We start from the raw sequence: 223,328 nt of genomic DNA, 5'->3' as shown, positions 1-223,328 counted from the left end.
CTTGTTCTAGCTAGCCTACATAAACTACGAGGTCAGTCTTTCAAAAATTATGAACATGCTTTTTGCTCTGTGTGTATCATACAGTTGCTGGTGTGGGAACAGATTGGGAAGAAGAATTGTGATTGGACTCTGAATAGAGAAGGATAAACTACATTCTCTTATGCATCTTATATTCCTACTCTCTTTTCTCAGGAGTTATACTGTGAAGGCCAGGTCTGCAAGCAAGTTTTCAAAAAGAATGTGAAGGAATGCACTTTAATGTTTCAAATTTCAATGTCACTTACACAAGTACAGTGACATGCCTTTCTTACAAGCTCCAAACCCAACAATGCAGTAATCAATATCAATGTTGCACAAAAAATAAAATGACAGAACAAAAACATGAGAAATAAGAACACAAGAAAGTAAGAAGCTATGTACAGGGTCAGTTCCATTACCATAATTACAATGTACAGTGATACTAGAGTGATAGAGGTAGATATGTACCAGGGGAAGATGACTAGGCATCAGGATAGAAGCTGTTCAGGAGCCTGTTGGTGTCATACTAGATGCACCGGTACCGCTTGCTGTGCGGAGGCAGAGAGAACAGTCTATGGCTTGGGAGGCTGGAGTCTTTAACAATTTTCTGGTCCTTCCTTTCACACAGCCTGATATAGAAGTCCTGGATGGCAGGGAGCTCAGCCCCAGTGATGTACTGGGCTGTCCACACCACCCTCTGTAGCGCCATGTGATCAAGGGCGGTGCTGTTGCCATACCAAGCAGTGAAAAAGAATGTGGACTACAGGAAAAAGAAGACTGAGCACGCCCCCATTCTCATCGACGGGGCTGTAGTGGAGCGGGTTGAGAGCTTCAAGTTCCTTGGTGTCCACATCACCAACAAACTAACATGGTCCAAGCACACCAAGACAGTCATGAAGAGGGCACGACAAAACCTATTCCCCCTCAGAAGACTGAAAAGATTTGGCATGGGTCCTCAGGTCCTCAAAAGGTTCTACAGCTGCACCATCGAGAGCATCCTGACTGGTTGCATCACTGCCTGGTATGGCAACTGCTCGGCCTCCGACTGCAAGGCACTACAAAGGCTAGTGCGAACGGCCCAGTACATCACCGGGGTCAAGCTTCCTGCCATCCAGGACCTCTATACCAGGTGGTGTCAGAGGAAGGCCCTAAAAATTGTCAGACACCAGCCACCCTAGTCATAGACTGTTCTGTCTGCTACCACACGACAAGCAGTACCGGAGCGCCAAGTCTAGGTCCAAGAGGCTTCTAAACAGCTTCTACCCCCAAGCCATAAGACTCCTGAACATCTAATCAAATGGCTACCCAGACTATGTGCATTCTCAGCATTCTCTTATCTAGGTGGGTGAGGGCAGTGTGGAGTGCAATTGTGTTGTCTATGGATCTGTTGGGGTAGTATGCAAATTGGAGTGGATCTAGGGTGTCTGGGATGATGGAGTTGATGTGTCATAACCAGTCTTTCATAACACTTCATGATTACAGATGTGAATGCTACAGGGCGTTAGTCATTGTGGCATGAAACGTTGGAGTTCTTGGGAACAGGAATGGTGGTAGTCATTTTAAGACGTGGAGATTATAGACTGGGACAAGGAGAGGTTGAAAATTACCGTGAATATGACTATCAGCTGATCTGCGCATGCTCTGAGAACGAGTCCTGGAATACCATCTGGCCCCACAGCCTTTCAAGTGTTGACCTGATTAAAGACCTTACTCACATCGACCATCTTCTTGAGAAGAAGATAGGATGTTCCATGATGTAAACCAATTGTGTTATTCCTAGACCGAACCCTAAGCATATGGGAAAGAAACCCAGGTCTAAGAGCTGTAAATTATCTGGCATTGTCTGGGGCAATATGACTTGCCTGTTCGTTTGATAGTCCCAAATGAAAAACATTATGCTTTTTGACCATTAGTGGACACCATTGGATTATTGTTCTAAAATTGTACGGTACATCATTTGAAAAGAAGAACACAGCAGGGCTTGGTTGACATTTTTAAGAGGAGAATTCTCACCTGAATTAATAATGGTCTATAACCCTCAAAGTCAACTCTGGACCTCGAAACCAGTTCCACTGCATGTTTTAATTGTTCCCCTCTAATCAGGGACTGATTTAGACCTAGGACAACAGGTGTGTGCAATTCATTATCAGGTAAAAAAAAAACAGCAGGCTCTGGACCTCGTAGGGTAAGAGTTGAGTAGCCCTGGTCTATAATATGGATGTTTAAGAAAATTATATTTCACATTGTAAAGGCTTAGGAAATCTTAGCAGATATCAGTCAGTAACTGGAGAAGACTTTGCCTTATTACCGGTACACAAAGTTAAATTGTGTTCTTTGTGGTCCTTTGTTCTGTCTTGCCATGAGGCAAGGTAGGGAGCTGAGAATAATCTAAACATAACTGGATTTGATTTTCCCAAAGTCATTAGCCTTGCTGACAAAGTCAGTTTTAAGAGAAATTCTAAAGACTTCAAATCAGATTTTATCAGTCACATACACATATTTAGCAGATGTTATTGCGGGTGTAGTGAAATGCTTGTGTTCCTAGCTCCAACAGACTTGCCACAAACTTGTGAATAAAATATCAAGCATAGACTGTATAATATGGAAAATAAAAATGTGGAAATGTAACACTGTCAATTAGTTGACTCCATAAATCATACAGCCTTTATGATACTCTTTTATAATACTCTCTTTTCACTGCATTTTGAGCATGAGCTCATGTGTAGCCTATCGTCAAAAGGGCTGAAAAGCAGCAGCCTAAGGTTTCAGTGTCTATGTTTAGTGTAGATTTACACATTCTCTGAAGATCTTCTTCTGAAGAAGCAGCCATCTTCATCGACCTGGCCAAGGCTTTCGACTCTGTCAATCACCGTATTCTTATCGGCAGACTCAACAGCCTTGGTTTCTCAAATGACTGCCTCGCCCGGTTCACCAACTACTTCTCAGAGAGTTCAGTGTGTCAAATCGGAGTGCCTGTTGTCCGGACCTCTGGCACTCTATGGGGGTACCACAGGGTTCAATTCTCGGGCTGACTCTTTTCTCTGTATATATATATCAATGATGTCGGTCTTGCTGCGGGTGATCCACCTCTACGCAGAAGACACCATTCTGTATACATCTGGCCCTTCTTTGGACACTGTTAACTAACCTCCAAACGAGCTTCAATGCCATACAACACGCCTTCCGTGGCCTCCAACTGCTCTTAAACACTAGTAAAACCAAATGCATGTTTTTCAACCGGTCGCTGCCCGCACCCGCCCACCTGACTAGCATCACTACTCTGGACGGTTCTGACTGAGAATATGTGGACAACTACAAATACCTAGGTATCTGGCTAGACTGTAAACTCTCCTTCCAGACTCATATTAAACATCTCCAATCCAAAATGAAATCTAGAATCGGCTTCCTATTTCACAATAAAGCCTCCTTCAATCACGCCGCCAAACATACCCTCGTAAAACTGACTGTCCTACCAATCCTCGACTTCGATGTCATTTATAAAATAGCTTCCGATACTCTACTCAGCAAACTGGATGCAGTCTATCACAGTGCCATCCGTTTTGTCACCAAAGCCCCTTACACGGCTCCCAAACCGGCTGCGCTCGTGCGCCATCGTGCATGAATTTATTTTGGCCCCCTACACCAAACGCGATCACGACACGCAGGTTAAAATATAAAAACAAACTCTGAACCAATAACATTAATTTATGGCAATTTCACTAGTTAGCTTGCACTTGCTAGATAATTTGTCCTATTTAGCAAGCTTGCTGTTGCTAGCTAATTTGTCCTGGGATATAAACATTGAGTTGTTATTTTACCTGAAATGCACAAGGTCCTCTACTCCGACAATTAATCCACACATAAAACGGTCAACCGAATCATTTCTAGTCATCTCTCCTCCTTCCAGGCTTTTTCATCTTTGAACTTATATGGTGATTGGCATCTAAACTTTCATAGTGTTACCACGACGACCGGCAACACAGTTCGTCTTTCAATCACCCACGTGGGTATAACCAATGAGGAGATGGCACGTGGGTACCTGCTTCTATAAACCAATGAGGAGATGGGAGAGGCAGGACTTGCAGCACGATCTGTGTCAGAAATAGAAAGGACTTCTATTTTAGCCCTTGGCAACGCAGACGCGCACAAGCAGTGTGGGCGCAATAATTGAATAACAGATTTCTACATTTATTTTGCAACGCTTGCGCACGCGACACGAGCGGTGTAGTCTATGCTAGGAAAAGCTCCGGCTTATCTCAGCTCACTGGTCACGATAACGACACCCACCCGTAGCACACGCTCCAGCAGGTATATCTCACTGGTCATCCCCAAAGCCAACACTTCCTTTGGCCGCCTTTCCTTCCAGTTCTCTGCTGCCAATGACTGGAACGAATTGCAAAAATCGCTGAAGCTGGAGACTTATATTTCCCTCACTAACTTTAAACATCAGCTATCTCAGCAGCTAACCGATCGCTGCAGCTGTACATAGCCCATCTGTAAATAGCCCACCCAATCTACCTACCTCATCCCCATACTGTTTTTATTTACTTTTCTGCTCTTTTGCACACCAGTATATCTACTTGCACATCGATCACTCCAGTGTTAATTTGCTAAATTGTAATTACTTCGCTACTATGGCCTATTTATTGCCTTACCTCCTCATGCCATTTGCACACTGTATTTAGACTTTTTTTCCCTTTCTATTGTGTTATAGACTGTACGCTTGTTTATTCCATGTGTAACTCTGTGTTGTTGTTTGTGTCGCACTGCTTTGCTTTATCTTGGCCAGGTCGCAGTTGTAAATGAGAACTTGTTCTCAACTAGCTTACCTGGTTAAATAAAGGTGAAATAAAAAAAGATGATCAGGGCTTCCTGAAGCAGACGTCTAGGCCAGGACTCTCCAACCCTGTTCCTGGAGAGCTACCGTCCTATAGGTTTTTGCTTCAACCCTAATCTTGCTTATCAAATTCTAATAATTAGCTGGTTGATGAGTTGAATCAGGTCAGATACAACTGTGGTTGGAGCGTAAACCTACAGTAGGGTAGCTCTCTAGGAACAGAGTTGGAGAGCTCTGGTCTAGGCTATGACTTTTTTCTCCAAAACCCCTGTCCCAGTGAACATGTCAAGGATAGGTGGACGAGAATATGATAATAAAAGAGGACTGCCAAGACTAGTTGTTGTATTAGCAGCAGTCAAAGATTTGCCAATAAGAGCCTGTGATACCAGTAATTATATGATTTAGTTTGTAGATCATGTGGGGATAGGATACCCACCGGTTGCAAGACCAGATTTGGGATTTGAATTTACGACCGAGGTTGCTGGCCTGCGCCTCTGACCCTAGGCTACCTTCCCCCAAAAATATAATCAGCTAAATGTAATTTAACCAAGATAATAACATAAGTTATCACAGTTTAGTGTAAACAAGTATTATTTTGACACATAAACGACATGACCAAAAGTATGTGTACTTTCTGCTCGTCGAACATCTCATTCCAAAATCATGGGCATTATCATGGGCATTAATATGGAGTGCTCCTTTGCTGCTAAAATTGCCTCCACTCTTCTGGGAATTCTTTCCACTAGATGTTGGAACATTTCTACGGGGAATTGCTTCCATTCAGCCACAAGAGCATTAGTGAGGACAGGTACTAACATTGGCCGATTAGGCCTGGCTCGCAGTTGGCATTCCAATTCATCCCAAAGGTGTTGGATGGTGTTGATGTCCGGGCTCTTTGCAGGCCAGTCGACAATCCATTTCTGTATGGACATTGCTTTGTGCATGAGGGCATCGTCATGTTGAAACCGGAAACGGCCTTCCCCAAACTGTTGCCACAAAGTTGGAAGCACAGAATCGTCTACAATGTTGTTGTATGCTGTAGCGTTAAGATTTCCCTCAACTGGAACTGAGCTAAGGGGCCTAGCCCGAACCATGAAAAACAGCCACAGACCATTATTCCTCCTCCACCAAACTTAACAGTTGGCACTATGCAGTCGGGCAGGTAGCATTCTCCTGGCATCCGCCAAACCCAGATTCCTCTGTGGACTGCCAGATGGTGAAGCATGATTCATCACTCCAGAGAACACGATTCCACTGCTCCAGAGTCCAATGGCGGCGAGCTTTACACCATTCCAGCCGACGCTTTGCATTTCCCATGGTGATCTTAGGTTTGTGTGCGGCTGCTCGGTCATGGAAACCCATTTCATGAAGCTCCCGACGAACAGTTCTTTCGCTGGTGTTGCTTCCAAAGGCAGTTGGGAACTCGGTTGTGAGTGTTGCAACCGAGGACAGACGATTCAGCACTCGGCTATCCCGTTCTCTGAGCTTGCGTGGCCTACCACTTCGCGGCTGAGGCATGGAGATTGCATGGCTGTTTGCTCGATTTTATACACCTGACAGAAACGGGTGTGGCTGAAGTAGCCGAATCCGCTCATTTGAAGGGGTGTCCACATACTTTTGTATATAGTGTAAGACCTCCCGGTATTGGGACCTCCCTTTGTAAAGTGTCAGTCCCCAGTCACGTGACACATGATCCAAAATGGCAACCTTCGTGTTTTGATCATACCTCAGTGGTTTTGATGAATAATACTTTTGTGTTTGTTTCATTCTTCGTATAATTCGAATAGATAGCACTCATTTGAGGAAACGCACGCATCCCTTTTTTTTTTATTTACTTCGAGGCAATCAAGACAAATTGCTATTTGTTTCACGAGTTAGACTATGCACATTTGGTTCTATTAAACAGATAGCTAGCTGGCTGGCAAAATTAGTAAAGCTAGCTGAAAATAAAGGGAAAACGATGGAGGAGTTGAGTGCCGACGAGGTAAGATAACGACGTAATGTTGCTAAAAACCACTATTCGTTTTTCCCAATTTGTGTCGATAAAAGTCCATGTCGTCGTTGTTAACGTTACCCTTTCAAAGGCTAATGTAGCTAGCTAGTCAGTGACACTACAGTAACGCGTTAAGCAAAAGCCGGAGATCTAACAGTAATGTTAGCTAGCCAACACATCATTTTAACGCTGGCCTTTTCGATAATAAGGGTTTGGATACCTTGACGTCCATTAATGGGTATGTTTTGATACATTAGTAACGTTACTGGCTATTTAGCCCACACTCTATGTAACTAGCTAGCCTATTAACTAAAGGCAGGTAGCTACGTTAGCTAGCTAGGCGACTCAGCATAACACAGCAGGCCACCATGGCATTGTGCAACCAATCAGGGCCCGTTTTCCAAAAAGCCTCTTAACGCTAAATTCATCATTATAACCTTCGTAGGAGCGTCGTTAAATCTTTTGTTTGCCAAAACTAGTATTATCAAAACGCTCGTAATCTAACACCTGTCTCACAACACTCGTAGAACAGCCAAGTGCGTCGTTAGATGCTTTTTTTGCCCTCCCGCGTCGCTTTATACACAGAAGAACTCCGCTAAACATATAATCACTTGGTTTATCCGTCTCTCTGTGACCGCCGATAACTAATGAACAAACTTGACTACAAATACAAAGTTGCCAATGTCTTTGCAATTAATACAAACAAGCGATGTATACAGATATGTTTCCAATGAAAACCGAGATGACTGCAAAAAAATATCATTAGTAGACTATAGGCCAACTTCAATCATATGCATTACATTTTCAAAGAGTTCTATTTTGCTACTTGTCGGCTACTGTCTGTAATATTTCAATATATTTCATGATGTGTAGCGTAACAGGTGCGCAGTTATGTACCAAATTGGTAATTTAGTGCGTTTTGTTATTGGGTAAGCATTAGCAGTGTTATTAGTTTTTCTTGTGGGCATTGTGTATACTCACTACTTAATCACTAGGATGCGAATCAAAGTAGTGGATGTATACACTCAATTAATAAGGCTGATGAAACGGATCATAATGTTTAACTTCAAATGTTTATCAACAATTATTTCTTCACATTTTAAGTGCAGTAATGTGCACACGGTGGTAGGCCTACTCACATATGTTCCCAAATGCAATTTGTGCACCACAGATGCAAGCGGTCTCATGGACAGAGATGGAAATATCCATTTAGAAAGAGTGGAGATCTAAAGAGGCAATAACTATCATGGGTTGCTAATATGACTAGGATACTGCCTTTAGCTGCTTGACAATGAAAGAAAGATGATTTGGAAACCAATAAAACAGGAGAGCACATAAGAGTCTTTATAAAATAATTGCCTCCGTGCATATGACGAAGTCTTTTATAATATATTTGCCTCCACGTTTCTATGGGGGGATTTTGGCAATAGGCTTATTTGAAGCAAGATGTGCCTCATGAAGTAAAACGTCAAGGTTTCAAACAATTAAGGAACAGGAAAAAGATAGATTGAAAGGCTAACAGAAGGCCTTTCTCAAAAAACCTTCTCCATTAGATGTTAACTAGCTACAAAGTAGCCTATGCCGACCTGGAAGAAACGATATGATTATTTGCATCAATCCATTTGTTTTGTAAACACCATCTCATGTGCATTACAGAAACAAGACAACCAAACAGTGCTAGGTGCCTGAATTAAAGGGTAACTACACAAAAAAATCAAAATTTCTTAGAATTTTCCCAATCCTCAAAAGTGGTCTCCTGATGTGCTAAAAGCACTGTTTGTGGACCTAGAACATCCAATTTGGCTGTTTTTCTATTTAAAAACTGACAGAGCGAAAACATGAAAATATTTGAAACCTGAGAATTTCTGACAAAGCCTCATCTATTTAGGCCTATTATTAGCCTACCGTAAATTCCGGACTATAAGCCGCAACTTTTTTCCCAGGCTTTGAACCTCGCGGCTTAAACAATGACGTGGCTAATATATGGATTTTTCCCGCTTTCAATTTTTTTTTCTTCCAAAAAAACACATTCTGTGATGTGCTCAGTTTTTTGGCGGCATGAAGCTTTTATTAGACCAATGAAATTGCCGAACGGGTTAAGGTCAAACAACTTTTGTTTACTGTTTAGATTAAATCGAGCGCTCTCAAACTTCCCATCATTCTGATTACGGTAGTCGTTTTGTCACCCTCATCATGGCAAAGACACGGAGAGATGTATATGATTCAGCTTTCAAGTTGAAGGCGATTGATCTGGCTGTTGGAAAAGGAAATAGAGCTGCTGCACGGGAGCTTGGTCTTAATGAGTTGATGATAAGACGTTGGAAACGGCAGCGTGAGGAATTGACTCAGTGCAAAAAGACAACTAAAGCTTACTGCTAATTTTTTGTTACAAGCCGTGTTTCGTTAAAGCCTATTTATTTTTGTTACAAGCCGTGTTTCGTTAAAGCCTGTGTAAAGTTCATTTGTTTCAATGTACCGGTAGGCACGTGCGGCTTATAGACATGTGCGGCTTATTTATGTTCAAAATAATATATATTTTTTAATTCAGGTGTGCTTAATAGTCCGGAAATTACGGTACTTGCACAGTACAGCTTGGATTGGCCTGACTGTGAAAAAGAAATATGAAATTTGTAATTTTAGGTCATTCAGAGTGTTACTGTTTGTCATAGACTTTTTCACACAGCGTGCTATTTCTTCTCCAGGCACCACAACAACGCTGAGCATTAAAGTAAGCTGCCTCAATATTTGCAGCAGTAGGTGGTAATATCTGTCTAGGAGCTGATCCGTCGTCAGTATTGTGCAATATTTCTAATGCTACCGAAAGATTTGAATGGAGAAAGCTGATATCAGTATCGGCATGCTCCAGTGGCACACTTAGCGACCGTTGTCTCTGCGTGGTGTTTTTGGAAATGGATGTTTCATCTTTGGCAGCTGTCAGAAAGATGCATTGTTAAAACATTCATTAACCTAAGTTCCATCGCTATTGAGAAACCGGGCCCAAGTCAGATTAACATGCCGTTAGCTAGCTAGCTTCTTGCTGTCATTTTATTATTCCCAAAGATGTAGGCAAACAACACCTAAATAAATGTTATCGTCTATCAGTATTTTTTTGTTTTTTGTCTCTCTGCATGCCGTTTGAAGAAAGTTGCTAACTAGCGTTTGCACAATGACGAAGTATATGATAACTGCTAGCATGCTAGTAAATACCATAGTGCAATGACTGGAAGTCTAACACTAGTTAGCATTGGCTCACAAAACTACCTCCAACTTCCTTCATACTGGATGCAGAGACATAACTATGGTATACATGAGTTCATCTGACTCTGGGGAAGTAGATAAAGGGCTTTAATGCCAAAATCCCAATGTATCCCTTTGACCATGATTAATGATCAAATCAGTGTCTCATGTTGGTCTGTTATACTGTTAAGTAGACTGAATCATCATTGGGTAACTAGCTAGCTTGCTTCTGTTCATTACAGATCCGCAGAAGGAGACTGGCCAGACTTGCAGGAGGGCAAACATCCCAGCCCAGCACCCCCCTCAGCACTCCCCTGACGTCCCCACAGAGAGAGACCCCCCCCTGGCCCCTTCCTGGGACCTCAGGGGCCACACCCCAGCCCCTACCACCAGCCGCCTCACATTCACTTGGGCTCAATGTCCAGAGTGTCACCCCCGCCACCTCTCCTATTGGCGCATCTGGTATGAGCACATCTTAGACAGAATGTTTAAAGATGACCAAAACATTCAGCAAAGCCTCCAATCTTTTGTTAGCATTTTTATACTGTGTTCTGTAGCTAGTTTTCACAAAATCTCGTACATTGGGAGCTAAACAAGTTTTTTCAGATTGCTTGCAGGCTGTTGCTTGCTGTAAAGGCATTGCTGTAGGCTAATTAGCTATATAGTGAATGAAATAGCGCTCAAAGGCTCACTTCAATAAAATTCCCTTATCCGCCCTGCATGGATGCATTTCAGCCTCACCATTCATACTGGGAATGACAACAAAACACAGGTGGCCATAATTAGGCTATAGGTCAAGTTCAGATGTTACTGGCTAGTACACATTTTTATTTATTTAAATGTAACCTTTATTTAACTAGTAAGAAGCATTAGTAGGCTGAAATACTCTGCCTCTTGAGTGAACATGCTTATGTACAAATGTATATTTTCCACTCAGTTGGGCTTAAAAGAACCAAAGTTCAGAAACTTTGGAAGGCAGTCTGGTTTTAAGTAGTTCCAGGACTCAGAGCAGATGCAAAATAGGCCCGGTTGGAGTAGGCTTGTTTGTTAAGTTGATCTTGAGTGGTTTGGAAAACCTGGTAGCCTCAATCAAATGGTGACCAGCTATGGAATCACCATGAACAAGCTTGGTCTCAAGCAAAACAAAGTCTCCCGAACCTGCCATCGTGCCCTTTACCAGGAAAGTGCACAGTCACTGTGCCGTTCGTGCACCAGCCTTGGCCTGAGTTCAGCTAAGGGCACAGATGAGAGTGCTAACATTCTCAGCCAGCGGAAGTCAAGAGTGGAAAGCAGTGTGGCATTCTATAGGCTATTCCCAGATTGTGGGCTTATTCTTGAACATTAAATTCCTACTGCCTCTGCAGTTAATGGCCTATTTTAGGATTTTGCTCTGAAGTCCATGGGAGATATAAACTGTGTCCCCATTTGGCATTGGTGTGAGAAATGCTGCTTTCACAAACACATACAGTACTCTAGAACCTATACTATTGAGTCATAGATATGGATGAATACAGTTTCTCCCCTATTGTTTGTACTGGTTAGCCTACTCTGGCAAAGGAAGCTACCTTAATGACTGACTGATTGCTTTAAATGAGATTCACAATGTGTAATGATGTTGTTCTCAATTTCAAGTGTTTTATTTTTAATTTTTAAACATGATAGACCCAAATCCTTTAAGTTGCCAAAATGTAAAATTATTTGATATAGGCTTTCAATAAACATAAGCTAATTTCCAATAGCTGTTAAACCGATTTCCACATGTGGTATTCTATCTCAGCATGAACTTAGCTAGCAAATAAAAATGCAATAGGGCTTAGCCTACCTTTGTGGAAAATGCTGTTAGTTTACAGCTGTTCATCCCAATTGAACACAACCAAGGTCGTGTTCAGGAGGGTGCAACGAACAGCACTGGCATCAGGCTTTAACAATAACACCCTGTGTCCATGAACTGCTTTGATATCTTTTACAGTCAGGCAGAAGACATTCATTTTCAACGGAGGCAGTCTGCACCATTGCGGTCCATCTGCCATACTTTTTTTTACATGTCACGGGCATGTCTGTTCTACACAACGTATTTCTATCCAGCTAAATGATGCCCTGCTGAACAAGGCCCAGGTTTTCCACATTATGTTGAGGGTTCTGTAGTCAGGTGGTAATTCCTGGTCTTTCTTTAGCCATTGGATATGGGCCTTAATCAGCTTTGTCCTTAGCTGTTGAGTAGACAGGCGTTCCAATTCACACACTCACACAGCTGTGTGTTCAAGTTCATTTCTGGTGGCCTAACTTGGCTAGCTGACAAAAAAGTGCTTGTTGCCAATGGACATACTGTACATATGCAGAGAAAAGCCATGGGGGTCTAGTCAAATATACTGTATTCCTCACACACTGAGCTCTTTGGATGTGTCCCAAATGGCACCCTACTCCCTATGTAGTGTACTACTTTTGACCAGGGCCAAGGGTAGTACACTATATAGGGAATATGGTGCCATTTTGTCTCCTCCTGTGTACCTTGCTTATTTGTTTTCTTCCTTTCGTACCTGTCCCAGGGGTGGCGTACTGCAGTCAGAGCAGCGAGGGAGTGAGCTCCCTCTCCAGCTCTCCCTCCAACAGCCTGGAGACCCAGTCCCAGAGTCTTTCCCGATCGCAGAGCATGGACATTGACACAGCCTCCTGTGAAAAGAGGTGAGTAACTCGGGCTGGTCGATTCAAAACCGATCCTTAGCCCAGTTTTGAGAGGTTTGGCTAGGAGGTGTAAGCAATATGGAGATTCGAAGGCAAGATGAAGCTATTGCCATGATGTTTATCTACCCCAATCCTCTCAGATCTACAGGACAGGAGTGTTTAGGGGTAAGAGGTCAATTTAGAAGACCACACTGGAAATAGTGGTGAGAGAGTTTGTGAACCCTTTAGGATTTGCTATATTTCTGCATACATTAGACTTAAAATGTGATCAAAGTCCTAATAAGTGAACCTGATTAAAGAAATAACACAACCTTTTCATTTCTTTATTGAGCAAATTGATTTTGTAATAGGAATATGGGACCAAATACTACACGTTTGACAAGTTTAATACATTTAATTAAGCTGATTAATCAAGAGGTTCACATACTTTTTCCAACCAATACATTGATCTTAAATTCAATGTGCTCAATAAAGAAATTCATAAGTACAATTGTTTTTATTTGTTTAAGCAGGTTCACTTTATCTATTATTAGGACTTAGATGATGATCTGATCACATTTTAGCTCAAACTTATGTAGAAAATCCTAAAGGGTTCAAATTTTCTCTCACCACTGTAAGTCTTCTGACTTTTTTGTGTGTTCGTCAATGATTGTATTTGTTGTCTTTTGAAGTGTGTTTAAAATGGTCAAAGAAACGAAACAAAGTGTAATTCAACATAAGAGAAGAGGCTAGGATGATAGTCATCACATTTCAGCTCTGTTCAATTGTTATCGCCCGGGGTCTGTCTGATCTCGTGCTTAGTGTCTCCATTCACCCCTTATGAACTCCTTACCCAAAGCTTTAATAGATGTCACATGCATCCCTTCATTCCTACTCAAGTTAGAAAGTTTAAAGCTAGATACAATGTGTGCAGTGGGTTATACAAAGATATGTGTTAAAGCTGAGCTCCGATAGGTGAAACTGGCCACCCCAGGCACGTTTTGTTTTTGTCTTGAGGAAATTAGCATCCAGCATTGTATAAAAAAATACTCTGCTGTTCTATCGCATGTGCAATGGCGTCCGAGCCGTTGTAATATCGCAAATAAACGTGACAGGTTCACCGATAAAGATTGCAGCTGTAAGGTAAGGGGAATAGCACAAAACACGAAAGCACTTAAATGCACAACAGAGGCGTAAGGATTTTAGCTGTTATGAATTTACCTTGAATGCTAATTGCACATCTTAACAACAAAACCGTGCCGACAAACGTTTAAAAGCGGTGGATGGCCACATAAGCAACGTAAGTGTAAGAGATCAACTGCTGGGTGTCAATGAATGGTGGCGATTCAACATGTAGAATCGTCTGGAAATGAACAGAAAATAAGACTATGCGCTTGTGATAGGCGATAGGACCGCCACAAGCTGATTTTAACTGTTCATCGCCACAGTGTGTTTTGTCCTTTTTGAGTTGGAGTACAGTTGATAGCCTGTTTGTGTGATCTGGTGGAGGGATAAATTGGTTGTCCCTATCTATGTTGCTCCTCTCTCCCTCTCTGTCTCTGTGCGTGTGGCCCAGCAGCATGTCCCAAGTGGATGTGGACTCAGGGATAGAGAACATGGAGGTGGAGGACAGTGATCGCAGGGAGAAGAGGGACCTGGCTGAAAAGGTAGGCAGAGCTCCCATTCCACCCCCTTACTTGCTGTACTTTAATTAGTCACTTTGGCTGTCTAAAAAGGCACCATCTATTCCCATGCCTGAAGGCTCAAACTGAATTATTCCACTTCTCTATCATTCTCTACATACTTCAGTCTGAATCTGCCATCATTGAAAGTAATTTGTGGTGGGGAAAAAAGTAAGGATTGGATCGTGTCTAACCAATCCGTATCAAAGCCAATTATGTACTTTGAATACGGCGCTTCATTCACGTGTGTTATGACTCTGGCGCAAGTCATTGGTTTCTGGGACAAATCAGACGGTCTGAATGTGTTCACATTCTAGAGGGGTCGGGGATGGAGTCAAATCCACACTCATTACAGAGAAGAAACTTTTGTGGGCCTGGAGTGGCATTTGGCCGGAACAAATAATCTGGGTAGCCAGGCAATCTATTCCCTATATAGTGCACTACATTTGACCAGCACTTCGAAGTAGTGCACGATACAGATAGGGAATGGGGTGCAATTTCAGACACGACCTCTGTCAAGAAAAGGTTCTGCCAAATGAATGGAAGTCAATGGAACACTTTTTCTGTTGGAGACTTTGTACATCAATACTTTTCACCAAATGAGCAGTGGATTCATATACTTCAGTGGTTTCATTGTGTTCGTGAAAATAAATGTCCTTTTGATACTCCTGTTAATGTAGAAAAGGAAATATATTCAAAACTCTCAAAGAAATACATCTTCATTTTGGTCATAATAAGTAGGTCATTTTGGATGGACAGAGCCATTTTCGACTTTAATATAAAGACCTTGCTCCTGGCTGATAAAACAACTTTGGTTTTGAGTTAGTCACTTTTAGTTCTATTAAAAAGTCTCACAGGGATCTAATCCCTAAATTCAAAATAGGTGATAATTCAAATGTTGCCTTGCAATTAGTAATGTGTGGAAGGTCTTTCATGGATGATGTAGAAATGATCTCTTTACTATTGCACAATAGCAACGAGTAAAATGTCTGCAGTTTTTCGGAACAAAATAACCTAAATTATGACTCTGGCATTGAAGATTCTTTATCTGTATGCCCAGGTTTGCCTCAGTGATTGCATTATAGAATCCTTCTCCACCCATCTCCACATGGCTGTAGAACTGAAATACTCTGAACCAGTACATTTGTCTATGCCAATGGCCTTTGAAAGCTCTCTGAAAACACCACTGTCTGCTTACATGGTACAGTCTGTTTTCTCTCTAACCCTCACCCGAATACTTTTGAATTATGGATTCTAGCATCTAGCTAAAGGTGTCTTTGAAAGGGGTGTTATGGCTAGGCTAATTGGCACCAATAAAGAGCAGCTGGCAGCAGTTATTAGCTCATAGTTATTGTATAGCCATTGCAACAGAATCAATCAATTTCCAATAGAAAAATGGATAGTAAAATAAAGTCGCTAATATGGGTATCCTACTGTTTTCACTAATTCAGATCTAAAATCAGCGGTGTAATTTGCAGACAGTGGTAAGGAGGCAAATCCATGGTTACTTGTCAGAAAGTATTGAGCTTTTAAGAGGAGTAAAACAAGGCTGTCCATTGTCCCCATATTTATTATGGCCATTTGAAGTGCTAGATATTAAAATTAGATTGAACAAGAACATCACGATGTTAAAAATCCAGGGAATAAATGTATGCTGATGACTCTTTTTGTAGAATCTTTTATTTTTTATATTTAAAAAAATATATTAATCCCCCCTTAAGTCCACAATCTGGATCCCTGCACAGTCTCATTGAAGATCTTGATAACTGTTCTAGCCTCTCTGGACTAAAACCTAATTATGACAAGTGTACCATACTACATATTTGATCATTAAAAGTGTTTATTGTACCTTGTAGTTTACCAATAAAATGGGCGGATGGTGACATCATATGGTGACAAGTAGACATACTTGGTATTCACATATCAAAAAATAGAAATGAACTTACCACAATCAATTTCAATAGGAAGTTAGCAAAAATAGATAAGATTCTGCAACCATGGAGAGGTAAATACTTGTCTATTTATGGGAAAATAACTAACTGCTTAACTATGGTGCTATCACAGTTTACTTACTTACAATGGCACTGCCTACTGCAGACACATTTTTTTATTCATATGAGCAAAGAATATTTTATTTTAATTTGGAATGCTAAGCCAGATCAAATTAAACGTATCAGTTTATATAATGAATGAGTTGGGGGGCTAAAATTATTAAACCTTAAAGATTTAAACCTCTTACTAAAAGCTTCACTCAAACATAAGTTATTCTTAACCATTTGGGGTTTTTCCAGTAGATTATTACGAAAGGCTCAGCCTTTGTTGAAAATTGCCTTTTTGCCTTCGTACAGATTACAACTTCTAATTTCTGACTAATTTAAAATTTGTTTAAAGTATTGCCCTTTATTAAACAAGCCATAAAAGCTGGTTAAAATTTCAGTTTTATCCTCCAGAAAAGAATGAACGAATATTACAAACGTTATGGTTACTCAAATATACTGATTTAATAAAAATTAAAACATCTTTATGGGAAAAACATTATTATATTTATTAATGATATTATGAATAGAAACGGAGTTACGTCACATGTAGCTATCGAAAATATATGGGGAATGTCTGCTCAATCCAAATTTGCAATAACTGATTGCAGCATTACCACAAAAACGGAGGAGGCAAGTGGAGAAGGTAGGGAACTTTTTTACCTGCCATATATTAAAGATACAAATTGGCTAAAAGGAATTGGCATAAATAGAAAAATGTACCAGTTTCATTTGAGGACAAAAATGTTGACAGCTGCGCCATACAGGTTGCAAAATAAATGAAGAGATTTTGGATGTACCGATTCCATGGCACATGGTTTATGAACTGGTACAAAAAACAACACTTGATTCAACATTTGGTTTTTCAATTTAAATTATTATATACAATTCTTTCCACCAACAGAATTGTATATATCAGTTGAAGTCGGAAGTTTATATACACTTAGGTTGGAGTCATTAAAACTTATTTTTAAACCACTCCACACATTTCTTGTTAACAAACTATAATTTTGGCAAGTCGGTTAGGACATCTACTTTGTGCATGACACAAGTCATTTTTCCAACAATTGTTTACAGACAGATTAAAACTGACTTTTAATGACTCCAACCTAAGTGTATGTACATTTCCGACTTCAACTGTATATGGGGCATACAACAATCTCAGCTCTGTAGATTTTGCTACGAAGAGACAGAATCAATAGATAATTTATTCTGGTATTGCCCCTATGTAGCTTGTTTTTGGTCACAGGTTCAGGAATGGTTAAAAAAATCACAACATGCACTTAAAATTAACCTTACAAATAGCAGTGTTGGGCAAATTTGGAAAGCCGTAGTCAGTCAATAATTAATATAATAATACTCGTAGGAAAGGTTTTAATTTTTAGCTGAATCTGTGGATACAATACAATTAGAAAGTTTTAAAAAGTATGTAAAACATCACAGCACAATCAAAATATATGGCATGTGGAAACCAAACGAGGGTGGTCTATGTAGCAGAAAAGCTGTAAAAAAAATGTGTGTGGTGTGTCTGTGTGTATGTCCTCCGAAAAGTGTTGGATGGCAATTTTTTAAAATAATAGCAGCAATTCTAGCGTTCATTTTCTCAACATTTGAGTTAATAGGCTACTTTTTGGGGGTGGACCCTCCACCACTAAAAGCAGACATTGAGTCCTAATCACCCTGCTTTTACCCAAGGACATTTTTATTTAAATGTTTTGCCGCCTATCGGTACAACGCATGGCCACCTGGTAACCAGTCTCTTGAACGGCAATGACCGCTCTAGTTTGTAATTCTAACTATTGCTGTATCTGTCCCAGGAATCCGCTGAAAACTCAGATGTCTCTGAAGAGCAGGCTCTGCAGCTCATCTGTAAGATCCTGCGCGTTTCCTGGAAGGAGCAGGACAGGGACGTCATCTTTCTCCCCTTGCTCGCCGCCGAGTTCCACCAGAGCAGCCTCAAAGACGGTATGGCAAAGATGCATGATATTTCGTATGTAGCTATGTTCTTATTGAATTGTATAGCTTTTTGCAAAAGAGTCCTAGATTATGGTTTAGGATTTCCTCATCTGAATGCAATAGCTGTAATTGTTTTTTAAATCTTCTAACCCAATGTTTCTATTGAAATTTGAACAAAATATTTTTATTAAATACAAATCAGTTTGTGTAGTCAGTCTTTTTTAATCTGTCATGTATACTATTTATGAATTTGTTTACAAGTCATCCATGAAGTGTATGTTTATAGGATTTCTCTTTCTCCTCCCAGTCTTCTCTGACTTCAAAGACCTGATTGGCCAGATCCTGATGGAGGTGCTCCTGATGTCCACCCAGTTGCACGTCCACAACCCCTTTGCCAGCCTGACTGCCACGTCCGAGCCAATCGCTGCTGCCAAATCTCTTGACCACCACCTGACGCTGATCCAGCCCTCCAGCCAGGGCAGCAGTCCCATGGCCCCATGTGCAGGCTCGTTTGGGGCCAGCTCGTTGTCCAGGCAAGTACCCCCCCAGTGGCCCCACAACTAGCCCCCAGTCCTGGGTACACATAAACTCAGCAAAAAAAGAAAAGTCTTCTCACTGTCAACTGCGTTTATTTTCAGCAAACTTAACATGTGTAAATATTTGTATGAACATAACAAGATTCAACAACTGTGACATAAACTGAACAAGTTCCACAGACATGTGACTAACAGAAATGGAATAATGTGTCCCTGAACAAAGGGGGGGTCAAAAGTAACTGTCGGTATCTGGTGTGGCCACCAGCTGCATTAAGTACTCAAGTGCATCTCCTCATGGACTGCGCCAGTTCTTGGTGTGAGATGTTATCCCACTTTTCCACCAAGGCACCTGCAAGTTCCCGGACATTTCTGGGGGGAATGGCCCTAGCCCTCACCCTCTGATCCAACAGGTCCCAGACGTGCTCAATGGGGTTGAGATCTGGGCTCTTCGCTGGCTATGGCAGAACACTGACATTCCTGTCTTGCAGGAAATCACGCACAGAACGAGCAGTATGGCTGGTGGCATTGTCATGTCAAGATGAGCCTGCATGAGGGAGGAGGATGTCTTCCCTGTAACGCACAGCGTTGAGATTGCCTGCAATGACAACAAGCTCAGTCTGATGATCCTGTGACACACCGCCCCAGACCATGATGGACCCTCCACCTTCAAATCAATCTCGCTCTGGAGTACAGGCCTCGGTGTAACGCTCATTCCTTCGACGATAAACGCGAATCCGACCATCACCCCAGTGAGACTAAACCGCGACTCGTCAACAGGCCTACAAGCCCTCAGTCCAGCCTCTCTCAGCCTATTGCGGACAGTCTGAGCACTGATGGAGGGATTGTGCGTTCCTGGTGTAACTCGGGCAGTTGTTGTTGCCATCCCGTACCTGTTTGGATGTACCTATCCTGTGCAGGTGTTAGACGTGGACTGCCACTGCGAGGACGATCAGCTGTCCGTCCTGTCTCCATGTAGCGCTGTCTTAGGCGTCTCACATTACGGACATTGCAATTTATTGCCCTGGCCACATCTGCAGTCCTCATGCCACCTTGCAGCATGCCGAATTCACGTTCATGCAGGGACCCCGTGCATGTTTCTTTTGGTGATTTTCAGAGTCAGTAGAAAGGCCTCTAGTGTCCTAAGTTTTCATAACTGTGACCTTAATTGCCTACCGTCTAAGCTGTTAGTGTCTTAACGACTGTTCCACAGGTGCATGTTTATACCTTTTTTTATGGTTCATTGAACAAGCATGGGAAACGGTTTAAACCCTTTACAATGAAGATCTGTGAAGTTATTTGGATTTTTACGTATTATATTTGAAAGACAGGGTCCTGAAAGGGATGTTTCTTTTTTTGCTGAGTTCGGTAGGGTTGTGTCCAAAATGGCATCATCCAATGAAATTCCTACATTGAAATTGACAGAAATGGAATTGTTCCCTTTTTGTGTGATTTAGGCCTAGTCAATGGGAAGTGTTGTCTTTTTTTAACTGGCACTGTCATGGTATCATTGTCTTTTTTATTCAGTTTTATATACCTAGTTATTTGACTGTTGATAAGATTGTAAAAGAGGAAGATGTAGCCCATTTGTCAACCCATTTGTTTTGCGATGTTCACAGCCTGTACGGGTGTAGTCCGCACTCGCTGGCTTTGAATGCAGCCAGGATGATCTCTCCACCTCTCCCCACCAGCCCATCCCTGCATCCAATGGTAGCCCCAAGTCCCCCTTCCGTGGCCAACCCCCCTAGGCTCTCTCTCAACCTCCCTTCCGCCCCTCTGCCCATCTCCCAGCGCTACCGGCCCTACTCTGTCACCTCTCCCTTGGGGATCTCCACCAGCCCCAGACTGGCTAGCCTCCCTGGGCTTTCACGTGGCCCTATCACTGAAGGTCTCCCGGTACCGCCCATCATTTTGGCCCAGGCCCCAGCCCCACCACTACCAACTAGCCCCCAGTCGGTTCCCCTCCCCTCCACTAGTCCTCATCCGCCCACCTCCATGCCCCTCCCTCTGGTACCCCCCTCACCCAGATCAGCTGCCCGAGGAGCTGCCCTCGCCACCCGGATCCCGTCGAGGTACATCCTCAACCACGTGTGACAGAGTGATGCGCAACAAGCTACTTACTAAAACATTAACCCTACCTCCAGCCTCAGCTCCATGGCAAAATGTGTAGAATCACAGGAAATTTGCTTTAAAACTGCAACATTTTCTCTCCACTGCATGGCAAAAGTTATATAATTGCAGGAAATTAGCTTTAAAACGAAAAAATTTGCTCCGCTTCATTGAGAAATTTGTAGAATTGCAAGAAATTCGCTTAAAAATGTTTAAAAAATCCCTATACTGCCAAGTTGGTGTCCTACATTTTTTTGCAGTGCTGATGGGTTGACCGCGCTCATTGACATGCCCTGCCCACCATCTAAACCCCTTTTGATCCAGAAAACCCCCTGCACATTTGGCCTACATGATAATGGCCTACTTATGTAGGCCTATTGCTTGACTTATTATGGACATGCTGTATATGGGTGGTGTTTTGCACATAATTCCCAACCACAAACCAACTCCAATGCCCTGATGATTTTCACAATTTACAATCATCCTCTTATAAATAAATAAATAAATGTGTTATAATAATAATATACAGGTTTGAACATCTACTCATTCAAGAGTTTTTTTCTTTATTTTTACTATTCTCTACATTGTAGAATAATAGTGAAGACATCAAACTATGAAATAACACATGGAATCATGTCGTAAACAAATCAAAATATATTTTATATTTGAGATTCTTCAAAGGAGCCACCCTTTGCCTTGATGACAGCTTTGCACACTCTTGGCATTCTCTCAAACAACTTCATGAGGTAGTCACCTGGAATGCATTTCAATTAAAAGCTTCATAGAGTTGAAATAACAGCCACATCTCAACATCCACTGTTCAGAGGAGACTGCGTGAATCAGGCCTTCATGGTCAAATTGTTGAAAATAAACTACTATTATAGGACTCCAATAAGAAGAAAAGACTTGGTTGAGCCAAGAAACACAAACAATGGACATTAGAACGGTGTAAATCTCTCCTGACGAGTCCAAATTTGAGATTTTTGGCTCCAACCGCTCTGTCTTTGTGAGATGCAGAGTAGGTGAGCGGATAATCTCTGCATGTGTGGTTCGCACCATGAAGCATGGAGGTGTGGGGGTGCTTTGCTGGTGACACTGTCTGTGATTTATTTACAATTCAAGGCACATGTAGCCATGCTGGTTAACTCACCATTCTGCAGTGATATCCCATCTGGTTTGGGCTTAGTGGGACGATAATTTGTTTTTCACCAGGATAATGACCCAACACACCTCTAGGCTGTGTAAGGGGTATTTGACCAAGAAGGAGAGGGATGGAGTGCTGTATCAGATGACCTGGCCTCCACAATCACCTGACCTCAACCCAATTGATATGGGGTGAGTTGGACTGCGGAGTGAATGAAAAGCAGCCAACAAGTGCTCAGCATATGTGGGAACTTCTTGAAGACTGTTGGAAAAGCATTCCTCAAGAAGCTGGTTGAGAGTAACTTTTAACAAGTGCAAAGCTGTCATCAAGGCAAAGGGTGGCTACTTTGAAAAATGTCATAAAATATATTTTGATTTGTTTTACACTTTTAGTTTCTACATGATTCCATATGTGTTATTTCATAGGTTTGATGTCTTCACTATTATTCCACAATGTAGAAAATAGTACAAATAAAGAAAAACCCTTGAATGAGTAGGTGTCCAAACTTTTGATTGGGTGTGTGTGTATATACAGTTAGGGGGGAAAAAGTATTTGATCCCCTGCTGATTTTGTACGTTTGCCCACTGACAAAAAAATGATCAGTCTATAATTTTAATGGCAGGTTTATTTGAACAGTGAGAGACAGAATAACAACAACAACAAAAATCCAGAAAAACGCATGTCAAAAATGTTATAAATTGATTTGCATTTTAATGAGGGAAATAAGTATTTGACCCCTCTGCAAAACATTACTTAGTACTTGGTGGCAAAACCCTTGTTGGCAATCACAGAGGTCAGACGTTTCTTGTAGTTGGCCACCAGGTTTGCACACATCTCAGGAGGGATTTTGTCCCACTCCTCTTTGCAGATCTTCTCCAAGTCATTAAGGTTTCGAGGCTGACGTTTGGCAACTCGAACCTTCAGCTCCCTCCACGGATTTTCTATGGGATTACGGTCTGGAGACTGGCTTGGCCACTCCAGGACCTTAATGTGCTTCTTCTTGAGCCACTCCTTTGTTTCCTTGGCCGTGTGTTTTGGGTCATTGTCATGCTGGAATACCCATCCACGACCCATTTTCAATGCCCTGGCTGAGGGAAGGAGGTTCTCACCCAAGATTTGACGGTACATGGCCCCGTCCATCGTCCCTTTGATGTGGTGAAGTTGTCCTGTCCCCTTAGCTGAAAAACACCCCCAAAGCATAATGTTTCCACCTCCATGTTTGACGGTGGGGATGGTGTTCTTGGGGTCATAGGCAGCATTCCTCCTCCTCCAAACACGGCGAGTTGAGTTGATGCCAAAGAGCTCCATTTTGGTCTCATCTGACAACAACACTTTCACCCAGTTGTCCTCTGAATCATTCAGATGTTCAGTGGCAAACTTCAGACGGGCATGTATATGTGCTTTCTTGAGCAGGGGGACCTTGCGGGCGCTGCAGGGTTTCAGTCCTTCACGGCGTAGAGTGTTACCAATTGTTTTCTTGGTGACTATGGTCCCAGCTGCCTTGAGATCATTGACAAGATCCTCCCGTGTAGTTCTGGGCTGATTCCTCACCATTCTCATGATCATTGCAACTCCACGAGGTGAGATCTTGCATGGAGCCCCAGGCCGAGGGAGATTGACAATTATTTTGTGTTTCTTCCATTTGCGAATAATTGCACCAACTGTTGTCACCTTCTCACCAAGCTGCTTGGCGATGGTCTTGTAGCCCATTCCAGCCTTGTGTAGGTCTACAATCTTGTCCCTGACATCCTTGGAGAGCTCTTTGGTCTTGGCCATGGTGGAGAGTTTGGAATCTGATTGATTGATTGTTTCTGTGGACAGGTGTCTTTTATACAGGTAACAAACTGAGATTAGAAGCACTCCCTTTAAGAGTGTGCTCCTAATCTCAGCTCGTTACCTGTATAAAAGACACCTGGGAGCCAGAAATCTTTCTGATTTGAGAGGGGTCAAATACTTATTTCCCTCATTAAAATGCAAATCAATTTATAACATTTTTGACATGCGTTTTTCTGGATTTATTTGTTGTTTTTCTGTGTCTCACTGTTCAAATAAACCTACCGTTAAAATTATAGACTAATTTCTTTGTCAGTGGGCAAACGTACAAAATCTGCAGGGGTTCAAATACTTTTGTCTGTCTGTCATTTAGAAATGAGGAGAAAGACCTTTTGCTTGCCAATGCATTGCTTGTCCTGCATGTTGTTTTTGTGAATCTCATAGCTGTGGTACTCTGACAATGTTGTCTGTAGGAGCCTGTGTGTCCTCGGTGTATCTTCAGATGAAATGTATTAATGGACCTGTGACATGGTCAGCACTAGGAGAGTAGTCTGGTGTTTTTATTCCACAGTGAATCACAACCAGGGTTCAGCTGAAGTCAGAGGGAAGGTGAACTAGTCACATCACTCCCTTCCTGCATCCTTTCCTCAGTGTTACATCTTCTTTCCCTATCCCATCCTCTCCTATCTATGACCCATGTGTCTCTATTTTTCCATCTGTCTCCCCATCCTCCTCCTCCTTTATCCCTCGTTCCTCTTTTCCTCCCTCTCTACGCCAGCCCCCTATCCCTCCTGTTCTTCGCCCTTTCTGATATGTCTCAGGACAGCAGCGACGAAGAGCCTGAGGATGAGCAGGAGGAGGATTTTACGCAGGTCCAGTTTGGGTCCAGGTATACACCGCTGCACGGCGTGTGTTCAGTAGAATCGCCGGCATGCTTCAGCAGTGTGTCGAGCATAGCCACTAACAGCAGTCTGCATTTCACAATTGCACCCCTATTCCTTACGTAGTGCTCAGATTTTGACCATCAAAGGTAGTGCACTATAAACGTAATAGAGTGCCATTTGGGACGTAGACAGTGTTACATCATTGCGGCTCTGCTGCTGCAGGAACAGGCTGAGAAACGTCGAGCCTGTAGACCAGGGGTGTCAAAGTCAATAATAATAATTATTTTACTCAAACCACTCGGGCCGTATGTTTGACGCCCTGCTGTAGACTCTGGCAGCTTTACGACCTCAACTGTTGTAGTTGACGCTCAACCTCAGAGAAGTAGTCAATTTCAGTACAGATCGAGGCAGGGTGCTTATCCTTGTGGTACTACTAAGAGTCTGAATTGCAGTTCTGTAAATCAAAAATAAATATTTGCTTGCAAAAATATTAAGAATTCATTATGACTAGGCTACCACTGCAGTAGGAGAATGATATCTGGTACTCAAGCACTAGGATCCTTGTAAATCAGCAGCCTGAGTTTGGGCCAGGATTGTAGTTTCCCAGTGAATTAGGCCTGTCATGTACTGTAGCTAAGATGTCCAATTTCTCTAGCTACATTTGTAATATGAGGAAAGGACCCAAAGTGAAGGAGTTTAGACTGTCAACATCAGGCAAATAACCCTTGCAAGTGCGTTTTGAAGCCACTGTTTCACTTTTCTGCAAACAATCTTCAGGTAAAATCCAAAGACCACAACTGGTTTAATTGTGTCTTCAGATGGTTTCTGTTGCTGCAAATGCTGCTTCCTGCAGCCTGGATAAACAATCTGTTAGATAGGTTGAGAACTTGCACTTTCAGTCTCGCAAGACATTCGGTTCCCTGTTCTGTGCACTCAAGTCTCCACTAAAAATCTTTGTCGAGTAGCTTTGGGCAGAAGACTTATCCACAATATTCCTGCGGACTGAGGCTGTGAATCTGCTCACAGGTTACCCACTGGTCTGTCTTCGATAACAGACGACTAACAATGCATTAACTTAGACCCCAGTGAACCCTAGGGTGTGATCAGTGGAGATTCCTGGGTTGTGTTCATCAGGCATCAATTGCAAAAATGGGACTGAATCTAAGAGCGCGGGAGCAAGAGACTAGCTGGTGTTGTCCAATAAGAAACAAACAATTTTGTTTTCCCTGGCAAAATGTGGCAAAAAGTTTTGCCTGCCCTAATGAACACGACCCTGCTTCAAACTGCTATTGAGTGAGATTATTTGAAGAATTTTGTCAAATCTGAGGGTGTTTAGTTAGATTTCAGACTCAAAAATTGTTGTCAATGCTGAAACGCTGCCTTGCTATACTCTCGCTAACGTTTTACATTTTATTTCAGGGGAACTGAAAGAGTTGCTTATTTACCACATTTGTCCACAGGGCTTCTTTCTTAAGGTGCCCTGGTTCTGCTCTCCTGTTGTCCTGTTACATTTTGACTTTCTCTCCCATTTTTTTCCACCCTCCATCTCTCTGTGTAGTCTGGGTGTGTCTGGAGGGGGAATGGCCTGGGAATCCTGCGGTGACCGGTTCACCATTGAAGCGTGCAAGGAGACTGAGATGCTCAACTACCTCATCGAGCGCTTTGACAGTGTGGGCATGGAGGAAAGGAAGGCGCCCAAGGTAAACTGGAAACGCTGTTAAGAAACATGGCTGCCCACCGGAGGTTTGACCCGTATCTACTCATTTGGAATCTTTGTCCTTTTAAAAGGGCAGCTAAAAACCTAATTCAAACACCATTGTAACACAGTGTCCCCAAACAATACTTACCTTTCAGCTATGCTTAGTGTGGCCTCTGGTTGTAACAAATGCCCTGGGAGGAGGCAAAGTCAAATTTGCCATTCGCAACACTTTATTTATTTTTTATCACATTTTTGTTGTTTATAGTAGACATAGACATAAACTTGAACAAAACGCATGGACATAAACCCCTCCCAACACTCATCTGGCAAAACCTTATTGAATTCAAAAATCCCGACCACAATAGCTAAGGTTCCATTCAATTGGCAACAGATTTTCATTAGAATATTCAAAAATCTGCATAAAGAAAATGTTTTTTTTTCACCAAACTGATTTGTTGTGGATCAATATCTGTGATGACTCAGTGCACACAAAATGTACATTTTCGTGTAAGTTTTCACATCCCGAATACAAATCTGAAGTTCCATGTTTTCTATCACATTTTGAACTCTGATAAGTTTTGTAACAAACTTTTGCCTTAAATACCAAATGTGCCTACTCTGGTCTTGGCACGTGTGCTCTAGCTAACAGCTCACAGATACAGTGCGGGTAGGCTAGTTTACTTGATGAGATTATGGTTAAGAGCAAAACTAGTTTTTTGGTCAAACGGCTGTCAAGCATTGTTCATCATGTCACCAGAATAAGACACTCAATATTTATTGAAAAGGTGCATCAAGCTCATCACAGTGCACTTTCATCACCCTGTGAAGTTCATAATTTCATCTGTAGCCTAATAAACTGCATATTTTAGTCATAGTGGGAGTACCACACACACCATATCATCATGTGACTCCAAGTTTATTTCAGTATGATGGTTATTATATCACCATTTGTGTTTTAAAGGTGTTTCCACCGCAATTTCTCATTTTCAGGATCTTTTCATGTCTGTTAATTTGTGGCATATATGACTTTTTTTTTTTTTAGTTACTACATTATTCCATATGTGTTATTTGATAGTTTTGATGTCTTCACTATTCTACAATGTAGAAAATAGTAAAAATTAACGCCCTTGAATGAGTAGGTATGTCCATACAGCTTGATGACAACAAATATATATTGACATAGTAAAATAAATGTGTAAAAAGAATGTATATATTTTTAATGCTGAAACTCTCATATTAAACACCAATGTTATTCACTCAGTTGGTTTATATTTATGATCATGGTTTACAAGTTTGTTATTCTATTTTCTGTTTTAAAATGGTCTTATTTAATTATTTCATATTTTACATGTGATAAGACCAGAGGGCCAGAGATAACTAGACACCTGTGATAATCAGAAGGTCCCAAAAGGGCCACTAGATGTCTTTTCATAGATTACATAAAATCCTTTAACAATTCCAAAATTCTGGTAGTTTACAGGTTAACTTTGAATGTTTCCAGTAATATACACTCCCTTTGCAGCCCTAGTCACCATGCTTAACTTGTTCTTCTCCCTCCTCTGTCTTCTCAGATTTGCAGCCACCCCAGTGTCAGCCAGCTCCTCAGCAACATACGCTCGCAGTGTATTTCCCACGCCGTTCTTGTCCTTCAGGGTGCCCTCACGCAGCCCAGGTCTGCCTGACACCTTCCTGTCACCTCTCACAATACTGTGGTCCTAATACAGTATTATTCTGTGTACATCAGTGTTTCCCCTACCATTGGATAGGAGTGTCTAGATCCCTTAAACTCAACTCTAGACCTTGAAGCCAGTTCCACTACTTTTTTTTTTATTGTTCCCCTCTAATCGGGGACTGATTTTTATCTGCGCAATTAATTCAGGTAGAACAGAACCAGCAGGCACCAGACCTTGTAGGGTAAGAGTTTAGTGCCCCTGGTCTAGATGTTTAGCGCTGTTGCCCCATGCCTACGGTTTTAGTATTTATTATTTATATTCATAACAATTAAGTGCAATTATTATTATTTATTTTTTTAAGCCCAAATATTCACCCATGGACACATGAAAGAAAGCAGTAATGAACATGTCAATTGTGATGCCAGAAAGCCTGGATGTTGCTTTCACCTTGCTTTCACCTTGCTTTCACCTTGCTTTAAACTAGAGGAAAGACTGGTGTACGTGTTTTTGTTCTTTTTTCTGCATTCTCGGCACCCCTAGCAGGAGCGACTAATCTATCACCATAGCAACCCTATCACCATAGCAACTCATCTATTTCTCCTGAAGTTCATGTCCACATTATTTTGCCATATCATTCACACCTTTGCTACCCACACTCTAGCATCTGGTACACCATTACAGTGTGTTCGGAAAGTATTCAGACCCCTTGCCTTTTTCCACGTTTTGTTATGTTACAGCCTTATTCTAAAATGTATTGATAAAAATAAGATATATATTTAATCTACAAACAAGACCTTATAATGACATAATGAAAACAGGTTTTAAGACATCGTTTTTTTTAATGATTTTGCAAAAATAATGTAGTTGTCTGTTGAGCTCCGAGACAGGATTGTGTCGAGGCACAACTCTGGGGAAGGGTACCAAAACATTTCTGCAGCACTGAAGGTCCCCAAGAACACAGTGGCCTCCATCATTCTTAAATTGAATAAGTTTGGAATCACCAAGACTCTTACTAGAGCTGGCCTTCCGGCCAAACTCGATGGTCACTCTGACAGAGCTCCAGAGTTCCTCTGTGGAGATGGGAGAACCTTCCAGAAGGGCAACAATCTGCAGCACTCCATCAATCAGGCCTTTATGGTAGAGTTTCCAGACGGAAGCCATTCCTCAGTAAAAGGCACATGACAGCCCACTTGGAGTTCGCCAAAAGGCATCTAAAGGACTCAGACCATGAGAAACAAGATTCAAGTTAGAACTCTTTGGCCTGAATGCCAAGCGTCACATCTGGAGGAAACCTGGCACCATCCCTACGGTGAAGCATGGTGGTGGCAGCATCATGTTGTGGGGATGTTTTTCAGTGGCAGGGAATGGGAGACTAGTCAGGATCGAGGGAAAGATGAACGAAGCAAAGTACAGAGATCCTTGATGAACGCCTGCTCCAGAGCACTCAGGACCTCACACCGGGACAAAGGTTCATCTTCCAACAGGACAATGACCCAAAGCACACAGCCAAGTCAATGCAGGAGTGGCTTCGGGACAAGTCTCAATGTCCTTGAGTGGCCCAGCCAGACCCTGGACTTGAACCCAACCAACCTGCCAGAGCTTGAGAGGATCTGCAGAGAAGAAGGTGAGAAACACCACAAATACAGGTGTGCCAAGCTTGTGGCGTCATACCCAAGACGACTGGAGGCTGTAATCGCTGCCAAAGGTGGTTCAACAAAGTACTGAGTGAAGGGTCTGGATGTAAATGTGATATTTCTGTTAGATTTTTAATACATTTGCAAAAATGTCAAAACCTGTTTTTGCTTTGTCATTATGCGGTATTGTGTGTAAATTGAGAGGGTGGGACTACAATTTAATCAATTTTAGAATAAAGCTGTCACGTAACAACGTGGAAAAAGTTGAGGGGCCTGAATACTTTCCGAATGCACTCCTGTATGCACTCTTGACGTTTCCTCTCACCGTTCTCTGTACCTGTTAGTATGTATCCTCTACCACCGCAGGATGAAATAATATTGTCAAAATATAAGTGTGTTCCCTCGAAAGGAAATAGTGTATTTTAAAAAAGAATAGCCAGGTGACACAGTCCGGATATATTGTTGGTGTTGTGAGTAAAAGCCATCCTCCTCCCCGCTCTTCCACTCAGGAGTCCTCTGCAGCAGTCCTTGCTGGTACCCTACATGCTGTGCCGTAACCTGCCGTATGGGTTTATCCAGGAGCTGGCCCGCATTACCTACCAGGAGGAGGAGGTCTTCAGACAGGTGGGGTAGACCCAGACAGGCAGACTGACTAACAGACAAACAGAAATACACCCATGGTTTTATTAGTCTGACAATGAAATGGTAAATTCTAAAACATTTGAAAATTTGCTCGAACAGTTAAAAATAACCTCCATGTGAAATGGGAACAAAAGTTATTGTAGTAAGTTGTCCTGTACATTTCACCATGTCAATTTTCAGCTGTATCGACTAACGCCATCCTCAAAATTGCTCACCTGTTGTCTGTATTTCAGATCTTTGTTCCAATCCTTCAAGGGCTGGGTCTGGCTGTGAAAGAATGTTCCTTCGACAGTGACAACTTCAAATTCCCCCTGATGGTAAGGTGGCAACGGAGAAGTAATGTGTGCTTGCGGTGCAGGCTTAGGGTGTGTCCCAAATGGCACCTAATTCCCTACGTAGTGCAATACATTTGACCAGGGTCCATAGGGCAATGTCTAGGGAGTAGGGTGCTATTTGGGACATAGTCTTAATGTGGTATTTTTAGATGCTGGCTCGCAGCCGGTGACTGAGCCTGTCTAACTTATAGGGGGCAGTTTGAGATGTCATATTTATAATGGATTGACTTGAGGCTGAATCTCTGCTAGCGTGATGAGCCTATCAACCTTCAGCTGACCTTTAGGCTCCAACCATAGATAGAGATTTACTAGAAGGGGTATTTCCCATTAAAATCAGTGTTTCTGTGATTTGGTGGACCGGTGGCCATATTGAGTGTACTCGTGTGTTCCAGACAAATTGCAGTGTTCTGAGGGGCTTTACCTGTTCTAGGAATTCTATTTTTCTATGGCTACAACTACTCCAACTAAAGGCTGGGTAACATGATTGGACATTTTTAACTTGTCTTGTCACGCCAGTCATACGATGACTTGGGGTGTTTTTTTTTTTTTTTTACACCAGGGGACCGAAACCTATGGTCATTTCACAGTCAATGGTCAATGTTATTAGGCCATTTCTGATGGCTGATCATTTAACGTTCACTTACGGCATGTTTTGTTTTCTACAGGCATTAGCTGAGCTATGTGAAATCAAGTTTGGGAAGACTCACCCCATGTGCAATTTGGTGAGTGTGTTGGAAGAGATTGAGCCATCTTTCCTATATCTTTCTTGCTCTATTACTGAGGTTGCAAACAATCTCCTCCAGTGCACCTTGTAGTCCATGGTGTTGACTCGTTCTTCTCCTTCTAAACTGATACCACTGTAAACTTGAGCACACTTAATATGTTGTGAAATCTGTTGTGAATGTATTGTAATGTTAAACACTTTTATAACTGCCTGAATTTTGCTGGACCCCAGGAAGAGTAGCTGTTCCCTTGGCAGCAGCTAATGGGGACCCATAATAAATACAAATACATCAAAACACTTTCACAAGCCTTTTCCCCCGATTTAGACCAACTACAGACAGCAGATGAAAAACATTGTTTCCATTGGCACCATAGAAAGAAGTAGTTATTTTTCTAACACTGGATAAGTCTCAAAGGGCACCCTATTCCCTATATAGTGTACTATTTTTGACTAGGTCCCATAGGGCTTTGGTCAAAAGTAGTGCACTGAACAGGGTGCCATTTGGGACGCATCCACTATCTTATGTGACGCGTTCTGCTCGAGACTTAGCCGGCCCACTTTACAGAAGCAGGGAAGAATTTGGCTTGGTTATTTTATGACAGGTTTGTCTATCTCACATTTTCGAGGAATGGGAAGACAACAAGGATGCGTCCCAATTGGATACTATACCCTTTAAAGTGCACTACTTTTCACCAGGTCCCAGTGGTACTGGTGACTTCCTTAAGCAAGTATGGCTTAGTAATTTAATGCTCACCTCATGTATGTGCCTGTCTAAACTAAAGTGTGTGTGTGTGTGTCCAGATGACGTCTCTGCCCCTGTGGTGTCCTAAGTCTCTGAGCCCGGGGACTGGCCGAGAGGTCCAGAGACTCTCCTTCCTGGGAGCCTTCTTCAGCCTGTCGGTCTTTGCAGAGGATGACGTGAGTAATAGGAATAGGGTGAAGTTACCCCTAGACACTGATGCTGGGTCAGTTTAGCATTTTCCATACTAATGCAATCAGCAATTCAAACAATGTGTGTGGGGGGAAGTATCACTGTAGTGTGTGTTGGTAGAGTCTAGTGAGTTTGCAAGGGAGTCACTGCAAAACAGTTTAAGATAAAGAAATAAATAATAAAGGGGATCAATGTAAATTGTCCGGGTAGCCATTAGAGCAACTGTTCAGAATTTATGGGTGCAGAAGCTGTTCAGGTGCCTTTTGTTCCCAGACTTGGTGCTCCGGTACATGTTGCCGTGCGGTAGCAGAGAGAACAGTATATGACTTGGATGGCTGGAGTCTTTGACAATCTTTAGGGCCTTCTGCTGACACTGCCTGGTATAGAGGTCTGGGCCGTACGCACTACCCTCTGTAGCACCTTGCGGTCGGATGCCGAGCAGTTGCCATGCCAAGCAGTGATGCAGCCAGTCAAGATGCTCTCGATGGTGCAGCTGTAGAACTTTTTGAGAATCTGTGGACCTATGCCAAATGTTTTCAGTCTCCTGAGGGGTAATAGGCTTTGTCTTGCCCTCTTCACGACTGTCTTGGTGTGTTTGGACCATGATAGTTCGTTGGTGATGTGGACACCAAGGAACTTGAAGCTCTCAACCTGCTCCACTGCAGCCCTGTTGATGAGAATGGAGGCCTGTTTGGCCCGCCTTTTCCTGTAATCCACGATCATCTCCTTTGTCTTGATCACATTAAGGGATAGGTTGTTGTTCTGGCACCACACTGCCTGTTCTATGATCTCTTCACTATAGGCTGTCTCATCGTTGTCGGTGATCAGGCACTGTTGTCGTCAGCAAACTTAATGATGGTGATGGCCACGCAGTCGTGGGTGAACAGGGAGTACAGGAGGGGACTAAGCACGCACCCCTGAGTGGCCCCTGTGTTGAGGATCAGCATGGCAGATGTGTTGTTGCCTACCCTTAACACCTGGGGGCGGCCCGTCAGGAAGTCCAGGATCCAGTTTCAGAGGGAGGTGTTTACTCCCAGGGTCCTTAGCTTAGTGATGAGCTTCGTGGGAACTATGGTGTTGAAAGCTGAGCTGTAGTCAATTAACAGCATTCTCACGTAGGTGTTCATTTTGTCCAGGTGGGAAAGGGCAGTGTGGAGTGCAATAGAGACTGCATCATCTGTGGATCTGTTTGGGCGGTATGCAAATTGGAGTGGGTCTAGGGTATCTGGGAGGATGATGTTGATGTGAGCCATGACCAGCCTTTCAAAGCACTTCATGGCTACAGACATGAGTGCTACGGGGCGGTAATCATTTAGGCAGGTTACCTTCGCTTCCTTGGGCACAGGGACTATGGTGGTCTGCTTGAAGCATGTTGGTATTAGACTCAGTCAGGGAGAGGCTGAACATGCAAGTGAAGACACTTGCCAACTCGTCAGTGCATGCTCTGATTATGCGTCCTGGTAATCCGTCTGGCCCTGCTGCCTTGTGAATGTTGACCTGTTTAAAGGTCTTACTCACATTGGCTACGGAGAGCGTGGTCACACAGATGTCCGGAACAGCTGATGCTCTCACGCATGGTTCAGTGTTGCTTGCCTCAAAGCGTGCATAGAAGGCATTTAGCTTGTCTGGTAGGCTTGCATCACTGGGCAGCTCTCGGCCTGGTTTCCCTTTGTAATCTGTGATCATTTTTAAGCTTTGCCACATCTGACAATTGTCGGAGCTGGTGAAGTAGGATTCAATCTTATTTGTGTTTTGTCTTTTCGCCTGTTTGATGGCTTGTCAGAGGACGTAGCAGGATTTCTTATACGTGTCCAGATTGGTGTCCTGCTCCTTGAAAGCAGCAGCTCTCCATTTTAGTAACTAAGCAGACGCTCTTAATCAATTAGGGCACATCAAAGTTTTTTTTTCTTCCCCTAGTCGGCTCATGGATTTGAACCAGCGACTGGTTACCTGCCCAATGCTCTTAACTGCTAGGCTACCTGCCGCCCTCTAGCCTTTAGCTCAGTGTGGATGTTGCCTGTAATCCATGGCTTCTGGTTGGGATATGTACGTATGGTCGTCGATGCACTTATTAATGAAGTCGGTGACTGATGTGGTAAACTCATCAATGCTATCGGATGAATCCCTTAACATATTCCATCCAGTCTGTGCTAGCAAAACAGTCCTGGAGCTTAGCATCCTCTTCATCGGACCACTTCTGTATTGAGCTCGTCACTGGTACTTTACTGTTTTGAGTTTTTGCTTGTAAGCAGGAATCAGGAGGATAGAGTTATGGCCCCAGTTGCCAAATGGAGGGCGGGGGAGTGCTTTGTATACGGCTGTGTGTGGAGTAAAGGTGATGTAGAGTTTTTATCCCTGTAGTTACACAGGTGACATACTGGTATAAATTAGGTAAATCAGATTTCAGTTTTCCTGCATTAAAATCACGTGACACTAGGAGTGCCACCTCTGTATGAGCATTTTCTTATTTGCTTATGGCCCTATATAGCTCGTTGAGTACGGTCTTTGTGCCAGTATTGGTTTGTGGTAGTAAATAGACAGCTTCGAAAAATACAGATAAACTCTTGGTGAATGGTATGGTCTACGGCTCATAATGATGTATTCTAACTCAAGCGGGCAGCACCTCGAGACTTTCTTAATATTAGAGATCGCGCACCAGCTGTTAATGGACGCACCATCACACGATAAAAAAAAGAAAAAGTTTATTAAAAATAAAAACAAATTGGTGGGGGGGTGGATCAGCACCCGATCTTACCGGACATTGCTGTTCTGTCCTGCCAATGCATAGGAAAAACCAACTAGATGTATATTATCCTTGTGCAGCCATGACTCCGAGAAGCATAGTATATTAGAGTTAATGTCCCGTTGATAGGATAGTCTCGAACAGAGCTTTTCCAGTTTATTCTCCATAAATTCACATTCACCAATAGAACAGAGAGTAGATGCAATTTTATTAATTTGTCGCCGTAGTCTCATCAGGGTGCCCGTGCGCCGGCCTCTCTAGCGCCATCTTCTCCACCTTCGAGTGTCGGGATTAGGGCCTAGTCCAGGATAATCAATGTCTTTCTCGTCTGACGAAGTAGAAGTCCTCGTCCAACTCAAGGTTAACGATAGCTGTTCTGATGTCTAGAAGGTCTTTTCGGTCATAGAAAACGATGTTGGAAACGATGTACAAGAAGTTTAGATCAGTTAAAAAAAAAGCACAATCAGGAGCCTGTAAAACAGCCTCCATTCCAACCGGCGCCACTCAAATTCATACAGAGCTATGTATGCAAGAACTAACCATCCATGAGATCAAAAGGAGTTTGAAGCTATACAGTGTTTGTTTACAATTACATTGTTTACAAACAATGGATTAAAATAAGCATGTTTGGGCCTCCCGAATGTGCAGCGGTCTAAGGCGCTACATCGCAGTGCTAGAGGCGTTACTACAGACCCGGGTTCATTCCCGGGCTGTTCCACAACCGGCCGTGGCCGGGAGTCGCGTAGGACGGCGCACAATTGGCCCAGCGTCATTAGGGTAGGGTTTGTCTGGGTGAGGCTTTACTTGGCTCATCGCGCCCAAGCGACTCCTTGTGGTGGGCCGTGTGTCTGCAGGCTGACCCCTGTCGCCAGTTGAACGGTGTTTCCTCTGACACATTGGTGCGGCTGGCTTCCGGGTTAAGCTGACGGGTGTTAAGGAGTGAGGTTAGGTGGGTCATGTTTCGGAGGACGCAGGACTCCGTCGCTTTTCCCGAGCCCATTGGGGAGTTGCAGCGATGAGACGAGATCGAAAAAGGGAGGTAAAATAAGCCTTTTTTGTGGGTCTGATAGGGTACGACAGTTGAAGTTCATGACGCATTTCTTATGTTTTTAAGAATCAGTGGCTATACAGTGCATTTGGAATGTATTCAAACCCCTTAACTTTTTCCACATTTTATTACGTTAGAGCCTTATCCTAAAACAGATTCATTTGTTTTTTCTCATCAATCTACATACAATACCCCGTAATGTCAAAGCAAAAACAGGTTTTAGACATGTTTGCACATTTACGTAAGTAATCAGACCCTTTACTCAGTACTTTGTTGAAGGACCTTTTGCAGAAATTACAGCATCCAGTCTTCTTGGTTATGACACTACAAGCTTGGCACAACTGCATTTGGGGAGTTTTCCTTTTTGCAGATCCTCTTAAGCTCGGTCAGGTTGGATGGGGAGCGTTGCTGCACAGCTATTTTCACGTCTCTCCAGGGATGTTCGATCGGGTTCAAGTCTGGGCTCTGGCTGGGTCACTCAAGGACGTTCGGAGACTTGTCCCGAAGACACTCTTACATTGTCTTGGCTGTGTGCTTAGGGTCGTTGTCTGATTGGAAGGTGAACCTTCACCCCAGTCTGAGTTCCCGAGTGCTCTAGAGCAGGTTTTCATCAAGGACCTCTCTGTACTTTGCTCCGTTCATCTTTCCCTCATTCCTGACTTTTCTCCCACTCCCTGCTGCTGAAAACCACAACATGATGCTGCCACAATCATGCTTAACTGTAGGGATGGTGCCAGGTTTCCTCCAGATGTGATGCTTGGCATTCAAGCCAAAGAGTTCCATCTTGGTTTCATCAGACCTGAGAATCTTGTTTATCATGGTCAGTCCTTTAGGTGCATTTTGGCAAACTCCAAGGGGTCTGTCATGTGCCTTTTACTGAGGAGTGGCTTCCTTCTGGCCACTCTACCATAAAGTCCTGATTGGTGGACTGCTGCAGAGATGGTTGTCCTTCTGCAAGGTTCTCCCATCTCCACAGAGGAACTCTAGGGCTCTGTCAGAGTGACCATCAGGTCCTTGGTCACCTCCCTGTCCAAGGCCCTTTCCCCCGATTGCTTAGTATGGCTGGGCGGCCAGCTCTAGGAAGGGTCTTGGTGGTTCAGAACTTCTTTCATATAAGAATGATGGAGGCAACTGTGTTCTTGGGGACCTTCAATGCTGACATGTTTAGGTATCCTTCCCCAAATCTGTGCCTAGACTCAATCCAGTCTCGGAGCGCTACGGACAATTCCTTAAACCTCATGGCTTGGTTTTTGGTCTGACATGCATTGTCAACTGTGAGACCTTATATAGACAGGAGTGTGCCTTTCCAAATCATATCCAATCAGTTGAATTTACCACAGGTGGTACCCAATCAAGTTGTAGAAACATCTCAAGGATGATCAATGGAAACAAGATGCACCTGAGCTGAATTTCGAGTCTCATAGCAAAGGGTCTGAATACTTAGGTAAAAATGGTTTTAATGAATTTGCCAAGATTTCTAAAAACCTGTTTTTGCTTTGTCATTATGGAGTATTGTGTGTAGATTGATGAGGAAAACAATTAATTTAATGTAACAAAATGTGGAATAAGTCAAGGGCTCTGAATACTTTCCTAATGCACTGTATATCAATCAATGTTAACTCCCAAAATGTATCGACTTTAAGGTTAGATTGTGGGAGGGGAAGCTGATCCTAGAACAAACCACCTTGGTGGTGAGTAATATAACTTGTGTGAATCAATGCAATGTGGCCTTACGGGCTGAAAAGCAAGAGGAATATAGCCCAGCAGCATAGCTTTTCCCTGGGGATTTTTAGAATTTGCCAATTTTGCTGAATGTTAATGTTTTTCTGGTGTTGCCTAGTGTATTGCTGTAGTTTACCTTACAAAATGATACATCGAAAGCTCACAGAACGACAATATGACTTCAGTGCTTACCATTGACAAGTCTATATCAAATTGCATCCAGAATTATATTGGCATTAGATTACTTTAACTTCTCAGGGCTACGTGGGACGCTACCGTCCCACCTGCGGGACACACTATTCAACAGCCAGTGAAATAGCAGGGCGTGAATTACAAAAGCGCAAAAATCTCATAATTTCATTTTCTCAAACAATCAACTATTTTACACAATTTTAAAGATAAACTTCTCGTTAATCTAACCACATTGTCCGATTTCAAAAAGGCTTTACGGCGAAAGCATAAAATGAGATTATGTTAGGACATAAACTTCACAAGAAAAACCACACAGCCATTTTCCAAGCAGGGACATGCATCACAAAAACCAAAGATACAGCTAAAATATTCACTAACCTTTGATCTTCATCAGATGACACTCATAGGACTTCATGTTACAAAATACATGTATGTTTTGTTCGATAAAGTTCATATTTATATCCATAAACCCCATTTTACATTGGCGCGTGATGTTCAGAAAATGTATTCCCACCAAAACTCCCGGTGAATGTGCACATCAATTGACAAAAATACTCATCACAAACGTTGATAAAATTTACAACAGTTATTGAAAGAATTATAGATCTACTTCTCCTTAACGCAACCGCTGTGTCAGATTTTAAAATAGCTTTACGGAGAAAGCACATTTTTCAATATTCTGAGTACATAACTCGCCATCAATGCAAGCTACACAGATACCCGCCAAGTTCTGGGGTCAACTAACCTAACCTTACCTTTGCTGATCTTCGTCAGAATGCACTCACAGGACTCCTACTTCCACAAGAAATGTTATTTGTGTTCGAAATACTCCATATTTATGTCCAAATACCTCAGTTTTGTTCGTGCGTTGAGATCACTATCCAAAGGCATAACCGGCGAGTGTAAATCCAGACACGAAAAGTCAAATGGTTCCATTACCGTTCGTAGAAACATGTCAAACGTTGTTTACAATCAATTCTTAGGGTCTTTTTAAGATAAAACGTCGATAATATTCCAACCGGACAATAGCGTATTCATTCAAGAAGAAAAAGAAGTAACGGCGCACTGGCGGGCTCGCGCATCACCAAGTCCTTTGTCTGTAGGCAGTCCACTCATTGACTGAGCTACTATTCTCTGCCCAGTAACAGGAGAAGGATGAAACACGTTTCTAAAGGCTGTTGACAGCCAATGGAAGCCTTAGGAAGTGCAACGTGACCCCACAGACACTGTAGTTTCGATAGGGATTCAAAAGAACTACAATTCTCAGATTTCCCACTTCCGGGTTGGATTTTTCTCAGGTTTTTGCCTGCCATATGAGTTCTGTTATACTCACAGACATCATTCAAACAGTTTTAGAAACTTCAGTGTTTTCTATCCAATAATATGCAAATATTTGACTCTGGGCCTGAGTATTAGGCAGTTTACTCTGGGCACGCTTTTCATCCGAAAATGAAAATACTGCCCCCTATACCTTAAAAAGTTAACCAGCAAAGAAATTACTTCATTTGTTTGGGGTCTTTTCCCCCTCAGTCCAAAGTTGGTGACAAGTACTTCTCGGGCCCTGCGATCACCACAGAGAACACTCGCGTGGTCAGCCAATCCCTGCAGCACTACCTGGAATCAGCCCGGGTAAGTCCCGCCCCACTGGGTCTATCATGGCTTGTCATTTGCCCAAGTATACTTCCCTCAATTTGGCATGACAATTATTTTTTGTGTTCTTCTTTGCCAGGGTGAAATGTTTAAAATCCTCCACAACGTCCTACTGAACGGAGAGACAAGAGAGGTAGCTCTCAACTACATGGCAGCTCTGGTCAACCGCAATGTGAAGAAAGCCCAGATGCAGGTAAAGTGATCTTATCCTATATTCATTAATCTAGGAAATGTCTGAATTGAGGGTTTCTAATGCGACCATTTCAAGCTAGAATATCTGGCCCCAAAGTCTGAATAGACCCAATGCTATTCTAGCACATAATCTCCCCACTCTCCCTACCTTTCCTGTTAGAACAGTGAAAGACTATCTGGAAAAGTGGGACTGCCCCACTCCTTAAATAACAAAAAACTGAATTGAGCTGTTCTTTATTTCGTATCTTCCCTTTCTCCCCTCATCCTTTCGCAGACGGACGACAAGCTGGTGTCCACGGACGGCTTCATGATCAACTTCCTGTCGGTGCTGCAGCAGCTGAGCATGAAGATCAAGCTGGAGACGGTGGACCCCTATTATATCTTCCACCCGCACTGCCGCCTGCATGTCAGCCCCGAGGAGACCCGGCTCAAGGCCACCATGGAAGAGCTCAAGACCTGGCTGGCCGAGATGTGTGAGTGGACACTGTAGATAATATAACAGAGCCTCTATGCATTCGAAAGGAACAATTTGTCTGCTCTTTATCTATGAGGACACCACCATCGACGTCATAATATTAACAACAATGACGATAATGAGTAATGTATTATGTTGATCACACCTAGGTTAATGTGGTATTTGTTTTCTTTCAAACGCTTAAGCTGGAGTGTCACGAGGATGGGGTTAGCACTTTTGGGACTATTCCATTGGTTCTTTTGTGCCAGACAAGCTCAATCAAATGCAGTTAAAGTATTTGAAAAAAACTAAAGTATTTGTGTGGTTTAGTTGCAATTATTAAGTGAACTTCCATAGTGCGTTTTTAAAGTTGCTTTGTGTGCGTCCTGACCATATTCACATAGAAATGTTAGTTGTCAATCTATTATTCACATTGAAAGCAAGTCTAATAAGCGGTAGATCTGTTCTATGTGCACTGTTTCTATGCTTCCTTAAATTTTTGTTTACTTTTAGCAACCAGGCAATGGCGGAGTGATTTCTACATATTCAGTGTTGCCCCGCCGCTGCTAAATCGTTGCCGCCACTCAAAAAAAATGTTTTTTGCTGAGACACACTTTTAAAGGGATAGTGCGAGATTTTGCCAATCAAGCCCCTTTTCTACGTACCTAGAGTCAGATGAACTCATGGATACCATTTTTATGTCTCTGCGTGCAGTTTGAAGTAAGTTGCTTACTAGCATTACCACCAATGGAAGTCTATACGAACAGCTAGTATGCCCGTGAAGCTACCTTAAACTTCCTTCAAACTGCATGTAGAGCAGTGTTTCCTCTGGAAAAATGTGTAGCAGTGGGGGGAAAGGTCGCGGAGGGGATGGCGTTTTTGAGGTAGGGTGTCATTTTACCACAACTGTAACCCTACAATTGACTCATGTTACATTTAGCCCCACTCTTCCGTATGCGCTCACAGCGAATTGTGGAGCTGGTAACGTACTTAACCATGCCGCTGCTAAAAACTACATTGCGACTAATTGGTTACTACTTCTTCTACTGAAGGCTACGATCAACTACACTGCTCAAAAAAATAAAGGGAACACTTAAACAACACATCCTAGATCTGAATGAAAGAAATAATCTTCTTAAATACTTTTTTCTTTACATAGTTGAATGTGCTGACAACAAAATCACACAAAGATAATCAATGGAAATCCAATTTATCAACCCATGGAGGTCTGGATTTGGAGTCACACTCAAAATTAAAGTGGAAAACCACACTACAGGCTGATCCAACTTTGATGTAATGTCCTTAAAACAAGTCAAAATGAGGCTCAGTAGTGTGTGTGGCCTCCACGTGCCTGTATGACCTCCCTACAATGCCTGGGCATGCTCCTGATGAGGTGGCGGATGGTCTCCTGAGGGATCTCCTCCCAGACCTGGACTAAAGCATCCGCCAACTCCTGGACAGTCTGTGGTGCAACGTGGCGTTGGTGGATGGAGCGAGACATGATGTCCCAGATGTGCTCAATTGGATTCAGGTCTGGGGAACGGGCGGGCCAGTCCATAGCATCAATGCCTTCCTCTTGCAGGAACTGCTGACACACTCCAGCCACATGAGGTCTAGCATTGTCTTGCATTAGGAGGAACCCAGGGCCAACCGCACCAGCATATGGTCTCACAAGGGGTCTGAAGATCTCATCTCGGTACCTAATGGCAGTCAGGCTACCTCTGGCGAGCACATGGAGGGCTGTGCGGCCCCCCAAAGAAATGCCACCCCACACCATGACTGACCCACCGCCAAACCGGTCATGCTGGAGGATGTTGCAGGCAGCAGAACGTTCTCCACGGCGTCTCCAGACTCTGTCACGTCTGTCACGTGCTCAGTGTGAACCTGCTTTCATCTGTGAAGAGCACAGGGCGCCAGTGGTGAATTTGCCAATCTTGGTGTTCTCTGGCAAATGCCAAACGTCCTGCACGGTGTTGGGCTGTAAGCACAACCCCCACCTGTGGATGTCGGGCCCTCATTCCACCCTCATGGAGTCTGTTTCTGACCGTTTGAGCAGACACATGCACATTTGTGGCCTGCTGGAGGTCATTTTGTAGGGCTCTGGCAGTGCTCCTCCTGCTCCTCCTTGCACAAAGGCGGAGGTAGCGGTCCTGCTGCTGGGTTGTTGCCCTCCTACGGCCTCCTCCACGTTTCCTGATGTACTGGCCTGTCTCCTGGTAGCACCTCCATGCTCTGGACACTACGCTGACAGACACAGCAAACCTTCTTGCCACAGCTCGCATTGATGTGTCATCCTGGATGAGCTGCACTACCTGAGCCACTTGTGTGGGTTGTAGACTCCGTCTCATGCTACCACTAGAGTGAAAGCACCGCCAGCATTTAAAAGTGACCAAAACATGAGCCAGGAAGCATAGGAACTGAGAAGTGGTCTGTGGTCCCCACCTGCAGAACCACTCCTTTATTGGGGTGTCTTGCTAATTGCCTATAATTTCCACCTGTTGTCTATTCCATTTGCACAACAGCATGTGAAATTTATTGTCAATCAGTGTTGCTTCCTAAGTGGACAGTTTGATTTCACAGAAGTGTGATTGACTTGGAGTTACATTGTGTTGTTTAAGTGTTCCCTTTATTTTTTTGAGCAGTATATTTCTAAAAGTCACTCCCTCTACTACACCAGCCTAGATTTTTCAACACTAACAAACTTTTAAACTTCTTCCACTAGATTCATCATCATATTTCTCTCCCAAAATGATAGCCAAATCTTTTCTGATTCTTTGAGTAAAAGTGTAGTAGTCTGAGTCTGGTTGTATGTGATCTAGTAGTCTATCAAAGTAATCAAACCAGATATTTGTATATATTTAACATTGACTATATTTCACTAAAGTAAAACGTTTCAAACTTCAACTACCACAAAAATACTTTTAAGGTTCTGAAGGAGGTCACAGTTATTTCATGGAAAATTACAAAATCACCATCTACCGTAGTTAATTATTGTTATTATTATTAGTATTACCTGCCAAATTGACAAACTGGATGTGCCATTCACCTACCTGAAAGTTTCCTAATTGTTGTCCAAATTGTTTTTGTTGACAGACAACGACCCCTCCAAGTTCTCTGAGCCCAAGTTCCCCACAGAGTGTTTCTTTCTGACGCTGCACACCCACCACCTGTCCATCCTACCGGGCTGCCGACGCTACATCCGCAGGCTGAGAGCTATCCGCGAGCTCAACAGGTACATGCACACTCACACACATGAGGACAAGTGGCCACAGCCACTCAAACAACCTGGGACTAGTTGTCATTTTCAGCCCGACATTTTCAGCCCGACACTAGTTGTCATTTTGCCTATAGCAAAATGATACACCTGATTTAAGCTAGTTATTACATGCTAAATGTTTATGATCAGTGACAGATGAGTAGAAGAATAGATGAGCTACCACCTCCACTTATTTTCCCATCCAGAGATCAATTAACCATAAATTCAGAAGGAGATTCAGTAAAACAATGTCACATTGATTGATTATCAGGCTTTTGGTCGAGGAGTATAGACTACTATGGAATTGAAGAGCAAAATCCCCTTAAGCTATATAACATGCTAGCAAAATGATCTGATCAGTGCTGATATACACTGAACAAAAATATAAAAAACAAAATGCCATAGATGTTTTAATAGAGCGCGCAATTGGCATGCTGTTTGTCCACCAGAGCTGTTGCCAGAGAATTGAATGTTAATTTCTCTACCATAAGCCGCCTCAACATCGTTTTAGAGAATTTGGCAGTACGTCAAACCGACCTCACAACCGCCGACCACGTGTAACCATGCCAGCCCAGGACCTCCACTTTCGGCTTCTTCACCTGCGGGATCATCTGAGACCAGCCACCCAGACAGCTGATGAAACTGAGGAGTATTTCTGTCTGTAATAAAGCCCTTTTGTGTTGAAAAACAAATTCTGATTGGCTAGGCCTGGCTCACTCATGGTTCCGCCACCTGCCTGGTCATGTGAAATCGATAGATTAGGCCCTAATGAATTTATTTCCTTATGTAACTGTAACTCAGTAAAATCTTTGAAATTGTGGCATGCTGTGTTTTTAATTATTTCTGTTCAATATTTGAGCAAACTAGACTGAAGATGATCATGAGCACTCGGCTCAAGTTAGCTAACATTTTTCCAGCATAATTGTAACCAAATATAATGGAAATTCTGTGGAGAATCTCAGATTTTTGTTATCACGAGTCCCCACACTTGTCTCAAAGCAGCTTGATGGCGCTGACCAAATCAAAACGGTGCTGAAATATCAAGCTGGCCACACATGGCTATTGCTTTAAATGTATTATAATGGTTGGATATGACTTTGGGAGTTCCAGTAAGAAACCATTTGATACATAACTTCATTTGCATTAGCCTATAACCTATTCCAATATTTGCGTTATTCAGTTGATCATAACTAGGCCTAAGGTGAGTTTTCCACTCTCATCGCATTTCTAAGACAAGGGCTGTTTCCAAGTCTTCTCACTCCACTGCTGCCCACCTCCACCGCATTGTCCTCAACACCAGTTTAAATCAATATGCTGTTTTCTAGAAATACTGCGTTTTTTGGGGGGTTCGGGCTCATTACATTTCTGTGATGTTGGACCAGGCCTGGGCTCGGGGCTTCAGCTCACCAGGCGTGGGTAATACTGGACTCCAATTTTCAGACCCTATGACAACTCTACATGGGACCATAGAATTAAGATGTCCATCTCAAGAAATGAGTTTTCGGAGAGATTTGGCTTCCGAGTTCCAAAAAGTTCCAAATGTAATTTGGTAATCAACCAGTGAAATTTCAAAATGTAAATGTGTTCATACATTAGTGAGGAGCTCATTGTTACATTTCATTGGTGATCATTTGATACATTATTGGCCTATGAGCGGAGATGATTTCATTGTGTTAAGGTGTGTATGTAGTGTATTAGTGAGTATATGAAGGCTGGAGTGTATTCACTAGGCTGCCAACATTAAGAACATTGACTGAAACAGGGAGCGACAAGCTGAAGTTGTCCAAGAAAGGCTTGTTTTTGTTATCCGTTGCAAGATGTTTTGAGTACTAATGAATGCGACCCTGTTTTGTTGGCATGGCAGGACCGTGGAGGAGCTGAAGAACAGTGAGAGCCAGTGGAAGGACTCTCCGCTGGCCAGCCGACACCGAGAGATGCTAAAGAGATGCAAAACCCAGCTCAAGGTTCGCTAAGATATTTTTCTTTATTATTATTATTATTTTTTAAATCTGCCCCCCACTGTTTTCAGGCTGGTAGGACTTAATCCACTCTCATCTGCTTGTGTTCTGCTTGTCATAGGTGATAATGTTTTGGTAAATTGTAAGTGTAAAAACTCGATTTCCTATTCCAATCCCGCGCCATAGTTTTTTTTCCAAATCATCCGTTTTGATTAATTTCTTCGACTTTTATATATATATTTTTTTTATTCTTAATTTTTTTTTTTTTTTTTTTTTTTTTTTTACTGAAATTAGTGTTGCGAACAAGAAAATAAATAATTTCAACTCGTCATGAGTTAAGGACAATATTCACCAAAAACCCTTCTATCTTTGATATTTGGCCCTGACAGAAACTGGTGCGCTCCAAAGCCTGTGCCGACGCGGGGCTTCTGGATGAGAACCTTTTACGCAGATGTCTGCAGTTCTACAGTATGGTCATTCAGCTCATCCTACGCATGGTGGATCCCGCCTACCCACAGTAAGACACTGCCACAACCAGGAACTGTTTTAATGCTACAAAATGAGTTCATAGCTTACTTTATGTCATATCTGTCATAATTAAAGGGATTGTGTGAGATTTTAGCAATCAATCCCTTTTTCTACCTAACCAGTCAGATGAATTCATCGATACCATGTTTGGCTCTGCATGCAGTTTGAAGGAAGTTGAAGGTAGTTTTGCGAACCAGTCATTGTCCTAAAGCTAGTTACCAATTGCACTAGCTCTAGTTAGCAACTGCCTTAATACTGCACGCAGGCATAAAAATGGTATCCATGGGTAAGTAGAAAAATAGTTGCCAAAATCTCGCACAATTCCTTTAAACTGAGGGATGCAACTTTTTTTACTAAACTGATAATTATATTATTTAAATGTTTATATTAGATTTAGCTTTGTTATTGTTTGACATGCATAAAGTGGATCAAAAACTCATATTCCTGCCTTCCCTTTGTTGCAGCATGAGTCTACCGCTGAATCCGGAGATTCCCAAAAGCTTTGCTGCTCTGCCAGAGTTTTACATTGAAGATGTGGCCGAGTTCCTGCTTTTCGTTGTGCAGTAAGTCGATAGATCGATTGTAATTGCACAAGGCCAGACAAATACCCAAGAGTGGGATTGTTGGTGTCTATTTACCCCGTTTTACCTAAAGCAAATGATTAGTTCCGTCTTTTATACATTTCTTGGAGAATTGTTTCCTAAAATGTTAACTTCAAAGGGATGTGGCGTGAGTAGGGCCAAGAGGATTTCCTGACCATGTGACCCGACCTGGAGAAACTCCTGGCTCTCTCCATTCTCTTTCCTATATTAATAAATACATGAGGAGGACCATCCTCCTTTTCATCCCTAGAAAAGCTTCCTCTTGAGTTTTTCTCAATTACTCTCCCCCTTGATTCTTGCGTACGCTCTCCTCGCCTTTTTTCTTAAACCGCATTGGAGGAGAGGATCCAAGGTCCCTTCCCTCTGACCTTCTCCACCAATATGTTTTGAGGAGGCGGTGAGCAGAGAGTTTGCGAGGAATCAAGGAAAGATTAATTGTTTTTAACACCCCTTCCAAATGGCTAGTTACACAATATGTATAAAAGGTGGTATACCTGCTAAAAAATTGTACACTGAACAAAAATATAAACGCAATATTCAAGAATTTCACAGTTCATATAATTGAAATAAATTCATTAGGCCCTAGTCTATGGATTTCACATGACTGGGAATACAGATATGCTTCTGTTGGTAACAGATACCTTTAAAAAAAGGTAAGGGTGTGCATCAGAAAACCAGTTAGTATCTGGCGTGACCACCATTTGCCTCATGCAGCGCGACACATCTCCTTCACATAGAGTTGATCAGGCTGTTGATTGTGGCCTGTGGAATGTTGTCCCACTCTTCAATGGCTGTGCAAAGTTGCTGGATATTGGCGGGAACTGGAACATGCTGTCGTACACATCGATCCAGAGCATCCCAAACAGGCTCAATGGGTGACATGTCTGGTGAGTATGCAGGCCATCGAAGAACTGACATTTTCAGCTTACAGAAATTGTGTACAGATCCTTGCGACATGGGGCTGTGCATCATCATGCTGAAACATGAGGTGATGGCAGCGGATGAATTTCATCACGGTATCTCTCTGCATTCAAATTGCCATTGATAAAATGCAATTGTGTTCATTGTCCGTAGCTTACCATAACCCCACCGCCACCTTGCTCACAACGTTGACATCAGCAAACAGCTTGCCCACACGACGCAATACACAATGTCTGGCATCTGCCCGGTACATTTGAAACCGAGATTCATCCGTGAAGAGCACACTTCTCCAGCATGCCAGTGGCCATCGAAGTTCAACATTTGTCCACAGAAGTCGGTTACTATGCCGAACTGCAGTCAGGTCAAGACCCTGGTGAGGATGACGAGCACGCAGATGAGCTTCCCTGAGACGGTTTCTGACAGTTTGTGCAGAAATTCTTCAGTTGTGCAAACCCAGTTTCATCAGCTGTCCGGGTGGCTCATTTCAGACCATCCTGCAGGTGAAGAAGTCGGATGTGAAAGTCCTGGGCTGGCGTGGTTGGACGCACTGCCAAGTTTTCTAACGTTCAACATTAAATTCTCTAGCAACAGCTCTGGTGGACATTCCTGCAGTCAGCATTCCAATTGCACGCTCCATCAACTTGAGACATCTGTAGCATGGTGTTGTGATAACTTCATGTTTTAAAGTGGCCTTTTATTGTCCAAAGCAGAAGGTGCATCAGTGTAATGATCATGCTGTTTAATCAGTTTATTGGTATGCCACACCGGTCAGGTGGATGGATTATCTTGGCAAAAGAGAATTGCTCACTAACAGGGACGTAAACAAATTTGTGCACTAAATTTGAGAGAAATAAGCATGTTGTGCGTATGGACAATTTCAGGGATCTTTTATTTCAGCTCATGAAACATGGGACCAATACTTTACATGTTGCGTTTTATTTTTGTTCAGTATGCGTGTTCTTTTGCCCATCTTAATATTTTATTTTTATTGGCCAGTCTGAGATATGGCTTTTTCTTTGCAACTCTGCCTAGCAGGCCAGCATCCCGGAGTCACCTCTTCAAATCAAATTTATTTATATAGCCCTTCGTACATCAGCTGATATCTCAAAGTGCTGTACAGAAACCCAGCCTAAAACCCCAAACAGCAAGCAATGCATGTGAAAGAAGCACGGTGGCTAGGAAAAACTCCCTAGGAAGGCCAAAAACCTAGGAAGAAACCTCTTCACTGTTGACGTTGAGACTGGTGTTTTGCGGGTACTATTTAATGAAGCTGCCAATTGAGGACTTGTGAGGCGTCTGTTTCTCAAACTAGACACTCTAATATACTTGTTCTCTTGCTCAGTTGTGCACCGGGACCTCCCGCTCCTCTTTCTATTCTGGTTAGAGCCAGTTTGCGCTGTTCTCTGAAGGGAGTAGTACACAGCGTTGTATGAGATCTTCAATTTCTTGGTAATTTCTCGCATGGAATAGCCTTCATTTCTCAGAACAAGAATAGACTGACGAGTTTCAGAAGAATGTCCATTGTTTCTGGACATTTTAAGCCTGTAATCGAACCCACAAATGCTGATGCTCCAGATACTCAACTAGTCTAAAGAAGGGCTGTTTTATTGCTTTAAATCAGCACAACCGTTTTCAGCTGTGCTAACATAATTGCAAAAGGGGTTTCTAATGATCAATTAGCCTTTTTAAAATTATAAACTTGGATTAGCTAACACAACGTGCCATTGGAACACAGGAGTGATGGTTGCTGTTAATGGGCCTCTGTACGCCTATGTAGATATTCCATAAAAAATCTGCCGTTTCCAGCTACAATAGTCATTTACAACATTAACAATGTCTACACTGTATTTCTGATCAATTTTATGTTATTTTAATGGACACAATGTGCTTTTCTTTCAAAAACAATGACATTTCTAAGTGACCCCAAACTTGAAATATATGGGGGGTCATATAAAATTACATGTATTTTTTGAAAAGCTATCTTCTGTGAAAATGGCTTTTGACTGACGCTTAGCATCCCCTTTCTATCCCCCGCCAGGTATTCCCCTCAGGTCCTGTATGAGCCCTGCGTCCAGGACATTGTCACTTTTCTGGTGGTGTTCATCTGCAGTCAGAACTACATCCGGAACCCCTACCTGATCGCCAAGCTGGTGGAGGTGCTTTTTGTCACCAACCCGGCGGTGCAGCTGCGCACCCAGCGCTTTTCCGAGATGATGGAGAACCACCCCCTGTCCGTCAAACAGTTGGTCCCGGCCCTCATGAAGTTCTACACAGGTGTGACTACTTGGCGCAGCATTTCGGGAGGGGCAGAACTAGACACATTGCACAATTTTAACACTTTTGCGTGAACATAAACTTTTTATTGTGCTGGCTTGGATATTTTCTTCACATTGTTCTTTCCAGCATGGTTCCATCAACTGTAGTGGATGTGTAACACACCATCACAGTACGGCTCGGCTTGGCTCCACTCAGTAGTGTGCAAAAGCTATTAGAGTGGAGTCAAGTGCACTGATTCTCACATGCAACTGACTCTTGTGTGCCTTCCTGTCCACAGATGTGGAGCACACCGGTGCCACCAGCGAGTTCTACGATAAGTTCACGATCCGCTACCACATCAGCACCATCTTCAAGAGCCTCTGGCAGAACATGGGCCACCACGGCACATTCCTGGAGGAGTTCAAGTAAGTGGGCTAGAATCAAAACTTAATAGGTATTGTCATCAGATAAATACTATGGTGATAGCCTGGTCTAAAAAGGTGCCCACTGTCCGGTCATGCTGAATGCTACATGTAAAATGTACTCCGACTCAGTTTGTGTGACTTCGACTTGCTTCCGAAGGCCTCCGAGTTAGTGAATCCATCTGTTTATTCCCCTGTAGCTCTGGCAAGCAGTTTGTGCGCTACATCAACATGTTGATCAACGACACCACCTTCCTGCTGGACGAGAGCCTGGAGTCCCTAAAGCGCATCCACGAGGTCCAGGAGGAGATGAAGAACAAGGAGCAGTGGGATCAGCTTCCCAGGGTCAGTACAGAATTACCGGGGGGGAAAACATGAACGTATTACGAAGCGCTTATTAACGTGTTACAAAGTGCCGTTATAATTCCTTACGACTCTTTCTCCCTCAGGAGCAGCAGCAGAGCCGCCAGTCCCAGCTGACCCAGGACGAGCGGGTGTCGCGCTCCTACCTGGCCCTGGCCACAGAGACTGTTGACATGTTCCACATCCTTACCAAGCAGGTCCAGAAGCCCTTCCTCCGGCCCGTAAGTACCACTCTGACCAGGGATCTAACATATTTTACTCATACTTTCCAGTCTATAAAGGGATAAATGGGTGCAAAAACATAGTTTGCAAATGTTGTATTCGACAAATATGCGGTCAGAAAGACTTTTACTGGTTGTCAACAGCCCCCACACAGCAGCCAAATAGAACATTGACCATATTTTTTTTTGCTGGTGTGCTCAAATGGGTAAAAAACGAAGGCCGTGGAGATGCTCTTTGAAAAGGGTAGTCTATAACTGGCAGAAAAACGGGAACGATGGTAACCACTTAGTAAACTGAAAAATGTATCGTGTGCTTACTTTTTACATCAAGGCACTTGTTGATTTGAAAAAGATTCTTCATTTTAAAAAGCCTTTGCATTTCGAGAGAAATATTTAAAAACATGAAAACAAACCAACTTGTTTGTGCTTGGTATCTGCCTTCATCCATTTTCTTCAAGAGTGCCATGGTGGGAAAAGTAAGCCTCACAAAAACAAAATCTAAGTGTTTTTTGTTTACTACGTGGTGGCCATCATTCCCTTTCTTTTTCTGCCAACAATAGAACATTACTGTGCAGCAGCATGGGAGGGATGGCAAAGTGATACATATTACTGTATAAAGCCTTCTTCAACAGTAACCATAAACCACTCCTATTCATGGGTGCAGACAATATTTTTTCCTTGTGACCTAACTCCCTGTTCTGTGCATTCCAGGAGCTGGGGCCTCGTCTGGCGGCCATGCTGAACTTTAACCTCCAGCAGCTTTGCGGGCCGAAGTGCCGGGACCTGAAGGTGGAGAACCCAGAGAAGTATGGTTTTGAGCCCAAAAAGCTCCTGGACCAGCTTACTGACATTTACCTGCAACTTGACTGTGCCCGCTTTGCCAAGGCCATCGCCGACGACCAGGTAAACTGTAGTAGTAGCACACCTGGCTTTCAAACATTTGGGAAATTGATTCAAATACTTTATCTGTGCCTGTTGTCGCTTGCCTTGTTTAATAAACCAATAGAATAAACCCACACTGCTAACCTCACCCATCTGGCACTCCAGGCAGGCTCAAGCAAACCGTCAAAGTATTTGAAAAGATTAAGTAATTGAACCCAGGTATGTGTAGTAGTAGGCCGCAATACATTTTTGTATGCATGCTCTACTGTATGTATTATCTATACTGTATAGTTTCACTGATGTACAGTATTACCAGGAAGATTATTTAAATGTTTTGACCATTCATGACAAATACATTTCTCATCTAATCTAAACCCCTGCTAAATAAAGCACGTTATACATTAAAACTAATCAGAACTTACTGCAACTTGATTGTTACACACAGAAATAGAATTACTAGAATGGACATTCCCATTCCAATCACGTTTTGCGATGGGTGGCCCAGCTATATTAAGTGTACCCATAGCAGTAAAGCAGGAAGTAAAAGCAGTTCTAGTTATTCTATTTTTATGGTTACACATGACATAAGGTATGTCATAATACCAGGTTTGGGTAAAATACTTATTTGATTACAAAATTCAAGGCATATTGTAGTAGTTAGCTACAATACAAATCCTGGGGAGAGAATGTGTACTGTCAGCGACTGTGCTCTCAGTACAGGCCATGCTGACCTTCTCAATGGTGAAGGGTCATAACGATGGAGGAATTTTGATGTCATTATTTTAGCACTATCCACTGAGTTTTTAAACAGTGCACAACATGGTTTAACGCACCGGGGGTGGAGGGAGGGGGTGGTGAGGGAGGGAGGGAGGGAGGGAGGGGGTGGAGGGAGGGAGGGAGGGTGGGTGGGTGGAGGAGAGGGATGGTGGGGAGGGAGAGAACAATATACTTTTGAGGTTTTTCAATTTGGGTTCATATAGTGTGCTAATGACAATACAAAAAAGGTAACAGAGAGCAATGTACAATAAGGCGGACTAAGCAAACAAGGAAGTTGTGTTAAGTACATGGAGGCTGCCATCTCCATGCACCTCTGCTATTTTGTCATCATTTGGTAGAATGACACACTCGCATCCCAAAGCCTCTCAGGGATAATTCCTTCAAAATGTCATTCTATTCACTAGGAACCAAATAGAAGCAAACGGTGCAAAACTGGGCGGGATCTTCCTAAATTTGTCCAATAAAAAACGTTTATTTTTCTGTTGCAAAACGTTTTGCTGTGGTGTGTGGTAATAAATACACCCCAGGCTTACATGGTGTTCTTTCTCTCCCCTTTCCAGCGGTCGTACAGTCAAGAACTCTTTGAGGAAGTTATTTCCAAGATGACGAAAGCCGGCATCAAGTCTACCATCGCCATTGAAAAATTCAAGCTACTATCGGAGAAGGTGGAGGAGATAGTCGCAAGGAACTCTCAGTCCGAAATGGACTACAGTGACGCACCTGACGAGTTTAAAGGCAAGTGTTCAAACTTTGCAATGTTCAAACTTCACTTTCTAGTGTTTTGAAATCTTTATTTCTTGTGTTGTTACTAATTGCCCCTGACAGCAGCGGTATGTTCATTTTGATGCAACGTCCCAGTAAGACTTGAATTGTGCAGGCAGGGCACAGTTCTCTATGCCACATTAGTAGAGCACAGTGTCTGTTCTGTACAATACATTTCTATCTGCAATGTTCTAAACAGATTATTTTCATCACTTTTTTCAGGACTTGGATAAAGAGCTGACCCCAAGTCAGTTTGATTGGGACATAAAAGTAATGGGAAGACCCTCTATCGTGGTTAAATTTCTGACATTTTACGCAAAGACTGCTTAGATTGGGCTATCAAATAACCACTGATTTAATATACTCTGGGAGGGGAATGCAGGCCGCGTACTTCCTTTTGTGTGACTCAAACCCAAATCAAATTTTATTTGTCACATGCGCCAAATACAACAGTTGTAGACCTTAATGCAAATGACTTACTTACAAGCCCTTAACCAACAATGCAGTTTTAAGAACAATGAGAGTTAAGAAAATATTGACTAAATAAACAGAGTAACACAATAACGAGGCTATATACAGGAGGTACAGGTACTGAGTCAATGTGCGGGGGTACAGGTTAGTCAAGGTAATATGTACATGTAGGTAGGGGGTAAAGTGATTATGCATAGATAACAAACAGCGAGGAGCAGCAACAACATAAAAAGGGGGGGAGGGGGGGGGTCGATGCAAGTACTCCGGTACGTCTTGCCATGCAGTAGCAGAGAGAATAGTCTGACTAGGGTGACTGGAGTCTGACCATTTTTAGGGCCTTCCTCTGACACCGCCTGGTATAGAGGTCCTGGAGAGCCAGAAGCTTGGCCCAGATGTACTGGGCTGTACGCACTACCCTCTGTAGCACCTTGCAGTCGGATGCTGAGCAGTTGTCATACCACTCAGGATGCTCTCAACGGTGCAGCTGTAGAACTTTTTGAGTAACTGTCGGAGATCAGGCTTACCACAGTTGTCGTCAGGCAAACTTTCGTGGGTGAACAGGGAGTACAGAAGGGGACTAAGCACGCACCCCTGAGGGGCACCCGTGTTGAGGTTCAGCGTGGCAGATGTGTTGTTACCGACCCTTACCACCTGGGGGCGGCCCGTCAGGAAGTCCAAGATCTTGTTGCAGAGGGAGGTGTTTAGTCTCATGGTCCTTAGCTTAGTGATGGGCTTCGAGGGCACTATGGTGTTGAACGCTGAGCTGTAGTCAATGAACAGCATTCTCACTTAGGTGTTCATTTTGTCCAGTTGGGACAGGGCAGTGTGGCGTGCAATTGAGATTGCGTCTTCTGTGGATCTGAGGTGTCAACTTACTATCCCGGGTTAAAGAAAACCCTCAAGTTTTATTTTTAAGTGTGCAACATGTATAAAACCCTCAGACAGCAAACTCAAGATTTCAATATAAGGGAATGGGGGATACCTAGTCAGTTGTACAACTGATTGCATTCAACTGAAATGTGTCTTACACATTTAACCCAACCCTTCTGAATCAGATAGGACCCAGCATTTAATTTTAAGCTAATTTAATTGTCTTAATGATTTCCTTGCATGTGTTTCTGAGAAGTCTATGCTTTGATTTGAGAATACAGACACATGCATGGAAATATACTTGCAGACTGCGTAAAAACACTGTCTGAAGAGAGGAAAGTGTGTCGATTTTTGAATTTCATTAATATATTTTAAACTTTTTTTTTTTTCAACACCTCATTCAAATGCGACACAACATTGTTCTCTCACATCCTGGTAGGAATACTTTTACACAGCTCAAGGCAAATTTCTATATTTTTATTTTTGCACATCACATTTAATCCACAAAAAAAACGAATGTTGCGTAAATGGGAGGGCTGCAACGAAGGCAAATAAATACATAATTGAAGATACAAATTACATTTGTGTGTGTTTGTTTCCACAGACCCTCTGATGGACACCCTAATGACCGACCCTGTGATATTGCCCTCTGGGAACATCATGGACCGAGCCATCATCCTCCGCCACCTTCTCAACTCCCCCACTGACCCCTTCAACAGACAGCCACTCAACGAAAGCATGCTGGAGTCACGTATGTGTACACACACCGGTATCAATGTCATATCTACTTAAATTGCAACTCCCTATACTCATAGCCTGCCGTTCAAGATGTTAGTTTGATATGTGAGGAAAAGGAAGTACCCACCCGAAACAAATGTTACTTAATGAAAATTGAGACTTCTAAAGGCTTGGCGAACCGAACGAGTGTGCTCGCGTACACCCTTAAAATACCTTCGATTGAAAAACGAGAATACAGTAGTAGTACTGTTTGTTCATCATGTAACACCATAGCCAGAAAACACTTCCTCAAAATAATGAATTTAAGATATCTCAATAAATTGTCATAAGTTGATGCTTTTTGCAGAGGAGAATGTTTGGTGCAGTATTTCTCAAGTGAAAAATGTGCATGAAAACAGGTCTTCTATCGTTGAATGACAACAAACACTTAATTGAAGAATCGCTACTGTTGACCAACCAAGGACAAGGGTGTAGACTTCCGATTCCGGACTTTGGCTGAAGAAACCCTTGTCGAAGGCCAAAACAAATAAAAACATCACAAAATGTTGTCATAATATATGCATGAACCGTTTTGGATTGGATGCATTAAGAACAAATTCTTATTTTCAGTGACTGCCTAGGAACAGTGGGTTATCTGCCTTGTTCAGGGGCAGAACGACAGATTTTTACCTTGTCAGCTCGGGGATTCGATCTTGCAACCTTCTGGTTACTAGTCCAACGCTCTGACCACTAGGCTACCTGCCGCCCCCCGCCCCTTCTCAACTCTCTTGCTTAAAAACATTAATTAATTAATAAAGTGGACCAGCACTCGACAGTTGGAATTGAAGTATTTATTTTTTATTTTCTTTTAGGCAACACTTTATTAACTATGTGGGTCCCCATGGGTTTGTGCTCACATTCTGCTCTGTCATTGTCTTTATTCACAGTCCCTGAACTGAAGGAGAGGATCCAGGCATGGATGAGAGAGAAGCAAGGCCAGGGACGTTTCCTCTAATGACAGCCCAACTTCAACCCCCCCCCCCCCCCCGCCCCGCCGTCAGTAAGGGATGTTGCCACCATTAATTCACCATGCCTGAAGTAAATACCATCAAGAACGGGGGGAAACGCAAGAGAGAAATAAATGAAACCTGATTTTATTTTTCTTCCCTTTATCCTTATTTTCTCGGGTCATCATCTGAAGGCCCTTAGCTCTAAAATGAAACATAATAAAGTTAAGACTTTTAAAAGGTTTTTGCTCATGACTTTGTGTATATATCTACATATATACGTAACACTGCAAGGATAAGCAGTTGTCACAGCCTACAGGTCTTAGCAGCAGAATGCATTTCTTCATTCATTGTTTATTTTCCCTTGGTTTAGCAACATTATGTATACTTTATGTTAGCTGAATTATTACATTTCAACTTTATGAAGGGGCAGATACATTTAGGATTGGGATACATTTTGGTTGTCTTGGTGGTAAAACTTTAAACAAGACATCGAAAAGAAAGTGGCTGAACTAATTCACAATATTGTTTATCATAACCATACAGTTTACAGCACAACATGCACACATCTTGTGCCGTTTGCTGACGAGGCTTGGGAAATGAGAATACATATTTAAAAATGTAGCTTGAAATGAACGTGCTAGATTGTCTTGTAGACAAACGAAAACTAATTGTGGGCTTAATTTGATGAAAGTGGTAAGTGAAGCATTAGTTTAAATTATGTATGGTTGGATAGTTTGGTTGTGTCTCCCTGTTGATGACATACAAGTGAATAAAATTTTGTTTGCATGGCCTATAGTTCAAAACCTCCCCAAGCGCCTCATGGCAAACCCTCTTACGATGGAGCAGAACGGTCACAAGACAATGTAAAGCATCTTTGTAGCATGAACACCATTAGAAAAACAGCAGGATATAGGAACACATCTCCCACCTCAAGATGTCTCTCAAAGCTCACTGTTTCTTAATCCTTACCCAGGTTGCTGACTTAAATGCCCAGACCCAATTTGCTCCGTCCCTCTCCTTAGCCCTAAACCTTTGAAGTTTGCAGATCTGAAGGGTCTGGAAAGGTATAAAATGTGTAGTGTAAATTGCTTTTACTTTATGGATTTGCAAACATCGAAGGGTCAGGGTCAAGGGGAAGGGGTAGGAAGTGAATTGGGAGTGGCTAACTGTAACCTAAGGTTCGCACACATCTCACCAAATGTTGATCTCAATGTTTTTCTATATGTAAAATCAGTTCGCAAATTAGGTTGAGGTGCCAAGTGCTCTCGGCCAGCAAATGTTATTTGTGCGTCTGAGCCCTTAAAGGAAAACTCTACTCAGCAAAATGCATCAACATGACGTGGCAAGTGAAACTTTGCTTCTTGATAGTCCAATATCTTAACTTGACTGCTGATATGCTAAACATTTTGGGACTGTATCAACAATTGACTAATGGAAAAAAATGCCAAAATAGTTTGAGTGGATTTTTCCTTTAACTGTACAGGAATTTGTTTATTTTACCCACATACCTGTTTTGGAATCCAGGACTTTGAATTGAAATAAATGATGATGCACACAGGTTTACAGCTAGTGTTGAAATTACTTTTTCAACTGGGATCGGTTATTTAATTATATTAAGCAAAATGGGTTGTTTATTGATTAATCTATAGAAATGGACCTTCATAATATTACATTTGGATAATATAGATCTATTGAATTCATATGCGTAACTGTAATGTAATTGTTTTCCAATTGGAACAAATTAAAAAAGAAGCATGTCAATGCAAATAGGTGCAAAGGTATTAAACTCTTCCTCTACTTTCAAAGATGTTTGAGCACAGTCATCCTTAAATACTGCTTAATTCCTTTGAATGAAAGTTACCATTGTTTATCAATGGCTTGATTCCAAACTAATGTTCACGCACACTTCCCACGCGCCTGGTTGTCAAATATAAGTAGGAAGGCAGGGTATGTAAACACCTTGATTATTACTACCGGTAATTAACTAGCATTACAGCGTACAGGAGTTGTCCAGCAATTATTCAAAAATACATAAATACTATGCAATTGTACAATAAACATTTATTTGTTGAAGTTATAATAGTCAGTCGTTCAGGCATTGAAGGTGTTGGGAGCCTTACTTTCCAGGCTGAAAAGCTGCAACAAAATGGTTTGCCTGTCTCACTACTATACTACTACGGCTGTTAATGTTGTTTCAGTGACATGACCTTTGACATTTTTTTCAAGGATCACACTCTTGATCAGGGGCAATAATCATTCATATCTGTGGTTGAAGTTCCTGTGTCTGTGGACTGTTAGAATCGGATAGGGCAGAGACGCATGCAATTGATTTATAGTGAAATCATTAGAAAAATCATGAGATGCTTGAGTCTGTAGGACAAGGTCTATCTATGTCTGTGAAGATTTCTATGAATTACTGTGTAATACCGTGTAATTACACTTGTTCCTGTTAGGGGGCGCCTATACACTTTGGTTCCTGTCTAGACCTTCGTAGTGCGGTGACAGCGGTACGGGGAGCGGTAAGAAACCCTGCAGTATGGCGTCACGACCAAATGCAACGGCCCCATCGTATTTCTTGGAGTTCTATTGGCTCCCCAACGCATTGCTCATGCATTAGTCTGATTTCATTGGCTTATCAAACTGACAATCAGTCTAGTCGAAAGGGAGTTGACGTAATCTTTTCAGTAAATCAAGGTACTCTATCTGTTCTTTTTTTTGCTTGTGTGCAGATATACGACCGCTTTTCATCTGAACTGGAAAATAACCTCATCAAGGAAGCAACGAATGCAGTGGAAGCCTGTCTGGTGGAGACTTAAACACTGCTATAATGGGTGTTTTTCATAAAAGTGGGCTTGACCATTTTTTTGCGAGCATACTCTGATGAACAATATTATATTTAATTTGAACGCTTATTTGTTTTCGCTACTTTTCTATGGTCTTCGTTTCGATCTTCAAAAGTAAGTTGCCTAAACATTACCTGTTTAATTTCATACCGTTTTTACTGTAGAGCGAGCGACTTTTTGTTGTTGTTGCTTTTCCTTAAGATTAATGTAGTAATCTATATTCTGATCACAAACGTTTAAGACTTTGTTCTGATTTGATATCAAATAGACTACCTAGGCACGATGGTATTGTTACAAATGATACCAAATCGAATATCCTGCGCGTTAAGTAATTTTCGCGAACGGCGATATTAGGCCATTCAAATCAAATGTCTTTATAACGCCATTTTTATCCGCAGATGTCACAAAGTGCATTTACAGAAACCCATCCTAAAACCCCAAATAGAAAGCAATGCAGATGTAGAAGCCCCGTGCCTAGGAAAAACTCCTTAGAAAGGCAGGAACCTAGAAAGATCCCTAGGTTTGATTTCGACAGTACGATATCAGCTGGTTTTAGTAATGGGCCTACATTGTTTCACTTAATCTTACAAACATTTGGTCTATGTTGCCAAATGCTTTGCAACAATTTCTAATGTTTTCCACTAGCCCTTTTCAAATTTCGAAAATATTTTTTCTGAACATTTTTCAATGTGTAGCCAGGTCTCTGTGCGTTTGCATATACCAAATATGGTAGATAGAATTGCATGGGCGTATGCCTCGGCTAGTAAATGGCTGACTGCAAGGACATGGTGAAAACATCAGATTTCTGCTAGTCGATGCTAGGCCCTTTTCTAGAGATTGTACAAACTAACAATCCTAATGAAATTGTCAGTATGTAGACTAATAGCTAAGCCTAATAGGCAGCCTGGCTATTAGGCAGCTTACTGTCTTTATTCAGACATTTTATTTATGTAGCATATCGGTATAATGTAGCCTCAATGCGATGAGTCGGCCATATTGTAGGCTCCTCTAAACTAGTTTGAGCATTTGGCCTACAAACTGAGATAATGGAAATTAGGTTTTGTTATTTGACCCTTTAGTGCCCTATACTTGTAAGCTGAGAGAAATGCATAACATTTCAGATTTTAATGACGAGTGACATCCACTTGAGACATTCTGTTGCCGTTTCTCCAGTTGCTTTGTATTATATTTACATGTGATGCTATTTAACAGCTTGTCAACATTGTGGCCTTATCACATATTTTACCCCTAGTATCGAATCTAACAAATCATCCCTTTTATTACTTTGAATTTGTATGTAATTCAAAAGTAAAGTAAAAGTTTTTTTTTCTTCAGGAGAGTAATTTTTGGAATCATACTACTGGGTACTGGGTGAAAGTCCTAAACTGCTGCCATGTCTGGGGCATCTGTGAAAGTCGCTGTCCGAGTTCGTCCCTTTAACTCGAGAGAGACAAGCAAGGAGTCAAAATGCATAATTCAGATGCAAGGCAATTCTACCAGTAAGTAACACACACAAACATACACACACATATGATATCGTCATGATGTTTTGGACCACCTGACAGATAGAAATCTAGCTTCATGACACATTGGTTTCCACATGCCCAAGCCAGCTCTGTACCTTAGGGGTCTTGGTTGAAAACAGTAGAATGAACAAAGTGAATGCATCAGTGTTGAAAAGAAACAGCCTGAAAAGGGAAGGGAAGCTGTTCTTAGTGAATTCCTCTTTGTAAAGAGATGCATGCCTGAGGAGCCTCAGTGTGAGAAATGCTGAGTTGGTCCATTCTGACATAGTTTGTGTCCCCAATGGAACCTTATTCCCCATATAGTGCACTACGTTTGACCAGGACCCATAGGAATCTGGTCAAAAGTAGTGCACTATGTAGGGACTAGAGTGCCATTTGGGATGCTTTGGGCTTTCTCCCTCTTTCTATTCATCAATGCATTGTCCCACAGTTGGGACTATTTGATATTGGTAGCAGGGCTTATCACTGGTCTGGAGTGTGTGGTTATGTCATCCCAGAGTTGACGTGGAATACTCCAGAAAACACAAGTTCTACTCCACCCAGCCTTTTGGTGCACCTTCGAGGACAGACAGTAGAACTGTTTTGAGAACATGCTCTTTTATATTAGGTGGACAATTATTGCTCATGATGGACTGTGTTCATATGTAGAAAATAGACAAACTATGAAACATCAAAGTGGATGTTCCAGTATATGGAAAACCAACAGTTATGATATAAAGCAAAACTGTTTTCAAAGAGTAGTTGGACCTCTGTGCTGGTACCAGCTCAACCATAAGCATTCCTGTCATTTAGAAAAGCGCTCTCTACAAGATGTTGAGGTTGAAACAAACAAAATGACCTTAATTGCTATTCAGTTGCTGTGTCAGCAGATGGAATTTGTCCCCATCCAATAGCATATAATGGGAATCAATGATTCAGATGGATGTTGTACAGACATATTTAATGTGCTGCCCAAAGCTAAGGTCTAAGTGACAGCACAGCAATATCACATTTCTGTTAGCACAGAGAAAATGAGGATAGCGCATCTCTATATTCAACATCATAGCGCTATTTGGAAAAGGAGACGTCGCTGTCATGTTTTTTTCCTCCTCAGTAATATAGTCATTTGAATTTATCCAATGTAACAAATCATTTTGGATGTTTTTAGGCAGTGATTCACCGTGTCCACTTGTGACTATGGGTCACCAGGTTTTTTTAAAGGGATAGTTCCCTCAAACGCATCCACATTTTTCCCCCTATGTACTGAAAGTGCTCGGTCTTGAAAACTTGACTGTGGAAATGCAAATAAAAATGGTATTGTATTAACAATGGACTAATGAACAAAATACTAAAAGGTACTTTTTGAGTGAACTATAGTTATTCCAAAACCTGTCGTTGAATGGCACATTAAAACCCTCATGAGACAAACGCCATCTCATTCATGTCAGGTAGTTATATGCCTTGTTATAATATTGACCTGGTACTAAGAGTCTGTAACACAACCCTTTTATCAACCTGTTCCATGAACCGGTTTTGATTTGCCTTGAAGTTCAGTTGTCGCCTTTATTCATTTGTGTTATTTCAATCACACCAGCTGGTCGTTGATTGCATCCATCAATGCCACACTTGCCTGCACTTCCTAAGGACCAAACCTATCCAGAGGAAAGCTTTTAGTGGAATCCTGAATCTTTTACTTCACATCCTGGTGTTTTTTCATTAGGCCAATGACACTTTGAGGTGACTTGTGGTGTGTAGCTGAGCTGTGGTATAATGTTTTTTTGTGGGGGGTGAGTAGCAGAGGGGGAGAGGGAGGCTGCAGCAGTCATGCCTCTCTTCCTATCACATGCACAGATTGCAGCGCCGTACTCCATTGCAGATGGTATAATGAGAATGTTGTCTTGCCCATGGCAGGCAGGCCCACACGCATTAATAGTCCAGACTGTCAGCCAATGAGAGAACATGTCCTTTATGTAGGTCACTTCAGTGTTTCCCTAAAATTGTATAGGTGAGTCTCCCTACCGCCGCCTAAAAATGTGGATATGGATTCAGTTGAAAAATTGGGTTAACCCCCTAGAGTCGATGTCCGCCCCCCCCCCACGGAAATCTAATTAGCGTTGGGGAAAACATCCCCATCAAAATCTGTCTGTTTAAGCTAGAGAGTTCTATTTTTTTGCATGGGCTGCGTCTCAATCCACCACATCCGCCAATGGCAGCCTTCCACATCTGCGGTGGAAGGTGGCCGAACTACAGCGGTGTTTGTCAGACCGTGAGACATCCCGAAAATCGTTCTTCTCACAAACGTCTGTAGCGTCCGAACAGTTTGGGCTACACTCTAATGACTCCTCTAACGAAAGGTGAGACTCTCACAAATGCATACATGTCGGTTGTTTTGCTCTAATAAAAAAAAATGAATGCAAGTGTGTATATATGGAAGTAGTTTAGTGCCAAAACAAATTGGTTAAATATGGATAAATAAAAAATCACTTCCTGTTCTTTCTTATCTCTCAGATATAGGACCGACACCCATCAAACTTCCTTTTGATTTCTTTGACTGTTTTTCCATGCATGAATCTGTTATTCATTGCTAATAGCATTAAGGCCAAATGCAATGTTTCATCAAATATTTATGCCTAAAGGGATCCTAAAATTCAAAATCAAATAGCTAAACGATCCTTGGTATAATGATCTTAAAACAATTCCATATGTTAGATTAGTAGAACCCCTTTTTTTGCTGTGTGAAGAGCTCTGCCAAAAAGCATTGACGATAGGTTCTCTGCAGTCTTCATTAATATACTGAACATTTCTGCGTATGCCCTATCCATCAACTGTTGACGTGAGATTTAACCCTCTTAATACTTACAAAGATGTACCTAAGATGTTGTAATTTTATTTATACAATTGTTGTATGGGAAACACTGAGTTGGGGCTATATAATGATGCTTCTATCACTACCTAATATAATGCGCCCCTTCCTGAAAATCTCGAAAGCCATTACATAGAGGAATGTTCTACCACTGTACACTTTGATGTTTTGGGAAGGTATTTCTCTCATAATTGAAGGCATTCTTTTATCATCTCTGTGGCGCTGAAGGAATAGAACTGAACAATTGAACAAAGCCTTCCTTCTGTTTACGAGGTTGTACATGAAGCACCGGTTTTGAAGACTGCAACATGTGTATATGGATGACATGTCATTGTTCAGCTAAGATTAACTTAGTTCCTGCAATGCACCATCAAATTATGGTATTTTACAGAAGTCCCACTTGAAAACATCTGGGCCGTATTCACAAAGTGTTTCAGAGTAGGAAGCAGTGCTGATCTAGGATCAGTTGAGCCTTTTAGATCATAATGTGCCCCGATCACCCCTGTCTATTCACTATTATCTAAAAGGAAAAATCTGATCCTAGATTATCATTCCTACTCTGAGACCTTTAATAATCCATGCTCTGTTTTCGTGTGTGTGTGTGTAGAAAAATGTCCTTCGATTGTGTTGTATTTTTGCTAGCCTTTAGATATAGTTCTAATTTAAATGGGATGGAGAGAGGCCTGATTTACAGTAGGGTGTCTGTCTACGGATAAGCCTGGTCAGCTTGCTGAGAGAAAGCAGCTGTGTTTTTTACTGGGCTGTGATGCTCCCCTTATTGGTGTCATTCTGCTGCCACCCTCCCTCAAGGTGTGTGTTCATTTGTGTCTGTGTTAAGGGCATGTGCCATCACTCTCCCTCTTTGCTTTCCTCTGTGATTATACAATGTGCAGGGGATGAATTCAAGGCCTCTGCGAGCGGGGTGATACTAAGCATGGTCTCTTTCAGTGGAGACCTGTGCTCAGACATACCATTGCCAATGTAATTAGCCGGAAATGTCACAAAATGGGCTGCGGCGCTAGCTAGCATTGGCACACTGTATGTGGACAGATCGCATGAGTTTAAAGCCTACCCTTAATGATGAGCCTGATGTGCTGCTCACAATGGTCTATGTGTCTTGTTATGTAAGCCATGTGTTCTATTTCACCCTCCCCCCCATCACTCATATATGTAGCGGGGTGGTTTGCGGCTGTATCAAAGAAGGTTCACTGCTACGCTATCGCAAGGCTAACAGTGTTAGATTACAAATGTACTGTATAACATGGTTGATTGCCGCGGCAAAGAAGGTCCTCTGATATGCTATTGCTAGGCTAACAGTGCAGGCTAGGCTAATGCTAACCTATTAAATGTGCATGACCAGATTCACGTCTAAGGTGCTTAAAGGGATACTTTGGGATTTTGGCAATGATGCCCTTTATCTACTTCCCCAGAGTCAGATGAAGCGTGAATATTATTTGTATGTCTCTGTGTCATATATGAAGGAAGTTAGGGGTAGTTTTGCGAGCCAATGATAACTAGCGTTACCCACAGACTTCCAGTCATTGCGCTATCTACGAGCATGCTAGCAATATCCCTATCAAGATGCACAATGCAGAAATCGCTCCACCATTTCTTGGTTGCAAAAATTCTAAAAGTTCACCTAATTTCAGTTTTTGTGACAAAACAAACAAGTATGGCGTAGACAATCATTGTTCCATCTAAACCGTTGTTAAATATATTTTCAGCTGTTTTGAAGCTGGTGTACAAAACAAAGTAAAATATGCGAAAACAAAATGTAAGAATGGGAAGCATAGAAATGGCGCACACGGAACAGATCTACCGCTTCTTAGACTTGCTTTCAATGAGCGTGACAGTGCATTCGGAAAGTATTCAGACCCCTTGACTTTTTCCACATTTTGTTACAGCCTTATTCTAAAATGGATTAAATAAAAAAAAAAACATCAATCTACACACAATACCTCATAAGGACAAAGCAAAAACAGGTTTTTAGAAATGTTGGCAAATTTATAAGAAATAAAAACAGATACCTTATTTACATAAGTATTCAGACCCTTTGCTATGAGACTTGAAATTGAACTCAGGTGCATCCTGTTTCCAGTGATCATCCTTGAGATGTTTCTACAACTTGATTGGAGTCCACCTGTGGTAAATTCAATTGATTCAACATGATTTAGAAAGACACACACCTGTCTATATAAGGTCCCACAATTGACAGTGCATGTCAGAGCAATAACCAAGCCACGAGGTCGAAGGAATTGTCCGTAGAGCTCCGAGACTGGATTGACTCTAGGCACAGATTTGGGGAAGGATACCTAAACATGTCAGCATTGAAGGTCCCCAAGAACACAGTGGCCTCCATCATTCTTAAATGGAAGAAGTTCTGAACCACCAAGACTCTTCCTAGAGTTGGCCACCTGGCCAAACTGAGCAATCGTGGGAGAAGGGCCTTGGTCAGGAAGGTGAGCAAGAACCTGATGGTCACTCAGAGCTCTGGAGTTCCTTTGTGGAGATGGTTGTCCTTCTGGAAGGTTCTCCCATCTCTGCAGCACACCACCAATCTGGCCTTTATGGTAGAATGGCCGGACGGAAGCCACTCCTCAGTAAAAGGCACATGACAGCCCGCTTGGACTTTGCCAAAAGGCACCTAAAGACTCTCAGACCATGAGAAACAATATTGAACACTTTGACCTGAATGCCAAGCGTCATGTCACTTGGGCATCCGAGTGGCACAGCGGTCTAAGGCACTACATCTCAGTGCTGGAGGCGTCACTACAAACCCTGGTTCGATTCTAGGCTGTATCACAACAGGCCGTGATTGGAAGAGCAGAGCACAATTGGCCCAGCGTCGTTCGGGTTTGGTCAGGGTAGGCTGTCATTGTAAATAAGAATTTGTTCTTAACTGACTTTTTTTTTTTAATGGTGGTGGCAGCATCATGCTGTGGGGATGTTTTTCAGCGGCAGGGACTGGGAGACTCGTCAGGATCGAGGAAAAGATGAACTGAGCAAAGTACAGAGATCCTTGATGAAAACCTGCTCCAGAGCGCTCAGGACCTCAGACTGGGGTGAAAGTTCACCTTCCAACAGGACAACAACCCTAAGCACACAGCCAAGACAACGCAGGAGTGGCATTGGGACAAGTCTCTGAATGTCCTTGAGTGGCCCAGCCAGAGCCCGGACTTGAACTCGATCAAACATCTCTGGAAAGACCTGAACATAGCTGTGCAGCAGCACTCCCCATCCAACCTGAAAGAGCTTGAGAGGATCTGCAGAGAGGAATGGGAGAAACTCCCCAAATACAGGTGTGCCAAGCTTGTAGCGTCGTACTCAATGCTGTAATTTCTGCCAAAGGTGCTTCAACAAAGTACTGAGTAAAGGGCTGAATACTTATGTAAATACATTTGCAAAAACAATTCTAAATCAGTTTTTGCTTTGTCATTATGGGGTAGTGTGTGTGTGGATTGAGGGGGAAAAAGTTTAATACATTTTTAGAATACGGCTGTAATGTAACAATGTTGAAAAAGTCAAGGGGTCTGAATACTTTCCGAATGCACTGTATATGCACTCTTCAGGTTTCTGCTCACCGTTCTCTGTACCTGTTAGTGTGCATCCTCTGCCACTGCAGAATGCAAAAATATTGTCAAAATACTAGTATCTTCCCTCAAAATACACTCCTATTTACTTTCAAAATAGCATTGGCCAGCTGACTCATTCCAGGTATGTTGTCTGAGTAAAGCCAAATGTATACACTACACCAGGTAGTACGCGCAATGCTGTCGGGGGTACGCCAAATAAAAATGTGATTCACATAAAATTTTATTTAAAAAAAATCACATTTTCAAACAGTCCATTGATATTTTCTAAGGGGGCTATACATTTGGGTGAGTTTTTTTTTTTTTTCTCGCCTGAGTAGCCTTGTTTCACTGCCAAAAATAAAATGAAACCGTCTAGTGTTCAGCGAAATAACACAACGTCAAATACAGGTAGCCTAGTCAAATAATTAACATCCAATCACATTAACCGTTACTCTCTCGCGGGAATTCCACTAATGGTCCGTATGTAGCCAAACATAGTTGCTGCTCATTCCGTTTGCTCGAAAATGGTTAAAAAAAAGTAAGGCCTGTGTCCATAGAGAGACATTCTAGCTCTACTGGTAGTACTGCTCCTACCAGCAGTACTACACCTGCACCTGTTGGCACAAGTTGTTCTGCTTCCACGAGCACATCCAATGCTAGCATCAGTAATTCTACATTTGTTGTTAGCCCAGCTAACATGGCCACTGACAGTTGTGAATCTGATGCAGCCGAAGAGCTACTACTACCCAAACCCCACCCCCCTGGGAAAGCACCGAACAACAGACAGGGACGTTGGACCATGGAGGCGCAAATATGAGAACAACATTGATTTGAGGTTCACTTATATTGGGAGTAGTGCCTTTCCGCAGCCACAGTGTGTTATATGTGCGAAAGTACTATCTCACAACTCGATGAAACCTTCACTCTTGTGTAGACATTTAGAAACAAAACATGCCAATTAAAAATATTAGCCACAGTTTTTTTTGAGCGAGAATAAAGATTACTTTCAAGTAGTAAGACGTATAAAAGCAACAGATGCAATTTGAATAAGAAGGGACTAGAAGCGTCTTACATGGTGAGCTCCCGAGTGGCTAGGACAGGCAAGCCCCATACTATTGTGGAGGACTTAATTCTTCCTGCTGCCGCGGATATGGCTGGGACAATGCTGGGGGAAAAGGCTCACTATACAGACAATGTCTTCATCAAACAACACTGTTTCACGACACATCAGTGACATGGCAGGAGATACTTTGAAACAATTACTGCTTCGCATACAAGCCAGTGAATTCTATGCGTTACAGCTGGATGAGTCAACAGATGTGGTGGACCTGGCACAGCTCCTGGTATATGTCCGTTACGTTTATGGGGGGTCAATTAAGGAAGACATCCTTTTCAACAAGCCACTGAAAAGCAGGACAAGATGAGAGGATATTTTTGAAGTGTTTGGACAGCTTTATGACATCACATCTTGACCACCAAAGTCCATTTAATGGTATCTGTACTGATGGCGCAAATGCTATGACAGGGAGACATAGTGGAGTGGTAACGCGCGTGCCAGCAGTTGCTCCCGACGCCACTTGGGTACACTGCAGCATCTACCGAGAGGCTCTTGCTGCCAAGGGAATGCCTGACAGCTTGAAAAACTTTTGGACACTACAGTAAAGATGGTTAACTTTGTTAAAGCAAGGCCCCTGAACTGTCCTGTATTTTCTGCATTGTGCAATGATATGGGCAGCGACCATGTAATACGTTGCCCCGTGATAAAAGTGTTGACACTTCTTTTTTTTTTTTTAATTGAGAGACGAGCTTAAAGTTCTCTTTACTGACCATCATTTTCACTTGTCTGACCGCTTGCATTATGACGAGTTTCTCACACGACTGGCGATCTGGGTGATGTTTTTTCTCGCCTGAATGATCTGAATCTAGGATTACAGTGTGCGGGACAAGATTGGGGCTATGATTAAGAAGTTGGAGCTCTTTTCTGTCTGCGTTAACAAGGACAACACGCAGGTCTTTCCATCATTGTATGATTTTCTTTGTGTGCAAATGAACTCAAGCAGACGGACAATGTCAAATGTCATATAGCGAACCACCTGAGTGAGCTGGGTGCACAATTACGCAGGTACTTTCCAGAAACAGACGACACAAACAACTGTTTGTTATCCCTTTCATGCCCTGCCTCCAGTCCACTTACCGATATCTGAACAAGAGAGCCTCATTGAAATTGCAACAAGCAGTTCTGTGAAAATTTAATTTAATCAGAAGCCCCTGCCGGATTTCTGGATAGGGCTGCGCTCAGAGTATCCTGCCTTGGCAAATTGTGCTGTTAAGACACTGATGCCCATTCATACTTCTACATGGTGAAGTGGAGAGAGAGAGAGAGAGAGAGAGAGAGAGAGAGAGATTATTGCAGTGGTATTCATAGTTGGGTTTGAGTACCACAGTAAAAAAAAAAAATGTGTTTTTTATTGAGTTAATGTATTTATTGGTTCTTTTAACTTTGATAAGAGAAATTAATTGAAGGTAATTTCTTGATGTAAAAAATGAAAATGTCCCCTTTTTAATAATTTCATTTGATTTTGGCGGGGGTCAGATTGCTAGAAATTCTGCTGAAAAATTTGGGGTGCCTGTTCAAAAAGTTTGAGTACTGCTGCATCAGAGATTATTCTCAGTTTAAACCTTAGAAGTAGTATGTCTAGAAGGGCATTCCCATTCTAGTCAAGGTTCTTTGATGCGTGTACCGGACTGGCGGCCATATTGAGTGTACTGTCAGTGCTGTGTTCTGAGCGGCTTTGTCCTTTCTAGTCATTCTATTTTTATGGTGTAAACATCATAGATGCCATCTACGGTGTAAGGTCACAGCATTGGTTCCACCACCATTTCCCTTCCCATGGTCAGCTAAGTGTATGTCCAAGTTGACCTTCCAGAAAACCCTTCAGGCATTGACTGGGATACACCGTCCGTCAGTGACACTCAAATTGTGATAGCTATTTGCTTACATAGACGTCAATCAAAACCCACTCCACTTGTATGAATGGGGAAAACTAAGGGTGGTTGATACAACACAAAGAGACGAGGAGGTGTCAAAGTTAAGCCCGTGCGAGATTGGCCAAGGGAAGGTCATAGTGCTATTGAGCCTTCTGCAGACGAGGACGATTGACCTGATTAGGAAGTGTAATCCTCCAGCTCGCCTGAGGTCGCCAGGTTTGGCAGCAAAGTAATCTCCCTCCTCGCAGGTGCACACACACACACTCAGGGTGTGACATTCCTTGCCTCACCTTTTCCCATGCACCCTCAGCGGGGTCGAGACCACCGGATGCATCCGGTTTTCAGGGGAAATGGAAAGGCAGCATTTAATGCGACTTCTGCTTTTGGATGGTAACAATGGAATACTCCATCTTAACCCCTCCACATTTACTGGATTGGTTCAGAAAACAACCTCCCCCCGCCAGAAAGAAAGGCCGCTCAGCCGTTTCTTTTACCCCTGATACGTTAGCTTACATACTGTCATTGTTAGGAATGGGCCTGGGATGGGACACAGCCTGACACACATTTGAGAGAGGTGGATAAATAGACACGCGCACACACACACATGACCTGCTAATGAGAAGCAGACAGACTGTGGGTGTTTCTCAATATGCCTGCTACCGAGCTCCACACTCTCATACTCTGACTGTATTCTCCGAGGACCCTCTCTTGAGTAAGTTCTTGTGAGGACGAGAGTGTGGAGAACATATAAAACATTACATTTGAAAAGCACCCTACTGTATTACCTCACGCTGCACCTCCCAATTCACTGACCCTTCTTCAGCCAGGACAATGGCAACAATAGATGAAGATATACACAAATCAAACCTTTTTACTTCATAATTATCAGCTAGGTATGTGAATTGGAATAATCTAACTGGCCAGCTAAAACTAATGTTATGCAAGGTAGATGTCTTCGTGGCTATCTGGCTAGCGAACAGTAGTAGTTAGCCCTATTGACTTATTATGGGCTTGCGATCTACGGTATGTAGGCAGATTAACGTGCCAAAATTAACACTGTGTATTAAGTTAATGTATCAAAATAAAATATTTTTGTCAAGCAACATATGAGATGTGAATAGGAAACATTTCATTCTGAAGTTGGCGTTTATTTTCAGACTTCAGCTCAAACAATGTCCGCCATTGATTGACCTTCTGCGTCCTTTTTTACGTGGTTGCGTCATATTCCTTTGCATACTTCCTGTTGAAGCTTGCGTCGATGCATGCTTCAAAATATGTACTAACGGAGTACATATTTGAGAAGCGTTAGTTCACACAGATGGTGTGTGTGTTCTTGGTTAATACTGTGCCAAGTCTTGAGCATGGTCCAGCAGCGCATCATGCACAGGGATAGGTCACTCAAACACTTCATCATTCCATCATCAGTTTTTGCTCTTGACTGCTGACATGCAACAACAAAAAAGTGATTGTATCAACAGTGATAGTGAACTAGCCCATCTCTTTAAGGTATACACATTCACTATATTATTTTGATGATAATGACAGCACAGAAATCCTATTTGAGTTCTGAAGTGAGTTCCAGAGTGGGGTTTGTGTTTTGGTGTAAATCTTTTGTATTTTTTTTTGTCCATGATGTCAGCCATGATGTTTTTCTCCCTGCCTTTTAACCATTGCTGCTCCAGTTTCTGGGAAATCCTTCGTCGCAGACGTTGAGTGAGCAGAAGGAATGTGTCACGTCTGCCTAGCAACCAGACATGCCTATCTGAATCAATAACACATCTTGTGATGGCTGTAGGAAGCCATTACACAGTCTCTGTTAACCCTTTGTTGATCTGAGATACTGTAACACACACACACACACACACACACACTTCCTGGATCTCATTCAGGCATTAAATATCAGTGTTTTATCTCTGATTTTTAGGATATATCTAAGAAGCGTTGCCAAGAAATGAACCTTGATATAGAATCTTTGCTACTTCGCTGTTACCACTGAATGCTGCTTCATCAACAACTATTTGGAAAGTAAAAGTGCAAGTGAGAAGAGCATGGCAGTATGCCTACAATAAATAACTGCTTGTACACTTGCTCCCCAGGCAGAGGTCAGAAAGGTTGAGATGATAATCAACTGCTCTCAGGACGTTGCTGTTTTAGCTTTCTAGCTGACCTGGCTTGACTTGTTGTGGTATTGCAACTTATAAGTTGTGGTGTTTTTCCCCCAACCACGTATCATGTTTAGTTTTGACGGGTATGAGTTCGAATATGCAGGCTAGTGCCTAATCCCAAATGAACCCCTATCCCCAACGCACTATGCACTTGTGGAGATCCAAGAGGATTGGATTGGTGTAAGCAGCTACTGTATCCACACTACAAAATCTTTAACTTTAACTTTTGAGTCAAAATAACTAGAAGGCTACAGTGCTAGCTAAAATATGATACAAGTACCACCTAGACAAGGGACGGGCAACTTTTGATGGGGGTGGGGGCCACAAAAAAAGTCTGAATTCCACATGAGGGGCCACTGTGGCTCGCGTGTCTGCGTACCCACATGCAGCCAGAGCCAGCCCTAACCTAAGTGAATTGCCCCTTAGGGCCGTCTCTGACTGCCGATATTGTGGACGTGTGCCTGAGGCAGCGGCATTACAGCTAGACCAGCCAGGCCACGGAATATTGTATCTTATTGGCATAGCTTACACCCCAATATATATTTTTTTTTACTGAGGCTTGCATATTTCTCACCTTTTTTAGAAAATTATATTTTCCAATATCGAGGTTGTGTGCAACTCAGTGTTTTTAGCTTGCTATCAGTTCCCTCCTGTAATTGAGTCAAGTGTGTGTGTGTGTGTGTGTGTGTGTGTGTGTGTGTGTGTAATAGAGAGCTGTGTTCCTTCTTGCAGAAGATGATGGATGTGAGGAAAGGAGCTAGAGTGGTAGTGGGGGAAGGGTTATCCAGCCATAGTAGCAGCAACAGAGACAGTGAAAGTCGTGCATGAGCACAGAGGACCAATCACGTGCAGGAGAGCGTGAGGCAGCATCACACAGGCGCCCAGACAGAAATGATGGGATTTGTGTTAGCACTGCAGGATTTGAAATGCGAGAGGCACACACACCGTCACGCTGAAGAGGAAAAGAACGAGTCGAAGAACGAGAGCGGAGCAAAAAGATTATATTCACTTTGTCCTCGCCATCTCGACCCCTAGAGGTTGTTGATTTTGTTTTTGTCTGCGACCGGCACGTCTCCCGCCCCTCGCCGCTTCGGTGGTGAAAGACTGATGTTGATTGGACACCGCTCCTAGATGGAAGCGTTCTTATTGGCTGTCAGCCACCTGATAAAGCAAAGCCACGATCCATTAGCTTTATTAATATGACTGGAGAGAATGGCCGTAATCAGATGAGTGAGCTCTGAAGATTACCTCACAACCCAAATCCCTCCAATTTAGAATTGTAGATGCAGTTTAGTTTGAGTTAGGAATGGAATGAGGAAAGTGGACTGATGTCCTTACCCTTGTAGGCATATGTAATGTGACTATAATAAGAAGTGCATGGCTAAGGGATGCGCTGGTCCAAAACAGAATTGGATATGAATTTGCATCAGTTTTAGGGGGCTGCAGTGAAGGAGAACCCGGATACACACTCATATTCAAAGTGAAGCTCTCTTGAGAGGAAGTATCCCTTGTAACAAAGGGATATACAGTACACTCTTAGAAAAAAGGTGCTGGGCCTCCCGAGTGGCGCAGTGGTCTAAGGCACAGCATCACAGTGCTAGCTGTGCCACTAGAGATCCTGGTTCGAGTCAAGGCTCTGTCGCAGCCGGCCGCGACTGGGAGACCCATTGGCCCAGCGTTGTCCGGGTTAGGGGAGGGTTTGGCCGACAGGTATGTCCTTGTCCCATCGCGCACTTGCGACTCCTGTGGCGGGCCGGGCGCAATGCACGCTGACATGGTCGCCAGGTGTACGGTGTTTCCTCCGACACATTGGTGCGGCTGGCTTCTGGGTTAAATGGGCATTGTGTCAAGAAGCAGTGCGGCTTGGCTGGGTTGTGTTTCGGAGGACGCACGGCTCTCGACCTTAGCCTCTGCCGAGACCCATCACTGCAACTCCTGTATGGACAAGACTGTAACTACCAATTGGATACCACGAAATTGGGGAGAAAAGGGGTTAAAAAAAAAAAATACAATAAAAAGGTGCTGTCTTGAACCTAAAAGGGTTAATCAGCTGTCCCTACAGGAGAACCCTTTGAAGAACCCTTTTTGGTTAAAAAAAGGTTTCTACTGGCCTCCCGAGTGGTGCCGCGTTCTAGGGTACTGCATCGCACTGTTGCGTCGTCACTACAGCCGAGGGTTTGATCCCAGGCTGTGTCACAACCGGCTGTGATCAGGAGTCCCATAGGGCAGAGCACAATTGGCCCAGCGTTGTCCGGGTTAGGGGAGGGTTTGGCCGGGGGGGCTTTACTTGGCTCATCACGCTCTAGAGACTCCTTGTGGTGGGCCAGGCACCTACAGGCTGACTCCGGTCGTCAGTTGAACAGTGTTTCCTCCTACACATTGGTGCAGCTGGCTTACGGGTTTAGCGAGCAGGTGTGAAGAAGTGCCACTTGTTTCAGAGGACGCATGACTCACCATTCCCGAGCCCGTTGGCGACGAGACGATTGTAATCACGAAATTGGGGATATATATATTTTTTTTTTTTATTATTTTTTTTTACATTTCTAAGAGTATGTCTGCTTTGAAGAATGTAAAAAAATTGGTCAAGTGAAGACTGGGTGTCTATCCAGCATGCATGCATATAAAGTCAACTGCTCCTCTATGGAGAAAAATATATTTTACCATTGAATCCTTCAAATTATTCATATTAAAAAAAAATGATATTCAATTCTTTGGATTAATGCTGATCCAATGTTCACTTTATTTAATGAGAAGATTTTTTTGAATAATGTCTGACTAAAACTAGTTTCACCCAAGCCCATATCCATCTTCCCATCCCGATGATGCAATCAACTGCCTTCATTTTGCTGGACCCCAGGAAGAGTAGCTGCTGCTCTGGCAGCAGCTAATGGGGATCCATAATAAATACAAATCAACAGCAGATAATGGTGCATTTGTTTTGAGGTTGAGTTGCTCTGACTTGCGAGATGTTAGCTGCGTTACTTAAGGCTGGTAAAATGGCTCAACTTTCCCACATTCTCAGCTGAATGTGTTTTTGTCTGAGTTCAGACCAGCACTACAGTTCTCTTTGCAGACCTTGTTTCTTTTCCTCCCACAGACTAAGAGCTGAATGCAGAGACTAGTGGGGGAGCTTTGTAGTCCAGGCACGGGCTGCCCGGTTGTGGGGACCATGGTTATTTTGTATTATTCATGAGATTGGGGAGAGAGTGATGAGGAAGTGTTGTTTTTGAATCCTTAATTAATAAATGGACTATCTTCCTCCACCTCCCTCCGGTTTTCTTCTCTCACTGGAACCTCTGCCTTAAAAAAAACTGTGCTAATACCCTCCAGCTAATTGAGATCACACATGCATACAACGCGCGCGGTTTGTCATTTCCATCGAACACAGAGAGGATTCTGGAGAAGAAATTTAGTCATCTGACATTAACCTTTACCATCAACCCGTTTATCTTCCCTGCAATTATAGAAACTAAAACTACTGTAGCTTCCCTGTAAAACGTTTCCCTGCATTATCCAAGCCTTTGCAAAGTGTTGTGATTATGAAGCTTACATAAAGCAAGTCACTTTAGAGTCCGCCTTTTCTCAGAGGAGCTGAAGAAATTCAGGTCACTCCTCTGTAAAATGGGCGCATGTTGTGTTAGCTGGATGTCAGGAACCATGTACCACACTGGCGCTGCTGCCCACAGTGATGTATTGTGGGTGGAGTGTATGATGATTAACCAACCGAAAGCTGTGCAGAGTGTAGGGAAAACTAGTATATCTGGGGAAGACATATTTTCACAAAGACAAATAAACAAGTGAGATTGGTTGTGTACATTGAAAAACTGAACCCCAAGTTATATTTATCCAATACCAGAATTACAATTATTTATCTCCATCCTTGTATCGTTCATAATGGCTTTGTGATCACTGTTCTGGAATGTCTAAGACGTTCCCATAGCTCCAAGGCCAGATATGTATGGTAATTTTAGAGATGACTACAGGAATATGAAAAAGTCAAAATACTTCCTGATGTGGTAAAAAAAAATCTGCCAAAAGTCATCCAAACTAAGCAGACAGTCACCCTGTCATGTTCCCACCATCGTAAATATGAAGAGGACAATTTACCGCAATCCCTATATGCCCGTTGGCCCACATTCAAATTAATTTCAGGAATTGAGCGTATGCCTTGGTCTTGGGCAGCATTGAAGGACAGTTTAACCTGTATCAGCTGGAATTCTTTCCAGGACAAGGAGCTTATTTTAAAGTGGTATTAGCTTTAGTCGAGGTACAGTGTGTCTTGGTGAGTGAACAACACCTCTCCTGGCATATCCAGTTTAGTTTTGAGGTACAGCTTGTGAGAACTCCTTGAAACCATTTCATTTAACAAATATTCTTGTCATCTTTTTTTGTTTTCAGTACTGAATTTTTCAATGTTAATGTTTTTGACAATATGGCTTAAATGAGAGCCTATCAGTCTAAACCAGATGTTTAAAATGATGATAAAATCTCACTCATTTTTTTTCTATGATTTGTGTGTGGTCAAAACTAGGGCTTTAACTGTTGGTTGACTTTCATTTTTAAGCCCTTTTGAAGATAGTTTGAATGATGTTATTTTTAGGGTGGTAGATGCCAGACTCTCCTGACATTACTGTAAGGGTGTTACTGTAGACCTTGGGCAGCCTCACAGGACACAGGGTTTGGAATGAGCCTTGACCTGAGGGGGAAATAATATCCTCTTCTCCTTGAGGGGGTGCACCTGCAGGCGTGGGAAATAATATCCACTTTGGATGTCCTCCATGAGACCGTGTTCCTCTCTGAGCTGTGAAAACAGCTGAAATCTCCCACATGTTTTAAGAGGATCCCCTAGCTATCATCTTCTATAATGTCATACAAAGGTACAAACGACATGTGCTTTGCAAATGTGTATTTGCTTACTATGGATGTTTTTCAATGATTAGAAATTGATGTGCAGTTTTCATGTATTTCATTTTCACAATGTCTGGATGAATTTAAGGTTTACTTTAAAGATCAAATCCGCATTAGGGGAACTGGCGCCACTATTCTGCTATCCTATCAGGTGTGCAATGATGTCCGAGTGAGGAAAAACTGTTTGTTTGCACTAACTTTGTTGTTGTAATAGCCCAAAGGGACATGTTAGTTTCACAAATGAAAGGAGCTATATGTAATGTTTTTGCAGTGTAATTTCAGAAAATGTCCTTAAATATATCAACAGTAATAGTGGAATGATAGTGTTTCACAATATTTTTTTCCCCAAAAATGTTATTTGGCCCACACAAAATTGCGTTCTTCTTGGTCAACAAAAGAATGACCATCTCTTGTTGTCAAATTGGCTGGTGCCGGCAAATCTCTTGTCAATTCAACAATGGGCCACGCAACTTGACAACGAGATTTGCTGGCCCCAGTCAATTTGACAACGAGACGGTTCATTGTTGAATTGTTACATGCAGTACCTCTTAAGGATTCCAGCTTTTAATGTTTTAATTGTAAAGTTGTGCAATGTAATCACTGTCCTAGAGTAGATACTTGAGCAGTTAGGGCCAACATTTCCCATCTTGTCACAAAACTATGCAAAACCTTTGAATGAAACATTGCTTGCCTTGCATGTTTTCTCTCAGGCCTGACGTTCTAGAAGCCTCTCTATAGCCTTTGTGATCCTGGCCTCAGCGAGCCTGCGTAAGCTGCTAATATCACTAGGCCGCTCGGCGTGCTAGGCTAGCAATGTGTCTGTGGGCTGGGAGGCTGTTTGGTGCTTGGGCTATAGGAGTGTAGATAAGTGTGTCGGAAAGGTTAGGCGGCTGAAATCTCCCCATTCCTTCCTGTCACTGACAGTCTGTCGGCATGCGAAGCACCAGCTGCCATCTGGTGCTGTATAAATAGACAGCACTCTCGGGCTAGAGCAGCTGTCGAAGGTTAGGCTGGCCCTGCTCTCATTCCCAGTGGTTTCCCACCTGGCCTTATATCAATTCACCCTCTCTCAGCACTCCCTGAAGATGTCACACAGAAAGGCATAACACTCTGTTTATTATTTTGTTGTCATGGAGGACTGATTGGACTCATTGATTCGAGTTGATAAATGAATGGCATGCTTTGAGCACTACTGAAAAGTGCTATTTACATGTGAAAAACGAATGCCATATGCTGCATTTGCTATAGGCCTATTGTTTACCTTTTAGTTGGTGACACTTTGATATCTTGATAATATTCAGCTGTTTCAAAGGCAAATCCACAGATGAAACAAGAACAGAACGGGTGCCCCGCCTCTGTTTTGGTAAAAAGCTGAGGAATGGGCCCGGAGTTATGTAACCACTCAGGTTAATAGACATAGTAATGGAAGCAAGGACTGACCATCCATGATATCAAAATGATGATTAAAACCAATGTTATGAGGCTATACAGTGTTTGTTTACATTTACAATGTTTACAAACATTGGAGGAAAAACAAGCTTATATTTTGGTTCTCATGGAGTGTAGCAGTTGAACTAAACTCATGAGGCATTTAAGTTATATTCTTCAAGAATCAATGGCTATACACTACCGTTCAAAAGTTTGGGGTCACTTTTGAAATGTCCTTGCTTTTTTAAAGATAAGCCAAAAAAAATCAATTAAAATAACATCAAATTGATCAGAAATAAAGTGTAGACATTGTTCATGTTGTAAATTACTATTTGTAGCTGGAAACGGCAGATCAAATATTTTTATTTTTTTTAAAAGCAATATCTACATAGGCATACAGAAGCCCATTATCAGCAACAATCACTCCTGTGTTCCAATGGCACATTGTGTTAGCTAATCCAAGTTTATCATTTTAAAAGGCTAATTGATCATTAGAAAACCCTTTTGCAATTATGTTAGTACAGCTGAAAACTGTTGTTCTGATTAAAGAAGCAATAAAACTGGCTTTTAGACTAGTTGAGTATCTGGAGCATCAGCATTTGTGGGTTCGATTACAGGCTTAAAATGTCCAGAAACAAAGAACTTTCTTCTGAAACTCGTCAGACTCGCTCAAACTTAAACTTGCGCCTTTTTTCAATGTTGTTTTGAATGTCATTGACAAAACAGAAGTGTCAATGATTTCCCCCCCCCCCCACCCCCAAACATCCTTTCTGAATTTAAAAGTAAACCTCAAATGAATCATGTAGTTTTTCAAAAGTATCTGTAGTCTGATTACATTATTTTTTGCTGGTAACGGATTACTGGTAATCCCTTTCATGTAACGTTACTCCTCAGCCACCCTGTCAATTGTCTACTTGTGTTCCAAATATTTTCGAATCCAACTTTTTTTACAGCCGTCGTAAAGATAATTTGTTTTTCCAGTCTATAAACCGAGTTTACAATAAACCTGCAACTCTTGCAGCCTTTTATGCACAGTTTACATAGACCATGAGGGAGAAATGTGCTGTTGGCTGCAGTCACTCTCAAGCGCCAACAATGCTTCTCCATAGAAAGTTTCCTTTTTATTAAAGTGGCAAAGTAATCATAACGGGGGTACCGTAACACTGTGAAAAGGGTCATTGTCGAGGGGAACCGGCCGCATAAAGGCTTGTCATAACACATTACCTAATGTGTTGTGCAGGCTCTGTCGTCGACAGCAAGTACTGTATTCACTGCATTGTTCTCGTGTCTTCCTGTGTTTTTCTCTCTCCCCTCACCCAGTAAAAGGGAAAGTGATGTGAATGGCATGCAGAGTGGAAATGGAGAATTCTTCAGTGGGGGATTCAATGCCTCCCCCTAGAGTTGCAATAATTACTCTTAAGTATTTCAATAAAAAGCAACGCTATTAACATTTAATAGGATTATACAATGTTGTCGTATTGGGGATGTTTCGGTTCTCTCTTTACATGGTCTGAGCCAAAGTGTATGAGCAAAGAAATTCGATTTTGGTGGGACTGCAGATCTCAAGTTAAGGTAAACTCTTGGCCGCCTAGTTGTGAAAAAAATCCACCCCACTGGCAAAATGAAGACGATACAAAACAAAAGGCTATTGTGTCCTTATCCTGTTTGGACCAGACTTTAGCGGTGGTTGTTTCCTTAAAAGAAAGACAATAGCCTACAGGGTTTAAAAGGCTTGGTCCTAGTATGTGCTGTATCCAAGGCGCTAAATCAAATCCCACACATGGCTCGGTCTCTGTTTTGGAGAAGTTGTGAGTCCTCTGTTGTTGCTGCGACACGCTCAGCTGTTTGTCGAGAGCATACGGCTGTTGGTCAGACACTAGTTTGAGCCTGTGGAGTTGAGCTGTGTCCAGCGAGAACTCTACCACCTGTGCTAAGGCCCTGAGCGACAAGCAGACCATTGCCAAACCGAGAACGGCACGCTGAGTATGTCGGCGGCGGGCGAGTCAGAATGTGTCCTGTCCTATTCTGTTTCCTCTTTTAAGATGGAGGGATCAGTATCAGTGTTGCTCACCCTCTGTTTTAAAACATGGACTCAGGGCTGTGACTTTTTACTGGGCCAATCATGGATAAACAGAAACCAAACAGTAACACACGTGTGCCGTTGACACAGTATTGTATGGTGGATATATTCACTGAAAAGTATTCAGGGATTGAACCGTTACCTTACTCTGTCCATATGCACACAGGCCCCAGGGAAACCATAAAAATTGCTCTGCCTCGTAGAAAGGAATGTATGGTAATTACAGTTCTCTATGGTTTATTATTTCAATGGATATCTGGGTCCTTTTTTAGGCGTTTTGCTTCAGTTTTGTTCTTAAATATGAGTTTATCTAGCGACCTTCGCTCCCTATAACACTGCGAGCACTGTCAGCGGCGCATTCACTAGTGGGTATTGATCGAGACCAGTAGAAGCTAGCAGGTCCTTGGAGGGTCATCCGAGAGGCAGACGCGTTCAGCCATTTTAGGCCCTGCCTCGCCTGCCTGGTAGTCTCAGGTGCCTCTCTATCACCATCTGGGGCTCAAAGAAATATAGAGCCCAATTTAGTTGTTGAGCATCCTGTCACAAAATGGCTGCCAGCATCACCAAGCTGGTTGTTTGTCTCACTCACACTAAATTGGAGCCCCCCTGCATCACATCAGGCAACCTATAGGTTCTGGAAGAGGAACTAATGACCCCCCCCCCCCCCCCCCCATTGCCTTTCATTGAACCAGGGCACTGAGTTGTGGGTATGTCCCAAATGGCACTCTATTCCCTATATAGTGCAGTACTGTTGACCAACGGTCCCTGGTCAAAAGTAGTTAACTATATAAGGAATAGGGTGCCATTTGGGAGGTACCCTGTGAAGTGCTTGGCCTCACTCATTCATTGTCACTCCAGCTGTGGTTTGTATGAACTAATGATCTTGATATAAAGAGGATGTTTTGGTGTGTACAGAGAGGAAGAGCCGACGCGAAAGAATCCACTCCCGTCAAAATCTGTCCACGCCAGAATACAGCGAGAAGCAGACCAAGTGGGGATTTTTTTGTATGGCGGTCTGTGAGAAAGTGTTGGCTTTAGTCTGCAGATTTGTATTGCTAATTTGCTAAGGCTTATTTGATCAAATGTACGTTTTGCAATGTTTAAGTTGTGACTAATGTACTGATATAAGTGGACGCACATGGCAACTTTGAGGAAAATATTTTATATTGGTGTTGTCTGTTCCCACCTGATCTCACATCCTCCCGCCTACCTTTCTGCCTTTGTGACAACGACTCCTGTTATGGCAGTGTGTGTCCCATCCAAATTGTCATGGCTCATTTCCTGTGAGTGTGCCTGAAGGACCCGAGTTCATGCAAAAGGTGCCATGGTATGTGCCTGATCTATAAGTCCATTTAGACTCCTTTCCATTTCACAAAAATCATGTTTTCATGGCCCAGTGTGAAGGAGAATTTAGCAAGTGAAACATGCAGTACTTTCATTAAAATTGTAATGTATTTTATCTTCATATTTTGAAAGACCCTGTTTAGTTATTGTTTTTTAAACGCATAGCCTATGGCTCAGAGCCAGTATTGTTTCAGATTAGGAGTGCTGATCTAGGATCAGACCCCGATCTGAAAGGCAAAACTGGTTCTAGATCAGGACTCCTACATTTTATTTGTCACATGCTTCGTAAACAACAGGTGTAGACTAATAGTGAAATTAGGGATGCACAATATAGCGGTGAACATATCGCAATCAGCCGATATTAGCTAACAATGCCAACATCCGTATCGACCTGATGTCAAGTTTAATGCCGACGTAATAACGCCAGGTAAAATGTTGCGCTACGCGTGCAACACAGCATTCTTAACCTAGCCCACACAATGTCTGCTGTGTGGATCGAGCACTCAACAAGTCGAGCAATCATTTGAAATAGCTAAGAAAATTTCAGCGAGACAAGCTTTAGCTTGGTACCTAGGTAGCACCAATACAACTAGCCTGAAAACAATGACCTGTAGAAACTGCAGTCATGTTCATTATTCTTAGCAATGATTTAGGAATCCTTGTGAGTAACTATTAGCTATGTTGCCACTTGTTTTCCTATTGAAATTGAACTTCAGTTCATGAAAATAAATAGCTAGCCAGCTGCTTAACTCTGTTGCCCAAAGCTAACGTTATAAGCAGCCAGCTAGCTTCATCTGGTTAACGCGGTCCGGTTGAGCCTCACTATGTGTTGTGAAGCTAGCCACAATAAGGATTCTGCACGAGTGGAATTTGCGGTTTGCCTTCAAAATAAAAGTATGGCATTGACAGTGATGCAAATGAATACAAATCGTAGAATTATGCAATACTTTTATTTTAAAGTCTAACCGCTAAGTCCACTATTGTGGCTAATCCTTATTGTGGCTAGCTTCGCATAGATGGGTCCAACCACCATTAATCAAATAAGAACTGTCTTATAAATTAGGGTTATTTTAGATGACACCTAGCTATATAGTTAGCTAGCTACCTATAGCTACTGAAACAGATTATGTCGTTATTTGACACGTCAAATAGTGTTATTTGTCATTTTTGACCCGCAAAGACCCAAACGGCGTTCCATAGATATCCTGGTTGAGAATGAAACGACTGAACAAATGAATAACGAAACAGCAAGTAAGTGAAAGAAATAGGTTTTGATAATGTTTTACTGGTAATGGGGACATGTGTAAATGCCAACAAAATAACTTTTTGGTCAGTGTGGTGTGTAACCTATATTTAACTAGGCAGCCAGTTAAGAACAAACACTAATTTACAATGACGGCCCGGACGACACTGGGCCAATATTGTGCGCAGCCCTATTGAACTCCCAATCACTGCCGGATTTGATACAGCCTGGATTCGAACCGGGGACTGTAGTGACGCCTCTTGCACTGAGATGCGGTGCCTTAGACCGCTTTGTCCGTGTGTGTGTTAACTATTTAACTGTACTAGAATGCTTAAAGGGCCGCAAAAAATGTTTATCGGTTATCAGTATAATTTTGGGGGGGCAAGGAAAATATCGGTATCGGCCAAAAATGTAATATCGGTGCATCACTAACTGAAATGCTTACTTACGGGTCCTTTTCCAACAATGCAGAGTTAAAGATCAAGTAAAAATAGGAACAGTGACACGAGGAATAAATGCACAGTAAATGACAATAACGACTAAAAATAACATGGTTATCTACAGGGAGTACCAGTTCCGAGTCGATGTGCAGGGATACGAGGTAATTGAGGTAGCTATGTACATGTAGGTAGGGGTAAAGTGCCTAGGCAACAGGATAGATAATAGACTGAGCTGTAGCAGCAGTGTATGTGGTGAGTGTGAAAGATGCTTTATGAATATGGGCCCCGATATTAAGTAGCTTAATGTTGTACTTACAAATCCTAACACTTTCACCGTGTGCCTTTTACGTGTTTAGCCAACTATAATGGATTGGAATGCTGAATATACCTCTGTGGGAAAATAATTGCATTTTATTGTCCATAAACCTGGATTTACTCTCAAGATAACTTTTTCGCAGAAGGCAAATTGGAATGTTGAGAAGGGGAGAATGAGAGAGAAAAAACACTGTGCAGCATCCTCCTGTGCCGTGTCAGCAGGGTTGTCATGGCAACCAGAATCCAGTCCCGTACCTGTTGCCATGGTTGAGATGGGCAGAGACGGTGATGACGTCGTTCATTAGACAGAAGGACATGTCTCCCATTTTAAATTCAGGATTTGATTCAGTGCAGTATTTTGCACAAAAAAAAGCTACCTGTGGGAGCCTATATTTTCCCTTCTCTAGGATGTGCGTATTGATGAATATACCGGATATTGCTTATTTTTTTTCTCCACTCTATCTTCTAAAAGCCAAAGATTTCCTATAACACACACACAACTCGCACACACTGCACGGCGTGATTGATAATCCAACAATGAGACCAAAGGGCAGGGTAGGTGAGTCATAGTGCATTACATGGAGCATTCTCCCTTTCACGCACAGTATGCCCCCTGTCTTATTAACTATGGTTCAGGAGCTGCAGGATATCCAGGTCAAACACTCTCTCCTTTGGACATGTGACGATGACCACTTTGTGTTGTTGATGAGAGTAGTGAGGGGTTCATCAGGAGTAGTTGAGAAGTGTGGATCATTATTTCAATGTTTTTCTCCAAATAAAGAGTCCCTGTATCCTGCTGCCAGCTTCACATGGATGATGTCACCTTAGCCCCACCCCTAAAGGAAAGCGCATACAGTGAAGAATTATGATTTCAAGTTACATGTGTATCGTTGTGGTCGCTCGCCAGAACTGGAGAAGCCTTATAGGCTACCTCTGCGTCTATATTGATGAGTACTTTCTGACAGTTGAAACAGTCAACAGGTTCCCATCTCAGTCTGCTTGTGAAGTTGTTCCTCTTCCAACAGACTTGTCTCCCTCCCGTTTTTTCTTTTTTGATATCCTGGCCCTATTAGAGTGACGCATGGCTAAGGCCAGATGGATATGAGGGAGCTATGTTCTACTGCGAGAGAGGGGCAGGGATGGGGAGAGGGAGGGAGTGGGCTGATGGGGAGAGGGAGGGAGTGGGCTGAGGCGCTGTGGCAGGGTGCGTCGTGATCATGAATCGCCTCCAAAGGAATAAAAGAACATGTGTTCCCTCCTCTAATGCAGGCTGTAGTGAGTGAGCCATCTTCCTCACTGATGCGGAAGGTCAGCCAGGCCTATCTTAGCCACAGATTCTGTGGGTTGCTTTCCAGGACACAGATTAAGCCTAGTCCAGGACTAAGAAGCATGCTCACTTGCTAAGTGGAGAGTCCCATTGAAAGTCCTTTTTAGTCCAAGATGAGGTATATAATCTGTCTGGGATACTGGTCTAGTGTGTCTGTCCCAGTGATGGCTCCCCACAATAATACCCAACTTTCCTCATCTCTTCTCCTTGACTGCCAACTGGAATAGAATTTATTGACGTGCACGCAGACGGGTGTAATAAAACTAAAAGGGACGAAGCCCTCAGCCTTTTGACCTGTTGGCGTGGCGCCCTGTGCCCCAGTAAGGCAACATGCTGTACGCTAGACCAGGAACAGATGTGAGCATTGGCTAGCCTTGGCTAGCGCTTGTCACTGTCCTCATGCCCGAACCTGGAGCTGGGAGCCTCTCCTGGCCCAGACTCATCATCTGTGTCCCAAATGGCACCATATTCCCTATGAGCCCCAGTCAAAAGTAGTGCACTACAAAGGGAATAGGGTACCATTTGGGATTCAGCCATCATCAGCCTGTTATTACTGCTGAGTGGGCGGTGTGGCATTGGAACAGAGCGGAGGCAGTCCCCCTCATTAATAGCCCATGTGGATTGTTCCAGGAAAGGGGTAATAAGGGGTGTCTGTAACGTAAATCCTGTACATTTCAATGTCCACCCCCTGGGCTCCGGTTTCCCATTGGACATGGGTCAAAGGTGAGATCGGGCTTAATTTAGCCCCCTCGCCTCGGTGCCCAAAAAGGAAGGGGACCTGTGACTAGATGATTAGCGAGGATAGAATTAAACTCTTACCTGAGCAATTTTAGTACGGCCCTTAAGAGTCTAATATAGGCTACGCAGGCCTAAATTGAGCAAGGTATGCTCGTTGACTATGCAAAGTTGATGGAGTTCGCCTCTCTCTCTTCTGAGGAGACACTGACATTCTGTCACCATGTGACATGATATGCAATCTCCTTCCTCCTCCATATCACTGCATTATTGATCAGTGCACCGCCATCTTCTCCACACACACCACACACACACTGAGCACACACACTGAACACACATACTACAGGGGATTTCTCAGTGTGCAGAGGCCTCTTAAGTACCCTCGGCTGAAGTACCCAGCTTTAATTGGCCCATTGACTTTGAATGCCATAGCCCTAACACTGGACCTCATTACTGTATTCTAACAACGACTGGGCTCTGGTCAAAAGTAGTGCACTATATAGGGAGTAGGGTGCTATTTGGATCACAAACTGTCTTTGGAATGATGTGATCCTTCAATATAGTTAGCTGGGTTTTTCCCCCAGTCATCTGGGCTGCTGGCGTCAGTTGCTGTTGCCACTCTGTTTGGTTCGTTGCTAGGCTCCGAGCACACTCGTCACATTAGTCAGTATCCATTTTTCCATTTGCCCTGCCCTCCTCTCCCCTGCCCTGCCCTCCCCTCCCTGACCCACCACTTGGACAACGGAGGTATGCGTTTGTCTGGTTAGCCTCAGCTAAGTCCCCTGGATTGGCACGAAGTCCGGCCAACTTGCGCACAATCTGTCAAGGGGACTTCAAGCAACAACCGGGTCGCTAATATCTTCAAATATCCCCTACAGTATATTCCTCTGGGACTCCCCACTCTACTCTACTCCCCTCCCCTCCGCAAGGGGCTTAGCTTTCTGTTGGTGTGGAATGCTTGGATATCGGTACTGGTGGGACTAGGAGTGCTTCCCAAATGGCACCCTATTCCCTACATAGTGCACTACTTTTCACCAGACACCTATGGTGCCTGGTCAAAAGCAGTGGACTATGTAGGGAATAGGATGTAATTTGTGAGGCAGCCTAGCAGGCGTGTTTGACATGCCAGCTAGGGTGGGCAGAGGAGAAATGTTGTCATCATTGTCATACCGTATACATTGACACGTCAGGTGACGGATTAGCGAAACACATTGCTAGCTTTGCTGTGATGTGTAGAGACAGAGCATGTTACTGTATTGCCATTCCCACTGTATGCAAACATGTTTTAGTATCTGCACTGATTCATTTAACAGGAACTTTACAGATGCATGATCTCTCAACCACAAGGAAATAGGCAAATATAGTTGCACATGTCTTGCAGTAGATATCTACCATGTTTTAATTTGATATTTGCAGATATCTCATTTGGATTATTTGAAGGTGTTATTTTGTAAAGGGGTAAAGATTTTATTACAGAAATGCTAGTATTTTGTGTCTATTACATACTTTATAATATACATTTCCTGCTTGTATATCTCTGAGTGTAGACAGTATTTATTCTAAGGCAACAAAAATGCATTAATTTTACAAATACAGTAAACTCCAAATAGTTGAAATAGCCCAAACCCTCAATCGCGCATACAATATTTTGCAATACTTTGCAGTTGAAGTTAAAATACAATAAATTGGAAGTGGTCAAACTTATCACACTCTTACACAGTAAATGTTATCAGCCTTGTGATGTAATGTGTTTGTCTCCTCCCCAACAGTTATATCCAACCCCAAGAACCCAAAGGACCCAGCAAAGTCCTTCAGCTTTGACCACTCCTACTGGTCCCACACTACGGTGAGTTTGCTTTCCTCTTGCCTTTGTGCTGCTTTTATCCTAAATGGCCTCCAAGATGGCTGCCAAATTGAAACATTGCCTAAGCCGAACGGCATACTGTTGAATTGAAACACACCATGAACTGTACTCTAGTTCGACATAAACATACATTTAAGTGTGGTCCTCAGTTGGTAGAGCATGGCACTTGCAACACCAAGGGTTGTGGGTTTTATTCCTGCTGTGGCAACCCAAATGAATTTTTTTTTGTGTATGCATGACTATATGTCCCTTTAGATGAAAGTGTCTGCTTAAGGACATATATTATGTTTATTTTTCTCTCTTACAGCCAGAGGACCCCACCTTTGCCTCACAGAGCCTTGTGTACAATGACCTTGGCAAGGAGATGCTGCAGCATGCCTTTGATGGCTACAACGTCTGCATCTTTGCCTATGGCCAGACCGGAGCTGGCAAGTCCTACACCATGATGGGCAGGCAAGAGGAAGGACAGGAGGGAATCATTCCCCTGGTATGCTCCTCTCACCTCAATCCATCCTCCTTAGCTCACTTGAATAACTGTGCAAAGTTCAATGTTCCAATAACATTTTCACTTGAGCACAGTTGCCTCCGTGATCACAGAGTACCATTGTGGGAGCCATAGAACAGATTCAAGAAATGTCTAAAACAAATTACATTTATTCTGTTATGTGTTCTTCAGCGGAGATCAGTGGTTCCCAAACTTTTTATAGTCCCGTACCCCTTCAAACATTCAACTTCCAGCTGCGTACCCCCTCTAGCACCAGGGTCAGCGCACTCTCAAATGTTGTTTTTTGCCATCATTGTAAGCCTGTCACACACACACTATACAATACATTTATTAAACATAAGAATGAGTATTTTTGTCACAACCCAGCTCGTGGGAAGTGACAAAGAGCTCTTATAGGACCAGTGCACAAATAATAATAATCAATAATCCTTTTCTTTATTTAGCTTTCTTACATAAAATCTTATTTGTTCATCAAAAATGTTGAATAACTCACCACAGGTTAATGAGAAGGGTGTGCTTGAAAGGGTGCACATAACTCTGCAATGTTGGGTTGTATTGGAAAGAGTCTGTCTTAAATCATTTTCCATTTTAGTTTTCATGCTAGTGAGAGCCGAGAATCCACTCTCACATAGGTATGTGGTTGCAAAGGGCATCAGTGTCTTAACAGCGCAATTTGCCAAGGCAGGATACTCTGAGCGCAGCCTAATCCAAAAATCTGTCAGTGGCTTCTGATTTAAATTACATTTTCACAGAACTGCTTGTTGCAATTTCGATGAGGCTCTCTTGATCAGATATCGGTAAGTGGACTGGAGGCAGGGCATGAAAGGGATAACAAACAGTTGTTTGTGTCGTCTGTTTCTGGAAAGTACCTGCGTAATTGTGCACCCAGCTCACTCAGGTGGTTCGCTATATGACATTTGACATTGTCCGTCTGCTTGAGTTCATTTGCACACAAAGAAAATCATACAATGATGGAAAGACCTGCGTGTTGTCCTTGTTAACGCAGACAGAAAAGAGCTCCAACTTCTTAATCATAGCCCCAATTTTGTCCCGCACATTGAATATAGTTGCGGAGAGTCCCTGTAATCCTAGATTCAGATCATTCAGGCGAGAAAAAACATCACCCAGATCGCCAGTCGTGTGAGAAACTCGTCATAATGCAAGCGGTCAGACAAGTGAAAATGATGGTCAGTAAAGAGAACTTTAAGCTCGTCTCTCAATTAAAAAAAAAAAAAGAAGTGTCAACACTTTTATCACGGGGCAACGTATTACATGGTCGCTGCCCATATCATTGCACAATGCAGAAAATACAGGACAGTTCAGGGGCCTTGCTTTAACAAAGTTAACCATCTTTACTGTAGTGTCCAAAAGTTTTTCAAGCTGTCAGGCATTCCCTTGGCAGCAAGAGCCTCTCGGTAGATGCTGCAGTGTACCCAAGTGGCGTCGGGAGCAACTGCTGGCACGCGCGTTACCACTCCACTATGTCTCCCTGTCATAGCATTTGCGCCATCAGTACAGATACCATTAAATGGACTTTGGTGGTCAAGATGTGATGTCATAAAGCTGTCCAAACACTTCAAAAATATCCTCTCATCTTGTCCTGCTTTTCAGTGGCTTGTTGAAAAGGATGTCTTCCTTAATTGACCCCCCATAAACGTAACGGACATATACCAGGAGCTGTGCCAGGTCCACCACATCTGTTGACTCATCCAGCTGTAACGCATAGAATTCACTGGCTTGTATGCAAAGCAGTAATTGTTTCTAAACATCTCCTGCCATGTCACTGATGTGTCGTGAAACAGTGTTGTTTGATGAAGGCATTGTCTGTATAGTGAGCCTTTTCCCCCAGCATTGTCCCAGCCATATCCACGGCAGCAGGAAGAATTAAGTACTCCACAATAGTATGGGGCTTGCCTGTCCTAGCCACTCGGTAGCTCACCATGTAAGACACTTCTAGCCCCTTCTTATTAATGGTATCTGCTGCTTTTATACATATCTTACTACTTGAAAGTCATCTTTATTCTCACTCAAACACCCGTGGCTTATTTTTCAAATTGTCCTGTTTCGGTTCTAAATGTCTGCGCAAGAGTGAAGGTTTCCCGCGAGAGAGTAACGGTTAATGTGATTGGATGTTAATTATTTGACTAGACTACCTGTATTTGACATTGTGTTGTTATTTTGCTGAGCACTAGATGGTTTAATTTTATTTTTGGCAGTGAAGTGAGGCTACTCAGGCGAGGAAACTAAACTCACCCAAATGTATAGCCCCGTTTGAAAATATTAAATGTACTGTTTGAAAATGTGAAGGATATAAAAAGGTGACTCACCCCCGACAACATTGCGTACCCCAGTTTGGGAATACCTGGCCTAGATCATGTCCATAGTTATGCTCATATCCTTAGTTATACGAGAACGCGCAAGGCTCAATAGTATTGTCCCATTTTATTTCAACCATATTTGGAAGTTTCATGCTGACCATTCACATTGATTGGATACCTGAGTATTAAATTCCGCCCATCCCAAAGAGATTGGAAGTGCTTTGGCTCACAAACAAGCAACCGTTTCTCTCATTGCCAACCTCTTGTATGCATTCCACCTCTCTGCCGGCAGCACTTACTGCATTAAGATATTTCTCCCCTGGTTTTGGCATCTAACATTCAAACTATTTGTGTTATCTATCGATCTGCATCTCCTCTCTCTTCCTCTCTTTTAAATGCTCCTAAATGGCAATAACACATTTCTTCCTCTGCCTCTTAGCTCTGTGAAGAACTATTTGAGAAAATCAATGACAACAACAAAGACGAGATCTCGTTCTCAGTGGAGGTGAGTCCCAGACAGCAGTAGGGGCTAAATCCCCCCGAAAACTCTTTCTTTTTTTCCTTCCACCCTTACCTCAGCCCCTCCCCACTCCTCTTTCTGATATAAGCCTACCCTCCCAAATTGTAGCCCTGCAGTGACTACCTTGTTCTTATATCCAGAGCAACCTCAAAGTATAGTGGTTTCCCTAGCAATGCTTTACTAGCAGCGCATATTAGCTCAATCTTCCGTGTACTCAATGCTTAAGCAAATTCAAGTCTTTGAAATGGAACACCAAGTGATCCATATTGAGCATATACTGTGACTTCTGCATTACAAAAAGTAGCATTCCAACACTATAAATGGCATTACTACTGATTGAAAACCCTCTTCTTGACTGTCATGTAGGTGTATGGTAAAGTTGCCAATAGACGTTGATCTGGGGTGAGTTTAGTATTAGGATTGGGGGAGGGGGAGTTGATCCTGGATCTGTACGTAGTGGAAACTTCATCCCGTAGCATTGCTGTATGTTTCTGATGTCAAGGCTTCACTGTAGCTTTAGTCGGCCATGGCCAATAGATACTCATACTGTAATGCAATCACTTCTAGGTCAGCTACATGGAGATCTACTGCGAGCGGGTGCGGGACTTGCTCAACCCGAAGAACAAAGGGAACCTCCGTGTGCGAGAGCACCCCCTGCTGGGGCCCTACGTGGAGGACTTGTCCAAGCTGGCCGTCACCTCCTACAACGACATCAACGACCTCATGGACGCCGGCAACAAGGCCAGGTCAGCGTCAAGACGAGACCTACCCAGGGGCTTTGTCCCAAATGGCACCCTATTCCCTATGTAGTGCACTACTTTTGACCAGAACCCAGGGCTCTGATCAAAAGTAGGCCCTGAATAGGGTGTAATTTGGGATGCACAGAGGAGTGCGTGGGGACGGAGGTGGTTGGACATAAATGCACACAAATGATCATATAATTTAAGAATCAAATAAGAAACAGTTCTTAAATGGATTTGCTTGAAAAGTCATGCTTTTCAGTGAGTTGTTTATCCAGATTTTATCCTGTTTTAAGCTGAGTAGTAGTTGTTGAGTCTATGTGGTTGATTGGATTGTTGTTAAAGCAGTAGCTTGGTCACTGTTCCCAAGCTCTCAGGCAGGTATCTCTTCTTTTGGGACTGTGTGTGTTTGTGTGTGTGTGTGTGTACATGTACACATGCCTACCTTGCTGCGCATGCGTGTGTGTCACGGGAGTGTGCGTTCTCGTGTGGAAGAGTGAACCCTGCTTTAATCTTCTGCTGTTGACTCGGAGAGCTTATGTCTGGAATGTGGGTTGTAAAGCCCATATCTCCTTAGTGTATATCCCACATGTTTGTTAGGGTTGGGTGGTATCCAGATTTTCATATCATCATACCGTTCTTCTCTCATCCTGTGATTTACAGTATTACCGGCTTAGTACACAAGGGGGCGCCAAAAAAACGCTAAAAATCCCATTGGGCATCTATCATCAGAATGCTAGCAAAATTAGCACAGGTAATAGTGAATTCAATGGAGGCTGCTAGCTAGATTTGCTAACAAGCGCAAAAGACAAATAAATTGCGAAGATGGGCAATCCAGCTCATAAAGTTAAACGTGTGTGTGGGAGCTACCGTATATGTTTTGAGTTTGGACATTTACAAGGGAATGTGAACGAGAGACATTATGCAAATGAACAAAGTTTTGACCCATTATTGTCTGAAGAAAGAACAGTACTGGCTATGGAGCTGCATGTGTACAAGCTGTGTCTGTGTGGAGTCTGGAGTCGTTAGTGCAACGGGCCTGCCTGCTCTGCTTGGAGAAGAGGGGGAGAGGAGAATGAAGAGGAGAAAAACACAAGGAAATCAAGATTGCAGTGGCAGCTGTACAGATTTCTCAAACATGGCAGAAAGCTAGCACTATATTCTGCTCGGCATTAGACTAATTTTATGCTTCAGTTGCACTTCTCCACTCAGATTGGATTTCACGAACGGGCATTCTATCAGCAGACAGCGCTCTGACTGTGTAGCTACTTTTTCTGGTACTTTTCGGTTTAGCCTACTTTTCACGGGTAAAGTGCAAGATTAACTTTAAGCCAAACATTAGAAAGAATGTAGCCATCTACATTTCCTATGATACTCTTTTGGAATATGATGGCCATGCATTGTTTTTGCAAAAAAGACCTTGCTTTTTAATTATACGCTCATTTATTTGTTTAGCTGCCAACCAATAGCGTTCAACTTCTGTTGTCATCTGATGAAAATTAAGGTATTTTCTGCCGAATGTGTTGCACAAATGTGTTTTCTGTGAATGCAAACTTTAGTACGCCTCTGATCACTCTATTGAAGCAAAAAAAACACTGACTTTCAATATAAAACGCGTCAATACACAGCTGGACTCACCTGCTCCTGCTTTCTCTGGTTGTGCTATTTACAAACGCTTAACTGGCTCAACTGTTCTGGGGAACTACGGTAAGTTTCATGAAGAACGTAATCTGCTTTATCTCCTAATAAGTTGACTGCAGTTATTTACTTAAAAAGTAGCTACAAATATTAACATATATTGAAAAACGTCATTGTTTCGACGGTATTCAAAAACCATCCCGTGGTCGTTTCCAAATACCCGATATACGGTATACCGCCTAAGCCGTGTGTGTGTTAACAGCTTTAAAGCTTGGTATGGTATTGAAAATGTCTTAACCAGGGATTTACTTAAATACTGTATTAATGATGTTTTGGATATTTTATTGTAATTATGGGAAATGCAGAAGTACTGAATGTATTGTACGAAAGTCTTTCCTTGAATAACAATACTCTGAACACTCAATACAGGACGAAATACGTGCCCATATAAGTCTTACATCAACATTCAAACCATTTCAATATACTTTTTAGATAGCAATACGATGGGTTTCACATCTTTCCATTTGGTGTGATTCAACTAATGTGTCAACTGTGTTACAGGACGGTGGCAGCCACCAACATGAACGAGACCAGCAGCAGGTCCCACGCCGTCTTCACCATCGTCTTCACGCAGAGGAAGTACGACAGTGAGACAGACCTCTCCACAGAAAAGGTGAGAGGAATGGGATCCCAATTTGACCTCTCCACATTTCCTGTGATTATGATGGACATACAAAGGAGCCACTGTCAGTATACACACAATGTCTATTGTAGTGTGATACTATCAGATTTCTGTGTAGAAGTCGCTCTTCCATTGACTTGACAAAAGTATATGTTTAGGTATTAATTGGTTTAGAATTGCAACTGTTTTGGTTATTAATATTATATTAGTGTATGCAGTTTGTTATGAACTAGTTGTATTGGGTAAACTATTTAGCTATACCTGCAATTTCCATGATTAGGATATTATTTTTCTTACGGTTTATTTTGAATGTAATTAAAGAAAATAATAATGTGAGGCAATTGATGGATTTTGTGTGTGAGTGTTAGTCCTAAACTAATTGTTCCCATCTAACCCGTTCCAGGTCAGCAAAATCAGTCTGGTGGACTTGGCAGGCAGTGAGCGAGCTGACTCTACTGGAGCCAAAGGCACCAGGCTAAAGGTAGGACCCTTGTAGCTCAGTTGGTAGAGAATGGCGCTTGCAACATCAGACTTGTGAATTCGATCCCCGCTGGGGCCACCCATATAAAAACATGTATGCATGTGTGACTCTAAGTCGCATTGGATGAAAGCATCTGCTAAATGACATTATTGTTATTATGGATGTAGGCCACTCTTCAGCAACATACCACAAATACACCAAGTAGCTATGTATTTCTTTAAGGGTCTAATTAAATTGATATTTGCTATGTGGCTTGTCTTTATTAGGAGGGAGCCAACATCAACAAATCTCTGACCACATTAGGGAAGGTCATCTCTGCCCTGGCTGAGGTGGTGAGTACCGTCTATCTCTCTCTCTCCTTCCTCTATCTCCCCCTCCCTCCCTCGCTCTCCCTCTGTCATCCTCTTCCTCACGAGGAAGGCATGTTGTAACTTGGTCTGCTCTTCTGCTCTTCCCCTGGTGTTACTTGCATACCCAGGATTACACTACCAGCAAGGTAAACCCTGTGTGTTGAGTCATTTCAAACCACTGATCCATCCAAAAAGAGACGGATTATGGCAATATTTTGTCTGTGCTAAGGTGTAATTTTGTCACCCGACCATTTTTCTCCATTGACTCATCACCTTAATTTTATCTGCAATGGACCCAGACTATCTGCATGGAGCCCATCTTGCACTGATTCTATGCCCACTCGCAAGACTATGAATACACACTCACACACACTATACTGACACTCACACAAAACCCACACACTTTCATATACACGCGCCACACACGCATACCGACACAACACAAACACACATATGCACACATGTACTTTCACACTCATCATATGCTGCTGCTTCTCTTTTCTTCATTTTACTCTAATTATACACTGAGTGTACAAAACATTAGGAACACCTTCCTAATATTGAGTTGCACCCCCCTTTCGCTCTCAGAACCGCCTCAATTCTAAATCAATTCATCGGGGAATGGGACTCTACAAGCTGCCGAAAGAATTCCACAGAAATGCTGGCCAATGTTGACACACATGCTTCCCACAGTTGTCAAGTTGACTTGATGTCTTTTGGGTGATGGACCATTCTTGATACATATGGAAAACTGTTGAGCGTGAAAAACCCAGCAGCGTTACATTTCTTGACACAAGCCGGTGTACCTGGCACCTACTACCATACCCCGTTCAAAGGCACCTAAATATTTTGTCTTGCCCAATCACCCTCTGAATGGCACACATACACAATCCATGTCTCAATTGTCTCGAGGCTTAAAAATCCTTCTTTATTCTGTTTCCTCACCTTCATCTACACTGATTGAAGTGACATCAATAAGGGATCATAGCTTTCACCTGGATTCACCTGGTCAGCCTGTCATGGAAAGAGCAGGTGTTCTTAATGTTTTGTACATTCGGTGTATACCCTGATGCCTAGACGCTTTACCCAGCCTTCATGTACATATCTACCTCGTACCCCTGCACAGTGGTCTGGTCCTGGTACTCCCTGTATATAAGCTCCATTCTTGTGTATTTTATTCCTCTTGTGTTACTATTTTTAGCTCTGTATATTGTTGTGAAGAGCTCGTAAGCAAGCATTTCACAGTAAAGTCTACACCCATTGAATTCAGCGCATCTGACGAATACTATTTTATTTTACTTTTTGGAGGAACCGACACATTTGCACTGGAACAAAATCATCAGAATTCAGGCCTCTTCCATCTTCACCACCGCTAATGCACTTAGTGTGAAGATGCTGCCATTTTACAGTAGACTCTCCCTTCAGCCTCTCCTCCCATCACTCTTTCCATCTTACATTGGGAAACTAACATCCATCCATCCATTTCTGTTTGTTCACCACCCTCTAACATTGGTTTTGTTTGACACAGAGCAAGAAGAAGAAGAAGACTGACTTTATCCCCTACAGAGACTCGGTTTTGACATGGCTGCTTAGGGAGAACCTAGGTAAGAATAGATAAATCATGCCAACTATGTAACTGCATTATATGAGAAATACATTCAGAATCTAGTGACCGTAATGTATGTAAACCATTAAGCGAATGGCATATCAAGATGAAAGTCAAGATGAAAACCTGTGTTATACTATAACATGATGAAGAAATACTACTCTTTTTTTTTTTTAGACTGCAAACTGTATTTCAACATAGGTAGACAATTAGAAGTTTCATTGGGCATATTTGTGTGTGTAGATCCAAAATGCACATTCACCTGTCATTGGGAGAGCATTTCCAATGTATCAGCTCAGTCTAAGAAAAAACTGTATAGCAATGAGTATCCATACAATAACACTGTAGAGTTAAGCTTTTTTGATGTTTTCACGGGAATGACCTTGTATGCACCTTGTCATGTAAATTATTTTGTTCGTGATTTGTAACAAGGGAATTCATTTGTTCCAATCTCTTTTTCTCTCACTCACTCAGGTGGAAACTCCAGAACAGCCATGGTAGCCGCCCTCAGTCCTGCAGATATCAACTATGATGAAACCCTCAGCACACTACGGTAGGGCTCACTTCTTTTAAACAACACAAAATGCGATATTACTGTAAAATGTTACTGTATTGTTTCATTGTGTTACTGTAATGCAGAGTGAGATTTGGTGGGGCTAAATACATTAGTAGTTATTATAATCATTGTCTTAAGTCAGATTTTTCAGGAGACAATTAAGTTGACTATCTGTAATGCATTGTGGGTAAATAGTCTCTGACTGATCTACATAGTAATGAGTAGTTATTTATGAGGCAAGGGATTTGTGCGTCAGTCAGTTGGCAGTTGCCTTCAACATCAGCTGCAGTGACGAACAAGCCCAATTCTACGTCAATATTATTTGTAGTAAATGTGTTTTGCTCACTTCCTTTGCTAGCTATGCTGACCGGGCCAAGCAGATCAAGTGCAATGCCGTCATCAACGAGGACCCCAACAACAAGCTTGTGCGCGAGCTGAAGGACGAGGTGACGCGGCTGAAGGACCTGCTCCGCGCCCAGGGCCTGGGAGACATCCTGGACAGTGAGTGTGCCACATCACAATGCCACCTTCCGTCACAAAGTCTTCATTTCAGACGAGCATTTCGGCCTTAGGTTCCCCGAAATCTCTCTTTTCTCCCGAAGTGTGCACTTGTTCACTTCCCTTCATGGATTTGAAAGGAAATTATATATGGAAAGTCTTTGTAGACCAGTTGAATGCTTTAAAATGTGTGGGGAGTAGTGAGCGAATACACACTTTAGAAGGAAGGAGAGACTATTGGGATGTAGTCTTGTTCTCAGTGGCCCAACACAAGCTGGCAATATCCCCTCTCTCTCTTCTTCACTCTGATCTCCTTTCTCTAATTCATCATCTTTGTATCCGTTGTGTTACCTGTACACTACTGCCTGTTGTCTACATGCCAAACTAGATGTAGCATGACATTGAAATCGTACCTGTCGTGTCATTGTTTTAGCTCTAATATGACGAGGCATGATTATTGTTTTGCAATAAATAAGCACACGATATATGTTAGATATTGATTTCTTGAAGTTAAGACATTCAAAAACATTAATGTTGGGCTCCCGAGTGGCGCAGCGGTCTAAGGCACTGCATCTCAGTGCTTGAGGCGTCACTACAGACACTCTGGTTCGAATCCAGGCTGTATCACAACCGGGCGTGATTGGGAGTCCCAAAGGGTGGCGCACATTTGGCCCATCGTCGTCCGGGTTTGGCCGGTGTAGGCCGTAATTGTAAATAAGAATTTCTTCTAAAATAAAGATGAAATAAAATAACTTTAAAAAAATTACGACTGTTGATTGGTAGACGCTAAATCCCCAATATATGCATCTTAGATGGTAGTTTATGGCAATGGTTTATGTTCATATTACAATAGCTACACATACATGTATAGAGGGTGGTTACTAGATGAATTAGAGACATAACACGTCATCTCATTAATGTGTGACTTAATGAATAATCCACTGTTTAATGTCTACTGCATGTTCAATGGCATGTAATCTCATCCTCATCAAGCATTCCCCTTTCCTTCTGCCCAGTCAGAAATGTCTTTAATCTTTGCCTCCCAGTTAACTTCGTCTACTAGTCTCACCTCTGATCCTTATCTTCTTCCTGCTGCCCCTCAGTTGAGCCTATGGGTGATGATTGCCCTGGAAGTGGAAGCAAATGTGTGTATATTTGTGGTGGGGTTCACTCTCGCTCTCGCCCCATTTGCTACTGATAGCTAACCATTGCTGTTGCACCCACCCTTTTCCTGAAAACAACCCTCCTGGTTTTGCATGTAAATGCAAAAGATGATCAGCCTAAATGTACGGATTCTCAGACATGCAAGCGTTTTGATTACATGCTATTTGGGAAGGGTTAGAATGCCACTAGGTTAGCATGCTTTTGCGCTTGCTATTTGTTTTGAATGATGGGGGTGAGGCAGAATTATTAGCTGGCTCAAATCCAAATACACACAGAAAGAAGTATGTGGACACCCCTTCAAATTTGTGGATTTGGATATTTCAGCCACACCCGTCGCTTACAGACATTGGCAGTAAATGGCCCGTACTGAAGATCTGAGTGACTTTCAACATGGCATTGTCATAAGATCACCATGCGCAATGCCAAGCATCGGCTGGAGTGGTGTAAAGCTCCAATGCATAGTGCCAACTGTGAAGTTTGGTGGAGGAGTAGTAATTGTCTGGGGCTGTTTTTAATGGTTCAGGTTCGGCCCCTTAGTTCCAGTGTAGGGAAATCTTAACGCTACAGCAAACAATGACATTCTCGACGATTCTCTGCTTCCAACTTTGTGGCAACAGTTTGGGGAAGGCCCTTTCCAGTTTCAGCATGACAATGCCCCCGTGCACAAAGCGAGGTCCATACAGAAAGGGTTTGTCAAGATCGGTGTGGAAGAACTTGACTGGCCTGCACAGAGCCCTGACCTCAACCCCATCGAACACCTTCAGGATGAATTGGAACCAGTGGAGGCTGCTAAGGGGAGGACGGCTCATAATAATGGGTGGAATGGAGTCAATGGAATGGTATCAAATGCATGGAAACCATGTCTTTGACGTGTTTGATGCCATTCCATTGACTTCATTCAATGGGTGGCAGGTAGCCTAGTGGTTAGAGCATTGGACTAGTAACCAAAAGGTTGCAAGATCGAATCCCCGAGCTGACAAGGTAAAAATCTGTCGTTCTGCCCCTGAACAAGGCAGTTCTGCCCCTGAGCAAGGCACTGTTCCTAGGCCATCATTGAAAATAAAAAATGTGTTCTAAACTGACTTGCCTAGTTAAATAAAGGTAAAAAAATAGAAAAAGATTCCAGCCATTATTATGAGCCATCCTCCCCTGATTGGAACACCGACTGCGAGCCAGTGCCTGACGTCACTAATGCTCTTGTGGCTGAATGGAAGCAAGTCCCCGCAGCAATGTTCCAACATCTAGTGGAAAGCCTTCCCAGAAGAGGCTGTTATAGCAGCAAAAGGGGAACCAACTCCATATTAATACCCATGATTTTGGAATGAGATGTTTGACGAGCAGGTGTCCACATACTTTTGGTCATGTGGTGTATATCCCAACCAAGACAATAGACAATATCGTGCTTTAACTTCTAATGCCATCTTAATTACTTGTCTGTCTTCCCCCCACCCACATCATTACTTACCATTTGGGTCCTTAACCCATCTTTGAAACCTTTTTTTTTTCTTCTTTTTTTTCTTGCTGTTGAAGCGTGTGTTGTTTTACTAATTATCCATTGCAGGTGACAATGTTCAAGACATTAGAATGCTACTAAGTTCTCAAATTGAAGCTTTGAGCTACAGGAGGAAAGGTGCATGCTCTCATTTCTATGTAGCCGATTAGATGTGTGTTATCTAGACGTTTGCTGTGTTTCGACGGAATTCAGTCCTCTTGTAGCTAGCATATGCTTTATTTTAGCTGTATTCCCCAAACTCCTTACCCTTTCCCTCTCCTGTCCTTTGGCTGCTCCACATTGCCATTATACACTCTGGTAATAATTTAAGTGTATGCTCTCCATACTATCTGCATTATATGACATTGCAAAAATTGCCTGCATGGGAGCATAACGAAATAGATGGTAATCCGCTGCTGTTCAGTGGCCATTTTTACCAAGTATTTTCACCAGATTTCCTATCATTCAAATTCCATTTTTAGTCAATACGTGGAGGTTTCAGTCTGTCCTAAGAGACCCTGTCTTCCTGTGAGGTTTAGAGGGCAGTCACCTGAAACGCCCTTGAGGCCATTTTGTAGAGAAGAGCTGGCTGACATTTAGACAGGCGTGTGCGTGTGTGTGTGTGTGTGTGTGTGTGTGTGTGTGTGTGTGTGTGTGCGCGCGGGTGTGTTTTCACTTGTTCTTGTGTGTGGGGTAAGTTGAAGTGACTCTCACTGCAGTCTGAACTTTGGTAGCATGTGTCTCCATCTATATCACTTCCAAACAGTCATCCCGCCCCCCTCCCTGGTTCTCTGGCTCCCTATAACCCCCCTCCTCCTCCCTGGTTCTCTGGCTGCCTATAACCCCCCCCCCTCCTCCCTGGTTCTCTGGCTCCCTATAACCCCCCTCCTCCTCCCTGGTTCTCTGGCTGCCTATAACCCCCCCCCTCCTCCCTGGTTCTCTGGCTCCCTATAACCCCCCTCCTCCTCCCTGGTTCTCTGGCTGCCTATAACCCCCCTCATCCTCCCTGGCCCTCTGGCTGCCTATAACCCCCATCCTCCTCCCTGGTTCTCTGGCTGCCTTTAACCCCCCCTCCTCCTCCGTGGTCCTCTGGCTGCCTATAACCCCCCTCCTCCTCCCTGGTTCTCTGGCTGCCTATAACCCCCCTCCTCCTCCCTGGTTCTCTGGCTGCCTATAACCCCCCTCCTCCTCCCTGGTTCTCTGGCTGCCTTTAACCCCCCTCCTCCTCCCTGGTTCTCTGGCTGCCTATAACCCCCCTCCTCCTCCCTGGCCCTCTGGCTGCCTATAACCCCCCCTCCTCCTCCCTGGCCCTCTGGCTGCCTATAACCCCCCCTCCTCCTCCCTGGCCCTCTGGCTGCCTATAACCCCCCTCCTCCTCCCGGGCCCTCTGGCTGCCTTTAACCCCCCTCCTCCAGTTTGTACATGTTAGCAGTTTTCACACCAGTATACATTTTGGAGTTAAAGAAACAAAGTGAAATACATTACCATTATGACATATCGTACTTAGTTATGTCACTGATTTGAAGTTGGTAGGTGCATTTGAAAAGTGTATTGCCATTCAAATTTAATTCCCAATTGTAATGATAAAATGGAGGGATCTGTTCATTGGCCACAATAATGTGTGTCCTTTTCAGATTATAAGTCCTGAAAATTCTCGGACAAAATAATGTCATGCAAAATATATATATATTTTTTGTGGCCATGAAACATAATGAACAATTCGATTTGTCATTTTGCGAGACGTTGAATGGAATGGTTTACAGATTTCAACAAAAACAACGTCCTTTAACTTTTTAACCACCTGGGGAGAAAACTGCTGCTCTGTTTAACTGACCATTGTGCTGGTTCTCTGTCTTTTATCCTTTGATGTGCAATGTGTGTCTTACACTGGTCTTTCCTCCTGTCTCTTCTCTCTCCCTCTCTCTCTCTTCCCCATATTCTCCTTTTCCTGCCATTTTTGTGAACCTCCTCCCTTTCCCGGGATCCCTGCCTCTCTCTCCTCTTGTTGACTCAGACCTGAAAGACATACACAACAATAAGCATAGATACTTGCTAGCCTCAGAGAACCAACGCCCTGGCCATTTCTCCACAGCCCCTATCGGCTCCCTGACAGCCTCGCCGTCCTCTGGCTCGCTCTGCAGCCTAGTTGGCCCGCAGTCGGTCACCAGTATCCAGGAGCGCATCATGTCCACCCCGGGAGGGGAAGAGGCCATCGAGAGACTCAAGGTACAGTATTCCCCCCCCCCCCCCCCAGTACTAGCTACACTGAACAAAAATATAAACGCAATATGCAACAATTTAAAAGATTTTACTGAGTTACAGTTCATGTAATGAAATTAGTCAATTTAAATAAATGAATTCGGTCCTAATCTATGTATTTCACATGACTGGGAATACAAATGTGCATCTGTTGGTCATAGATACTGTTTTAAATAAAAAGCTTTGAGCGTGGATCAGAAAACCAGTCAGTATCTGGTGTTACCACCATTTTCCTCATGCGGCGCGACACATCTCCTTCGCATAGAGTTGATCTGGCTGTTGATTGTGGCCTGTGGAATGTTGTCCCACCTCTTCAATGGCTCTCGTCTGCAGTTGTGCGGCCGGTTGGATGTACTGCCAAATTCTCTAAAACGATGTTGGAGGCGGCTTATGGTAGAGAAAATTCAATTCTCCGGCAACAACTCTGGTGGACATTGCTGCAGTCAACATGCCAATGGCTCTCTCCCTTAAAACTTGAGACATTTGTGGCATTGTTGTGTGACAAAACGTCACATTTTAGAGTGGCCTTTTGTTGTCCCCAGCACAAGGTCCACCTGTGTAATGATCATGCTGTTTAATCAGCTTCTTGATATGCCACACCTGTCAGGTAGATGGATTATCTCATAAAGAGGTGTTGTAAAGAAATTTGTGCACAAAATTTGAGAAATAAGCTTTTTGGAATATGTATGGGATCTTTTATTTCAGTTTCTGAAACATGGGACCAACACTTTACAAGTTGCGTTTTATATTTTTTACATTTAAATTCCATAATTAAATGGCATTGAAATGGATGAGACCCCTAAACTATGTAAGGACATAAACAGTGGAACTAAACCAATATAGTCCCTATCTTTTCCCGATTTTAAGTGAAAAGATAGGAAGTCCAGAATTCCCCCATGTTCTTAGTCTGTTTTCTCAAATGGAAGCCCTCTGAAGATGTAAGAAACATGCATGGAGGGATATAACATTAGTGTGAAAACTCAGCTTGGAAAAGTGCAGCAATTTTGTTAAACAATGGATTTCAGTCCATTTGATGTCAAGACCCTTTTGGGAAAGCGGCCCCCTTACTAATATCTTCCTCTCAAGCTATCAGTTTTCAGCTGTTCTTTTATATCTTCCCTTGGCGTTCCCTCTCTCACCCTCGTTAGCTGCTGACGAGTGAGCACATAGGATGGCAACATACAGCCATTACGAGCTGCAGTTTCCATGGCTACCGTGGTGCCAGTCTGTCATCCAATGACGTCGGGCGCCGACGCAGATGGGGAGGAAATAGGACCAAAATAGATCTGGTCTTCGTGGCCATTAAGTGTAAAAAGCGTCAGAAAATATCCTGAGTGCACACTGTGTGCTCATATTAGCACAGTGAAATAAATTGCTTATCAGGATCATATGCCTGCTCCTAGTCTGACATTCAATGGATAATGGAACATGTGTCTTTGGGAGATTCATCAGCGTTGTGTAACTGAATATATTTTGGTGATTTTTCATGTGCATCCCTCAAACAAAACATTTTGTAAAAGATGTTCATAATCTGCTGAATCTCCTTCCGGTGGCCCATCCATGAGCCGTATATGCGTCCCAAATGGCACCCTATTCCTTTTAGTGCACTCCCTTTTATCAGAGCCGTATGGGCCTTGGTCAAAACTAGTGCACTCTCAGGGAATAGGGTGCAATTTGGGACGCAGGCACTGACTTTTTATTTTGAGCCAGGGGACAGTGTCTGTATCCAGAACAACAGATGGTAGGGGTGTTAACCCTTTACAAAGGATGGAGTTGAATTTATTGGCTAATGGCCATACTTCCTGCTTTTAGAGCCAGATGGTCGTGAGCAAGCCAGTGGTGCTAGTAGGGATGAACAAGGAGAGAATAGCACAATGGCAGGATAGGGAGCACGTGACATTCCCAGGTTATGGGTGTTTTGGCTGGACCCCCAGTTTAGTCTTGATATTCTCACCATAAGATTTTGTTTTGAGTTAAGGTCTTCAGGATATAGAACCTACTAAAGAGGTGATTTTTATCATATTAGGTGAACCGAATAATAACAGAATGCTAAATGTATTATTTTTCTTGACACTCCCCAATCTGTCCTCAGGAATCTGAGAAAATCATTGCTGAGCTCAACGAGACCTGGGAGGAGAAGCTTCGGAAGACCGAGGCAATACGAATGGAGAGGTCAGTGCAGGGTCAAAGCCCCATGATGCCTTTTTGTTTGTCCGTCCTTTCAAATGGGACACTTCCAGTGAAAGGCTGTATCCCGATTCTCCACCCTTCTGAAATGTGCCTTTTGTGTCTGTCTCCCTCTCACCTTATCCATCTGTCACACTCTCCTTTCAGTGTGCTTCTTTCTTCCTTTCTTCTGGAAATAGAGAAGCATGTTTAAGGGACAGGAAGCAAGACAGAATATATATACATTTGTTCATCCACTGATGTATGTCTGGAGGAGACAATTGTTTGGTTTATATTTCATTAACAACTTGAGTTGATGGAATGCTGTCACAAAGCGTATCATGGTAAAGATGAACACTAGCACCCAACACTTAATGACCTATACTGAGGACATACCCAATACACATTCCTATATTTCTCTATGCATTGTGGGATCATTATGCATCTTCCTGCAAGTGCCGCATTCTATCTCTTAAAGTAACACCAATTTAAATTCCTAGCGACAATTTATTGCATGGTGGTGATGACGTTTTCAGTTCAGATTCTACTGTAAAGAATGTAACCATCCCCACCACCAATGTAATAAGGGACACATGGACATGTTTCAAACATCACTCTCTCTTCTCCTCTAGGGAAGATGTGTTTCAAACATCACTCTCTCTTCTCCTCTAGGGAAGATGTGTTTCAAACATCACTCTCTCTTCTCCTCTAGGGAAGATGTGTTTCAAACATCACTCTCTCTTCTCCTCTAGGGAAGATGTGTTTCAAACATCACTCTCTCTTCTCCTCTAGGGAAGATGTGTTTCAAACATCACCCTCCACTCTCTCCTCTCCTATAGGAAAGATGTGTTTCTAACATCACTCTCTCTTCTCCTCTAGGGAAGATGTGTTTCAAACATCACTCTCTCTTCTCCTCTAGGGAAGATGTGTTTCAAACATCACTCTCTCTTCTCCTCTAGGGAAGATGTGTTTCTAACATCACTCTCTCTTCTCCTCTAGGGAAGATGTGTTTCTAACATCACTCTCTCTTCTCCTCTAGGGAAGATGTGTTTCTAACATCACTCTCTCTTCTCCTCTAGGGAAGATGTGTTTCAAACATCACTCTCTCTTCTCCTCTAGGGAAGATGTGTTTCAAACATCACTCTCTCTTCTCCTCTAGGGAAGATGTGTTTCAAACATCACTCTCTCTTCTCCTCTAGGGAAGATGTGTTTCTAACATCACTCTCTCTTCTCCTCTAGGGAAGATGTGTTTCTAACATCACCCTCCACTCTCTCCTCTCCTATAGGAAAGATGTGTTTCTAACATCACTCTCTCTTCTCCTCTAGGGAAGATGTGTTTCTAACATCACTCTCTCTTCTCCTCTGGGGAAGATGTGTTTCTAACATCACTCTCTCTTCTCCTCTAGGGAAGATGTGTTTCTAACATCACTCTCTCTTCTCCTCTAGGGAAGATGTGTTTCAAACATCACTCTCTCTTCTCCTCTAGGGAAGATGTGTTTCAAACATCACTCTCTCTTCTCCTCTGGGGAAGATGTGTTTCAAACATCACTCTCTCTTCTCCTCTAGGGAAGATGTGTTTCAAACATCACTCTCTCCTCTCCTATAGGAAAGATGTGTTTCAAACATCACTCTCTCTTCTCCTCTAGGGAAGATGTGTTTCTAACATCACCCTCCACTCTCTCTTCTCCTCTAGGAAAGATGTGTTTCTAACATCACCCTCCACTCTCTCTTCTCCTCTAGGGAAGATGTGTTTCTAACATCACTCTCTCTTCTCCTCTAGGGAAGATGTGTTTCTAACATCACCCTCCCTCTCTCTCTCCTCTAGGGAAGATGTGTTTCAAACATCACTCTCTCTTCTCCTCTAGGGAAGATGTGTTTCTAACATCACCCTCCACTCTCTCTTCTCCTCTAGGGAAGATGTGTTTCTAACATCACTCTCTCTTCTCCTCTAGGGAAGATGTGTTTCTAACATCACTCTCTCTTCTCCTCTAGGGAAGATGTGTTTCTAACATCACTCTCTCTTCTCCTCTAGGGAAGATGTGTTTCTAACATCACCCTCCACTCTCTCCTCTCCTATAGGAAAGATGTGTTTCTAACATCACCCTCCACTCTCTCTTCTCCTCTAGGGAAGATGTGTTTCTAACATCACTCTCTCTTCTCCTCTAGGGAAGATGTGTTTCTAACATCACCCTCCACTCTCTCCTCTCCTATAGGAAAGATGTGTTTCTAACATCACCCTCCACTCTCTCTTCTCCTCTAGGGAAGATGTGTTTCTAACATCACCCTCCACTCTCTCCTCTCCTATAGGAAAGATGTGTTTCAAACATCACTCTCTCTTCTCCTCTAGGGAAGATGTGTTTCTAACATCACCCTCCACTCTCTCCTCTCCTGTAGGAAAGATGTGTTTCTAACATCACTCTCTCTTCTCCTCTAGGGAAGATGTGTTTCTAACATCACCCTCCACTCTCTCCTCTCCTATAGGAAAGATGTGTTTCTAACATCACTCTCTCCTCTCCTATAGGGAAGATGTGTTTCTAACATCACTCTCTCTTCTCCTCTAGGGAAGATGTGTTTCTAACATCACCCTCCACTCTCTCCTCTCCTATAGGAAAGATGTGTTTCTAACATCACCCTCCACTCTCTCCTCTCCTATAGGAAAGATGTGTTTCTAACATCACCCTCCACTCTCTCCTCTCCTCTAGGGAAGATGTGTTTCTAACATCACCCTCCACTCTCTCCTCTCCTATAGGAAAGATGTGTTTCAAACATCACTCTCTCCTCTCCTATAGGAAAGATGTGTTTCTAACATCACTCTCTCCTCTCCTATAGGGAAGCCCTGCTGGCTGAGATGGGCGTGGCTATCCGTGAGGATGGCGGCACTCTCGGGGTCTTCTCTCCTAAAAAGGTAAAAGGATATGTGCCATACCGGGGTATTACAAAAGCAGTAGGTTTTTTACTTGCTACACCAGTGCGAGCAGAGCGCAAGCCACTCCATCTAGTGTTCTTGGTTTGAGCCGCGAGTCGAATTCTTAAAAATAGAACCAGAGCGCTGCTTACTCCCATGTTTCCTTGAAATCAATGGGGGCGTCTCGCGCTCTGCAAAAGTTACACGTCTAGTGTAGCAGGCAGGGTCAATTCCAGTTTCAGGAAGTGTACTGAAATTCCGATTTATTTTCAATGCTTTTCAATTACGAAAAAGTTTAATTTTGTTTACTTTCTGAATTGACTGGAATTGAAATGGAATTGACTCCAACCCAGCAGCAGACCTGTTAGATATTTCAGGATAGAGATTCTATTTAACACACAGCGATACAGGCGTGTCCAAAATCTGTCTTGCCTACTACTTACTAAAACTACTTACTGTGTACTAATCATACTCCATACTATTTAGAGCGTACTGTTTAGTAGAAATGAATGCAGTAAGCAACAAATATCAACATACTAGGCTTACCCATCCTGATAATGCGTCATTTAAAGTGCAATTGCGTTGATTCCCGCTATTTGTTAATTTGGTTACAGTGCATCCCCTTGTCTCATTATCAGCTGATTCACATGTATTTGACAACAGCTGATAGTGTAAAAAGACTGTTCTCTTCCTCAAAAGTATGCAGCCAATTCAACTAGATGAAAGGCCGAAATGAGTATAACATCCTGGCATTTAAAGCATACCTGAGTTTCGAAGTTTAACATACTATAAAACTTTAAATTGTCCGCATACATAAAATGCCTAATATTTAGAATGTAAGTATGGGTGTTCGGCCACTGTCTCTAGTACTACACTACCGTTTTCCCATTGTTCCTTCTTTCCGGGGCCCCGGCGCCATCCCTCAGCTCTCACTTGCTATTCCATACATTCCTTTATTTTCATTCTCTTTTTCCCCATTCCCTTATCTGCTTCCTCCATATGGTAATGTTTAGATGGGCCCTGAAAGGCCCAAGTCCTTGTTTGACGAGGACTTTGATTGTTTTTCAACTAAACAGGTTTGTGAAATCAAATCAACATTTTGATTTCTACCGCTCCCCCGCTAGATAATCCAAATGATAGCCCCTGACACACCCCATAGAGAGTGACCCAGGTTTAGCATTTGTAGAGCTTAGTAATGAATCAAAATGCCTGTGGCCTTGTATCCTCCTCAGCAAGATCACACATGTACTGCTATTGTATTGTAGCATTATTTGATTTGAAGAGAAGTATTATTTATTGATCTACACCACGGTAATGCATTTGTATAATAACCTTGAAAACCCCTTTCTAGAATAGCACTCTCGGTGGCCATAGTATTGCTAGTAGAGTTTATTAGCAGCTGTCATACCGTATCAGCGGTTTGTTTACGAGGTTGTAGAACGTTCAGGTAGAAATGTATTGTATAGAACAGTTATGATTGTCTGTCATGTAGAATAGGGAATGGTCGGCTCTGTTCGTTCCATTTCACTGAAAGAATCCACCCATGATAGATGCTCCTACAGCTACAGCCTTAACATGAGAAGGTTCATTCAGTCTGTTAGCTCTTTACATGGGGAAGCCTTCTGTGCCTGACAGACATGTTGAAATCGCAGCCCAATCCACGTCATCTCTGTGAAGAGGACTAAATTCTCAGTCGTCCAGGCCTCACTCAATCCGTCAGCTCCGCAGACCGATTGACGCTATAGAGACAGACGGGGCTTATTGAGTAGTGGTTGAGGAATCTGTCTGTACACCTCTGCACTCCCCCCTCCCTTTCTCCCTCCTACCACCCATCTCCCCCGCACAGGCAGGCAGCTTTCACAAGTCAGGAATGAAAAGAACAACAAGTGCTCTCGTCAGTGGAGTCACGATCGAGAGGGAGATTAGATTTGTCATCTCTGCCACATCGAGAGGGAGATTAGATTAGTACGATCGAGAGGGAGATTAGATTAGTCATCTCTGCCACATCGAGAGGGAGATTAGATTAGTCATCTCTGCCACATCGAGAGGGAGATTAGATTAGTCATCTCTGCCACATCGAGAGGGAGATTAGATTAGTCATCTCTGCCACATCGAGAGGGAGATTAGATTAGTCATCTCTGCCACATCGAGAGGGAGATTAGATTAGTCATCTCTGCCACATCGAGAGGGAGATTAGATTAGTACCATCGAGAGGGAGATTAGATTAGTACCATCGAGAGGGAGATTAGATTAGTACCATCGAGAGGGAGATTAGATTAGTACCATCGAGAGGGAGATTAGATTAGTACCATCGAGAGGGAGATTAGATTAGTACCATCGAGAGGGAGATTAGATTAGTACCATCGAGAGGGAGATTAGATTAGTACCATCGAGAGGGAGATTAGATTAGTCATCTCTGCCACATCGGCTGTAACGAACGCGACTGTCCATTGAAGCAAATTTATTTGATATCAGAAAATCCCCTCTTATGACTTTGAAGCTCCCCCTTTTCCTAGGACTTTAAACCCTCCTTCACTGCTAGGAGTTTTGTTTTTTCCTTCATTTCACTAATCTTTTTCCTCCATCCACTTTCTCTCATTTTCACCTGCTGCTTCTCCATTGGTTAGCTTTTCGTAGAGAGGCCTTGTGAGGCCTTGTATGCTGATTTGCTTGCTAATGGAGTATTTTCCCCGAAGAAGGTTGGTGGCTCAGTGATGTTTACTGTAGCATTGATGTGTTTCTAGTGGTGTCTATCAGACACAGGTTCAAATATTAGGAATTTTCTTTCAAAAGCAAGCTCAATAACTACGCTTGATTGAGCTTGCCTGGCCCAATGTACTAGGCCTAAAAGTGAACATTCCTCACATCCAGCACTCCAGGCAGGCACAATCAAACGCATCAAAATGATTTGAAAGAAGAGAGTAATAAACTATTTTGAGCCCAGGTCTGGTGTATATCGTGAAACTAGACTTCAGAACTCGTGAGGATGTTATTGACATTACCTTTTTCATTCCACTTTCATAAAGGGGTATTAATCAATTAATTTGTATTAATCATGCAGATGTGAACTTAATATACCTATGAAATGTGATTTCCTGAATTTTTCTGTATTTCACACGTATTACTGGTGCAAGTACTGTATGTGAACAGTGTCTTACTCTTGAACTCCGCTCAACTCTCCGTCTTACTAGACCCCTCACCTGGTCAACCTGAATGAGGACCCATTGATGTCAGAATGTCTGCTGTATTACATCAAAGACGGAATCACAAGGTAACTCAGCGGAACACAGTAGGGAGAAGTTGCCCCATAGACACTGATCTTGGGTCACTTTTGCATTTTCCCCATCAATGGTTAAGGCAAGGATTTGGGAGGGGAAGCTGATCTTAGGATAACTTCACCCCGGAGCCAGAGGAACACTGAAGCTTCACAGTGGAATGCTGTGTAGAAGCTACTGCAAAACATTTTAATCAAGGATTTTTTTAGTTCTCTCACGTCTAACTTTTCCAGTTTTTTTTTCTTCCTGTATTTGGCCTGAAAGGTGGCATGTCATCTGCCTTTGATCACCAGCGTATTTGATTGTCTCGAGTCAAGTCGCTTACCTCTGGCTCTCCTTTCCCACACAGTAGTCTTCCTATAAAGTATTAAGTTATCTCAGTACCTGAGGTGACAATAATGAGTAACAGGAGCCTAGATGAAACGACATGAAGCACCTCAGAGGAGGTAAAACCCTGTTATAAGCAAACATTTTAAGCCATAGCTTTGGGTTGTCACTTGCTAGTTAAAATGGTCGCCCACTCTGACACTCAGTCACAAAATGTCCTCCCTCACTTGTGCCGGCAGGGTGGGCCAGGCGGACACTGAGAGACGGCAGGACATCGTTCTGAGCGGAGCCCACATCAAAGAGGAGCACTGCATCTTCCGCAGCGAGAGGAACGCCAATGGAGACGGTGAGAGAAACCATGTGGGGCTTTGTCAGTGACGCAAAGTGTCTGCATGGGCTCAAGTGTGGCTGCACGAGGAGGTTTCGAAAATGTTTGTGGCCAGAAGACGGACATTACACCTCAGTTTTCTGTAAATTCTTCTGGCAAATGATACTTATGCATGTTTACAAATGGTTGTCTGCAAAAATAAATAAACACCCTGGATCACTGAAGCACCTTGTAAAGAAGAGGCTGCCATTTCCTGACCAGGCCTAACCAGTGCCACTGTCAATATACTGTACCGTAATTTCCGGACTATTAAGCGCACCTGAATATAAGCCGCACCCACTGAATAAAAAAAAAAAAAGTTTTATTTTGAACATAAATAAGCCGCACATGTCTATAAGCCGCACGTGCCTACCGGTACATTGAAACAAATGAACTTTACACAGGCTTTAACGAAACACGGCTTGTAACAAAAATAAATAGGCTTTAACGAAACACGGCTTGTAACAAAAAATAAAAAATTAGCAGTAAGCTTTAGTTGTCTTTTTGCACTGAGTCAATTCCTCACGCTGCTGTTTCCAACGTCTTATCATCGACTCATTAAGACCAAGCTCCCGTGCAGCAGCTCTATTTCCTTTTCCAACAGCCAGATCAATCGCCTTCAACTTGAAAGCTGCATCATATGCATTTCTCTGTGTCTTTGCCATGATGAGGGTGACAAAATGACTATCGTAATCAGAATGATGGGAAGTTTGAGAGCGCTCGATTTAATCTAAAAAGTAAACAAAAAAGTTTTTAACCTTAACCCGTTTGGCAATTTCATTAGTCTAATGAGCGAAAAAACTGAGCACGTCACAGAATGTGTTTTTTTGGAGAATTTTTTTTTTGAAAGCGGGAAAAATCCATATATTAGCCGCGTCATTGTTTAAGCCGCGAGGTTCAAAGCCTGGGAAAAAAGTTGAGGCTTATAGTCCGGAATTTACGGTACCTATAATTTGTACCTCATTTGTCTTGTGTTGTATTTGTGTAGAATTTGGGCAGAGTCAGGCATTCATATTAGAAGCGTTATTCTGATTGGTTGGTATAGGGATTAATACTGTTCGCTGTATCGATGTGTTTTTTTTGTCTCCAGTGGTTGTCCTGATGGTGCCTTGTGAGGGATCGGAGACCTATGTCAACGGCAAGCGAGTTGGAGCGTCAGTGCAGCTTCGCTCAGGTGTGTATTCCCCACAGCTGCGTTTTCAGGAATGTTCTCTCTTCATTTGCAAGTAAAGTGAAGGATCTTCACATTGACATCTTCTCCACTGATAGAAATAGACTGGAGAAGGTGTTGACGTGAATTGCTATTCAATGACAGGAATTCCTGAATCTCTTACTTCTTGGCTTTTGAGCGCAATGCCTGTTTTGTTTCGACCTTGCGCACTCCCTCTTGTCACAGGAAACCGTATCATCATGGGGAAGAACCATGTGTTTCGGTTCAACCATCCAGAGCAGGCGAGGGCCGAGAAGGAGGAGAAGGAGAAGGAGACCCCAACAGCAGAGACCCCAGTAGAGCCAGTGGACTGGACCTTTGCCCAGAGAGAGCTGCTGGAGAAGCAGGGCATCGACATGAAGCAAGAGATGGAGAAAAGGTATGTACAGGACCGAATACAGTCATGTTGATCTCATGAGCTCACGAGCTTCAATGCCATTCAACTCTCCTTCCGTGGTCTCCAACTGCTCCTAAACACAAGTAAAACTAAATGCATGCTCTTCAACCGATCGCTGCCTGCACCTGCCCGCCTGTCCAGCATCACTTCTCTGGACGGTTCTAACTTAGAATTTGTGGACAACTACAAATACCTAGGTGTCTGGTTAGACTGTAAACTCTCCTTCCAGACTCACATCAATCATCTCCAATCCAAAGTGAAATCTCGAATTGGCTTCCTATTTCGCAACAAAGCATCCTTCACTCATGCTGCCAAACATACCCTCGTAAAACTGACCGTCCTACCAATCCTCGACTTCGGCGATGTCATTTACAAAATAGCTTCCAATACCCTACTCAACAAGCTGGATGCAGTCTATCACAATGCCATCCGTTTTGTCACCAAAGCCCCATATACTACCCACCACTGCGACCTGTACGCTCTCGTTGGCTGGCCTTCGCTTCATAATCGTCGCCAAACACATTGGCTCCAGGTCATCTACAAGACTCTGCTAGGTAAAGTCCCCCCTTATCTCCGCTCACTGGTCACCATAGCAGCACCCACCTGTAGCACGCGCTCCAGCAGGTATATCTCTCTGGTCACCCCTAAAGCCAACTCCTCCTTTGGTCGTCTCTCCTTCCAGTTCTCTGCTGCCAATGACTGGAAGAACTACAAAAATCTCTGAAACTGGAAACACTTATCTCCCTCACTAGCTTTAAGCACCAGCTGTCAGAGCAGCTCACAGATCACTGCACCTGTACAAAGCCCATCTATAATTTAGCCCAAACTACTACCTCTTCCCCTACTGTATTTATTTATTTTATTTATTTTGCTCCTTTGCACCATATTATTTATATTTTATCTTTGAACTTTCTTCAAACTACAAATCTACCATTCCAGTGTTTTTCTTGCTATACTTTATTTACTTTGTCACCATGGCATTTTTTGCCTTTACCTCCCTTATCTCACATCATTTGCTCACATTGTATATAGTCTTATTTTTTTTTCTTCTACTGCATCATTGATTGTATGTTGTTTTACTCCATGTGTAACTCTGTGTTTTTGTATGTTGTCGAACTGCTTTGCTTTATCTTGGCCATGTCGCAATTGTAAATGAGAACTTGTTCTCAACTTGCCTACCTGGTTAAATAAAGGTGAAATAAAAAAAAAAAAAAAAAATGGACTGTCAGTCCTGGCATACTTAGCTTAGTCTACGAATTTGAGTGATTACGTTTCCCTAACTAGCCCCATCCCTTATATTTGTACCAAACCACGTTTTTGAATAATTGTGTATACAGTAGGATTTAATTTGTTTTTCATTCATTCTAGATTGACTGAGATGGAGATCTTGTACAAAAAAGAGAAAGAGGAGGCAGACCAACTTCTGGAACAGCAGAGACTGGTAAGCCTTGAAACCTTTAGCAAATTAACTCCTCTAACCTGTAGCTTAATTCAGTTTTTTTGTTGGGGGGGCACAAAATACCTGATAGTTTTGTTTTTGTGTTGAGATGAAATGTGCTGCAGGATACAAAGTTAAAGCATGGTTTTCCTATAATAACTTTGCGGATAGTTCATTTTGATAGCTAGTTTTGTCATTAGACATTATTTTCCCCGCTTGCTCTGTTGAAGTCTGACTAGCACTAATTTCTCACTGTGCTGACACCTTTGAGACACTTCTATTGTATGTGTGTGTGTGTGTGATGGAGAGAAGCACTTACTTTTACTTAGCATGTCTGTTCCTCTTGCATGGGTGTGTGAATCCACTATCTGGTCTGAGATAGGGAAGAGCAAGCCCTTGACTCCTGATTTCGACCAACTTGCTGAAACAATTTGATTCAGAGAGAATTATATTGCAAAGCATTTTTCCCTGTTCCAAATCCTTATTTTCACTCTTGTGTCTTCTAGGTTTGAACTGAACCTTGCAAAACAGAATTTTTGTAAATTAATTATTGGATTTGTAATTTCTTTAAATTATGACCTCAATTCAAATGAATTGAATTAATCAAGTACCAACTCATTGGCTCAAGAAAATGACAGAACAATTGCCAGTGATCTAGCTTTGATAACACTTTACTGCTTTTGCATGGTTCATGTTTTGTAGCATGTTTTCTTCACTTCCATTCCCAGGCTAAGTTGCAGAGATAGACAGTTAAACTGGTCAACGATGTGGCTACTGTGGAATGCCTTGGTTTAGACTTCTATTCTAGTTTTTTGCTGTTTTGTGTTGAGTTTCTATGCTCTTCAATGCAGTTGCTGATATGTACAATGCATTGTGATAACCAAGAGTCCTGCTGTAGTACTTTTTGAAGGCTAGCGACAATGTGGTTTCTCATTGACTTCTTTTGTCACTTCCTTATGCTAGCCTCACCTGTGCCTTTGTAAAGCACACTGAGGACATAACTCAACTGAATTATCAGTACTCGGGTTTTAATCAACGAATCACTAAAAATACTTTAATTCTCTGGTGGTTTATGAGCATAACTACAAACGTATGATATTCAGACTCCTACTGCATACACGTATTTGTACACCTATTTCCAACCAATGTCTCTGATCTAGTCGCAGATACAGTCATCAGCTTCCTGTTCTCTCTGGTTGTGATCTGTAATGTACTTTGTCTACCAAAATGAGAAACTGCATTTTCTTCCAACTAACGTCTTCCGTGAAGTGGATGCATTAACACTTAACCTCACTTTTCTGTCTGTCCTCTCTACTGGCTTTCCAATAAAACTGCAAGACTACTTTTGTCCTCTCAACCACTGCTAACACTAGAGCAACTCTAAAACCAACTCTAAATCTTCTTTCACGTGGACTTCGAATGGGGAAAGGCTACCAAAATGTGTCTGCCTTTTTTTGCATGCCTTTGTAGCATGTTTGGGATCCCGCTTTCAAGTGCCCATATCGTCAATTATGAAGAGGAAATAATACACAAGAAATCAGATCAACACCTGTCCCCCTTTTTCTGTTCATATTCTGTGTCTAATCATGATAGTCATGCTTTACATTTACTTTTAATATCAATATGCAACATTGGGAATGATATTGGCCTACCTGATTGTACATTTTCTAAGTACAATTTTGCAGATAAATGTGTCAAATATTTCCCCATTTCAAAATATGAGGGCGCTCCGCAGTGGTTACTCCTGATGGTAACATGTTCTTCCAGCACTAGAACATGCATAGAAAAGTTACATCCAAGAAATAAGCAACATATTCTATATAAATCCATATAATTTTACACTAAAGAGCACAATTTTATAGGATTCTTCTGAATTCACTCATTAGCCTGAGGCCAGAACCAATGCGCAAACCAAGGTCTTAGATCTATAAAAAGAAAGTCAATGGAAGCCACTGTCAGTATTAGGTTTTTGTTTAAGCTGGTTTGTCCTTGAATTTGATGAATGATTTCTTCCTAGACTTATTTTTCTGGGCATGGAAAGTGCATGTCCTCCAACTTGTCATACATCTTGTATAATTATGATGTATGCGTAAGTTTGAGGGTGTTTTTATTCTGACCAAAAAGTATATTGTTTTTACACTGAAAATGGTTAGAAAAACGTATGCGGATGTAGAAAATGAGTAATTATATACATTTCAATCCTACCCAAGAACACCCCGTGGCAATAGAAGTTCCCATGTTGCATATTCATACTTGTATCCTTTCCTTTTTTTAAAAGCCATCCTTCCTCTTTTTGATTTCCCATTTTAATTTCTTCATTTTGTTGGGAACCTCTTTGGTTTGTTTCCTGTTTTGTTTTTTCAAGGATGGCGACTCTGATAGTGGCGATGACTCAGATAAGAGGTCTTGTGAGGAAAGCTGGAGACTGATCACCTCCCTGAGGGAAAAGCTGCCTCCTAGCAAGCTGCAGTCCATAGTCAGAAAGTGTGGCTTGCCCAGCAGTGGGAAGCGTCGGGAGCCTGTGAAAATGTACCAGGTTCCCCAGCACCGACGCATCACCAAGGATGCCAAGTGGGTCACCATCTCGGACCTGAAGATCCAGGCAGTGAAGGAGATCTGCTACGAGGTGGCCCTCAACGACTTCCGCCACACACGCCAGGAGATTGAGGCCCTGGCCATCGTCAAGATGAAGGAGCTGTGCGCCGCCTACGGCAAGAAGGACCCCAACGAGCGGGACTCGTGGCGGGCAGTGGCCAGGGACGTGTGGGACACGGTCGGGGTAGGCGACGAACGCATCGAGGATGTTCTCACCAACGGTAATGTGGGAAGAGGCGGAGGGGGAGCAGGTGTGGTGGCCGACCCCATGGATGACCTCAAGGTGCACATTGACAAGCTGGAGGACATTCTGCATGAGGTGAAGAAGCAGAACAACATGAAGGATGTGGAAATCCGTGCCCTCAGGAACAAGATGGTCAAGATGGAGAAAGTCCTGCCACTCATCACCCCAGAGGGTCAGACTTCCAGCCCGCCTACCACCAGCCCCCCTGCTAGCGCCCCCAGAACCCCTAGTCCTCGGGAGGGCCGACCCCTGGTGCAGGCCGAAGGGGAGGAGGGCGAACTGCAAACTGCGGGTGACGACTCCACCCTCCGCCGGGGCCATATGCGCTGGATGCGGCAGGAGCAGGTGCGCCTGAAGAGTCTCCAGCAGCAGGAGATCACCAAGCAGCTTCGCCGGCAGAGCGGCCCCCACCGCTTCATCCCGCCGGAGGACCGCAAGCTCCGCTTCCCGTTCCGAAGCAATCCCACGCACCGCAACTCCTGGAGTCCCGGCACCCACATCATCATCACCGACGAGCGGGTCATTGAGCTGAAGGTGCCAAAAGAGGCCTTTGAAGAGGAGGAGGGGGGGGGTCAGGTGCAGGCTGTGGAGGGGGGAGAGCCCGTAGAGAGAATGGCGACTCCTGTTAGTCAAGCCACCTACCCCCAACAGCCGAGCCCCTCCCCGCAGCCACGCAGATGTAAAGACCTGGAGCAGGGCCCAAGCCAAGGCCAAAGCCAGGGCCAGAGGCAAAGCCATAGAAACCAGCAGCAGCAGCAGCAGCATCAGCAGTCCCATGAACGAAGCCGCAGCAACTCCTTCAACCACCGCAGAAATTCTGGTTCTATGGACCGCCGAAACTATGGTTCCATGGACCGCCGATCCTCCGGCTCCATGGAGTCCTTGCAGTACACTGATAAGGGCAGGAAGCAGCAGCAGGCCTTCTATCAACCCCGGCACCATTACCAAAACCAACAGGCCCAACAACCCCAACCACACCACCAACAGCCCTGCCACTACAACAGCATGCCCTATGGCGCCAACACCAACTTCACTAGTTACCAGAAATATCCCCAAACTGACCAAGCAAACCATCAAAGCAATTTTCAGGCACCACCTCGAATGCGCAGGCAAATGTCTGCCCCTAATCTGAAGGATCTGAAGGCTAGCCGAGAGACGGCAGTGTGAGATGGGGCTCGTGGGAATGAGGAGTTCTGTACTTTAGTAGACAAACACATTACAGATCACAACACCTCAGAATAATTGTCCACAGTGAGACAAACAGCTAGAACTGTGACTCTTTTTGCACTTGAACAGTGTGTTGGTTGATCCAAATTTCAATGGTATGTGTATAATGAAAGCACAATTGACCATTTCAATTGCATAATCTATCTATGCCCTTCCTCCTGTATCCGTTGTGCTGCACTGGTTGCTATTTCAACATATGCAAATGAGGAGAGCTGTTGTAAGGAATCAAAGCCACCACAAGATAATGGGACTTTTTGTGTCATCCTTTTTAAATAATGATAAATCATCATACATTTTTGATTCATTCAGACAAATGATTTTCATGGTTGATCATCTGCGTTTTACACTGTTTGCCGTTTTGGTTTATAATGAATGTTATTTTAGCTATTATAAAGATTAACCCTTGGCTAGGGCAAACAGGGTTGTTTCTAAATCCTTAGTTCAAACCCTTTACCTTGGTGTCTACAAAGTGCCCAACATTTACAGTCAAACAGTATTTACTCTCTTCCTTAAGAAACCCAACTCCAGGAAAAATAACATGAAATATTCTCACCCTTTTTATTTAATTTGGTACACTAACCGGATCTGCCAAGTGTACATTTACAATGTTTGTTATATCATTTCGGGACAGTAAGTGTTCTATCATAATTTACCATGTCACATTTGAAAGGTTTTTACATTGACCTGTTGTTATTATCGATATGGAAGTTAGCAGCTAATTAAGCTACACATCAAAGTGACTGTGTAATACAATATAATCTGTATGTAAATTAGATTATGCATTCATTGTGAATTAATTTACTGTGCACCACCAACACTTGACTGCCTTTTGAAAATGAATGAAGACTGATAGAATGGAATCAAAGAAGTGCCTTAATGATTCACTAACATGTCATTAACATTGCTCTGCATTTACAATCTGGTATCAAAGACCTTCATTGGCTCTATCTCCCTATAACTTTTTGATTCAATTTTAACACTTGCATACTAAATGAATACCTTAAATTGCCCTATACTTGTAACCACTAGTGCTGAAAATGTACCAAATTAACGAGTTTGGTGAGACAATGCCTTATTATTCCTTTTGGCCACCATGAGTAAAACAATGTTAAGCCTCTTGTCTTCATAGTTAGTGTTAATGAAAGGAAATAGGTATTTTTACTTATGATATGCGACTGCCACCGTACATTGTATTTCCAAAACTCAATTGCACTTCCTTAAGTCATGAAGAAGTTGTACTCTCAATCGTATTACAAAAAAGTGAGAGAATATGGACAGAGATCTGTCTTAAGCACCGTTTTTTTTGTACTCTATTGTTTGAAATGTAGATGTTGATTTAATGTTATCTAGCGGAACATCATTTTGTTAAGACCAACTGCCACGGGTCTTGCTTTTCCCACGGGGATGTGTTCTATGTACAGTACTAAAACTGGCTGTGTCCCAAATGTCACTCTATTTCCTCCTTAGTGCACTACTTTTGATCATAGAAGTCTGGTCAAAGGTAGTGCACTATGTAGGGAATGGGGTGCCATTTGGGAAAGAGCCTGTGGATTCTGGGTAATGTATTACATTGCCATTTATTTATCTCTGGTTCAGTGACTCAGACCCACAAAATGCAGCTTCTTAGGGAGAGGATGTCCAACCAAGGGTTACCATGGTTTCAAAAGACTCACCCTCAAAAACTTGGGAGTAACACAAAGAATGAAAGTCTTTGCATATTGCATATTTCAGGAGAAGCATCATTGTCCAATTGGATTTGACTCGAATATGTGATTTCATAAATTGTGGGCTCGTAAGTTTGTAAATCTCACTTTCTACTTAATGGACAGTACATTTTGCTGTTGTGAATACATGACACATTGAATGCCATTTCCATCTGTAAAGAATGGAATACGTACACATCTTGTTCGGTTTCCCACACATTCATTCTTAAGGAATAGTTTAGTGATTAGAACACCGCCCTGAAAAAATGTATCTGATACCATGCATTTATCTCTATCAATTACACTGTGTAAACGCTGTTGACAGACTTGAAATGAGATAATTATTTCCTCATGAGTTTGCCACTGATGCTGTCAGTTGACTCTCTTCACTTCTGAGTGAGTTAAGTATTCTTATCTCCTATACCTTAATAGCTTACTTCGCTGCCTATGCCTGAAGAGAACCTTGTGATTTCCAAATGCAATGGCCAACGCCTATGTCTAAATGACTTTCTTTAAAGAAAACATTTCATTCAGGATGCTTAGAGATTTGTGATATGCATTTGCCTATCTGAGCTACAGTATGTTATTGATAACTGTAGATAACAGAATAATATAAAGTTCTCAAAATACTATTTACTCTACCTTTGTGTGTAATGCAAACCAAATGGCAAAAATCTATAGGACATTTTCTTCAACCGTTTGCTTTCTTTCCATTTAAAAAGTGCTCTTGCTTCTGACTGTCTTTGCATGCCTTCAAGTCAATGCTCCAATAAATAATGTTATTAACGCATGCATCCGGTGCTGACAGCTTCTCAAAATATTACCTGGAGAGCTGGAAAAGTAGTCAATGAAATGGACAATGTACAGCTATATTGTTCTTTTGAAATATATGTTATGTTTGTCTGGTCAGTGTTGTTAGTCTATCTGAATATGATATGAAGTGCCTCAATATGGCTGTGTATCATGTTGTTGCCTCGTAAAAGGCTAGTACTTTGTGCAAAAAATATTGGAACTTCATTGTTCACAGGTTTTATCAAGGATATAATGCATAAGTTTGTGTTGCTGGAGATCTATTTTCGAAGTATGACTGAAATAAAATGTTACAGATGCAGGCCGTTGCTTGGTGTTCAACTTGTTTACTTAAATTAATCTTACTGGGTTTCCCCCCAAAAATCTACATTTTCTCAAAGGCCAAGCAGCCTCGTGTGAATTGATATTGAACATTTGGCTGTATGTTAAATAAGATCTGAGGGAAGGATCTCATGATACTCAGTATCAGCATACTATTAAGTTTCATGGCAAGAAAACAAAGCATTAAGTGGTTTGAAATTGCTGAGGAAAACCGTTATACCGTTGGAAAGAAACAGCCTGAGGTTGTCATCCCCACACTAGCTTCGTTTCCGTCCAATTAGCGACAGATTCTCATGTGAATATTCTAAAATCAGCATAAAGAAAATGTTATTTTTCCACCAAACGGACTTGTTGCAGAAACAAATTAGTGCGTGATTTAAGTAGTGCCCACAAAATGTACTTTTTCTCATAAATTTACATGTGCCGATTTAAAAACCTAAAATTCAATGTGTTTCCATCGCATTTTTAACTGATCGTTTTGTCGCAAACTGTTGAGTTAAATAGCAAATGTGCCTACTCTGATTTTGGGAAGTGCGCTTTAGCCACAGTTCGCAGTGTGGGTAGGCTGTGCGGCCAGGTAGGCTAGTCTACATGACGAGATTATTATGGATAAAAACGAGAATATTTTTAATTGTCAAACGATAGTCAAGCATCCATAATCATTTCACCAGAATAAGACCCTCTATTTATTGGAAAGCTGCACCAAGATTACCCTGCACATTCACCACCCAGTGCAGTTCATAACTGATTTAATCTGTAGCCCAAAAACTCGGTTTCCCGATTCGTAGTGGGAGGACCACACACAATATCATCGCGTGACACCAAATTTACTTCAATATGAGGGTTGTTATATCAATATTTGCGCATAAAGGCGTTTCCACCGCCATTTCTCACATAATACATTTTACCGACACAAAAAGATCCCACCATGTCGAACGAACACATGATCTGGCGGCATTTATACAATTGTACCGAAACCTCCAGTTACCATAACAGCTGTTGTGGTTTTATTTTGTACGGTTTGACTTTACTCGCATAAAAACGGTGGATGGAAACGTGGTTAGTGTTATATAAAGCACATTCTTTATGACCATATACTCGATGTTCCGTCTTGTTTTGTGTTTTCGAGTATCAGAAAAACATTTAGCTTAATTCATCTAATGACCTCGATAGTTCATAAATGAATGTGCTCAACAGTTATCCCTTTCTTGAATGAAATGGTTAATTGACCCAGAACTCACACAGGATACTGTTTAGACGTAGTTTACGCCAAATAAATCAACAACCTGTATCTTAACTCACTAATTTGATGCACTGTAATAGAGTAGTCATGATTTATGCAGACACAGTTCAGGCTCCAGTACTTGAATTGATGAAGGCTGATTAAATAAATAAAAACTTTGTTTAGATTTCGAATTACGTAGCATGATGCATCACACAAAGGACTACACATTGTCTTCATAATTAGAATATTATTTGTTAGCCATGCTCCGCTATTACCACAAAATAGTGCTTTTTGGTTTGTTTTTACAAAATACACCAAGTCGGTGCAGTCTGAAATAATGATATTCAAAAAAGTTTTTCCCAAAGAAAGTTCATTCTTTCTATTAGACTAGAGGATAGTAATTGTTGCTTCAAACTTTAAGAAATGTACCTTTTAACTTGTGGTTTTCCAGATGTTAATGGAAGTAAGAAATTTAGGTTTTTCACTTTAATCATTTCTATGTGATGATATACATTGAACATACCATCACCACATTTCCATCTTGACATACTGAACACCTTGACAGATAGTGTGCATATAAAAAGCTATTATGAATTAGATTTAAAAAGTCAGATTTTTCATATGAAATCCAAGCATATCATACCTGCAATATAAGAGTGAAGGGGATATAGTGCATGCAAATAAGAGTCGTTTCCTGTTTAAACGTTTTGGAAATACTTATTACCAATTATATTTTAAAGTATTATCTTAATTGGAGAGATTTTCTTTTGTCTTTGTAAAGGTGGACTCAACATGGATAATGAGAGTCTTTGAGACCCAAATGGCACCCTATTCCCTGTATAGTAGGGCTGGGGTGATACATTTTTCCAGGGGGTAGTTCAGCTTTAATATTGCAGATAGAATGTGGCTTCCATCGATGTAATTGTCTGCATCATTTCCAATCCCCAATATATAATTCTTGGTAAATATATACAGTACCAGTCAAAAGTTGACACACCTACTCATTCAAGGGTTTTTCTTTATTTTCTACATTGTAGAATAATAGTGAAGACATCAAAACTATGAAATGACACACATGGAATCATGTAGTAACCAAACAAGTATTAAACAAATTAAAATATATTTGAGATTCTTCAAAGTAGCCACCCTTTGCCTTGATGACATCTTTGCACACTCTTGGCATTCTCTCAACCAGCTTCACCTGGAATGCTTTTCCAAAAGTCCTGAAGGAGTTCCCAAATATGCTGAGCACTTGTTGGCTGATTTTCCTTCACTTTGCGGTCCAACTCATCCAAAACCACCTCTATTGGGTTGAGGTCGGGTGATTGTGGAGGCCAGGTCATCTGAACCAGAACTCAATCACTCCCTTTCGTGGTAAAATAGCCCTTACAGGTGTTTTGGGTCATTGTCCTCTTGAAAAACAAATGATAGTCCCACTAAGCGCAAACCAGATGGCATGGCGTATCGCTGCAGAATGCTGTGGTAGCCATGCTAGTTAAGTGTGCCTTGAATTGTAAATAAATCACCAGCAAAGCACCATCACACCTCCTCCTCCATGCTTCACGATGGGAACCACACATGTGGAGATCATCCGTTCACCTACTCTGCGTCTCACAAAGACATGAAGGTTGGAACCAAAAATCTCAAATTTGGACTCGTCAGACCAAAGGAAGTATTTCCATCGGTTACTTGAACTCTGTGAAGCATTTATTTGGGCTGCAATTTTTGAGGCTGGTAACTCTACTGAACTTATCCTCTGCAGCAGAGGTAACTCTGGGTCTTCCTTTTCTGTGGCGTTCCTCATGATAGCCAGTTTCATCATGATGGTTTTTGCGACTGCACATGAAGGAACTTTCAAAGTTATTGAAATGTTCATGATTGACTGACCTTCATATCTTAAAGTAATGATGGACTGTCATTTCTCTTTGCTTATTTGAGCTGTTCTTGCCATAATATGAACTTGGTCCTACCTTGTCACAACACAACTAATTGGCTCAAATGCATTAAGAAGGAAAGAAATTCCACAAAGTAACCTTTAACTAGGCACACCTGTTAATTGAAATTCATTCCAGGTGTCTACCTCATGAAGCTGGTTGAGAGAATGCAAAGAGTGTGCAAAGCTGTCATCAAGGCAAAGGGTGGCTACTTTGAAGAATCTGAAATGCATAAAATATATTTGGATTTGTTTAACACTTTTTTTTGGTGACTACATGATTCCATGTGTTATTTCGTAGTTTTGATGTCTTCTATTATTCTACAATGTAGAAAATAGTACAAATAAAATAAAACCCTTGAATGAGTAGTTGTGTCCAAACTTTAAAAAAAAGTTTGAGGTCACATAGAAATGTCTGTGTTTTTGGAGGGGGAAAAAACACTATTTTTATGGACCAAAAAAATAAAAAATAAAATTGAACAGAAATACAGTGTAGACATTGTTAATGTTGTAAAACACCAGTCTCAACGTCAACAGTGAAGAGGCGACTCCGGGATGCTGGCTTTCTCGGCAGAGTTGCAAAGAAAAAGCCATATTTCAGACTGGCCAATAAAAAGAAAAGATTGAGATGGGCAAAAGAACACCGACACTGGACAGAGGAACTCTGCCTAGCAGGCCAGCATCCCGGAGTCGCCTCTTCACTGTTGACGTTGAGACTGGTGTTTTGCGGGTACTATTTAATGAAGCTGCCAGTTGAGGACTTGTGAGGCGTCTGTTTCTCAAACTAGACTCTCTAATGTACTTGTCCTCTTGCTCAGTTGTGCACCGGGGCCTCCCACTCTTTCTATTCTGGTTAGAGCCAGTTTGCGCTGTCCTCTGAAGGGAGTAGGTCACAGCATTGTACCAGATCTTCAGTTTCTTGGCAATTTCTCGCATGGAATAGCCTTCATTTCTCAGAACAAGAATAGACTGACGAGTTTCAGAAGAAAGTTATTTTGTTTCTGGACATTTTAAGCCTGTAATCGAACCCACAAATGCTGATGCTCCAGATACTCAACTAGTCTAAAGAAGTCCAGTTTTATTGCTTCCTTAATCAGCACAACAGTTTTCAGCTGTGCTAACACAATTGCTAAAGGGTTTTCTAATGATCAATTAGCCTTCTTAAAATTATAAACTTGGATTAGCTAACACAACGTGCCATTGGAACACAGGAGTGATGGTTGCTGTTAATGGGCCTCTATACGCCTATGTAGATATTCCATAAAAAATCAGCCATTTCCAGCTACAATTGTCATTTACAACATTAGCCATGTCTACACTGTATTTCTGGTCAATTTCATGTTTTTTCGATGGAGAAAAAATGTGCTTTCTTTCGAAAACAAGGACATTTCTAAGTGACCCCAAACTTTTGAACAGATATATATATATATATATATATATATATATATCTCTTCCTCGTGTCACAGAAACAAAACATTTAACTCTGCCTTAATGTTAGAAACAAACACATTTATGTTGTCATCCAGAGACACTTACATTTATTTTTCAGCTGTAGCACAGAATATTTTGCATAGAGCGGGTTTTTAAAGGACCAAAGAGTTTGGTCTTCATGTTTTCATTACAGTATAACATCCAACATTGAGTGTGTGTGTGTGTGTGTGTGTGTGTGTGTGTGCGATATGAAAGGCGACATTGTTCGCCTGAAGACACTGAACAAAAAGCATGATGTCATCGGGACAACTGTCTCCTGCATGAACGACACCCCTCATTGGATGACATTAGACTCCGCTTCAACCAACCTCTCCAATCTACCAACCTCTTAGATCATTTAATGAATCAGTTTGAAACGTGCAAAATGAATGTTCTTTTAATTGTCACTTTGTGTTAGCATTGCAGTTGCTAGGTTAGACAGTGAAAGGGTTATGAAGCTGAAATGTATCTCATGAAAATCGACAGTGGGTGTGTGTGGACTCCCAAGCTTACCCCTCTCATCCCTTTTTCCCCCATTAGCCTGGTTCACACGAAGGGCTAAACCAAGCAGAGTAGGACCGAGCTGGCCTGGTTACGTATTAACCATAGTTGCTGGAAAATATCATGCGAAAAGGAAACATCTGAGCCAGCATAGTTTTTGGTCCTATAGTGTGAATCAGGCAACCATCTATCTTGATCCCCGCAGGACCTGCTAGCTCTGTCATGGTTGTGGTGTTGTTGTTAATGATGATGATGGTGGTGGTTAGGCCCTCCTCCTGTCCTCCCGTCCTGTCTGTCCATTGGCTGACGGGCGGTGTCCGTTCTCTCCTCTTTGCCCTCTGCCGTGCTTTGCAGGTCTATGAGAGCAAGTTGCAGGAACTTCAGAAACAGGTGGAGACCTGTTCACTGGCTGTGGAGACCCCCGACGAAGAGGAAGATGAAGATGAGGAAGAGGAGGGTGCGTTCTTCTTTCAATCATGAGCAACAAGGAATAGAATTTCACTGCTGTTCATGAACCAGGGGCCATATTCGTCAAGCATCTCAGATTAGGAGTGCTGATCTAGGATGAGGTCTCTCCTGTCCATGTGATCTTGTTCATTAGAACTCTGAGACGCTTTATGAATACAGGCCCAAAAAGCCATTTCAATTAGTTATATTGAGCTTTTTTAATGTGGTCCTGTACTGCACCTGGGTGTGTGTTTTTTTTCATGAGCAAAATGTGTGTTGTCATGTTGACTGCCCATAGAAATCACCCACTCATCAGAAAAGATTGATCAAGGTAACTGAACTCCAAGTAAAACAGTCTTATGACTAATGATGAAACATTCCAGTCTTCCTAACCAGCACAACCACATACTACTACATACTAGTGTCAAAAACAACCCGCCAACATTGAACCCATGAACAATACTTAACATGTACGTACAGTTGCGTGTGTCTGTGTGTGTGCATGTCTCTGTGGCTCTGCGTGTGCGTCTTGTGTGGATTTGAATATATTTGCCACTCTTTGACAATGTCCCCTATCCCCTTCAGTGCCCTGGACACAGCATGAGTTTGAGCTAGCGCAGTGGGCCTTCAGGAAATGGCGGTACCATCAGTTCACCTCGCTCCGCGACCAGCTGTGGGGCAATGCGGTCTACCTGAAGGAGGCCAACGCCATCAGTGTCGAACTAAAGAAGAAGGTAACTATTGTCACAGTATACACTCCAATTCAGTTTAAAACCTCATTTAAACTCTTAATAATAATATTGAAAATTATTATTATATTCTGAACAAAATTCTATCAAATTTGGTCCGGTTCCTGAAACACATGCCCATTGGGGTTGGGCGGGGTTCGCATACACACCTAGTGTCAAAATAGCTGAGGCAATGGCTACATAGCAATAGTTTTAAGTAGCTTCCTCTCCCTGTTTCCTCACTGTCTCCTCTGCATTTATGTGAAAACACAGGATAGGTGAAAGTGGTAGATGCGTGCTGATCCGCAGAGCACAATGTCAATGTACACCATAGAAATAGAATTACTAGAATGGGAATCCCAATTCCAGTCAATGTCATTATATTTACAGTACCATTCAAGTTTGGAAACACCTACTCATTCAAGGGTTTTTCTACATTGTAGAATAATAGTGAAGACATCATAACTATGAAATAACACATAGAATAATGTAGTCACCAAAAAAGTGTTAAACAAATCAAAATACATTTTGGATTCTTTAAAGTAGCCACCCTTTTCTTTGTGACAGCTTACAGCTTTGCACACTCTTGGCATTCTCTCAACCAGCTTCACCTGGAATGCTTTTCTAACAGTCTTGAAGGTGTTCCCACATATGCTGAGCACTTGTTTGATGATTTTCCTTCACTCTGCGTCCAACTCATCCCAAACCGTCTCGATTAGGTTGAGGTTGGACGATTGTGGAGGCCAGGTCATCTGATGCAACACTTCTTGGTCAAATAGCCCTTACACAGCCTGGAGGTGTGTGTTGGGTCATTTTCCTGTTGGAAAAACAAATGACAGTCCCACTAAGCGCAAACCAGATGGATGGAGTATCGCTGCAGAATGCTGTGGTAGCCATGCTGGTTAAGTGTGCCTTGAATTCTAAATAAATCACAGACAGTGTCACCAGCAAAGCACACCATCACACCACCTCCTCCATGCTTCACGGTGGGAACCACACATGCGGAGATCATCCGTTCACCTACTCTCCGTCTCACAAAGACACGGCGGTTGGAACCAAAAATCTCAAATTTGGACTCGTCGTACCAAAGAACAGATTTCCATTGGTCTAATGTCCATTGCTCGTGTTTCTTGGCCCAAGCAAATCTTGTCATCTTAGCTGAGTGGTTTAGTAGTCCTTTAGTCGTGGTTACTTTGCAGCAATTCGACCATAAAGGCATGATTAACGCAGTCTCCTCTGAACAGTTGATGTTGTGTCCGTTATTTTAATTCTGTGAAGCATTTATTTGGGCTACAATCGGTGGTGCAGTTAACTCGAATGAACTTATCCTCTGCAGCAATGGTAACTCTGGGTCTTCCTTTCCTGTGGCGGTCCTCATGAGAGCCAGTGTCATCATAGCACTTGATCGTTTTTGCAACTGCATTTGAATATACTTTCAAAGTTCTTGACATTTTCCGGATTGACTGACCTTCATGTCTTAAAGTAATGATGGACTGACATTTCTCTTTGCTTATTTGAGCTGTTCTTGCCATAATATGGACTTTGTCTTTTACCAAATAGGTCTATCTTCTGTATACCACCACTACCTTGTCACAACACAACCGATTGGCTCAAACACATTAAGAAGGAAAGAAATTCCACAAATAAACTTTTAACTTGGCACACCTGTTAATTGAAATGCATTCCAGGTGACTACCTGATGAAGCTGGTTGAGAGAATGCCAAGCGTGTGCAAAGCTGTCATCAAGGCAAAGTGTGGCTACTTTGAAGAATCTCAAATATAAAATATATTTTGATTCAACACTTTTTTGGTTACTACATCATTCCATGTGTGTTATTTCATAGTGTTGATGTCTTCACTATTATTCTACAATGTACAACATTTTATAAAGATTGAAAAACTCTTGAATGAGTAGGTGTTCTAAAACTTTTGACTGGTACTGTACATAAGATGATGTCACAGGGAAGGACACCACAATGTTTCAAATCAGCAGCGATGGACACTCACGTTTTATGAGTAGCAATCACAACAATACATTCCATGAAGAGGGTAGTTGGAGAAAATACTGAACACAACCCTTCAAATTATGGATGTTGATCTTTGAGATGAAGATGAACACATGGTATGCATCCCAGATGGACCCTATTCATTTTATAGTGCACTACTGTTGACCAGACCTCCCTGGTCAAAAGAAAAGCACAATAAAAGGAAATAGGGTGCCATTTGGGAAGCCTGCGGTCACCGTACTGTTGCCGGTCTGTATGGACGCGTCCCAAATGGCTCCCTATATAGTGCACTACTTTTGACCCCTAGTAGTGAACTGTATAGGGATTTGGGTACCATTTGGGGGGGACACATGGTCTACCTGATCTAGAGGAGCTTGTGATTTCTATTCTGAGTATAGACATGTCAGGTTGTAGGAGCAGGCTGATGGATGGTAGAGGGGAAAGGACTTTCAGGTTTCCTACTGCTCTTTATTTATCACAAGCTTCTACTCTCCTATTATTTATGCCCTTTGGCGTTCTTTTCTTGAACATAGGACTCCACCCCTGCCTTCATTTTTGACTTCTCCTTCTCCCACTCCCCCATCTTTCAGGTGCAGTTCCAGTTTGTATTGCTGACGGACACCCTGTACTCACCGCTTCCCCCGGAGCTGTCGCCCCCCGAGCTGGAGAAGGAGCGCGACTCACGCCCGTTCCCCCGCACCGTGGTGGCTGTTGAGATACAGGACCTGAAGAATGGCGCCACGCACTACTGGTCCCTGGAGAAGCTCAAGTAAGACCCTGGGTCATGTTCATTAGGGCACATTGTAGCAAAACGTTTTGCAACAAAATTAAAATGAGTGTTTCTTATTGGGCAGTTCCAGGTAGTGCCTCCTTTTTCTTCCATTTAGTACCTAATGAACACAAACAACCCTGGTCTCCTAGTTGTTGATTCTTAGTTGATTCTGGGGTCAATCCTGGGTCAGCTACAGTCATTTTAGCAAAGGGGGTTGAAATTCAGTTTATAAACTGGAAATTGCCCGTTACTTTGGATGTTAAGATGATCAATTACACAGGTTTCAATTCACTTCCTGAATTGAGTTGATTTGGATTCATATGATATTGCCACAGCTTACCTTGATTTTGATGCCCACTTATGATATCCGTGATGCCATCCCTCATTGCATCCTTAAGGGAGGTGTATGATAAAGGGTACAGGGCCTATATTCACAACGCTCGCTGATCTAGGATCAAGTCACACCTGTCCATATACTATTCGTTGTTATCGAAAAGGCAAAACTGATCCTAGATCAGCACTTCAGTTATATTGGTGCTGTATCTAATAAACTAAAGTGTATGTGCATTGATTTTAACCTGACTCAATTGATCTCAAAACCCACAATTATAAATGTGAAAAACCCTGCATAATCCTCATTGATTGATTTCATTCTTACTAATAACCCCCATAAAAATGTTTTTGCATATGAAATGAGTCTTTGCATTTGTCAGTGATCATTGTCCCATAGTATGTATTAGAGATGCCAAACTGCAAAAAATGAATCCCTGTGTAAATAAGAATATACATTTTAAAACGTGTTCTCCTCAGGGGTTTGTACACAACTTGTTATTCACTTATTTACAGTCTCCTGTATTCCAGGCCCTGAGTTGGCTCTAAAACGTTTGTCCTCCATTTTTGATTGCAGAATCATTAACCCATATTTTTTACCTGACGAATATATCTGGTACTATCCCCAAGGTTTGGAAGGTGGCCCATGTACTACCCCTTCACAAAGGTGGTGACCATTTGCGGCTGGCTTCTGGGTTAAGCGAGCAGTGTGTCAAGAAGCTGTGCGGCTTGGCAGAGTCGTGTTTCGGATGACGCATGGCTCTCGACCTTTGCCTCTTCCGAGTCCGTATGGGAGTTGAAGCGATAGGACAAGACTAACTACCAATTCGATATAAAATAAAGAAGCTGAGAATTTAAAATTGCTTCTATAGAAGAAAACTGATCATTCAGTTGACGCTCCTACCGGTCCGAGACTATGGCGACATTTTCTATATATGAATGCAGCTGCCACTTCATTAAAGCCGTTAGATGCATTTTACCGCAGCGTTTTATTACGGGCGACTAGTTTAGTACACGACTGCGTTCTCTACCAGAAAGTTGTCTGGCCCTCTGATGTAACGTAAGTCAATATTTATTAGATGTATTGGGTAAAAGAGACCTTGGTCTTAACATGACTCGCTGACAAAATAACGGTTAAGAAGTTCTAATAATAATAAACTTCACACTACTTGGCTAAGCTGAACTGAGCCAAGCTTTACCGCGTTGGCCTGGTTACACATTCATCTACCATAGTTGCTGGTGTGGAACAGTGCTGGAAAGGAAAAGGTGGAGAGAAAATATCCACGGCAGTTCAGTACTGTTCAGGTCGGCACGATAGGGTGATGGGAAAACGGTATCAGTGGAATGAAGCGAAACTGTTGTCTAAGTGGAACTCTGATATGATTTGCAGGCAGAGGCTGGACCAGATGAGAGAGATGTACGACCGCGCCGGGGAAATGGCTTCCTCCAATCAGGACGACAACGAGGGGGCTCTGACTGGAAATGACCCCTTCTATGACCGCTTTCATTGGTTCAAATTGGTGGGGAGGTACGTACGACGCAACACTGGCTACAACAATTCCTTTGTTACATTTTTCTTGTTAGACTTCTATTTGTCACTTCTGCTGTCTTTGGTTGGGTATTTTAGATGTAAAGGAGTTGCTTTATGGAGTTGAAAAGCAAAGCGGTTGGTTTTGTTATGTGGACGGATACCCTCAGCTGTTTTGAGGAGCTTTCATGAATCATTCATGAAATGGAATCCATTTACACTTCCACGATTCCATTATTCATTTTTATGTCTGTGCTGTTGGATTGATTCATTTTCTGTCCTTATAGCCTCATGTTTTAATTATTTCACATCTTTCAATAAGCACATTTCATTTATGTTTTATGTTGATAGTGTACATTCTATGCCCTTATGATGTTTTTTATTTGTTGGACCCTTACAACATTTCACTCTTCGTTTGTTATTTTCATTTGGTGATTTATTTATTTTTCTTTAATTTTATCAATGTCATTTCATGTATACAGTATGTCCTTGTTTTGTTACTAACCACTATGTCTACGCCTTATGTTTTTGTACAAAAACAAATGTTGTAACAATTATGTTTGTGTTTCTTGTGATGTAGTGTTTCAGTTAAATAAGACTAGTACTAGTCGTAAAGTTAACACTAGACTACTAACAAATGTAAGTAAGCTTTTGTTCTTATAATTCAAATGCTGTTTCTCGTGTTAACATAACTTTATCAATATGGACAGTGTCAACAATATACATGTTAGCAATTTAGCGGACGCTCTGATCCAGAGCAACTTACAGTAGTGACTGAATACATGTAACTTTTTCGTACTGGTCTGAAACCTACAACCCTGGCGTTGCTAGCAACGTGCTCTACCAAATGAGACCAGTGTATCCCTCTCCAACTGTGCACCATGACAGACTTTAATCTTCAAGTCAGTCTTTCACATTACAGTACAATCCACTCAAGCCAAACTATAACTCTCCTTTGTTAACTTCACTTGGCTGCTTGCCTCCCTGCATCCCATCACCCTCCCTCCCGGCCCTCCCCTTGTACCCTTCCCTCCCCCTTAGCTCCCCCATCTTCCATGGCTGTGTCAACGAGCAGCGGCTGGCCGACCGCACGCCCTCACCCACCTTCTCCACGGCCGACTCAGACATCACAGAGCTGGCGGACGAGCGACAGAGCGAGATGTCGGACTACTTGGACGACGAGGCGTTCGTGGACGACACCAGCTCAGACGCTGGCACCGAGGAGGGCTCGGATATCTTCAGCGACGGCCAGGATCCCTTCTACGACCGCTCCCCCTGGTTCATACTGGTGGGAAGGTTGGTGACCACCCATGATGATGATCTGAACCACCATGTCAGTCATTTTGTGACCGTGTCACACGTGACATTACACAGGCTCTGGAAGAGGGGGTGGGGAGAAGAGTGCTGGCTCATTTCACTCAGGGGCAAATACTAACTTAAACTTAAATTCAATGTTCACTTAGTCCACATACAGTGAGCTCCAAGTATTGGAACAGTGCATATTTTGTTTGTTTTGGCTCTGTACTCCAGCACTTTGGATTTGAAATGATACAATGACTTACAGACGCACAAATACCATGCTCCCCCAAAAATGCTAACCTCCCGTTATTGACAGGTTAACATGTCTTGGGGGTATAATATTTGTGCATCTGTACATTTCTCACTCATCATTATTCACTATTCATTCTGTATTATCCGTAATCATGGCAGCATCCACATTAATGTTGAAGGGTTCATGGCACATATTCTATTCTTATTTACCATAAGTGACTCCAGAATGGCACAGTACATTATTTACCATTCATTTCTGTTGGGCACAAAATCATGTGAAACAACCAAAACAAACAGCAAATGCCTCCAACACATTTTGAGCCACAAGCTTGATGTAGTCATTGCATGCTATGAATATGGGACCAAATACTTAACTTTTTACTACTTTAATACAAATATAAGTGAATAAGTCCCAATAATTTTGGTCCCCCAAAATCGGGTGACTATGTACAAAAAGTGCTGTAATTTCTAAACGGTTCACCCTCAAATTAAATCTGACAGTCTGCACTTTAACGTCATTGTATCATTTCCAATCCAAAGTGCTGGAGTACAGAGCCAAAACAACAAATGTGTCACTGTCCCAATACTTTTGGAGCGCACTATAAGTAGAGTTTTCACTTAGTCATGCATTGATTCCCCATAAGGGGGGTGTGTGATAGTTAGAGCTGTGAAGCATAGCTTTGGAGGTACAAAAGGCGTCTTTTTTTAATTTGGCTACCATATCCGATTCTAGGGCTGATGATATAATTGAAACGTATTCCCACCCATCAAAATGATCTTGTGTGCTGAGTAGTCCACTTACACCTCAAACTGTTAGGTTTTTTTCAAACGTCTCATTCATTGAATTGAGTGCTCTCAACTGAGTGTTTGTGTGGCTGAATGTTTTAGTCTGACACAACCAATAAAACATAGAAACAAGTTATCACTTATTCATACTGTGAGTCTGAAACATCCCCTCAGTGTCAATGATGCAAGGATATCTGAGACATGTCTCCTCGGCTGCATCCCAAACGGCACCCTATTCCCTATAAAGTGCACTACTGTCTTTATTGCTGATTTTAAAAAGTAGTGTGTAGGGAATAGGGTGCCATTTGGGACCCTTTTCTATGTATTGCAAGATGGTAGACTGAAAAGAAGCATAATGTGTCACACTGCTATGGAGCAGTGTCTTATTTGTAAGGCCTCATTTAGAATCAAGGCAGGCAGAGTAGAAAATTCTAGAATTAGAATAGAGCCAGCACCGTCATCCTCCAGGCGTGTTATTTCATCTGTAGATATAGAATGACATTCTATTTCTATGGCTTAATACCGCTCTGCTCCAGATGCCACCATTTTTTGCTCCCGGGTGAAGTTTCCACTATGTACAGATGTAGGATTAGCTTCCCCTCCCCCAATCCCCATTAGTGGAGAAAATGCTAAACTGACCCAGTATACAATCGGGGCAACTTCACCCTACAACTCATCTGTTTTTGTGGTATCTGTAGTGGCTAATTCATTGTCCATTTGTTTTGGTGATTATTATTTTTAATCTTCATTACCTTATTTTATTATATTTTATTTTTATTTGAATTGTATTTTGCTTTGCTTTGTTGTCAATGTCCGTAGTCATATTTGTTAACAGTATACAGTACCAGTCAAAAGTTTGGACACACCTACACATTGAAGGGTTTTTCTTAATTTTTTACTATTTTCTACATAGTTTTGATGTCTTCCCTATTATTCTACAATGTAGAAAATAGTACAAAATTAAGAAAAACCCTTCAATGAGTAGGTGTGTCCAAACTTTTGACTGGTACTGTATGTGTGATACAATGGCAATGATATCAATTACCCATATAATAACAATGATGACGTTAATAATTGTAGGAGTGGAGGTGATACTGATTTCAAATTCACATTAATGATATCAAGTAAATAATCTTAGTGGTAAAAAAAATACTACACATATGTATTTATAGTACATCTGAATAAACTCAGTTTGTATTTCAGATGTCATAGCCACCGCATCTGGTCTCAGGCTGCATCCCCAATGGCACCCTGTTCTCTATATAGTGCACTACTTTTGACCCGGGCCCATAGGGATGAAAATTAGTGCGCTATGTAGGCAACAGGGTGCCATTTGGGATCCAGTCTCAGTCAGACGGCAGATCGATGCAGGCCCAGCCAGTCTGTCCTGTTAACAGCCCTACCTGCGTCATCATGACTAAAGATATTTCAGCTATATTTCTCCTCTCTCCATCGCCTCAGCTTTGAGTTCTCCTGCACAGGGAGGGGGAGAGTTAGGGCAACGGGGGCGCTGCAAATCAACCCCCACAAAGCAACAACACGTCAATGTGTGACTAAAGCCCGTCGACATAACAAGCGAGTCGGCTCTGGCTGCTGCATTTCAATTTAGCTAGTATTGCTGTTTTACCATTCAACAACATGCCTGAAAGAGATTGTTTTTATTTTTGCTGCAATATCATTTTAGCAGTTTGTCTATTTTTGTGTTTGTCTATTCTGAAATATCTCTTAATTTGTGATTGAATGCATTTCTCAGTTTACCATAAGGTCACATCCCAAATGGCACCCTATTCCCTATATAATGCCCTACTTTTGACAAGGTCCCATAGTGCACTACTTGTGACCAGAGCCCTATGTAGGAAATAGGATGCCATTTGGAACATGGACTCAATCACTTCAGTGATCATCTGATGAGTGTAACTAAAAGTGTGCCTCTCGCCCTTGCACGAATGTCAATTGAATCATTGCTATGAGTCATAGTGATTGGTTATTGGCTCATTAGATCTCATATTACACCCCTTCCATGTGACTAGGATGTATTGTCACGCCGCAGATGGCTCAAGCTTAACTTCTTTAGGGCCTGCTCTACTGTCATTGAGTCATGGTCAAATTCATTTAAATACCTATTAATTCACTAAGGGTTAAATCCTAACTTCCGCTTCAGTAAAATGTTCACTTAGTTTCGTTTCTTGACTTCAGTGGATGTTAGGAATGCCTCTAAAAGACACTTGAAGAGCTACTTGCATAAGGACTCCATAACATTGTATATTTATAACCCATAGATACTGCACTCAGTAAGCACGTATACGTGCTTACTGAGTGCTGTATGTTATGTGCTATGAACGTGTTATAAACCCTTTAACTAAATGTTACCGCATTCAAATTAAGAAAGTAATAAAATATCCGCTTGGCCTTTTTTATTGACTTAAATAGAAGTTAATTTGACCAAGCCTTGTGAGGCAAAAGCAGACCCCAATAGGGGCTTGTAGGGTCAGATCCTCACCTCTCTCCCCCCTCCTTCCCCCATAGAGCCTTTGTGTACCTGAGCAACCTGCTCTACCCCGTGCCCCTGGTCCATCGTGTCGCCATAGTGACGGAGAAGGGCGATGTGCGTGGTTTCCTGCGTGTCGGTGTCCAAGCCATCGCTGGTGCGTACTGCTCCATCTCTCTCTCTTTCTCTCTACACACACCCTCTTTGACAAGACTCAGACCTGGGCCTGTATTTACAAAGCGTCTCAGAGGAGGAGTGCTGATCTAGGATTAGGTCCCCCTGTCCATTATCTAAATGGCAAACTTATCCTAGATCAGCACTCCTACTCTGATACTCATTGTGAATTCAATTAGTATGTTATATACTGTCACATAATTGTCCAATCCTGTTCCTTGAGTATGTATCCAGGTAGAATGTAACAGAATGTGTGTACAGAATGCGACAAGGCACCCTAATCACAGAACACATTCACTAAAACCACAACAAAACAATTTTATACAAGAAAATACCAGATCTAACTCTACAATGAATCAGAATGACTGGAAGACATGTTGAAAGGCCCTCGGTTTTCTAGCGACCTGAGAGAGAATTCTGAGTCGACTGCTTTGTGCTCTTTGAAGAGACGAGTCTGCTCTTGTCAACACACCACGTTAATAACTGGGACTGACGAACGCGATGACAATGACTTTTAAAATGTGTCTTTGTAGCCGACGAGGAGGCCCCAGACTACGGGTCAGGAGTGAGACAGTCGGGAACTGCCAAGATATCCTTTGACGACGAGTACTTCAAAAAGGTAAGGCCACGTCAGACAAACTCTTTTTTTTTTTTGAAACGTTATGGCCGATTTCCCTGGACTCAAAAGCATGTTCAATGGGGATTCTCCATTGAAAGTGCTTTTTAGTCTAGGACTAGGCTTAATCTTGTCTACATTCCATACACCTCCCAATAAACGTGTCTTTTAATCAGCAACATTTTCCCAGTGTTTTTTTTTTCTTCAAATGTTCACTATCAAAGCAGCTATATGCTAATATCTCACTCCCTCTGTCTTTCTCTCTCTCTCCCTCTTTCTCTCTCTCGCTCCCTCCCTCCCATCAGAATGACTTTCCTTCCACAGTCATGACCCACTCTGGCCTTTCTCTTGAGGAGCTGCGCTTCGTGGAGGGCCAGGGTCAGAGTTCAGAGATCATCACCCCCTCCGAGGAGCAGAACAGAATCAATGACATGGGTAAGGAAGGAGAGACCGGCGCAGCTCCAAGACCCTCTCATAAGTATTAGGCCTACATCTTGCCGGCCAATGGCTTGAATTGAGTGGGAATTAATAGTGGTAGACAGTGTTGTCCCTAAATTATTTTCTCGTTGGGGCTCTGCAAAGGCACCCAAATTAACATCCAGGGCCTCTTAAAGCAACATTTTCAACCAAATGTTTGTAGGCGGGGGAGGGTGGATGGCGTCCTGCCTCTACAATGATGGCACACTGGTGGCAGATATTCTTATTGAAGATGGAGGATGAATTGAAATAGGTTGATACAAGAGTTGGAAAATGCCTTCAGTCATAAAAATCAAATAGATTTAAATTACTAAAGGTCATGGGGCAGCAGGTAGCCTAGTGGTTAGAGCGTTGGGCCAGTAACCGAAAGGTTGCTAGATCAAATCCCCAAGCTGACAAGGTAAAAATCACTCTACTTCTTGGTCAAATAGCCCTTACACAGCCTGGATGTGTGTTTTGTCTGTCTGCCCCTGAACAAGGCAGTTAACCCACTGTTCCTAGGCCGTCATTGTAAATAAAAATGTGTTCTTAACTGACTTGCCTAGTTAAATAAAAAATACATTTTGGCTAATGTGAAACTCTGAGTGTAAAGTGACATCTGGTTGGTGCAGTCATATTTAGTTTCCCTGTGAAGGAATTTACAATCGTCCACATAAGCCATTTGATAGAAAAACATAATAAACTTTGACCATAAACCTTCCTTTCATTGTGCACTTTATTGAGCTGTTGAACTGTAAATAAAGAGGGAAGGAGGACAGGGAGAGCGAAAAATATGGAGGAAAGTAGAGAGAGTTGGTCTAGCAGTTAAAGCCGCTGTCTCTGGCACATGTATGGTCCCCCTGCCCGCGTTGAATAGAATCACGGCCCTACCAGCCTTTTCACCTCTGCATCTACCCACATCCCCTTTCCCCTTATACCAGTCTCTATCAATAAAACACTAAAATCCTGGCCTCCCGAGTGGTGCAGCAGTTTAAGGCACTGCATCGCAGTGCTTGAGGCGTCACTACAGCCCGTGGTTCGATCCCAGTAGGCCGTGATCGGGAGACCCATGAGGCGGCACACAATTGGCCCAGCGTCGTACGGGTTAGGGGAGTGTTTGGCCGGCCGGAATGTCCTTGTCCCACCGCGTTCTAATGACTCCTTGTGGCGAGGCGGACGCATGCAAGCTGACCTCGGTCGCCAGTTGGACGGCGTTTCCTCCGACACATTGGTGCGGATGGCTTACAGGTTAAGCGAGCAGTGTGTCAAGAAGCATGGCTCTAGATCTTCGCCTCCCAAGTCCATAGGGGATTTGCAGCGATGGGACAAGACTGTAACTACCAATTGGATATCATGAAATTGGGGGAAAAGTAAATGTAAGGAAATTGAGGATAACACACAACATTTTACATTGTGTTCATCCTGGTATGTATCTGTCCGCTGCATGTTTTAACCCTTTGCTGTGGGTGTTTTGTGACAGACCTGAAGCTGGTTCAGGGGAACTTGGTTGACCCTAAGCTTAGTCGCGAAGAAGGACTGGCCGGCCAACTGGAGGTGGGCAGTATCTTTACCTTCCGTGTGACCGTGCTCCAAGCCAGCGGCATTCTCCCGGAGTATGCCGACATCTTCTGCCAGTTCAAGTGAGTTGGTCGGCTGTTATCAGATCTGTCCTCAGATCAACCTCACAGGCCCCGGGGGGACACGCACACCCTCCGGGGCCTGTGAGGTTGATCTGAAGACAGATAGATATAGATATATAACCGTTCAAAAGTTTGGGGCCACTTAGAAATGTCCTTGTTTTTGAAAGAAAAGCAAATTTTTTGGTCCATAAAATAACATCAAATTTATCAGGAATACAGTATAGACGTTGTTAATTTTGTAAATGACTATTGTAGCTGGAAACGGCTGTTTTTAATGGAATATCTACATAGCCGTACAGAGGCCCATTATCAGCACCATTGAGTTAAAATGGCACATTGTGTTAGCTAATCCAAGTTTATCATTTTAAAAGGCTAATTGATCATTAGTAAACCCTTTTGCAATTATGTTAGCAGAGCTGAAACTGTTCTGATTAAAGAAGCAATAAAACTGGCCTTTAGACTAGTTGAGTATCTGGAGCATCAGCATTTGAGGGTTCAATTACAGGCTCAAAATGTCCATAAACAAATACATTTCTTCTGAAACTCGTCAGTCTATTCTTGTTCTGAGAAATGAAAAATATTCCCTTTACAAAACAGCGCAAACTGGCTCTAACCAGAATAGAATGAGGAGTGGGAGACCCCGGTGCACAACTGAGCAAGAGGACAAGTACATTAGTGTCTAGTTTGAGAAACACAGATGCCTCACAAGTCCTCAACTGGCAGCTTCATTAAATAGTACCCACAAAACATCAGTCTCAACGTCAACAGTGAAGAGGCAACTCCGGGATGCTGGCCTTCTAGGCAAGAGTTGCAAAGAAAAGAACATATCTCAGACTGGCCAATAAAAATAAAAGATTAAGATGGGCAAAAGAACACTGACACTGGACAGAGGAACTGCCTAGAAGGCCAGCATCCCAGAGTTGCCTCTTCACTGTTGAAGAGCACTGTTCTGTGAAGGGAGTAGTACACAGCGTTGTACAAGATCTTAAGTTTCTTGGCAATTTCTCGAATGGAATAGCCTTCATTTCTCAGGACAACAGTAGACTGTCAAGTCTTTGAGTCAATTGAAGGTGTACCTGTGGATGTAATTCAAGGCCTACCTTCAAACTCAGTGCCTCTTTACTTTTGATTTTCCCATGATGTCAAGCAATCAGCCAAGACCTCAGAAAATTGTAGACCTCCAAGTCTGGTTAATCTTTGGGAGCAATTTCTAAATGCCTGAAGGTACCACGTTCATCTGTACAAACAATGGTATACAAGTATAAACACCATGGGACCACGCAGCCGTCATACCGCTCAGGAAGGAGAGGCGTTCTGTCTCCTAGAGATGAACGTACTTTGGTGTGAAAAGTGCAAATCAATCCCAGAACAACACAAAGGACCTTGTGAAGATGCTGGAGGAAACAGGTACAAAAGTATCTATATCCACAGTAAAACAAGTCCTATATCAACATAACCTGAAAGGCCGCTCAGCAAGGAAGAAGCCACTGCTCCAAAACCGCCAGTAAAAAAAGCCAGACTACAGTTTTTAACTGCACATGGGGACAAAGTTTGTACTTTTTGGAGACGTCCTCTGGTCTGATGAAACAAAAATAGAACTGTTTGTCCATAATGACCATCATTATGTTTGGAGGAAAAAGGGGGACGCTTGCAAGCCACCGTCCCAACCGTGAAGCACGGGGGTGGCAGCATCATGTTGTGAGGTGCTTTCCTGCAGGAGGGAATGGTGTACTTCACAAAATAGATGGCATCATGAGGTAGGAAAATTATGTGGATATATTGAAGCAACATCTCAAGACATCAGTCAGGAAGTTAAAGCTTGATCGCAAATGGGTCTTCCAAATGGACAATGAATCAAAGCATACTTACAAAGTTGTGGCAAAATGGCTTAAGGACAACAAAATCAAGGTATTGGAGTGGCCATCACAAAGCCCTGACCTCAATCCTATAGAAAATGTGTGGGCAGAACTGAAAAAGCACGTGCGAGCAAGGAGGCCTACAAACCTGACTCAGTTACACCAGCTCTATTATTCTGACATTTCACATTCTTAAAATAAAGTGGTGATCCTAACTGACCTAAGACATGGACTTTTTACTAGGATTAAATGTCAGGAATTGTGAAACTGAGTTTGAATGTATTTGGGGAAGGTATATGTAAATTCCGACGTCAACTGTAGATATTCCATAAAATCAGCTTATTCCAGCTACAATATTAATTTACAACATTAACAATGTCTCCACTGTATTTTGATTAATTTGATGTTATTTTAATGGACAAAGAATGTGCTTTTCTTTCAAAAACAAGGACATTTCTAAGTGACCCAAAACTTTTGAAGCGTGCGTGCGTGCGTGCGTGCGTGTGTGGAACAGAAGTACCGATGACACTTAAGGCCGACAGGTACAATGGTTTAATTCTTGTTATAAGCATGTATGAGCCTTTATGATGTCTTATTATAATATGTTATAAGGCTTATATGTGATATGTAACTAATTCCAAATGGCTGTTATTTAGTCAGGATCGTTATGAGAGGATGATAATAAGACCTTATCAGGGTAGGGTGTTAAATACAAGTCATAACAACAGTATCATACCTGTCGCTTTTCATTTGTATCGACCTTTTAGTAACACTTTACTTAAATGTACAGTATTGTTATTTGTAATAATCACGCATCATCTGTTGGCTCCTCAGTTTCCTCCATCGTCACGACGAAGCCTTCTCCACAGAGCCTCTGAAGAACACTGGGAAAGGAACTCCTCTGGGCTTCTATCACGTCCAGAATGTGAGTGCACACACATGCACAACGCACGTACACAGCACACAAACGTCTCACATACACAAAGGTATAGAAATATGACCCAAAGCTGATTCATTTTCCCATTCCCTCCTGTTGTGTAGATTTCAGTGGAGGTGACTGAGTCGTTCATTGAGTACATCAAGACCAAGCCCATCGTGTTTGAGGTGTTTGGTCACTACCAGCAGCACCCTCTGCACCTGCACGGTCAGGACCTCATAAGGTAGGTTGATTGGTCACCTGCACACATACGGTATGCTCCAGGGTGAAGTTTTCCCTAGATACAGATCCAAGATCAGCTTCCCCTCCCCCAATCCTATAGGAGAAAATGCTACACTGATCCAAGATCAGGATCTAGGAGCTACATCATGCCACACCCCCACATACCTTTATTAATGATTCATTGGTAATGATGGGTTGTCTAGTAGTAAAGTAAAGCCCGCACTCTCAACTGTCCATTTGTTAACAAGGTCTTTTGCTACTGTAGTACTACATAATTGTTTTCCAGACCAGCACACCATGATTTGTTGTCTCTCTAATTAACATTAGCCAGAATGTCTTAAGGCTCACATCCAGCACATTAAAAACATCACATTAAAAGCTCAAGTAATGACATTAAAAACAAAAACATACAAAAAGCAATTAAATTTTAAATACTAAATGTGTAATCTTTTTGTTTGTTTTTAGTCCTCCTCAGGCTGCCAGGAAGTACTACCCTATTCCAATGCCCCTGTCTAAGCCAGGTAAGGATTCTACAGATACAGTATCGTGAACAGCATTGCAGAAAATCTTGCCGTCCCTTTATCCAATGAATTTTTTTTAAATCGCCACCACACTGTGTATCCAGTCACAACTGCATGTCTCATATCTTCCCCTCTTCTTTCCTTTTTTTTGACATTTTGTTTTCTGACCCATTTCCTTGTCACTACTCACCCACACCCTCTATGTCCTTCCCGTTCGACTAAATCCATATCCATCTCTCTCTCATTCTCTTTCCCGAACTCTCTTCCACTCACCCACTTTTTCTTACTCCCTCTCTCTTCCATTCACTCCCACCCCTACGCCATATGACCAACCCCCCCACCCCGTCTCAGACCACGCCCGTAAAATAGAGTTGATTCGTTATCTGATGACTGGCTCCGTGCCCGGCCAGGTGCTGGACACACTGTCCGAGCATGCCAATGCCCTAGCATCCACGGCAGTGGCCAGCCTGGAGGACGGGGCTGACCAGCTCTCTCACTTCCCCTTCCTTCCCATGCCCACCAGCCCCGTGCTGACTGTACCCAGACACCATGGTTGGTACAGCGGACATTAGAACCGTGAGAGTAGTTAGCTGGGAGTAGCAGCAGTCTGCGCTGTACTATTAGCCTGGTCCCAGATCTGTTTGTGCTGCATCGACAACGACCGTCGGCGAGTTGACTATATACACACAAACAGATGTGGAATCAGGCTACTCTACTGTAGCCCTGTGCTGTGCTTTTGTTTTGTCTTCTGGCTGTAGTTGGCATAGGCCGGTGTGGTTCAGTGGTGTGGTGCATCCTAGTTTTGTCTGGCCCAGTTCTAGTTCTAGTCCTAGTCCCCTCCATTGTCTCTCACATACCAACCAGCCACATACCTTTTAGGGCTGGGAATTACCATGGACCTCACAATCAATATGATATCATCACCATACTTAAAGAACCAATAGTCTGGACACACCTCATTCCAGGCTTTTTATTTAGTTTTAGTTTTTTTCTACATAGTAGCATAATAGTGAAGACATCAACATTATGAAAAAACACATAGAATCCTGTAGTAACCAAAGAAGTGATCAACAAATCAAACTATATTTGAGATTTTTCAATATAGCCACACTTTTCCTTGATTACAGCTTTGCACACTCTTAGCATTCTCTCTCAACATATTGCTCACTATGTGTCTGCTGCAGAGAGACGAGACAGCATGAGAACACAGGCCTAAAGCTGTTTGGGCTTCAGTTCCATTACCTAAACACACACAAACAGAAAAATGTATGTTTCCTTTTAACCATCTCTGACATTGTTGAGTGAATAGTTGAATAGCAAATCTCTATCTGCTGTAGAAAAATTGTTAAAAGCGAAGGAGGTAAATCAAATGTTATTAGTCATATGCGCCGAAATACAGCAGGTGTAGACCTTACAGTGAATTACTTACGAGCCCATAACCAACAATGCAGTTTTTAAAAATACGGATAAGAAATAAAAGTAACAAGTAATTAAAGAGCAGCAGTAAAATAACAATAGCGAGACTATATACAGGGGGGGGGGGGTACCGGTACAGAGTCAATGTGCGGGGGCACCGGTTAGTTGAGGTAATATGTACATGTAGGTGGAGTTATAATCGTGATGTGTTATAATTTGTGATTTGCCTTTGGACAGGCTGTGTTCTAGTGTCACTCCTTGATAGTATTTAAATGGAGATTGCCATGTTCCCGGCTTAATTAAATTGTAGTGGATTTAGAATTGGACAGTTGTTTTGTACCTTGTGAATTAAGCCCTTCGAGTACAGTGAGGAGTATTGATTAGTGAATGTTTACAGGCTTATAATAACACATTAGCGTGTTACAGCAGTTTCCGCATGTCATCGTCACTATCCGTTTAACCATTGTTTTACGTACACCACAGCTCCAAGACAAATCTGAGTTTATAATAGTAGGACACGTCCTGTACATGCATGATTATCATCCCCTGTTCATATTCATTTTTTCAAGAAATCCAGAATTCATGTTTCTCTCGAGTTTATTTCAGCAGCCCCCTCTGTTACCACATGCTATTGAGATTGTCTAATGGGTTTGTGTGCGCGTCTCACTCGCTCTCTCTCTCTCTCTCTCTCTCTCTCTGTCGCTGTCTCGGTCTCTGTGTGTGTGTGTTTCCCCCCAGTACCAGCCACCAAGCTCAACACCATCAGCAAGTCCAACCTGGGCCAGTGTGTGAGCAAGTACGACCTGCTGGTGTGGTTCGAGATCAGCGAACTGGAGCCCACCGGAGAGTGAGTGTCCAAGTCTGCGCTCACTCACGGTCGCATGCACACGAGCATACACACATGCGGACGCATGCACATACAAACACAGGGGTTTGGCTGTTCCAGACTTATGTTTGTCCCTGGCTTCTTTCCGTAGGTACATACCAGCTGTGGTGGATCACAGTGGAGGACTGCCCTGCCATGGAACCTACCTACTGCATCAGGTACAGTACAGTGACCCCTCAGGGCCCATATTCATAAAGCGTCTCACAGTAGAAGTGCTGATCTGGAATCAGTTTTGCCTTTTTGATCATAATTCATAATATTACATGATTTGACTGTTTATGATGGTATCGCTGTTGATATTGACATGTTCAGTCATTGTGTCTGGGCTACTGTGATACTGACTGATACTGTTTCCTTGTGCTGCAGGGGATTCAGCGGCGGATCACCGTCACCCTCATCCACGAGAAGGGCAGCGAGCTCCACTGGAAGGACGTGCGTGAGCTGGTTGTTGGTGAGTGCTTCAAAATAAAGGCAATACACTATCCAACTGAATTAATTTTATTTGAGAAATATAAAATACATATGGATTTGCCTCAGCTATGTTAGCACACAAATACACAACTGGCCTACCCAAGGACATTGGTTCCAGATAATTGAAAAGCGGCAACTATTTTAAATTGTCTAAATAAACAAAGAAAAGCTAATCATTAAAAAAAAATCAAGTCACTTCATGAACTGACTGATTTGAATGAAATTTGACTCAAACCCCAGTGTCTGACGACGTTACCGGAGAGACAGGGCTTCATCATCATGAGAACATCCTGTGTTGCTTGTTTCCTCAGGTCGGATCAGGAACAAGCCAGAGGTGGACGACTCGGCAGCAGATGCTGTCCTGTCCCTCAACATCATCTCGGCCAAAAATATCAAATCATCCCACAACGCTAACAGGTACGCCAGTACTGCCCTACCAAGCAAAAAGGCAGTAACTGCTCATTTGGTCTAAAATGAGTTAATGTAATTTTTGCTACATTAAATACATACTTAATCATGTGGACAAGTATCCTGCCTGTATTGTGTTTTGGAGAAAATGGGGGTCATGTTAGCAGTAACTACATAAAGGTACTGTGAAACCAAGAAAAAATAAAAGCCATTTTTCTCAGTTCCACGCTATGGTGCTACACTGCCCTACCAAGCCTTTTTGCTTGGTAGGGCAGTGTAGAACCATCAAATTGCGCTAGCTCCCCAATTGAATGCCTAGGTTTTAGCTCATGGTGTGCAGGAGGGTGCAGGCATACAGGCATAGAAGATAATCATACGGTATAAGAATATTATGTCTTTGGATGGATTATATGAATTTTCTTAAAGGGTTGGTTTCCCAGATACAGATGAGGCCTATTCCTGGACTAAGAAGTATTTTCAATGGAGATTCTCAAGTAAAAGTGCCTTTGTAATCCAAAACTAGACTCTGTGTCCGGGAAACCAGACTATAGGGTATTTTATTTAGTAGTCTAGGAATCCTAATTATACATGATTATCTTTGTTGTACTGCATAGTGAAATATGGTAATGATATTGAATTGGCATGCATGTTGCCTGTGAGAAGTAGAAACACAATACCCGTTTTGTTATTCATAACAGAATAACTGTCCAAATTGAAAGGAATCGTCACTGTCTTCCTGGCTAGAAGAGACAGCAGAATGGCCCATTTCAGTGTTTGCGTTTTTCAGCTCTGACATTGGATGTATGTACACATACATCGTTGCATGTGGGCAATCACATTCATTTCCAGTGCTAACATTCTGCTCTCTTTTTTGATTTACTTCATTGTTTCTGTTGCTTGACTCTCTGCTTTCTCTCTTTTGTTTTTTTTCTCCTGCTGCGGCTGGACTCTTGATTTTGCTCAGGCTTTGTCTTGATAAGGATATTGCTAGGTACCAGCAACCAAGGAACATAAAGCGTCTTCTCTGAAATAAGCTTTATGGTTCTCTTTGGCTTTTTATAGACATTGGGGCGAATCCTATCTTGCAATTAAGTCATAATTGTCACTTAGTCATGCATTGATTTCAATGGGAAGTTAGGATTTGCCCCTTAGCCTGTAGTAATAACTCTTAATTTGTGTTCTCTTGTCTTACACCTTTTGATATCACTCCCATTGGTTAATATCCTTCTAGCCAGTACAAACCTATTAGCTTGGAAATGTTCTTTTCTAGAGCTCTTTGATTGCGCTCATTTGTCAATTCATCACATTGTGAAACGAGGAGGGTTTCGTCCTTTTATCATCCTATTATCACGGCTATCATAGCCTATTATTCACCCTTTTGTTAACTGAGGCTTTTCTGACTTCGGAGAAGGTCACACTGCTAAGTCCCTTTGTCTTGCACAAAAGCAATAGGAATCTAAAGACGAATTACTGTAAAACATGCTATCCCATGGCTTAGTGGTGACTTCGGTATCGCTCCATATGCAAGTTTAGCTACTAGCTATTAAACGTCCTTGTAGCATGCTCTACTAATCTACTAAACCTGCGTAGTGTCTGTCAGCCATGGTGAGTCCTAGAGGGATGAGGGCAGGGTCAGGCGAGCTAAAGGTGAGGTAGTGCCCCCTGGTGGTTAGAGACAATTTGTACATAAGTAGTGAAAAATACACCTTCCGCTACTTTCATTGCAAACCATTGGTCTGTTGCTCATTGACGGACCCCAACAAAGTCAATGGATCAAAATGTAATTTCCCCATGGGGAAAACAAGTATAAAAAAAAAACATGACACAGTCGTCACAAACGAGTAGGCGCAGCACAGATTTACACTGACATTTAAGTAATTTAGCCGTTATCTTATTCAGAGCGTCTTGCAATCAGAGCCATTCGTTTTTTTTTTTAATCAACCGCACAATCAGACTGTGAAGATTGTGACATTTCAAGAGTAGAACACAATGGAATGAACCCTTCTGTATATGAGGTGTCCTCACTCCCAAGGGTGTATGCATCCCAAATGGCACCCTATTCCCTGTTTAGTGCACTACTTTTGACCATACTTAATTTCCCTTCATAATAATTCAATTGGCCCTTATCTATAAAAAGCTTAAGCACTCAAAGCTCTTGACAAGCTTTTCACACTTGTTGTAGCGTGACACCTGCTCAAAGCGTGCGTGCTGTTCAGGTCTCACCTCCGTGTGTTTCCTCACACCTAGTCGTCACCAGGACCGCGTGTGTAGCGCGGTAGCAGTGCTTGCCCTTCCACAACCATAGTTCAGGGATTAATTGGTGTGTCATATAATGCTTAGAATCCAGTATTATCCCCTCTTCAATTCGTCCATTTTAATACAGCTTTATTTTCCCCTCAAACAGTTAGAAAAAGCAAGTTAGGTTACAAATATTAACATTTGTAACGTATCGCTGGGCTCTATTTTCTACTCTAGTATATGTTTTGGTAACAGTTGGGGGAAGAAAGCAGTAGATAGCACTGACATTTACTTCAGTTACTCCCCATGGCTACTTATTAACTTAGTTACAGCTAGGCTACTTCCTATAATATGTGTCTGGTTGTGTCCACATGCCATACAGACCTTTGTCTATTACGAAATGATGTTCTGGTAGCATTTGCAAAGTCTTTCAAAATACTACTAGCAATATCATAGCAATAGTTGATGTGCAATATGGTTGCCTAAATTGACCCCAACCCCAGTGATTTTTCTCTAACCTTCAGTGAGTAGATTACGCGGCTACATCAGGCTATATTATGAACTGTTGGTTGCTTACTCTCACACCTCTATTGTGATATAAAGGAGAGAACCTTGGAGGAACCACAACCAGCCTCATTGTGACACTGAACAGCCATTTTAGAAATGTCCCACACAGTTGAAATGATCCACCAGGGTGCGTCCAAAATGGCAGCTATTACCTATACAGTGCACTACTTTTAGCCAGAGCCACAGACACCCTATTGCCTATAATACACTACTTCTAGTGCACAAAAGTAGTGTGCTTTACAGGAAATAGGTTGTCATTTCAGACATAGCCTCAGTCTGTAAACGTGGAGACACTGACCTCTTTCATCTTTTCCTCTCAGGACCTTCTACAGATTCGAGGCTGTGTGGGACAGCTCTCTGCACAACTCCCTTCTGCTCAACCGAGTCACTCCCTACGGAGAGAAGATCTTCATGACCCTGTCTGCATACCTGGAGGTCAGCCCTGTCTGCCATTTTGATTTTACTGTAGCCACCAACCTAGGGAATCCTGTCTCAATAATGAATTGGTATTGTGTAATTGTGTATTAATAAAACATAATCTACCGTCTCTAGGCCTACTGCTTAGGATTTAGGGATTTTATTTGCCGATGACAATTATCATCAATGAAATACGTAAAATGATATCTATAATTGATAAATGTCAAGGGCACTTGTAGGTAAATCAAACTTATAAACATGTACTACTACAATACAGATATTCTTATTCGGCTGTACTTAAAAGGGCTGCATACATGTAAATAAGGATGTATTGTGAATAAGGATGTATAACAGCCCCATAAGCACTATATACAGTAGTGTTACAGTATCCACTCCAGTCATTTACAGTGCTCTGCACTGAGGAGCTTGAGCGCTAACATGCTAACCGTTTCTCCACTCCACAGCTCGACCACTGCATTCAGCCTGCCATTATTACCAAAGACATCTGCATGGTCTTCTACTCCCGAGACGCCAAGATCTCCCCTCCCCGCTCCCTGAGGAACCTCTTTGGAAGCGGCTACTCCAAGACCCCTGACTGGTAAGGCATCTGACAGTCATTTTGTGTCCACCTTCTGTATGACTCATAGACAGCTGTCAGATATCTCTGTTGACAAATAAGCAGCTGTCAGCCATTTTGTGTCCATTCTTTATATGACTCGTAGACAGCTGTCAGATATCTCTGTTGAAAAATAAGCAGCTGTCCACCCTTTATCACTCCAGTAGAGGCTGCTGAGGGGAAGACGGCTCATAATAATGGCTGGAACGGAGCAATAGAATGGTATCAAATACCATTCCAACAATTCTGCTCCAGCCATTACCACGAGCCTGTCCTCCCCAATTAAGGTGCCACCAACCTCCTGTGTATGACTAATACACAGCTGTCGGTTATCTATGTTGACAAATAATCAGCTATCAGCCATTTTGTGTTCAGCCTTAAGATACGACCTTGATGAACAACACCCTAATATAGCCTCTTGTGTTCCGTATTACAGCAACAGAGTGACTGGCATCTATGAGCTGAGCTTGTGCAAGATGTCTGACACAGGAAGCCCAGGTTAGTGCAATCTCTCTCTCGAAACACTGTTGGTATTGGGATAAAAGCACAGTTAGCCTTATCTATGAACCCAACTTAATAGCACAGAGGATAGCTAAAATATACCCCCCAAACATACTCCTCTCCACTCCCCTGTTCTCTATAGCGCTTGTGTGTGCGTGGTATAAGTCCAGACAAACAGTTGTGTATTGATATAAGTTGTGTATTGATATAACAGCCACCCTCAGAGGTAGTGACGTTTCAACCTTCGTATGTCTTAATCAGAGCTGGTTTAAATTCATGACAGGGTCCAAGCTGTCTGCATGCTCTCTCTCTCTATATATCCCTGTCTCTCTCCCCCCTTCCACTCTATACTGACAAGTGCATGTTTGTTTGCTACTCAGGTATGCAGCGGAGGAGGAGGAAGATTCTGGACACTTCTGTGGCCTACGTCCGGGGAGAGGAGAACCTGGCTGGCTGGAGGCCCAGAGGAGACAGCCTCATCTTGGAGCACCAATGGGAGCTGGAGAAAATGGAGCAGCTGCATGAGGTGACTGGGCACTATGAGAACGTTGAGGGCAAAGGAAAGCCTGAAATGGCAACAACAACAAAAACCTATAGTGCACTAATTTAGACCAGAGCCATATTCCCTATATAATGGATTATTTTTGCTAGAGCCCTATGTCCTGTATAAGGCATTACGTTTGACCAAAGCCCTCTTCCCTGTATAGTGCACAATTTGGATCAAATTAATTTCAAACTCTCTCACGCTTCGTTCCTTTTCCTTCCCCCTCCAGGTGGAGAAGACGCGTCACCTGCTGCTGCTGAGAGAGAAGCTGGTGGAGACTGCTCCAGCTACAGGCCCTGGGGGGCCCACCAGCAAGTCCCTGAGCGAGTCACTGTCCCCTAGCATGAGCAGCGGCACCCTGAGCACCTCCACCTCCATCTCTTCCCAGATCTCCAGCACCACCTTCGAGAGTGCAATCACACCCAGCGAGAGCAGTGGCTACGACTCAGCTGACATCGAGAGCCTGGTGGACCGCGAGAAGGAGCTGGCCACCAAGGTGAGGGAGGAGAAAGCAAAGATCATTTTAAAAATGGGCTGAAACTGGGAGGGATTAACCTGAACTTGTCCAATAAGAAACACTTGTTTTCAGTAGGTACGGTTTGTTACGGTGTGCACTAATAAATACACCCCAGGGTTATATTCATTAGGGCATGCAACGGAAAATGTTTGAAGGAAAACGGAAATTAGTTTCTTAAGTCCAAGTAGTCTCTCTGTTTCAGTCCATTTTCTTTTGTTTGATTACTAATGAATATGACCCTGTTTTAATGGTTTACAAACTGTATCTGCTAAAGTTGTACTGCACATTGTCCCCAACAAAGAAATGAGAATGGGGTGGGGTGTTCCAGAAAGCAGGGTCAATGAGTTGGCCAGCTAACTGACCTAAATACAGTGCATTCGGAAAGTATTCAGACCCCTTGACTTTTTCAACATTTTGTTACGTTGCAGCCTTATTCTAAAATTGATTCATTTGTGTTTCTCTCTTATCAATCTATACAGAATACCCCACAATGCCACAGCAAAAACAGATTTTTTGAAAATGTATTAAAAATAAAAAACATAAATATCACATTTACATAAGTATTCAGACCCTTTACTCAGTACTTTGTTGAGGCATCTTTAGCAGCGATTATAGCTTCAAGTGTTCTTGGGTATGACGCTACAATCTTGGCACACCTGTATTTGGGGAGTTTCTCCCATTCCTCTCTGCAGATCCCCTCAAGCTCTTTCAGGTTGGATGGGGAGTGTTGCTGCACAGCTATGTTCAGGTCTTTCCAGAAATGCTCGATCAGGTTCAAGTCCGGCCTCTTGCTGGGCCACTCAAGGACATTCAGAGACTTGTCCCAATGCCAATCCTGCATTGTCTTGGCTGTGTGCTTAGGGTCGTTGTCCTGTTGGAAGGTGAACTTTCACCCCAGTCTGAGGTCCTGAGCGCTCTGGAGCAGGTTTTCATCAAGGATATCTCTGTACTTTGCTCCGTTCATCGACACAATCCTGTATCGGAGCTCTATAAACAATTCCTTCGACCTCATGGCTTGGTTTTTGCTCTGACATTCAATGTCAACTGTGGGACCTTATATAGACAGGAGTGTGCCTTTCCAAATCATGTCCAAACAATTGAATTTACCACAGGTGGACTCCAATCAAGTTGTAGAAACATCTCAAGGATGATCAATAGAAACAGGATGCACATGAGCTCAATTTCGAGTCTCATAGCAAAGGGTCTAAATACATATGTAAATAAGGTTTTTCTGGGGTTTTTATTTGCAAAACCTGTTTTTGCTTTGTCATTAAAGGGGTATTGTGTGTAGATTGATTAGGAAAAAAATATTTTATACATTTTAGAATAAGGCTGTAACGTAACAAAATGTGGAAAAAGTCAAGGGGTCTGAATACTTTCCGATTGCACAATATTTGGAAATATAAGCTTGAAGTTGCCCCAATATAATTGTCTTAACAACCAATAATGAACCAGAGTTATAGCCTGCTTTCTCGAGCAGCCCACTGGTTTGTTGTGAATTTCAGCCCAGCGCTGGAATAACTCATAGTAGAAAACTGTATTGTCCCTCAAGGGGAAATTGGTTTTGCTGCAGAATCATATCCATAAAGTCAACAACAAACATTTCACAACGAATAGGACACAATGTACACAACATAACATTCACCATATTATCTGTTGTCCTGTAGTGCCTTCGCCTTCTGACCCACACTTTCAACAGTGAATACAACCAGGTGTGCAACAGCATCAGTGACTGCAAGGTGAGATACAGTAAAGGTGGATAACAAGCTGCAATGCCTTAACAGAACAACATGACATTGTCTGCCAACTAAGTTTCACCAAATCAGTGTTGTTACTACTGTCTTAATCTCCCTTCCTTGTTTCCTCTCTCTCGCTCTCTCTCAAGCTGTCAGACATCTCCCCCATGGGCCGTGACCCGTCGGTGACCAGCTTCAGCAGTGCCACCCTCACCCCCTCCTCCACCTGCCCCTCTCTGGCCGACTCCCGCTGTAGCTCCGTGGATCAGAAGTAAGACTCTATTATAGTAGACTCCATTATAGTAGAATCCAGTAGACTATAGTAGAATACATATAGTGGACTCCATTATAGTACAATATAGTAGACTATAGTAGAATACATATAGTGGAATCCAGTAGACTATAGTAGAATACATATAGTGGACTCCATTTGAAATGAACACACCTCCCATTCTAAATGACATCCAGTATTGACCACTCTGTATAATAACACTTGAGCTTCATCAACCTGGTATACACTTTTGTGCATAATTGAGGGAGTGGCACTTTAAGCCTCCTATATACTGTTACAGCCATTTAAAACGGTCATAAGAAATAGGCTAAATATTCATGTCCGAGCCACAGGTTTGTATACTATATTCTGGGACACACCCTACAGTTAAAATGTTTATGAAGTGCTTCTGAATATGTGATAGTTTTGAATATTTAATTCTTAGTAGCATCAGACTGACACTCTTCATTGTTTCCCAGGACCCCAGAGGCCAATTCTCGCGCCTCCAGCCCCTCCTGCTCGGACTATGAGAACTTCCCCATGGTGCCCACCCTGGAGACGTCTTATCTGGCTCGAGCCGGCAAAAACGAGTTCCTCAACCTGGTGCCCGACATCGAGGAGATGAGACCAGGGTAACTGCTATGTCCTCGTCCCCTCGTGTTAGCAGTGGGCATGATGATGACGATGACTTCATTGTTTTTTAATCATACGGCATGCCAGTATGCATTACACACAGATAGACAGCACGTCACAAACGTTCCATACATAATGCGTTAGACACAGACATACAGTATTCACGCAGACAACCATATATCACAATACATTTACAAAGAGTATAGGCTTGGTGAGTGGCTAGACTAACTCCTATTGTTAACACTGCATGTTCGAGTGGTTGTCGTAGTTTCATAGCTAAAAACCAATGAACCGAACTGAGCCCCTGTTCTCTCCCACCACAGGTCTGTGGTGTCCAAGAAGGGTTTCCTGAGCTTCATGGAGCCGCGGTCCAACTCGTGGGTGAAGCACTTTGTGGTGGTGCGCCGGCCCTACGTGTTTATCTACAACAACGACAAGGACCCGGTGGAGAGGGGAGTGCTCAACCTGTCCACTGCCCAGGTGGAATACAGCGAGGACCAGCAGGCCATGCTCAAGGTGGGCCCACATGCATGTGCGCACACAAACACAAACGAATTTCACCTGTTTGGCATGTACAGGCATTTTAATGGGTCAACACTATACCCACGCACGATGTGGAGTTTTAGGAGTAGAACAGGATTGATACGAGCTCTTCAGGTTGAACGACAATGGCACATAATGCCCTTACATGTGTAAATGGCTTGCCACAAGGGTAACTAACTTCCTCGTGTGTTATTTGAATCCTCTGTAGACACCCAACACATTCGCTGTGTGCACAAAGCACAGAGGGATCCTGCTCCAGGCCAACAATGACAAAGACATGAACGACTGGCTATACGCCTTCAACCCGCTTCTAGCGGGAACAATAAGGTACTGTACACAGTCCCCTAACTAGAAATACAACATTGTGAGCTATTTAGTACCCGTTTCCTTGTACCCAGTTCATGCTTAGTCCTGGAGTAAAAACAACATTCTCCATGGAGAATGTCCATATAAAAGTGCATTTAAGTCCAGGCTTGATTTGGGTCCAAGAAACCAGCCCTTAGTGATTTAAGCATTACCATTGAATATAACCCAAAGAAGACTACTGAGAGTACTGATGTTGATAAGGCTCTGATGCTACCCATAGAGAAATTATTTCATTTTCTATAATTGTTTATTTTGATATACCTTTGCCAGTAAAATAAAGTATAGCTTCTTGCTTTAGTGTACGTTTACAACATTTTTCCAGTGCTCTAATCTACAATTTTTTTAGCCCAGTACCCAACTTGGTGGGATATATACGTATGCTGTTTTTTGCTTACAGTTGTTGTTTTTCCTTCAACTCACAGGTCCAAGTTGGCGAGAAGGCGCTCTGGTCTGCTGAAGAACTGATAGTTTGTCTGTGTGCAGGAAAACATGGCTCCTATTCTTCAGACTAGCCTTGGAACACACACCAAGTGTTAACACTTATTAACCATTGTGATTCTTGACGGTTTTCTCTTGTATGTAGACTTGTGGCTTAAGTCTCCTCTCAAGCAACTAAAAGTTTCAGTTCCTGAAAATCTGCTTACCCCCCCCTATCCAACCCTCCAACACCCCCAACTCTCCCCCCTCTCTATTTCCCTCTCCCAGCCTCTCGTGTTTTCGTTTGGGATTCGTTTTCGTGTTTTGTTTTGCTTTGTCGTCATTACCCCTCCCTGACCCCTCTAACTAGTAGCATGTCGTAATAGTCTACTTGTATGTGCACGATTCTTCAGAAACAGGTTCTGACCACTCTCTTTCAGTTTACTAATTGTCTGTAAAGATTGTCTTTATCAGTGTTAGCTGTCTATCAAGAATATTTTATTTTATGCGCCTGCATGACAACAGCAGCATTCCTCAGGAGAAGACCAGGTTTGCTTATTTTACACACCAAAAAAAATCACAAATATGACAGTTAAAAAACTACTGGGAAACAAAAAAGATGAGGAACTACATGAGAAATATCTGTTTATGCTCTCCAACAGAAAGCACCGCTGGTTCAAGAACTATTGCTGCTAGGGAAAACAGGTTTTCAGTCTACGAGACTTTGCGTTGGGCCTCTGCCCCTCTTAAAGTATAATCTAGCCCTCATACACCCCCCACTCCCCTGAATTTTTGTGTGAAATATCGAATGGGAAAACAACAATTGTTGGTAAAGATTGCCATTTTCAGTTAGACATTACTGCAGCATTGGAGAAACACTATTGTTATCCACGTGGTATCCATGTCCCACTGTTTTGACCTCTGTATACACAAATCCACCCCAAATTTAAGCATTGCTCTCTGTCTACCTGCAAGGACTTTCAAAGCGATTTGGCGTTAGGAGTATGACATTAGAAATACAACTTGCGAAATAAACACGATTCAGTAATGAAAATATTAAATTGGACTATTCCCATGAAAATACATTACTGAACACCCCTCTACTCTTTTGCCAGTTCAGCTGTCCTTGATATCTCAATCACTGAATAGATAGATAATTAGAGCAGGAATATACCAAGTCACCGATAGAGGGAGGAGGAGGGGGGACAGTACTGTGAGGAGAATGTCATTTGTACATAATGTTCCAGGATCCTTGTGCTAGTCGCCTCTCATTAAGGATTTAAAAGACATTCCTCTTAGAATTTGTTAGTCTTACTCTTAGTGCTTTTCCTACACTGCTCTATGTAGGTTCATGGCTATTCGGCTCACATAGCCACACTGGACCTCAGCATTTATTCAGTGTTTTATCATCGCATCCTTGTGTAACAACTAAAGACATAACACAGTGCAAACGAAGGAACCAAGGGAACTAAGTAGGGTTGAATAGCCTTGACCCCCTTGATAGTTATTTGGTGAAGGTTGTAGTGTGTTGCCTTGCAGAAATAGACCAGGTGATAGCCTGTATCTGGTCCATTCACTCTCATGAAAACCATCAGGTACTGTGTTTCTTCGGGTGAAATGGTGAACGAACAGGGTGGGGGATTTCCCACAGAATCCCATACATTTTGCTTTTGTTATTCTTTCTTGAATCTAAACCTAATTAACTCAGCTAACTACTCATAAGTTATTTTTTTATTAGCACTGTTGATTATTTTATACTATGCGGTCATTCCATAATGGATTTTGATATGAAATAATGGAAGAAATGCGAAAGGAGTGAAGTTTTATCCAGCTATGTTTTAACATTATTTTGCACATTTACATATAACTATAGCAAGACTATAGAGCAGACCAGACATATTCAAGCCAAGATTGATTGAATCTTAGCGCCGGCAGTAAATACGAGGTCTTCTAACGTAAGTATTGATAAGAAAGTGACGGTTGATGGGTTACCACCCAGCTAACACAGAACGTATCACAACCTAAAAAAACAAAAGTTCCCGTAATATTCTGGGAACCAAAAATGTGTTAGCTGGGCAGTGTGCATGATGATGTGTTGAGTATCTCTGAGACTGCTAATGTTTACTAACTATAGACCACTGTCTGGGCTCAAAGGGATAGAATATGCTCTGATGCTTTTTTCTGATATTATTTCTGGAAATATTTGTTCTGCTCGTCACGATAGGTCAACTGCGGCCACACGTTTTAGGTCACTCCAAATTATTATGAAGTGACATTAAAATGGGGGCTCTGTCTCTACATTTGGTTGCTTTGTACTGTACGTATGTAAAGAATGGAATATTCAGAGGGCTACGAGATGGCTCTGGCCAACCAACCAGTAGTTACATTTGCCCTCGGCACGCTGAAAAGATGAGTTGAAGTTTGAGTGTGTAGAGACAGTGACAATTGTGGACAACCCTCTGTGTTTGGGGCTTCATAAAGTTATTGCTAAAATTAGGACGACATCATTTTTCAGTTTGGAAATTCATCGACAACATTTTCTCAGAACATATGAAAATCGCTGAAAGACATTCTGCCCTCAGGTCAACCAACCTATAGCAGGGCAGATAGAAAAACCTTTGGCTCGTTGTTGGATTGTTACTTTAAGAGCTGCAGAAATGGTTCTCCATGTCAGGGTATCCGTACTGAAAAATGATCAGTTGTAGGAGGACAAGCTTTCCTCAACCTCCAAGATTACAGAGCAGCCTCTATGCACTGATCAAAAGCAAAGTTTACCTCCCATTAACTTCACTGTATTGAATAATGACATGTATGAGCTAATATTAACATATTGATATGATTACCTGTCAAAGCAAAGATTTCCACTTGGCAACTAATCTATATGATAGATATTATTATGGATTGTTTCATCTGTATTTATCGTTTTGCAATGTATATATTAGTTTGCAGCTCTTTGCACAGAATAATAAAAGGTATAACTAACTGATCAAATAAAGTCTGCTCAATTTCAGTTGTTTCACTACAAATGAACCAAATGATGGCGTGCAGCATTTGCAAGCGGAGGCAGTTTGAAGAGAAAGTTGAATGTACTATCAGGATGTTGCTGTGTATTATTTCCATTATCAAAAAGGAACTAAAATGGTAACCCATTTGAGCCCAGTTGTAGGGAGATGGGTCACTTTAGTGCTTCCTTTTAGAAAGTAGTCTGAAATAAGTTTGCTTTTGAACTTAAACCATAGAAGTGATAGCTAGCCATCTAGAATGTTGCAGTTGCGCTTTTTGTTATTTCTTGTTTGTTTTTCTAATATCAGGGAGTATATTAAGAAGTAGCTATTGTTGTTAGGCATCCAAAATTACAGTATACCATTGTTTCTCAAGATGTCTTCACCTCAACGCTTTCCCATGCTGCCTTTAAAACAAAACTAGCCATGATATTTTGCATCTTCCCCACTGACCCCAGTCAGAAGACTTATTTGTTTTTAACTGACATTCCTTCTGATTTGTTCACAAAAATGACAAACCACGACATTATCACTGTACATTATTTGTCAGATTGGCTTCATTTTCATACTTATTTTGTAAATATCTGTGTTGTATGGGGCTTGAATTAAAATGTAAATATGTTTCCTGTATTTGTAATAATCATAATCCATTCGCTGTATAGCCTAGATGTGTCATGCAGATGTTCTAATTCTGTGTATGGTAATCTTGCACCATTGAGCTGTTTAGTGAATGAGGTAACAATAAAAGTACAACAACCCGTGCATAAGCAGAATAAATGAAACCTGTTTGTCTCATCCTTTATCATGCTACTGACTGGGGTAATTTTGACCCCAGAGGCCTTTTTTTAATCATATTTCAAAGGTTGTTTATTCAACATGTTTTTCATGACTTTGTTAATCAACTTGATTAATCTCACTCATTATTTAGTGTTTCTGTATCAATATGGACTTAATCAAATACAAATCCTTTGGGGTAATTTTAACCCCAGCCAAAACAGTATCCTGTCTATATTAATTTGATAAATATGACCTTTTATTTGAATCTGGGTTTCTCTGGTGACCTAATACCATGTTATCCATACCATCAGAGGGTGAAGGGGATCTGTAGGCCTCTTTTGACCAGATACACGGATCATCTGCAGAGATACAGCCCCTTATTTACAGTACCAGCCAATGATTATAACTGTCCTATACCAGGTATGACTGAACAAAATCAAAATTACCTCAGATTAATAGTTAGTTATATAGCACTATTTGGACTGAAATTATAATGGAATAATTATGGTTAAGGTTCCAGTCGCAGCACTTGCTATCAAAACATCTATGTGGTATGATAACTTGGTACAACTGCAATACAGAAACCTGATACACAAGTTGTATTTACACAGGCAGCCCAATTCTGATATTTTTCCCACTAACATCTCAACTTTTCACATCAGATAAGCTTTTTCAGAACTGAAAAAGCTCTTTTTCAAAGCTTTTTCAGAGGTTAAAAGACCAATTACTGACAAAAAGATCAGACTTGGGCTGCCTGTATAAATCAGAAACAGTTTGTCACCTTCTGTCATGAAGAGCACATGTTCAATTTCATGAACATGTTTCCCCATCTTAAGATGTTAAATAAAAAAATAACTATATTAAGTGCCAAAAAAAGTAACATGCTTGACCGTAACAGGGTTGAAGATTTCATCTTAAATCAGCCATAAATCCCCTCTTAACAGGGGAATGGAAGCTTCTTGTGTGCAACAGGAAGTAGCAGTTGAATGCAGCTTCATAAAATAAAATGACATTGCTCAAACATTTCTAGCCTGTCTATCTATGGGTAACAGGGTTGAAGTGTTATGCTTGAACCACTCAGTTTCCCACCAGAAAAAGGCCAAAAAGAGTAAAACCACCTCACCTGCTTTTACACTATGATTTGACTTAGATGTTCAATGTTTCTTAGGAAATATATTTTTTTTAAAGGAATCGATTCACCATATTAAAACGATAGTTCAGTTCACTTAACAGGGTTGACCTTAAAATGAGGGAAAGACTTAAATGAATCACTAATCACATGAAATGACTACAAATCAAAAGAAATGACTTTGTCAGAGCAACAAAATAATTATGGTGAAACTTGGAGAAATTGTTGGATTAAATGGTTTGAAATCTTCCAAGAAGTGACACAGGGTTGGAGGTACATGTCAAAATGCTGAATATTGGCACTTTAGCAAGCTTTTATTCTCAAAAATAATGTATATTTATTGAATTCTCCATGTGGTCTATATTAAAGGGCAATTCATTTAATATAACAGGCTTTTAAAATTCAGTATTGGTACACAATTTCTACTTAAAATATTAAAAAGAACTATAATAAACAAAAAAAGAAATGCAATGTGTAACGCATTGGTCCCATGTTTCATGATCTGAAATAAAAGATCCCAGAAATGTTACATACGGACAAAAAGCTTTATTTTTATTTTTTATTTTTTTTTAACAAATTTGTTTACATCCCTGTTAGCGAGCATTTCTCCTTTGCCAAGATAATCCATCATGATCATTATACAGGTGTACCTTGTGCTGGGGAGAATAAAAGGCCACACTAAAATGTGCCGTTTTGTCACACAACATAATGCCACAGATGTCTCAAGTTTTGAGGGAGCATGCAATTAGCATGCTGACTGCAGGAATGTCCACCAGAGCTGTTGCCAGAGAATTGAAAGTTAATTGCTCTACCACACGCCTCCTCCAACATTGTTTTAGAGAACCGGCCTCACAACTGCAGACCATGTGTATGGCGTTGTGTGGGCGAGCGGTTTGCTGATGTTGTGTTGTGAACAGAGTGCCCCATGGTGGCGGTGTGGTTATGGTATGGGCAGGCGTAAGCTACAGACAACGAACACAATTGCATTTTATCAATGGCAATTTGAATGTACAGAAATACCATAACAAGAGTCTGAGGCCCATTGTGAGGCCCATTTTTTTAAGGTGTCTGTGACCAACAGATACATAGAGTTGAAGTCAGAACTTTACATATACCTAAACTCTGCAAAGAAATAAACGTCCTCTCACTGTCAACTGCGTTTATTTTTAGCAAATTTAACATGTGTAAATATTTGTATGAACAAAATAAGAATGAGCAGTATGGCTGGTGGCATTGTAATGCTGGATGGTCATGTCAGGATGAGCCTGCAGGAAGGGTACCACATGAGGGAGGAGGATGTCTTCCCTGTAACGCACAGCGTTGAGATTGCCTGCAATGACAACAACCTCAGTCCCATGATGCTGTGACACACCGCTTCAGACCACCTCCAAATCGATCCCGCTCCAGAGTACAGGCCTTGGTGTAACGCTCATTCCTTCGACAATAAACACGAATCCGACCATCACCCCTGGTGAGACAAACCGCGACTTGTCAGTGAAGAGCACTTTTGTCAGTCCTGTCTGGTCCAGCGACGGTGGGTTTGTGCCCATAGGTGACGTTGTTGCCGGTGATGTCCGGTGAGGACCTGCCTTACAACAGGCCTACAAGCCCTCAGTCCAGCGTAATGCGGACAGTCTGAGCACTGATGGAGGGATTGTGCGTTCCTGGTGTAACTCGGGCAGTTGTTGTTACCATCCTGTACCTGTCCCGCAGGTGTGATGTTCGGATGTACCGATCCTGTGCAGGTGTTGTTACACATGGTCTGCCACTGCGAGGACGATCAGCTGTACGTCCTGTCTCCCTGTAGCGCTGTCTTAGGCGTCTCACAGTACGAACATTGCAATTTATTGCCCTGGCCACATCTGCAGTCCTCATGCCTCCTTGCAGCATGCCTAAGGCACGTTCACGCAGATGAGCAGGGACCCTGGGCATCTTTCTTTTGGTGTTTTTCGGAGTCAGTAGAAAGGCCTCTTTAGTGTCCTAAGTTTTCATAACTGTGAACTTAATTGCCTCCCGTCTGTAAGCTGTTAGTGTCTTAACGATCGTTCCACAGGTGCATGTTCATTAATTGTTTATGGTTCATTGAACAAGCATGGGAAACAGTGTTTAAACCCTTTACAATGAAGATCTGTCGAGTTATTTGGATTTTTCCGAATTATCTTTGAAAGACAGGGTCTTGAAAAAGGGAAGTTTATTTTTTTGCTGAGTTTACATTTAAACTCAGTTTTTCACAATTCCTGACATTTAATCCTAGTAAAAATTCCCTGTCTTAGGTCAGTTAGGGTCACCACTTTATTTTAAGAATGTGAAATGTCAGAATAATAGTAGAGAGAATGATTTATTTCAGCTTTTATTTCTTTCATCACATTCCCAGTGGGTCAGAAGTTTACATACACTCAATTAGTATTTGGTAGCATTGCCTTTAAATTGTTTAACTTGGGTCAAACATTTTGGGTAGCCTTCCACAAGCTTCCCACAATAAGTTGGGTGAATTTTAGCCCATTCCTCCTGACAGAGCTGGTGTAACTGAGTCAGGTTTGTATGCCTCCTTGCTCGCACACGCTTTTTCAGTTCTGTCCACAAATATTCTATAGGATTGAGGTCAGGACTTTGTGATGGCCACTCCAATACCTTGACTTTGTTGTCCTTAAGCTATTTTGCCACAACTTTGGAAGTATGCTTGGATTCATTGTCCATTTGGAAGACCCATTTGCGATCAAGCTTTAACTTCCTAACTGATGTCTTGAGATGTTGCTTCAATATATCCACATAATTGTCCTTCCTCATGATGCCATCTATTTTGTGAAGTGCACCAGTCCCTCCTGCAGCAAAGCACCCCCACAACATGATGCTGCCACCCCTGTGCTTCACGGTTGGGATGGTGTTCTGCGGCTTGCAAGCCTCCCCCTTTTTCCTCCATACATAATGGCCAAACAGTTCTATTTTTGTTTCATCAGACCAGAAGACATTTCTCCAAAAGGTACGATCTTTGTCCCCATGTGCAGTTGCAAACCATAGTCAGGCTTTTTTTACTGGTGGTTTTGGAGCAGTGGCTTCTTCCTTGCTGAGCGGCCTTTCAGGTTATGTTGATATAGGACTTGTTTTACTGTGGATATAGATACTTTTGTACCTGTTTCCTCCAGCATCTTCACACAGTCCTTTGTGTTGTTCTGTGATTGATTTGCACTTTTCACACCAAAGTACGTTCATCTCTAGGAGACAGAACGCGTCTCCTTCCTGAGCGGTATGACGGCTGCGTGGTCCAATGGTGTTCATACTTGAGTACTATTGTTTGTACAGATGAATGTGGTACCTTCAGGTGTTTGGAAATTGCTCCCAAGGATGAACCAGACTTTTGGAGGTCTACAATTTTCTTTCTGAGGTCTTGGCTGATTACTTTTGATTTTCCCATGATGTCAAACAAAGAGGCACTGAGTTTGAAGGTAGGCATTGAAATACATCCACAGGTACACCTCCAATTGACTCAAATGATGTCAATTAGCCTATCGGAAGCTTCTAAAGCCATGACATCATATTCTGTAATTTTCCAAGCTATTTAAAGGCAACTTAGTCACAGTCAACTTAGTGTATGTAAACTTCTGACCCACTGGAATTGTGATACAGTGAATTACAAGTGAAATAATCTGTTTGTAAGAATTTTTTGGAAACTTACTTCTGTCATGCACACAGTAGATGTCCTTACCAACTTGCCAAACTATAGTTTGTTAACAAGAAATTTGTGGAGTGGTTGAAAAACAAGTTTTTATGACTCCAACCTAAGTGTATGTAAACTTCCGACTTCAACTGTATCTGCATTCCCAGTCATGTGAAATCCATAGATTAGGGCCTAATGAATTTATTCCTATTGACTGATTTCCTCATATGACCTGTAACTCAGTCAAATCTTTTAAATTGTTCCATGTTGCGTTTATATTTTTGTTCAGTCTATTTTCGTGGAATGAACCAGCCCCTACCAACTCCCATTGTTTTGCTGTTATTCTAATTCTGGCTATGGGGGTTAGTCAATAAAGAAATCTAAGCCATATTGTAGGTCATTGTCTCTCAGGATGAAAATATGACAAACATTTTGTTGATAAAATTAAGTATATTTAAAATGTTATATGGTGTCCTGAAAATAGATTTATATATTGCTTTGAGTCTTGCTATATCCAGTAGTTTCTTCTTGGTAATCCATGTATGTAAAATATGTTGGTAGTCTGAGGGTTCTTTTAAAAAACGTTACACATTTTCTAACACAAAATGGTATTCAGAAAAATTATGACGAGACTATATAGTTGGATCACATACATTCTTATTTAATCGTTCTGAAGTTCTACATTTATATTACATTTCAGTCATTAAGAAGACACATTCAGAGCATATGGTAATAAAAAAAATAAGGTTATATAATATATATATAATCTTATATAATCTTATGATGATCATGGAAGAGGAAAGTATTGTCCCCTCTTTGATTTGTTCAAATCAGTGAAACGATCTCAAATGAAGGTACAGTTGGGGACATTTCTTTCATGAATAAAGATTTTTTTGCCACCTATTTCCTGTTAACGTTTCCTCATATTCCTCAAGTTTCCCAGCTCTCCTGCTCTTTGTTAGGAAGAATGAGTTTCATATTCAATTTCTGACACCACATAGGCTACATCATGTGGTGGTAGTTCTGCATGATAAACTACAATAATAGTTGTGTACAGGTCCAGTAGTATCATTTTGACATGTCATGCTGAAAATATTGTCCTCAAAGGAGAGAAGTGAAGATTGGGTCAGGCAACAAATATAACTTTAATAGTAATGTATAACATTAATTGGAATTAAACTCAAAGTGCGTTTGGAAAAAGGTTGTTAGATTGTTTTTATATTTTTATTGGGGGTCAAACATTGTGGGGCCAAATGATTAGATTTCAATTTTGTCCAGCCGTGTTGAAATTTGTGGGAGTGTAACAAAGTTATAAGAGTGACAGGGGGTTTAAACCAATGAAATATCTGATATCTCTGCTCAGTTTTTCTCCACGAATGAGAACTCGAGAACGATATGGTTTGAGCTCTTTGACGTCATCTCACATAGGCGATCCTTTGGTTTGGGTGAATTTGAGGTTTCCTCTTCAAATTGAGAACGAGGAAGTACCGTGGAAATCTCAAGAAAGTCCATTGGCTGTGTGTGTGTTACTTGAAGACGGATTATTTTCCTTACCAGAAACATGGCAGAGTGAGTATTGCACAGCAATGCATTATCGTCTCTGAGAACTGAATTATTATTATTTCAAACAGCTGGCGATGGATAAACCATCTATTTTTGCTAGCTCACTCCACTTGTTATTTCATTCACTTTAGCTAGCAAGCTAGTTAGCTAACGGTAGCTATCCAATACCACACAGCAGTGTAATATGGCTAGCAAACGTTGCATGCCTGGCATTAAAAGGGCAGTCTGACTTAATCTACTAACTAGCCTAGTTAGCCACAGAAACCTCTCTGTTTTACTCTTTGATTTAACGTTAGCAAACGTTGTTAGCTAAGTGATTTGACAATGCACGCGACACAACGACAGGTCTAGTAAAATAACATTAAAATGTATCCTCAACCTTGAATAGTAAATGACATGGTAATCTTGTATAGTTAAGGGAATCCTGGCTATTTAGTTAACTCTTTCCTACATGATCATGTCAATCAACTTTGAAATTGTCTAGTCAATTTATATAGATATGGCTTTAAAATATGCTACATAACGTTGTAGAATTGATTCAGAGTAGGCACTAACGTTACAATATTGGACAGGCTTGTTTTTCTTGCTTGAGAGGCACCCTCTTGTTTGTTCAGTCTCAATCCAGATGCCCTAACTAACAGATACCAGGACTCTTGACTAATATGATTTTCTTTCCACAGAGCAGATATTGCGTTGATTGGTTTGGCTGTCATGGGCCAAAACATCATCCTGAATATGAATGATCATGGCTTTGTGGTAAGTCTCATTGCAGTTTATACAGTTACATACCCCCTAAATAGTCTGCAACATAAGTGGTAGGCCTAAACTTTTTACAGTACATTGTCTTTCCCTTGCCTAAACTGTCTTACATCTATCGTAGGGTTGCAAAATTCTGAAAACTTTACCAAACTTCCCAGATTTCCCCAGGATTTCTGAAAAACCTGGGAATTTTATTAAAGTCACCAGAATTTTGCAACCCTAATCTAACCTGTTCTTTCCATAGGTCTGTGCATATAACCGCACTGTCTCCAAAGTGCATGATTTTCTGGCCAATGAGGCTAAAGGCACCAAGATAATAGGAGCTGAGTCCTTGGAGGACATGGTGGCCAAGCTGAAGAAGCCCAGGAGGATTGTGATGCTGGTCAAAGCCGGCCAGGCGGTGGATGACTTCATCGACAAGCTGGTCAGTGGCACAAACAGAAAAACAGGATAGAAATTATGAGTCATGCTGTAGCTGTCAAATGTATCAAGGCTTTTTCAGTTTACCAAATCAGGTAATGGCTGGCTTGGATGCATTTGGGGTATTGAAATACCACAAAGAAAACATTTAGAACTAGTGAAATTTAGCCCCACGGTTTAAAATCTCCGGTAGCTTTCCCAAAACTTTCCCAAAATTAGGAGGGGGAAAAAGCAGGAAATCTGTAATCCTTCAAACAAGATTTCTGGAAAAATTCAGAAATGTACAAATTTGCAACCATGCAGTCCCTAATGTGGCTCATTTGGTTGTGCATGGCACTTGCATTATAGTAGATTGCCCCCTTCTAACAGCCCATTTTCCTTCACAGGTCCCTCTTCTTGAGGCTGGGGACATTATCATTGATGGCGGCAATTCAGAATACAGAGACACAACAGTAAGTTTATCAGAAACACCCATTTCAAAGCTATGGTAGTGTCAGTGTCAAGAGTGTGGTCTCATGGTAGTGTCAGTGTCAAGAGTGTGGTCTCATGGTAGTGTCGACTGTGTGTGTGTGTGTCTAGCGGCGCTGTAAGAGTCTGAAGGAGAAGAACCTGTTGTTTGTCGGCAGTGGAGTCAGCGGAGGAGAAGAGGGGGCTCGCTACGGACCCTCACTGATGCCAGGGGGACACAAAGAGGCCTGGTGAGTTTTTGGGACTCTACCCTTCCCTCTGCTATGGAGGGGTTGGGATTGATGGTTGATTATGACTGTGTCCCAAATAGCACCAGAGTACACAGACTATAATGAGGAGGAGTAGTGATCGTCTGTGAGAAAATTGTCTTAATCATACTGTATTTTTAAGCTTTCCCATATTGTTCAGTGTGTCCACAATCAATTATTTAATTATCATTATGAACTGTTAAAATGTGATATTTTTTTTACTCCTACAGGCCACACATTAAAGAGATTTTCCAAAGCATCGCTGCCAAGGTGGGAACAGGAGAGCCGTGCTGTGACTGGGTGAGTGGAATTTATTTTTGATGTCCACGGGATTTGGCACAAAATTGCACAACTTTCCCTCTTCCCTGGCTCTACATACCATTTGAAATGTGCTGTTTTGACAGGTTGGTGACGAGGGTGCAGGCCACTTTGTGAAGATGGTCCATAATGGTATTGAGTATGGGGACATGCAACTGATCTGCGAGGCGTACCACCTCATGAAGGATGTCCTGGGTATGGACCACGACGAGATGGCACAGGTGAGCCATTCAAAATGAATCAAAGTTTATTTAAATGATGAACCATTCCAGACACCCCTGATGACTTTCCGCTTTTCACTCCACCGCCAGTCATGTAATAGATATGTCTTTTAGAAAAGAGACTGAATGTCTCCGTAACCTGAATAGCATAAACCTCGCCATGAAATAGTCTCCATAGTAGCTAACTACAACAGCTGTTGATACTGTGATGTCATGACGTATCTTAGTTGATTATTGTATTTGTCAGGTTCACTTCTGCTCTTGGGTCTCCCTTAGGCTTTCGAAGATTGGAACAAGACGGAGTTGGACTCCTTCCTTATCGAGATCACAGCTGGCATCCTCAAGTTCAGAGACACCGACGGCACTCACCTGCTGCCTAAGATCCGGGACGCAGCCGGGCAGAAAGGCACAGGGAAGTGGACGGCTATTTCGGCTCTCGAGTACGGCACACCAGTCACCCTGATCGGTAAGAGACGAACGGACAGTAGTCATGAAGTCTCCATTTGGAAATTAATCGTCCGCAGTGACGTTTCTCTCCGAGGCTAAAAGTTTAGATTGCCACCAATTTTGACTGACATTTTGAGTCTAATCAAACTTGTTTTGTGTAGTCTACACCACCAAAGTGGTTATTTTCTAATTTGGACACGGTTTATTTTCAGTTGTACCACTCTTTATTAACAGCCTGGCCAAGAGACTTGTATCCCAGCCATGTTGGCGTAGTCATGATACAGGGTTGTGTTCATTAGTGCACACCGGGCAATGGAAAACGAAAACAAGCATTTCTTATTCAATAAGTTCAGATGGTATCTCCCCGTTTCACTCTGTTTCAGAACATTGGCTTCCATTTTGTGCATACTGAAGAATTTTTATTTATTGAACCTTTATTTAACTAGGCAAGTCAGTTAAGAACAAATTCTTATTTACAATGATGGCAAACCTGGACGACGCTGGCCCAATTGTGCGCCGCCCTATGGGACTCCCAATCACAGCCGGATGTGATACTGCCTGGATTCTAACCAGGGACTGTAGTGACGCCTCTTGCAGTGATACCCAGCCTGCAAACTACTTAGTACTCTAGTAGTGGTTTAAGAGCTGCTAATGTTTAGCCACATTAACTGACCCCGGCAGTAGTGGCTGAGTCTTGTTCAGCTGAACGTGATCAATGAAGTGTCTGCTGCCTCCCTAAGAAGATTGGAGGCTTTTCTAGTCACACCACCTCATCTCAAGTGACATAAGGGTGATTTTCTATACTCTCTGAGTCTGCTGCTGCTGCGATGGGCAGCGTCTCCTAAAGGTAGCATCAGGTGGTGTGGTTATTCCAGGACAAAGCTGCCTCCAGCTAAAGACTAAAATAGTGGAGACACATCTCCTAAGTGATATGATCAAACTGGTTTACACTTGAGTTGACAACCAGGTCATAGGCCTGTTATTCAGTCTTACTCACGATCTGAAAATGGAACCACAAGATTTGCTATAGGAAGGGCTACTTTTTTCTGCAACAGAAAAGGAAGACTTTATACAATTTTTGCTGGGTGTTATTGGTATTTAATGTTGTCCCTGTATCATCAGTACTGGGAGGTCCTGTGTGAATGATAGCGGAGAGAACAAAAGGGCTCATTGTGAAAGCGGAGAACTGGTGTGGGTGGCCAGGGAGAGAGTGGACACGCCGTACAGGCAGGCTTGGGGGGTGGATTTCAGCTCTCAATAGGGTTGCGTTCAATGTGGAGTTGGGTGCTTCGTTTAGCCGTACTCATTGTGACATCTTTTTCTCTTCTCTTCCCCCTCTCGCCATTGCATTGCATCACTGTGGCAATATTTAGCAAGTCATGCTTACCCAATGTATTTTTTCATCATGTGGTGGGAAGTTGTTCCTTTTTTTTTATGTGGCAAGCCCTGCTTTTACAATAGAATGCTGGTTACTAACGCTGAGTCATAGGGTACCTTTGTGTTGTGGGCGGCATTGTGTTAACTTTGTCGGCTAGGAACTGTGCCAGCTGTAGGCTTGTCATTATGTTTGGTATTAGTATTAAACTTGATGATTAAGGTATAAACGGGATGCCTATTTGATCAAAGATATAGAAGGGCAGAATTTTGGGGGGAAATATTGGAGTTGTCTGTCAGTGTCTAGCTTATAGAGTGTAGAATACAATCCCTTAATGTCTAATTCATGAAGGAAGGAGAAACCCGCACTCACCTTTTCCTTCAAGTATATGCCTTTTGAACCCGCTACCCGAGGACCTTTTGTCACGACAAACATTTGAGCTGAGCATGCCAATTTCAGCTAGGCTATCAATTATCTTTGACAGATCACAGCTGTTTACTGGGTCATTCCTTACGGAACTAGAACAACAAAAATACCAGGATTTGGGAGATTTTCATGAAATGTAATCCATAGTAGGGTCCTTTACATTTCATGAAAATCCCCCAAATCTTGTTATTTTCTTTGTTGTAGTTTTGTGAGGAATCGCCATACGAAGACTCGTAGGGTGATTGCATTTAATAGAAATGAAAAGGGAGAACATGTTTTGAGGTAGACCTTGACCTTCTACTTGATCTTGTCCAATTTCCTATTGAAAGCATTTTCCCCATTTTGTGCCCAATGACCGCGACCCGGTTTGTGACCAAATAATGTGTTGCTCTGTATCGCTCGCTCGCTCTGCCTCTCACTCGCTCTCATGCCTCTTTCTCTCATTCCTCTCATGCTCTGCCTCATCCCTCTCTCTCTCTCATCCTCCTCCCTCTCACAGGCGAGGCTGTCTTTGCCAGATGTCTGTCGGCCCTGAAGGACGAGAGAGTGGAGGCCAGCAGGAGCCTGGCCGGGCCCCAGGGAGCCAAGTTCAACGGGGACAAGGCCTCGTTCCTTGAGGACATCAGAAAGGTAGCCAGGCTACAGATGTCTGGGTTTCTGGGGCAATGCTGTAAAAACAAGAGTTCATCCACATATCACTATTAAAGCGCTTGTCATGTTTTCTCACCAATAGCTGAGGAAAATCACGTTTTATTTGTAATCAGCCAAACAGAGCATTTTGAACATGTTGACTCATGCTCCCGAGTGGTGCAGCGGTTTAAGAGCTCAGGGCAAGAGGCATCACTACAGTCCCTGGTTTGAATCCAGGCTGTATTCCATCCGGCCGTGATTGGGAGTTCCATAGGGCGGCGCACAATTGGCCCAGCGTTGGCCGGGGTAGGCAAAACAAAAAATGCTATAGCTAATTGGTGGACTCCAGCTTCCTCAGTTATAGACTGTTCCCAAATAATTTATTTCATATTGTTTTCTGAAAACTTGAGTCAAATCTCTCGAAAAAAGAACAACCGGGACGGGTAGCGGTTGAATGATAGTACTTCAAAAAAGTGGCAATATCTTTTCCATCAAGCGGTAGTAAAAAAAATAAAGTGGAGGGGGAAAAATCCCATAAAGTGGCAATATTTTGAGAATATTTTTTTATTTTGGGAATGAAGTTGCAGTTATATTTCAAGATGAATGTAGGGATTTGGTTAAGTGCATGTCTCCCTGGCTTCCTGTTGCTGTACACTCCACTGTTGAAATGCCTGAGTTAGATCACCTGGGGAAACTAGACTTTAGAATTGGCTTAAATTAGAAGGAAATCTTTACTCTCTTAGCACATAATAACCATTTTATTATAAGTATTAGAACCTGGAAAAGGTTGTGCCAAAGATGATTTTCAGGAGGAGGAACCGTGGTTACAAACAGACAGGCATATTGTGTGTGGGTGGTTAAAAAGTAGGGGCAAAACAAACAAATGGCCATCAATCTAATGATCTAATACAGGCGTCGCTGAACACTCACGCTTATCAATCTAATGATCTAATACAGGCGTCGCTGAACACTCACGCTTATCAATCTAATGATCTAATACAGGCGTCGCTGAACACTCACGCTTATCAATCTAATGATCTAATACAGGCGTCGCTGAACACTCACGCTTATCAATCTAATGATCTAATACAGGCGTCGCTGAACACTCACGCTTATCAATCTAATGATCTAATACAGGCGTCGCTGAACACTCACGCTTATCAATCTAATGATCTAATACAGGCGTCGCTGAACACTCACGCTTATCAATCTAATGATCTAATACAGGCGTCGCTGAACACTCACGCTTATCAATCTAATGATCTAATACAGGCGTCGCTGAACACTCACGCTTATCAATCTAATGATCTAATACAGGCGTCGCTGAACACTCACGCTTATCAATCTAATGATCTAATACAGGCGTCGCTGAACACTCACGCTTATCAATCTAATGATCTAATACAGGCGTCGCTGAACACTCACGCTTATCAATCTAATGATCTAATACAGGCGTCGCTGAACACTCACGCTTATCAATCTAATGATCTAATACAGGCGTCGCTGAACACTCACGCTTATCAATCTAATGATCTAATAACTCGCACACACCAAGTTTTCCCCAGACCATTTCAGACTATAGACAAACACTCTTCTAATGTCCATGGTGAGTTATGAGCACACAAAAAAACTCTTGCTACTGAATGAGAAGAGACCTGGGGTTGAGTCCCTGTCTGCTCTCCGAATTCGCTACAACATTCTGCTGCATAGCCTAGGCCAACACCTTGCAGTAAATCTGTGCATAATGGCAACTATTAACGACCGTATCAATGGAGCTTTACTTATAGTAGTATTTCCCCCTTATGGAAACTATCAATCTAAGGATTATAGGCTCGTAGGCTTCTTGAGTACACCCAATTCCAAAGTCTAGTTTCAGCAGGTCATCTAACTGCAGGCATTTCAACAGTGGCGTCCACAGCAACAGGGAGACATGCAAATCCCCTACTTTAATCTTGAAATATAACTGACTTTATTCTCAATTTTGACTTTTCTCTAAATATTGCCACTTTGTTAAGTGCTATTGTGCAAAAATATATATATATATATATATATGATCAAGTACCACCACAATTATTTTTTTAATATTTTTTTAACTCTTCTATAAATGAATCATGGATATGGGAACAGAATTTCTCTGCTAATTATCAGTTACTTTAAGCAAATGGGTTTTGTCTTGTGTCCTGTTCAGGCCCTCTATGCCTCCAAGATCATCTCGTATGCCCAGGGCTTCATGCTGCTCAGACAGGCGGCCAAAGAGTTTGGTTGGTCCCTAAACTATGGCGCCATTGCCCTGATGTGGAGAGGAGGCTGCATCATCCGAAGGTAAGACCTCACATACCATCATCATTAAAAGGCTGTCAGAGCTCCATTTTACGAACGTGTGGCCACAGTGTGAAGCCATTTGTTTTATTCTTGCTGCCACAGAGTGTTGTAAGGCAGGGTTGACGAAGCCATAAGAAATGTGAGATAAGATTTCCTGGAAAATCGGAGTGGGACAAGAATGAGGAAATGTCTCTCCTAATCAGGGTTGCCGTCAGTAAAAAAAGAAACGTTTGAAATTAATATCTTCTCATTTTCAGTGTATTGAGAAGTCATTTAATAATGGATGCCCTTTTGTAAATTATTGAATTGGAATGTCAGTTTGCATCCTGAATTGACTCCATTTGATATCACCCTAACTCTGGTGTCAAGTCATATTTGTTGTATTCTTGCTGTCACAGAGTATTGTAATGCAGCCAGCTGGTAAGGAAGAAGAGAAGGCTTCCTGGAGAATCAGAGCCATATAAGAATGAGGAAATGTTGGTCTTAATGCGCAATGTGGGAAAGGTGTTGCATAAACCTTGAGCAAACAGAAACCATTCATCATAACTTCTCTCAGCCCTGTGCCAAACTACATCCGACATTACTTTTCAAAGTGAAATGTGTTTTAACTGAGAATATGGTCTTGGTCAGTAGGGCAGAGCCGTCTAAAGTAGATCGGTCCTTACCTAAGTGTTCTACAGAGCGAGTAACACTCCCGTCTGAAATGGTTTTATCTTTTTTCAGGGATAATAAAACAGTGACCCTGGGTCATATTCATTAGGGCACACTGTAGCAAAATGTTTGGCACCAGGAAATGAAAATAAACGGTCTCGTAGTCCCTCCCTGTTTCAGTCCGTTTTGTTTGGTGAGTAATGATGCGAGTATCTCTCTCACTGTCTCTTTTCTCCAGTGTTTTCCTGGGGAAGATCAAAGAGGCCTTTGACAGGGATGCTGAGCTGCAGAATCTGCTGTTGGATACCTTCTTCAGTAATGCCGTACAGGATTGCCAGGTACAGTTAAGGAGAGTAGGGTTAATCTGCCCTGAAATGCTTATCTTGGGTCATTTTGAACCTTTTTCCCCCCATAATGGTTAAGTTTAGGATTGGGGGAAGGGAAGCTGATCCTCAATCTGCACCTAGGGGAGTAGGAAGTGATGAAAGAAAGCCCACCCCTTTGTGGCCACGTTAGCAACACATGGCTGTTTCCTCTTTGAAAAAGAAGTTACCACCCCACTGCTATATTGATACATACCATTTCCCAGCCCACAAAGGGAGAATATGATGGGGCTGTTAGTTATTGGTGGAAATGTGTTTTTGGAATATAGATGATACGCATGTCATGGGCTTCTTATTCATACTGCAATCTAATCGCAGTGTTGTACATGGTATGGCCCAAGACAGGGCAACATTTACAAAGTTATACTGTATTTGGTCTCTGCGTTAAATAAACCCCTTGTAGCTATCTAATTATGTGATTATAAGTGTTCATGTCATATTGCTTTGCAATGATCTTGTCTAATAAACTTGAAATAACTGTATTCACCCTGATGTTCCCAAATCCCAGAGGGTTAGCGATTTATTCTGTGTGCTTTTGTTCATGCGTGTGCTTGTCTTTGTCATGGCTGTAGGACTCGTGGCGCCGGACGGTCAGCATTGGAGTGCAGCAGGGGATCCCTATGCCTTGTTTCACCACCGCCTTGTCCTTCTACGACGGCTACAGACACGACATGCTCCCGGCTAACCTCCTCCAGGTAACAACACATTGGATGCCACGGTGGAAGCGTCTCCTCTTACCATGCTTAAGGAGCAACTCAGTGACACAACACACCACTCTCTTCAGGGCACAAAGATCCCCCTACAAGAACATATGTCAAAGTGAAGGAGATTAAAACGGTCTTGTCACGTGTGGATGTTAGCTAAGGGTAGTGTTTGTTTAGATGCAGGGGGAGGCTGGTGGACTTTAAGACCCTAAGACGATGATGTTACTACCATATTTAAATGGATACTGCAGCCTTTAGGCCCACCCATACGCCCAGCTAGCAAGGAAACGTTTTACAAAGTTGTGAAAACGTTGCAGAACATTACAAAAATGTTATGTGCCAGCCGGGCTGTTCTGGTGTCCACTTCTGCGAGAGCGTCTTGCGTCGCTTTATTGGCAAAAATATAGAAGGTATAAAACAACATTTTACTGAGGCAACTCTTAACCCTGTGTGTTTGTCACTTTAGGCCCAGAGGGACTACTTTGGAGCGCACACGTATGAACTTCTGTCAAACCCTGGCAAGTACATCCACACCAACTGGACAGGCCACGGTGGCAATGTTTCCTCTTCCTCTTACAACGCTTAAGGAGCAATGCTGTCTCAGACAGACGCAGACGGGCAGAGACGGAAGGCCAGAAGAGATGAGGGGCATTTTCTAGCTCAAGAAGATTTATGTTAGATGTTACTTCTCTAAAACCAAGCATCAATATTTAAAGACCCCTTCCTTCAATCAGACATATTGTATCTTAAGATTCTTAAAAGGGGTTCTGATGTACTATTACAGTTTTATTTATGATGAAGTGTGAAAAGTAATCATTGTATGTAAACACTTCCCCTATGAGGTTGGTAGTGCAGTGCTTAGTACTGTAGGGCCCATTGCTACAGACAGACACAACAGAGGGAAGTCACAAGGGTTTCGCCCCCAAAGCTTACACCACAAGCTGTCGGCTAGTTTCTCCAATCATGTTCGACCCAGAGTTCACACAGGTAACACTGGATTAAGGTTAACCATTGCACTGTACTGTATTAGGCTAAATAAAGATTTAAATCCATTTGTAATTAGCTTTTGTGGTCCTTACACTCCAGCCTCGAGCGGGAAACAGGATTCAGGTTTTGCTCTGTTTATAACCACCCAGGGTTACATTGGGCAGAACGAGACGTCAACTGCGGCAATGGCCCATGGTACAGTAATAAACTTTGATAAAAGGACCCTGTTAAGTCAGTGAGAGCATCTCTCTTTCATGAAATCCATTGAAGCCTTTGCTTACCAAATTATCACAATTCAAACAAATTGAACATTTAGTGATCTTTTGTTTAGTTGTAGGCTGTGCAATTTCCAGTAGGTGGCCCTAAGACACTTGTCCCTGTGGCTCCTGGATATCAATCATGAAAACACCAATTGACCATAGACTCATATAGTCTGAAATGTGGCTTGGAAATTATTTAGTGGTTTATTGAAGTCCATCTTGTCAGTGCAGGTTTGTTCTTACTTTGAGAAGGTGTTGAAGGGTTTTGGATTCTAAGGTTACTGAACTTTTTCAAATGATTGATAATGCATCTCATTTGTGTACAACTTCACAGTATGGAACGCTTGAGCGGAAAAAGCTAAATCACATTTGTGGAGAGAGCGGAGTTGGTGTCTCACCTATTGGCGAAGGCAATATAGTTCACCTGTTGTTCAGATCTCAATTCACTCTGCTCAGATCTTCTCAATGTCTTTGGCTTATGAGTGAGAAACGCTACAGCTCAAGCAGGCACACAGTTTGTTCTTCCTTTAGTATCTATCAGCTGTAGCACTCACCTGTTGAAATCCATAGGGCAATTCAAAGCTCATTTGCCAGTGCCCCAGATGCACCTGTAGCTTTGGTCTTTAAGTACCCCTCATTCAGCTTCTCTCTAGCCATCCACCGTCACTTACTTTGGGCAGTTAGGTTCTTCCAAGAATACCTTCATTGGCCCCCATTTTAGCAATTGGTTCCTGCTTAACACTGGCACTGGCCATATCTGCATGTTTCTTTCAACTATCTAATCCTTTCAGATCAAGGTAGAAGGGTTTGGAGAAGTGCATAGGAAATGTAGCCTGGTCCACCAAAATGTAAGATCAGGATGGTTGAACGAGGCTATAAGAAAGGAGTCCACTGTCGAGTATTGACATTCAGTATGGAAGATGTACTGCCATTGTCAATCCTTCTGATGGTTAAAGGAGTCTTTATGTCTGTAGGCTTGCTGTAAATACATTTTGGTGTTCCTGTTTAGTTAACTTGAATCTCTAACTTCTTACATGACAAACAAAGTGACAGTGTTTTTGCTATGTAGGCCTACAGATGACAATTATCATAAGAAGACAACCTCCTGGCTCTCCCATTATCAAAGTTAGGATCGTCATCACCACTCAACCCATTTAGCATAGCTTTGCTATTTGGATTCAGACTTTGTTAATGATACTCTTCTCCTTTTTTGAATAAATATTTGTCTGGTTTGATCCTTTGTTTATGCCCACGGCCTAATTAATCCATCGGAAAAGGGAACATCTCGACAATTAGGGGCTTGCCGAGGAGAGAATAGTGTTCTAAATTACTGTTAATGAACCGCGGAGGTTGTATTAAAACGTGGGAGGCTGTTATATGGTGGCAGCGCAGGTGGGTGATGGTGCGGAGTCCATCCTTCATACAGTGAGTCCCAGATGGCACCCTATTGAGTACATTACGTTTGACCAGGGCCCAGATCAAAGTAGTGCACTGTAAGGAATAAGGTGCCGTTTGGGATGTAACCTGTTCAATAATGCATTATACAGTTGTGTTGAGGAAGACACGAGAAGAACCCATATTCCCAAAAACGTGAATAAAATTGGGTCCTGCAGCATACTACCTTCTTGTGGTTTTTATATTACACATATCGTTGGGGAATGTATAGGCCTGCAATTCCTTCCAATCTGAGAAAGAGGAATGGGTGAAAGCTATATAGGGTTCATGCAAGGATTAATTCAGATCAACGTTAACCCTTGTTAGCCACATGCATAGCTTTTCATTGCTTTTGTTGGTCAAATTGGTGAGCAGCTGCTCTTGTGGTCATTGTCACGAAACCACAACCGTCCTATCCCACCCACGTTAGAAGTTCAGAATGAAAAAGAGTAGGATATATATAAATAATGACACTCATTTAAAACCAATAAACGAAAACAAATAGGGATTCATAAATGCCTAATCGACATGCCAGTGTTCGAACTTGTAACGCGGCTGCATGGGATTTTTACTGATGCGTCTTGGTGCATCCAATGGCAATGTCCGTGATAGGTAACGCCAGGAGCCACTTGTGGATTTGACAGCTCTAACTCAGTTAATAGGACTATGTGCAATCCATAGCGCTGAAGATCCCGCTACAGCACAATTGAAATGTAATTTCCAATTGAGCCGACATATGCAGCGTTTATCAATGAATGCCGTAGGCCTAGATTCAATCAGATCAGCATTAACCTGCAGTAAACGCCAATTCCATAGCATATCATTGTTTTTCGTTACGGTGATGTCGGAGGTGCAACTGGAGCTATCATATCGTAGAGCAGCTGTTCCACATTGCAGAAGTTTAGCGTTACAGCGAGATTACATTTTTTTTAAAGCGAATGTTCCTGCATTATCGGAGACCACATTCACCGTAAACACTGTATATGTCGGCTCAATTGGAAATGACCTTTACAAAATGAAACATTGGTTTCCTTACCCTCTAAATCAATAGACAAACTATGACATCAATTCATGCTTTGGTTTAGTTTCCTTGGCACTGTTTCCACATGCTTTTATTTTATTTAATCCTTATTTTACCAGGTAAATTGACTGAGAACACATTCTCATTTACAGCAACGACCTGGGGAATAGTTACAGGGAAGAGGAGGATGAGTGAGCCAATTGTAAACTGGGGGTGATAAGGTGAATGTGATGGTATGAGTGCAAGATTGGGAATTTAGCCAGGACACCGGGGTTACTCTTACCGGCCATGATTGGGAGTCCCATAGGGCGGCGCACAATTGGCCCAGCGTCAGTGTAAATACGAATTTGTTCTTAACTGACTTGCCTAGTTAAATAAAGAATGACAATAAGTGCCATGGGATCTTAGGTGAGCTCAGAGAGTAAGGACACCTGTTTAACATCCCATCTGAAAGACAACACCCTACACAGGGCAATGTCCCCAATCACTGCCCTGGGATATATATATTTTTTTTAGACCATAGGAAAGGGTGTACCAAAACCACTTCCAGTAGCATCTGGTCTCCCATCCAGGACCAACCCTGCTTAGCTTCAGAAGCAAGCCAGCAGTGGGATGCAGGGTGGTATGCTGCTGGCTTACCACCCTAATGTTTTAGCATTTGTGGCACAAATCCCATTCAAGTCATGGGGCCAATGATTTGGACATGGTGTGCAAAACATGCAAATATCTGTCCCATGACTCGAATGGGATTTGTGCCACAAATGCTAAAACGTTAGCATGTGGAAACGGTGCCAGGGGAAACTAAACCAAACCATGGATTGCTTTTGTGATACAGATTGAATAGAGCCCTTAGTTTTGAGATCCTTTCCTAACTTTCGTCACACTTTTGTTATTTTGTCCTTACCATTTATTTTTACAATTATGGAACACATGCCAAATTGATACTTAATCAGTACATAATTACTTAGAGGAGATGTTACAAATTGTGGGGGAGGGAGGCTTTTAAAGGAAATTACATCCACTTAATTGTGATGTCTAATTCAGAGAACATACTGTATTGACATGTTTTTTAAAAAATCTACTTCAGTGTATTAATAGGAAATGGGCTCATTTTGCTAATTACTCATGTCTATTGCGTCAAACACCTGTGTGTGTGTGTGTGTGTGTGTGTGTGTGTGTGTGTGTGTGTGTGTGTGTGTGTGTGTGTGTGTGTGTGTGTGTGTGTGTGTGTGTGTGTGTGTGTGTGTGTGTGTGTGTGTGTGTGTGTGTGTGTGGTCTATAAAAATAAGGCTTGTGCCACGAGACCTGCAGCAGCTTCAAAAAGTGATGATCATGAGGGTGCTGGTGAGTTTAGTACCCTTCGTCCTCATGGTGTGGAGTGGACAAGAGACAACGGCACTTCCCATAGAGGATAACCTAGGATTGCTGCGCAATCAGGTGAGTTGATAATATTCACTCCCTATTAAACTCAATAGCGTGTTTAAAGGTTTGGTATGAAAATGTTAGTTTCTACATATGTCAATTTAGACCTTTGGGGACAGCTCATAGTTTTGTGGTAAAGTTCTAAAGTTGAGCTTTGACACCACACTTGATGCTGCATGTTTGTTGTGTTGTAATATCAGGCATGAGCCATGAATTGCAACCACAAATGCCGATATTCAGATTAACTCCAGATAGTGGTTTTCTGGATACACGCTTAAAGTCGGTTTGATTCGCAGGTCAACGTGTCCTGGCTGGCAGTAGTTGACACGTGATTTAGGCCTCTATTCAATCTGTAACGCTGAAACATTAGATTCCACGCTAGAAATATAAAGGTAATTTCAGATTGAGACAACATATTCCGCGTTTACGGTGAATACAGTCTCCGCTAAAGTGGAAACATTGCCGTTAAATTCTAATCACGCTGTAAAGCTAAAGTCCCGCGATGTGGATTGAATGGAGCCCTTAGAAACCGTTCTGACAGCAAACCTGGCTGAGAGGAAGTTATCCATTGGATGCAACCTAACAAGGACTTAATCAAGTGTCAACTCCCTCCATCCAGGATCATGTTGTGCAAATCATATTCACCTATATAATTGATTTAATAATACATGCCAAAAATGTATGTTTGGTCCAGGAGTTGACTGTGGAGCAGAGGGACCTGTTGAAGATGTTGTCGGGGCTGAATGAGCTGACGCCAGAGTATATGTATCCTGATCAACAGCTCCACAGAGAGCTGCAGGACAGAGCTCTCAGAGCTCAAGTTCCTGCCAGAGTGAGATCCCCCTGTAAGAAGTTCTTTTGGAAGACCTTCTCATCCTGCTAGTGAAGGCACTGGCAGACAGCTGCTGACAGTCACAGTCCACACCCTGGCCTCTTAGCCGCATTGCATGAGCGATACTCAATGACTATGAATAAACTGCAACTAAAGAAAAACGAATTATGAATGATGACTGTGTGACGCAGTATCTCTGCCTATACTCTATCTCTCCTATAATGTAGGGCAGGCAAGTGGTATTATCTTACTATTGCAGTGGTCTTTCTTTATGCTTTTCAGGGAATGTTTGAGGTGTAGAATTACAATTCCTTGCTGTTAACTTTTTGCATGGATTGAACATGGTTTATTGTTACTGTATCAGCAAAACACTACGAAGCCTTCATACTGTCATTACTATTAACATCAACTGAATTGAACTGAGAAAAGGCTGTAGCCTAGATAATTGCTTACCTCACATTTTGGCTTCTTGCCTTGCCTAGATGGTGCCTTCAGAAAGTATTCAGACCCCTTGACTTGTTCCACATTTTGTTACGTTACAGCCTTATTCTAAAATTGATTGAAATATTTTTTGTCCTCATCAATCTATACGCAATACCCCATAATGACAAAAAAAAAAAAAAGTTTTTTGACAGTTTTGCTCATTATAAAAATGAAATATTACATTAACATAAGTATTCAGACCCTTTACTCAGTACTTTGTTGAAGCACCTTTGGCAGTGATTACAGCATCAAGTCTTCTTGGGTATGATGCTACAAGCTTGCCACACCTGTATTTGGGGAGTTTCTCCCATTCTTCTCTGCAGATCTTCTCAAGCTCTGTCAGGTTGGATGGGGAGCGTTGCTGCACACCTACCTATTTTCAGGTCTCTCCAGAAATGTTAGATCGGGTTCAAGTCCGGGCTCTGGATTGTCCCGAAATCACTCCTGCATTGTCTTGGCTGTGTGCTTAGGGTTGTTGTCCTGTTGGAAGGTGAACCTTCGCCCCAGTCAGACCCTGAGGAGCGCTGTGGAGCAGGTTTTCATCAAGGATCTCTGAACTTTGCTCTGTTCATCTTTGCCTCGATCCTGACTAGTCTCTCAGTCCCTGCTGCTGAAAAACATACCCACAGCATGATGCTGCCACCACCATGCTTCACCATTGGGATGATGTCAGGTTTCCCCCAGACATGACTCTTGGCATTCAGGCCAAAGAGTTCCATCTTGTTTTCATCAGACCAAAGAATCTTGTTTCTCATGGTTTGAGAGTCTTTAGGTGACTTTTAGCAAATTCCAAGAGGGCTGTCATGCCTTTTACTGAGGAGTGGCTTCCGTCTGGCCACTCTACCATAAAGGCCTGATTGGTGGAGTGCTGCAGAGATGGTTGTCCTTCTGGAAGGTTCTCCCATCTCCACAGAGGAACTCTAGAGCTCTGTCTGAGTGACCATCGGATTCTCGGTCACCTCCCTGACCGAGGCCCTTCTCCCCCGATAGCTCAGTTTGGCCGGGCGGCCAGCTCTAGGAAGAGTCGTGATGGTTCCAAACTTCTTCCATTTAAGAATGATGGAGGTCACTGTGTTCTTGGGGACCTTCAATGCTGCAGAAATGTTTTTTGTACACTTTCCCAGATCTGTGCCTCGACACAATCCTGTCTCGGAGCGCTACGGACAAGTCCTTTGACCTCATGGCTTGGTTTTTGCTCTGACCTGCACTGTCAACTATGGGACCTTACACAGACAGGTGAGTGCCTTTCCAAATCATGTCAAATCAATTGAATTTACCACAGGTGGACTCCAATCAAGTTGTAGAAACATCTCAAGGATGATCAATGGAAACAGGATGCACCTGAGCTCAATTTCGAGTCTCATAGCAAAGGGTCTGAATAGTTATGTAATTTAAAAATATATATGTATTTCTAAAAACCTGTTTTCACTTTGTCATAATGGTGTATTGTGTGTAGATTGCTGAGGTTTTTTATTTCATCCATTTTAAAATGAGTCTGTAACGTAAGAAAATGTGGAAAATGTCAAGGGGTTTGAATACCTTCCGAAGGCACTGGATATGGGTAATTTGCATTTCTTAACTCATGAACCCACACTATCCTTAGTTTTACGCTAACAATATTTTGCTCATGGTGTGCCCCTTTCTGTCCCATAATTTAGTCCATTTACCATACCTGTTTGACTCAAAAGCACTCCAAGGCAAAAGAAACCGTTTCAAACAATGGGCAACATTCATTCATGCATGTGATCTAACAGACCACAAGCAAAGAGGTCAAGTTTGAACGTCTACTGAATTACACCATAGTATCTTGTTTATCATACAACCTATCCAATGGGTGGCCACTAGTTATTTTATAGATGTCCATGCAGAAAAATATACATCTTAATTTCATTAACCTCATACCTCCAGCACTCATATATAGCCCGAAATCATCAACCCTGAGATCAGTTAGAAGATTGAATCCAATATGTCATGTCAGCAGCATGACATACACGCCCAGCATACAACCCACTAGACCAGTCCACCAGCTCTGGTGAGTTTAATCAAATCAAATCAAAGTTTATTTGTCACGTGCGCTGAATACAACAGGTGTAGACCTTACAGTGAAATGCTTACTTACAGGCTCTAACCAATAATAAGAAGAAAGAAAAAAAGGTGTGTGTGTGTGTGTGTGTGTGTGTGTGTGTGTGTGTGTGTGTGTGTGTGTGTGTGTGTGTGTGTGTGTGTGTGTGTGTGTGTGTGTGTGTGTGTGTGTGTGTGTGTGTGTGTGTGTGTGTGTGTGGAGGTAAGTAAAGAAATAAAACAACAGTAAAAAGACATTGCAAAAATAAGAGTAGTGTTAGGGTTTAACCAACTATTTGCTTGCATAACCAATATAATACAACTATTTAAACCTATATAATAAAACTAGTTGTGGTGCATAACTTATGAATACTAATGCTAAACATAAGAGGTTTATATTGTATTAACATAGATTGAGCGACATATAATAGACATGACTAACTGGAGGATTGCTGGCTAGTAGGAGTGTAGGCTGAGTAGACTCGTGACACACACAATGCCTGGTTGTGGGGCCGCTCAAGGACAGGTGTACGGGAGGGGCTGGTAGAATGGAAGATAGCTGTAGCACAAAAGCAGAAACTGTCCTAACTGTAGCACAAGAACAGGCACTGTCCTTGGGTGTCTGACTCTCGGGTACACACATGAAGATAAGCTAGAAGACAACTATGCTTGGCAACAAAGATGCGTCTAGAGGCTGGGACCAGCCTGCACGCCAACGCTAGGATGAGTAAGTTTAAACCACACTCATCCTCCCTCTGACAGGCCAGCAGTGAGCGGGAACTATCTCTGTCAGAGTATTTAATGAAAAGCAAAGGATGTGTCACTCAGTTCTCTGTCTGCCCTGCGAGGTGGTACAGTGAGCCCGTATATACGAACATCATATTTACCATAAATGTGTTTGCATTAATTAAAGTACCAAGAAATCAGAAGTTACTCTGTGTTAACTGTTTTATTCCAGTACCAGATTGAATTGACGCAACTCGACAGTAGCAAGGCTATATACAGACACCGGTTAGTCAGGCTTATTGAGGTAGTATGTACATGAATGTATAGTTAAAGTGACTATGCATATAAGATAAACAGAGAGTAGCAACAGCGTAAAAGCGGACACAATGCAAATAGTCCGGGTAAACATTTGATTACCTGTTCAGGAGTCTTATGGCTTGGTGGTAAAAACTGTTGAGAAGCCTTTTTGTCCTGGACTTGGCACTCCGGTACCGCTTGCCATGCGGTAGTAGAGAGAACAGTCTATGACTGGGGTGGCTGGGGTCTTTAACAATTTTCAGGGCCTTCCTCTGACACTGCCTGGTGTAGAGGTCCTGGATGGCAGGCAGCTTTGCCCCAGTGATGTACTGGGCCATACGCACTACCCTCTGAAGTGCCTTGCGGTCGGAGGCCGAGCAATTGCCGTACCAGGCAGTGATGCAACCCGTCAGGATGCTCTCGATGTTGCAGCTGTATAACCTTTTGGGGAGCTCAGGACCCATGCCAAATGGAACGTAATTCCCGTTTTATGCATTTTTCCCTCTATGCATATTATGACCCTGAATTTAAGCATGGTAATACCATGCTATTCGTTTGGGGTGGAGATTAAAGAAATTTAAATGTGGTGTGTGTCTACAGATACACCATATTCTGACCTTGATTTCATTCCCTAATAATTCCATCACATTTACACGCGATGAAACAATGGAAAAGGAACATCTTTATATATATAATATATAACACCATTCACCATGCACTGTAATTTACACATTTATCAGAGCTATTGATAAGAGCTAGGTAAATTAGTAAACCGTTTGGATAAGGGGATTTTAAATATAAATGACAATTGTTTTAGATTTTACCTTACGATCGCTGGAGACGTGAAACCAGTCTTAAGCCATCAAACTGAAGCATATCAACATGTCACCTTTTCCACAGTGAAGCTTATGAAATACGTGCCTTATAACTTGCAAGGATTACATTTGGAGACCAAAGATATAGGCTTCTGTAGCCATGAGCAAATGACAGCGCACCACCAAACCTACGAAGTTTATTTATGATTTCTAGAATATTGTATTATATACCCGGACTTTTCACTCTATCGTGTTAAATATTAGCCACTATCAATTATTAGTAACCACCGTCAATTATACCCACATACACTTTAGCTACCTGGCGCAAGGTTCAAGATGACTGGATCGTTGTTATCACAGTTCCATTAGTGAGGTTTATTAGGGTAGATTCATAGGACTATTGTACACTTTTCTCACCTTCCAATATTGTATGAATTGAACAATTTAAATAGGCAACTTTCAGGATGAATCAAACCACAAGGCTCGCTAAACCAGTTTTTTATTTTTTATTATTGATAAATACAGTTGAAGTCAGAAGTTTACATATGTAACAGTGTATGTTCCGTCCCTCTCTTCGCCCCAACCTGGGCTCGAACCAAGGACCCTTGCACACATCAACAACTGACACCCACGAAGCATCGTTACCCATCTCGCCACAAAAGCCGCGGCCCTTGCAGCGCAAGGGGAACAACTACTTCAAGTCTCAGCGCGCACCACCGCTAACTAACTAGCCATTTCACATCGGTTACACATACAGCTTAGCCAAATACAGTGAGGGAAAAAATTATTTGATCCCCTGCTGATTTTGTACGTTTGCCCACTGACAAAGAAATTATCAGTCTATAATCTGAATGGTAGGTTTATTTGAACATTGAGAGATAGAATAACAACAAAGAAATCCAGAAAAACGCATGTCAAAAATGTTATAAATTGATTTGTATTTTAATGAGGGAAATAAGTATTTGACCCCCTCTCAATCAGAAATATTTCTGGCTCCCAGGTGTCTTTTATACAGGTAACGAGCTGAGATTAGGAGCACACTCTTAAAAAGACACCTGTCCACAGAAGCAATCAATCAATAAGATTCCAAACTCTCCACCATGGCCAAGACCAAAGAGCTCTCCAAGTATGTCAGGGACAAGATTGTAGACCTACACAAGGCTGGAATGGGCTACAAGACAATCACCAAGCAGCTTGGTGAGAAGGTGACAACAGTTGGTGTGATTATTTGCAAATGGAAGAAACACAAAAAAACTGTCAATCTCCCTCGGCCTGGGGCTCCATGCAAGATCTCACCTCGTGGAGTTGCAATGATCATGAGAACAGTGAGAAATCAGCCCAGAACTACACGGGAGGACCTTGTCAATGATCAAGGCAGCTGGGACCATAGTCACCAAGAAAACAATTGGTAACACACTACGCCGTGAAGGACTGAAATCCTGCAGTGCCCGCAAGGTCTCCCTGCTCAAGAAAGCACATATACATGCCCGTCTGAAGTTTGCCAATGAACATCTGAATGATTCAGAGGACAACTGGGTGAAAGTGTTGTGGTCAGATGAGACCAGAATGGAGCTCTTTGGCATCAACTCAACTCGCCGTGTTTGGAGGAGGAGGAATGCTGCCTATGACCCCAAGAACACCATCCCCACCGTCAAACATGGAGGTGGAAACATTATGCTTTGGGGGTGTTTTTCAGCTACGGGGACAGGACAACTTATCAAAGGGACGATGGACGGGGCCATGTACCGTCAAATCTTGGGTGAGAACCTCCTTCCCTGAGCCAGGGCATTGAAAATGGGTCGTGGATGGGCATTCCAGCATGACAATGACCCAAAACACATGGCCAAGGCAACAAAGGAGTGGCTCAAGAAGAAGCACATTAAGGTCCTGGAGTGACCTAGCCAGTCTCCAGATCTTAATCCCATAGAAAATCTGTGGAGGGAGCTGAAGGTTCGAGTTGCCAAACGTCAGCATCGAAACCTTAATGACTTGGAGAAGATCTGCAAAGAGGAGTGGGACAAAATCCCTCCTGAGATGTGTGCAATCCTGGTGGCCAACTACAAGAAACGTCTGACCTCTGTGATTGCCAACAAGGGTTTTGCCACCAAGTACTAAGTCATGTTTTGCAGAGTGGTCAAATACTTATTTCCCTCATTAAAATGCAAATCAATTTATAACATTTTTGACATGCGTTTTTCTGGATTTCTTTGTTGTTATTCTGTCTCTCACTGTTCAAATAAACCTACCATTAAAATTATAGACTGATCATTTCTTTGTCAGTGGGCAAACGTACAAAATCAGCAGGGGATCAAATACTTTTTTCCCTCACTGTACATTTAAACTCAGTTTTTCACAATTCCTGACATTTAATCCTAGTAAAACATTTCCTGTTTTGGCCAGTTAGGATCACCACTTTATTTTAAGAATGTGAAATGTCAGAATAATAGTAGAGAGAAGATTTATTTCAACTTTTATTTCTTTCATCACATTCCCAGTGGGTCAGAAGTTTACATACACTCAATTAGTATTTGGTACATTGCCTTTAAATTGTGTAACTTGGGTCAAATGTTTCAGGTTGCCTTCCACAAGCTTCCCACAATAAGTTGGGTGAATTTTGGCCCATTCCTCCTGACAGAGCTGGTGTAACTGAGTCAGGTTTGTAGGCCTCCTTGCTCGCACGCACTTTTTCAGTTCTACCCACACATTTTCTTTCAGTGATGGCCACTCCAATACCTTGACTTCGTTGTCCGTAATCCATTTGGCCACAACTTTGGAAGTATGCTTGGGGTCATTGTCCATTTGGAAGACCCATTTGCAACCAAGCTTTAACTTCCTGACTGATGTCTTGAGATGCTGCTTCAATATATCCACATAATTGTCCCGCCTCATGATGCCATCTATTTTGTGAAGTGCACCAGTCCCTCCTGCAGTAAAGCACCCCCACAACATGCTGCCACCCCCGTGCTTCATGGTTGGGATTGTGTTCTTTGGCTTGCAAGCCTCTCACTCTTTCCTCCATACATAACGATGGTCATTATGGCCAAACAGTTCTATTTTTGTTTCATCAGACCAGAGGACATTTCTCCAAAAAGTGCAATTTTTGTCCCCATGTGCAGTTGCAAACCATAGTCTGGCTTTTTTTAATGGCGGTTTTGGAGCAGTGGCTTCTTCCTTGCACTTTTCAAACCAAAGTGCGTTCATCTCTAGGAGACAGAATGCGTCTCCTTCCTGAGAGGTATGACAGCTGCGTGGTCCCATGGTGATAATACTTGCATACTATTGTTTGTACAGATGAACGTGGTACCTTCAGGTGTTTGGAAATTGCTCCCAAGGATGAACCAGACTTGTGGAGGTCTACAATTCTTTTTCTGAGATCTTGGCTGATTTCGTTTGATTTTCCTATGATGTCAAGCAAAGAGGCATTGAGTTTGAAGGTACTTATGTATGTAAACTTCCGACTTCAACTGTATGTGAGAATGCTATTCATTGACTACAGCTCAGCGTTCAACACCATAGTGCCCTCAAAGCTCATCACTATGCTAAGGACTTTGGTACTAACACCTCCCTCTACAACTGGATCCTGGACTTCCTGACGGGCTGTCCCCGGGTGGTAAGGGTAGGTAACAACACATCTGCCACGCTGATCCTCAACACGGGGGCGTGCTCAGTCACCTCCTGTACTCCCTGTTCACTCATGACTGCACGGCCAACGCACGACTCCAACACCATCCGATGACACAGCAGTGGTAGGCCTGATCACCGACAACGATGAGACAGCCTATAGGGAGGAGGTCAGAGACCTGACTATGTGGCGCAAGGACAACAACCTCTCCCTCAACGTGATCAAGACAAAGGAGATGATCGTGGACTACAGGAAAAAGAGGACCGAGCACGCCCCCATTCTTATCAACGGGGCTGTAGTGGAACACACCAAGACAGTCGTGAAGAGGGCACGACAAAACCTATTCCCCCTCAGGAGACTGAAAAGATTTGATATGGGTCCTCAGATACTCAAAAAGTTATACAGCTGCACCATCGAGAGCATCCTGACGGGTTGCATCACTGCCTGGTATGGCAACTGCTCAGCCTCTGACCGCAAGGCACCACAGAGGGTAGTGTGTAGGGCCCAGTACATCACTGAGGCCAAGCTTCCTGCCAACCAGGACCTCTATAGCAGGCGGTGTCAGAGGAAGGCCCTAAAATTGTCAGAGACTCCAGCCACCCTCGTCATAGGCTGTTCTCTCTGCTACTGCATGGCAAGCGGTACCGGAGCCCCAAATCTATGTCCAAGTGGCTTCTAAACAGCTTCTACCCCAAGCCATAACACTCCTGAACATCTAATCAAATGGCCACCCAGACTATTTGTATTGCCCCCCCCCTCCCCCTCTTTTACGCTGCTGCTACTCTGTTATTATCTATGCAGTCACTTTAATAACTCTACCTACATGTACATACCTCAATTACCTCGACTAACTGGTGCCCCCGCAAATTGACTCTGTTCCGGTACCCCCTGTATATAGCCTCGCTATTGTTATTTTACTGCTGCTCTTTCATTATTTGTTACTTTTATTTATTTGTAGGTATTTTTCTTACCTGCATTGTTGGTTAAGGGCTTGTAAGCATTTCACTGTAAGGTCTAATACACCTGTTGTATTCGGCACATGTTACAAATAACATTTTATTTGGTAAATAGCTCGAGATAAGGTTGGAGAAATGTAACCACTTTAAAATTCAAGGACTGACCATCCATGAGATCAAAATTAGTCTTAACCATGGGCTCTATTCAATCTGTAGCGCTAAAGATCCGATTTATAGCACTACTGACAATTAAAGGCATTGTTTCTGCAGTCGTGGAGACCGCATTCACGGCTGCATATGTTGGCTTGACTGGAAATTACCTTTACATTTTGGCACAGATCTTCTGCAATATGGATGGAATCCAGCCCTGTGTCAAAGGTCAAATAGGGGGTGCTTATTTGTGTCCTGTTTCACACATGTACAAGTGTGTGGTGTGAAATGGAAATGTGTTTTTTTGCATATCCCACTCCCCCGAGACGACCTCAGAGTGGGATCACGGCCAGGGATCAGCCATTATTGATGGGGACCCTGGAGCAATTAAGGGTAAGTGCCTTGCTCAAGAGCAGATCAACAGATTTTTCACCTAGTCGGCTCGGGGATTCAAACTTTAGGATACTGGCCCAACTCTCTAACCGTTGGGCTACCTGACGCCGTTTTGAGGCTATCGTGTTTGTTTTACTCCTTTGTTGATAAACAATGTAATTGTAAACAATCTTATTTCGGTGCCTGATGGGTTTAGATCAGGGCTCTCCAACCCTGTTCCTGGAGTGCTACCCTCCTGTACGTTTTTGCCCCAAACCCAGTTGTAAATAATTCGATTCAGCTTATCAGTCAGCTAATTATTAGAATCAGGTGCGCTAGATTAGGGTCCAATTGTCTAAATTCAACAAATGACAGAGTTGATCTATAAAATATATTGTTCCAATGTTGCCTGACTCAAATGTAAGAGATTGTGAACTTTGCAACAATTTCTGACTCTGCACCAAATATGGTGCTGGCTGCTGAAAGACTATATAACCTTGACTAAACAGAGAAATACAACAAATTATTACAAATTTAAAACTTTATTTTACACTTCAGTGAACTAAAAATAAAAAGAGTTCCATATCTGTACACAAGTGACAATTCATGAGGGGTATACTACAAAGTAGGTTCAATTAGTTAGCCAGCTAACTTTGATAAAGAACCAGAAGCTAAACTTAGATATGCGTTTTCGGTTGTTGAGTCAATTAGACCATGCCCAAAGGTTTTCAAAATATATAGGCAAGTTAGCTGGCTAACTCATTGAACCTGCCACTGGCGGGTTCAAGAATTTTCCACATATCTAAAACCCTGTAAAACTGACTCAAGTCACTCCCCTTTACAGCCTTAAAATAATTTGAAGGTCCCGTAAATCCAACAAAAATTTTACATTTCGACCCACATGAAAAAGAGATCTACGGAATACTTTTAATAAAAGCCTTTAACTTAAATCTTTCCATTTACAATAACTGATGGCTGTATTGGGACAAAGGATAAATTAATGACACAAAAGGAATCTTTCAAAAGTAAGATTTAAAGAGTCGGGTAATTAAAAAAAAAAACTCAACAAAAACATGGTCACTAAATAGCAGGCAATTCATTATATAAATTAAATGTTGCCGTTGCTTTTAAAATGTACTTGTTTGAAGGTATAAAACTAAATACCTCTGCCAAATTTGAAAATGGTCTGTTATAAATTTCAGTGGGGTGATCCAAGGGGTCTTGTTAGTGAGGTGAAGAAGTCCCTTTCCAGGCATAAGGCATTCTGCAGCCCCCAACCAACAGCGCAAACTCCAGTCTTCAGCTTCCCGAAAATTGACTTCACTCTGGGGTTCAGATGTAAACCTGGGCCAGCCGTGTCCAAGGTCCCTATACATGCGAATTAAAGTGTTGGCAGTACAATTAATGTTAAAAATAAAAAGTCACTGTAAGGTAGGCAAAATACCTAGTCAAATTTTATTTGAGAATTCCCTTTGATTCACAAAACATATAAAATGCATTCAAAAACACTTCAAACTTTCAATAGGGACTCGTCAAACGCTCGCCACTGCACCCTCTTAAGACACACGAGTTCACTTGCACATCACTCCTCCAAGCTCCCCCAGTGCTCTCAACACAGAATCATCAACAGGTCACATTTTCACACAAAGGGGTAGGTAGGAACAAGAAGAAAATAAAGCACACAGCATTCACATCAAATCAGACAGCAAGAAAGAATACAAATATCCATAGCGCTACACATTCCACTGTATTTAAGATTAAGTTTGATAGAAATATTAGAGAAAGGAGACTTTGGGGATCTCAATATGCGATAAATGTCCTTTTGATGGTCATATGGAACACACTCGTACTTGCTTCTTCCTTTCACACTCGCACAAAGCCACAGGTTATTCTTAACTCTCGCAGACATCTGGCCCTTCAGCATCGCACAACCAGTCCTCTTCACACTTGCTTTCTTTCCCGTTCGCTCACTCAGTCTCACTCTTTGGCCACCACCAATCGCATTGTTCTCAAAAGCGATACAAAAAGCAGACAAGATTTGTATATCCATGAAGAGGGGAGAAAAAAAGGCAACACCCACCGTCTAACACAGTATATGCAGAGTGAAGCTGTGTCTTTTGATGGCAAAGCATTTACACATGGGAAGAGGGGTACCGATACTGAGTTTGGTCGAACATTGCTGCCAACGAGGGGCTTCTTCCCGGGAAATTCGAAAACAGTTGGTTAACTGTTGAAGAGATTTTCATGAAGGCGTTTCCATAAAACGGTAAACAAAGATACAATCAACTGCATACAAAGATTAAACATCAAACCCAATTCAACACCATTTAACCATATACACGTTGTTGAGGGGGGGGGGGGGGGGGGCTGTCGTGATACGAGATACTCAGAAATATCTACTTAGCATGCAGTCATCTGATGTCTTATACAAAATAACTTTTTCTCAAGAAAATAAAAAAAAACTACGTGTAGTAGTTTACCACTAACTATACACTTCAACCACTCTGCAGTCATTTCCTACAGAATTAGTCACACACACACCAAATTAATGTCTTTAACAAAACAACAAAAAAGGCAATAGTTTTAAATAGCAGGGACATATGATATGACTAACTCTTTCTTGCCCCTCAAAATACTTACCAGATTAATCTAGAAATCAGACTTTCAATCAAAGCTCTCTACATTCCCCAACCTGATGACTTTGACTCCATAGAGGTGCCAAAGCCAGAGCTGAACCCACTGCCGGAGGCAGAGTTAGTGCCTGCAGCCCACCCAAGACTAGCTGAGCTGCTGTAACTGGTGCTGCTAGAACTATAGGCTTGGCTTTGATCTCCGGTGGCACTTGTCTGCCCAGCGGCGACGGTGCCTGCCACATTGGTCTGACCCTGCTGGTTAGCCAGCATACTTTGCAGAGCGGCGGCCATCATGGCTGGGTTAAGGCTAAAGCCCCCAAAATTCACCCCGCTACTGCCACTGCTCGGTAGCCCTCCACGACCACCGCCATAGCCCTGACCCCCGAACCCACCAGCCCCACGATCCATCATTTGCCTACTATTATTGTGCTTAGGCTCGGCGTTGGAGATGTGCACGCTGACACCCTTGATGATCAGGTCCTCTCCGCACAATGCTGAGGCAACCTAGAGAGACGGGGACGGGTGGAGGAGATGATTCAACACGCAAACCAACCAGTGTGTAATCTGCGTACCACGTCAAAAGTCTTGACCCAACAGGTTGAGGGATGGCCATAGGAAAACATACCTGGTCATCTGAGAAAGTGACAAAGGCAAATGCCCGGAAGGGTTTGGGAATGAAGACATCGGTGACCTCGCCATACTGCATGAAGAACTGCCGGAGCTCATCAGTGGTAATGTCCTCTGTGCAGCGGCCAACAAAGATTTTACAGTTGCGCATGGGCTCATCAGGCCCTGTCTATCATGAAAATAAACGAGAAAGCACTTGAGTATTTTACCTGCACAGGGAATAGAACAAAATGGAGACTTGAGGAAAGGATTCAAATGAGAGTACTCCTTACATATTGATTAAATACCTTAGAGTTTGGTAGTTTGCAGTCACACCATCTTCCATCGATCATGTGTCGCTGAGAAATCACTTTGGATTGAGTCTCATACTCAGTGAACCGAACAAAGCCAAACCCCTTTGAGTTCCCAGTCTTGACATCTCTTTTGACCTGCAGAGAGGCAGAGATTGAAAAGTATGATTATTGACATGCATGGTTACCTCCATGACATGCATCAACCATTAAACCAAATGTTGATAAGGTTGTGTTACCTGCACCATGATGACTTCTCCAAAAGTGACGAAGTAGTCTTTCAAATCTTGCTCAGATGTTTTCCATGGCAACCCAAGGATAATGAGGTCTGATGTTCTATCAATACCTCTCTTCATTTTTACGGCAGAGGCAGCATCCATTTCATCCATCTTCCTTTTGTTATCTGACACAGGAATACAAAGTGTTGTAAGATGATACAGCGATTAGACAAAATCAAAAGGCAGTCAAGAAAAATAATTGGTCATTAGCCTAAACACAAGCAACATATCTAACTTAGCAATATAAATGTTAAGTAGTTCTGAAATAGTCTAGTTAACTAAGGCCAATAAACTTTTCGTGCACCAACTTTAGTTAATGGGTAACTCACTAAATGAGGCTGCACAGCTACTGTTACAAGTAACGTTACTAGCTAGTTACGCATGACTGTGCACACTGTACAGTCAGTCAAACGTAGCTAGCTAGTACTGGTAGCTAGCTAGCACACCTTACCTTTTGGGTAGTTGACAACGTACACCAGACTACCCCAGTCATTCTCAGGTGCATGCAAGATGCCCTCAACTAGACGGACGCCTCGCATGCACTGAGACGCAGGGCTCCTGTAACGTAGGCCGCACGCTCCGGGAAACTGGGCTGCTACTGTTGACAGCAAAACAGTGCCATCATCCTCAGATGGGATCTCCATTGGCTCTTCGTTTTCATCCTCTCCCACGCGAATGTACAACTCTGCCATGGTCTCCAAAGTAGATTAGCAAGTAACGTAAACTAGCTAGCTAATGGCTAATTCACGTTCACAAAGCTGATGGTGCACGCGGGGTTGTCAATTGTTAGCTAGCAAGCTAGTTGGCCTAGCAATATTCCAAAGGGTTTCTAATCTAGCTATTTTAATAAAATGACAAAGACACAAGTTATAATTTATACGTTCACGGGCCATACGTCTATTTTGATGGGGAAAAAAACGAGATTTGGCGTCTGAGAGCTGAAAGGGCCCTCTTTTAACGGGCTAAAAAACCACGCACACTTGCAAAATGACAGGCTAGCAGCAGGATCTCCGCCGCATACGATACAAAAATATTGGACTCAACTTCTTTACTAGTTCAAAAACGAGGTCGACCCGGTTCTTGAATTAAATTATGCTTTATAAATCATAAAACCAGCATAACTACACCTGAAATTTGTGAGACGAAAATATTATATGAAAGTCGTCAGATAATCTCCTTTACCTTCAAACTTCTAAAATGTCCGCTTTGCTAGTACAGAAATGATGACGTCAGTTTCGTACGGTAACAAAGGAACCTTCAAAATAAAAGCCCACATTTCAACCAGTTTTGCACACTGAGTAGATTATTAGGTAATTAGTTAATTAAACTGGGATAGTCACCTTCAGTTCTTAGGGCCCGGGAGGAGAGCCAGAGTCTCAAGCCCTCTATTCTCATTCTGTGGACCAACACATCCATGTACTCTGAGAAGCATTCCACATCTCCCTCTGAAAATACATTTAATTTCAGTGGGTTGGTTCTAGTGTTGCAGGCTACCTGTAATTTACCAAAGTTACCAGAATCTTTGGTAATTTTGGTAATTTATACTTGAATAACTTTTTAAAAAAAAGTATTAATATAGTATACATTTTTTGTATGGCTTGTGATAGCAGCCACGCTTTAGATGTTGTAAGAATTATTTCTGATTTATAGTTATTATTTATAGTTATTATTATTCCTCTTACACCGTTTAAACTAGAAACGCCGTTCAAACTTTAAAAAGTGTAGACTGGTCGGGAATAGTATGCTTGCATAAAACGTTGTATACTTTAAACTATTACATTTTTTGTCTCATGGGATTTCCTCAGCATTCTAAAGGTTCCATTGTGACATCATAACACCCAACATTCTATTCACTGTAAAAAATGTACCTTTTGACACAAATCAGCTAGTTTGAATACTTTCCAAACAATTTGACAAAAAGTTAGAGCATATGAAATCTGCCTCTACTTCTCTGCTATTCAATTCTGAAACAGAACAGATCTTCTACCAACTAAAAATGACAGCTGTTTTAATAAACCCATCAACTACTTTTCATCTCAAGTTTTACAAACAACTGAAATTTTACTTACCCAGCACTTTAGCCAAAAACCAAGAGGGAATGACATATTGGTCTACTTCTCTTCTTTTCAAATCTGGAATCTGAACAGAATTATCTTCTACCAATCAAAAACGACAGCTGTTTTAGTTCCGCATCAACTACTTTTCGTCTACACTTTTACAAACAACTGAAATGTTGACCACTTACCCAGCACTTTAGACAAAAACGTAAATGGTATGACATCTTGGTCTACTTCTCTGCTATTTAAATCTGGAATCAGAACAGAACCATCTACTACCAATCAAGAGATACAGCTGTTTTAGTAACCACATCACCTAATTTACCACTGCCATGAATTAACTGCCATGGAACTTTTCAGAACTTACAAATTATAACAATGGGGGGTCACATAAGACTTATTATGCCACACAGTACTGTTTGTTCACAAATAGTTAGTTATCTTTTACCTTTAGTACTGGTCTGTAGTCTGCCTTGCACAGTAGTAAACCCCCATCCAGCTGGCGGCGCTGATTTGCAATTCTTTGCTCGCCACCCCACTAGTACCAAGAAATTTTAAAAAATGTGTTGATTAGAACACTAAAGTAAGGTTGAAGAATACTTTGTTTTGATTTCAAACATTCTTTGTATGGAGTAAAGAAATATATAATGACTTACACAACACATTCACAAATCTTATTAGACCGAAAATGTCCATTCATCCATATTCCATAACTTTGCATCTTTGCATACATCCATCCATTAGGTATTTCATCCCGTGTCCTTAATTTATTTATCTATCCATATATTTATATATCCTATTTATTCATCTATCCATCCAGCCATAACTTTACTTTAACAACTTTATAATTTAATTAAGAAATACATGTATGGTTGAAGGGAGGTTACTTTAGCTAAAACAAACGTCTAGACATCTTCCACTAGAGGCACCATCATATTTCTCTCCCTAAATGGTAGCCCACAATTTTTCTAATTCCTTATGAGTAATTATTGCAGTTTGTATATACTGTAGTTTTCTAGTAGGAGAGTGTATAAAAGTGTAATAGTCTTATTTGTGATGAAATATGTGATCCAACTGCCCCACACTCCATAGTAATAAGGTTGATATAGTAGTCTATCAAAGTAATCAGACCAGCTATTTTAACATATTTAACTTGGACAATATTTCACTGCTTAATTAAGTAAAACATTTTAAACTTCTTACACTACCACAAAAATGCTTTGTGAAGTTGCAAAAATATTTGTGATGGAAAATTACCATCTAGTTTATATCTGTGTCCAAGAGTTTCGAGTGGCTAGATCATATGGTTCAAGAGAAAATAGCCTAATTAATTAAAAAAGCAAATAATCAACAATGGCATTGTTAGGTGTGCTTTCTGAAAGCAAAGCACAACTTTAAAAACTGTTCATACTTCTTCTTATTCCGCTGGAACCTCTAGTTCCAAAACTGTAAAAGCTACCAACACCAAAACAACTTTAAAAGGAGCAGGCTGGCACTGATCAGTGTACTTACAGAATTTTGGTACTACTACTACTAATGATAATACTTTTCACACTACAACCATATTTGCATAAATCTTAATGCATTACAATGGCTATAGACTTGAATGGGAAAATGCTATCCCTCTGGCTCCCCCATAATTTGTATCTGATTGTAATCAATGGCCATTTTTATGGTGCTTATAAGCAAATGCAAGAAGGAATTTGTGATTTTTGAAATATATATACAGTACCAGTCAAAAGTTTGGACACACCTACTCATTCAAAGGTTTTTATTTAATTTTACTATTTTCTACAAGGTAGAATAATAGTGAAGACATCAAAATTATGTATAACACATATGGAATCATGTAGTAACAAAAAAGTGTTAAACAAATCTAACTATATTTTATATTTGAGATTCTTCAAAGTAGCCGCGCTTTGCCTTGATGACAGCTTTGAACACTCTTGGCATTCTCTCAACCAGCTTCATGAGGAAGGCTTTTCCAACAGTATTGAAGGAGTTCCCACATATGCTGAGCACTTGTTGGCTGCTTTTCCTTCACTCTGCGGTCCAACTCATCCCAAACCATCTCAATTGGGTTGAGATCGGGTGATTGTGGAGGCCAGGTCATCTGATGCAGCTCTTCATCACTCTACTTCTTGGTCAAATAGCCCTTACACAGCCTGGATGTGTGTTTTGTCTGTCTGCCCCTGAACAAGGCAGTTAACCCACTGTTCCTAGGCCGTCATTGAAAATAAGAATTTGTTCTTAACTGACTTGCCTAGTTAAATAAAGGTAAAATAAAAAATAAAATATGCCACAGCTGTCAGACAATCAGCATTCAGGGATTGAACCACCCAGTTTGTGAACATATATGTTTAAAAAATTGTTTAAAAAAATTAAGACCACTTAAAAACTACAATGTAGACTGGTATATTCACAATATTGGTCTGTAGAATCTATATATGGTGTCATTTCATGGGGGACTGGATAATCCAAAGTGTTGCTGGGCTTCTACTCCACCCATTCCATTGCCCTCAATGCAATACACTGTATATTCATTCAGAGGAGGCTGGTGGGAGGAGCTATAGGAGGATGGCTCATTGTAAAGATTTAACCATGTGTTTGATACGGTTCCATTTATTCCATTCCAGCCATTACAATGAGCCCATCCTCCTATAGGTCTTCCCTCTAGCCTCCACTGTATGAATTACATATTGGCTTATAGAGAAAAAACTATTATTACTATTATTGACGTACAAGTGAGATTGGGAGTACTAAGTAGGGTCTAAAGACTCCTTAACACACAGCCAACACAACACAAGTCTCTGAATGTCCTTGAGTGGCCCAGCCAGAGCCCGGACTTGAACCCGATCGAACATCTCTGGAGAGGCCTGAAAATAGCTGTGCAGCGACGCTCCCCATCCAACTTGACAGAGCTTGAGATGATCTACAGAGAAAAATAAGGGGGAAACTCCCAAAGTACAGCTGTGCTAAGCTTGTAGCATCATACCTAAGAAGATGCGAGGCTGTAGTTGCTCCCAAAGGTCCTTCAACAAAGTACTGAGTAAAGGGTCTGAATAATTTTGTAAATGTGATATTTCAGTGTATTTGCTAAAAATCTGAAAACCTGTTTTTGATTTGTCATTATGGGGTAATGTGTGTAGATTGATGAGGAAAAAAACTATTTCATCCATTTTAAAATAAGGCTGTGGTAAAAGGGGTTTGAATACTTTTCGAATACACTGTATATCAAATCAAATCAATTGTTATTTGTCACATGCTCTGAATACAACAGGTGTAGACCTTACCGTGAAATGCTTACTTACAAGCCCTTAATCAACAATGCAGTTCTAGAAATAGAGTTAAGAAAATATTTATTAAATAAACAAATGTAAATTTTTTAATAAAAAGTAGCACAATAAAATAATAATAACGAGGCTATATAGAGCAGGTACCGGTACCGAGTCTATGTGCGGGGGTACATGTTAGTCGAGGTAAATGGTGTTATTTCATCGGGGACTTAGAAACTTCCTTGTTTTCCATGAAAACATACATGAAATGAGTTGCAAAATGAATAGGAAATATAGTCAAGACGTTGACAAGGTTATAAATAAGGATTTTTAATAGAAATAATAATTGTGTCCTTCAAAAGAATCCTCAATTTTTAGCAATTACAGTCTTGCAGACCTTTGGCATTCTAGTTGTAAATTTGTTGAGGTACTCTAAAGAGATTTCACCCCATGCTTCCTGAAGCACCTCCCACAAGTTGGATTGGCATGATGGACACTTCTTACGTACCATACGGTCAAGCTGCTTCCACAACAGCTCAATAGGGTTGAGATCCGGTGACTGTGCTGGCCACTCCATTATAGACAGAATCCAAGCTGACTGCTTCTTCCCCAAATAGTTCTTGCATAGTTTGGAGCTGTGGTTTGGGTCATTATCCTGTTGTAGGAGGAAATTGGCTTCAATTAAGCGCCGTCCACAGGGTATGGCATGGCGTTGCAAAATGGAGTAAGAACCTTCCTTCTTCAAGATCCATTTTACACTGCACAAATCTCCCACTTTACCACCATCAAAGCACCCCCAGACCATCACGTTGCCTCCACCATGCTTGACAGATGGTGTTAAGCACTCCTCCAGCATCTTTTCATTTATTCTGTGTCTCACAAATGTTCTTCTTTGTGATCCGAACACCTCAAACTTAGATTTGTCTGTCCATAATACTTTTTTTCAATCTTCCTCTGTCCAGTTTCTGTGTTCTTTTGCCCATCTTAATCTTTTATTTTTATTGGCCAGTCTGAGATATGTCTTTCTCTTTGCAACTCTGCCTAGAAGGCCAGCATCCAGAAGTCGCATCTTCACTGTTGACGTTGAGACTGGTGTTTTGCGGGTACTATTTAATGAACCTGCCAGGTGAGGCTTGTGAGGCGTCTGTTTCTCAAACTAGACACTCTAATGTACTTGTCCTTTTGCTCAGTTGTGCACCTGCGCCTCCCACTCTTTCTATTCTGGTTAGAGCCAATTTGCTCTGTTCTGTGAAGGGAGTAGTACACAGCGTTGTGCCAGATCTTCAGTTTCCTGGCAGTTTCGTGCATGGAAAAGCCATCATTTCTCAGAACAAGTATAGACTGACGAGTTTCAGAAGAAAGTTCTTTGTTTCTGACCATTTTGAGTCTGTAATCTAACCCACAAATGCTGATGCTCCAGATACTCAACTTGTCAAAAGAAGGCCAGATTATTCCTTCTTTAAACAGGACAATAGTTTTCAGCTGTGCTAACATAATTGCAAAAGGGTTTTCTGATGATTGATTAGCCCTTTAAAATGATAAACTGCCAATGAAACAAAGGAGGGTGTAATGCTCGGGCGTCGTGGGTGAGGAATCAAAAGTGGGTTTTAATGGGCCAAATGGCGAAAAACACAAGCCACCCCAAACAGCGATGAGAGCGCACACAAAACAAAGTGCCCCAAACACAGGGGAAAACACAGTCGGTGCAAAACCAACGCACTAGCGCAAAAACACAACCAGCGTGTACACAAGCATACAACAGATAAACAATCCCGCACAAAGAGCAGGCGGGCCAGCTAGCTCATATAGCCCCGCTAATCACCCCCACTAAGAACAGGTGCAAACAATAACAGAAAGGGGGAAAACAAAAAGGGAATCAGTGGCAGCTAGTACGCCGGGGACCCCCGATGTCCAGAGGGGGCGGAGGGACCTCCGGCACCTCATCTTCCTGTAGGGGACCAGCTACCACCGGCCTGAGTAGAGACACATGAAACGAGGGGTTAATACGGTAATAGGAAGGGAGTTGTAACCGATAACACACCTCGTTTATCCTCCTCAGGACTTTGAAGGGCCCCACACACTGCGGCCCCAGCTTCCGGCAGGGCACGTGGAGGGGCAGGTTCCGGGTCGAGAGCCAGACCCAGTCCCCCGGTACGAACACGGGTGCCTCACTGCGGTGGCAGTCAGCACTCCTCTTCTGCCGTCCACTGGCCTCCTTCAGGGATTCCTGGACAGCTCTCCAGGTCTCCTTGGAGCGCTGTACCCATTCCTCCACCGCAGGAGCCTCGGTCTGGCTCTGGTGCCATGGTGCCAGGACCGGCTGGTAACTCAAAACACACTGAAAGGGTGACATGTTAGTAGAGGAGTGACGAAGTGAGTTCTGGGCTAACTCCGCCCAAGGAATGTACCTCGCCCACTCCCCTGGCCGGTCCTGGCAATACGACCTCAGAAACCTGTCCACCTCCTGGTTTACCCTCTCCGCCTGCCCATTACTCTCGGGGTGATAACCGGAGGTCAAACTGACCGAGACCCCCAGCCGCTCCATAAACGCCTTCCAGACCCTGGATGTGAACTGGGAACCTCGATCAGAGACAATGTCCTCCGGCACCCCGTAGTGCCGGAAGACGTGGGTAAATAGGGCCTCCGCAGTCTGCAGGGCCGTAGGGAGACCGGGCAACGGGAGGAGACGGCAGGACTTTGAAAACCGATCCACAACCACCAGGATCGTAGTGCTCCCCTGAGACGGGGGAAGATCTGTCAGGAAGTCTACAGACAGGTGCGACCATGGCCGTTGTGGAACGGGGAGGGGCTGTAACTTCCCTCTCGGGAGATGCCTAGGAGCCTTACTCTGGGCGCACACCGAACAGGAAGAGACATAGAACCTCACGTCCCTAGCCAAAGTGGGCCACCAGTACTTCCCCCTGAACCTCCGCACTGTCCTCGCCACACCAGGATGACCCGAAGAGGGTAGAGTGTGCGCCCACCGAATCAATTGATCACGAGTACATGCGACCCACGGTACACTGTGAAGGTGCAGGTTCCAATACTAACGCCCGCTCGATGTCCGCGTCCACCTCCCATACCACCGGTGCCACCAGCCTAGACGCTGGAATGATGGGAGTCGGATCGATGGGCCGATCCTCAGTGTCATAAAGACGGGACAGCGCGTCGGCCCTCGTGTTCAGGGAGCCAGGTCTATAGGAAATCGTGAACCTAAACCGGGCGAAGAACATGGCCCACCTTGCCTGACGCGGATTCAGTCTCCTTGCTGCCCGGATATACTCCAGATTTCGATGGTCGGTCCAGATGAGAAAGGGGTGCTTAGCCCCCTCAAGCCAGTGTCGCCACACCCTCAAGGCTTTTACCACCGCTAGCAACTCCCTGTCCCCCACATCATAGTTACGCTCCGCCGAACTGAGTTTCTTCGAAAAGAAAGCGCAGGGGCGGAGTTTCAGTGGCGTACCCGAGCGCTGTGATAGCACGGCACCCACCCCAGCCTCGGATGCGTCCACCTCCACTATGAATGCTAGAGACGGGTCCGGGTGCGCCAACACGGGTGCTTCGGTGAACAGCACCTTCAACCTCTTGAAGGCTCCGTCCGCCTCCGTCGACCACCGCAAACGCACCGGCCCCCCCTTCAGCAGTGAGGTAATGGGAGCCGCTACCTGGCCAAAACCCCGGATAAACCTCCGGTAGTAATGGGCAAACCCTAAGAACCGCTGCACCTCCTTCACCGTGGTTGGAGTCGACCAATTACGCACGGCCTTAACGCGGTCACACTCCATCACCACCCCCGTGGTGGAAATGCGATAACCCAGGAAGGAAACGGCTCGTTTGGAAAACACACATTTCTCAGCCTTAACATATAGGTCATGCTCCAGCAGTCTCCCAAGCACCTTGCGTACTAGGGACACATGCGCGGCACGGGTGGCGGAATATATCAGAATATCATCGATATAGACAATCACGCCCTGCCCTTGCAGGTCCCTGAGAATCTCGTCTACAAAGGATTGAAAGACGACTGGAGCATTCTTCAATCCATACGGCATGACGAGGTACTCATAATGGCCCGATGTGGTACTAAATGCGGTTTTCCACTCATCTCCATCCTTAATACGCACCAGGTTATATGCGCTCCTGAGATCCAGTTTTGTGAAGAATTTTGCTCCGTGAAATGATTCCACCGCCGTAACGATGAGAGGTAGCGGGTAACTAAACCCCACCGTGATAGCATTTAGACCTCTGTAATCAATGCACGGACGCAGACCTCCCTCCTTTTACTTCACAAAAAAGAAACTCGAGGAGGCTGGTGAGATGGAGGTCCGAATGTACCCCTGTCCTAGAGATTCCATGACATATGTCTCCTAGCCACCGTCTCCTCCTTTGACAAGGGGTACACGTGACTCTTGGGAAGCGCAGCGTTAACCTGGAGATCTATCGCACAATCCCCCTGTCGATGAGGTGGTAATTTGGTCGCCCTCTTTTTACAAAAAGCGATCGCCAAATCGGCGTATTCAGGGGGAATGTGCACGGTGGACACCTGGTCTGGACTCTCCACCAACGTGGCACCTATGGAAACTCCTAGACACCTCCCTGAACACTCCTCTGACCACCCCTGGAGAACCCCCTGTTTCCACGAAATCCGGGGATTGTGATCAGCCAGCCAGGGGACCCCCAGCACCACCGGAAACGCAGGCGAATCGATAAGAAAGAAACTAATCCGTTCCTTATGATTCCCCTGCGTTACCATGTCCAGTGGAACCGTAGACTCCCTGACTAGCCCTGGCTATCTAGGGAGTGCACGGGGAAGGGGGAATCTATTGGCACTCGCGGAATGCCCAGCTTAATGGCGAGTCCGCGATCCATAAAGTTCCCAGCTGTGCCTCAATCGTCTAACGCCCTATGCTGGGAAGAGGGGAAAAAAATCTGAAAACAAAATTAATAAGAACACGTGACCAACAGTGGGTTCTGGGTGAATTTGGTGCTGACTCACGTGGGGTGACCGAGAAGTGTTCTGCCTGCCCTCTCGACTCCCAGACTGACTCCTCCAGCACCGGTCGGCCGTGTGTCCTCTCCGACCACGGCTGGTGCAGGAGGAGCCACTTCCTCCGGTGCCCCTTGGCACAGCCCCCCCTAACTCCATAGGAGTAGGGGCGGGGGTGCACGGAGGTGGAACGGACAGGACCCTTTCCAAACGCCCCGGCTGCCAGCAGATTGTCCAGTCGGATAGACATATCAATGAGCTCATCAAGAGAAAGAGCGGTGTCCCGACAGGCTAGCTCCCTGTGGACGTCTGCCCGGAGACTACACCAGTAATGGTCTATGAGGGCCCTGTCGTTCCACCCCGCCCCAGCAGCCAAGGTCCTGAACTCCAGCGCGAAGTCCTGCGCGCTCCTCGTCTCCTGCCTGAGGTGGAACAGCCGCTCACCCGCCGCTCTTCCTTCCGGAGGGTGGTCGAACACGGCCCGAAAGCGGCAGGTGAACTCTGGGTAGTGGTCCCTCGCCGAGTCCGGACCATTCCAGACAGCATTGGCCCACTCCAGAGCTCGGCCTGTCAGGCAGGAAACGGGGGCACTCACGCTCTCCTCTCCCGAGGGAGCAGGTCTGACGGTGGCCAGGTATAGCTCGAGCTGGAGCAGAAATCCCTGGCACCCAGCCGCCGCTCCATCATACTCCCTCGGGAGCGCCAGACGAAGCGCGCCAGAGACAGACGCAGTGGGAGGCGGAGGTGGCTGCGTTGGAGGAGCCGGAGGTGGAGAGAGGAGACCACTCCTCTCCCATCGGTCCATCCTCTCCATCATCTGATCCATCGCGGACCCGATTCGGTGGAGGACGGATGTATGGTGGAGCACGCCTTCCTCCATCGAGGGAAGGGGGTTGGCCGCTGCTCCTGCTGACTCCATAGTCGTGGTGCGGGATTCTGTAATGCTCGGGCGTCGTGGGTGAGGAATTAAACGCAGGAAGCAGCGAATACAGGGTAGTGGCTTTTAATGGGCCAAATGGTGAAAAACACAAGCCACCCCAAACAGCGATGAGAGCGCACACAAAACAAAGTGCCCCAAACACAGGGGAAAACACAGTCGGCGCAAAACCAACGCACTAGCGCAAAAACACATCCAGCGTGTACACAAGCATACAACAGATAAACAATCCCGCACAAAGAGTAGGCGGGCCAGCTAGCTCATATAGCCCCGCTAATCACCCCCACTAAGAACAGGTGCAAACAATAACAGAAAGGGGGGAAAAAGAAGGGAATCAGTGGCAGCTAGTAGGCCGGTGACGACGACCGCCGAGCGCCACCCGAGCAGGAGGGGGCGCCACCTTCGGTGGGAATCATGACAGAGGGATGGTTGCTGATAATGGGCCTCTGTACGCCTATGTAGATATTCCATAACAAAATCTGCTGTTTCCAGCTACAATAGTCATTTACAACATTAACAATGTCTACACTGTATTTCTGATCAATTTGATGTTATTTTAATGGACAAAAAATGTGCTTTTCTTTCAAAAACAAGGACATTTCTAAGTGATGCCAAACTTTTGAACAGTAGTATACATATTGGCTTCTAGAGAAAAAACGATTCATTATGCCGATGTAAAAGTGGGGTTCGGTTAGTACTGGATAAAACGAAGTGTTGCTGGGCTTTTATTCCACCCACTCCATTCCACCCACTCAAAGCAATACACTGTATGTGAATTACATATTGGCTTATAGAGAAACAACTATTATGTGCTGATGTAAAAGCGGGGTGGGAGTTCTCAGTAGGGTCTGTAGAATCTATATATTGTGTTATTTCATGGGGTACTGGATAATACGGAGTGTCGATAGGCTTTTACTCCAACTATTCAATTGGAAAATCTGTATCGATATCAGTTGCATTTTTCTATGCGATATCGATATCATACGAATGTTAGCTAGCTTGCTATGGCTATCCAACCATTGAACTCTTCCAAGTCAAGGCAAGCTTTTTTAACTGCTAAACTGCTTGCTGACTGTACACTATACTGCATGATTGTAGCGGGTTTACTAACGCGTTAGTTTTAGTAACTATGTTGACTATGACGTTACTAACATTGTTAGATAATATGTTGACAGTGATGTAGGCTGTGTGTAGTGGTTAGCGGTTATGATATGAAGGTTTGGCTTGGAAAGGTTTCTTCGTCTGGTCACAGACAACTGATGTGTTGTGCACTGAAGTCCACAAGCGAAGGGAAAAGGAGAGAGGAGGAGAGCACGTAGATGCGAGAAGGAATTATACTATGAGCAAAATGTTCATGCTGTTTGTATGTGGCTGCTATGAAAGTGAACTGTGTTTGCGTGTGATCATTTAGCCGATTCTGTTTAAAAACGTTTCTTAAACGGAAGTAAACTAACTGTGAATAAACAACAATTTGTTCAATAGAAACTCTTGTTTGCAACTGTTGGACTAGATCAGCTAGATGCAGGCAAGAGTGTGAAAGGCGGTATTGAATGTGTCACTGTGTCACCTTGATTAATCCAACTTTTCTCTCGAAATGTGAACCCACATTATAAACTTTCCTTTGTAGGCTAGGTTGTAGCAACCTCATGATGGGTATAGGGAAAATTTGAGTATCGTGTAGTAGCCTAAACCTATTGATGTAACATTGAGCTGGGTGAATGAAATATGAATGACAGTCATCCAATTTGCTGTAATAGAAATAAGGCCATGCTCATCAAAAATATTATCGTCCTCCCTTATCTTAAACGTCACCAATCGCCACTGCTCCCATATACGCTACATTTATCAATAGATGCAGTGTAGATTATGTTCCTTTTATGTAAAATTGACTCAGTAGGCAAATGAATTTGAGAGAATTGTCCACTTTATTCATGAATCATGGCTTTGCCTATACTTTATTGAGATTATGATCACAAATATAAACATATTGCTTAACTTTGTACATGCTGTTAATCAATGAGATTTTGTAAAGTAAAGTATCAAAACATCCCTACAGGTGTAGCCCTACTACACCTGGCTTGTCATAATCACTTCCCCCTTTACATTCTTCAAAGGACCCAGGTGAATTTTCACACTTGGATATATCTGGTGACTGCTCTGATCCTTTGCTTTCATTTCCCTGGTATTTACTTGTTATATTTCAAGACAAACACAGCTGAGAATGCACTGCACCTATAAAAACCCACACAACAACAGTTTGCCTACCTCAATCACAAAGTGGCATGGATTGGACTATGCTTGGTGTCATCCTTACTATGTAAGTACTAAAGTTTAAAATTGATACTCACTTTTGTGTTTCTTTTTTGTTTTTAATTACCAATATTTTAGGCTGTAACGTTGGCCTAGGTGTAAAGTCGATATAAATTCAAAGTCATTCTTTATTAGATTTTATGACAAAATGGCTATTTACTGTATGTGTTAGATAATGTCTTGGCCTGCATGTTTTGTATAATCTGTTTATCTACACAGGAATGCTTAAACACTTCAAATTAAAGTATTTTCTTTTCTTACAAGAGTGACTATTGATTTATTTGACAGTAGGACTACCCTATTTGTCTAAACTATTCTGCCTTGTTTTCTGTAGTTGTTTTGTCCTGCCTATCAAAGGGGGTGTCTTGAAAGTTCAGAAAAGAGACTGGATGGGGAACCCACCAGCAACTTTAACAGGTATGGTTAATTGATCTATGAAGGTTTTTTCCCTTTCTAAGCTATATTTAGTTTTATGTAAGAATTGTATGTCAGTGTTTGACATTGGACAACTGAGAGGCAGGAAAAATAACTAACTAGGGTTGCAAAGGGAGGGTATATTACTGGAAAATTTCTAAGTTTACCAATAAACTACCAGCATTTTGGTAACTTTCAAGTTTTTATTTGTATTTTATCAGATGACATAGTGACCCTTTTGGGTACTTCAGATTATCACAGGTGTCTGCAATTATCGCTGTCCCTCTGTGTGGCCTTATCACATTTAAAATATGTAAAATGATCAAATAAGATTATTATAAAAATAAAAATAGAATGACAAAGCTGTAAAACATGATCCTAAATATAAACCATCAACTTAGTGAACACTATTGGTGTTTAATATGAGGGGTTCAGCATGAAATATCCTTTATTTTTTGTACACACTTTTATTTATTTTACTATGTCAATATATATGTCTTTGTTGTAACAGTTTTGTCGCCAAACTGGTGTCAGTTGTGAAAAAAGTCAATAGTTGGAAGAGTTGCAAAGTTAATTGAAACCTAGAAAAGGACATTTACTAAAGTAAATGTGGTGTGCTTGGTAGTCTTGAAATATTTATGGTTGTGAAATAGTAGTAGTAGTGGTAGTGATGGCAGTAGTAATTATAGTAATAGTAATGGTAGTAATAGGGTTTTCATTGGCTATGTGTTAGTTATAGTGACCTATTTTGGGTGGTTTGTTGGTGTGGAGTTATTATAGTGGGTTATAGCAGGCTAGTATATTGTGCTAGAGTGAGTACTATAGCACATAAGCCATATAATGTGTTTTGAAGCTATTAAATGTATCTGTGGCAGTCCTTTCAGTTCAGAATCTTGAAGCCTGCATTCCGCCATACAACAAGCTTAATTGTTTTTAAAGTACCATGAATTTGAGCAAAAGCTGTGTTTGAAGCTATCGAAGTAGAGTCAGTTTGGAATGGAACTTTGTTTTGTTGCTTGTAGCATAAACACCTCAGTGGCAAATCCAAATGTGGCCTTTTGAAGTCTATAGAGCTTTTATGCCTATTTAAAACGGTTGTGAAGTCAGTATAAAGCCCCAGGTAGCTCACTTTCTGAAGTGATTTGTTTGACAATCAGATGAAAATATCATGACTGGTTGTGCTCATGCCACATTAAAATGTAATGAATTGTTACTGTTCAATGACGTCTTTACTATTAGGCCCATACATTATTTGAATCAGCTGTGTAGTGCTAGGGCAAAAACCAAAATGTGCACCCCTTGGGGTCCCAAGGACCGAGTTTGGGAAACACTGCACCACTGAAAAGGCACCTAATTGGTGTAACGACCCACGTACATGTCAACGCTGGTTTGGTGTTTGTAGCAGTTTGTAACAGTTCAAGAGCAGTGACGAATCCAAATATTTCCTATTCAAGCCTATGGAGCTTTTATGTACATTTAAAATGGTTATAGTCGGAGTGCGAATTATGGGGGATCCACTCTGGTTATGGTTCAGAAATGATAAATGGTATCAAAAAGCTGTATACAAGGAACCTATTCCAGACCGGTCTGCATGTTTTAAAGTTTGTGTGGCGTTTCTAGCTTAAACGGTTGAAGGCCTGAATGTTTCCCATTCAAGTCTATGGAAATTGAAATGCATTGGGATCTATGCAAATGTGGTTGTAGTGTAAAAAGTATAGGTAGTATCAATTGTTTTTCAAGCAACCTGAAGACAGTCAGCCTGCCCGTTATAAAGTTGTTTTGGTGTTAGTAGCTTCAACGGTTCAAGAGCAGTGGTGAAACCAAATACTTCCCTTTCAGGCCTATGGAGCTTTTATGCACATTTAAAATGGTTAGAGTTCAAAAAAGAATAAATGGTATCAAAATCGGTATACAAGGAACCTATTCCAGACCGGTCTGCACATTTTAAAGTTTGAATGGCGTTTCTAGCTTAAACTGTTGAAGACTAGTTACATGTCAACATTTACCCATTCAAGTCTATGGCCTCTGAAATGCACTGAGATGTATGCAAATATGGTTATAGGGTCCAAAGTATTAGTAGTATCAAAAATATGTTTTCAAGCACACACCAGTGCCAGCCTGCATGTTTTAAAGTTGTTTTGGTGTTGGTAGGTTTAAGAGTTTTGGAGCTAGTGGCTTTATTTCCAGTGAAATAAAAAGTATTAACAGTTTCTAAAGTTTGGCTTTGCTTTCAGCAAGCACACCTAATAATGACATTGTTGATTAGATGCTTTTTTCACTTACCATTAGGCCACCAAGGCAATTCATTGCCTGGGGTCTCACATCATCAGGGGGCCTCGTGAAAAAAAAAGTTGCAACTTACTGTTGGGAGTTAGGATAGTAGATTACACAATATTGCAATTTAGGGAGTTGGTAGTGCATCAGTTGTTTTCCTCTTGTTATGTCAATCACTGACAATCACTCAATTAGCCATGTCAGCTAACATTTTATAGATTGCTACGTAAATTAGTCTAGCCAGCAATCTAAACTTGTAGTAATCATGGCTGAATTACTGACCAGGCAGGAAGGGCAGCTCCAGGGGGCTCCTCTCTAGCCTTTTGGCTAGTCAACCAGATAGTATGAACATGGCAGAAGTCTAGGTGAAATTTGTAGAATAGCAGGATGTATGGTTTATCTACTAGAAACTCATGGACAATACAGAGACGTAGAAAATGAATAGGTCTACTAGGCCTACTGTATACAAATATATATTTTTAATTCAAGTATAAATTACCCAAGTTACCATAGATTGCAATAGATTGCCTGTTAATGACCAAAATTACATAAGATTCCGGCAACTTTGGTAAATTACAGGTAGCTTTGGAACACTAGAACCAACCCACTGAAATGAAACGTATTTTCAGAGGGAGATGTGGAATGCTTCTCAGAGTACATGGAGGTGTGGGTCCACAGAATGAGAATAGAGGGCTTGAGACTCTGGCTCTCCGGGGCCCTAAGAATTCAAGGTGACTATCCCAGTTTAATTAACTAATAACCTAACAATCTACCCAGCGGGCAAAACTGGTTGAAATGATGTCATTGCAACCATTAACTGGTTGTAATGACGTTGTTATTATTATGTCAATTCAACCAGATTTGCACAGTTTTGCCTACTGGGTACCAGCTATGTTACAGCTTTTTGTGAAACATTTCAAATATACTTTTTGACATTAAGCTACATCACATATATCTTTCATGAACATTTCACATTTTGTATTCTACATGAGCGGTTGTGTCACAATCAAGATTAGACTGCATTATTATGATGTATTGCCCTTACGTTTGTTTTGTAATGCCTTTTCATCCCTCTGTCCTCAGTAATCAGCCTTGCCTTCCTGGATCAGCTGAACCTCCAGCTGTCTGCATGTGGATTCTCACTACACAAAGATCCTGACAAGAACTACATCTTTAGAGTTATGTACAATGGCTGTTTTGTCCAACATCAGGTAAGATAGCAGCAATGTAGGACTTGGCTACTTGGCTATGTCCCGATTCTGCACCCTTCTCCTTATTCACTTCGAGATGATCTTGTTATGAAAAGTTCTTTACAAATGCAATACATTATTATTATTATTATTATTATTATTCATTAAGTGTTATCTTGCACACTCCTCATCAGACATGAATTAACAGTGGTGGAAACTCCCTTCAGCCAATGCTCAAATGTGTTTACATTTGTGATGGGATGTGGGCAAGATACATTGTAGCTATTAGGCTACCTTTGCCTGACCCAGTATAACCCCTTTTTGTTTTGTGTGATGGTTACATCCTAGCAGCATGGCAACAATGTCCTTGTGCTGAATTTGGTGAAAAGAATCAACCGGTTTGGAGGTCGAACTCACAGCTTCATAATGAAGTGTCCAATGGTTCCTGCACCACCCAACAGAGAACACATTCAGTGTGATCCAGACTACATACAGGTAAAGCTTTACAATTCAGTGATGTACATTAGCAATATCTCTGTGAATTCAAATAAAGTATTTAAAGTGTGTGTGTGTGTGTGTGTGTGTGTGTGTGTGTGGGTCGGTGGGCGATTGCGATTGGGCAGGGAGGTGGCTGTTTTGTACATAAGTTTACGATACCTTGAATAAAAGGCACATTATCCTGCACCAAATGGTATCTTTGTTAATGATCATTGGTGTTGTGACCATAGCTGAAAATGACATACAGAATTCCCACAGGTGATCAGACAGATCCCACTGGACAGCTGGAACAATGAGGTTAACAAGTTATACATACACTGTACACTCTGTGTCTGTAGTCATTTAATGCATGCATCAGATCGTACAATGTGCTAACACTATGTGTGTATGTATGCGTTTGTGTGTGTGTACATGTTGTGTGTGTGTGTACGTGTTGTGTGTGCACATGCACGCATTTGTCCGTTTACAGCTTCAATGGTCACTTTCCCTGAGGGGTAATCTAATTGTAGCCCTTGAGGATGCTAGCTTGATCCAGGTATACGCTGACATGAATGGAGCAAGCATCACAGTTCAAGGCAAGAGGAGAGAAATCTTGAGTCCTGTGACAGTAAGCTGCCACATTGTGGCCATTCAAGAAATTACAATGGAAACCAATAATGTTACAACCTTCTGGAACCAGCCTGATCGCTGTGTCCACCATTCTGATTCCACCAAGTTAATAATGTTGGTGAACTGTAGAGAATTATTTGCATTTCAATGACGTATTTGGCCATCCATAAAAGGAAAATACTTATTGTAGTTCTCAAATGGATGGGCAACTTCAGATTGTTGTAATTGTTTGTTCTTGGATTAACTTTAAATGACAGGTAATGGAAAGGACAGGGGAATTTCTTGCCTTGAAGTTGGTCAGTGGACAGTATGCCTACAGTATGGAAGCTACCTGTCCAAATGGTGGGTCACGAGAAGCAACAATCATTTACTTTGTTTAGACAATCTGGTATCACTTTACTTAAGCTATGGCCTAGAACTGTCACACGTGTGACATGATGCTTGTTAGAAATTATGGGTAAAATTGTATTTTAAGGTAAACATATTAGCCACTAATTTGTCATTTATAAGTGTCTATATAATTAGCTCATAAGGCATTTATTGTGCATTATATCAATAATGAAAAGAGGCATAACATTTAAAAGTAGTTTAAAATATGTCAGTCATGTCAGTGTTTTTCACTGTCATAAACTGTCACAGGCATGATATCATAATAGTTATGCAGCTTGTATCCCATCAAGTTTTACTGAAAATCCAAAACAATTTGATACAGTTGTGGGCACTAAAACATTAGGTTGTGCTGTGCTATTGGCAGAACAATTGCCACAATGCACAATGCACTCTATTGTCTCCTAGTGATAGCTTGCCACAAAAACCTGTACCAGTTTTTTTTCATGGACTCGCTTTTTGATGCCTGAAACCACTGAATGAAATTGAACACGAATGTAATGTTAATTTCAAGTATCTCTATGCCCACAACGTAATGCCACCTCCTCACACACCCTCCCTTTTGATGTCCATAGTGGTGTCAGTGTCCAGCCCAGCAGCAGAGGACACTATAGTGCACATTTTTAAACGGCGCATGGGTTTGACAAAAAGAGGAGGCTACGAGAGTGACACCCTAACAGTTAGCAGTGTTTCTGTGAACCAGACAGAGAAGTTCACTGTCTATGAGACCCATGACTTTGTCCAACTCAGCATCCCTACAGCCCTTATCATACAGGTCAAGGTAGGTGTGTTTCTGTAAAGTATTTTTCTGACCATTTGGTGCAAATTGATGTGGCTATTTAGCAGACGTTTTTATCTAAAGCGATTTACAGTTCATAGTGACGCGTGGCTGATGTGAGAATCACACTCACAACCCTCCATGTACTAGCATGCACACAAGACTGTAAGTCGCTTTGGATAAAAGCGTCTGATTAATGGCCCATCTTCTTCTTCTTCTTCTTCTTCTTCTTCTCTAACCGACTGAGCCATAGCATTTTGACCTATATTAATGCAATTTCTACATTTATCATACAGGCTAAATACTGTATACAGTGCTTTCGGAAAGTATTCAGATCCCTTGACTTTTTCCACATTTTGTTAGACCATGAGAATTTTGTTTCTCATGGTTTGAGAGTCTTTAGGTGACTTTTGGCAAACTCCAAGCAGGCTGTCATGTGCCTTTTACTGAGGAGTGGCTTCCGTCTGGCCACTCTACCATAAAGGCCTGATTGGTGGTGTGCTGCAGAGATGGTTGTCCTTCTGGAAGGTTCTCCCATCTCCACAGAGGTACTCTAGAGCTCTGCCAGAGTGAACATCGGGTTATTGGTCACCTCCCTGACCTAGGCCCTTTTCCCCCAATTGCTCAGTTTGGCTGGGCGGACAGCTCTAGGAAGTCTTGGTGGTTCCAAACTTCTTCCATTCAAGAATGATGTAGGCCACTGTGTTCTTGGGGACCTTCAATGTGCAGAAATGTTTTGGTACCCTTCCCCAGATCTGTGCCCTGACACAATCCTGTCTCGGAGCTCTACGAACAATTCCTTTGACCTTATGGCTTGGTTATTGCTCTGACATGCACTGTCAACTGTAGGACCTTATATAGACAGGTATGTGTCTTTCCAAATCATGTCCAATCAATTGAAATGACCACAGGTGGACTCCAATGAAGTTGTAGAAACATATCAAGGATGATCAATGGAAACAGGATGCACCTGAGCTCAATTTCGAGTCTCATAACAAAGGGTCTGAATACTTATGTAAATAAGTTATTTCTATTTTTAATAAATTAGGAAAAAAAAAAAACGCAAGGGGTCTAAGTACTTTCCGAATGCACTGTATATAATCAAAACGTCTTTTACAGAACTGCCCCACTGACGGCCGGCTTGCACAGCCTTTCTATAGGGTAGACGTTGTGCTCACGTTCAAGGAGACTAACCACAAAATGTACTGGACTATGGAGAACACTCTGCCATGCACAGGTGAGGGTGTGCTCAGTAACAGTGACAGAAATGTTATGATCAACATTAAGCCTCTGATGTAACTCTTACAATTGAAATAAAAATAGTAAGAAATATGCAACATGTTAGCTACAGTAGCCCTGCCACTTGTTTTGGTATACAGCTGAGGAATTGAGCTTGTAGTAATGTAACCCCTTTCAAATATCATTCACTTGATAGTTTTAACATATTTTTAAGCTATACATTCTTTGTTTACATTGTCGTTTGTAAACAATGGAGTAATATAAATATATTTGGGGTTATGATAGGGTAAGACAGTTGTGCTAAGCTCATGAGGCATTTAAAAGTTATATTCTTCAAAAAGAAATATCAATCATTTAAACTACTTTTAACAGATTCCTTGATCCAAGACTGTGCCTTTAAAGTTTCCTTTTGTAGCTAATGTTTTTAATTCTGCCTTTTTGCAGAGTCCCCCAGACTGCTATCAATCTCACCTATATATTATCATACTTCAACAACATTGGACCCTATTTTGACATACACTACATCAACCCCTGCTTCCTATACCACAGTGCCCTTTAGCTCGTACTCAACAATGGACCAACAGTTTCTCTCAACAGAGAAATCTCAGGAGGGCACCTCCACCTTCCCAAAAACAACATCAATTGAGAGGACTCAGGCTGAAGAAACAGGAAGAAAATCATCACCCACCAGTTCCTCACATACACAGACCTCTGGTTCCATTATCTACTGGAGTAATGTGACATCAATGACTCCAAGTACAACAAACAAAGCAACACAGGACAAATACCAACAGACAAACAGCACAGGTAGAGTGCCAAGGATCATCCGTTACAAGTCAAACAGAACCAGTAGAATTCCAAGGAGCAGCTGCCACAACTGCCACAATGCAGGCAGAATTCCAAGGAACAACCAATAGAAATGAAACAGCACAAGTAGAACTCCAAGGAACATCCGTTACAAGTGAAACATCAAAGGTGGAATTTCAAAGAACAACCATTGCAAGTGAAACAGAACATGTGGAATTCCAAGGAAGAAACACTACAAGTGAAATAGGACAGGAGGAATTCCAATGAACAACCATTACAAGTGAAACAACACAGGTGCAATTTCAAGGAACCACCGCTAGAAGTGCAACATTGCAAGTTCTTAGAAACAACCACTAGACAGGTAGAATTCTAAGTATCAACCACTATTAGTGAAACAGCACAGGTGGAACAACTGCCGCAAGTGAAACGATGCAGGTGTAATTCCCGGAACAGTGGCAATTAGTACAACAGATCAGGTACCATTCCAAGAAGTGACTGTTACAGTTGAACAGGTGGAATTCAAAGGGGCAAATGCTACAAGTGGGACAGCGTGGGTAAGATCCAGAGAGACAACATCTAGAAGTGAGGCAACACATTTGCAACTCCAAGACAGCAAACAAATCTGAGGTTATTTTCAACTCATCCCCAACAACTGAGACAAAACCAATTTTTTTTATTTTACCTTTTTTAACCAGGTAGGCCAGTGGAGAACAAGTTCTCATTTACAACTGCGACCTGGCCAAGATAAAGCAAAGCAGTGCTACACAAACAACAACACAGAGTTACACATGGAATAAACAAACGTACAGTCAATAACACAATAGAAAAAAGTCTATATACAGTGTGTGCAAATGGTGTGAGGAGGTAAGGCAATAAATAGGCCATAGTAGCGAAGTACTTACAATTTAGCAAATGAACACTGGAGTGATAGATGTGCAGATGATGATGTGCAAGTAGAAATACTGGTGTGCAAAAGAGCAAAAAAGTAAATAAAAACAATTTGGCGATGAGGTAGGTAGATTGGATGGGCTATTTACAGATGGGCTGTGTACAGCTACAGCGATCGGTAAGCTGCTCAGATAGCTGATGTTTAAAGTTAGTGAGGGAACTATAAGTCTCCCTATAAGTTGTTACAGTTATTATTCCAAATTCCTGTTCAAGCGAAGCCAACCATACATCCCACTGTGACTGGACCACCAAATCAAATCAAATCAAATGTTATTGGTCACATACACATGGTTAGCAGATGTTAATGCGAGTGTAGCGAAATGCTTGTGCTTCTAGTTCCGACAGTGCAGTAATATCTAACAATTTAAGAATAACAATATGTACATATAAATATATGGATGAGCGATGGCCGAACGGCATAGGCAAGATGCAGTAGATGGTATAGAGTACAGTTTATACATATGAGATGAGTAATGTAGGGTATGTAAACATTATATAAAGTGGCATTGTTTAAAGTGACTAGTGATACATTTATTACATCCAATTTTTTATAATTAAAGTGGCTAGAGATTTGAGTCAGTGTGTTGGCAGCAGCCCCTCTATGTTAGTGATGGCTGTTTAACAGTCTGATGGCCTTGAGATAGAAGCTGTTTTTCAGTCTCTTGGTCCCAGCTTTGATGCACCTGTACTGACCTTGCCTTCTAGATGATAGCGGGGTGAACAGGCATTGGCTCGGGTGGTTGTTGTCCTTGATGATTTTTTTGGCCTTCCTGTGACATCGGGTGGTGTAGGTGTCTTGGAGGGCAGGTAGTTTGCCCCTGGTGATGCGTTGTGCAGACCTCATTACCCTCTGGAGAGCCTTGCGGTTGTGGGCGGAGCAGTTGCCGTACCAGGCAGTGATACAGCCCAACAGGATGCTCTCGATTGTGCATCTGTAAAAGTTTGTGAGTGTTTTTGGTGACAAGCCAAATGTATTCAGCCTCCTGAGTTTGAAGAGGCGCTGTTGCGCCTTCTTCACCACACTGCCTGTGTGGGTGGACCATTTCAGTTTGTCTGTGATGTCTACACCGAGGAACGTAAAACTTTCCACCTCTCCACTACTGTCCCGTCGATGTGGATAGGGGGGTGCTCCCTCTGCTGTTTCCTGAAGTCCACGATCATCTCCTTTGTTTTGTTGACGTTGAGTGTGAGGTTGTTTTCCTGACACCACACTCCGAGGGCCCTCACCTCCTCCCTGTAGGCTGTCTCATCGTTGTTGGTAATCAAGCCTACCACTGTAGTGTCGTCTGCAAACTTGATGATTGAGTTGGAGGCGTGCATGGCCACGCAGTCATGGGTGAACAGGGAGTACAGGAGAGGGCTGAGAATGCACCCTTGTGGGGCCCCAGTGTTGAGGATTAGAGGGGTGGAGATGTTGTTTCCTACCCTCACCACCTGGGGGCGGCCCGTCAGAAAGTCCAGGATCCAGTTGCACAGGGCGGGGTCGAGACCAAGGGTCTCGAGTTTAATGACGGGTTTGGAGGGTACTATGGTGTTAAATGCTGAGCTGTAGTCGATGAACAGCATTCTTACATAGGTATTCCTCTTGTCCAGATGGGTTAGGGCAGTGTGCATTGTGCAGTGTGATTGCGATTGCGTCGTCTGTGGACCTATTGGGACGGTAAGCAAATTGGAGTGGGTCTAGGGTGTCAGGTAGGGTGGAGGTGATATGTTCCTTGACTAGTCTCTCAAAGCACTTCATGATGACGGAAGTGAGTGCTACGGGGCTGTAGAAGCCACAGATTGGACAGGCCAAACAGTAACTACCCCACCATCCTCTGCATGGTCCTTTGGTGAAGGAGAGGCCCAGATAGCACAGACTGTACCAAGGTCTGAAATCCCAAACTCATCCACCGACAGTCCCATTTCGAGCACCAAGGATACGGAGGGGACCAGCCTTTTTCAAATCAAATTGTATTAGTTACATGCGCCGAATACAACAGGTGTAGACCTTACAGTGAAATTCTTACTTACGAGCCCCTAACCAACAATGCAGTTGAAGAATAAGAAATAAAAGTAACAAGTAATTAAAGAGCAGCAATAAAATAACAATAGCGAGTCTATACACAGGGGGGTACCAGTACAGAGTCAATGTGCGGGGGCACCGGTTAGTTGAGGTAATATGTACATGTAGGTAGAGTTATTAAAGTTACTATGCATAGATGATAACAACAGAGAGTAGCAGCGGTGTAAAAGACCGGGGGGCAATGCAAATAGTCTGGGTAGCCATTTGATTAGATGTTCAGGAGTCTTATGGCTTGGGGTTAGAAGCTGTTTAGAAGCTTTTTGGACCTAGACTTGGAGCTCCGGTACCGCTTGCCATGCGGTAGCAGAGAGAACAGTCTATGACTAGGGTGGCTGGAGTCTTTGACAATTTTTAGGGCCTTCCTCTGACACCGCCTGGGGTAGAGGTCCTGGATGGCAGGAAGCTTTGCCCCAGTGATGTACTGGGCCGTACGCATTACCCTCTGTAGTGCCTTGCAGTCAGAGTCCGAGCAGTTGCCATACCAGGCAGTGAAGCTCTCGATAGTGCAGCTGTATAACTTTTTGAGGATCTGACGACCCACTACAGCCTCGTCGATGAGAATGGGGGTGTGCTCGGTCCTCTTTTTCCTGTAGTCCACAATCATCTCCTTTGTCTTGATCATGTTGAGGGAGACGTTGTTGTCCTGGCACCACACAGCCAGGTCTCTGACCTCCTCCCTATAGGCTGCCTCGTCGTTGTCAGTGATCAGGCCTACCACTGTTGTGCCATCGGCAAACTTAATGATGGTGTTGGAGTCTTGCCTGGCCGTGCAGTCATGAGTGAACAGGGAGTACAGGAGGGGACTGAGCACGTACCCATGAGGGGCCCCCGTGTTGAGGATCAGCGTGGCAGATGTGTTGTTACATACCCTTACCACCTGGGGTCGGCCCGTCAGGAAGTCCAGGATCCAGTTGCAGAGGGAGGTGTTTAGTCCCAGGTTCCTTAGCTTATTGATGAGTATGGGCCTGAGGTCACACAGTGTGCAGTGAAATCTGTGAATGCATTGTAATGTTTTTAAAATTGTATAAACTGCCTAAATTTTGCTGGACCCCAGGAAGAGTAGCTGCTGCTTTGGCAGCACCTAATGAGGACCCATAATAAATACAAATACAACTGACCAGCATTTCAAAGCACTTCATGGCTACAGACGTGAGTGCTAGGGGTCGGTAGTCATTTAGGCAGGTTACCTAAGTGTTTTGGGGTACAGGGACTATGGTGGTCTGCTTAAAACATGTTGGTATTACAGATTCGGACATGGAGAGGTTGAAAATGTCAGTGAAGACACTTGCCGTGAAGACCTGGCAGCAGTTTGGTTACAAAGGTAGCAGGCAGCTTATGATAGACCAACCCTAACTGCAATTCACTAACCCTAGTCATTAGTTCCTATAGCTTCACTAGCGCATAGCCTAACTACAGTAGCCTATGTAACGCAAACTTGTAGCATTGCAAGCACTAGGCAGCTGGTTTGTGATTTGAAAGGTGCTGTGGTGGTCACTAGGCCTACTGTTGAGGGTTGATTACACAAGCAGAAGCATAGCAACCTCTCTCTGCCAGCCACTGCCCCGAGGGCAGACATTATCCAGACGCATTCAAGCCTGCAGTTTAGTAAACATGTCTCAATCCAACATGGCTTGGAGCTTGAGGGACCGATGCTGAGAGGAAAGCTCCCACAGTGGTGGGACTAAAAAGTGGGACTAAAACGCCTGAAAAGAAGTCATGTTTTATCCATTGGGATTTGTATGCTGGGGGTGAGGTAAACATTCAAATTAAATGTGTAATTGTAGTTTATTATAATCATGTTTAATATTTTTCTTGTGATATTACTGAAATGCAATGGTGCATATTGCTTGATACAGTATATCTCCTTGCAATGCATGGACAAATCTGTTGATTGTGTTGTATTGCCTGATGATAGTAGCCTACAGTGGATTTCCTACCCCAGAATAGTGCATATTATTTTAGGGTTATGCATCCTGAGAGTAATGTTGGCATACTATTGAGTAAGACCATTTCAAAGTCAAGATAAAGTAGTAAAAGACAATAAAATGCTCCTGTTTTCTTGCATAATCCAACATCTGCTTTGAAACAGTAACATATAAAGTACTAGCTTATTTTAGTTTTTAATCAAATAAATTAAGCAAACCATCTGGTGTAGACTTTTCACGTTTGAAGTACTGTGTGATTTTGCAGTAGCTGCAGACAATTTATTGGACAAAAGAGGGCAGTATTGTTCATATTTTCTCTTGATTTTAAAAATGAATGGGTTGCATTTCCAGAGGGAAGCTCACTAAAACTGAAGGTATTTTACATTTTTATGTAATTTTGACCTCAATTCTGTTTTTCATTTATTCTTTCTTTTAAAAAACGAACAGAAAAATACACATTTGATTGAACTGAAAGGTCTAAATGAATAGATTTATTTTATTGATACTGTATCATGGCCTATTATCCAGAATTTTCATTAAAGCATCCAAATGAATAAATAATTACTTTAAGAAATCATTTATGGTAACATTTCTTGACCATTCATAGTGAACCAAATCCTGTTAATACATCTAATTGGTCTTTGTCATGACAAATTTGAGTGAAACATCCCTATCCATTTTGTACACCTTGGTTATTTTGCCCTCATCCTACGCACTGGAGGCTCCATCCATTATACCAAAGCACTGTTACGCAGTAAAATGCATCATATACAATGGGCTGTCAAGCAGAAAATCTAAACTTCCTTGTGCCTTTGGTCCCCATCTGGCATATGAACTTGTGAGCAGGAAACATGATAGTGCTGCAAAGTACACCAACATCCTACGTCCATGTGTCTTCTCTCTGCCATTATGTCCACCAACATCCTACGTCCATGTGTCTTCTCTCTGCCATTATGTCCACCAACATCCTACGTCCATGTGTCTTCTCTCTGCCATTATGTCCACCAACATCCTATGTCCATGTGGCTTCTCTCTGCCATTATGTCCACCAGCATCCTACGTCCATGTGTCTTCTCTCTGCCATTATGTCCACCAACATCCTACGTCCATGTGTCTTCTCTCTGCCATTATGTCCACCAACATCCTATGTCCATGTGGCTTCTCTCTGCCATTATGTCCACCAACATCCTACGTCCATGTG

The 223,328-nt window shown here is 42.4% G+C and overlaps 6 protein-coding genes across 28 annotated transcripts; 5 read left to right on the top strand and 1 right to left on the bottom strand.

Moving 5' to 3' along the window:
• Positions 1-6,529: 6,529 nt before the first annotated feature.
• ube4b (ubiquitination factor E4B, UFD2 homolog (S. cerevisiae)) lies at positions 6,530-58,076 on the top strand. 10 transcript variants are annotated; one of them, XM_014145792.3, is made up of 30 exons: positions 6,531-6,839; positions 10,328-10,547; positions 12,632-12,767; positions 14,326-14,413; positions 18,282-18,429; positions 18,728-18,953; positions 20,573-21,025; positions 22,082-22,084; positions 24,758-24,868; positions 26,422-26,563; positions 28,134-28,234; positions 30,379-30,493; positions 30,745-30,828; positions 31,512-31,568; positions 32,372-32,488; positions 39,737-39,835; positions 39,936-40,049; positions 40,323-40,521; positions 43,596-43,734; positions 45,623-45,722; positions 46,106-46,233; positions 46,709-46,807; positions 49,806-50,041; positions 50,322-50,448; positions 50,646-50,790; positions 50,895-51,029; positions 51,741-51,932; positions 53,249-53,423; positions 55,396-55,542; positions 56,456-58,076. In XM_014145792.3, the coding sequence occupies exons 1-30, from the start codon at positions 6,816-6,818 to the stop codon at positions 56,521-56,523; spliced, it is 4,128 nt and encodes a 1,375-aa protein (XP_014001267.1). In that variant the 5' UTR covers positions 6,531-6,815; the 3' UTR covers positions 56,524-58,076. The 10 variants fall into 10 exon arrangements, with proteins under 10 accessions (XP_014001259.1, XP_014001258.1, XP_014001267.1 ...); XM_014145784.3 differs by lacking the exon at positions 22,082-22,084 and having other exon boundaries at positions 6,530-6,839; positions 55,396-55,560; XM_014145783.3 differs by lacking the exon at positions 22,082-22,084 and having other exon boundaries at positions 6,530-6,839; positions 14,323-14,413; positions 55,396-55,560.
• A 1,091-nt stretch (positions 58,077-59,167) lies between these two features.
• kif1b (kinesin family member 1B) lies at positions 59,168-160,450 on the top strand. 9 transcript variants are annotated; one of them, XM_014145800.3, is made up of 49 exons: positions 59,168-59,475; positions 60,697-60,860; positions 88,044-88,120; positions 88,446-88,625; positions 91,401-91,466; positions 92,049-92,227; positions 94,421-94,532; positions 94,945-95,022; positions 95,289-95,354; positions 95,501-95,518; positions 96,901-96,976; positions 97,453-97,531; positions 97,893-98,035; positions 102,781-102,914; positions 105,040-105,119; positions 107,943-108,018; positions 111,210-111,289; positions 111,860-111,966; positions 113,078-113,161; positions 113,384-113,576; positions 114,963-115,035; positions 127,416-127,518; positions 127,807-127,839; positions 128,094-128,242; positions 130,833-131,011; positions 132,735-132,872; positions 133,914-134,168; positions 137,736-137,854; positions 138,405-138,490; positions 138,793-138,922; positions 140,424-140,583; positions 143,274-143,364; positions 143,481-143,599; positions 144,064-144,119; positions 146,274-146,382; positions 146,513-146,579; positions 146,788-146,872; positions 147,204-147,309; positions 150,426-150,540; positions 150,987-151,120; positions 151,575-151,636; positions 152,020-152,165; positions 152,413-152,679; positions 154,368-154,439; positions 154,586-154,707; positions 155,187-155,339; positions 155,664-155,856; positions 156,092-156,210; positions 156,672-160,450. In XM_014145800.3, exons 2-49 carry the CDS (start codon positions 60,755-60,757, stop codon positions 156,712-156,714), a joined length of 5,418 nt encoding a protein of 1,805 aa, XP_014001275.1. In that variant the 5' UTR covers positions 59,168-59,475; positions 60,697-60,754; the 3' UTR covers positions 156,715-160,450. The 9 variants fall into 9 exon arrangements, with proteins under 9 accessions (XP_014001275.1, XP_014001270.1, XP_014001269.1 ...); XM_014145795.3 differs by having other exon boundaries at positions 102,703-102,914; XM_014145794.3 differs by lacking the exon at positions 127,807-127,839 and adding an exon at positions 99,136-99,177 and having other exon boundaries at positions 102,703-102,914.
• A 6,156-nt stretch (positions 160,451-166,606) lies between these two features.
• Positions 166,607-177,216, top strand: pgd (phosphogluconate dehydrogenase). The gene is made up of 13 exons (XM_014145806.3): positions 166,607-166,798; positions 167,473-167,548; positions 167,796-167,975; positions 168,358-168,423; positions 168,551-168,669; positions 168,918-168,987; positions 169,092-169,226; positions 169,503-169,692; positions 171,974-172,104; positions 174,293-174,426; positions 175,316-175,415; positions 176,033-176,155; positions 176,631-177,216. The coding sequence occupies exons 1-13, from the start codon at positions 166,791-166,793 to the stop codon at positions 176,748-176,750; spliced, it is 1,452 nt and encodes a 483-aa protein (XP_014001281.1). The 5' UTR covers positions 166,607-166,790; the 3' UTR covers positions 176,751-177,216.
• A 3,941-nt stretch (positions 177,217-181,157) lies between these two features.
• On the top strand, positions 181,158-184,834 carry sst6.2 (somatostatin 6.2). Its single transcript, XM_014146349.3, has 2 exons — positions 181,158-181,303; positions 181,983-184,834. The coding sequence occupies exons 1-2, from the start codon at positions 181,193-181,195 to the stop codon at positions 182,169-182,171; spliced, it is 300 nt and encodes a 99-aa protein (XP_014001824.1). The 5' UTR covers positions 181,158-181,192; the 3' UTR covers positions 182,172-184,834.
• A 7,818-nt stretch (positions 184,835-192,652) lies between these two features.
• On the bottom strand, positions 192,653-196,606 carry tardbpa (TAR DNA binding protein a). Of its 6 annotated transcripts, none has more exons than XR_006759249.2 (7): positions 195,882-196,606; positions 195,392-195,555; positions 195,135-195,290; positions 194,861-195,031; positions 194,655-194,739; positions 193,683-193,829; positions 192,653-192,970 (listed from the first exon to the last, which is right to left on the bottom strand). XR_006759249.2 is itself a non-coding variant. In XM_045696141.2 (6 exons), the coding sequence occupies exons 1-6, from the start codon at positions 196,120-196,122 to the stop codon at positions 193,735-193,737; spliced, it is 912 nt and encodes a 303-aa protein (XP_045552097.1). In that variant the 5' UTR covers positions 196,123-196,606; the 3' UTR covers positions 193,030-193,734. The 6 variants fall into 6 exon arrangements, 4 of the variants coding, with proteins under 4 accessions (XP_045552097.1, XP_014001285.1, XP_045552096.1 ...); XR_001321049.3 differs by having other exon boundaries at positions 195,150-195,290; XM_045696141.2 differs by lacking the exon at positions 192,653-192,970 and having other exon boundaries at positions 193,030-193,829.
• Positions 196,607-209,181: 12,575 nt separating this feature from the next.
• Positions 209,182-219,358, top strand: ciroz (ciliated left-right organizer protein containing ZP-N domains). The gene is made up of 10 exons (XM_082962098.1): positions 209,182-209,410; positions 212,311-212,412; positions 212,765-212,892; positions 213,223-213,366; positions 213,628-213,666; positions 213,839-213,976; positions 214,236-214,320; positions 214,941-215,146; positions 216,263-216,380; positions 216,827-219,358. Exons 1-10 carry the CDS (start codon positions 209,383-209,385, stop codon positions 217,297-217,299), a joined length of 1,461 nt encoding a protein of 486 aa, XP_082818224.1. The 5' UTR covers positions 209,182-209,382; the 3' UTR covers positions 217,300-219,358.
• The last annotated feature ends 3,970 nt before the right edge of the window (positions 219,359-223,328 follow it).

This window comes from Salmo salar, chromosome 15, assembly GCF_965601325.2.
Source record: "Salmo salar chromosome 15, fSalSal1, whole genome shotgun sequence".
NCBI lineage: Eukaryota > Metazoa > Chordata > Actinopteri > Salmoniformes > Salmonidae > Salmo > Salmo salar.
This window is presented reverse-complemented; position numbering and strand designations above follow the sequence as displayed.

What these genes read in the sequence shown, in the direction of transcription:
- ube4b (XM_014145783.3), top strand. Translation starts at nt 6,816, where the DNA reads ATGGAGGAGTTGAGTGCCGACGAG. An exon ending in CTCTCCTATTGGCGCATCTG is followed by an intron (nt 10,548 to 12,631) that starts GTATGAGCACAT and finishes TACCTGTCCCAG; the next exon opens with GGGTGGCGTACTGCAGTCAG. An exon ending in AGAGGGACCTGGCTGAAAAG is followed by an intron (nt 14,414 to 18,281) that starts GTAGGCAGAGCT and finishes TATCTGTCCCAG; the next exon opens with GAATCCGCTGAAAACTCAGA.
- kif1b (XM_014145794.3), top strand. Translation starts at nt 60,755, where the DNA reads ATGTCTGGGGCATCTGTGAAAGTCGCTGTCCGAGTTCGTCCCTTTAAC. An exon ending in AGGAGGGAATCATTCCCCTG is followed by an intron (nt 88,626 to 91,400) that starts GTATGCTCCTCT and finishes TCTGCCTCTTAG; the next exon opens with CTCTGTGAAGAACTATTTGA. An exon ending in AAGCAAGAGATGGAGAAAAG is followed by an intron (nt 113,577 to 114,962) that starts GTATGTACAGGA and finishes CATTCATTCTAG; the next exon opens with ATTGACTGAGATGGAGATCT.
- pgd (XM_014145806.3), top strand. An exon ending in TCCTTGAGGACATCAGAAAG is followed by an intron (nt 172,105 to 174,292) that starts GTAGCCAGGCTA and finishes TGTCCTGTTCAG; the next exon opens with GCCCTCTATGCCTCCAAGAT. An exon ending in TCCCGGCTAACCTCCTCCAG is followed by an intron (nt 176,156 to 176,630) that starts GTAACAACACAT and finishes TTGTCACTTTAG; the next exon opens with GCCCAGAGGGACTACTTTGG.
- sst6.2 (XM_014146349.3), top strand. Translation starts at nt 181,193, where the DNA reads ATGATCATGAGGGTGCTGGTGAGTTTAGTACCCTTCGTCCTCATGGTG. An exon ending in TAGGATTGCTGCGCAATCAG is followed by an intron (nt 181,304 to 181,982) that starts GTGAGTTGATAA and finishes TGTTTGGTCCAG; the next exon opens with GAGTTGACTGTGGAGCAGAG.
- tardbpa (XM_045696140.2), bottom strand. Translation starts at nt 196,122, where the DNA reads ATGGCAGAGTTGTACATTCGCGTGGGAGAGGATGAAAACGAAGAGCCA. An exon ending in CGTTGTCAACTACCCAAAAG is followed by an intron (nt 195,556 to 195,881) that starts GTAAGGTGTGCT and finishes TTCCTGTGTCAG; the next exon opens with ATAACAAAAGGAAGATGGAT. An exon ending in GAGAAGTCATCATGGTGCAG is followed by an intron (nt 195,291 to 195,391) that starts GTAACACAACCT and finishes GCCTCTCTGCAG; the next exon opens with GTCAAAAGAGATGTCAAGAC.
- ciroz (XM_082962098.1), top strand. Translation starts at nt 209,383, where the DNA reads ATGGGGAACCCACCAGCAACTTTAACAG. An exon ending in AAATCTTGAGTCCTGTGACA is followed by an intron (nt 213,977 to 214,235) that starts GTAAGCTGCCAC and finishes TTTAAATGACAG; the next exon opens with GTAATGGAAAGGACAGGGGA. An exon ending in GGAAGCTACCTGTCCAAATG is followed by an intron (nt 214,321 to 214,940) that starts GTGGGTCACGAG and finishes TGATGTCCATAG; the next exon opens with TGGTGTCAGTGTCCAGCCCA.